We start from the raw sequence: 243,793 nt of genomic DNA on the forward strand, positions 1-243,793 counted from the left end.
TTTGAATCCTTAGCCTGATATATCTGATTTCTTCTTAGAACTCAGCTCCATTGTTTCCAAAACCTGTTGATGACATGTCAGTGAGCCACACTGTTGCATATGTTCCCTCACTATCATGAACAAACACACACACACACACACACAGTGTAGTTTATTCTTACTCAGTCCCACACACACTGTCCTGCTGCAACAATACTCACCAGAGCCCCAGATGTGGATTAATACGCCACTGAAAGTAGTCCCCAACAAATGCACTTGTGGCTTTGCTTTTTAAATAGTTTGATATCAGTAAATGTTATTTATTAATAATATCAAGTGTATTTAAATGTTTATATCCATAGTGAATTTAATATTTTGTTCTGAACCAAACTTGTGAACAAACAAAGTCATAGAGTAGCATAATTTGATCTTGCCAATAGGGAAAAATCATCACTCTCTCACCATGTTGAATACTGCAGTGTGTGTTATGATAAGTGTGTTCCTCTCTCAGTGCTAGTGCTAATGAGAGTGAGGTATGCGTGGGGTGTTTCTGTAAAGTGCTGACTCCCTGAAGTCTGCGGTTCGTCTCTGCCTCTGCACAGACTCTATTATGTCCTGAAATCATCAAACCAACTGTAAACCACTGCTAATGAGTTTGGTTTGATTGTGGTTTTCAACACACAGTCAGTTTGCCTTTCGCATCATCTAAATTATGAATTACCACAAGGTAAGTGTTGGGCAAATGGCCATTAAATCTCTTGTTGACGTTCATGGTCCCCAGAGGATGGATCCTAATGATTTTGGTCACCAGATAGAAACGCTACAACCATGGCTAATGGGCTTTGTTTGTCATCTTGTTCCTCAACTTGAAGTGGTCCCCACAGATGAGAAAGTTACCAAGCTATAAAGAAATTACATGTTGAATTTGTCAAATTTACACCAGATATTCACAGCCTCCAGAAGGTGAGCCCTAATTATTTATCTGACCCTCTGACCTTTCCTCTAGTGGCACCATCAAGACAAATCTTCCAGTTGCATTAAAAGGAAATGCCAAGATTTAATGGGTGGGTTACATTGAAAAAATACAGTGCGTGATCCCCAGAGGATGAATCCTTTTGACTGTAGATACATAAGTTCACTTTCTTAAGCATCATCCAAATTTCATCAAGTTAATACAAGATAATTACTGGGCAAAATTGATATGAAATTTGTTGTTGATATCCCCAGAGCATCATGATTTTGGCGAAGAGATTATTGTTGTGCCATCGAGCCAAACTACAATAAACATGATGTTATTGTTTAGTGTGTGTAATTGAAATTGAAAATTGTAACTCAATGACTGAATTGAAAGGAGATGATGTAAGTAAACAGACAAGGGAGTTTTTCTAACAGCCCTTGTTCTCAAATGCATCAGCTGACATCAACAATGCAACTTAAAAAAAAAGTGACTAAATATTAACTGTGATTAATTATTTTTTCAGACACATTTATTTTTACAGCTGACTAATTATATGATCTTGAAAATGTTCAGGTGGAATATAAAGTGTGAGGATACAACTCTGCAGTCATTTGGCACTAAGGTCATAACTGCAGATGTCTTGGTTGTGTGATCATAACATTTACAGTTTAAGAATGAGTTTCAAAGAGCTGATTCCAGGTCTATTTATGGTGAGATAACGATGGGAAATATATAGAAAGCCGGCCTCTTTATCAGTGTTACTGTTGTCTCTAACTCAAGGTCAGGGTCTGATGAAAGGACTCTTTTGTGGAGGCTACTTCTGTCTGTCACCACAGCAGCCAAACACATTCCAAAAACACGTACCTCCAGAGGCATGGTCAGTAAATTAAACATAACACATACCAGAGCACTCACATTGCACTTCCTTTTTTTCCATAAATCTGTCTTGGCTGACACAAGCTACAGAGCTACTCATAGGTTAAATTACACATTCCTTTGTTTGAGTGATAAAAACATGAACATTCAGAGTCAAGAAACCTACACAACTGGGAAAAATACTATGGACTCAAATTAGGGTAAAAAATCTTGGGCTTCAAAAGGATTTAGAGCTTCCAAGACTTTTGGACCCACTGTACATGACAAAGACTGAGACAAGTCAGAGCCTACATAACCAAGAGAAGTCCAAGTTTCAAAGCTTACATAACCAAAAGAAGTCAATTTGTGACGTTTGAGTACAAAACTTGCAAAACCAAGACAAGTCAGAGTCAGAAAACCTACGTGATGGTCACAAGTCAGTCAGAGAATCTAGTGAATCAAGACCAGCTTGCCTCAGGTCCAAAGTGAAAACCTGCATGACCAAGACCAAGACCTAGACTGAGAGTTAGAAAACCTACTGAGGAAACTGAAATGACCAAGTCCCACAACCCACAAGACCACGACAAGTCAATGTAACAAGGACTGAGGTCTGATAAGACCTTTGCAGAAGAGAGAGGTCAAAGTTGCAAAGGTTACAGCTGATCAAAAAGTCCAGAGTCACAACATGTACATGGCTGAAAGAAGTCCGAGTCACAGTATCTTCAAGGCCCAGACAAGTCGAAATCATACTGCTAATGCAAGAGAGACCATGTCACAAATCACATTTCAAAAGCGACACAATCAAGACAAGTCCAGGTCACAAGATCTACATGACCAAAACGTGACAAGTTCAAGTCACAACACCAACAAATTATAAAACCTGGCCCACCATGACAAGACTGAGTCATAAAACCTGGATGATCTAGGATCGTACTCAGAATCTGCAAAACCCAAGACAAGTCTGAGTAACTAAACTCCAGGATCAAGACTAGATCCAGGACCCAGAATCACAACATGGTCACTGGTGGCAGGTACAAGGTCTTTACTGGCAGAGCTGTGGTCAAGCAAACATCAGAAACTGCAATCAGGCAAACTGAGGTCTGGCAAGCTTGGCAATGAGCACAAAGACATCTGAGAACTGGTGAGTGAAAGCAGGGAGGCCTCTACACAGAGGGGGATGATTGGGTAAATGGGAACAGGTGTGTGCAGCCATAGAGCAGCCAGCAGGTGGGAAACCAGGCAGAGGGGAGCAGCTGGATCTGAAATGACATGAGAGTCAGTGACAATGAAAACATGGAAATGGCAGAAACGTAGATGGAATGTGAGAACTACGGCAAAGGGGAAGAACACACAGACATTCTTTTATTCCTTTGTGTTGCTATTGAGATGTGGAGACATGAGGTATGAGGTTTGGAGATAATCAACTGATCATCTGCATGGCCTGACCCCACTGAGGGTGAGTGGTGAAAGATTTTGGGGGAGATACAAAACCTTAAAAAGCTTCAGCGTTGTTGCCGTTGACTGATAACATCTTAATAGAAAAAGCAGAGTCTGTTGACACCACAACTAGGTTAGCATCATCTACCATGGGAGCTTTAAACCATGACCTCTTTTTTGTAGCCACAGCTCAGACAAGGAACTCACACGTTTACCCACTGCAGTGCTTTCACTCCTCCCACCTCCCCCTTTCACACCCATGTGGGTTCACAAGGAGTTTCCAGAAATTGCTTCTTACCAAATACCTCTGATCATATCTGTGTCAACTGAAAGAAAATTTAAGTAAAACATATATTTATTCCATCCTGTCCAGAGTGCACCCCACCCTCGCCCAATGTCAGCTGGGATTAGCTCCAGCCCCCACCCCCCCCAACCCTGTATGGATAAGCGGTAGAGACAATGGATGGATGGATATATTTATCAGTAATGTTTTATTATAGGTGTCTCTAAAATATTAAAAGTGAATATTCATTCAGTATTCATTTATTGTATTATCATTCACGTACACTTACCTCTGGACAAAGTTTATATTTTTGCATATTCAGCTGACATATAATTCAAAAATGCATCATGTGTTTATGTCCTACTTTTTAATTCTTCTTGAATATAAGCAAAACTTTATGTCTCTAGACCGAAAGACATTTTTGTCAGTAGACTAACCAACGTTTCCGACCCCCACAAGTGTGAGGTTGGGCCAAATGCCAACCCACCGCGATGTCACCCATTGGTTTGTGGAATGGCTGTTTTGAAGCCTCGAGTTTGTATTTCACTGTCGCCATCTTGCTTTTTTTTTTAAACCTGAAGAAGTAGAGACATATCTCATTGACTTCAATACAATCTGACTTCTTTTTGCCACCGGTAGGGTCGCCCCCGATGGTCATTAGACAGACGCAGCTTTAAGACTCTTCAGTCTTTGTCTTTAACTTATGTGTTTGGTGATTCTGTCGCAGTTTTAAAATCTTTTTTTTTTTTTTTAGCAGCAGCAGCTTGAAAGTGACTGCTGGTTAGCATGTCGTCTTAATGGGCCATGTTTCAGTCACTATTTCAAACTTCTTCTGTTGTCATGACAACAGAAACAGAAAAAGCTGTATCGTGAATTCAGCTGTACTAAAACACAGCGTATGTGAGCACAGAGAGGAGGAGAGAAGCAAACAGATAAAGAGGCTGAATGGAGACGCAGCTCAGATATTTTCTAGGTTTTGACCTCGTCTGATTTTCCTGAACCACCAAACTCGCACTAATATTCTCTTCTCTCTTCTCTTTTAAGTATTAAAAACACCGGTCAGTAAATAAAGTTCATATATATTACTCTGATGACAGAGTTACAGAGCATGAGAGATCAACTGAGGATAGCAAACTCATAGTTTTCCATTACATATGTTTAATTTTAACAATAATATATAATAAATCCACACATTTCTGCTCCACTGGCTGAGTTTTTGCAGCCTCTTTGTCCTCTGACCTCAAAAGAGAGACTGCAGGCTGCCGGGGCGTTGGTGGGTGGTGGGTGGTGGTGGTCATGTTTCTTTGTTAGCACGGTGCAGCAGCAGAAGCCGCTCTTTGTTCCAGTTTGAACAGGCAGACATGTTTGCTCTAAATTTTTGTAGGATTTCCTCAGAATGAGTATGAAGACCACAGACACGCCACCCAAACTTTCACAGAGCCCATCAACCTGTGAACCAACTGCCTCATCAGTTCATCAGGCTCCATGTTTCACACTCACGTTGTATGAGAAGAGAAATCACGAAGCAGGGAAATCACCAAAAAGAGACCAAACATGTCAGGTTGAATTATGGGGAGATTTTTGTCTTTGTTAAACACAGAGGGTACAACGTCACAGAGTTCACAAACTGATAAACATGTTAACCACAAACACACAGGCTTCAACTCCTTCCTTTCCTTTGCATGCAGCAATGCACTTTGAATTCTTTATGTCTATTTTATTATGACTTCTTCAGCCTTACTGATTGTATTATTTATTTTAGGATATATTACTTATTTTAGTGATTATAACTATTTATCATTTTAGGATATTATATTTTATTGCTGCTATATGGAGTACTGCTGAACTAAGTTTTGTTCTATTGTTTTATCAGTGCAATGACAATAAAGTATCTATCTATCTATCTATCTATCTATCTATCTATCTATCTATCTATCTATCTATCTATCTATCTATCTATGTAGAGTGTTGTGAACGTTGCTCTAACTTATCACCTGAGGTCAGATCTTGGTTCGAGAAGTCAGTCAGGAGTCAGAACCAAGTCAAAAAGCTTCATCATTGCAGTCGAGGATAAAAGTTTCTGAATCAAGTGAAGTGATTGAATCTTCTGTTGATATAAGAATTTAAAGGTCTGCGATTGGATGTTTTCTAACTAAATGAATCTTGGGAGTTTACTTCTCTCCTCATGTTTGGCCTCAAAGTCCATGAGCGCTTTGTGCTGTTCCACTATCAAATCATCAAGTGCATGAGGGCTCCAGGAGACATCTTCAGCCCTTATCAACACTTTCCATACATACACTTGCCTCAGGGAATTACACACAGTTTATAGCATTGTGATGTTAAACACTGGCGTTACCAGGGGAATCCCAGAAGCATAAAAAAACGGTTAACAACTGTCATAAAAAGAAGAAGAAGAAAGAAGAATGGAGGGAAGGAACCCTAACGTTAATGCTTGTATGTAAATATAAACTGACAGAACTGTGTGTAGTTCTTTGTCCTATGATGGTTTGATGCTGAACCACAAATCCTACAATCCTGATTCTACATTTTTACTTTATTTAGAAGCAGGAAGTGAAGGGAGACAATAAAAAAATTACCACAATAGCATAGAACATCTTTTTGTGTCATCAAGAGAACGGGATCTGGTCCCTGTGGCCAAAGGTTTGTACATTTGAGTGTTTATCAAAGAACCGTGAGTCTGAGGTTAATCTCCATCTGAAGAACTGATGTTTTATGTTAAGTGAAGTTTCATTTACAACACTCATGACTTGTTGTTTGATATGTTGCTCAGCACCACACACAGCAGATATTACATAAGAAGCTATATGTGTGTGTGTGTGTGTGTGTACTTGTAAATACTGCCATGTTACCAGAAATCTGAACCTCTGAGCCTGATTGTTAACAGTTTCTCACACTGTGCAACTGCAAAGACCCACTTAAGATGAGCAGAGCGCTGTCAGGATGATGATGTGCGCGTGTAGAAAGGCAGCTGTAACGCTTTCATTTCCTTAAAGACTTAATAACAACCAAGTCCAGTTGCTCTCGATTAAAAACTCCTTTGAGATACTATGACCTGGACAAATGAGAATATTCACAGGCCCTTAAAGACTTGTTTTTCACTTCTCCTTCAAAACCCACAATACGATCTGTGTTTTACATCATCATGTCATCAGTCCATCCCGAGGAGTTGGGACAGAGATCAGAGACACGAGGACAGGACTTCTGAGACGCTGCGTCCAGTCGTTGGTGGTCAAACAGCAAAACACCTCGTTATTACATTAATGTTCCTACATGTAAACCTGACAGGTTGGAGCTGTAGTAAGGTGTTTGCACAGGTCTGAACAGCAAAGACAACTTTGACTCACACTTCAACAGAACACAAACAGCCATCGTGTGATCTCAAAATTCAAAAATGCTATTTTTTGACACTGAAATGGAAATTAATAATAATAATAATCATAATAATAAAAATCTTTACATTTTTGCTTATTTGCTCACAAGTTTTTTCTACATCCACCTTAAGTGATGACTTTAACCTTAAACTTTTTCTAGGGGACTGTCTACATGTGTATTTAAGTAAACAATCTCAACACCCCCGCCATCCTTACTGTGGTCTGCTCCATCATGTTTAACTGAGGAGTCAGAGTCAGTGAAGCGTTTTCCTTGTAGTAACTTAAACAATTAAATTCGTAAAATTCCAGCGGCTCTGTGCACAGAACTGCACATTCCTGAACCCACGGACAAACTCCAGACAGGTTCTGCCATGGTGAAGGATCCTGGATCCTGATTGGTCAGCAGGTATCTGATAAAACTGTACACATTCCTGGTTACAGGTCGACCGCCTGGTAATTCAAATACTCAAAAATGAGTCAACAAGAACAAACTCAACATGACTGTTAATGTGATCAGTACGATTGCGGGGCCTGGACCACACAGGGCGACAGTGACCCCGAGGAGGCAGGAAATCATCAACGACATCCTCTGTGTGATGGCCGTGAGCTGCTACTGTCAGGTCAAAGGTTAAGGATACAGCTCTTTTAGACTTCCTGTGCTCAAAGACCTTTCTCATTTTCCAGTACAGCTCTGTTAAACAACTGCTTATAAGTTTATTTAGAAACAAAGCAACGGTTGTTTAAATTTAGTCAAACTTAACCTTCATGTCTTAATGTCATTTTTATCTGCAAGTGACCAAATTAGCAGTATCTTGTTCCACGTACGGACACATTTTCTTCCCGGAATCGGTTTTGTTCTTGGGGCCGGGGGTGGGTGGGTGGTTGGGTGGGTGGTTGGGGGTGGTGCATCTGTGCAGTTGTTGGTTGTGCAATTTACAAAAAGGGAATTTAGTCTCATCAACATCTGGTTTTGTGAAACGGGGGGCTCTGTTCAGCCCTCAGCTCTCTCTCCTCCTCACTCTCTGCCCATCATCCGTCATGGGTAGAAGCTGCACAAGTTGTGTTTTTTCCTTTGACCTACACATTTTTCTTCTGAGAAGTAAAGATGGAACCGTTATGTCTCTCTCTCACACACACACACATGCACGCGCACACACACACACACTCACACACATTCACATTATAAGGGGGTGTGGCCTTCTCAGTCAGAGCTGCTGTAAACACTTCATAGAGCTAGAGCAGTTAGAGAGAGCAAAGGGGCGACAGTGGGAAATTTAACATCGTTTTTATGGAAACAATTTCCTCTCTTTTTTAATTGGAGCAGCAGTCCCTTGTAATTTACTCTTATCGCCTTTCTTTACCCAGTTTATCTCTTTGTTTGTTTGGACTTTTTCTGTTTTGTTTTTTTTTATATTTCATTTTTTAAAAATAAAGATTTTTACTATTTTCAACACATAGTTTCAGTGAGCTCTACTTTTCAAAGGTTTTTTTTTGTGCAGTCTCTTGGTGAAGGCTCATACTTCCCTCATTTGTTATACTATCTATTCATTTTATGCTGCTTATGCTTTATGCTGTACAATATTTTGATTTAGAATAAGTCAGGTAAAGTCGATTTTTATTACACAACACAATCACAAATGTCAGACGGCTTTACAATCTGCACAGCAACAGTTCAGATGAGAAAACAGGAAAAATGTTCTTATTAGGATTCGTTTGTATAATGAAAAAAGTACATTTCTGAAAATACATAATATTTTACTTTCAGAGCAATGTTATCCCTTTTTATCTTTGTGATGTTCCTTAAGGAACAGAAAAGTCTTATCTTATGTCAGACAGACTGTAAGAGACTGACAAAAAAAAACAACAAAAAAAACAGAAGTTGTTGAGAAAACGTCTTTTGTAACAGGTGTGAAATGTTTGCGTCAGCCCTTGTACAACATGTACAACATCACTACTGATCAAATCCTTCATAGGACCCTCAGTGTTTCACTTTTATTGAAGTTAAAGCTGTTCAAGTCCAGTGAAAAACTTTAAATGGTACAAATGTCAGTGGTAAACTGTCCAAGGTGAAAGTGTGGATTAATCCGCCACTGAATATAGCCCCTTTGGATGCACCATTTACTTCTGTTTGTTGGAAATGACTGAGCCTTTAAATATGAAACTACATATGTGTGAGGTGCTTTTAAAGATTTAGGTCAGAAGGAAGCAGAGCGCAGAGAAGTTAGAAAATATGAGACAAACTAACACATCGATGGTTCTGGTCTTCTCATTGGATCTGTTCATAACACATCCCACTTTTTACCCATCTTCTATGAGGATGCAGTAAACTAATTTTCTGTATTCTTATGATTTTTAAATCATAAATGCTTGTTAAATAAAGAAATAAGAAAAAACATTTTAAAATCATAAAAATACAATAAAAACCTCTTTAGATACTTAAATGACTTTCTAAGTTTAAAATTAGTTTTTGTAATTTTACGGGAAGCCCTTTGTGTCAAAGTTAGTCATTTCCCTTGTGTATTGTGTTTGCTCTGTGGATCCAGGGGTTTGGCTGCAGTTCAGGTCTGTATGTCGTAACTCTGCATTCATCCTCAGACACACTTACTCCACATGCACACACCGCTGCACATCATTACACACACTGTGTTTCATGCACACAGCTTCACTTCTTCATCTACTGAGAGCAAATCACTAAAAACTGAAGATGGGAAAAATTAATGGATGCCTCAAATGCCTCTTTATCTTCTTCAATGTGGTGTTTGCTGTAAGTAGAAAAACTTTTTTCTTTTTTTTTTCTTTTTTTTTTAATATTTCTGATTTTATTTTCATTTTTGATAATTTATGTGTTTTGTTTGGACTTCAATGTTACTTTTAATTAGTTTAATGTTTGTGTTTGAAGCAAGATTAAAAAATATTTCTCTTGTGAAATATTTCAGTTCCTATTTTATATGTTCATAAACAAAGAGGCTTGCATGAGCTAGGTGAAAACATGGCAAAAAGATAAGTTAAAATTTGTTAAAAAGATGTTTGACACAGAAACTGTGGAACAGACAGAATCTAGTATCAAAGCTCAAAACTTCACATAAGATTCAGATTATTTTTGCAAATAAGATTAAAAATATGGATTCTTTAATAAAAAGTTTGATATTAAACTAACAAAGTCCTAAATAGGTTCATGTATTGAATATTGAGTATTGAGTAATGAACGGTGAAAATGGCCGAGGTCCTTTCGTTTTTTTTCTTTTGTTAAGTAAACATTCACTTCCAGTAACAGGGCGACAGACAAAACAAAAAAAAAAAAAAACCCTCAAAGCAACAAGAACAGAGAGAAAATCTGTGTAGGAGACAACAGGTTCATATTACAGTCCGCCCACAACTTTCACTCATGAAACTGTTGAAGAAAGATATTTTCAGCAGTGTCACTGTAAAACAATAAAAACTTAAATATGCAACAAATGATGACTTAAAAATTTGTACAAGAGGAAAAAGACAAAATAAGTTTCAAGAATAAAAAAACAAAGATGAGAAACTGAAACATTCAAATAAATATTTCACTATGTGTTAAATTTTCAAAAAGTATGTCCAAAAGTAATGTTTTCCTTTTCTTAATGCCCGCCTTGCCCTTTTCTTTTCATGCATGTGAATGATTGCATTAGCCTTCAGGTTGGTGATATCATCTGGTTTGACAGAGAAAATCTTGGAATTTCTGTTTTTAACTCTCTGTCGCCCTCTAGTGTCTCAGAGCAGGAACACCACTTCCACCAGGAGACAACTGAGGAAAGGTTAAAAAAAATGAACTAATGCCAGGATAAGAGAGAATAAAAACCATTTTCCAGCTGCTTAAAAGTTTTTAAAGCTCAAATATTGAGTAATAATTGTATTAGTTTTTTAAGCCACCACATATTCTCATTAAATATTTTTTCCTCATGATGTGTGTCCTCTTTACAATGGGCCTGCCCCCCCCCCCCCGCAGTATGACAGTCCTGTTTAAGTTTAATTTGAGTTAATGTCATTTACATTATTTATCAGCTTGTTTCAGACCTTTAAGGTTTAATGTTTACATGAGCGACAGGCTGATACCCATTGTATGACTAATTTTCAAGATATCTTATGCATCACCTACAAACTTTCCACACTTGATGCATTTAGTATTGTTGGAAACTCTATGATCCCCTCTAGAGTATAAAATAATGTGAGTTTGAACATCTCTGGGTCAAAGATAAGATAAGATAATAATCTTTTGTTTGTCCCACAGTGGGGAAATTTACAGTGTTACAGCAGCAAAATGGACAGAACAAAAAAGAATTGCAAAATGACAATATCAGATACTCAAAATACATAGTTATATATAAAAATAATATAATATGTACAAATAAACAACATGAGTTTGTAACACTGGAGACACTGTAGGGTCTTGCAGGGCTAACATTTCACTTGCACGTTTTATATTTTGCTTTTTCTTCTTTTAAAAATCAGTTTTATGGTGGCACAGCTCAGCTTTATTTTGTTAAACACGGGCTAACTAATGTGATGTGTCCGCAGATCATTGGATGTGTTCTGATCTACGGGGCGGTGAAGGTCAGCAGCGTCAGCCCTCAGGTAAACAACAACAGTTATGTCACAGCAAACATGAAGCCATTTGTATGTTATATCATAACAATGAAAAAATGGGTAAGCACAATAAAATACTGAATACAGCTACATTTACTTATGTAATCTTTCAGTGTGTGTACTACTACTAATCATGAGTCATTTTTATTTTAAGCAACATGAGTAGGTCCCCGTATGACCACTTAGAGCCAGCGGGATAAAAGCAGTGGAGGTTCAGACTCAGTTACGGCAGGAATTTAATATTCTCAGAGTGTTATGTCATAGTTTTAATCAAAACAAAAGCAGCTGGTTTGCATTTGTGAAAATCGTGGCTGATTTTGTTAGTCAGGACATGACATGACATGTATAATCCCGTATGAAGTACGCATCTGAAAATACCTGACTAGAAATGTTTAACACAAGTTGAGGTGAAGGATAATGAGTCTTGTTAGGAGGCGAACAGCTGCCCAGATGTAGTGCCGGCTCTAATTTCCTTTAAAGCAGAACAGATGTTGCTCGAGGGGAGGTTTCCATTCTCACAGTCAGCTCTGCGACAGGAAAAACAGGATGGCTCTCACAGGGTTATCAGATCAGAAATACTGAGGACGACAAGAAAATCTGTATTTATAGAGCAAAGTGTTTTCGCTCATTGTTCTTAACTAATCAAATTCACTTTCCATTTCTGTTGAGCACGTTTCAAAAAACATGATCAGGTTTTAGATTTCCTGCATTCCAACGTCCGCTTTCCAGGAAACAGGGTTTAAACCCTCTAATGCGCCGAAACTTGACACGGTCCTTTGTAGAACCAGCCCCAATAAAAAACAAGATTTTTGTCTGGAGATTACATTTCACAAAAACTGGCGTCATATTTAAAAACAATATTACAACACATGTGATTACAACCATCACTCTCTGCCAACAAGTCCCATGAAGACAGAGATGTTTGGGTTGGTCACAGTCGTCAGTTTTTCCCTCCATTGGATGAGGCTTCTGTGCAAATGTTATTCAGTCTGAAAACACTGTGACCACTGTGAACACTAATGTGAAACTGGTTATGGAGAGAAAATAACATTAGCATACCGCTCCTGGATGTGAATCTGCTGTGCAACACAAAGCTAAAGATTATAAATCAACAAACTTTCAATCCATGATTTCTTGCATTGTAAATGTAATTAAAAAATAACTATGCAAAAATAAATAAATAGATAAATAATAATAATAATAATAATAATAATAATAATAATGATAAACTGTGGCAGTAAACACAGCACATGGGCCAGCGGATGTTTTCTTCTAGCCCACTATACGTCTGGTTCCACAGCCCAAATCTGGCCCATATACAGCCTGATTGTCAAATGCCACTTTCACATCCGGACCAATTCTGGTGCACATATAGTCAATACTGGAGGATAACAACCAGAGTAATCCCAGATGTGGAGGTATATGGGCTGGCCTCGGGCCAAGGACCCAGGGATATATTGGGCCAGAGGGTTTTTTTTTCTTTGGGCAGGTTCTACATAATATACAGCGGAAGCCAGAAAGTATTGACAGATGCAGAAACACATTGTTTTTTTTCATGGGATTTGTTGACAGTAAGAAAAAAAATGTAATTTGAAATGTAAAATAAATGTAAAGTAATTGAGTGTTTGTGTTGTGTTTTTGTCCTGCCATGGCGGAGCAGATGTCGGCGTTGGGGGGCCCGAGCTTGGGTTGGGCTTGGCTGTTTGCCATCGGCGTCCTCGGCATCTCTTGCCTGGGAATCTTCGCAGGCTGCTCCGAGAAAGTGTTAGCCCTAAAAATTGTAAGTATAAGAGCACATTTTAAATAAGAGGCAGAACTAATTAACATCAGCTTATCACCTAATATATCTGTTTTATTGATTTGATAAAACTTTGAATGTTGTCCTTGTTTCATGTACAGTTTGCAGGTTTCATGGGGGTTGGAATGGTCATCATGCTGATCTTTGGCATCGTTGTCGTTGTTACAAGAAACAAGGTCATCTATCTATCTATCTATCTATCTATCTACAGTTGATTGATTTTTGTCTATGCTAATTTTTGTCTTCCTATCTTGATTCTGTTGTTCTCTCTTCCTTTTTATCTACTAGTACAATGGATTTCTCGCTCTGTCTTCTCTGACTCTACCATTAGCCTCTTGTTCTGTTACCTTCATGCTGTTTTTCTGTGTGATGCAATAAAAATATAGCATATTACTCAGAGAAACCAAATCCCGAGAGGCTGGATGGTGGGTGGGCGTGGCTTAGGGCTGAGAGCTGTGACTGCTTTGTTGTGACATCACAAAGTTCCAGAAGTCCTGACGGCTGGTTTTAAGGCTCAGTTTCTGAATACAGGCTATGTGCATTTCTCTGTGGACTGAGGCTTTGATACTTTCACAGTATTAATATAGAACCTGCTTTATAATCAAAAAACACATGGAAATCTCACTTTATACAATATGGGACCTTTAATATTTCTATTGATCTTGATGCTAATGTTGTTCTCTTGTTCTTTGCAGATCAGAGATGCCTTGAAGAACACCTCCTCTGAAGTGGCAAAGCCCATCATGGAAGACGAAGGAATGAGAGAGATGCTTGAACAGCTGCAGCAAAGTGTAATGTTCTCTGTTTATTAATGTATTACAGTGAAGTCAAAAGATTAATGCCCTTACCAAACCCTTTTCACAGTTGAGCTAAATAAAGCTCCCACACACTATCTCAGGATAATACAGCAATTTTAATGTGTAATCAGTACTTTGTTGTGATTATTTTGAGCATTATCTTCAGTTCTCTCTCACTTGTTAAAATCATCACCTCCTGCTGCAGCTGCTGAAGACTCTTTCCACCTGTTGAAACTCACTCTCTCATGTGGTTGCAGACCCACTGCTGTGGAGTGGTGAGCCCCAGAGACTGGGGAAATAGAATCCCTGCATCCTGTCAGTGCAGCACATATGGGTCAGGACTCTTTGGTCAACGAGACAAATGTATATCCAGACCTGAGGTTAGTGAAACTGCAATATCACATTTAGCAGCGCTCTAAAGATCTATGCTAACATGCTGGATAGAACAATAAAAAGCGAATTAATGGGCGTTATCTTCCACTGCCATTATGCAAATATTAGGTGTTGGTTCGTTGAGATAAAAAGATGGTGGCTTTTTAGGCAGATATCATTAAACCATCACTGAATATGAGAACACAGAAATATGACAAAGAATTTTTTTATTATTTTCAAGTTGAAAACACTTGATGATGTCAAGTTTTATGAGGCTGAGTCCAGTTATTATATATTAACAGTATATTTCTGTATATTTCTGCAGTGCAGTGCAGAAAGAATCAGTGCGCTTCAAACAAACTGGTGTTGTTCATCCATGCATCCACAGTTAAACCTGCCGTCACTGTGAGGAATGACAGGCCATGAATCACATAAACTGGGATAATGATGATGGATAATGGCATTCGTGATGTTGCGCTCTTGTTTTGAATGAAAAACGAAGGAGGCATCAGCATCTGTACAGAAAATGGGTGTGAAAGAAGAAATCTGTCAGAAAACATATTTTAGACACAATAAGTTTGGTTTCATTTCATCTTCACAGAGGACAAGCAGTGGACTGTTTTTCTTTGCTGATTATTGTGACCATATTTTGTTGTTGTTTTCCTGCAGGGAACCACGGGCCCAAGCCAAATTTATGGACAGGTATTCAATCAGTCAGTCAATCAACCAATCAAAACTACACCTCTACCAGTCAGTGATCTTTCCAGATAATGACCCTTTCTCCATCTCCTTGTCTGCAGCCCTGCAGTGATACCATCTTTCAGATTATGGACATAGCTTTCAAGATCAGCATGGGCTTCTGCTTTGGATTTGCTATAACTGCAGTAAGCTTGGCTGTCATTCTCATTTGTTGTTGTTGTTTGACATGTTCTGTGATTTTTACTCAGATATTGGCAGCAACCTCCAGCAAACCCTCCCAAAGCCATTTAAAACCTTCAAAGGAGGGAAAATACACCAATGACAACAGGAGGTTTTACTCCTGTTTTCCTCAGTGATATGTGTGGGAACCCAGACAGTTAAATGAAACCTCTGGCCCAGCCTTTGCTTGGGACCTCGGCCCAAGTCTGGCCCATATACTTCCACATCTGGGCAGAGTCTGGCTCTTATCCTCTGCTATTGTCTGATAGATAGAAGATTTTCTGTGTGTGCCAGACTTGGTCCAGATGTGGAAATACCACCTTACAATAATGTATATGGGAACAACTGTGTGTAAAAAAAAAAAAAGGTTCTTTGATAAAAAGTCAAAGTTAGAAGCCTGCGTACGTAAAAATGGAAGAAGAGATATCAACTATGACTTCTTAACTCCTGTAAAAAATATGTAATTACTCAGATTTAAATTCTACTGCAGTGAACACAAGCTAAAGACTCTACAAATCAGTGCAGGTTTTTTTATTCACAGCTATAAATATAAAGAATGAATCTTGATTAACAGCTTAATTAACCGCTCAGGGGTTGGTCCTCTCAGCAGCAGTGCTAAGCTAACTATACTGCTAGCTACCCGTCTATGACCAACAGCTAACATTAGACAATGCAGGCTGTTAATTTTAAAAAACCAATCTTAGGTTACCAAATCCTGAATGTGCATAGATTCTGTTACTTCAGTTTCTTGATTTCATGTTTGCAAACTGCTTAACTACTGCTTTAAACAAAGTGGGGAAAAACACCTTCCAGTTTGCAACTGTCTTTTGGTGAAAGCCGTTAGCGCAGAAAACTCATTCAGCTGTTAAACTAACAAAATGCCGACAGTAAACCAAAATAAAAAAAATACAAAACATCTTTACAGCAGCTGTTAGATTCCACTCAGCATTTGGATTTCTAACATCACTTGTTTGCAGTGTGGATTAGACAGATGGCTGCTCATGTGGTGTCCTTCAGTGCGTTACACAGTTTGTCTGTTTTTCTAACCGACTATCCGTCTTTACAGCTGATGGGCCTGCTGGTCTCCTTCTTCATGATCCATCAAGTCAAACGTCACGACGGCGGAGGAGCATCCATTGCTATGAAGGGCTACTGAGGAGAACCACCTTTGACCCCTGACCTTTAACCTCTGCACTGTAATTGCAGGAGTCAGTGGTCATGACTTCTTTTTTTTTTTTTTTTTACATTATTTCTGCCTTTTAAATGAATGAAAGCAAAAGCAGGAGAGATGCTGAAGCTTGAAGAGCAAACATTTATTTTTTTGTGAATTCTATATTTTGTGTTATTTGACGGCATGCGGTATTGTAGTAGTCTTATGTAACGGAGACATATTGTAGGAAAGAAACAGTTTCTAATCTCACCCCTTCTCCATATCTGACTGAAGCTCTATCACAGCATCCACCAGTGATTTTAAAAGCAACAATAAAATAGTTTGTTTTACATCTTGTGCCCTGGTCACACCAGAAAAATATCTGTGCTACTTGGTGAAACTGGTCGTGCTTGAAGCTCAGTGATGACAACTTGCAGGGCTAGTTGGTGAACCAGCGTAGCTGGCGAGCTAATTGCTAACGCACTTAGCAGGCAGAACCATGCTAGCATTCTTTTCACCACAGCTCTTCCGGGTATATGTCTAGCTTGCTAACTGTCATTTAGCTTTAAGTTACACACTAAACTGTTAGTTGTTCAGTTAAAGTTCAGCTGGCAATCTAGCTAACTGCTTGGCAACATACGGCTTCTGATACAACACATGTACATTTTTATTTAGTTTTAACAACATCTGGACCCAATTGGGTGAATATCCTTTCACAATCATATCAGTTATAAATCCAACCAATCAGCATACAGTCCGACTTTATTTTCTCATTTAAAAATTCGGATTTATAGTCAAATGGAGACTGTATTTGCAAAAACTAAAATAACATTTGGGCTTTTTAATTTAATTTTTTTTAAATATAACATAATTATTTATTTTTAGCCACTGAGCTCCATTCATTTCTATTCATTGAAGAAAAATAACATGAGTGCTCTCTAGATGAGTCAGTTTTGGTACAATGGCACTAACAGGAAGTGGACAGGTTCTGGTGCAGCACAGCTAATAGGCTAATAGGATAGCATCCTCCCTTTTGAACTCTCTAGTTTCTTTATTCTCTCAAAGGGTCAGCACTGTCAAGTTAGTGTGCTATTAGTCAACAGCACAATTTTGTGTGTCAAAGGTCAACTTTATATTTGTGGATTTACTGTGTCCCTGCATATAAATCAACTGATTGTAGCAATTTTATTGCAATTTATTGATTTAACTGCTAAACTTTCCTGTTTCAGGTGTTGATGAGTCAAGTAAGATGAGATGATCAAAATCAGTTTTATGTGTGTCCGATACAAAAACAGCTCCAGTACAGAAGTGGGAGGAAACTGCTAGCCTAGCTTCAAAGCTATCTTGTTATACAAATTGTCAATGTTACTATTGCTTTAATCTGATCAGCTCTGCACAGATAATAGCTTTACATGATTGCACTTAGTTTTTCATATCTTGCAGCACCATGAGAGAGTCCTCAAGTCCAGTGTTGTGTTTAAAAAAAAATCAAAACTATGATAGAAATGTTTAAATTGAAAAGATTTATTATTATTGTTAGTTTTTTGTTGCTGGAATCTGGTGAGTAGTCTGACCTGTCTGTAAGCACTTCCCCACCTTCTATTATAAAAGTCACAATATTTTGCCAAATGTTTGAATGGCAGATCCTGACCTTGGACTTTCAAAATCTGGAATATATAGAGAACAGGTAACACTGGGGAAACAGATCCCTGCAACAAAATTTAGAATTCATACGCTTCCTACTAGAAAAAAAAAAGTTGGTACAATTATTGATGTCAGCACCAGTGAAAGATAAAATTACATAACTCAGAGTTCAACTGAGGATCAAGGCATGTGACGGAACCAAACAACACCAACTCAGGTCTCCCACAGGCAGTGAACACTCCACCAAAAAAAGGATTTAAATAGAAGAGAAATATTGTGACAGGAACTGTTTTATTGTGAAATCTGTGCTCATATCATTTCAGAATAAACACTGAATACCCACACTTTGCTAATGTCTAACAGTTATTTTCTCACCTTAGACTGGGTTTGATGACGCACTGATAGACACTAATAAGGAGGTTGACAGAAGATGGGGGTTTTAAGGGGGTGTAGAGGAAAATACAGGTTGTCTTGTTGTTTGGGAAACAGCATCTTCATCTTGGATTCCACTGCAGCGTCAAACAGCGAGCCTAGTTATCATTCAGCACAGTGTTGGTGGGAATCGTCCTGAAACTTGTTGTCAGCATAAAAGTTTCACCAGCACTGGGCTGGTTTAGTACAGTCAGTTCACTCTTTCTGAGGAGCTTCCAGAGTTCACAGGTCATGGAGTCTTTGGTGCATCTTCTTTCCATGACAAGGTTCTTTTTTAAATGGGTCTCAGCTGACAACTCTCTTTGACAACTCTCTTAACAAAATGTTAAAGACCACATTTCTCCTTCCTCGTGTTTATGTGTTTATTCAACAGAATGAACAGAAGAAAAAAAATGATAATGAGCCAGAATAATGTCTGAAATTATTTCCTAAACTCCAACAAATGAAGGAAAAACTAAATTCCCTCTACTGGACCCATTTCTTTGAAGTAGTTAATAAAAAAGACTATGTACTCCCATCATTGCTTCCCCTACCATCATATTATTATTTCTTTCTTTTGATACTGATGTGAGCTGCCATTCTTTCCTCCATCTGGTTCCTGCCCTTGATTCCCCATGGATCTGAAGTGGCTTCAGGAAGTCCTCAGATCGCTTCACTTTTTGCACATATTACTATGTTGCAGATTTTAAAAGGATAAAATTGCCATTTTTGCCCCATGACTACCTGATCTCCAAACATTGTGTTTGGAGATCTGCCCAGGAGCTCCAGTTTTTCTCTCCTCAGCCCAGAGAATCTTTTCCTCTTCCTCCTTTAAACATTGTTTGGCAAACTCCTGTGGGCTGTCACATGTCTTCTTATTGTGAAATTCATTTGTCCATATACTTTTGGCCACATATTCTACCTAATGGCAGCATGAACCAGCAGCAGCCATTAGAGGGCAGTACACACCAAGGAATAACACAGTCTCACTGCATTTGCCTGAGGAGCAGCTCACACATTTATCTCCACAGAGCATCCTGGTGTGAATGAACTGGAGAGGAGGAGGACAACCAGTCACAGGTACAAACACATAAATAAGGTTGTTTTATTTCCTGTTTCCAGGTTAAATATAGTAAAAACTGAGACGGTCATATTTAGTGTTTTAATGAAGTCGATCACATACTCCTACTGTCACTCAGCTCCACAATTGTGGATTAGCATTTACATCCTTCTTATCTTTTTCAGTCGCACTGCTGGGTCACTGTTCAGGTGAAGTGAACACACCACTGTTATTTATGGCCGTTAATCAAACACTGCCGTGACAAAAGAATGAGATACGGTTTGAGTTTTTGACAGCCTGCTCTTTTTAAAGCCTGAGAGACAAACAGAAAGGAAAAACACAACTTTTGACTCTCAGATGAGAATATGTTTGAGTATCTTCTCCTGTGTCCCTGCTTCTGTCTTTCCATTTTCCATGATAAACTTAAAGGTCTCGTATAGTATAAAGGTAGATTTCCGTGTGTCTTTAGATTATGAAGCAGGTCTAGGACCAAGCACCAAGGGTCTAACTGAGACAAACAGTCAAACAATGGAGTTAAGGTTGCCAGCAGCAGCCGAGGGAAGCGTTCTGCAGATGACTTCATGAACGTGGCACCAGTGACAATGCAGTGAGCGGTGAAGCTGCACCAGCTTAGGCAGAACAAAAGAGCGAGCACTCAGCTGACAGGATACGTGTGGCAGTAAAATGTAAAGTAGTGAATGAATCAGCGACCTGAACAAACGTGCAGACTACCCTGCTTTTTTTCACGTGTCACAGGAGGAAAAGCACAGGTGTAAATAACACAATGAATGATGGCTGAATTCCATTTAGCTGCTCCAGCTTCAGGGCCCATGTATTGTTCATGCTGGCTCGCTGTCATGACACGTCAAAGTGTCTGCTGGCCTATTAACAATGTGGAAAAACCACAGGTTATGGTTGTGTTGTTTGATCATTGCTGCACCAGAGCTTCCCTCACTATTTGCCAAAAATCTGTAAAATGTAACTTGAGGCGTTTTCAGACATAAATTGTGTTCTGCTCCGAGTCCTGTCACAAATCTCTTGCATTTCCCCTTTGGTTTGGTTTATTTATGCACAGAAAAAACTGAAGCGAACAAAATGCATCACTAAAAGTCAGGTGAAAATGTTCAGCCGCCCTCTGGGGCAGAAGGGACTGTGATTCGTTTTCTAGCTGATGACTGATACGACCCAATCAGGGCACGAATGCCGGCGTCTACATCATCATTTCCAAAAGTCTCTGTTCCTGCCGGTCAACACTAACCACAGTTTTCACACAAACTACTGTGGATGCAAAGTGTAAACGGAGCAAAAGTGATGCCTTTTAAAACGAAAACCTGTTGGTGTGGATGTATTTGCTCAATACTTTAACAGTTTATGATCAAATCCAAAGTTTATGACCAAAACTAATAACAGTGACCCATCAGGCTCACCTGTACTTTGTTTACTGCTAGTTAGCAAATGTTAGCCATGTTAGCCATGTTGCGCACCGTTACGCCAAAGCACAGCTTTGCAGAGCTGCATGGCTGCAGACTTTAAAATGGCCGAATCAGTGAGTGCGTTCACCATCAACACACAGCCACACACAGTACAATGTGAAACGGGATAATAACAGCGGAGTGTTAAACACCAAACACCTCCCTCTCCTTCCCCACCCTGAGTGAGGGGACGGGGCCCCACACACACCTGAGTCCATCCATCACACTCACACACACCGTGCTTTAGTCATTCTGGATTGTCGGTCTCATTGAGGAATGGCATTAATAACCTCCCTCTGTGTGTGTGTGTGTGTGTGTGTGTGTGTGTGTGTGTGTGTGATGACCTATATTTCTTAATGACTCCTCTAATATGTTGTGAATTTATAACGACATCGACACCTCTAATATATTCTTAATGACCTTTGTGATGTATGTGTGTGTGTGTGTGTGTGTGTGTGTGTGTGTGTGTGTATGTGTATGTGTGTGTGTGATTAGTTTTAAATGGATGAGCTCCTTCAGACTACACTATGTACCGTAGGCTAGTGGCTATCGAACCGCTGCGCTAGCTGATGCACATCAATGCTAATGAGACAGAGTGAGAGAAAGAGAGAGAAAAATCACAGTGTTTATTTTTTCTGATGGTCGGGGTTTGTTTGGCCTCTTTCTATCACCAGTATTTTTATTTTTTGAATTTTACCATTAGCTTTCACTGTGGCTGCAGAAGACACAAGGTGGTAGTTTGATATTTTATATATTTAATTAACATATTTGTTGCTGTGTGTTTCGTGTATTTGGACCACTTCTACTGAGACCAGAAACTCGCCGAACAACTGGTGCGCACACCCTTGCTAAAACTAGCTCAGTAGCTCCAGCTGTTGTGCTAAGCTAAGCTAAGCTAAGCTTGTGGGTGGGCTTCTATTTCATGGCCCAACATAACAGTGGCTCTATGAAAAAACGAGCAAGTGCATTTCCCAAAAGGTCAAAGTACATGAACAAAATCTCAAGCGACAGATGCATCTTTGTGTTCGTGTTGACCATGTTGCCAAAGAGACTTTTGTTTTCCCCTGACCAATCAGAAGCCAGTGACGTATCTGTCCAGCCAATGTCATATAAAGCCTGTATGAAATAGAATTACATCTTTACTCTTAGTCGCACTCTGATTGGTTGATTGTTTCCTCAGTTGGGGATAAAAACAATGTGAGCAGAGAAAAGCATGAAGTCCCATCTCTCACTGTTTGATGTGGAGGTCATATACTATACATACTGTACCTGGAAGCAGAGGTCAGCTGGCCAGAGTCAAATCCAGAGTCCGTTTCTAGTCACCAGTGTCAAATTATGCAACAAAACAGTGATTCTGGAAACATTATGACGACATGAAGGTTTCCCTTCCTGTTTACAGGAGCCAGCTGAAGTGGTCTGGGCTTGTGAAATTAGGAAAACCCCCCCGAGATGCCTCCCTGTGGAGGTATTCCAGGCATGTCCAACTGGGAGAAAACCCCAGGACAGACCTAGAGCACATAGAGAGGATTACGTGTCCCCTTTGGTCTCAGCATCCCCGAAGGAGGAGTTGGAGGTAGCTAGGGAGCGGGGAATCTGGGCTAATTTGCTGAGCCGGCTACCACCGTGTCTTTGACCTGGATTAAGTAGCAGAAAGAGGATGGATGGCAGGTTAGCTGTGCTGAGGGATGATGAAGAGACGGATTTATGGCCTTACAGTGACGTTAAAACCCACCCAGCACCCATACTCCGTGCTGATTGGTTATATTTGCATCATCGGTGTCTGATAGTTCATGACAGGCCTTTTCTCTTTGTGTCAAGAGCAGATTTATTTTATTCTTTAACTTTGCTTTGCAGTTGTTCTTGGTTCCTCTGTGTTGAACAAATCCTTTAATGTCGCTCTGAAGCCCTTGTTTTTGACTTGTGGATGAAATGTTGCTAACACACAAACACACACATACACACACACACACACACACACACACACACAATGCAGCAGGAGGCTACACTGAATGGGTGATGCAATCTGTGTCCTCAGTGGGTTGTCGTAAGACTTTATGTTGCTCCCAACGTTTCCATTTGTTTTTTTCCATATTCACATACGTGCACATGTAAAAAAAGGTTTCTTTGTGTGGGAATAATAAATGTATTTCAAATTTTTGTATGAGTTTATATGAAAACACTGTATTCTGAGAGTGTGTTCACCTTAACTGTACATCCTGAAAAATCTACAGGCTAAAAGAGAATGAACAGATTTCACGGTTGAGGAAAAGAAGAAATGAAAGAGGGACTGAGAGGTGAAAGGAAGGAGAGAAGAGGGAAAGGTGTGTGTGTGTATGTGTGTGTGTGTGTGTGTGTGTAATGAGGCATGACTTGGTTAATACCTCAAGGCGAGGTTTGCTTTCCGATGCCGAAACACACACACACACACACACACACACAATTTTTTAAATGGCAGCAGTGGAATACAATTACAGAGATGAATGAGGACTGTCAATCAACCAGTGACGAGTTTTGTTTACTGTCAGGGGACAAAGAATGTCACATGAAAACAAGTTTTATCCAGTTTTAGTAACAGGTGTTGCGCTACGTGCAGTTAGCGGGGGCTAATCGTTCGCCAGATGAACGGCGCTAACGCAGGGAGAAGAGCTGCTGCAGATCAGTGCCAGAAAAGTTTGTTTAACCAGCCACACTGAACCTGAAATCAGTTTGAACCTGCTTGAACAGGTTATGGTTTGTTACCGACTCCACCAAGATGTTTATGAAATGAATGTTAAGCACACAGCGGTGAGGTCATAATGATGTCATACTGTTGAAGGTTTCTGAATGTTAGCTTGTTAGCTGGTAGCTTGTTATGCAACTAGCTCATAAATATGCAGTGCAGGGTTAAACACAAGACTGAAATTAAGTTATTTCACTATATTGATATGTGGGTTACATATTATATTATTTTATATACCGGTTTATATTCACAGAAGATTCGTATTAAGTAAAAATACAAATACTTAAACTTGTGTTTAAAATCATGATGCAGCAGTATCAGAAAAATATCACCAAAAACATGTTGAATAAAGCTTCAATAAAATATTTAGCAGAGTTGGGTTTTATGTATTTGTGTGTGTGTGTGTGTGTGTGTGTGTGTGATATTTTAGCTGTCTGACACATGGGGCTAGAACTGTGGCATTAGATTTTGGCACTGACAATAAAATTTGGCATTGAAAACAAAACCAAAGCTGAAAAAGGAAACAATAGCATTGAAACACTTACAACAGTGACAGTGTAAAAAATAAAAAAAAATTAAATAACTGAAACAGAAAAATCGGAAGAGCCACATTGAAAAACATCAAATCAATGCAAAAATATCAAAATTAATTAAGATAAGATTTTAGTGTTTTTTTTAATGCCTGTGCTTTATTTTTAGTGGAACCTTTTTCAAGGCCAGTATTTATTTCAGTACCAATACAACTTTTATACAAGTTTTTCAAAGCAATTGTTTCCTTTTTCAGGTTTTATTTTCAGTGCCAAGATTTAAACTCACTGTTTTAGCCCCATAGACATAAACTACATACATACAGACATGAAAGGGACGTCACCATGCACAGTGTGGAAATGACAGACATGCTAATCTTAAAAAAGGACCCATGAAGGAAAACAACAGTATTTTCAATTCATGTGTTGATTCTGACTGAAGGGTTGAATAATGGGTTGGAGGGTAAATGAAACACCAGGAATCACATCAAACCGAAGAGTTTACATGAAGATAGTTCACATGTGAAAACTGAGGAAACACACACACACACACACACACACACACACACACACACACACACACACACACACACACACAGTTGACAACAACAGATGTATTTCAGTCTTCAAACTCTGATAATCAAACCCACAGGACCTGGTGTGTAGTGTGTTCATGTCTGTGTATGTATTTGTTGTGCTTAAGTGTAGTTGTAGGTGTCTCACACACACACACACACACACACACACACACACACACACACACACACACACACACACACACACACACACACACACACAAAAAGACGACTATTTATTTCTCCCCCAGGGATCCTGACGGCTTCATCTCAGCTCCTGAGATGTGGGAGACAAGTGTGTGTGTGTGTGTGTGTGTGTGTGTGTGTGTGTGTGTGTGTGTGTGTGTGTGTGTGTGTGTGTACACACGTGCCAACAATCTATATTTAGCCTGAAATCTTCCTGACCAGGAGTCCTTGTTACTGTGGCAACCCCCCAGAGACAAGAGGTCAGCTGTAATTGAATCAGACTCAGTTTCTCTCTGTTGATTTTTTCATTTCATGTTATTTTTTAAAATTTTTTATTTCTTTGAGTTTTCACTTTAACCCTGTAAAAGCTGCTTTTGTTGAATATATCAGGTGGTTTTTCTGCAAGTTTTAACACAGATTAAACTTTTTTTTTTCCTTTATATTCTGAGGGTTAAACGGTTTTTTATTTTTGCCTTTTCAAGAAATAATATTAAAAATTTGAAACGTGGGAAACTCAACAAATGTTGAATTCCCTTCAAAAACATCTACTTTAAAGACTTAAACTCTGCCTCATTTCCTCATTCCAGCAGCGGGCGTCAACACTGACGGTATAAACACAGAAGCCTGAACAGAAAAGTCCATAACGCCAGAGATGGTGGTTATATGTCTACCAATAATGTGTGTGTGTGTGTGTGTGTGTGTGTGTGTGTGTGTGTGTGTGTGTGTGTGTGTGTGTGTGTGTGTGTGTGTGTGTGTGTGTGTGTGTGTGTGTGTTATTAACTACCCTGTGGCTGAAGGTTGGAGCACCTTCATTAAAGCCTCCCTAAACAAAAAGCTTTGATTAAGAGAGAGAGAAACTAACTACATCTGTCGTTGATCCCTGAGGATAAAATTCATCCAATCGGGAGTTCATCAGATCTTATCACTACAGATTCATCAACAGTGTCCTTCTAAAAAAAAAAAAAAAAAACCCTCATCAGTTTATTTAAAGCTTCCAGCTCGTTTCCCCAGCTGTTTATTCAAGGCTGCGTTCAATGTGAGAACCTTCTGCAGCAGTTTTACAAGTTCACCGGTTCAAGAGGATCTTTACAATTTGAAAATAATTGGACAGAGTGAACAACATACTGATGATTGAGCTGTTTAGATTTTCATCTTGAAAGTATGTTTGTCTTTTCCTCTTGTATCTGATGTTAATGTTCTTTGTTTTTCTGCTGGAGTCAACAAAGCTGTGGAGAATTAAGTGATTCTTTACTTTTTCCTTCACTGGCAGCAGGACCTAAGAATTTCCATTCAATATTAGCACAGATATTCAGATAGTCCACAGATTCAATCAATATCCGGACGTCGTCTAACGCCAAAGTTAATTTGATGTCGAATACTGACGACAGCTGAAGTTGATGTTTTCCAAAATCCACGTCTTCCAAACATCTCATAACATCTTGACATAAAATACTGATGTTCTTGTCAAGAACAAAACCCAAGGTCTGCTAAACCTCAGTGTCAATTAGCCAACGTTGGGTTTTGACGTCAAGCTTTCACTGATCTCTGCAGTCCCAGGTCTCCAAGTGTTGTCCCTCACTTGTTAATTGGTTTGGATGTAAGTGTAACTCAGTTTTCATCTCCAACCAAAATTTAGAGGTTAGAGTCGTTGGAGTCCGACATCTGCTGGGACTGATGACTGATGAAAAAGTGGAAACATTAAAAAACAAAGCAGAAAAATGACAGAAAGTAAAGAGACAATAAATAAAAATCAATAAATAGTGTAAGTGGGGGAAAAGCTGCAGCAGATGTTGGTGTCGCTGCAGGAGCAGCGGTGATGGATGTGGTGTAGTGACTGTTTTCTCTGTATAATTCTGCCGGTGGAGTCGTCATAGTGTTAACAGTGGTGAAGTTAGTGCTGATGGATTCAATGCCTCAGTCAGACATTTACAGCCATGAGGAAAGAGACTGATGAAAATGTATTCATGTGTCGTTCGTCTACCTTTAATTCCAACGCTGCACTAAATGTAATTTCAGTGAGATATTAAACTTCTATCACATCTTCCTCTTCATGCTCTCTCTCTCCTCCACCTCTGTTTCCTCCATCACTTTCCCTCATGACTGTCGTCCCTCCCTCCATCTGTCTCTCTCCAGCTAAATGCCAGCTGAAATGAATATGTTAATTCAGCGGGCTGCTGGCTCGTAGCTCTGTGATCAATGAGGCTCCTGGCTGTTTGGTTCAGTTTCAGAACAGGATCTATCGGGAGGCGGATCATTAAAACACCAGGGGAACCAGGCCTGAGCTGCTTGGTGAAAAATTATATCGCTCATTATGCATTGCAAAGGTAATATTATCCTATTTATCTTGATTTACGTAACTTTAAAAAAAAAAGAAAAAAATAATTTTCCGCTAAGCTGTCTAAAGTCTGGGTCAGTCGGTTTCAGTCCAGGAAACAAAACAGTGTCAATAAGATGAAGACATGGAGAGAAAGGAGGAGAAATCAATATTTGATGTCCCTGTGTCATTTTTACAGCACAAAAGTCAAATGTAGTGAAAATATTTCCAATAAACAAGGTCAGTTTTTATTCAATCTTTCAATCTAGAGAGAAAAGCTGCAGCCAGAGACAGAGCCGAACTGACCCTGAGGTTTGTTTGTTATAAACAGTTATAAAGTCACACATTTTATAGACAGAGCTTCATGGTTTTTGCTGTGAAATAAGTCACAAAACATGGGAAACAACAAGGAGACAAGTTTAAAGGTTGCATATTGTGGGAGGGAGATTTATGTCTCTTTTTCAAGTTCAGAGTTCAGCTGTTATTCTCTGGTATTGACTCACAGGCTGAAGATTTTTGTGTGTGTGCTAGAATGTGTCCAGATGTGGAAATAGCATCTTAGCATCGGCCAGATTCGGGCTGTGGAACCAGGTGAAACTGGGCCAGAAGAGAAGCCTGAGAGAGGAGATGTAAAACCACACTGACATGGTTTTTGGTTTTTAAAACTACAAATATATCTTCTTATAGATATCAACACTTCAAATACAACAATGAAAAGTGTAGAATATTGGTCCTTTAATTTAAAAAACAGACAAGGTTTTAGTTTTCTCTCAGAAAGAATCCCAGACTGTTTCACAGTCACATTTAACAGGTGTACAGCAGAGTCACTACATTTCTCATCTAGATGTTGCACATATTGCAGTTTCCAGAGTAATTTAAGTTTATAAGAAATGCAATCACTTGGCATATAAGGGGCCACAATACATATTCCCAGGACAGTTTTTATGAAAGAAAATATTTACACAATTTGAAGTGGTCTGGCTTTTTGCCTGTATGTCTGACAGATATCTGTGTATGAATGAAAAGAGGAAGTAACAACCATGCTGCAAAAAAGTAATACAAACATGAAAACTCATTTCACAGATGTGTTTTTTTTCCTTCTTCTTTTTACATCTGAGTCAAATTTCTGAGCCTAAAGGTGTTGACACTGTGGAAAGCTGTGACAGCAGGAAGAGGAAATCATTTCACAGCTTGAAGGAGAGTCCACTTTTCTTATTTAAAATGTTTCATCCTCACCGCACATCAGAGAAACTGCTATATACTGAGATTTCTCTAAAAGCACAGACTGAGTGTGACTCACTCTTTCTGAATATATCATTATTATATGATTATTAAACCTCCATAAATCTGCTTAGAAATCACAAAAGAGAGGTCCTTCTTTTAAATGACAGAACTTCAGTGGTATGCAAACGACCCCTGCTGTTCTGCAAGTAAATTTGTTAAAATATCATGTTTTAAATGTAGTTTTTCTCAAACTGTCTGCGATTGACCATGAAGCCAGAGTAAATGATCATTTTGCGACATCAGCTACACCGGTTTACAGTTTGCTTCATGCCTAAACGAAGCTAACGTTAGCCTGCTAAATTGTGTGCTAAATTTCACCAGTTACCAGCAACCTGTTAACTATCGAACACGGACAGTGATCGTGGACCAGGGGACCAATTAAGATTATCAGTGAAATTATCAGTTAAAAGAAAACCAAATGAAATCTCAAATGAAAGTGTGAAGTGTTTTACTAGTAATGTTGTCGCCATGACTGAGACTCATGGTGCGTTTGATGACAGGTTTAATACATGTGTCATGATGTTGATGGAACATAAATAGCTCCACTTGTCGCTGAGCAGTGTTGCTGACAATAAAAACACTGTCCCAGGTTGGGACCTGATAGCTCAGTGGTTAGGACACATTCCCTCTTTGCAGCATGTCGTTCCCCAGCTCTCCACCCCCGTCTATACCTACCTACATCTCTCTCCCCTGTCCTATCCAATAAAGGTATTAAAACACTCCCCTGATTGGTTTTGGGGAGTTCGGTGATCCCTGAACTTTATTTTGATGGTTACGTGGACTTGGAGGAGCTCATTCTACTTTTAATGGGGACAATTTGCTAAAATGGAAAACAGGACTCAAGGTGGTGAACTGCTGGAAAGTTGAGCTTAAAATCACCAAACAATGCTAAAGCTAAAAAAGGTTGTTTCTTTTGGGGGTGTGGCTTAATATAAATGAACACTTAACGATTGTTATTTTATTTATTTTCATATTATTTGATTTCATTTCTAGCAGACTGTTCTGGATAAAAACCTCAATAAAACTGAATCTGGCTGCAGGTTTTCATCAACTTAGTAAAATGAGTAAACTGGTGATAAACAAGTGACAGATGTACAGTCGATTGTTGTGACCTCGCGAAACAACTTCTCAGTTCTCCTCTGGAACAAGTCGAGCTGTGAGGATGAATCTGCTCTGGATATAAACTCTGATGGAGGGGGGGGGCCTGAAATGGGACACAGCTGTGTCATATCGAGGCTCATTACTGAGTCTTCTTGCAGCTGCTAGTAGCTGACTACACTTCATGCTACTGGCGGCCAGTTATTCAGAAATACACACAATAAATATGGAATATTTTCTCAGTAAATCACATCAGATGGTTGTTTATTTACCACAGATAAAGAGAAGAGGCGCAGAGGAAAGTGTGGAGGTGGAGAGGGAGAAAGAAGTATGAGAAAGAATGGGGAAGGTAAAGAGGGAGAGGAGGTGGTGAGGGGAAGGAGGAGCTGATAAAGGTAGGGTCGAGGCAGTGAATTAAATGTGAAGGCGGTTAATGAATGGAGGAGTTGGCAGAAGAAAGGACGAGGCAGAGAAAGAAAAGAGCGAAGCGTTTTAATGGAAATGGAACCGAGCCGAGGAAAACGTAAAGAGAGGCAGCGTCATTATCACAAGTCAGCAAAGTGTTTTCCTCAGGAGACGGGAAGTCAGAGTGTGTGTGTGTGTGTGTGTGTTTGTAGAGGTGTGTGTGTGAGAGAGAGAGACTGAGACAAACTTTCAGAGAGTGAGACAGTTTTTTCTCGTTGCCAAAGGTCAGTGGATCAACAGCTTGTCTGCTGCTCTGATAACACACTCTAAATTAGACTGCAGTGTGTGTGTGTGTGTGTGTGTGTGTGTGTGTGTGTGTGTGTGTGTGTGACAATGATTTATGGAGGTGAAGTTTATCATCATTACATTCATGGATGAATATTCACAAAACTTTTCTTCTTCATCCTCTTCTTCCTTGTCTCTTCTTTTTGCTCCACTTTTCTTCATCATCTTCCTCTTCCTCTCTCTCCATCCCTCCATCATCACACAGGTGGAGCAGCTGTTAAACAGCAGCTGAAGGGTTAACCTCCTCTCCTCTCATATAAACTAAACCCAGTCAATAGGACGTTAATGGAAACACAATTTATGACTTTAATTTGACCAAACAGGGTCGTGTGTGTGTGTGTGTGTGTGTGTGTGTGTGTGTGTGTGTGTGTGTGTGTGTGTGTGTGTGTGTGTGTTACTGATATTAAGGGTCAGTCAAAGATCATAAATTAACAGGCACACACACTCCTGCCAGTCTTTGTGTTTTAAAGCAGCTGAATCTGTTTCACTGTAACTATAAACTATGAAGCTGATGGTTATTGATTATAAACGCCCACTGTAAATATCCAGACACCAAGGAGTCGTCATTTCTGCTCATTTTTGTCTGAACAACAAAAACAACACAAGTCTGATTCAACTGTGTGATCACTGGTTGTGTTTTCTGTCATTTAGCCGACCTTCATTGATATAAATGGGTTGGACAAAAAAAAATAGAAACACCTGTCAGTATCATTTAAACAGTTTCAACACAAACTGAACATTAAAACCTTCATGAAGGAGAATTTACTGCAGAATTTACATGTTTAGTTTGAGTAAATTTAACATTTTAAGGCTGTAATCTGGCTGTAACAGGCGCTAGCAGAGGATTAGTTTGTTAGTTTACTTTTCTTTGACCCTTGAACGCATCATGATGAGGAGGCTGCTGCCAGGATGAAGATCCTCTCTGCAGAGTTGCGGAAACCAGGAGAAATTTGAATGCAAACTCCAGGGTCTGCTGCTTTGTTTATTAATGGTTTGTTTCTGTCCTTTTATCATCGGTGTATCCTGTTGCCCAATGCTCCTCTTTGTTTACATCTCGGCTTGAATGTTTGTTGTCTCGTAGTTTTTGTCTTATGCTCAGCTTAGATTGGACAAAAGCTGCTGAAGAAACATAATTGATAGATTTCTCTTCCCTTTTTTATTCCTCTGTTCCTTCCTTTAAAGCACATTCTGTCAGAGAAAAGCACACACACTAAGGACGGGAGAAATAAAAGAGATAACTCAGTTTTTCTATCTCTAATTCTCTCTCCGTCTCAGTAAATCTCTTTTAAGAGGAGCTATAAAACTACCCGGCTGCATCTCTTATTAACATTATACTGTCTGTGTGTATGTGTGTTCTTGTACTGCTGTCTTTGTGAGGACCGGTTTTAGACCTTCGTTGTGAGGACATTTTGACTGGTCATCATTCCTTAGTCTTTGGTGGGATTAAGCTTAAATTGGGGTAATACATGAAGTGTTTATGGTTATTGTTTGGTTAAGTCTCCAGGTAATGTGAGTCAGTGCCATGTCCTCCTAAGTGACAACAACAAGTTGCGTGTGTTGCTGAGCTAAGCACAAAAGAGAGACACATCTCAGAGGAAGAAAGGATGATAAAATAAAGACGAGTGTGTGTGACAGGAAGAGAATGACACTGAAGGATGCACACAATGACAGAAAATACAGATGCGGCGCATTGTGTGTGTTAGCATCTCTGTACAGAAATGATCAATACCAACACACCTGAAAACACATGCATACATGACCATTCACGTAAACAGGAAGCTGATTGTCTACTCTGCAGTTGATTAGTTGCACAAAATACTAGTTGTACCATTAAAATGCAGAGTTTAACTGCACAACAGCTGCTAGCAAAGACAACAAGGTCAGCAACGCTTGTATTTTCGTTATTCATGTTGCTTTCACCGCTGGTAGTCGAGGCTGATAAGACCCAATCAGGGACGGGGGCTGTCTATGTCACTGTTTCCAAACATAACAAAGGGACCAGATGATTATAAAAAGGTAAAACACTGCATAAACATTATCATCTAACATTAAAAATCTGTGTTTTTCTGACACTGTTTCGTGGACACAGTATGTCGCAGAGAGGCTGGGACCCAAGTGGCTGCTTGTGTTTGCTCAGCTTGTTTCTCTGATGACTTAAAGTCCATCAACCAGTTAAAATATATCGTGGAAAACGACCAAAATCTAAAATGTATACACTAAAAATGAAACTGAAACTGGATAAAAAGTTTTGATGCTTCTGGCAGACAAACACAAAGCTGACACATGTGTAAAAGGGGATATGAAGCCACTGACAGGAGACCAAATAAAATGGATCATGGATTTCTCTGGTTTGAAAATTGAGGGAAACATTTGGGATAATTGCAAAAAATATGTAACATGGGTCTTGCTGTGTTTAGAAATTTCAATGCAGAAAAGTGACAGATTATGTCTTTAACACCAGGTCCATTTGCTAACTTTTCCGAACTCATAATGCACGTCGTGATCTTGATCAGTTTGTTGTCACATTAGTAAGGAGCTCTACTCTCATGCCTTTAAGTTGTACCAGCAAAGATCTGTAACAGTTGCAGCTCCCTTCCTCTCCTCCTCCTCCTCCTCCTCTCTGACTGAAGTCCTGCTCTGTGTAGGAGGGTCCCCAGCGCTGATGGCTCCTGTTACCCCGGCATCACACCTTTGAATCCTCGCCCACGTCTCTGATTCGCTCAGAGATTCAAACAGAAGCGCTGTTGTGCCTGTTAGACGGCATCTTGAGTTGACTTACAGAAATAACAACATCACTGCAATCAGCTGCTAAAAAAATCAACTGAAAGTGGTGGATATGTCACTTGTTCCTGGTTGGTTTGGGGCAAAACAAAAAAAGATCTTTGCAACAGGAAATCAACAAACATGAATTAATGAAATGAATCAAAATGGAAATTCAGTCGTATTATCAGTATAGATTAGAGTTAAAAGCATTTTGGAAATCGATGTGAGTAGGTCAGCCATCACAAAAACAAAGGCATCAGCAATGTGCGGTGTCGGCATCTCCATGACAACTGAGAGTCTTGAGATGTGGAGGAAAGCTCCAGAAAACAGTTAAAACATCTAAGGTTTCTGGGTAATGTTTCTATAATTTCTAAGGTCAAGAATAATCGTCCACGCTGAGCTGCGCGGCCATTGGCTGGAAATATAGACTTTCTCCACTGAGCTGCAGGTCGTCTCAGGTGTGTTGTACCAGTTCAGTCAAACACATGAAACGTCATCAGATCATTGAAACAGAGCAGCAGCAGCAGCTACACACACACACACACACACACACACACACACACACACACACACACACACTCACTTAGAAATATAAATAAAACATGAGTCCAACATAATGTCCAGTTTGGGCTGAGGACAAACAGAGGCCACTGGGAGCTTTAGTACAACAACAACAACAACAACAACAACAAGAACAAATAAAAAAAAACACACATGCACACACACTTCTTGGTCAGATGCTTGGTGTGTGTGTGTGTGTGTGTGTGCCCCATGGGCCTGGTTGCCATAGGGATTGTGATAAGGGTTCTAAATGGAACTCAATAATTCATGAGCTCTTGATAAGATGCATGACACACACACACACACACACACACACTACACATTCAGATACCATACACACAATTATGAGAGAACAAGTGAGACAATCCTCTCCAGACAAACAAGGAGAAACTGTGCACTGCAAACAAATACAAGAACAAAGCAGGTACAAACACACACGCACACACACACACACACACACACACACACACACACACACACAGTTATTAATAAATGCTGGACAACACAGCTTGATATCACATACTCAGCTCCAAGAGTTTTTAAACTGCTTCTATTTAAATTCAAAACATCAGCTTCACAAAAATCAGATCAATACCAGCCTGATTGATACAGTAGATGAGCTCCTCCTGCATTTCAAATAAAGTAGTTTGAGTTTAATGAATACTGACATGTTGTTTTTTCTTTTTCTCAGCAGGACTGAAGAAGTCTGTGGATCAAAAAGAGGGATCTCTTTTGGTCACGACTGATAAAAAAAATGCCTTTGGATTACCTCAAGTCTCAGAACAAGGCTAAGAGTTGACAGCCACGGCAGCAGCTCAGTGAGGCTGAACTCTCCCGGCGTTCACGTGGTGCTGGAATAATCAGAAACAGGTTTCCCACCTGTAAAATTCATGTTAATGCTCCTTTGATTCAGTACAACTCGGAAAGTTGGTTAAAATTTTGGAACACAACATGAAACATGAAGTCTAAATGACTACAGACCCATTGCCCTGACCTCTGTGGTCATGAAATCATTTGAGCGCCTTGTCCTGTCCCACCTCAAATCCATCACTGACCCACTCCTGGACCCCCTGCAGTTCGCCTACAGAGCCAACAGGTCTGTAAATGATGCCGTCAACATGGCTCTCCACTTGCTATTGGCCTTATCAACAAGGCTAGAGAGCCCCACTGTTGCTGATCCCCCTGATCCTCAATTGCACCAATCACCAGAAAAAATTCCTTGTATGTGAAAACATACTTGGCAATAAAACTGATTCTGAACTTTTGAGCAACGGTGCAAATTCAGAAATTGTTTTGCTAACATAATATGGTATTGGCTTGTAATTGTTAGTTGTTAGAGTGACCTAGATCAGTTAGATAAGTTATTTATTAGCAGTAACCCTGATAATACACAAATACCGGAAACAGCCGTCATCATGTTTAAACGCACTGAGCAATAACCTACAGCACATCTTCTTTGTAGCATCCATGTTGTTTCCACTCTCCGACTTAAAGGAGCTATTTGTAAGTTTTGCTGTTGCTACAAAGCTAACATTAGCATCAACATCTCCTTGCTAATCTTGTCGTTCTCGTCTGCTAGTCCATGTTAGCATCATTGAATCATTGTTGTTTGTTAAATTAAAACCTTTGGCTCCATGTTGTGTCCATGGACACGATCACAGTGATGGAACCGAGCGACCAGTCTGACCAGTCAATCCCCGATCCAGCCTTCAGCTGCCGCCAAACAGGCCCCGATAGAGCCGATCGATTGCTCTGCCATTGAGGTCATCTGGCCCGGAGTGGAGGACAGCTAGCCAATGGGCAGGCTCGATGATGTCAAGAGCTCCAATCACGACGATTGATCAGATGATTGATCATGTGCTGAGAGAGGGAGACCTTCCTCTGGAAATTAAATGGCCAAGTTTTTTTTCCCCTCCTCTTCTGCCTCTTCATCTCTTTCTTCTTCTTCTACCCTCCCCCACAGTTTTTCTTTCTCCCTATCACGTTTTTCATCACTTCATTTGTTACTCTCTTCTCTTTCATTTCTCCTCCACTATCCTTTCTCATCCTCCTCCTGATGTGATAATAAAAACCTGTTATTCTCCTCCACCTCCTCCATCTCCTCCTGTTCCTCCGGCAGCAGTGATAAAACTTCTCTTTACTCAGTAATAAAACCTCCTGTTTCATCACTGTCTTTATGAAATAAACTTTTCTCTCTCTCCTTTTCTTCTCCTCCTCTCTCAGCATTGATAAAGCCAGTATTGCACCTCCTCCTCCTCCTCTCCTGACAGTGACGAAGAGTGTTTTTCCTCCTCAGGCAGGTGTTTGTCTTGTAGTGGTAAACTCCCCCAACTCCTTTTAATTACTTTTTCACTCCTGTTTGTCGTTTAGATCAGGGAAAAGAAGCTGCGTTAACATGGACACAAATACACTGAAAACACTGATATACTTTCTCGCTCTGAGATCAGACCCAAATTTATTCACAGGTGATCCATCGACCAGGGAAATCGAAGCTGCTGTCGCTCACGTCTTATTAGAAACCATTGTTTTAGTTCAGGTAAGTGTCTGTGTGCTGCTCTTTCGTGACAGTGGGGACGTTTATCCAGTGTACAAGCCGAGATCTCATCCTGAATGGATTGTTTCATTAAACCCTGTTAAATACCCTCAACTTTTCAACTCTTTGCCTCCGGTTTTTAACTCTGGTCGTCTGTTAAATATCCATCCATCCATCCATTATCTATATCTGAACCTGACTGGAGCCAATCCCAGCTGATGTTGGGCAAGGGTGGGGTACATCCTGGACAGGTGGCCAGTCTATCAAATGGTTGATAGACTTCTTGTAACCACTGCACTACCGTGCCACCCTGTTAAATATCCCAATAAGGTTAATAGGGTTATTTTCTCAGAGACCCTTCAGAGCCACACAAGACTTTAAAAAGCTGTTGGGTTGAGTAGTTCTGACCCTGACAAGTAAACTGACCTGTGTGTATTTGGGATTAGGTGTTAAAACCTCACACCCCTGGTTTCAGTCCATTTGGGACCTTTGTGGTATCTCTGTCCTCCTTCCTGTCAGCTCTGCTGCTCTGTCCTAATCTCGAAACAGTTCTTTGTGTTTTGACACTTTGTTGGTTAATGAACCAAGAACCGCTTATGTTTGGGACTGGGTTTGAGACCATTGTGACCAACTACAGCTGTTAAAATTAAAAAAAGAGCTACTGTTGCGTCCAGTCTGCCTAATCCAAGGAAGAAGAAGGAAAACCAGATCTTCACTGTGGATGTGAAAGCAAAACACTTAAAAAAGGTGATGCTTTCTGTGAGCATTGCTGGGGAAGCTGAGGCATATTTATACAGTGATGTAATGATGTGGCTCTGTGGTGTCTGTGGAAAAACAATCCAGGTCTTATAAGGTCAAGTCGCAAGTCGAACTGGTAGAAAGGGGGTATTACTACTGCTATCAAATAAAAGTATAAAATGCCAAATAAATAAATATCAAGTAAAAAGACTTGAGAGAAAATTGTCACTTATTCCAGAGATGCATTTCACCGAGTGTCAAAACCCAAGAAATGAGATGAAAATAACAGGAAGCAGTGGAGGAGCCTGAGCTGTCAAACAACCGCTCAGAGACTCACGAAACTATGGGAGGAAAAGATAATTTATTCAACAGGATGTCTGGTTTTCATGTATCTGAGGTCAAACTGAGCCTTCAGGAAACTAACGGATGTCAATGCAGAGTCCTCACAAAACGATAAACCAGTGTGTGTGTGTGTGTGTGTGTGTGTGTGTGTGTGTGTGTGTGTGTGTGTGTGTGTGTGTGTGTGTGTGTGTGTGTGTGTGTACGCTACAGGGTGTTGTGCTGAGTTAAATGGGGAGGCTCTGTAGCGTAAATGAGGCGCCCCCTGGCTGCTTCGGGCTCAGATGGTGCGTTGGGTTTGTCCTTCTGCTGCCGCCTTCAGGGCACCAGGAGCCGGGTGGAGCTGTACAGTGGGGAGGAGGAGGAGGAGGAAGAGGAGGAGGAGGAGGGAGCATCTGGGTCTCCTCTCTCTGTCTCCTCACACTTTCAAATCTATTCTCTTTTCCTCTTTTATATAATTGTTCCTCTGTCACAATCACTTCTGCTTCTTCGAACATGAAAAAAAACACCACAGAACAAGAAGCACCAATGAAAAAAAAAAAAAAAGTTTCTGTGTCTGCACATCTTATTAAAAGGCTGATGTTACGGTATATTTTTCTTGTTCCCATAGAAAGATCAAAACTAACAATGTGATAGTTGGTTTCTGAAAACTTTCAGACGTCCCTTCTCTGTCGTTGGTTAATACTGAAGATGTAAATCTTTCTGAAACAGTCCACAAATATAAGCTGTGTCCCAGTTCAGGGGCGTCGTCTACGAAGGTGTGGCAGCCAAAGACTGCCAATATGTTGAGGACTATTTTAAGTGGTGCATTAATCCACATTTGGCGCTCTAGTGAGTATTAATGGCTTTGGGACTGAGACAAAATGAAGGAACATATGACCCAGTGCAAAAGCGTGACTCATTAATGTGCTTTTATTTTTTGAAACAGTGGTACAGAAGAATAAATAGAGAACATTTCACAAAAAAAAACAAACTAGAATTGTGGTTTTACGCCTCCTCCACTCACACATCCCTCTTTATCCAGAGTCATAAAATATTAACCATTTGTGTAATAAACACTGTGTGAAGTCTTGAGTTGTGGCTAAGCAGAGTTTTGTGAGGTCACACTGACCTTGACTTTTGACCTTTGAGCACCAAAATCTAATCAGTTCATCCTTGAGCCCAAGTGGACATTTGCGCCAAATTTGAAGGGATTGTCATGAGGAATTTGAGATATTACATTCACAAGGCCAAAATCATGCTTTGTGAGGTCACTTTGACCTTGACCTTTGACCTTTAGCCACCAAAACCTAACCAGTTTACCCTTGAGTCCATCTGAACGTTTTTACTCAATTTGAAGAAATTCCCTCAGGTCATAATGGAGATATTGTGTTCACACAGCCAAAACTGTGCTTTGTGAGGTCACTGTGACCTTGACCTTTGACCTTTGACCATCAAAATCTAATCAGTTCTCTCTCATTGTTTTATTCCTCCCCTGTTTCTGTCTGTTGAACTCACCTGTTGTGATATTTAGTCTGAGCGTCCTTGTCTCCCTGCCGACGAGACGCTGAGGTCACAGTTTGCAGCGTTGTGTGAATTCATCCTGTTAATGTGACACATTTAAACAAACTTCTGACAAGTTTGTGTGAATGAACCTCAAATTAAAAGAGACAGTTGAGAACGTTTCAGCCGTGACGGTGACAGATTCATCACCCAACACACGATAAACACATGAATCACCAAGGGATTATTTTAATCACACTGCTCAATGTGTGTGTGTGTGTGTGTGTGTGTGTGTGTGTGTGTGTGTGTGTGTGTGTGTGTGTGTGTGTTCATACTGCACTGATGTGTGCCAACACTGTGTCTATTGATCTGTGTGATTGATTATAAATCGATGCGTGCATGTGTGCGGGTGAGAAGCTGGCTGACCTTTACATTCAGTTGCATGTTGCATGATGGGAGAGTTCATCCGCGTCAGGACTGATTCTGTTTATGAGTTGATCTGGTTAAACTATGTAGGACTTAATCCTGCTGCTGTTACATGAAAGACTTTACCTCATTATGATACTAAATTAATCCTGTTGATATGCAGAAAGTTAAATCCTGTTAACCACTGTGAAGATTAATCCTCTTAAACTACCATTAGGATTTAACATGTTCACTACTTTAAAATGATTAGCCCTGATCAATTATTTAAAGGCCGGGCACATAAGGAGGAAGAAAAAAAAAAAAAAAAAATCCTTACCACCTTCGCTCATGGTCCATATTTATTGTGTGAAAAGGTAAAAATAACATGTTACAGTGTCATTGGGTCCATATTTTACTCTTCTCCAGTGTTTTATCTGAACTGTTGATCTCCATCAGAAGATATATTTGTGGTTTTAAGAACCAAAAACCATCTCAGTTTAGTTTTACATCTCCTCTCTCAGGCTTCTCTCTGGAGCTCTAGTAACAACAGGTCAGTCAGCCAATCAGAGGAGAGGATCTGAGACTCTCTTCTGATTGGCTAACTGTTTTATGAGTGATTGAATAAAAATATAGCAGATTTCAGGTAAACACTCCTGCAAGGTTGGATGGTGGGTTCAGGTGGGCGGGGCTTGGGGGCAGGGCTTTGTTGTGACATCACAAAGTTCCAGAAGTCCTGATGGCTGGTTTTAAGGCTCAGTGTCTGAATACAGGCTGTGTGCATTTCTCTGTGGACTGAGGCTTTGATACTTTCACAGAATTAATATAGAACCTAGACCTGCTTTATAATCACAAACACATGGACATCTACCTTTAGACTGTGTGGGACCTTTAAAGTTTTTATATAACATTCACTATCCACAATACACAACAGCTACAAACATTCTGCCAGTGGAAGCAGGAAGGAGAAAGGTTCAGGGAAGTGGTTTTATTCTAGAAGGTACAGGAACCGACAAAACAGGATGAAGTCCACAACATGCAGAACATGAGGAACTCACATGGGAACGTGACAGTCTGGCAGCTGACGGGGGAAACTGGGCTGGGATATATACAGAGGAGCTGACGATGGAAATGGGAACAGGTGTGCAGGTAGGCAGGGCAGGTGATGGATGGAGAACAGGTGGGCTGGTTGACGTGAGGAAATAACAGAACTGTTGTTGCAGATATTGTAGAAATATTTAATGAAAAAAACCCTGCTTCATTACACATTCAGATATTTTAATTCCTTGTTTTGATGAGTGGGCTGAGCTGAAGTTTGTCAGTCTTGTCACTTTCTATGTGCACCTGCTGCACAGAGACACAAACATCAGATGCAAAGCTGCAACAACCCACTCGACGATACACAGATGAAACCTGGCAAACGTCCTTTGACGTCTGAGGAGACACAACACAACAGAGAACTCACCCACAGCTGAATATGGAAATTGCCAGAAAGTTTCAGATGCGACTCTTTGCGTCACTGCAATCGTCTTCTCAATCTGTCAGAGAGTTCTTCAGATATTTTTTGTGGGTTAACCATCAAATTCCGTGCCTCCACCATCTTGAAAAGCAGTCATCATGGAAGTGGAGCTGTAATTTACCTTTAAATGTGTTGTCTTCCAAGCTTTTACAGAGCGATTCCTCCTGAGAAATTTAAGGAAACCAGAGGCTGTTAGATCTCACATGTGCTCACTGACTTTGGTGTAGCGTCTTCAAAGTGCCCCTAATTTCCTGCCAGCTTTTCAGAAACAATAACGGCGCACTTAGCAGGAAATTTTTCGGGGGGTATTTTCAGGGGTCGCTGTTGGGCACAACAACAGAAATCAGAGTGTGCGTCTTTGAGATTGCAATTCATCATGTAGAGATTTACATGACAGAACGACCGGGGATGAGTTCAGAACGGAAAGAGAAAGGGGGAGTCTCAGCAGAGCCGAACTGACACCAATCTGTCAGACCCCCCCCCCCCCCCCCCCCCCCCCCCCCCCCCCACACACACACACACACACACACAAAGTAATGAAGATGAAACAAAGACGAAGAGGAGGAGCAGAGGAAGAAAAGAACAGAGAGGAGGAAGACGAGACGAATGGAGACAATCTGTCATTCACATGACAAATTATGTGTTTTCAGCCTGTGATTTCACTACATCTCTCTCTCTCTTTCTCTCTCTCTCTCTCTCCCTCTGTCTCTCTCTCTCTCTCTCTCTCTCTCTCTCCCTCCGTCCTTCAGGCTGCTCAGGTTTCATCTGTCTTGTTTGTCTCATTGTTAATAGTGACAGGCCTCCACCCTGTCTGCATTCACATTTAAACCCTTGCACCTTAGCGCGGGTGCTGGAGGTGTAGGTGAGACTCGGTGACAGCTCTCACATCTAATGAAGCGACTCGCCGCAGATATAAATATCGCTTCAATTTCTTAAGAAAGTGGGAGGGTGCATGAAAGAGATAAAGAGATGCTGCAGAGGTTTGTTTAAAGAAATCTGAGATTACAAACGAACACCAGGGGTTTCGTCATGAGGTTAAAAGTAGTAGTGCCGAGTTTAGATGTAAATCCGTCACAATAGGCGCATAAATCTGCTCTGTGTGTGTGAATAAATTCTCAAATTGTATAAATAAAATAAGGATAAAATGAATAATAGAATGATTCACACAGTCAACACAGATGTTTTACAGTGAAGACCTGCAGGGAAGAGACTGTCATCCTGAACTGCTGGTAGGCTTTTAAATAAAGGCCTGACTCTCTGTTCACTTCATGTAAATAAAGATGTATTAATGTTCTGTACTTGACTGATGACGATTTGATACTGGATCATTCACATTACATGAGACCTTTACTTGCTAAGAGAGCTTCTTTCATGACTTTGAGGAACCTAAATAGTTTGTCACCTGCATGGAGGTGCTGTTGCGATAATACATCTGTGTTTATTTTAGAATAAAACCTTATAAAGTTGCTGAAACATCATGAGAGGAACCTTGAAGCTGTAAGAGAAAGAGACAGATTCTTGGACTAAAGTGCAATCAGTCAACAATACACCTGTAATGAAAAGTGGATGAGGCTCTTGTTGTACTCGAACGCTTGCTGTAATCAGACGAGCGACACTGGAAATCAGGGATGTGGAGACTCCGTGCTGATCTGGATGTGACTCTACAGCAGGAGGTGAGACACGTTTCCTACCCTACCCACAACAAAAAGCACGAAAATAACAGTGAGCACTGCAGCGACAACACAACACAAAACCAGCAGACAGAAACAACAGCAGTGAAATACTGGAGATCAGACTGTGCAAGAACTGACACAAACACACAAATATTAACTCCTAAACCCCCCAATCTCCCTTTAAATTTTACCTAATTTTCTCACCTTTAAAAGAAAAAACTTTTTTTCTTTATGACTCATCCACATTTTTTGGAAGCAGGTCTCTTTGGAGGTTGAGTTTCCTTGTGTGTCCTGTCTTTTTTCTTCTCAGCAGTGATTGAAATGTTCCTTTGAACTCAAAAACTCTCTGTAGCCGCAACAAAGAAAAAATGATTCCTATAGGACAGATTCAGCCTCATATTCACAGCAATGTTTTAGCTGCAGCATGTTTGGGATATTTTGTGTTTTAAAATGGGCCTTAAACGCATCTTTAAATCTGTTGTCAGATAGGTAAAAAAAAAAAGAAAAGAAAAAAAGACAGTGGATACAGTATAACTCTTTCATGTGTTTTACACCTGTGTTTGACAATTTCGACTATCCTCACTGACAGCGGTCAGTATTAGAAATGACTCGTGTCTTAAGCCTGAAAGACAACACTGAGGGACAAGAGAGTGTAAGAGTGTGTGTATGTGTGTGTGTGTGTGTGTGTTGTGAGGATAGGAGCCGTCATCCAATGATGACTGACAGACAGACGTACAGATGCAGACAGACAGGTCTCTTCATGTATTCAGAGTGTCCATCAGACCTTCCTGTGGTAGAGGAGTGATGCAAGAAGCAGAAACACCATCAAACACACACTGACACACACACGCACACACACACACACACTTTCACACATCTGAACACACTCACTGGGGAAATATATTGTATGTTTTTCAGAAGGAAAAGCAGAAGACTCTGCCAAAACACACTTTAGCCGACTGTATTTTTATAAGAGTTATTTTATAAGAGGGAAGTGAAGGAAAGAAGAGATGAAGAAACAGACAAGTTTTCTGTTCTTTCTCTGCAGTTTTTCTCTCGCCCCTCGTTCATCTCAGTTTGTCACGGTCTGTATTTGATGTGCGAATGACTGACATCTGGTTGAAAGAAAATTAGAAAGACAGGAATAAAACATAGAGTTGACAGGCATCTGTGTTCCTGTCGCTGCTCACAGGTACAGGTACAGTTATGAGCTGCCAATGAGACTCGACACAGATCTCACATCATTCGTACCTTTTCTCACGCTGGCTTTTTGTAGTGGATTCCTCCAATCACGGCCGTACCTACCGCTGAGGTGACGCACGTGCAGATGGCGGTTTTTTTTTTCCGAGGTGTATATAATGAAAGTTGTGTTAGATGGCATGATTTTCTGATGTTCCTTGAATGCTTCGCATGCAGACAATCGACAAAAGCTACAGTTTCCTGATGTTCCCTCAACACCTCACATGCAGGCACATATCACCAAGGGCCCCACTTTGGGGGGTGTTGGGGCAGCGGCAGTGCATTGTTTAGTGCCATAGTGAGATATTTATGCGAATCTTTAGTTGGCGTTGCAAAATGTGCCAATATGAGGGCCAATATCGGCCCCCTCACCCCTTGGGGGAGATAATTAGCTCAGTCAGTCACTGATCAACTTTCAGTTAAAATTTTATTGTTTTTCTTTGAGATTATCTCAGCAGAAGTCAGTAACATTTATACATGAATATGAATGGACCCTGTTTTTACTTTCTTCAGTGACACAGATGAAAATGAAAAGACTCATAATTCAAATCAAAGCGAGATGAGGAGAGAGAGAGAAAAAGAAGGAGGTGAGGTGATGGAGATGAGGGAGGAGGAGCAGGTTCTGCCCACTGAGCCCAGGACGGGATTAGCATTATGTCCCTGTGCTGTTTGAGACAAACAAAAACAGACGGAGCTGATCACATTCAAACAATGTAGGTAATTACCACAGATACCACACACACCTCCTGCTCCCACATTTAGTTATGATTGGATTTCAGGGGTGTGAATTTCTGTTTAATTAAACATTGTCAACATTCATTTTCTGACTTTAGCCTCCTCAGTATTTCCAGACTGTGTTGTGGATCATTCACTGCAACATTTAACCGGATTCTCATGCATCACTGCTCGACAGATCGTTCGTGCCACTGAGACTCTCACAGCTTCGGGTTCAGGCTGGAGAAAGATCCTGGTCTGGTTTGGTACAGAAATGCTCAGTGACTTCAGATACAGCCTGGTTATTTACATTGAATCAAATCTATCACTGACGTTAACCACAGCCGGGACTCTGGATGTGGACCTGGTCTCTGGTGTGACAGTCGTGCAGCTTCTTGATTGTATTTCCTACAATATTTGTCTTGTGTATAAACATAATTTCCAGGAATCAGAATTTCAATACATGAAACTCCTTACCGGTGATACTTGTAGAGTTTGTGTGTAACCTTTATGCCATTACACCTCCATTCACTCTCATGCAAGTCGACAGAAACAAACCCAACAAAACATGAATTTAAATAACCACCACAATTGAAAACACGATCCACAGTTTACTGCTCTCCGAGCTCAAGAGCAGAGATGGTGTGAATATAAGTAAATTAAATGTCACATTCAAAGAATCAGTTCCACAGGCGCCTCTCATACGTCAACAAAGAGAAAAATACTGCTAAAGGGAAAGTGGTTTGACTTAAATGAAAGAAAACAGCGTCTGCGAGAACTGTCAAACCAGAAAGAAAGAAAGAAACCATGCAGACACCATAATGAGAAAACTGCAGATTCTAGGAGTTTGTGACAATATAAAATATTACTGAAACGTAAAAAACATCCACTCTAGTGATAAAAGAAAAACAAAGCTCAAAATCAAAACCAAAATCTAAATCCTGAGACTTCTGAAAAAAATTATTTAATTTCAATATAAAAGAGATTTTGAACGAGTCTTTACTCACAGCAAGACAAACAACAGACTGGGCTTTACTTCAATGAGCTGCTGGAGGAAATGAAACTGAATTCAAACGAACTAAACAATGGGAATAATAAGCTGGACGGTCTGATCTGCCTCTCAGAGCTGAGCGAAAACATTATTAAAGCTGGGATGTGGACAGCGAGGACTGTGGAGCGGACTTTATCAGCAGTGGGCTGCTCAGTATGCTGATGAGAGGACGCTGCTCTCCTGGCGGCTGCGCTGAAAACATCATATAAGCACATAGAGTCAAGAAATTACTGAGGGATCTGTGTCATCAGCACAATTTGATATTTTGACGGTTAAATCTTATATCCCACAAATCACAGCAGAGTCTGCCGTGCATCTCTTAAACTTGTTAAGCAGAACGAAAGCCTCACTGGTGTCTGCGCTCACCTCAATTAAACCTCATTTAATTCTCTTACTTATTGTTTTCCCTCAGTCCCATTTTCTTTCTACTGATATTAATAATTATAACGTAATTGTTATTTACTCATTGAATGAAATCTTATATAATTTTCTTAACAACATATAGCACATTGTCCACACCATAATTTCATTCCATTTGATGAGGACATCATTTCCTTTGTGAGTGGGGGTTGGGGCGTCGTTTTTACCACCCTCACTTTTATCCTGTGGTTTAAGGTCTTCTCCCTGAAATCTCTCTGAACTCGACAGAAGATCTGAGGTGTTGACATTATCCTCTGACATTATCCTCTGAGTCATCTTCAGTTATTAAACCAGTGGGGACTGGTACAGCAAGTGCTCTTGCAGACTGTTGTTTTGCCCTGCGTCTCAAGCTACGTTACAGGCTACCGTACCTTATTGGTGGAGGTTGTTGGGGTGTACGCAGAGGTTTCATACTCCCGATGGTAAAAAAAAGACAGTTTAATGTCATAATCTCACCGTATTTTCCTAAAAGATGTTAGAATTAAACATCAGTCAAAGCTCTTTGTTGGAACTACAGCATTTTCTGTCAGGTATCGAAATTGAAGATGAATTGAAGTCAGGTTTTTGCTTTCACATATAGTTTCTATTTCTGGTTATGCTACTATAAATATGAGAAGAACAACAATCATGTTTAGTACAGTGTGATACAGAACAGTACAAGACACTGAGGTTTTCTGGTTGGTTCGTCATCTTCCCCCAAACTCTGAAACCAAACCTATGAACCTTGATTAATAACCAAAAATCTTGCGGCGAGGAGTAAGGCCACCTGATTCATCTTTTCTACAGCTGAATGAGTTGGTGACAACTCTGCCTGTCTCCAGTCCACTGCAGGGGACAGAGAAATAAAACGTCTGTCTTATGCAGACGACCTTGTGGAGGGACTGTGGCAGGAATCTGTCCTTACAGAAGAATCACTGCAGGGTCTGAGGATTATCAATAAATACAGAGGAGATGAGAGTCACTGCGATTCAGAAAAGACCCAGGTGTCAGAAAAATGGCTTTCATTTCACTGTGGGAGGAAATGCACACACACACACTCACCAGCTACAGCTAACCCGGCTCAACAATAATCTTATCTGGGTGATTTGAAGAGGCGCCTGTCTGAAAAGGGAACATAAAGCTTCCACAGTGTTAGAAAAACTTGATGTAAATGTTCTAAACTATTCAAACCTGGTTTAAAAAGAATATTCAGTTATTCAACTTGCCATATATTGAGATATGGCAACAGTGTAATTATAGAAAAAAGTTCGGCTTATCCATAAATATTAAGAGCAAGAAGAGATCTGAGTTTACTGTGTTTTAAAATCTGTGTGTGAGAAATTGGAATGAAAGAGAAGAATTTGCTGCTTTGTATTGAAAATGAAGATTGAGCCTTTTCACCCAGATGCTAATGTTTTGTACTTTTTTTGATCAATGATCACAAGCAATTAACTGTAAATAAGTAAATTCAAACAACCTCAGACACCAGCCTGAAGATGCCAAATCAAGGTTCACTGGAAAATAGTTTGTGACACGTTTTCACCAGCTTTTTACAGCTTGAGCTGCCAACAAACTCTCAAACTGATTAAAACATTTTCAAACAAGATGTGACAACTCAAAATGTCATATTTCTGTTCAAGTGACGGCGCCCTCCAGTGGCTGTAGTAAGAAAGGACGAACGCTGCTTTCACTTGCTGAGTTGGGACGATTTCCCGGCTCGGTGTGTTCGTGTGCTTCTCAGAACGTGGAAACAACAGTTACAACATAATACTGTATCACAAATTAAATGTATAATAATTTTGTCTGATGTGTTTCTGCGTATATAACATCAACAACTTGACAAATCCTGCAACAAAATTCTCACCGACTTTCAGGGTTGTTAGGGGCGTTCACGTGAATTTTACTCCACAAAGATAGGGGGTTAGGATGGATCGATCGACAAAACACTGGACTGCTGTTTGTTTCCTGTTTTAAACCAACAGTCAGTGTTGTTTCCGTTTAACCACCAACATTTACTATGTTTGTTGTTGTAACCAGGATGATGAAAGTTCTCGAATCTTAACTAAACCCTTATCTAAACCCAAACTACGAACTTATCCTGATCCTGACTAAGTTGTGTTTGTGTGTGAACCTAAAAAACCTTTACTGTAGCATTGTCACATCATAAAAGTGTAAAGTATTTTTTTCTAACTAGTGATTTTTAACAGTTGTGACTTATCTCCTGCTGCAGGTAGAGGTGATGATTCATGAAACGCTCCTATGTGACATATCAGAGGGTAGAGATGAATGATCTGTTGGGTCATTTCGGTTGGAGAACCTTAAAATTCACTGTGTATTTCTCTGGACACACACACCATGAGCTGGCAGGGTAACCCTTCACCTGCCATCTTCAGCACTGCTCTGAGTGTCACTTGCACACTTTCGATTTGTTTGCTCGGCTGTGGTGGAAAAGTTTGTGAATTGTGAACAACAAATGTGACAAACTACAATAGAAACAAATGAATAAATAATGACGTACATGAAGCATCTGACTCAGACGTCACTCATCACTGTGGAAATGAGAAACAGCAGCAGAAACAACATCACATGTGTGAGGAGCAACGAGGAGACTGTATAGATGCAATATTTACATCATGTTTTCCACACATGTCTCCGTTGTTTGAGGTGTGATTGTGGCTCTCTCAGTTTCATCGTCTTGCTGTTGCCCTCCTCTGCTATCAGTTTATCTCGATTCGCCAAAATTATATTATTAACATAACACTGGTGGATGAATGCGTTTAGGGGATGTAGGAATGAGGAAACATATTTCACACTCCTGCTGAAAAATGAGATATGAGAAAAAATGATTTGTATGAGTCTGGATGAAAATACAGAAAGAAGATGGCAGGCGTGTGGATTTATTTATAGAATATGCATGACTTTATATGTAAATGTTTCTGCATGTTTGCATACATGCATTTATGTATGTTATTGACCTGATATGCTTATTGAATATTGATGTTTCATATATTCAAGCAGTGTTTGGGTTGTGCATGTTCTCGTTGTCCTTGTTTTCTTTTTTATGTTGTGTCAATGCCTCGTACTCATCCATGCAAACAAAATACATGTGAATTTGAACTGGAATGAGACAGAGAGGGAGAGAGAGAGAGAGAGAGAGTCTGACAGACAGACAGGAAATGTTTCACTGTGTTTTCCCTGCAGGCTGTTCTTACATTTAACTGTGTTCAACCCACAACATTCACATGACATAAATTATTCATTACATCCACAAACTGTGTGTGAGTGCCTATGTGTGGGTGAATATTTTGTGTGTGCACAAGCGTATGCACGTGCACGTCCTCATACCCTTCCTTTTGTGAGTATATGTGTATGTGCGTATTTGTGTGTTGATTCATTTTGAGCTAATAACTCATTTCTAGTACTGACTGTTAGCACAGCTTTCAATTCCCTTCAGCCTGTTCTTCTTTTATGCAGTGATTTGAAAACAGCAGTGAAAAAAGTGAAAACAGCAGTGAAAACAGCAGTGAAACCAAAGTGTTTTTAAAACACAGTGAGAATTAACCTTATTCACTAAGCATGAGTATGTACATGTCTTTCTATGGTTGTGTGGACAAATTTTGGGTTAAAACCAACATTGTGAGGACATGTTTGTGTTGTGAGGACATTTTGTTGTTGTAAGGACAGTTTGTTGTTGTGAGGACATTTTGGCATTGTGAGACCATTTTGTCATTGTGAGGACATTTCAGTGTTGTGAAGACATTTCAGTGTTGTGAAGACACTTCAGCATTGTCAGGACATTTCATTGTTGTGAGGACATTTCATTGTTGTGAGAACACTTTGGCATTGTGATGACATGTTGTCATTGTGAGGACATTTTGGCATTGTGATGATGTTTTGTTGTGAGGGTGTTTTGTCATGCGGACATTTTGGTATTATGAAGTCATTTTGTCCTTGTGAGGACATTTTGACATTTGACATTTTGCCCTGTCACACCTTCAAAGGGTTGTTTGATGTTTAAAGCTTGGTTTTAAGGTTCAGGTTAGGATTAGACATTTAGTTGTGATGGTTAATGTTAGGGTAATGAGCTTGGGAATGCATTATGTCAGTGTGTGTGTGTGTGTGTGTGTGTGTGTGTGTGTGTCAGAATTGATGTTTAACTGTGGCTGAAGTTAATGGTCTCAGTGTCGACTGGCTGCAGGAGCTGGGCTGAAGTGGACACCTGCTGCACCTCACTTTATCTTAAAGCGCTGAATCTACTTTTCTGAGCTGCTAAATGCTATAGATATACAATATTTAGTCATGATGATGCAGTGTGATGGTGGAGTAGCAATCACAATATGAAATACATGGTAAATGGACTGCACTTACTGTATATAGCGCTTTTTTAGTATTATCGATCTCAGAGTGCCTTCAACTACAGACCACATTCACCCATTCACCCACACATTCATACATCAATTTTCTATCACACACAGTCACACAATTTGGGATTTGGTGTCTCATCCAACTTCAACATGCAGACTGGAGGAGGACTGTCTGATGAGCAGACGACCTGCTCTGCCTCCTGAGCCATAGCCATCTGATTTTCGAAACATTTGCTCAACCAGGTCATTTCAATGTTTCAGAATTCAGCATGTGAATGCAAATAATCAGTGACACCGAGATACATTTGCAATAATCTGACATTTTTCTGCTAAAATGTAGTGAATTGAGCAGTGGAGTCCTGCTGTCACCCCCTTGACAGTTAAACTTGATATTTTGGTTGTAATAGTGTAATTCATTCACATACCAACCAGAAAAATGTGTTAAACTCACAATTAACCACAAAGAGACACAAAATAAGGCTTTTATACTGATTAATATCTTTGTATTCACACTAAGGCCAACTGCTTGTAATGTTATGTCATGTTCTGACTTTTAGCTCGTAGGTTTGGTTTTTGCAGCACATTTCATGTCTGGTTCAGTCTCAGCAACAGGCTCTGATAACCTCCCCTGTTCACTCCCTGCTCAGCAGCAAACAGCAGACACACAGTTAGAGACCAGCTGGTGAACAGACTGGAGCATTTAAAAATGTTCTCAGGAGCTGGTGGAGACCAAACCAGAGCTACGCTCACATCCATCAGATGTTAGCCAACTTTATAAGTGTGACACTTTGTTATGGAGCAGCTCTGCTGCCAAGTGGCCAGAAATAATCTATCAATGCAGCTGTAAATAATCACTTTAACTTAAAAAAACCTATGAATTAGTAATCAGTCAGAAGTATTCACTGAGAGTTTCTTATTCTTGGAGCCAGTATACTTTACTCTGTAAAGTTTTAATGAGGACGTCTTAAGAAGCTGTTCTTGTTTCACTTGATTGCTCCCACACAGGCTGGAGCTGAAATATTTTGTGTGCTGGTAGATGAATTAATGTGATGACTGATCATTTAGTGGGATTGTTCAGTGTAGGTGCCCACTTTTCAATAGTTATTATTGCTCCGAGAGATGTAACAGTGTGGCTGACACATGAAGTTTCTTCCCAACCTGCTGGTTCACTAACTCCGTGTTTGATGCACAGACTCAAGAGGAGTATTTAGTGATATATTAGTGGTGGTGAACTGTACCGTCTGTACACAAGTGACAGCCACAACACTCCCCAGTAGTTAATTCTACATTATTATATGCATGGTGCATTCAGTTTGAACTGGGAAGAAAGAGTTTCCGAGTTCCCAGTCAGAAGTTTCAACTGGAACTCTCCCTAAAGTTGAATTTCTGACTCAGAAAGTCACAAGAACCTTTGGATAATTACAACCCTGACCTCAAAATCCAAGATGGCCGCTCCACATGTCAACAGAACTGAAATCTGTATGAGATTTATCAGCACTTTTGTCTTATTTGTGTCTCATTAAATCAGTTGTACACGCAGTACTGTTCAGCTTCTATGTGTGGATGTGTTACTACAATGTTTGTATGTGCAAACTTCAGCATCATCTGTACTCAGGGGTCTGAACTCGCCCATCCATAAACTCCGCCTTCACCTTGATGTCAACTACACACCTGTAAAGTTTTGTTACTGTGTCTTGCACAGTTGTGACACTGTTGTGTTGACAAAATCTGTCCACAGTCAAACAGATTTACTAAAGACCTCCTCTGGGGTAGTTCCTGCTACAGTAAGTGTCTCCAGACACACACACACACACACACACACACACACACACACACAGACAGACTCACAAGGTGAAAACAGCAGCAGCCACTCGCTGTCACAGCTGGTAAAAACAGAACAAACACATCTGTTGATAAATATAACCGGAGGTTTTTGGTGAAATATTAAAGCTGCTCTTTGATTCATATTTCTGTTCCTGTAAAGCTACAGTCGTCTTTGTTGTCAGTCGACAACAGGAAGTGTGTTTTCTTCCAAGTGCTCGCTGACGTTCCCTGAGTCTGTCCAAATAAAACTTGTTGTCATTGTCGCTGCTGAAACATCTTCATATGAATCAGTTCTTTTATCCGAGTCAGCAGAAAATAAATCAGAACTTATTTTATTTGGTCCATGATTGTTAACCTGCCTTGTTACCGAAGATCAGGTGAAGAGATATCCAGCTGACTTTAGATGAACTACGCTCAGCTCTTCTCCGATGGTCCCCGTCAGGCAGGTAACAGGGACCCGATCAGGGGCCACAGGGACAGACGACAGACTTTGAATCCAGGCGTCTTGGGAAGAGGCTCCACATGGCTCCAGTTCTTCCCTCCTAACACAGGTTTCATGTAAGTATCAGACATTAAAAGTCATAATGTTTGTACACAAAGCCCCCAGAGGCGTGGTGGTGACTACAGAAGCTGGAACACTTTAAAAATCCTCCCACTCTCCCGTCTGCACAAAAAACCCTGCAAAGCCTCTGAAGCGATGCAACCGTCAGACAAGCAGCTCTGACGGAGTCCACTCATCTTTCGTCTTGTTACATTTTAAATTGCACATTTACACAGTAGATTGGTTTGAATACACGAGATAACTGAGGAGTGAAAACATGCACTGCTGCTGCGATGGCTCAGCCTCGAGAGAAAACACTGTCCTCTGCTTTTAACGGTCAGTTGAGGTTCCTGGTGGGTGTGATGCTGCCTGCCTCCCTGTCTGTTGCCATGGTGCTGTGACCTCTGACCTCATCTCCACTTCCAGTTTTCTGTGTGAAATATTGGTGACTGAGGGATGGGGAGCTCATATGAAGTTGAGGGGAGACAAGTGAGTGGAAGAAAAAAAGCAAAGTCAGAGTTTTTCTTCACTGCAGTCATCACGTTTGCCTGGTTTCCAAGGAAACTGAATCATTTCCCGTCAGATGTGTCCCGATGCTGCTTTTACTGTCTGTTGACAGACTCATGGTTCATTCTGGGAAGAGGAACTGAGACTTTACACAGTCTCCAGCTTAACCACAGTCTACTGCCATTTTACATGTTTGTCTCACTTATCCAAAAGATGCAGAAACGGAGATGTTGTGGTTTTAATTGGAGCTTTTCATTGACTTTTATCGACTGAGGGCAGAGACTGAACACAGGGGTCAGGGGTCGTATCCTCTGAAGACGTCACAGCAGTGCGACGAGGCTCCTTCAAAGTCAACTCAACCTGCCTAACTACAGCGTGGAAACCAGCTCATCATCTAACAAGATACCACCTGTGAATCAAACAGGTCGGGGGGTGATGGGAAGTGTTTATTTTGTTTTACTTTTGCTGGAGCAGTTACCCCGATTCATTCTAATATGATCAGTGTTTGTGCTAAGCTAAGCTAAACTGAACCTGGACCCATCTCCATATGCTCCTTTAAAAAGGTGTAATTTCTTATGTCAGAACAAATTGGGGCGACGTGTTTGTGTAGGCTAACCCAAATGTTAGCATCCCCCTGGTTCCCTCAACAAAAAGCCAACAGGATTTTTACATTGTCTTTTGGATTCTTATAGAAAATAAACAAAGAAAAGTTTATGATCCTTCATGTTCGGACTGATGATGTTTAACATCCCTGAAAACCTCTGCAGTCTCATTTAGACATTTGTTAGCAACCGGCCTTTAAAGCTTCAAGAAATCATGACTGGGGTATTTACTGATGTATTTTATATCATAGAATAAGATATGAAACTGTCTTAAGCTTGTTTTAACCACAGACCTTATTTCAGTCATCAACCAAAAACCCTTTCAAAGAACCAGAGACTCCAGGACGAGGGAACAGGAAGTGCTAAAATGCAAATAATTTCCAGGTTTTAAGACTCATTCCTGTGGCTCTCGATTGTTTTTATCAAAAATAAGTTGGTCTCCACCTCTAGTGAATGTCACTTTCCACGATCCATTCACTGATTGGCTGATATTGTTACTCGTCCTGTCCCTTGCTTGACAGAAACTGTCTCTAAACCATGTAGCAGTTTATAGAAACAGGGTGAAATCATACAAAACGTGTTGATTAAGATTATTCTTACAAAACAGAGATTGTTTTATGTTAAGTTTGCATCAGTGAACTCATCAATAAACCATCACATCAACACTCGGAGCACTGATGGTCCTCTGTTGTCTTTCAGCACAGTCTCTTGCTGATTTGAACATTTCGGTGCAAAACGAAGCCTTTAAAAGCTCAGTTTAATAATTCAGCAACCACATATTTGCACCAGATGAAGACGGTTTGTGTGGATTCAGTGGTCTTTAGGTAAGATTTTAATAACGTCTCCCAGCGAGCGACCTCCAACCAAACAAGCTGATGATTCAGTGGTAGTTCAGAGTGCTCTGTTCAGGAGGGATCTGATGTTACACAGATTTATTCTCAACATTTCAATGTAGAAAAACGTAATGTTCAAACCCTGAACCACATATTGAGGTTCATTAGTGTTAAGGGCAGTGAGGAGCATCGGCTTCATGCTTCTTCACCTCGAACTGTAAAATACAAACGTGTGTAAAAGACTCACAGCAGCTTTGAGGCAGCAGAGTTTGTTTTTGTGTCTGTTTTTGTGCCATGTGTGCAGGTTTTTTTTTTTCATGAAACTGCACAGAGAGTTGACCACAGCTGTCACACTGCTGAGACTGTAATCCTGTGTGTGTGTCTGTGTGTGTCTGTGTGTGTGTGTGTGTGTGTGTGTGTCTCTGCGCTCCAGTGAGTCTCTTAAGGTGTAACTTCGACTTGTATCGCCGCCAACACTGAAACCTTTTTAAACTGTCAGCCCCGATATCTGGTCTTTACAAGAGCGGCTAAAAAGTGTAGGTGTGTGTGTGTGTGTGTGTGTGTGTGTGTGTGTGTGTGTGTGTGTATATTTACTGATCATATTGTCTGTGACAGTGCAACAGCACTGTAAATGGAGTTTAAATTTTAAATGACCTTCCTGACCTATTACTCACTTTCTTCTTCCATCTCTCGCTCTCTCCCACACACACACACACACACACACACACACACACACACACACACACACACACACACACACACAGAGTGCATGTCTCAGCAGTGTGACAGCTGTGGTCGTGACCTCAGATGCACAGAGCTGTTTCCTCAAAACAACTAGAAACTGCTGCAGAGACAAAAAAAAAAAGTAACTTCTTTAAAGGACCAGTCCTGGTCCAAACATATGCTGTAACCCCGCCCACCACCAAAATTCAGACCACGTGATTGGACGGTCCTCTGAATTCCAAACTGATCTACAGGTCTGTTATTACAGGGCTACAACTGCAAAATTTAACTTATTGATGAATCCCAAGTTAAAAGTTCATTCTTGACCTTGACAAAACAAACTTGCAGTTAGGTCTATTTAGTTGCTGTTCTGGGGCTTTTGAGCATAACACATGAGCTTCACCATCAGCCTGAGCTGCCCAGTTGCCATGGAAATGTAGATGTTCGCATATTTGCTCTCTCTCATCCATGTTGGCTTAACAGAAAAAATATAATTTATTGCATCTTGATGAAGATCATGTGATATGATCGACAGCTCCAGAGCAGCTACTACAACGAGGTGGGAAGGTTTTGTCAAGTACAATGAGAAGGGGAACAGTCATACATTTATCACAGTCTGCTCAGGACCCCCTGGAATCCCCTCAAGGACCCCTGTGTGTCCCCAGACCCCACTTTGAGAACCACTGCTTTAGTCAGTCATAGTTATTCCCTGATGTTAGCTGCTTAGTTGAGCCACACTTGAGTTTCTTTTTTTTAAATTTAAGTTAAATCTAATCTCAGCTGCTTCACAGACTCAAGAATGAACCTTCACACTCGACTCTATTAGAGTCACTTAAAACCTGTGATGACGCAGGTTAACGAAGGTTAAGGTGCTCAGTGTTTATAGCAACTTCATCAGTCACAGCATGAGGATTTTAGGATGTTTGTCCAGAATGACAAGATAAAACAAGAGCCTTCAACCTCTGTGGGGAAACAAAGCTGTGAGTGCATTTCTCTATTTCTTTGTTCATTTCCTGTTGCCTCTTCTTCTACTCTCTCCCAGCAGGTCACAGTTCAGATAAGATGAACTGGCATAGCGAGATATGAAATCAAAAATAATTCAAAAAGTCAGAGTCAATTACCAAAGGCGCCATCTGGAGTCAAGGGCCACAGAGAAAAAAAAACAACAAAAAACCCATATATATATATATATAAATAAGCAGAGCACTCAGGGTCCAGAGTGCTTTATTCTGACACCTACATGAAATGTGTAGGTGTCGACCATAAATAATTAAAGGTTTTTTATTACAGTCAAGAGTCAGAGTGGCAAGAATCTTCTGTATTTCCAGATAAGAGTAGACAGCAGTCTCTGTTTGGGCTGCTCATGTTTTATTATTGAATTTGGGTCACAGAGTTAAGTGTCTGTTTCTTCCCCTCGATCTTTGAGAAACCCACAGGGTCGTTTCAGACCAAACAATCTTCTAACCATCTTCTCTTAGCTGAAATGACATAACATGGGATATGTTTATAGAACTTTTACCTTTCACTTTTCAAACCTTTTAAAGGAGCTGTATGTAAGTTTTTGCTATCTCTACATAGCTAATGTTAGCATGAATGACTGTTTGCTTACCAGTCTAGAAGAAATATCGTAAGTTCAGCATCAAAGTTGATTCCCTTACTCATTAAGAGCGGCCTCCAGTGGTGGAGAGCAACCCTCTTCCTTTGCTTCTATTTCAGTCACTTCCTTTCTTCTACTGAAGTTAGCTTGCTAACCAGCTAGCCTTTCCTGGTTAGACGGTCCTGTCACTTTCCGATACCGAGTCACTGTAGCTTCACTGAAGAAGTATCGCTGCTCAAACCTTTTGTATTGTAGACTCAATGATGGCTGCAGATCTTGGCAAGACTGGTAAGTAAATAGCTGTTAATGCTAATGCTAGCTATGTAGCGATAGCAAAACATATAGCTCCTTGAACAGAAATCTGTGAAGCGGTTTTTGAGCTAGCAAACAAAGAAATATGCAAATACCTCACCCAGTGGGTTTATTGTACCAATGTTAACCTGTTATTCAAACTAACATTACTGAAAAAACTGCTTCATCTTTCTGTCTGTCTAGTTTTTTGTGCCTTTCATATTTTATGTAAAGCACTTTGAGCTGCTGTTGTTGAATTGTGCTATACATATAAATAAAACCACTTCGTCCATCAAATTTGCTGCAACCCATTGAAACGTCATCCAGCAACAGCACTGGCCAATCAAAAATATGCAAGTCCCAGTGATGATAATCCTGGGAGTAATTCTATTTCAAAACCTGCAAATCCTATTTGAGCTTAATTAGTATAAATGTAATTTTTAGGAGACTGGGATGTTTAATTCAGTTAGTTAAGCCCAACATTAGAAAGAGGCAGAGGTTTATGAGGCTGAGCTGCTGGGAAACAGTGAGATTGATCACATTCAGTGAGAAAGAGCTTGACTCATTTAAATTCAAGCAGATGATCCAAAGTACTGTATATTTCTCTCCTTGTGCTTCCTCATTTATTCCATCGATTGTTTCATCCTCTTTGTTTTCCACACTGATGTGTCCTTTCTCTCTTGTGTAGAGATAAACTTGTGACAGCAGAGGAGAGGCAGTCAGAAATGTCAGCTCTTTTTCTGTGTGTGTGTGTGTGTGTGTGTGTGCAGACAGCATGGTTCTGCTTCAAAGCCCATTTTGAGTCGATGGGTGTGTCATGACAGAGTTTTTTTTACCCCCTGCGGTGATACGAGGCTCTCTCATTGTGTCTATCAGCAGCCAGAGTGTTTTCTGTGTGTGTGTGCGTGTGTGTGTGTGTGGTAGCTGACTCAGTTCCTCGGGGTAGATCCCTGAAGCTCAGCTGTCAGACTTTTTGCCTTTCCCTGTCTCTCTCTGCACTTTTCTCTCGTACTGTATCTTCTTTGTTTCTCTCTGCTGCTCTCAGTTTGTCACTCTCGTCGGTTGGGCCGACCACGGGCCAGCGCAACTGTCCGTGAGTGACTGACTGAGTGAGTGATGAAGTTACACCACTGGTCAGCTGTGTGTTGGAGTTTTTCTGTTGGCCGTTGCTCTTTCAAAATGATTTAGCTCAAACTGTTTCTATCACATCATTAAGGTGCGTTTACACCAAATCATCTACCGTGTTTCCTCAAATAGTTACTTTCCTCTTATTTAATGTATTGCCTCATTTTCACTGCAACAAAGAAAGCTGCTAAATCAACTCATGAAGATGAGAGGCTGCTTCTGGGCAGTGCAGGATATGTGTGATTCTTTAAAGACTTTAAAACAGTTCCATGTTCATTTGTCCGTCTTCCACATTATCGTTACTTTTTATTCTTTCGTGAAAATTTGTTAGTTTTGCTGACAGTTTTCTCTGCTTGAACAAACACTGCTTGGAACACAGTCATTAAATTTCTGGTTTCTGCTTCATGGAGGTTTTTAAGTGACGACAGTGAAAATAAGAAAACATTGTGAACATTATTTCTGGGAGGAAGAGATTTCATGGGTTAGATTACATGGTTTCAGAGCCAAAATGCAGAAACATTCCTGAGGTCTTGGGTTTGAATATTCAATATATACTTAATGAAGTTTCAGACAATTTTTAGAAGCAGCAGAAGGAAACCTGTGTGGTATTTCATACAATATTTGATTTTAATCGCAGACCCCTGAAGAACAGATCCAGATAAACATTCAAGCAGTATAGAGGTTAGAAACCCAGCTGCTGTATATATATATATATATATATATATATATATATATATATATATATATATATATATATATATATATGTATGTATATATATTTTACACTTATTGATTTATATATTTATATTATCAACCTCTAAATGAACAGTCAAGGACAAAGAGCATTAATATAACCAGATAACATAAACTGAAATAACACAAAGGGAGCAAAAGTGAAGAGATGTACAACAAGGAGTCAGACAAACCTCCAGATGCTTTCTCTCTGCTTCCATCCAACACTTCAAAATGATGAAAACGCAGAGAGTCATAGAATATTCAAACACCTAAACCTCTACCCAGTGAGCCTGCAGGGGTTTCACACCAGCCAACACAGCTCTGCAGCAGACGATTTTACAGCGAAACGTTCTTCAACCACAGAAGAAGAACTAACTGGGGAAATATGAGAAGTCAGGCTGAAGGGCGGGAATGAATGATGGAGAAGAGATTTCTTATTATCTGTGTTCTCAGGCTCCGTTTTCAGTTTTTATTATTTTATGGAATCTGAAGCGTAAAAGAAAAATCCAACAATATATGTTCACCTTGAACGCATCAGATCAGCAGTTGTATTTTGGGTTATTTCAAATGTTTTCCTGCAATAGTTTAACCTATTTCCCCTCGACCTTACTGCCACTGTTTCAGTAATGTGCCGTGTAAACATCACAGAACCACAGTTAATGGAATAACTCAAACAAGACGATTGTACTGTTAAATGTTGTATGTAAGTTAAATGTAAGTATAATAAGATAAAATACTTAATTTATTATAATCCATGAAAATATACAACATTGAATACGCAACAAACTAGACAAAACTAATAATTGTGCACTTGAATTGTTTGTGAAACTACTGAAATGTTAATTATAAAAACAGTTGTAATTTTACATTTCCTTGTTCCAACACTTGTCCACAAATTACCAAATTCAGATTAATATTAAAAGTACTACACAGGGCAGTTATTAGCAGAGTACCTAGGTATCGTATGTGTGCCAACTCATCCAAAACCTCTTTGAAAATTCAAGCTATAACATTTTCCTTTTTAACAGATCATCTCTTGGAGCTGGTGACAAAATATTTCAAATGAACATTTATAGTATGTATCCAAACACTTATCCAAAATGTAACCAAAGCTCTACAAACAATAACATGAAGCAGATGCAGACAGATGCATAGATGCTAGAGGAAGAGAGGAGGGTCACCAGAGTCAGTGGGATTCATCCTCTGGGGACCACGAATGTCTGCACAAAACTTAACAACAATTCATCCAATTACTGAAGAGATATTTCAGTCTGGACCAAAGACCGACCGACAGACCCGCGTCACCATCCCCAGAGCTGCGCTGCTAACGCGGCTAATTAAAGCACATCAGCGCCCTCGTCAGGTCGGTCACTGTTATGTTCATGTGGCAGAATAACTTCATCAGCTGCAGCAAGTGCCAGGCGGGAAAAGTGCAACTGAGATAAGAGCAGGAAGTTATTAAAATTGTGGTGGATATACTGTGTGTGTTTGTTTGCATGTGTGTGTGTGTGTGTGTTTGCTTTACAACTCAGCATTAAATCTCATTAGAAAGTGAGGATGAGAGAGCTGGTCTACTGCCCGAGGACACACACACACACACACACACACACACACACACACACACACACACGAACGCTCCTGGGTCCATTTGGAGTGGAACATCCCATAATGAGGATGTGTCCGTTTCCATGGTGATGAATAATATTAGGCTTTTGGCCAAATATCAATTCAAATATACTGCTGATTGTCGACCTGGACCAAGTGCAGGGAGCGCCTTCAGGTGAAGGTCTTTCAGTTTTTCTTCTATCTTCTGATTCCTCCGCTCCTCTCCTCCATCAAGATCTGTTTCTCTCCATCATTGTCCTTCCTGTCTGTTTTGAAAACAATTAGTAAGTAATGTCCTGGTGTCTGCTGTACAGAAATAATTAACAAACCTACAAGAGGAAGCTCACTGAATAAATAAAAAAGGAAAATAAATTAGCCAGCAGCAGAGTCTGGATCATACACACTTTTTTTTAATTTGTCTTGGTTTGACGCCAGGACTCTCAGCTCCTACACGTTGTCTGTCTCTGTGATAATTAAAATCATATTCTCTGCCAAGATGAAGTAGTTATCTCTGGTCAGACACTAGGAAAAACATCAAATAGGACTGTAAACGCTTTTAGAACAACTTGATCTCTGTGGAGCATCTAGAACTTTGTGAAGGACCTGGACCCAAGGGAGGAAACCTTTGTCAGGCCCAGATGTAATATCCCAATCATTACTGACGAAACCCTCAGCCCAGGCAGAGCGTCCTGAAACCAGATGAGATGGGTTCAAGGTGATCTTACTTAGAACTTGAAAAATTCTCTCGTCTTTCTTCATTGTTTGCCACTTTTGTCCTGCATCTGGACCCAGCTGTGGTTGTGTATGTGCACAGTATCCACCATCTTTGTGATAAGACTCCTGGCTTTCAGAATCGAGGGCAACTGGACTTGGTTGTAGATACTTGAAGACGTTGCACCTCTCATCCAAGAGGCCTCTCTCAGTTCAGACCGACTGGTGAGGTGACCCGGGTATTTAACCTCTGCGGGGTCGTTATTGAGGCCATTGATCTCACTTGGTTCATTAGTGCTCCTGGTTGTTGTAATGACAGTCGTTGGAGTCACCTGAGGCCAAGTGTGAATGATTGTTTAATCTTCTGTGAAGGGATGAAAGGACAGTATTGTAATTGGAGGATAAGTGGTGTCATGGACCTCCTCCTCTGTTGAGGGATGGTCTCTCCACTTTGACGTAGCTGGCTTCCATCAATCCTCTTTCAAACCACCATCTATAATAAGCAGGTTGTTGTCATTGAAGGAGTTCATCATCCTCCAGGTGGAGGGAAACTTTGGGGTCCTGACCTGAGGAGTTGGCTCTCCTGTGTTGAGCCTTGTAATTGAACGGTTAAAACGGTTGTTTGGTTTCACTGATATATGCATTTGTGCATTCCTCACTGTATTGGACTCTATACACTAGATTGGGCGAACAGAGTGCAACCTTTTGGATTTAAGATTTTTTCTTAGTGGGCTTAGAAAACACAGCAGGCGATGCTTGTTGATGACCCTCCTGAGTTTCTTGATATACAGCAGGTGGCCACAGACAGGTAAAAGGCACCTTACCCCGCCTATATAGGACGCTCAGATAGAAAGAGAAACAAGTCATTTTTTGTGGTCGTTTTGTGTCTTTCAGTTGAGCTTTCAAACAAGAAATATTGACAGTGACTTCATACAGAGGCTCTGGTTCAGGGGCCCTCCAACCCTTTTGGTTCCCTGGGCCAGAGAGATTATGGCAGGTGAGGTGAACTGCCATTGGTAAAAGATCTTGTGGATGCTAAAACACCTTGACCTGGGTAAACCATCTCTAGGACCTTTGTGGAAGGGGTCATGTCAATCCTGACCCGGGTGAAAGATCAGGGTTAGAAAGGTTAGACGTGTGTGGAGTATCTCGACAGATCTCCTCCAGGATGATGAAGCATTTTGACCTGCATGATAAATCTTTACCTGGTTCAGGCACCTTGACCCAGGATGACCTTGAAACAACAGCTTGACTCCATTTATACGGTCAATATTTAAATCACATTAAATATATAGATATGTGAGGTGTATTTTGAACTGGGTCAAATGTCATTTTTAAATACAAGTGCTGCTCTTCATATTGTGCTCTACCTCGTGAGCACTGAGTAACACCTTGACTGAGTAAAACATGTGATGCCTGTTCGACCCCTTACCCATGACCTGTTTTTAGCTTTTAAATGAGCCTCACTGAAGAATGACTCTGTGGTTACTGGATTGAGTCTTTGCTCCTTTGTTAAAAAGGAGTTTCCACAGCAACAGCCACTGAAACATCTCTACCAATCTGTCTGAGAGCTTAATATTGATAAACAGCGCTGTTGGAATAATCTTTCATAAGGTACTAATGAAAGGTAAAGTAAATATTCTGTTCCACTTTGTGTTCTGCATGACAGAACTGCTTTAATAATATTTTTATGATTCCTCATATTTTAGCCTAAGACTTCTACTTTGTTTGTTTTTATGAGCTCTCGTTTTCTTCTCTCTGTTCTTATCAATCATAAACTGAACAGATAATGAATAACTTCAGTTCATATAATCTCACATACAGCTTTAATGGGGCAGCATCAATCAGTATTTTATATTCCAATAAACCTGAAGTACAACTTCTGTTTCTGTCCTGTAGAATAAACTGAAAGACAACTGATGAAATAAAACTGAGACACATGAAAAATCTACTTTAGATTATTTATTCAAAGACTGTTTTTATAACCGTAAATTTACTTCTACTAAGAACACTTTTCATAACTATGCTGTGCTTGTTGGAAAAGCATTGGGGAAGATAATTACATATATAAAGAGTAAACACTGTATGGACACACTCAGGGTTTCACGACCTCTACTTTTTTGCAAAATTATAAAAGGTAAATTTTGAAGGTCAATAAAAACATAGGAATTACAGCGTTTCCTTTCTAATCAAACAACATCAATTAAGAAAACACAGGAGATGAATACCAGTAAAATAAATCCTGGTATGAAAACAACACTAAAGTACATCCCAGCTAGAAATCAACTGGTCATCATGTCTCATATGTTTAATATGTGGGGATGTGCAGGAGCATCGACCTCTTAATGTCGTTAGGAGAAGGAGACGAGGGAGGAGGTGTTTCCCATCATTAAAAAAATGCTCTTCATCTAAATACATCTTCTCCGTGTGGATCCCTCCTCCACACACAGGCCGGGGTCAGGTTTCTCTTCATGTTGTCAGTCCTGGATCTCTGACCCACTGTCATTAATCAGCCTTCTGAGTTCTGTAGTACAGATCTGTTTCATTCATACGTATTATTGTTAAGAGGTTCTGAAAAATGTGTGAAACTACTTGATTTGACTGATTTTTATTGAAATACTTTTGACAAAGAGGGACAAAAAATACTAGTTCAATTAATATATCAGGAGCAGATTGTGGCAATCAGTGAGTGAAAACAGAAAGTTTTGCAAATTTATTAAAAATTAAATGGTGAAATCTTTCATTTACAGAAGTAAGAACCCTTTAGCCTGGGTCCTCACTTTGGCTGCACGGTTCCAAACGTCTTTCATTTTACTACTTTTGATGCCTCTGTTCTCCTGGAAACACTCAAAGCTTTAGAAATGTGTTTATTCTCTTGTCCTGAACTGTGACTCCCAACAGTTTCATCACAGAGGTCTGCAGAGTTCCCTGGATGCAGTGTGAATCATGGGAACTTATATACGCAGGTGTGAGTCTTTGTAAACTGTGTCCAATCAATTCAATTTGCCACAGGTTAACTCCAGTCAAGTTCTAGACACATCTCAAGGATAATTAAAGCAAACAGGAAACACCTGACAACAACTTGGAGTGTCACAATAAAGGCTCTGAATTATTTTGTCGAGGAGAGATTGAGAGATGGAAATTTAGTGATGCTGGGTAAATTTATTATCCATGAGAAATGGGCGACTGCTCATCAAAACCTGCAGTACATATAAACAAACACTGTAAGCTTCTTTATATATATTATATATATATATATACATATAAAATATATATAAACCCCAAATGCCCATAAACACACAGAGGTGAATAAAGTCTATGGGAATAAAATATTTTTAAATTCACAGAATTTTAGAGAGTAAATGCCCTTGACCGAACTTTATGTAACTAATAAAGCTATCATTCAAAAGGTAAAGCAGGGAGAACGCACACACACACACACATGCTCGCACACACACACACACACACACGCTCGCACACACACACACACACACACACACACACTCACTCCTTTCAGTGTTGGGGGTTTGATATTGATCGGCTTTCTCCTCTGTGTTTGATGAGGGATTTATAGCAGAGCGGAGCAGACAGGCAGGATGGAGTTATTTTAGATGAAGCCTTATTTAACAAGGTTAGTCCCACAGGAGTGGAAGTCACAGAGAGGGAGAGAGGGAAAAAAGAAAGTGGTGGAGAGAGGTCGGCCGTCTACAGGTCAAAGGTCGTCACGCAGCTCTGAACGTCTTGACTTGAAAGCAGCAGAACAGAGGGAGAGGCAGCAGAGGATCCGGCTCTGTTCAGCTCAAATGAGTTCAATTCATTTCCGTTCTGTCCATCCCACAGTTTCCTTTAAAGACAGCGAAGAACATTACTGTCTCTTTGATCCACATCTAAAGAACATATTCATACTTTTATCTCTTTTTTCTGTCCTAATTGTGGAGCTAATGTTCATGGGCAGTTTCTAGAATTAGCTCAGGCGCTCAGTCGGGGAGTTCTAGGTGGATCTTTTTTTGTTTGATTTCCTTGTTCTTGGGGTTGAAGGTTGGGGAGCGCAGTATTCAGTTTGTAAAGTTGTTGCAGACTGTCAATGAAACTGATGTGATTTCTTACTGTATTTAAGAACCTAAAGATCAGTATCAGTAACGATCGATCGATAATTGCTCCTGTCTCCTGTGGTGTACCTCAAGGCTCCATCCTAGGTCCTATTTTATTTTCATTCACCCTCAGTCAGTATCACTAAAATAGTAAGTAAATGAAATAAATTATGAATCCTGTCAATTTAATAAAGTTTTGTTTGTTTTTAGGCAAAACCCAAGAAGAATGAAGCCAATTGATTTCTTTAATATTTTGTGCGTCCGCTTTTATTTTTGATGACAGATTTGATCCTCCTGGACGTGGATGATACCAGACTGAAAAAAAAGAACAAATTAGAGAAAAGTCTAAGTCTCTGTATCAGCACTTTAATCGTACTTCTCTTATTAATTATCCCAGGACCCCTCAGATTTATCTTGAGACCCAAAAATTAGGAGCCCGTATAGGTCTATTTCCTGGTCTTCATTCTTAGTCTACTTTAAGGCAGCATTTTGGCTTCAGTTGTGTAATTTCTACTGCAGGTATAGTACATAACAACTACTTTAACACTTAACATCACAACTGCATATGTCTATATCCTGGTCTCTGTAAAATTAACCTCAAAACTGTATGTGTCTATTTGCTGACGCTGACTTTAAGTCAGTGCTAAGGTAACGTTACAGCTGCAGTTTACATATGTCTAATTTCTGGAACACACTGGATGTAAACCTGATTTCATAGGTGCACGTATCTATTTGCTGGTTTCCCATATAGATGCATTAAAATAGCTTCACAGCTGCAGGTGTCTAACCCCTGGATCGGATCATAAGATAACTTTTATATTCTTCTCACAGCTCGAGCTTTTGTTGATGTTTGTGTTTATGTGTGAGAAGTTGTGACACCAGAATAAACAATGTGTACTTTTGTATTCAGTGCCTGGTAACAGTGTGTATGTGTGTGTGTGCGTGTGTGTGTGTATGTGTGTGCGTGTGTGTGTGTGTGTCTCTCCAGGGAGGAAGCGTCACCTTTAGCACTTGTGGTGGAGGCTGACAAGTCATTAGCAGGACAAACACACACACACATAGAAATACACACACACACGCACACTGCACAAATAAACACACTTTTACAGCCAGCGGGGTCAAAAGGGGTCACATAAAGTGACACCATAATAAGTCTCTGTCAGTCTGATCAATGAGTACACACACATACACCCACACATGTTTACACACACATACACACACACACACACACACATCCACAATGAAAATAAACACACACACACACACACACACACACACACACACACACACACACACACAGTGAATACTAACAAATGGACGCACACAGTGAATTCTAATTAGCCAGCGGGCTAAACGAGGCAGTGATCCCATTTACTGCTCACAATACAAATACTTTAACTTCCTCTCTCTCTCTCTCTCTGTGTCATCCTCTCTTCCTCTCGTTCTCTCCTTCCCTTTTCCTCTCTCCTTCTGTCTCTCTTCTCATGTTAACAAGTTTGTTTTTTTTCACATGGCGACTCATTTATCAGAGCGAGGGAGAGCAAACATGAATTAATCAACTTCTGTTTGTTTCAGCACAATTAGTGATCAAATCAATTTCTGCCTCTTAAGGATGGAGGGAGGCGACGGGGAAGGGAGGAGGGAAGGAGGAGAGGAGAGGAAAGGAAGGGGAAAAGATAGACTGAAGACAGAAGGAGAACTGGGCGGAGTGAGGGAGAGGTGAAGGAGAAATGAAGAGATGGAAAATATTGTTTGCAAGATTAAATGAAGCAACAACAGATGGACAATACAAAGACGGAAAGGAGGATGAAGAGGAGGAAGAGGAGTGGGGGAAGAAGGAGGGAGGAAGAATGAGGGATTGATGAGGAATGGAGGGAAAGAAGAAGGAAGAATAATGAAGGAAAAATAAAGGGATTGGAGAAGGAGGGGGATGAAGAAAAAGAGAGGAAGAGAAGAGAAGAAGGAGTGAGAGACGAAGGACACAAAGATGAAAGGAATGGAAAATAATCAGGGGAGGGAACGACAGAGAGGGTGAGGAGGGGTGAAGGAGAGAAGGAAGGAGGAAGAGAAAAGAAAGAAGATCAGAGAAGATCTAAAGAAAGGAGAAAGAAGGAGGAGGTCAAGAAGAAGGAAGGAAGGAAGGATGAATACAAGAAGGTTGGGGAGAAGAAGAGAAAGGTGGAAACTAAAAAGAAAGAAGGATTCAAGAAGCAATCGAGAGAAAAAGAATGAGGAAGAAAAAGAGAGGATGATGACGAAGAGAAGGAAAAGAAGGAGACAAAGGGATAGAAGGAAAGGAGGAGGGAAGGAAACAGAAGGTATGAGCGGAGACCTGGGGAAGGAAAAAGGGATGCAACATGGAGACGAATAGAAGAGTGAAAGGAAAGAATAGGAAAGAAAAGGATGATGAGTAGGAGACAAGAGAAGGTCAGAAGTGGAGGAAGTGGTGACTAAAGGATGGAAAAAGGAAGAAACAAAGTATAAAAAAAAGACTGAAGAAGGAGAGAAGGAGTGGTGGAAGTACAACAGAAAGGAAGGGAAGGAGGGAAAGGGGGAGGAATAATGAGGGGAGAAGGGAGGTATGAAGCAAAGGAGGAAATAAAGGAGTAAGAAAAGAAGGATGGAGAGGAAATAGAGAGGAGAGGAATGATAGAGAAGGTGGAAGAAAAAGAGGAAGACAGAGAAAGGAGAGAAAGGAGAAGAAGATGGAGTGGTGAAGGAGAGAGTGAATAAGGGAGAAGAGTGAAGGGAAGAAAGGAAAGAAGAAGCACAGGATGATTATAAGAAAGGAAAGGAAGGAGGGAAGGAAGAAGGAGTGAGGAAGGAAGAGAGAAGGAAGGAGGGATGAAAGGAGGATTGATGAGAGCAGTCTTGGTTTGAACGTCTGATTAGCATTTAGCTGACTGAACTGAACTCTGCTGCTTCATCACTATTTACTGTTTCTGTTTACACACACACACACACACACACACACACACACACACACACTAAGGTCAAACATCATTAATAACCTGAATGATTTCATGTTCGATGTCTCTGTTTTTAAAATGATAAATAAATAGAAACGACAGTAAATCGTCGACAAACACAAACGTCCGCTTTACTTTCACTCATCTCTTCATCCCTCTTTCATCAGTTTCCACTCAGTTTTACATTTTTTTTATTTTATTTCTTATCAGCATTAAATCTTCTCTTCAACCACCTCCTTTTATGACATTATTTCTACTGAATGAATTTACAATATTCTGACAGCGTGAACATTTTCAGACAGTTATGCTTGTATCTGTAAAAGCCTCCCACGCTCACCTCTCTACAGCAAACACAGAGAAGTGAGATTCATAGAAAACTGCAGACGTAGGTGCGTGAAACCTGCATAAGTACAAACAAACCAGGTTTAAATAAAACCTGAATGCCCATTAAAAATAAATAAAATCACATCTAATAGCTTCCACTTCAAAAGATATTCATTTATACTCGACCACCTGTGATAAACTACCTGCTACCGATGTAATATTGATCAAGTAAATGTTGCCTCAAGTCCCTCTATTGTTTTCAGACTATTCTTCCTCGAGAGCTGTCCTCAGGTCAGTGGGGAGTGGGACTGAGTCCAGAAGGTGGATTCTCTTTGTTTGAAGTCATTCTGTCGTAGATTTACTTTGATGTTTAGGGTCATCGTCCTGCTGCTGCTCCCACTGCACCGTACACTGTGCTGCATCTTCTGCCCAAACTATTCAACCTGAGTTTCATCAGTCCAGAAAATAGTCTTTTCTCTTTTTCTTTTAGAGATCAGCAGCTTCCTCCAAAGTGTCCTGTCATGAACACTGATCAGTGTGTAATAGATGTTAACCAGCTTCACTGACTCATTTAAACCTTTAGCTGTTCCTCTGAGGTTCTTTCTTACATTCATTCTGGCTACTCTCCCTTGAAGTGGGCGTCCAGCTAAGATGACTCCAATAAATCATCTTTATTTATAGTTTGTCTGACTGGACTGATTAATAACCAAACTCTTTGAGATGACTCCGTCTCAGCTTCATGCAAATCAACAAGTCTTGATGACAAATCTGCAGCTATGTCCCAGTTCAGTGGACCGTGTCCTACGAAGGATGTGGCCCTTTGTAATCCACGAAGGACAAACCGATATGAGATGGTCTAGTCTACGGAGGATGGCCGCTCTTACTGTTGCATTGCAAGGCACAGTTCATGTCACCTAGCAACGGTGACAACACGCAACTTTTTTTTCAAAAAATGAAACTGTGGTTTTAACTTTAGCTGTTGAACTTAAACCCAGTGCTCACATTTTAAGGTGTAATCCTCGGGCTCTCTGTTGGTTTTGTTTGCTGCCATATTATTTTCATTTCTGGGGGACAGTAACTCTTGGGACAGGTTGTTGCTGAGGAAAACAAGGAGCCTTCAAAATGGGACGGACTAGTCGTGACACAATCGGTCTTCAGATTCAGCCTCTAAAGGATGTGGCCCCTGAACTGAGACACAGCTATTGTTCTTAGTGAAAATACTGTTTGTTCATATTTATAATTACATCAATATGATCAAACCCAGACCTTTGTCGTCATGGTAACAACAAGAAACAATCATGGCTAGGCTAGGTTTAGGCATAAAAACTACTTGATAAGGTTTAGGAAAAGATGGTGGTTTGGGTAAAAACAAGTACCTCCTTAATATTAGACAATCTCTGTTGTCATGGTTACAATAGTAATGTGGTTAAGGTTGCCAGGTTGTCATGGACAACAGAATCGTACACCTCTCTCCTGTGTCATATTCCTGTGTTTTGTTGACCCATCCATCCACCCCAACCTCCTGTCATCATTACTACGACCACTAGATGTCGCCTAGCAACAAAACCTACCTATGGGTCATAACAACCTGCTGACAGATGACCTGTGGGCTCGTTTCTTACAGGACAGTCTTGTTTTCTTGCCACTGTATGAGACTAGACAGGAAGGAGGATATTTGCTCCTGTGTGTCACAGCAGTACATTTGTTTCCAGCCACCAAGGCCATTCTAATAAACTGCACCTGTCCTCACATGTTCTGTAACCAAGGTCAATACTGATGCATCCCTTGGCGCCATATGTCTGAGTAAGCAGGACACATCAGACGCTACATTCACAAGACAAACAGCAGCACTGGTCAGTTGCTCAAATGACCTTTGTTACCTGTAACAGGGTTTGTTTCCACACTGTGGTTTTTCCTTTCCTTCAGTAAAGGATCTGAGCTCTTCTTCCACCATCGCTTCTGAAATATCATGATTAATTTAGAGTGAAACTGTGTCTGTAAAAGATTTTTTTAATGTATTTCTGCCAGGAGCATTATTGCCAGGGAGCCAGGAGAGGAGCCTTATATTTAATGGACAGATATGAAAGCCTAAACAAAAAAGCATAGTTGTCAAAATGATGAACTATTCCTTTAAAGGAAAGGAAGGGAAAAAAAATCAACGTGTCATTATCCTGTAATTACCAACTGTGGCAACAGTGGCAGCTGCATAGTCGCACTTTAAATTTCACTTTTTACTGGCGCTTGGAGGGGTTCACATCTGAGCGCACATTTCACTTTATGGCACCCTGGAAACCCATGATGGATATTCATTTTACCGGAGTTCTTTTTCTGACATTCAAATGAGCCAACTCCAAAAACATTGCTCCAAGAATTTCTTTTAATTTAACTGTCCTCCTGGCATGTTTTCAATCAGTCTGTCTGTTTCTTTATTACCTTCTGCCTTCTTAAAAACTCACATAAATATTCAATATAAGCAATATTCCTGATGCTGACAGCAGCTGTCTGAAGGCTCTCAGATCATCCGCGTGTTGATCATCTTTCATGTTGGTGTGTGCAATGACCCCTGCTGTCTCTAGGGGGCTCCAGCAGGGCGTCAGCCTCTGTAATCATGTTTAAATGTGATTTCATCAGGTGAACCTGATTCTGGCTCTGCAGGTTTGACTTCTCCTTCACTCAGCTCTGATCACAGCACGCTGCTCTGCATCTGCTGCAGCCGGGTTTATGTGTTTTTATTGGTTTTATTGTGCTTTCATCATAAACTGTTTCTGCAAACCAAATCTTTCTCACGGGACAATAAAGTTTTGAATTGAATCAAAGGTTTTTATTCAGCAAAAGCCGCCACAGAAACGAGCCAACGAACAATAACTTCTAATGGATATATATAGGAGCCGGGCAGACTGTGTGTGTATGCGTGTGAGTGTGTGTGTGCGTGTGTTGTACTGTAGCAGTGAGCATCTGCGAACCCCTGCTGAATCTAAACGACTCGAAATCCAATACTGATCTGTCTCTCTCTGAGACACACACACACACACACACACACACACACACACACACACTCTCTGCAGTAGTGACCAGTCCTTCAGTATAGTTGTTCATCTGCTGCATTAACTGCTGAACATTTCAGTGTAACACACGAACCCTCTGCTCATCTCCAGCTCTCACAGCTCTATACTTTATAATGCAGCAGCTGATTTCGTTGGAGCAGCACTGATACTTAAATACAAGTACGGAGGAAGAAAACAAGACTATGGGGAACAATTAAAGAACAAAAAAAAAGGATAATTACTAGACTCCGAAAATGAACCATGTTCGATCTTCCTACATCTGTGTGTCATGTTATGAGAGAAACAGAAACCTTCCACAGCTGTGCATCAGTGACAGGTTCGTTTGTTTTCCACTGCGACGCACCTGCTGCAGTGCTGGACGAACATACCTTCCATTAAAGTTGATCCTGACTGTCTTTGTATGCCCATAGACTGGATTTGTACAGCCTCAGGGCAAGCTGGGAGCTGGGACACAATCATTGCATGCTCAGCTGCATCATTGGCTCTGCCTATAAGCCATGCTAAAAAAAATCTGTCAGAGGTCAGTAGGCCATAGGTCTTCTTCAACAGGTCTTCTACCTGTTTGTTAAATAAACTACTGTTATACTGAAATGGAATGAAATCAAAGCAGAACCACTGGTGCTCTTATTCTGAAGCACCAAGCTTGTCCCGGGCAGGAAGTGTTGACGTAGTTGCTGTGACAACAACAGTTAGCAGTTAGCGGTTTGCTAACTTCACTGTGAGTGGGGAAACCAGCAGCTCTCTGGTTTGGGCTAACCAGCTAGCTCTGGGGCTAACTATTAGCTGCTAGCTGTTATTACACTAAATATAAAATCAGGAATAATTGAAGTGATAAAAAACATTTAAAAAAAGAATTGTGATACTTAAAGTGAAGTGATTTTTTCTCCCAGTCAGTGAAAGCTAATATGCTCCTGCTTGCATTTTTGCATGTTATTGCAACATTTTTCTTTTTTACAGCGCTACAGTGTGTTGATCTGTCTGAGCGTGAAAATAACACCTGGTGAATATAATAACGTCTAAACTACTGTCACTGTTTTAGAACAAAATTAGTTTTTTGCCATTTTGAACAATGTCACATAACTGATGTTAACAAGACTGTTTATCACTATGAGGAAAAACCAAGGACCCAAAGGCACAACAGAGACAGTGATGGCAGGTAAAGAGTCTTTACAAAGGCAAACAAACCAGACGGGCAAAGAGGTGACAGGTAGAATTATAGTCAAGTAGTCGGGCAAACAGTCAGGAAGAGGAATCAGACTGATAAGTAAACTGAGGTCTGGAGAGCTAAGCAATGAACAAGAGGACAGGCTGACAACTGGTGAGTGCAAACAGGGAGGTATATATACAGAGGGGATGATTAGGTAATGGAGAACAGGCGGGAAACCAGCCAGAGGATCCATGAGAGTCAGTAGCTGTGTCCTGTGTCAGGGGTCGCATCCTTCAGAGGACCGACTGCATCACAGCTGTGCAACTACACTTTGTTTTTCAAAGACTCCATCAAATGTGGCCTTTTTTTTCCTGGACAACAACCTCCACTTTTATTGGGTTTCAGCTCTGATCAACAGCAAAACCAAGGGCCTTAAAACCTCAAGTGATTGTAAAAAAAAAAGTTACATGTTGTCAAGGTTGTTTAGGTGACAGGAGCTTTGAGACGCAATCCTCTGAGGACCAAACCGTCTCATTTCAGTTCGGCCTGCGGGGTCGAAGCCACACCTTCATCGACCACGTTCACTGAAGGATGCAGCCCCTGAATTGATACACAGCTGGTGTCAAGGAAAACACACATCTGGCAGAACTGACACTGCTTTCTGTTTCCTCCTCAGTCACAAAGATACCAGGATGAAGATCGTCTCACAGTTGATTTTTATGGGGAAAACATCATCATCAGTGGCTGCGGACTCCCCGCTGCTTGATGCCTTTGACACGTTGTGATGAAAACACATCAAGTGATTTCACACAAACTCCCTGACATTTAAAGACTAAAATGGCAAGTGCTGCTGCTTTTTATATTTTATGTGTTAATTAATTGCTGTCCTTTCTTGTTCCAGCATTCACTGAATATCATTGAGCTGCCATTTCATCCAGGAATCCAAAAACAGATTCACATCTCAGGAGCATCCAGGTTAGATAAAGGTCAGCATGTGACAAACCTCATAATGAATCATACAATAAAAACCTATTTTTAACACACACTGAGCAGCATCTATCTATCCATCTATTTATCTATCTATCCATCTATCTATCTATCCATCTATCTAAGGTCTCTTTCAGTGTCTGTGTTCATTTCTTTGCTAAATGGCCTGCAGAGATGGATTTTATATCCTCCATCCATCATCTGCAGAGAGATGTAACCTGAAGAAACAGCCCACGCCTTCAACGCTGCACTCAGGGCGAGGGAGTGCGTGCACATCTTGCTGTATGTGTGTGTGTGTGCTTGTGCACATGCAGGGATATAATAGAGGTTAAGCAAAAAGGCAACGTGACTTTGGCTGCCTGAAGGAAAGAGAGAAGTGTGTGTGTGTGTGTGTTTTAGCTGAATAACTACATTTTCACCTCTGCGTTAAAATGACCCTGAGCATTAATGTATTCCTCTCTCTCTCTCTCTCTCTCTCTCTTTTCTTCATATAGTCAAGGTTGCTCTACTGTGTGTGAGGTGACCTCTGTATGCACACACAGTCATTAGCCTCTTGCAGTGTTTCACTCTTTCTGTCAGCAGCAGTGAGCAACGTAACGGACGCTGTGTTGCTGTCGTGAAAGTAAACAGGGTTGTTGTGGTTGGGTCTCACTGACAGAGCAGAGCGAGCCTGACCTGAGCCGAGCCGATTACACCAACATCAGGATATTTAAACACAACACAGATGAATCACTGTCATATATACTGACATAAAACACATCAGTAAATAGTGGCTGGGTACAATAGGCTGCAAAACCTGCAAATCAAATCACAATAATCAGCAATAACATCTGTCCCGCCAGATTATTGTGATGTCAGAGTGTACTGGCACACCCTGAAGTACATCTCCACATCACAGTTAAACTGCTGGAGGTGAAGTTGCTCATTATGTTGTATGAAAATAACACAAGATTTTAGTCTCGCTCTCGAGGGAAAGATAAATAGGTCAAAGAAAAAACAAAAACAAAACATAAAATAGTGATCACAGGTTCTTTGGCTGTTGCAGCAGCATCTCTTTCTGTTTGAGGTGACTCTGGAAAAGTTTCAGGTTGGAGTTGGTAATGGGTGATGTGGTCACTGTTGTCATGGTAAAATTAGGACGCTGTAAAATGTGGAAACGTCCAGAGCTGCATGAAAAGCCAACAGGCTGTAGCTTACCTGTCATCACGCCTGCCAGTTACCATGGAAATGGCAGAGGAGTCACAATGAAGCAGCTGTGTGTTATACTGACGCATCGAGAGGTTTAAACACACAGACAGCCACTCAGACACTCCTGCCAGCTCCAGATGCATTGTGGGTACCAGGGGGGCAATTTAGTTCAAGTGCCTCTGTCTGAGCACGACACGTACACACACTCTCTCATACACACTCACACACACTTCACATGATTCACTGTGTTGAGTTAAAACCCAATTTGCAGAGGGAGAGTTTCTCTGATGACCTGGCAACCCAGCGGTTTCTTTATTTACTATCTGGCAACCCAACATCAGATTCACTTTCAACTGAGCCGGGGAGACGCTGGACCACAACCACGTGTTGTGTGTTTCAAAGCATCCATCCTTTGAGGTAAACTTCTTGTAAAGACAAAAACTGGAGTTGTTTCCATGGTGACTGAAAGCTAATTATCTCCAATGAGCCAATTTACCCATCATGCTTTGCTTTGGATTCGTGTGAAACAAACTGGTGTCTCATTATGACAAGCGGTGCGTTGTCATTAGATTCAATGGCTGCATTATCACAGCAGTGTGTGTATGAGTATTTGTGTGTGTGTGTGTGTGTGTGTGTGTGTGTGTGTGTGTGTGTGCCAGATGGTGATGCGTCAACCATGCAGTCATTTGGAGGAAATTAAAATAATGAACAAACTGTCTGACTGTCTCCTTTAGTTTCCTCCAACCAGTTTCCAAATCTAAATACTGAAATGTAAACAGTATATACACAGTGTATAACCACCTGTTGCTTCTTCTCAGTGATTGTAAATGAATGCGAAAGGACCAGGTATTAATGAGACTGAAAGTTTCTAATCCTGCTTCTCTTGTATACTTGAATATGCTCAGTTTCAGTTTCCCAAAATATTTTTCATGACTCTCAATCGTAATTCTTTCAAAAATAAATCCTCATTCTCCTCAAATGAAAAGAGTAAAGAGTCTACTGAAGTTAGCATGCTAAGCAGCTAGCTCTGCCCTGATTGGTCCGTCTTGTTCCCGTCCGATACCAAATCATTGTTGCGTCTATTCTGTCTAGAAGAAGTAGCTGCTCAGAGGATGTATTCTAACCTCTTGTATTGTAAATGCTAACGTCGGCTATGTAGCAATAGCAAAACTTGCAAATAGCTCCTCTAAGCTCTGTGCATCCAATACTGAGATATGAAATGTTCAGCTTAGCTTGGCAGGGTGAAACTGCTAATTTTGCTCAACAAGCAGAAAGCTAACTGCTCCTGAATCACAAACAAACATTTACATTTCCAATTCTGCACATATGTATATATAATATAATATATATATGATGAGTTTCTAGATTTCATATATGCTCAGTCCAAATTTCATAAAATACTGCAGTTTTCCTTACTGTCATTATTTAAATCAAGGAACCCTCCAACATTGTAGGTCCTTGAGTAACCTAGCTTACCAAACCCACAATCAGGGGGAAACTGCTAGCCAAACTCATCTGCTCCAAAAACTACAGAAATAACATTTCTATTTTTTTTATTACACCTGTAAATGCATCATGTAATATTAAATATGATATCTTTGGGGTTGTGCAGCCACTGACAATAGTTATATATTTTGATAAAATGACCAAAAGTAAATGGGAAACTATAAGACTTCTCTAGTATTGTTGTTGCTACAGCTAGTAGCTAGAAAGTTTAAATAAACTGCTTGTTTTTACATTAATAATTTTGCACCTGTTTGATAAAAAAGCATACAATGTGAAAATGAGAGGTGTTGCAGGTTGTATTTTTGCTATGCTAGCAGGTTTTACTGCTTCCTGTCTGTGCGCTATGCTAGGCTAAGCACAGCTCTGTATTGGATTAAGTCTATGAGATATTTTCTTTTCTTAAAGGCCATGAAAACCTCTTTTTTCAGCCAGTGTCAACCAAATGTAATGAAACCACACACAAAGCTTGATGATGATGATGATGATGCAGATTAGCAGAGTTTTAGACTGTTAAATTCTTAGTAATTAATTTATAGCTAAAGATCTTTATCACAAACTTAAACTTGCTGCTAATAAATAAAGTATGTATGTTGTTTTTCTGAGTACTGGGATGAGGAAATGGTCTTTTTCCTGCCCAGACAAACCCTGAAAAAGTCTGAGAGGTACAATATGCTATTCAGCTGTGTCAGACAGCAGCAGGATAAAAGCTCGGCCCTTTTCTGTCTGTGTGTAAATGCTTTGCCATCAGATCACAGCACTGATGTGACGACAGCTGACAGGTTCAGTTAGAGGAGGGCGTGGACCGGCCAACTCGCTCTGCCGTGCTTTTCATGGATGAGGTCCCGCTATTCAGTGATGACAAGGAAGGTAAAACCATCTGAATTCACTTTACTCCTCTTTTGAAGCCGTCCTATCCGTCTTTTGGCTGAGAATGATCACATGGTACAAATACAAGTCCGCCAGTCACACATTCATCTGATGAAATGAGAAAAAAAATACTCATCTTTCATCCACAATATGTGCTAGTATAAGGAACTGGCACCTTTTTAAAGACCTAGTTTGTAATAGGTTTTATCGGGAGACGACAGCGAGCTCGTCTCCAAACACAAACAAGCTCATTCATCTATTACTACGCCTCATCTGCATAAATTTAAATATGGAGAGTAAACAGAGAAGTGTTAGTTTGTTAGCGTGGCATTGAGCTCCTGAATTGGACCCTGTTATACGTAATGTAGAAGAGAAATGCTCAATTACTCCTGTGTGTGTGTATGTGCGTGCATGCTCTGCTAATAATGCCGTGCAGGGTCGAAGCAATCAAAAACCTCTCACTTTTAATCAGCGTCACACAGAGCAACACACACACTCTAACCAATCTGACAACTCCAGTGTGGTGCAAGAATACAACACACACACACGCCTCAGAAATTAAAACCTAAAGGCATGTAAATGAGACGGGATAACACACATATGCACACTTAGTGCATGTTTGTGCACACTCGTGCAGCACACACACGCTGCTGTGAGGATAAATGGAGAAATAAGCGACAGGGCAGACAGATAAACCTATCAGAGAGAGGAGAGAAGCAATCTGTTTTACGTTGGTACGGTGACACTTTTGCACACATGTTGTACAAACACACACTTTGCAGCGCTCCGGTTGTCCCTGATGTGATCTGGCTCTGCTGCCTTCAGCTCATAACAGAGGGAGGAGGAAAAAAATAACAAGAAAAGCACTGGAGAAAAAAAAAGAAAAAAACAAATAGACAAAAGATAAAACAGCTGAGACTAAAACAAAGGTCCTGACTTTAAGCTGCTTTTTCTGTCCTCACAATCAATACCTGCCACTCACCTGGTGTCTGAAGAGACCAGCCTCTAATCTCCCGTCCCTCTGAAGAACAGAGTGACACCAACCACATCATTGTTCCCAACGAGGGGCTCTGAGGACCACCTGCCACCGCGTGAGGCTGCTTAAACGGTGAGGAGGCAGATTTTATTCAGAGGCTCCTCCATGTCTTTATCACCGAGCTGTGGGGGAGCGAGGGATCAGCGTCTGACCTACTGGATGCTGCAGTGACAGACTGAGGCCCTCGTCGAGAGCGGGATCTGTCCTGCTGTGGTGTGGAAGCTGCCCGCGCCGTTCTCAGCGTGAAGTCAGACTGTGGTTGCAATTACTTTTTTAGTCACTTCATCATTAGTTTTCTGATTCACTGTGATATGTAAATGAACGACGACTAGTCAATGCGAGACAGGAAACAAACTTATTCTCAAAAATAAACATCCTTCCCTACGTGTCTCACAGAAAAACTGTTGTTAGCTGTGCAACTTCATGCACCTGCAACTTTGTGTCACGGAGTCGACTCTTGCAGCACTTATTCTTGAAGACTTGATGTATTTGGATTTGGATTGTGCCTCATGTGTCACTTTAGATTAAAGCTATCGCCAGAGTAATGACAGTGAATGTGTAGATCAACATGAGATTGTTTGGCTGCACTATAAACAGACACAGCAGTTGCTCCTCTGTTGTAGTATTAAGCTGCTTTCTGTTAAAACCAGTTACCACAGGTGACGCCATAAAAATCTTTATGATTACAACTTAATGGACTTGGACTTGCTAATTCAAGATATAAAAGCAGAGATATTCTTGTTTCTAACTACACCTTTGCTTCAGCACGATGGCTGCCTCGCATATCCTGCATCTGTTTGGAGCAAGCAGCAAACTCCGAGGCTGAAAAATGAAGCCAGTGCCAAAAGCTGCAGTTCCTCTAACGACCACTAGAGTCTGGCTCCAACAGTGAGTCAGTCCCCATAGACTCCCATTTTAAAATGTCCAAGTTTACAGCAGAAATAACCATGTTTACAGCCTGGTACAAAAACTGTTTTGGTCTCTAAAGCTTATTTCTTCCTTCATGGCGACTGTACGGGCTGAATTTTTATATAACTCACCTGTTTAAATTTTACTAAGGCTTAAAGTTCTGCATAATTGAGAGTGTGGCGAATTTGAGTGACAGGTGGGTGAGCCTGTGCTTAGCCAGGAGTTAGGGGCGGAGTCAGGCACTGCCAAGATGGCGACAGCGGAGCAGCCCACTCTTAGCTTCAAAACCGCTCTTCAGAACCCTGTAGGTGACGTCACGCAGGCTGCTTCCATCTTTATTTACAGAGTATGAATAGTAAACAAGAAGGTCTGAGTAACTCTCTGGTGTATGACTCCTAACACTTGCCCCACAAATGTAAAACCATCTCTGCTGTGAGGCCTGAAATTCTTGCACCAGCACATTTGCCAAATCAAGACAGTTTGGAAGTTGAGGCGGTTGTAGCTGCTGGCGGCGCGCTTCGTTCCCTGGCTAGGCGTGACAGCCACACTGACGACCCACAGCTGAGAGAGGCTGAACAGTAGGAAGTCTGGCTCTGAAACCCCACTCTGCACCGAGCGACTCTATCTCCCACTACACCACGGCATTCATCAGAGTGTGTTGACATCAAACACACACACGGCCTCAGTGACTCAGCCGAGCACAGAAACAGTGAGCCTCTGTTTGCCCTGGCTGACCACTGGACGCTCAGTCTCTATCTGCATCTCTGCCTCTTTCATGTGGTGTAACTATGAATCATGGATGGATTTGTACTTTCAAGGAATTTGAAATATTGATGGTTGGATCTCTGTGTGTTCTCCCTCCGACAAACTCACTCCTCCTTTATATTTCTCTTCAGCTGCTGCTTCTGCTCCTTCTTCTTCTGCTGCTGCTGCTAGATTGGTGTCAAGTGCAGAGCCCTCACACACACACACACACGCACAGACACGCACACACACACACACACACACACAGTCTTTCTTCCTAACAAGTGATACACATTCATTACATTTTCTGCCCACTGTGTGTGTTCTGACACCAATCTACCCTGAGGCAGGAGTGTGTGCCACCCACTTAGATTGCTCTCTCTCTCTCTCTCTCTCTCTCTTCATCTCTCTCTCTCTCTCTCACCCCACCGTCTTCCACCTTGATCCAGTTGGCTGAAACAGGACTCTAATTGGCCGTGCAATGTCAGAGAGACTGTGCGCGTGTGTGTTAGACAGGGAGTGTGTTGTGGACTTTGTCCAATAAAACACTCTAATATCCTAAAGCCCTGACAGTGACCCCAGTAAGACACAATGTTCATTAAAGCCCACGCTATGAATCGGTGGATGGACTGATGATTCTGTAATTCTCAGGGCCAGAGGATAAAAAGTTTCTCCTGGTGGTGATGCTGGTGGAAAAGTCAAGGAGTGTCTGACATCGAAAGGGTTGGTCCACCTACGGATCAATTACTGAACAGGCCTTTAACTCCTTGGTCCCCACAGTCTCTGTTTGAAGAGACAACATAGAGACTCAAACCAACTGCAAACACACACAAAATGACCACAAAGACATCTCTTTCCATTTATGGCTCTTGCTCTCATGTAGCAGGTGTGTGTGTGTGTGTGTGTGTGTGTGTGTGTGTTGGGAGTGGGGGCTTTTACATATCTATCCACAGGGGCCCATTATCTCATCATCCATTCATGCATCCATCTGGAAATATTAATGTGCAAAAATGCAGAAATCGGAAGCCAGTCACACCAGTACGTCGAATTTAGCCTCCAGTGGAGATTCATGCATCGCTACATTAAAAAGAGTTACACCTCCTGAAGTAGTCCCAATGTAGAGACAGAAAGTTTGCACCTAGTAATTAGCAGGTGTAACTGTTGTTACTGTTAACTATCTGATGGATTTAAAGGGGTTATTTGCAAGTTTTCTCTGCTGCAAAACATGGTTTCTTAAAGGGAGTGGGTGATTGCCGCTTGACAAGAGATTCGGTCGGCGTTGCGTTTACAAGACGAGGTTGTAACACGCCCTCTGAGCAGCGCTACGTCTTCAGAGCAGATGATTCGTGATTCGGTTTCTGCACCTCGAGTGAAGAAAAACAGGAAAACAGTTGTAAACGGAAACAAAACTTCTGTATTTGCCTCATAAGTCACAAGCTAATGAGCACCACACTTGTTAGCAAGCACTGCATAAGTTAGCAACCTACCACTCTCCACAACAATCTAAAGGACTTTGTGTCCTGCAGCAGTTGATTTCTCAAAGGACGAAGGACGTACTGTACAAAAGAGGAATCCCAGAAACATTTATGCTAACCTGCTAAAACACCCGACTCACCGATGCACCACATTTGCTTTGTTAGCTCTTTTGCTAATTACTGCATAGCTCTGTGGTTAGCTCTCATTTGCATCACGTTAGTACAGTGTCTTTCGCTTATACTTCCTTTCACTGTAATTACGGCTGAATGGAAGCAAATCACTGCAGCCATTATTGACAGACTGGATTCAATCCTGAAACCAGGTTCGTTCAACAGTCACATACTGAAGAAGTGTTGGGGTGTCCTCATACTTTTGTGTGTATTGTAGTTTGTGGGACCAAAAGTTGTCACATGAATGGACAGAACAACTCTCGTCGAACATCCTGTAGCCTGTAGCCGGACAAAAGCATTGAGCGCTGAAGCATCTGACACAAAGAGAGATGAAAACTAGCCGTTAGCTTCACTGAGCATGACATAAAGCTGACAGAACACACACACACAAACACACATATATACACTTTTACCGTCCCCAGATAACAGATAGCTTAAAGGGAGACACACACATAAACACACCCACAGTCTGAGACAGACGGGCAGGAACACGCCAATCGCCGTAAAATTAATGGCTCATGTGATAGCCAATCAAACGCTTGGCAGGCTGTGTCAATAGCCAATCAAACAGCTAGCGGCATGCATGCAGATGAGCTGGACGTCTGTCAGTGTCACCTTGGTAACGGTGGGGGAACACCTGCCCTTCATCACACGTCCAGGTGTGGTTTAATGTCCCACACAGAACACGTTTCATTGGTTGGATACCAAAAGGATCCTGAGCTGGCAAATTACATGTATCCTAATTAACAATAGGAAACATGTAATTAACACAGGTTACATTAGGAAACATGTAATTAACACAGGTGAACATTATGTTTAGTGTTATTCCTTCAAGTACTGATCCTAGGTATGAATTTGAGGTTCTTGTACTATAAGTTTTTACTGTCAAAGCTTTAAATACATTTCACTACAGAATGTATACTTATATACTTACATTGTAATTCAGTATTTGACAGTGTGGTATTTGTACTTAGGATCTGAATTGTTGTCAGTCGACCAGCTAAACCTAATCTGATCATCCTCCGACGTTTTATCTCCGGCTGAACTCAGACGGTGAAGAGTGTTTTACGGAAGCAGCGAGTGAATCCAGCCTCTGAATGATCCGACTGTTTCTGTGGAGTAAAGCACAGCTACTGTGATGCTAGCTGAGCGGGAACAACAGAGCGAGAGCGGGTGAAGTGGCTCTGTTCAAACAGCCGTGGAAATAACAGCTGGATTTACCGAGGAGACTGAGCCACTCGCATTAAGCTGCGGCAGAACGAAGTGTCACAGACGCCGTGTTTGTGAACCGGTGTCCCCACAGAGTCTGCAGCCATCGCGTTCACATCCAAATGCCAAGATATTTGTCATGACTTCACGTTTCCATCCACCGCTGTTGGTTCATGATTTAGTTCTCTGAGCCTGTTTCCATTGCACTTTATCACATTCTATCTTCATCAGTAAATTAACTTTTTAACTTCATCTCAGCCACGTGTAAAAACTTTTTTTGCGACATTTTTAAACAATTCTTTACACAAATTGAACATGTGCACAAAACTGGTAGATGGTAACCGTGGTAACTGTGCACCGCAACAGCTGGAGCCTCAAAATGCTGACATCAAAATTAAAGATGCACCAATAAAATATAAATAAAATATTGTTAACAACTATTTCTAACCGCGTTAAAACCATGACATTAATGTGAAATAAATCTTATAACATGTTGAAAAACACATTGAAAAGTGTTAATAACCGAAGAAACGCATTATTAACTGTTATAGTCATGTTAAAAACCATGTTACGAGGAAATGTGAAATCAATATGTTCATATCATTTTTTCTGTCTCTGTATAATTTCTTCATTTAAAACTAGTGCTGCACAATTAATTGAAATATTATCGTAATATGGAAAAGTGCAATATCCAAATCACAGGAGCTGCATTTTTTTTTTTTAATGAAGGTAAAATGTGTCACAACAGGCCATAATTGAAGCGTTGTGTTGATATGGAGACATATTCTCCAGATGTAAGAGAAAATCACATCGTTCTCATTTTTATATTTTCTTCTCTGAAAATCAAATGTAAAAATTCATCAATTCGTATCAAAATATCTGCCAAAATAATTGTAATATTCTTATTTTTCACTGTTTGTCTCAAAGCAGCATCACAGGATCATGATGTGTTCAGCTGTTGACACACACACACACACACACACACACACGCCCTGCTCTCATGTTGGTGAATGACATCCACGGATTATAGACTCACCTCTCAATGCACTTCACTCTGTAACCGGTGGTGTCTTTCACTAAAGTGTGTGTGTGTGTGTGTGTGTGTGTGTGTGTGTGTGTGTGAGGTTCCTGAAATGTGTGTCACATGTCTCCCTCTCTGATTGGCTCCTCAGCTGCACAAGAAAATCATTTGACAAAATGTATTTTAGTGTTTTCTGCAGAGCAGCCGATCTGTGGGTTTGGACCCGGGACCTTCCTTCCCACAGTCATCAGCTCAAGGCCTTGGAAGGATTTTTAAAATACACATACATAGACATGGGTCATTGAAAGTGCTTGAATGCATGTGTGCAAGAAACCAGTGAGTGTGCATCACTGTAACACAACACAGCTGAGACGTGTTCACACTGTCAAGCCTCCGTCTCGTTTTAATCGTGTGTGAGCGTCTGTAAAGCTGCTGGTCCTCGTTAATTAACCCTGATCTGCGCCGAGCTGGGTCCTTGAGTTTGACGGGACAGAAACACCTGTGTGTATAATTCAGGTCCGTCCCGCAGAATCATCTCAGCTCAGTCAACACGTCTTCAACACGAGTTTAATAATTACTGAACGTCTGAACCTTCATGGAGGACGTTTCCTCTGCAGCATGGGGAAGATCCAACGTGTGATCAATACATAAATAAAATCTGTGATAATAAGAGTCAGTGAATAAAGAGACTGGAGTAAAAAAACTATCACAGCAGACACATTAATTACAATTAGAAATCTGCAGCTGTGTGTGTGTGTGTGTGAGTGTGAGTGTGTGTGAGAGTGAGTGTGTGTGTGTGTGATAAAGACTCACTGCCTCACTTGTGTCTCATCATTAATTTTCTTTTCTTTGGTTTGGATCAGAGCTGATACACAGTAGAACAGAATAGAACAGAATAGAGTTGGTGGGTGTAGCTTTCATTCACTTCTCTCTCTCTCTCTCTCTCTCTCTCTATCCTTCTCTCTCTTGCTCTCCCTCCCTCTCTCTCTATCCCTCTCTCTCTCTCCTTCCCTCTCTCTCTCCCTCTCTCTCTCTATCCCCCCTCCCTCCTCTCACCCCCCACCCTCTCCCTCTCTCCCCCCTTCTCTCTCCCTCTCCCCCTTCTCTCTCTCTCTCTCTATCCCTCTCTCTCTCTCTCTCCTTCCCTCTCCCCCTTCTCTCTCTCTCTCTATCCCTCTCTCTCTCTCTCTCTCCCTCTCCCCCCTTCTCTCTCTCTCTCTCCACCCTCTCTCTCTCTATCCCTCTCTCCCCTCTCTCTTTCCCTCTCCCCCTTCTCTCTCTCTCTCTCCTTCCCTCTCCCTCTTCTCTCTCTCTCTCTATCCCTCTCTCTCTCTCTCTCCACCCTCTCCCCCCCTCTCTCTCTCTCTCTCCACCCTCTCTCTCTCCCTCTCCCCCCTTCTCTCTCTCTCTCTCTCCACCCTCTCTCTCTCTCTCTCTCCACCCTCTCCCTCTCTCTCCCTCGCTCTCCCTCTGTCTCTCAGTCAGCGCGTGCCTCTCGGTCGAGCTCGTGCTGAAACACAAGCGCACAGCGCGAGCGGAGTCGCTGCTGCACGAGACTCCTCTTCCTCCTCCTCCTCTCCTCCTCTCCTCCGGTGGATGGAGGGATGCTGACGGGAGAGCGCGGCGGATCCCCGCGGACTGAAAGTTCATCGCGGACTCCATGGAAACGGCTCCGGTGGTTTTCACGGATCCCTCACGGCTCTTCCCGGTCCCGAGCCTGATCCCCGGGGTGTTTTAACGCAGGGGTCCCGGTTCGTCTTCTGACGGATCCCCGGGGTTGACACGGATCAATAACGGACTTCTGACGTTAAACTCCGGTGATTTCCAACCGGATCTGTGTGTGTGTTTCTGACGGTAATGTAACGGATCCCTGGACAGTCCCGGGTGGACCGCTGACCGGCGGTCACCTCAGCCTCCTCCCCCCGGTACTGAAGAGAGAGAGGAAGAAACGCAGGTATAACGCAGGTGCTCACCGCGGACTTCACCGGGACCAGCGCTGGATCACCACCGGGAGGTTCCCCTGAAGCCCCGGGAAACGGACCCGGGGCTCGCCGAGTCCCGCCAGGGGCGAGAGAAGAGAAGTTACCGGAGGAGTTGATCTGATAACGGACCGTTAACGACCGGATCACCCTCATCATCAACACCGGGAGAATCTAATGAAGGCGACGGACTGACTGTTTGGATTCTACCGGATGAAACCCGCCTCCTGCTCCCGGTGCCTGGACTCAATCATTTTAGATCCGCCTCTTCACCGGGGTGAATCATCTCCTGCCCGGTGAAATAAACCCTCATGCTCCCCGTTAATTATCCCCTTAACCCCCCCAGAGAGAGAAACGGGGAGAGAGAGGTAGACAGAGACCACGGAGAGAGAGAGAGAGAGAGTTATTACCAATAACTTCACCCTCTTGTTGAGGCGTCAGCTGAGAGCTTCCAGTGGAACCTGATCTTATGTTTCCATCAGGTTTGAGCAGACGCAGAAGAATCAGAACATTTAAACATTTCTTTATTGTACTAAAACAAATATCTAAGGTTTTGAGCAGAAATGTGCACAAACAAAACTGAGGAACCTGCAGAGTTTTCAACATAGAACCCAAACCCAACAGAACTTTACTGCTGGGGACGAAAATGTTGTTCATTTTTTGACAAAGATACAAATTTGAGTCTTCAGTCTCCTGAGGCTGAATCATAATTCTTCTCATAGAGTCTTGCAGAGAATCTGTGGCTCCCAACACCGACCTTCATGTTCCGTAAGGTATCTTTACTTCCCGCTGTGTCATGATAATAGTAATAATCCCATAATAGTCTGAAAGGGGTTTATTTTACGCTTTACTGCAGGTCTGGAGGAGCTCTTAACTCAGAGGAAATTAACTTCATAACAACCCGGGGACACAAACCTGCTGCTTTACGTCCTCTGTGTTAGTTTCAGCTCTGGTTGCCTGTCGATCAGTTGGATCAATTCTAAATGAGGATTTGCTCCAAAAGTGATTTTAATGATTAATCTGTGAGGAAACCCAACGACTTCAGCGTCTGTCAGCGTGGGTTCGGAGTTTAGCTTACCCAGCTGATTTCCTGTGAAAGTCTATGGATGGTACGCTCACTGTATAGCCACATCCTCAACAGCAAACCTCCTCCTCCTCCTCCTCCTCCTCCTCCTCAGCCTCCTCTACACTTGAAATCAAGCCATGCTGCATTGATTTTTTTCTCCTCGCCGCAAAAACCAGAACGCACACGACCATCTCATCCTTTCTGGTTTGTCAGTTTTGTTGCCTGAAATGTAAAACGGACTAGGGTGTTGATTTTCCACCTCCTGTCAGAGCTGAAGGACGCTCAGAACGGTCCAGCAGCAGTGAGGTCAGAGGTCAGCTTTCCACAGATATAACCGCGGGAGTTTTCAGCAGCACACACTGGAGAAAGAACTCGGATCTTTCGGATGATCAAAACTAATCCTTTTCAAAAGAAATTGTGTGTAAACAAGCTGGAATCTGACCTGAGCGTAAATGAATGTTTTTCTGACTTTGAACCTCGTTTCTTTGTTGTTAAAGTGACACTTTTAGCTAAATGGGACTAAACGACAGCAGCCCGGGCGCCATGCGAAATGGCCGCGGCCTCTCGGACCAGTGGGCCGAGTCTGTGGTGGTCCGGCCTCGAACCACCGAGCGCCACATCACGGTGCACAAACGGCTGGTGTTGGGCTTCGCCTTGTCCATCCTCACCCTCATCATCGTCACGGCTGTGGCTGTGGTGCTCAGCGTTCGTTTCGAGGAGTGTGGTGGGCAAGAACGTGACGGAGCAACAGGGGAGTCGGGCTCCCGGGGGTCTGGAGGGTCAGTGAAGTTGAACGGGAGCAAAGGGGAGAGGACAGGGGAGAGGGGGGACGAGGAGGCGGTCCAGCCGTGGAGGAACTCGCGGCTGCCGGGCTCAGTGAGGCCGCGGCACTACGACCTGCGGCTCGCCGTCTACATGGACAACTTCACCTTCTCCGGAGAGGTCAGCATTGAGCTGGAGTGCATCAATGCCACCCGGTTCATTGTGCTGCACGCTGACCGCCTTGAGGTACGGTGGCCTGTATGAAAAATCTGTGTCAGAATACTGGTATGCACTGTACACTGCAGTGATATTTGTGACACGCCATTGGCGGCAAACAGTATCCAGTTGGTGACGGAAGACAGGAGATTCACAGGCAAACTATAAAAGAATAAATTCTGTCCTGACATAAACCACAAAATATCTCCAGGCAGCCTGTGGAAATAGTTGGCGCTGGGAGTTTGGTGACTACTACTGTTTGGGTCATGCAGTGGGGGCAAAGGAGATTTAAAGCTCCATTGGTGAAAAGTTGTATAAAGTTGGATGGTGAGAAGTTTGCGATTGGACAACGACACAAATTCCTGTGTCAAATGTCTCAAAAGTTGAGCTTTAAATAAAAACTGCACAGATTCAGAAAGTCTTAACTCTACTCTCTAACTCTCTTAGAGACTCTTAACACAGAGAATTCAAAATTGACTGAGGTCTGTCCAAAATTTGACTGAAATAAATGTTGACAGCGACTGAGGCCTCGGAGTAGTTTAGTTTAGTTTAGTTAACTAAGATTGAACATTTCTCTTCAGGGTAGAGCTATAGGAAAGACCTTTTGATGTCTTAAAGGAGCTATGTTACTTTTGCTATCACTGCGTTAGCATTAACAGCTGTTGATGTACCAGTATTGCTGAAAGCTTCAGCCATTGTTGTGTTTACGACACAAGAGATTAGAATACATCCTCGGAGCGGCGCTGTGTCTTTAAGGCAGACTGGACACTATAGTGACTTGGAAAGTGACGAGACAGTCTGCAGCTAGCTGGTTAGCATGCTAACTTCAGTAGAAGACAAGAAGTGATAGAAATAGAGGTGAAACAAAAGGGGTTGTTTTCCGACACTGACGACAGCTCTTGGCAAGTAAAGAAATAAAGTTTGTTGCTGAACTCAAAACGTTTCTTCTACACAGCTGTTAATGCTAACGTTGGCTACATAGCAACAGCAAAACTTTCAAATGGCTCCTTTAAAATACAAAGGACTTGATGTGGCATTGGTGTGTTCAATAAATCCTATTGTTACATCCATAGTAGATATTCACATGGAAAATTTGAGAAATTCATGAATCCATTAATATCCACAGTAAATTTAATGGAATTTAATGTAAATGTGGCCATGTTTTGTTGAGATATGTAATGAGGGTAATTGCCTGGTAAGAACTGATTTGTTGATTTTCAGGACAGAAGACATGTAGAGGGCTACGTTAAAACTGGACTAAACTATGTGGAAAAGTTAAGGCGTCATAGATGTCCGGGTTACATATACAGTAACAAGTCTTTGGAAATTACAGGATATCACAACCAGACATATTCCCATAAAGACTTAATGGGTCAAACTAACTTTGCACTTTTCACCTCTGTTGTAGAGAAACAACATATTTATGCAAACCTGCATACAACCAGCTTTTTTAAAATGAATCATTAAAAAGTCTCCAACATGAAACACAGGGCGACCACGACGCCACAGAGATGTTTGCAGTGCCTTATTCTGTAGGTACAGTCTTGGTGTTGCCGGTTTTTGTCACTCAAACACTGTTTAGAATGAAGCTCTATAAATGCTCTATACCCCGCCCTCTTGCCTCGCCTCTGTCGTCCAATCAGATTTCTAGAACATGAAGCAGCAGCAGGAACAGGTACATCCCTGCCTACAGATGTGTACAGTTTGACATGGCTGATAACTTTCCTGATGATTCTTTTCCAAACAAACCTCCCTGTTAACATCCGGAGGTCTTCTCTCTTGTTGGAAAACAACCTGCTCTCTAACAAAGAATGTTTATTTCCAGATTTGGCCTCAGAGATTTCCTTAACGAGGCTAATTAACAGTCAAAGTTGCTGCTTCAGCCCAATTTTTGAGTGGAGCACACGGTGAGAGAAAGCCTCAGAGAAACGCCTGAGCAATGTGATTTTTCAGGCTGGTCATCTTGGCTAATGTGAGACAGGGATAAATCTGTCTAATTTTGGCAGAGGCCAATTAAAAACCCTGCAGCCCTCTTTTGTGTTTGTGTGTGAGCACACTGTGAATTAAAAGGTGTTGTTGGGGGGGCGGTAGGCAGGTCTCCTAAGGTATCGTCAGAGTTAATGCATTATGAAGAGAAAAATTGTAAGGATGTGAAAAGGCCAAAAAAACAAAACTGTTAATAAAAATAGAAGAAGCTGATAGAAGTAGGAGGGAAAAAATACTCCTGTGAGGACGTCTTTATTCTCAGAGTCAAAGAAATGTCACGATTAAAAAACACATTCAGCATTCAACAAAAGTAAAGTAGAAAAGTGCTGAAAGTGTCATCGTCGTGGTTTTACATGAAATGTAAAAAATTAATACCTTTTCCAAAACACAGTCAGCTGACCAGAGAGATTTGATCAAAATCGACATCAATAAAGTTTTTGTATTCAAACTGCTGCAAAACGAAATGTTCAGATGTTTGACAGTGATCAGTTCAAGCTGGGAAATCAAAGCAACCGTCAAAACAAACAACAATTAAAAGGTATTTTGGTTGAGTGGAATATTTGAAGGCATCACGAAGTGTGGCGCTGCGTTCGCTGACTCGCCAGAAAACCCTGAAAAACATCCTTTTAATCCCCAGTGTTTCCTCTCTGTGTCAGCAGCTCTCTGTTCATATCGATCAGTTCATTCATCAAAGAGCAGACGCATACTCGCACAAACAGATACACACTCACACACACCGAGGGTTTGATTGGCTGAGGATTGCTGATGTGTGACAACGCAGCGACCCGCAGGTTTCTGACCTCTGCTGCCAGGTGCGTTCCCACCATGCACTGCTGTTCATCACAGAGGATATCTCCCCAGATTTCCACTGGTTCCTCTTCCCCTAAATTTCATAATTTTTAGCTCCTCCAGTTTGCAAGTAATATTTACTAATTAGTTCATTAATGTATGGCCTAAACATTAAAGGTCCCATCCAGTCTAAAGGTAGTTGTCCATATGTTTGTGATCATAAAGCAGGTCTAGGTTCTATATTAATACTGTGAAAGTATCAAAGCCTCAGTCCACAGAGAAATGCACACAGCCTGTATTCAGAAACTGAGCCTTAAAACCAGCCGTCAGGACTTCTGGAACTTTGTGATGTCACAACAAAGCAGTCACCACCCTCAGCCATGCTTCAAGCCCTGCCCACCTGGACCCATCCTCTTCATCTGGACAGAGTCTGACTGAAGAAGACAAGATTTTTAGAAAATGGTCCAGACGTGGATGCAGCATCTTACGATCATGCTGTATCTGGGCCAGATTTGGGCCGTGGAACTTGATGTATTCTGGGCCAGAAGAAAACAAGCATGTGGCCCAAATAGAGAGGCCCAGATCCTCTCTTCTGATTGGCTCGCTGACCTGTTGTTAATAGAGCTCCAGAGAGAAGCCTGAGAGAGGAGACGTGAAACTACACTGAGATGGTTTTGGGATCTTAAAACCACAAATATATCTTCTGATGGAGATCAGCGCTATAAATAAAACACTGGAAAAGTGTAAAATATGGGACCTTTGAGGTTTGAATGAGCAGAAATCAGTACAGCAAAACTGAAGTATGGTGGTGTCTAACCCTTAGTGAAACAGGTGGTGCTAGGAGCTTGGTGGTGTAATTTAACAGTTAATTTAAGCAAATGTATATGTGCCGTTTACTCCTGTCTCACAACTGATGGCAAAATCTGTTTGATGAAGCGACTTTTCCTCAGTGAATGCAGGATTATATAAAATTGAATGATGCAATGCGATAGCTTCCTATATTCTTTCTCCCCTCCCTTAAAAGTCAGCACTGTCAGGATGGTTTGCAGTAGACGGTCAGCGATACAAATTTGCATGTCAAAGAACGAATTTGAACTCTGCACTTGGCTGAGCTTCGCCTTAACAAGAGAACTGACCGATCCACTGATGCGAGCAGATTTTGGTCCAAACCTCTGGTGTTAGAAATGCTGTTTGAACTGAGCCCAAACAGCGTTGACAGAACGAGATGACGTCTCTCTGCCCAAACACTGATACTAGTGTACAAACGAACATTCAGCAACTTCCTCAGTCTGTCGCCACCTCACACCCAAAACCCTGAAACAGGAGCAGTGCAGCAGCGCCCACACAGGTGTTTCCTCCTCCTTCACCTGATTAGACCTCTTCTCCTCTCAGAGCTGTGTGGGCGTGTGCAGACCCCCCTGGACCGACACCTCCCTCACTTTGTGTCAACACCTGTTAGTGTGTGAAGGCTTTCTTCTTTAGTGCCGAGAGTTTGGTGACATTTCATTTAATTACCAACAAAATCCACATCTTCAAGCTGCAGCTCAGGTCTAGGTCTGAAGTGAAAATGCCTGTGAGGCTTTGTGGTGCCTGTAATGAGTGAGGCGCTCTTCCTCGTTGCTTCATCATCATCGAGGTCACATTAATGACCTCAGGTAAGCCGATGAACAAACTGACTTTTCTGTCTCTTCTGTCTTTTTTCCAAGCTAACTGCGACCTCATAAACACCATTTGTTGTACATGTGGTCCCTGTCACATCACCATGGCGAACAGCTGGTATCGAGTCAGGTGTTGCTTAGCAATGACTTTCATCTGACAAACTGTAAAGGCTCTGAAATGGCAACAAACCTGTTTGTTGTAGGAGCAGTGCGTCGCTCTGTCAGGTTCGTCATGTGACTGCACTGATCGTCCTAAACAGCAGAGGGCACTGTTCACAGTGACAGCTGGTGATGTTGTTCAGCCTTTTTCCATCAACCCCCCGCCAAGACACTAAGTGCAATGTTTTGATTACCACTGCAAATTGACCATTAAATTCACATGGAAACAGTCATTATTATTATAATTATTATGTGAATACAGAACATATGCTGAGGTGATAACTGAGGAACGATCATTATCCCGCTGGGGAATTTTAACTGTGTCCCAAATCGGAGGCTGTAACCTCTGGAGGTTGCAGTTGAAGACTGACGGCATCACAGCGGCACGACTAAGCTGTCAAATGTGAAAAAGGCTCTGACGGGTGGATCCTTTGAGGCCCAACCTATCCCAAGATTCATTGCGCGTCAGTAATAATAATATGGCAGCAAACAACAGACACAGAGAGCTGGAGGATTACACTGTTAAAAGTAAGCACTGGGTTTCAGCTCAGTTCAATAATGGTACAAAAAACCAAGAACCTTTTCATAAAAATATAAATACATAAAATAAAAATAAAAAAAGGAAGTCTTCCATAGGCCAGACCATCTTATTTTGGTGACGTCATTCTGTGACAGCTATGAAGGCCACGCCTTCGTTACAGGTGGATGCTGGTATGGAGGCGGGGCTTCTGAAATAACTCTGAACTTCCACAGCAACAAGTGTTTGCAGTTACTTCACTGTAGCTCATGGTGTGTTGCAGTGAGAAAGCAGCACACTGAAGTTGTCTGGGGCCTGACGGTGCTCATGCATCTTATTAAAGGTTGTGTGTTACATCAGTCAGTTGTGTATCTTTAAGGTTTGATAGAAGTGTTGACAGCCATGTCTGATTGTGGCTGGATGGGTCATTCCACAGAACAACAGTCTGATTCCTCCTCTTCCCTCCTTCAGGTGGACCGAGTGTCTGTTACGGCGGAGAGTGGCGCCGGCGGTCGTCCTGCCAACCGGCCAGGGGGCGGGGTCATGCGTGTCCACCGCCACTTCTCCTTCCCGGCCAATCAGATGTACGTGGTGGTGCTGCACCGCGAGCTTAAGCCAATGAGGGTTTACCGGCTGAACGTGAGCTTTGACGCCGCCATTGAGGATGAGCTGCTGGGCTTCTTCAGAAGCTCCTACACCCTGCAGAGAGAGAGACGGTACACACACTGAAACACACACACACACACACACACACACACACTGGAACAAACACCCTGAAACACACTCGTTTTTCCTGCAGCAGCAGGTGGTTCAAGCAGAAAAGGTCAGAGCTTCACATCATGACATTGATTAACTCACAGTGTGTGTGTGTGTGTGTGTGTGTGTGTGTGTGTGTGTGTGTGTGTTATGAATTTCCCATAAGTCTCTGGTGCAGAATTGTTTCCACATCAGATTTCTTCCCCATGGTGCTGATGGGAAACAGACTGTGTGCTGATATATTTATTATTTCATGCAGGTGTTTGTCTGTGTGGCCATCTGTGTGCATGTGTGTGTGTGTGTGTGTGTGTGTGTATAACTACAGCATCAGAACATTTTATCAATGTCTTTTCCACTTGTTGCAGCATCACAAAGTCGTAGTTAATGAATGAAATTAGAGGATGCCCCCTTGTGATTGGATGGAGGTGTAAAGCCATGACCATATAAAGACTGAAGCTTTTATTCTGAAGCTGGCTGCTTCAGAATAAAAGCCACCTGATGTTTTGGAGTAGAGTTAGCATTAGCTTCCATAAAACTTTCATAAAACTCTTCAGGATTACAACTATAAGACATGGTTACCACACTACAATATAAACAGCTCATAAACCAGAATACTGAAGTATCGCCACGTTCCTCCGTCTCGTCTTTATTGTTGTCAAGATTTTTATGAATGCAGAGCATTTCAGGGCCATCAGCAACTCATCTATACTTCGTCATAATTTCAGTTTTGTTGCTGACACATGAGCTAACACACAGTCTTGTTGCCTATTTACTTCCATGATCAATGAAATAAGTGACAGTATCATCAGCAAAAATTACAAACTGATTTTCTTCTCCTGTGTTTTATTTGAAAAGTTGGTCTCCATCAGAAGATATATCAGTGTAGTTTTACATCTCCTCTCTCAGGCTTCTCTCTGGAGCTCTAGTAACAACAGGTCAGTCAACCAACTGTTTTCTGAGTGATTGAATACAAATACAGCAGATTTCAGGTAAACACAATCCCGCGAGGTTGGATGGTGGGTCCAGGTGGGTGGGGCTTTGGGACGTGGCTGACTGCTTTGTTGTGACATCACAAAGTTGTCCTCACGGCTCATTTTAAGCCTCGGTTTCTGAATACAAAAACACTGTCAGATTAACTGTCTAACTGATTGATTAGGTAACTACAGTCTCAGCACTACTTTAAAGGTTCCTCCAGATGTGATAATGAGTTGTGTTACTGTAGTTTAGAGGGTGTTTGTGATGTTCAGTGTTGTCCAGCCAGGACAGTGACCTGGTTCTGATGTGCAGAGAGTGAAACCTTCATCCAAACTGATATCGTCAAACTGTAGAGAGCCAGAGAGCAGTGATGCTGACGGATCGATGAACCGAACAGGACACTGGCTGCAGTTCAGAAAGTCAACTGCACACACAGATGAGTCCGATAGTCACAACTAATAACAAAAAACAAGAAGAGACTTTAACATGAACCATAAACCATAGAGAAAAGTCAGCAGTTTATTTTCAAATCCAGGAAATTAGAGTCTGTGCTCACCTTTCTGGACTTTTATTGTGAAATGTAAAGTTTGGATACTTTTGAATTACGTGCCTACATTACGTCATACACTGTCCTTTTGTCTTTTATTCTTTTAAAGCAACATTTTTTTGTGCAACAGCTCGACAAACATTAGGTTGAGATCTGCTGGGAAACATGATGTGATTATTTCCACCTTGAGACGCTTCATTTAACACTGACTCTCATGCTGCTGGACCTCAAAAACAACTTGATAGAGTTTGAAAATGAAAGCAGGCGTACTGTATATGATATCGTGATAGCTCATTTAATTGACCCTGTGTTTCCTTTGCTAACATTAGCGTAGCTTTTCTGCATCACTGATTTCTTCATCGGCTTCCTCAGATTCAGATTAGTCTTGTTCAAAAGTCAAGCAATGACTTTTTTTTTTTTTTTATAATTTTACGTTACATTTTTTATAATATTCTAGCTGTTGTTATTGATGTGAAGTAATATTTACTAATTAGTTAATTAATGTATGACCTAAACATTAAAGGTCCCGTACAGTCTAAAGGTAGATGTCCATGTGTGTGTGATTATAAAGCAGGTCTGGGTTCTATATTAATACTGTGAAAGTATCAAAGCCTCAGTCCACAGAGAAATGCACACAGCCTGTATTCAGACACTGAGCCTTAAAACCAGCCGTCAGAACTTCTGGAACTTTGTGATGTCACAACAAAGCAGTCACCACCCTCAGCCAAGCCCCGCCCACCTGGACCCACCATCCAACCTTGCAGGGTTTGGTTTCTTTGAGTGTTTACCTGAGATCTGCTATATTTTTATTCAATCACTCAGAAAACAATCAGCCCATCAGAAGAGAGACTCAGATCCTCTCTCCTGATTGGCTGTGTGAAAAGGTGGTTCTATTCCCTTTTCACTGTGCCCTAATCCCCCACATTATCATGGTTATTATTATTGTTGGAGTTTTAGTAAATGTTTCTTTTAATTTTTCTTCAGGGTTTGGTTTTTTTTTATAGATGAGTTTGAAGATGTTTGGTGATTTATTTTGGAAGGGTCAGCCTACATTGGATATTTTCAGTGGACTCTCTGAGTGGGGTTGATTGGCTGCTCAATCAGGGAGAGAGGAAACAGGTGTGGGCTGGCAGATCCAGTTAGATTTTAGTGTGGGATGGGGTGCTTGGAATGGGGAGCATTTTAGCTCACCCCCACACTTACCTGGGAAGATGGTATGCTCCACTTAGGGGAAGATTAAGTGCAGGCTATTGAGGGGCAGAGAGAGAGGGAAAAGACGTAGAGCAGGTGGCAGCTTGGAGTGAGGCTGCAATTTTAATATTTGTTTGATATGGTTTAAGTTCTGTTTCGTTGAATTGCCCGGGATTCATTTGTGTTTTTTTTGTTTGTAGTATTTGGTTAATAAAAAAATTCACTTTTGAGCACAGACTCTCGCCTGCTGACAACGTTTTTTACAACATCTTTTTAAACCATCCGGTGCTTACATCATCCTCCGCCCTTTGCGGAGAGAGGCAACACCACATTTGGTGGCAGTGGTGAGATCTTTTGCCTTCATAGACACTGGAGAGCAGGAAGCAAGCGAGGCATTACAACACCAGGAGTGTGCAGAAGGCCATGCAGAGTGATCAGGCCCGGATTGTACATCATGACCCAGGTCCTTCTCCAGGTGGCCAGGAGGCCTGGTTGGACCAGGCGACAGGTGTAGCAGCTGATGACGGACTTCACAGTCTTGACCAGGGAGGGTTTGAGCAACTGTATGCCCTAATACAGAGGCAGATGAAAATCCAGGAGAAGGAGGCCTTCAAACAGGAGCAATGATGGAGAAGTGTGCAGGTTCGGCTAAATAAATCACCAAACATCTTCAAACTCATCTATAAAAAAAAAACCAAACCCTGAAGAAAAATTAATAGAAACATTTACTCAAACTCCAACAATAATAATAACCATGATAATGTGGGGGATTAGGGCACAGTGAAAAGGGAATAGAACCACCTTTTCACAGGCTGACTGACCTGTTGTTACTAGAACTCCAGAGAGAAGCCTGAGAGAGGAGATGTAAAACTACACTGAGATGGTTTTTAGTTCTTAAAACCACAAATATATCTTCTGATGGAGTTCAACACTTCAAATAAAATAAAATATGGGACCTTTAAACACACGCTGAGCTGAAACTCACCATCTGTGTGTCCATATTCAGTGGTAGCTGCTTCAGTTTGGATCAATACTGGATCAATACAACAGCTGATGAACCAGCAGAGCTCAATCACAATACAACAACCTGTTAGTTAAAGTTTAATGCTGCAGCTGACAGAAACCTGGCTACTGTCGACTTTGTGAACAAACTTTACTTCTTTAAAGTCACATAAGAGAGAAACTGAAGGAACCGGGATAATAAATCAGTGTGAATTGGGTGTTTGCATCTGAGCATGTGCACTGCAGATGATTTAACAGGTGCAGTGTTGCTGTGGGATCAATGAGGTGGGATGAAATAAATAAGAATGTGTCCGTTTCCTCAGCTGAATAATAGATTATTTGTAAATTTCATACACGTAGCAAGAAAAACATGTATATATGACTAACAGCCTTTAAAGGTGCCAGTCTAGCTTCATGAATATGTTAATCTGATGACTAACCAGCAAAGCAAAGAGACACATAGTAAAAACACAACTGATTATTCTGAAAAAAAAGAGATAATTTTATTCAGACGGAAAAATAATTTTATTCTGAAGGAAGCTTCAAAATGTCAGATTCACACAGCAGAGGCGTTCAGGGACGTCTACTGTCCAGATTACACACTGCTGAGGTGTGTGTGTGTGTGTGTGCAAAGCTCAATGTTAGCTTAAGGATTGGCTTGATGCAGTGGTGCAGCTAATGCGAACACACACACACACACACACACACACACACACACACACACACACACACACACACACACACACACACACACACACACACACACACACACACACACACTTCACTCCACTTTGAGATTTGCTTAATATCCAGAGTTACTATAAACCCCAGGCTGGGCTTAAACGCTTAAATGCTGGGAGTGGGGAGAATTAATTAGTGCTCACACGCTCTCTTTCTTTCTCACACACACACACACACACACACACACACACACACACACACACACAGTATCACTGTTTAAGCTCAGTATTGATCTCTATGCAAATTATGTAAAGATGATTTTAATATTGACGCTGCTGTTGTCTCCCATTAAAACCAGTTCAGTTCCAGTCTCTGCGGCAGCGTCTGCACCGACTCCACTGACCTACTCACATGACACATGACACATGACATCACGTCAGGATAAAAACAGACACATCAATACTCAGCTAATGTATAGGAAACTGGACCAGGCAGAGCAGTTACTGTCAGACTCACTGGAGTATTTTTACCTCACATATTAAAGCTCCCATAAAGCAGTACAGTCTAAAGGTAGATGTCCATGTGTTTTTTGATTATAAAGCAGGTCTAGGTTCTATATTAATACTGTGAACGTATCAAAGCCTCAGTCCACAGAGAAATGCACACAGCCTGTTTTCAGAAACTGAGCCTTAAAATGAGCCGTCAAGACTTCTGGAACTTTGTGATGTCACAACAAAGCAGTCACCACCCTCAGCAAATTTTGTCAAACATGCAAACTCTGCACAGAAAGCATCCTCAACATGTCTGCCACAATTAGTTGGAAGCTATTTTCATTATTAATTATTTTTTGTTGTCACAGCCTCTCAAATATGAGGACTTGATGCATTTTGTTATTGTATGTGATTGTGATAGATGTTAAATTAGTGATGTTGGAGATTAAAACAGGCATAACCTTCACTTTTTAGATTTCTTATGGACAAAACAATTAATCTATTATCTATTGAATGAGTGATGAAAATATGTCATAGTTGAAGCCTTAAACATTTTATTCAACTCAGTACAAAAAGTTATTGTTAATCTGAGCATCTGATACGCATCAGTCAGCAATAACGTCACTGTGACGTTGTTTCTGTCTTCACTTGAGTCTTGGATCAATATAATCTGTATTTACAAGGCTAATCGCTCTCTAATGTCACTGTATAGGTAGCCCTGATAAAATGACTGCTTGTAGAGGATTTAATTACTGCTGAGCACCAGCTACTAACAGGCAACACCGTAATCTGAATGCACTGGTTGCCAGTCAGCAGGAAAGGGACTTAATGACTGTAGGCACTGAACAAGCATGAAAACTTGCAAAGAGGCAGGAGCACATTTGACAGCTGCGGCACAGACTTTTTTCCATAAGCTGACGTTCTGGCACCGGCGTGGCTTCTTCAGAGCTTAGAGACTAAAACAAATCGCGTCATATAAAAAGCTTTTACTGTTGCAATGAATAAAATCTTGCAGAATTTTGTAGACAGCCTGTAGCAGCACCATTTATTCTTCAACCCTTCATTTATTATCAACAGTGTAATGTAGAGAAAATGACAGAGCAATGAAAATGCTTAACAAACTGGAGGAGAAGTAAGGACTTCAATATAAAGAGCATAACACAGTACGGCTGCACATATAGAAAAGTAGATCAATGTTATAGTCGTCAGTGCACAGTTAAAAGATAACATCCAGTCCATCAGAGAGAAGGCATCCATTTTCACGACACAATTATCATGGACAATAAAATTCACAATAATTATATTTATAGAAAATTTGAAGAAAAAAAAAAGTCATCCATCAAATTAATCTTTAATTTAGTTCATTTTGTCTCTTTTTTGGCAAAAAAATTAGACCCAAATATGATTGGCAACAAGATGAACTGATAAAAGATCCACAAGGTCTAACCACCGACTGTAAATACAGGTGGACAGAGCCTCATTAAGTCATCCATATCTTTCTGAAAAGCAGCCTGCTCTGCTGCTGCCTTCTTGGCAGTGTCTGACTCCGCCCCTAACTCCTGGCTGATCCAAAAAGGAGCAAAGAGGAGGGCCGTGTGGAGGTGAGACTTTGGTGAATGCACACACTCACCCACCTGTCACTCAGAGGCCACACCCTCAATTATGCAGAACTTTGAGCCTTTATAAAATTTAAACAGATGAGTTATATAAAAATTCACCACCATACAGTTGTCATGAAGGAGGAAATTAGCTCTAGAGACCAGAACAGTTTTTGTACCAGGCTGTAAACATGTTTATTTTTGCTGTAAAGTTGGATATTTTAACATGGGAGTCTATGGGGACTGACTCACTGCTGGAGCCAGATTCTAGTGGTCGTTAGAGGAACTGCAGCTTTTGACTCTTTACCGCCGGCTTAATTTTTCTTCATTTTGAAAACTCCTGTAGTCTGAGCAGCTCCAGCACAATCTTGTACGTGTGATGTGAATAAGGTTCATTTCTTCACTTTAAAGAAGGTCCTCACTGTGTCTGTGTGTTCACATGTTCCAGCTGTGAGCTGTAGAAAACGTGTGGGATCCTTTCTTTCTTTTGATGCAAAACACTCCTGAAACAAACTTCTAAAAGACCCCCACCTCCCACCCCCCTCAAAAAAAAACCCCAAATCCCCTTTAGATTCTGTGAGGACCTTTTTCATTAAACTGAAGCTGCTTTGCTGCGCTGCCTCTCTCTAACGAGGAGAGGAATTACAGTTAACGAGGGGCAGTAAGGCAGCAAACGAGCCGGGTTTGATGAGAACAGAGACGTCGGAGCGTTAACGAGAGAGACAGATGGTTAACGATGGCTAGGTGAGAGTCTACACTTTAATGGAGGGTAGAGAGAAGCTGATTGGCAGCTTCTCTCTCCGGCTTCCAGCTCTCGCTCGCTCTCATTCTGAGTAATCTAGCGCTGAGATGAGATGTTTCAGATCAATACTGCACTCACCCACTCTGCCGCCTGTGTGTGTGTCAGAGGGTAACCCATCTAACATGGCAGTCAACTTCTGCAACTTAATAAATTCATTCGTTCTCTGAGCCTTTAACACAGCCAGAGGAGGAGGAGGAGGAGGAGGAGGAGAAGGAGCTGCTGTGGGATGCAGCTCTTCCAAGATGTTGTCTGTGACTCTCACCTCCACCTAAACTGACCCGGTTCACTCCGTCAGTGTGGCTGGACAGATGTCAGCCACTGTTTAGTTCATTTCAGAGTGAAGTGTCCGAGGATGGAGTTTGAACTTCAATGGCTTTTCATCTCAGATGAGCAGCAGGTGAAAATCCATCAGCTCCATCTCATGTTTGATCAGTAGAAATTTATTTCATATCTAAAAGGTGACAATAAAACTGTGTTTTAGTTTTTGGTTTCAGGCCCATCGTCCACATTATTATCACTCTGATCACTGATTGTTGCCGTTTGTCTGATATGTAAATCTTCAGACTTTAGTTGGGCTGTGCTGTTTAAAGGTCCATATATAAAATTTCCTTGTGTTTTATCTGAAGTGTTGATCTCCATCAGAAGATATATTTGTGGTTTTAAGAACCAAAAACCATCTCAACCAAAAACGCATCTGAGCCTCTCCTCTGATTGGCTGACTGTTTTTTGAGTGATTAAATAAAAATACAGAACCATAGTTTCTCTTTCCTCATCTCCTCCCAACCTCTCTTCTCCTACATCCTTGCATCCCCCTCCCTCGCTGCCTGAATAAATGAGTCGAAATGAGCCCCCCCCCCACCCCACACACACACACACACACACACACACCCCACCATCTCCTCCGTCAATGGAATATTTTATAGAGAACTTGATGAATCAGCCTCTTCATCAGCTTCCTGTGTAAAACTATAGCTGCAGAAACACACACACACACACACACACACACACACACTATCTTCTCAATGTGAAAGCGGGTAATTGCAATTTGAGACATTGCTTGAAGAGATCACTGTGTCCACCATGATGATGTGTGTGTGTGTCTGTGTGTGTGTGCATGTGTGTGTGTCTGTGTGTGTGTGGCAGATACACATGCGTGCAGAAAAGCACCTGACTCAACAATTTCCTCCTTCAGTCACATCTCTGAATCTGAATGAGATGTGTATCTCTCTCTCTCTCTCTTTGTGTGAGTGTGTTTGTGTGTTTGTGTGTGTGTGTGTGTGTGTGTGTGTGTGTGTGTGTGTCTGTCTCTGGCGTGTCAGTCACATGCCTGCACTCTTCTTCTGTGGTGTCCCCAGACAAGATAATGGTAAACATTACACCAGCAAATGATGTAATTTTCATTTCTCTTCTTGTGCTGAGGGCTCAGGAGACGAAGTGTTGCCATGTGAATTCATGAGTGTGAGTGTGTGTGTGTGTGTGTGTGTGTGTGTGTGTGTGTGTGTGTGTGTGTTTATGTGTCGTGGTTGTCCGGAGCAACACTGTTGGCTTAGTTGTCAATCAGCATTACTGTGACAACAAGCGTTACCTTGGCAGCAGCAATTGTTGACAACCTGCAGGATGTCATGTTGTGTGTGTGTGTGTGTGTGTGTGTGTGTGTGTTACAGAGTCATCCTCCTCTCTAATAGATTCTCACTTTATCTCGTCTCTCTCAGGCTTTCTCCATTATTCTCTCTCTCTCTCTGTCTATGTCTGCCTCGTTCGGCCTCTTCTTATTATTCACCTTTCTCCCTCCCTCCATTTTTCACCTCCTCCCTCCTCCTCTCCCCCCTCCTTCCTCCACACCTGGTTTCAGTTTCTTCCTTTTCCTCACTCTTCTTCATCCTTTTTCCGTTCCTCCTCTACTTCCCCCTTTCTTCTCCTTCAAGTCTTTCTCCTCTTTATCTTTTATTCCTTACTCCTCTTTCTCAGCTTTTTCCTGCTCTTCATCTTCTCCCCTTTTCCTCTCATCCTGATCTTTCTCTTGCTTCCTCCTCCCACTTGCTTCTTTCCTTTTGTCCTCCCTCTTTTTCCTCTACTTGTCTTGCTCTTCATCCTCCTCTCTCTCCAGTCCTAACTCTTCTTCCTCTTTACTTTTTTCTTCCTCCTTTCTCATTCTGATCACTTGTTTTCTTTCTCCTCCTCCAGTTCAGTTTCTTTCTTTTCTTACCCTCTTTCATCATCTCACTGCCTTTATTCCTCTCTTCCTCCTCCTCTTCCCCATTCTTCCCTCTTCTTCTTCTTTATCTTGTCTTCCTCTTTTATCCCCCCTTTTCTGTCTCCTCTCTTCCTCCTCCCTACTCCTCCTTCTGATCCTCCCTTCTCCTTTGTCTTTCATTTTTCTTTCATCATTCTCTTCTTCATCTTTTCATTTTTTTACTCCACTTGCTCTCCTTTATCTTTCTCCCTCAGTATCCCTCCTCTTTCTTGTGCTTCATTTCATTTCACTCCACTGCGGTTTCCTCTCTTCTTTGGCCTCTTCCTCATTTTCTCCTGCTCTCCTCTTCCCTCTCTTTCATCTCTCGCTCCACAAACACCCTCAGTAAAATGCACAAGTGCGATAACAAAGTTTCCAGAGGGATTATTTCCTGGAGTTTTAACTTCTCCCTGTGTCTGTCAGGTGACTGACAGCGGGACGTAACAAAGCTCTGATATGAAAACATTTAACCCGGCTTAGAGAAATCAGGAGGAAACAGAAAGTTTCCTCGTGTTTATTCTGGAATTTCTCTCTTTGTGGAAACTGAACAAGAAAAACTTAAAGAAGTAAAAAACATCTTCCTGTAAAAACTTCTGCCAGCCGACGTCAGAGGATTATCCTGTAACCCCCTGAACTCTGATTCCACCTTAAATTTCTCCTTTGATAGGTTCAGGAGGTTCAAAGACTAAAACAAAATCCAGCTTTACACGACAGCATCACATACTCTGTGTGGATTTACTCCAAACCAGGAGTCAGGTGTGTTGAATCCTCAGCTTTGAAACCTGAGCCGGGGAGCAGGCGATCGCAGGCCAAATGTGAATAAGAATATGATGAAGTGAATTATGGGTCACTTCATGGATAATTTAATGCAACAGCAGTTCTGCTTAACTAACCTCATCTAACGACATCAGTGGGTTTCTGGGCCAAATGTAGAGCAAATTGAGGTTAGGTGGTAATGTGATATACAAAGTGAAACCTTAAAGATTTGTCAGCTGATAGAAATTATACAGTCGTCCCTTTCACATATCCGCCAGACAATGTTACAAATCAGTGAGCAAGACCGTCTTGTGCCTTTTTAGTAAAAAAATGTTCAGGCGTTTTTCTCAAGGAGGGTAAATATGTTTCTGTTGAGTCATTTACTGCATAAAGTAATATGAAAACTGCTAAAAAAAGAGCCAGAAAGGCAGCTGTGGATATGATGTATGAAACCTGAATGGCATTGACATCTTTTTATGAACAATTTTTCGCTTACCTACTACATCATTTCATATTTTTTCTGAAAAAATCAAATATAAAAAGTGGGTACTTAAGCTACTTGTCGAAAACTACCCCATTGTTCCAATTTTATTGAGATTTCAGCAGCTCAAGAAGTGAACTTCTGGCGTTCCTGTATCCACTGAGATAAATGAAGCCTTGAAAGTTAATGCAACCTTGGTGGAGTCCAACATTCACTGAAAACGATCCTGTTTGTGATATTCACGGCCAGGATCTCGGGGCATAGTTGAGGTGAGGAGTGTGACCAGTTCGGGAACCTCAGAATTGCGTTTCTGCTTTTTGCAGATGATGTGGTTTTATTAGCTTCATCAGAATGTGACCACCAGTGCGCTTTGGGCACCCCTGAGTCTGAGGCCAAGGTTCACAGCCAGAAAATGATGGACTGCTCCTTCCAGGTTGGGGGTGAGTTGTTGCCCCAAGTGATAGAGTTCAAGTTTCTCAGGGTCTTGTTCACAAGTGAGGGTTAGATGGAGTCCGAGATTGACAGATGGATGTCTGGCATCAGCAATAATGTAGATGTTCTACCAGACCATTGTGGTGAAGAGACAGCTGAGCTGGAAGTCAAAGCTCTTGATTTACTAGTTGATTTTTGCTCCAACCCTCATCATATGGTCATGAACGACTACACACAACTGAAATGGGCTTCCTCCGTTGGGTGGCTTGGCTTAGCCTTAGAGATAGAGTGAGGAACTCGGACATTTGGAGGGAGCTCAGAGTAGATTATTTCTCCGGGCGCATCCAACTGGGAGAAGACCCCAGGACTAGACCTGAACTTGCGGGTGGGATTACATATCCCATCTGGCCTGGGAATGCCTCAGTATCCCCCAGGAGGAACTGGGAAATGTTGCTAGAGAGAGGGACATCTGGAATACCCTGCTTAGCCTGCTGCCACCACAACCCAACCCCAGATAAGCGGAAGAAAATGTATGGATGAATGAATGGAGAGTTAATGCAAACAATTACTACAGTAGATGACAAACTCTCTGTCTGTACAGAGGCCATGTTGGAACAAAGTGTGTTAATACACCCTCTGATGCATTATAAGAACAATATTGTACTGCAGGAAGTAGTGTTGTATATCACAGTCAGAATGGTGAGAAAAAGACAAGTAACAAACCACCACAGACTCAAACCTTGTGGCTGGTTTGAGATGAACTTGACACAAAGTGAAGGTACCAACCCTTAGTACCAAATTGCACAGGCCTTTCCTGGAAATATCCTAGTAGATGGTTGCACAAGTCTGTTCTACTTCTATTTTTATTGACAGCACCTTGTTTTTTAAATGAATGTCCCTAACCTAACCTTGTCCTCTGCAAATGGAGACAGTTTATGTCACCAGTTTTTGTGTTGTTTTTAACGGAGCATCAAAACAAAAGATAAAACTGAAAACTTCATTCTCAGAAACAGAAACCTGATCTGAAAGAAATCTAAGAACAGTCGGATCCAATCTGCAAGATATTTAGATCAAAGTGAACAGACGAAAACAGAGAGTGAGGATGAACTCTCACAGCAGCACACTTCACTGTTCTCATTCTCCCTTCAGTCTTTCATTCTGCTTTGATCCACTCAGGTATTAGACAAATTGACACAAATTGACACACCCAAGACCTGGAAGGGAGGAGAGGTTAGAGAAAGAATAAAGGAACAGGGAAGTGGAGGAGGAGGGAGGCAGAGGAAAAATGGAAGAACTGTATAATAAGATAAAAGGCAAAAGAAGAGACAAACGAGGGAAGAAGAGGAGGATGATAGGATGTGTGGAAAAGAAGGATGGCAAAGCAAGACCCTAGAAAGGGACCCTGTCTCGACCTAATTGGCTGAGCCTTGGTTACTTTGAACTGAATGGACCCATGAGAACCTGTAATGTACTGTGAAACTATAACCTTTAAAAGAGGAAACAGAGCGGAGTCTTCTTACAAATGAAAAGTGAACTCATGAGCAATAAACCAGAGGCAGCCTCGCTCAGTTCAGCACACTCAGGGGTGTGGTACGTCCGGTTGTTTATGATGACTAATATCTACAAACTTAAGATGGATACTGTTATATAACCAACAATATTGAGTCTGTTCAGTGCACTTTGCAGTTTTACTTTTTGTGAGCTACACCTAGAAGACATTTTATCATTTACCACCATCCTGCAGTTGTTTCATTTTCATTCGTTTGCAGTTATTGAAATGAACTGAACTGATTTGATTTTTGAATTTAGACATTTTGTGACAGAAGATCCATATTAACCACCTGTATTAGGATATTAACTTGGTTCATTTATGTCTCTCCCACAGTTACTTGGCAGTGACTCAGTTCAGTCCGATCCACGCCCGGAAGGCCTTCCCCTGCTTCGACGAGCCCGTCTACAAGGCCACGTTTTCCCTCACCCTGTGCCACGACCCGCAGTACACCTCACTCTCCAACATGCCTGTTGAGAGCATCTCACTGTCGGACGAGGATGGCTGGGTGACCAATCGCTTTGCCCGAACGCCTCGCATGTCCACGTACTACCTGGCCTGGGCCGTCTGCAACTTCACCTACAGAGAAACGCAGACCGACAGCGGTGTGACGGTCAGTCCCCACACACACTGAACACACAAAATAAAACCCAGAGTACTGCTGTGATTCTGGTTTTGGGGTTTGATGCAGCTTTAGCCTGTTCTGCTTTTAAAGGTCCCATATTGTATAAATGTAGATGTCCATGTGTTTGTGATTATAAAGCAGGTCTAGCTTCTATATTAATACTGTGAAAGTTTCAGAGCCTCAGTCCGAAGAGAAATGCACACAGCCTGTATTCAGAAACTGAGCCTTAAAACCAGCCATCAGGACTTCTGGAACTTTGTGATGTCACAACAAAGCAGTCACTGCCCTCAGCCATGCCCCAAGCCCCGCCCTTCTTCTGATTGCCTCACTGACCTGTTGATACTAGAGCTGCAGAGAGATGCCTGAGAGAGGAGATGTAAAACTACATTGAGATGGTTTTTGGTTCTTAAAATCACAAATATATCTTCTGATGAATATCAACACTTCAAATAAAAAGTATAAAATATGGGACCTTTAAGGCTAGAGGGGATGAAAGTGTGAGCTTCTCAGAATATTTCTACTTATTCAAACACAACTCAGATGTGCAGACTGTTTCAACAGCACAGAGGATAGAAAAACTGTAAAAACAGGACAAGAAATAATAAATGCAATTAACACATAGAAGCTAAAACCCACAGAGAAAAACTTAACTAAACTAAACAAGCAGCATCATCACAGAGGTATTTTTCTAACTCTTCTCTGATGACCCCAACTTAATTATCCTTTGTGGTGCCCTCATTTATTTTTTTTAACACTTCTCCTTTGAAGTGAATTTAACAATCTCATTATGTGCCAAGTGCCAAACATTGTTGGCATTCTTCTTCTCTGTCACTTCTGCTCTCCCTTCTTCTGGTTTGTCTTGAGGTTGAGAGGAAAGACTCCAGGAGTGTTTAACCTCGACATAATGACAAATTTAAGGCCTGATTACCTCTAAACTGTATTTAATGTCATTAAATCGTTATCTCTGGGGTTAAAACCTAAATATGAGCAGGAGTTGTTATCTTCAGATAATAATCGGTGTAATGAAGTTTTGATTAGGGAATAACAGCTTCATTCCCCAAGATAACCACAGAAAATAGGTCAGTACAGTAACTAACAGGCTTGAAGAGGATATCAGTGAATCGTATAGTTTTCCCTCAAGGAATTGGTTAGAAGAGGTGCTAAGTGCTCCTCCCTTGATTAATATCCAATAAACTGCCACAAAAAGTAAAAAAAAGTAGCTATAAGATTGTCCAGTTTTTGCCACTTCAGCTGGAAGGAATACAAATACAAATCTGACCAATATTACAGGAGACCAAGCCTCAACAGTGAGAGTTGCAGGATGAGTATTTCCCATCAAAGTCAAGTCCAATGAACACATTTGGAAGACGACTTGTCTTCTGACAGGTCTGAGAAGCTCTGGTCTTTTTTTCTCCCACCATAACATAACATTTTCTGCCAAAAAATGGTGGACTGGAGATTTCTGTGTTTGAGATACTGTCGTTACTTTTCTTAGTGATCTGAAGTGGGTGGTGATCAGTTGACGACAGATGACAGTTGGTGTTTGGTTTGTTTGTGTTGCCAGCGCTTTTAATGGAATCTGATCAAACCACAAACAAACAGTCCTGAGGAAGGAGATTCATCATCAGAGTCAGTTTGCCAGTGAGCTGTATAATGTCCTGTGTAACTGTGGAGGAGCTTTGTCGAGTTCTGAGTGATTATCTTGGTTTGGGCTTTGATGCTACAGACTTATAACAAAAGGAAGGAAACCTGGGAGCAATTGTTTGAAAGATACAGGAATTACCAAACAGAGAGGGTTTCACAAAAAAACACGCAATTCAGTTCAGCAAAAACCACCAAGTTTTCAACTAAAGTATGTAATTAAGGTTTCATTTCTCCTTGAGGAAAAAAGTTAAGGCATTTGCAGCAGTGACAGAGATTTTACCGCAGTAAAATTCTACTGTTTCCATGGAGACTGTTGATTTCTGCCACCAACACTTTTTATCACTTTTGGGAAGCTGGTCACATTAAAGAAGGGCACCATTATCTCAGCCTCCTGTTGTTTTGGCGGGAGCTTCACCACAGTGTTGAGCCGACGACGGTCAGAGCTTTTAAACTCAGTGAGAGTAAACTCAATGAAACTGATCGATGTCTAATGTAAAACCAGTCCCTCATTGTTTACAGTGTCTGTCGCTTGTGGTATAAACAGATTTTTTTCCTTACTTTGGTTGCTATGGTCTTTTGTGCAATGGTTTAACTGACTTTAAGTGACTCCTTAAGTTTAATACAAAGATGAGAAGAAAACCTTAAGTACTCAACCTTAAGGAGAAGACTTAAGGGTGGTTTGTGCAACTGTTTTACTTTCAGGAAACCTTAATTCAGATGTAAAGGAAAATCTTAACTTGAGGTGTTCTGTGCAACCGGCCGCTATTCCTCATTGTTAAGGGTGTCTCGCAGTCGCAGCACACTCTTCCTGGGATGCATTCATTGTCTTCATTTATCCCTTAAGCATAGGACTTAAGGGTGTTTTGTGCAACTGTTTAATTGTATTGAATTCTTAGCTCAGACCTTAGGGAAAATCCGAACTTGATGTCTTTTGTGCAACTGACTTTAAGTGATTCTTATGTATATGATGATAAAGAAAAAATCTTAAATATTTAGTGAACATTTTAAGGAAACCTTAACTCAGACTTCAAGGAAATTCTTAACCTAAGGTGTTTTTTGCAACCAGAGTGTTTTGAAACTTGACCCATGCTGCTGGGAACTACAAGTCAGTATAACTTGGGCTCTGCTGCCTCTGCTATTCTCACTGTGTGGTACAAGTACAATACTAAATCAGCAGAGTACGTCTTTAAGGAGCTTAATGAGATCATCATCTGCTGTCATGAGATAATGAGGCGATGAAGTCATGTAGGTCTTGAGAAGAACACAGTTTGTCATCTTGATAAAACAACAAGTTCAGGTTTTCACCACAGGAAACCAATGCTTGATATCTCCAGATACATCTTTAATAAACAGTTATATCAGGATAAACTGGGCACAATTTCACATTTCTAGCTAGTGAGTGATTCAAAATCTTTAAAGTCTAAATCTACAGATAAGAGTTTATTATCTTTATTATGGTGTAATGAAGTCAGATAGCAGCGTTTGTTATCTCAGGATAACATGGTAATTAAGATAACAGTCTGGTATTGTCAGATAAGAGATAATTAACTTTCTTTGTACAGAGGTTGACGTGATGTTATTACTTCCTTTTCTCCCAGTGGATGTGTTGGGAGACTAAAGGACCAAATCTGAGCCAGACATGGCCTGTATATGAAGACCTTGAAAGTCTTACACTGTGGGTTCCCTTTAAGCAAAACTGAGAAAACTGCATGCGCTACCTTTTGGAAGAACACTTCCCATAATGCTTAGGGGGATGTAAATTGGCACCAGCAAAGTATGCTGAATTATCTAATACCAACTCCAGTTGGAAATGTGCTCATGGATATACAGATGACTGTCAGTGAATTACTGTGAAACTGAAGTAAACTTAAAAATGTGACGATTCAGAGGCAGGTTCTGGAGTCATCATTTTTCTGATATCTAAGCAGGTTTTTGGATGTTTTTTGCATAATGGATGTTAGGAGTTATGATATCCTGAAAGTATAAGTCACACTGGATCTAAAAAGATGTGTATCAGGTGTGTGTGCTCAGAGTTGTCTGAATTGTGACTCTAAATAGGAGCATGATTTTTGACTAATTGCAGCATTTGGGTGCTAAGTACTTTAACTGTCTCCATGAGCTTTCATCACACCCACTGCTGCTGATGATAAATGATGATAAATGATAAAACCTGATAAAACCTGAGAAAGAAACTCTTCATATAAATGAGTAGAATTCATCAGCCAAGATACAGTAACTATCTCCCAGTTGTTGTCTTTTGCACCCTCCTGGGTAGGTGTCCTCACAACTTCAAAATCTTTTTGTTTGAATAATTAAAGCTAAGATTCAGTTATAAGCACTTGAACCTTTTATCCCTTTATTTGAGAGGGAAAGTGGAGACAGACAGGAAATGCAGGATAGAGACATGTAATAAAGAGTCTGCCCACATGGTATACGCCTGAGCCACTCAGCCACCAGGTCCCCCCCGAAACGTCTTTTTTGCTTAGGAAGGTTCCTAACTGAGTGAAATGGACCGGAAGTGTCAAAGTGGCAGCCATGATAAGAGCTGGTCTCAATTCTCTGAATGATAAGAAAAGGAGCTTCAATGCTTCCCATGTTATCCCCTTTAGCATTGGAAACACTTTACCTTCCTTTACGAAAGGTAAGGAAAAAATGCCGTCCCACAATTCTTTGCTGCAGCAACATTTAAAATGACACACCAGTGTAGTTTCAGAATGCATTAAAAATGAATTTTCTTTACTTATAAAATGTACAAAAAAGTTAAATATATAGAAGAATGTATATAGAATATAATTAGTTCTGGCCCCTTCTTGGTTCCTTATTTTTATTTAATTATTTTAATGGACCAACTCTTTCCTGTATATTCCTTTCATGTTATCTCATTATAACATATCAATCCTGTTTGTTTTGATTTTGTGGTCAGGAAAAGAGTTTTTACTGCCCATGTGTTATCAATAAAGTTAGTTAAAAACTAAAAAATCCCAGTGTAAGTGCAGTCAGATTCGCGGGTGTCTTTTCCTCCATCCTTATGACCTCTCCTTCACGTCTTTACTTGACCTCATGACGTTTTCCATCGAGGTCGAGGAGAAGTGGTTAGGAGAGCAGATTATTATGACTTTTCGATTGCAGCCCGGGGTTGGCTCAGAGCTGGTATCCAGAACCAGACCAGTGAGTTTAGGCCAATTGTCTTGCATCAGTCAAAGCACCAGGCTATTAAACTCCTACGAGCTGTTCTGTCCGTTTGATTTCCAGCCTTCAGTGTTTATCATGTCTGTCATGTCTGTTCTCTACGATTCTGATTTGAAAGTCAAAAGTGTCCACCGCTGGGTTCGGCTGATATCCCATCATCCTTTAACAACAATAACATTTAAAGCAGAAATATGCGCATGCACGCGTCAGAGTTCTTATACAAGGACAAAAACATGCACGACCTTGTTTCTCCTCCTCCTTCTTCTTCTTCTTCTTTTTCTCCTCCTCCGATCATCTCTCCATCAGTGTAATTACAGCTCATCCATCTCGTCTGCCAGAAACTCAAGGACAGCACTACAACACCCACACCCACACACACACACACACACACACACACACACACACACACACACACACACACACACATTCTGCCTGTGTTTCCTTATTACTGAAAGATAATTTTGGTGGAATGCTGTTTTAATGACAAATCATATGTGGGTCATTTATGACCATCACCAGCCTCTAACAATGTGTGTGTGTGTGTGTGTGTGTGTGTGTGTGTGTGTGTGTGTGTGTGTGTGTGTGTGTGTGTGTGTGTGTGTGTGTGTGTGTGTGTGTGTAGCAGTGTTACGGTGGAATCAGTCAGGCTTGAGAGTTTTAGTCTTCGTTATGAATAAATTAATCTTTATTTTTATCCTTCCTATTTTTACTCGACAAAAACAGAAGCTAGCAGCTCCATTATTTTAAATTCGACTCGCAGGTAAATAAAAGAAAACAAAGGTGACACATGATGAACCTGGTCCTGCCTCAGGTGGTTCAGACTCTACAGGTGTGAGCAAACATTTCCTGGAACCACGTCCGGGTATCTCCTCAGCTCAGACGATTTAATGCTCATTAACCGAAGATAAGCGTGTCATACAAATGTGGGCCTCATAATTATTAGCAAAGTTAGCATTAGCATCAAATAGGCTACAATAATAAAAGTGTCTGTCAACCCAGTTTCTATCTGACACAGTTGGGAATGTGTCGGTTCATATTCAGAGGTGTTCCTGTTATTATAATAGGAAGGATGTCTAAGTATAATGTAGCGCAGTGCAGCAGCACCTTTAATTATGACCTCAATCATACACACATAGTGAATTTACACACTGTTGTATTGGATTGGAGTAGGTGTCCCTAATAAAGAGGTCACTGATTGTATATGAACCCTCTGCCTGTTGTGACCTGGGCTCCAGCTCCTTGTGATGCAGCTCAGGATCAATTTGTACAGATAATGAATTAATGGATTTTCCAGGAAAAGCAGGAACTGCTCCTATTTCACACAAACCAAGACGGTATTAGAGAATTATATGGTAATTTATACATCTACGACACCACTTAGAGACATTAAAGTGAAAGTTCAGGTTGTCAGACGTGGGGTTGTGTGAGGTTCTTATCTACAGTCGGAGTGTTACCTGCAGTAGATCTGGATCAGAGAAGCAGCAGGAGCTGAGTGATGAGCTGCTGTGGACGGCGTCAGCAGAAAAACAGATTTTAGCCCCTTAAAAAAAAAAAAACCCACAGAAAAACATCAGCTAATATCAGTTGATCTCTTGCCGTCAAACAGACCTACAGCGTTCACTGTATTACTGCGCAGATCAGCTGAGTCGCACAGAGCTGTGGTAGGTGAGCTTAGCTCAGTTCAACAGTTGGAAAATGTAGTTCTAAAGGAAAGGGCTGTTTGACGGCAAGATAAAGCACTTCAGCTGATATTAGCTTTTTTTCTGTGGGTGTGTTTTTAAGTGTCTAAAACATGATTTTGCGGATGGCCCCCGTCCACAGCAGCTCATCACTCAGCTCCTGCTGCTTCTCTGAAGTGGGCGCTGATCCAAATCCACTGCAGGTAACACACTGACTTTAGATAAGAACCTCACACAACCCCGCGTTAAATTACCTGAACTATCACTTTAAGCTGCTTCCAAAATGTTCTTCTTCTAGATCATTATGCAGAGGAGTCAGCAATATCCACCGCATGGCAATATCATAACAATACTCAATAAAACTGATTTAACTCATGGTAAATACCCGCACAGGGATCTGAAACAAAGAATCACTCACTGGCAAATTAAATCTGCAGATTAATTACATTCAAACAAAGTGCAAGAAAACAACAACAAACAAACAAAATCATCTCTAAGAACCCATTATACATCATCATCATCATCACCTTCATCACGGGAGGGAGGAGGGAACGATTAGCAGTTTGACTGTAGCAAAAAGAAGAGCAGAGATACTCGTTTCAGGATGAAGGGATGATCAGAATGAGAGCGGGCGGCTTTTCAGAGGTTTCAGCTTCACTGCAGGGAACCGTGAAGAAGACATGAACACTGAGTAACTCAGCAGTCATGGCGATGAAACATCTCAGTTTTTGCTTTGATAAATGTTGAATGAGTGGATTTTTCTCCCGTAAACACAAGCAGGAGGTTCTGTTCACGCTGTTACAAACCTGATAATTCATGAGGACTCACTCACATTGGCTGCCGGATTTGGCCAGAGCAGCGTGAAGGTACAGATTTGAGATGAAGAGTGAGATTCTCCTGGTTGAATAACAGTTTTTTTAAAGACAGGAAGTGATTCTATTTGCAGACAAAAGGCGTGCAGGGCATGGAAGAGATCCAGGAAGCAGCACATGCATATGTTCATATTTACAAACGGCTGCTGGATACGCTCTCTGTGTCTCTGTTACAGCATCGCTCTCATATTAAAATCCTTGTTTCACCCTGAAGGCAGCAGAGACGCTGCTGTCTGTTTGCAGAGCAGCTTCCTGTGACAGAAACATTAATCCTCCCATCCCTCCATCCTCCTCCTCCAAACCTCTGAAAGAAACAGCTTTATATGACAGAGGGGAGAAAAACATCCCTCCATCCTCTTCATAACTGCTGAAACAGCTTCATCTGACAGAGACATTCATCCTTCCATCCTCCTCAAAACAGCAGAAAGAAAATCAAAGCATCTTGGACTCAGAGCAGGAATTTAGTCTCTGTATAAATGGTGCAATTGACTCGGCACAACCCCGTCTGCTGTGTTTCACACTTAGAGATAACTTCAACCTGTGAATCACTGTGGAGAGAAGAGTTGAGGACGAAAGTGTCATTTCCTGATTTTTTTTCTGAAGCTGCCATGTTTGCTGCCTCAGCTAAAGTCACTGAATTGGTACACAGCTAGTAACTTGTTATGATGAGGGAATTTCATTTTCATTGGACATTTAAAAAAAAACAAGACTTCACCACATAAGATTAAATCAATAAACATTAAAATTGCTGCAGTAAAACCCTCTAAAAACATCATTTCTAGCTTTTCCAGATGCCCAGCAGTCAGAAATAACAGCTGGTTGAGGAAGTGATGTAAAGATTTGTCACTGTAAATAAAGTTCAGTCTAACCCTAACCCTAACCCAGCCTTCTCCGGTTTGGACCCTTACCTGCCTCACCTTCCTGGAAGCCTTTGTGTGTGAATACATTCACTGTACTGCATTAGCTCTGCCTCTGGTGTGTGTCCCCTGAGTTCCTGTTGCCCTGCTAGCTCCAGGAAGCTGTGGTGTTGCTGTGTGGTTACTATGATTTCCCCGGTTACTGGATGGTTGCTGTAATGTAGCCAGGTGCTTGTTGGGGGATTTAAGGTGGCTGACAAGGAACTGTTAGGTGGTTGCTTATTCACTAATTGTTTCTAGGAAGTTGTTAAGGTTACAAGGGTGTTTCTTGATGGTTGCTTGATTCTTGAATGCAAAGCAAGTACTTAAAGGAAAAACAGATTAAGATACAAATTAAAGGAATAGAAACCTTTTAAATAAGAGTAGAAAGTAAAGAATAGACATAAATGCAGGACAGAAGGGCAGGATGGTTTATGATGAGTGTTTATGGTTCAGTCAAACGCATCAAAGTTTAATCCAGATTTAAAGGTGGTCAGAGTTTGTACCAACGCTGAGGTGCACAGTTAGTAAATGGTGCACCCTGGGAACAGTTCACAGCCCTATACCTGCTGAACTGAGCGGTAAGAGATTTAAAGACCAGCAGCAGGACTTCAAACTCTGTTCTGTGACACACTGGAAGAGAAGAGGCCTGAGAACTGCTCTGATGTGTTGTTAGGACTCTCACAGCAGCTTTGTGACTGAGCTGAAGCTGTCTAAGAGTGTGTTTGTGGCGACCTGAGAAAAAACATGACAGTAATCTAATCTTCTGTTTCTGAGAAGGTACAGTGCATTAGTAATGTGGTTAAAAATGTGTTAGGGTGTTGTTGTTGGTGTCTATAGTGTTAAAAAGTGGTTGATAGGGTGTTACCAGGTTGTTGCCAAGGTGGTTATGATTAAGTTGTTCAGGATAATTTCTATGGTCCCTCTGGGCAGTTGCTCTTTCACAAGGGTATAATAACAGACAAAGGAAGGCAAAGTTAAAATTGTGTTCTTAATTGAGATGGTGTTATTGAAGAGCTTGTTATTCTGTCTTATACCAGTGGCAAGTTTTCAGTAACTGTATGTCCCGCAAGTTTTCATAAGTAAACAAGACATAAAAATGTTTTCATTTGTGACGACACACCTTTCAGTTCGACATGTTCTATCTTACAATGTACGAGTCTCATCAACCCTTAAAGAAACACTCAACTCTTCCTTTTATGTGAAAAATCAACAAATTTGGAAACGTATGGTTTTCATTGGATGGTAATGATATTTTTCATAATTATCATTCTGTTTTTTTACTAGTCTAAACAAATGTAAAGCTTGTTACTAAGACGGATGAATTCACTGTAAACACATTAACTTAAATACTGGGGGTGTCCACCTTTCTGTTATAACAGCCTACTCTCACACTATTCCCTTTTTTTAATTGTAGCAATAATTGTACCATTCTTAGACACAGATGAGGTTATTAAATGTGCAAACTATGAATAAATTCATTAGGCCATTCTGGAGACCAAGTAATGAGTCAGAAAATCAAAGCTGGAGTAACAGCTGAGTTGGTGCTTGAAAACTAATTATGTAGGCATTAACACTTTAAACAGCTTTTATGATAATAAACAAAAATCAAAATCAATATGGAACAAAACAGAGTGTAAACATGACATAAAAGTCTAAAGGAATCATTTCTGTCTTTCTGATGATCTGAGCTGCACAAACACATTAGTTAGTCTGGGATGCTTCCAGGCTTCATTGTCAACTCAAATTCCTCTTTTCCTTCTTTCAAAGCATCTTTTCTCTTTCTCCACCTCCTTCAAAAACAGCTGTTTGTCTTTCTGTTGTATTGTCTTTCTAATGCGTCTCTCTGTTAGAATCTCTGTTCCTGTAATGAGCCGCTTTCCCTTCAGGGAGGATTAAAGTCTGATAGAATACAAACAAACAAACAATGTGTGATGACCTACTGCGCAGCCCCTGGTTCAATGACCCCCCCCCCCCTCCCCTCGCCATCTTTCAGACATTTAGCTTGTTATTCCTTCATCTTGTGTCATTTCAACAACTGTCAGCGTCATAAAGCAGAGACTGTTTATCCAGCAGCTAATCACTGCTGTGAATCTGAATGTTAGCAGGTTTCTCTCTGCTGCACATCTGCCTTTAACAAGACACTAACAAAGAGCTTCAGACTGTGAGGATCTGTGAGGACGTCCAACATGTTCTGACAGAAACAGCCTGAGAAAAAAGGCCAATAAAGCTCATTGATATTCCGTGATCATGATTTCACATAATGTTATATACTGATACTAAAGCTCTTTTTAATTTTATGTAATAACAGTAAATGTCAATAAAGATCTTATTATACCTGTATAATGGTACTAACGTGCTTGTTAAACTTGATAATGAATATTGCATTAAAGTTATATATAGACAATAAAGGTCTTTGTAACATTTTATTGTCATAATAAATGTCACATTATAGGTATGTAATAAAACTAAATATTTGCTAATGTTTTAAAATGACAATAAATGTGACATTGTAGTTATATAATGGCACTAAAGTTCTTGTTAATGTTGTTTAATGATAGAAAATGTCACATTATAGTTATACAAGAATATTAAAGACCTTATTAAACTTCTATAATGATGATAATCAATATTGCATTAACATTGATAAGAAATAATGGTCTTTTTAACATTCTTTAATCATAATAGTTGACATTGTAGTTATATAATGACACTAAAGTTCTTAATTTTCTATAATGACAATGAACACATTAAAGTTATATATAGATCATAAAGTTCTTGTTAATAATACTGCCACTGAAACTTTATGATATTACAGGTCTGCTCTATAATGTTAATTATGTTTTCATTATTATATAACATTAATCAGTTTAAAGGTACTGAACCATAAATGACTTTATTCTGATTAGCTGCCAGTTTTCAGGGAGGACAAGGACAGGGTAAAGTTGGCAACCAACAATGAATTGATCCTTCTGACAATAACAGTGTGACTCACACACTGTTGCACTGTTCCTTCATTACCACAAACACACATGCTGCAGTTTATTTTGACTCAATCTCACACACATTGTCCTGCTCCCCAATTACTCACTACAGCACCAAATGTAGATCAATCCGCAGCTGAAAGTAGTCCCCAACAACTGCACAATTTCCTCCTGTTTTTTTAACACTATCATGGCCAACTGGAAATTACTGGGCCTTAAAAACTTGAGATGCAGAAAAAGAAATAAGAAAGGATTAAGAGAAGGACTAAAACATTCTTGGTTTTTAAATATATTTTTTTTACGTTTATTAAAGTAATAATGGTTTTGTTGTTGGTATTTAATGAGTAAAAGTCACATTAGCATTCTATAATAAAGAAAACTAAAATCGTATCACTGAAGAACACTTTACTTCATGATCAAGTGAGCTGGGGAAAAAAAGTTTTGTGGCACTATAACAAAATGCAGAGTCCACCATTAAACTTGTGTAATGATATTAAATGTCACATTAACATTCCATAATGATAAAGGTCAAATTAATGTTCTAGAATGAGAATATACTGGAGGTCAGATTAGTATTTAAAAATGCTAAAGGTCAGGTTAACATTGGATTTTTATGTGACACCCATTACTTAAGTTTAACAACATAGATAAGTATAGATCACAGGAAATGTGGACAGGGTATGTGCCTCCAAGTGTCATGGGAGTTGTAGTTTTATACTGGGGTTTCATTTGATCATGTTATTTCACGGCTGAATATACAGCTTTGTTGCAGCTTTCAGAAAGCATGTTGAAAGAAATCCTGTGGTAGACTTTGCTATTAAAGTAGCGTTAAATTCAACTTTATTACATTAGAAATGACTTATTTTAGTGTTACAAATTGTTTGACATCTTTCGTTGCCCCTTTGTTGCTCATTGAAGTAGTTCAGTACATAAACACATTACAACAAGCAACTCAAAGTGTTTCAGTGTATTTCAACACTGAGAAATCAGCTTGGAAAATCTTCTTTGTGGGTTTGATTGCCGTTATTTTCTTTGAGCTTTGAGAGGCTGCAGATGCACCTGGCTTTGGGGATGCTAATTTCACTCTTCTGACACCATTTTCAAATATTTATCCATCAAAAAGTGTGATTATCAGGACATAGACTTCCTGTGGGGATTCTGGGGCAAATGCTTGAAAATTTAAAATTGCCCTGATATAATGGGGACACTTGTTGGCTCAGGTTTAAGGGGAAATTCCAAAGCAGCCCACCTTCATTAAGGCTTGGCAGGCAGAAGCAGGCAAAAGCAAACAGTAGACAGCGTGGGCAATGATCGGTAACAGGCAGGTAAACCAGCCAAAAGGTAAAATCCAGAAACAGACAGGTAGTCAAAAAGGTTCTCAAGAAAGGCTGGGAACCTACAGCATGAAAAGCACAATAGACAATCTGTCAGGGAATGAGTGGAATAAATGATTCCATTTGTGGTTCTCAAATTCAAGAGTTTTTTTCATGCTACCTCTTGGTGACCCTCCTCAACCTGGGAGTTAAAACCTCCTTAAGATAAACGTAACCTTTTGAGTTGTCCTCTTCGCAGGACAAATCTGACCAAGAAAACAAAATCAAACTTCTGGCCCAACAGTTTCCTGGGTCCTCGGCCTAAGTCTGGCCCAAATACTTCCACATGTGGGCAGAGTCCGGCTGTTCTCCTCCAACACTGACTGACAGAAAGAAGATTTTCAGAATGTGAGACCAAAATTGGTCCAGATATGGAAGTAGCATCTTATGGGTCAAATTCAGGCTGTGGAATTGGGTGTATCCTAGACTAGAAGAAAACAAGTGTCTGGCCCAACTATGTGTCAGATTTGTTTTGTCATCAGGGGAGAAAGCTGACTAATAGAAATAGGAAAGATGAAAATATGTATTTCTGTCAGAAAGGATTGATTTCCTCTCTACTCTTTGCTTTTTTCTCTTGTCAAATATTGGATAGTTTTAGCTCCTCAGGCTGTCAAATATTACTCACAATAAACATTGTGGGAACAGAAAACTAAAGGCAACACACACACAGTGGTGTATGACGTATATCAAAACACCCACACCTACTGTCCTATTCCCTAGCATCTACTGGTGCCAACACAACAAAAGCAGCATCTACTGTACCTTCACGAATTCTTTGGGTAAACTCCCAGAGCTCGGACCTGTCAGAAGTAGACTTCTGTTTGTTTTTGGATGCTAAAAAGGAGCAGAAACGACTTTAATGGGCTCGTCTGGAAGCAGGGAAGAGGAGGTTTTTTTATTCACCAGAAGCTGCCGGTTGTCTTAGCCGGCTCTCAGTTCATGCTCTGGTCCCTCTTCAGTCAACAATCATCTCTTTTGTCTTGCTGACATTGACAGAGAGACTGTTATCTTTACTCCGGCTCACGGGCTGTCTCACTTCATAACAGCGGTGTTGTCAGCAAAAGTGATGATACAGTTGGACGGAGGCATGGCGCTGCGGTCATGGGTCAACAGTGTTTGTTACAGACGTAGTTGTGACTGTCTGGGGCCTGTTGATCTCAAAGTCAAGGACCCACATACACCACAAGGAGTGTGTTGCTGTGTATTACTGTGTGTGTGTCAGTGCACTCGCTCCCCGCTCGTATCAGTTTCTAAACCATCCATCAAATTAACGTGGCAACCGAGCGTCCATCACCCCATCCATCATCCAAGGGCGGCAGACAGAGCGACAGAACGCGGCGAGAGATGTCACGGATGAGTGGAGAGATAACAAGGAGAGAGGGGAAATGGAGGAACAGGATGTAAGGAAGAGAGGAGAAAGAGGAGAGGGGAGGAGAGGCAAGAAGAAGAGTTGACATGAACCAAGAAAAGGAAGATGAGAGAAAAAGAGAAATGCCCAATTTTGGTATAATACCGAGCTTGAATAAAAAAGGCACCAAGGCTTTTCTTGTGCTGATTGACTGACTGATGACAATAAAAGGATGTTTCGGTCTTCTCTTTGTGTCTACCTGACCAGACATCTTAAAATCACATCAGGTATCTGGAGTGGCAGCTCATCCCTGCTGCTGTAAACTGAATCTGTCATTTACAAGCGTGGGAGTGTGATGTTGTTTCCCTACATCATGAACAGGGAACTGTAAATCCCTGACATCTTATATGGACATTGTAAAGACTTTTAATTAAACACGATAAAGCATCTGAGGCAGGAATGGTCAAGAAGCCACAGGGTAATATCATGAACCTCCACTCAACTAAATTTAAAAAAAAACATGATTTGGCAAAATACAAAGAGAATAAATGGCAATCAAACACATTCAAAAGGATCAGAACAGGTGACAAAGAAGACAATTAAAATCAACTCAGTCAGAAACAGAAAAAAATTAAATGAAACAACAGTGTAAGTATATTTTAGTGTAGCCTTATGTAACCGGTCAGTGTCTAGTGTTTTATGCGTTGTGTTATGATGAGGAGGCCAAGACCAGGATATCGTTAGAGGTGGTCTCCATTTATTCTGACAAAAGAGATAAAAAGCAAAATCCTTCAGTCAACTGTGATCATGTAAGTTAGCCCCTACACTAAGTAAATAACACAGTATGTACTACACAATAAGTTTAGGATAACACTTGAACTCTTGAATTTAGTTGGACAGAAGGACTAAAATGTGGATGTCAGGCTATAATTATAGATTTTGGACATCTTCCTCTTGAAGGACATTTTCTGTTTTTTAAGAGAATGTATTGGAATTGGTTTATGTTTGACTGTCTCTCTTCGTTCTGGCCTTTTCTCTTGAAATTGACACATTTTCTTTGCACTTTTTGCTTTTATTATTTTTGCTTCATATGTCATTAAGCTACTGTAACAGAATTTTGGTAATTATGCTCATTTACTTTTCTGCCAAGAGCTGATCGCATCAATGCCACTGTAATATCTGTCAGATTGAAGAATACAGTGAGGAGACAGCTAAGCACAAAGTTTAAAAACAGCTAAGCTAGTGATAGCAGTGGCAACTCTAAAACTCATAACCCACCATGAAGGGCAAAACTTTGAAAATGTTTGTGTGGGATAAACAAACAAGATATAATATGTTAATTAATAAACTTAAGAAGTGTTGGTAGGTGGATTTTGTTGTCGTTGGCTGTTCCCCCTGGTTTCCACTCGCTAAGCTAAGCTAACTGGATGCTGGCTGTAGCCTTGCATGTAAGGAAAATACTATGAAGCTTATGGTCAAAAATGTGGAACTTTAAATGAATGTAGAGTAATCAGAATGATATCTTTGCATTTTGAAGCTAAAGTTTGAATCATTTTGATGCATTAAGTTTTTAGTTAGAGGAGAAGTTAGACCGGGCATGTACGTAGGTTTGGGATGTAGCTTACAGACAGCAGTGTGTTGTGTCTCTACAATTGTAGGGAATTTATGATGGTGTCTAGCATATGATTTCTGAAAGACATCTTTGTCTGCTACACAACACAACACACAGTTAGACCCACCACACAGCTCATAGAGTGAGTACATCCTCATAGTGACCAGGGCGTTTATTTCCCTTAACTGCAGAGATTTGACAGGCCTTTATCTTACAGGCTATTATTAGAGACAGGCCTTTCCAGTGAAGCTTGTTTGGGAAGTACTATATGTTTGATGTATTTTGGTTAAAAAAAAAGAAAAAAAAAAAAGCCTCCTTGTTTTTTTGCTCCAGTTTGCTGTGATAATTCGCCGCTGCTGCTGTTTGCTGTTAATCTGCTTCACATTAAAAGCTTTCCAGTAGTTCAGGGGGAATAATCCCTTCACCTCCTCGAAAGGATTTTACTGTGAAATATGTGAAGAAAGTGTTGTTTTCATTAACAGCAGTTTAATTCAAGATGGCAAAGTAGAATCCACAGGATTAAATGATGAATAGAAATGGTATCTCTGTTAAAAATAGAAACTCAACTGCAGCAGAGTGGTGAGTATTACATGACTGTTGTTGTACTGAGTGGAAATAATGCAGAATATAACACATGAGCCATACAGATCATTTCGAGCCTGCTAGTAGTGGGGCGCTGGGGATGGCAATGTGGGTCAGTCAGCCCATAGTTGGGTCCTAACTAAAATATCTCAATAACTTTTGGATGGATTGATATCAAGTTTTGGTCATTCGTTCATGGTCCCCAGAGGATGAGTACTAAAGATTTTGGTCATCCCTGAGCTTTGACTCCAGTGCCACCAGCAGGTCAAATGAATCACTTACTGGATGAAATGTGTTCACATCTGCTTAATAGATTGGCACAAATGTTGGTACAGAGGTTCATGGTACCAAGATGATGGGTCTTAATAATTGTGGTGATCCCTTGGTTTTTCCAATGCCACCAACAGGTCAAATGTATAATTTATCAGATGAAATATATCGACATCTGCTTGATGGATTGTCACTGTGGTACAGATGTTCATGGTCTCCAGAGGATGAGTCCTTGTGACTTCGTTGATCCCTGAGCTTTTCCTCCAGTGTCACCAGCAGGTCAAATGAATCACTTACTGGATGAAATATGTTCACATCTGCTTGATGGATTGGCACAAACTTTGGTACAGACGTCCATGGTCCCAAACTGGACTAATCTGTGAATTTAAGTGCTGCAATTGGTCAAATTTGGAAACATTCCTCTGATTTATGGAAACATTGTACAAAGTCACCTCCAGTAAGAGAATGTTATAATTTGGGTCAGATACTTGTGATTGAAGGTAATAAGTGACATGAAAATGGAATAATCCTTGCTTTGATTTGATGACCACCTTATTCAGATTCAGAAAATGGTAGTTCATACACCTGTCCATAAGTTTTCCAAACAGCTTTATGCAGAGCTGACGCAAATCCCAGCATGCATTGGGTGAGACGTAGGGTCCACCTTGAAGAGTTCAATTCATTTTTTATTTCTATAGCACCAAATCATAACATACATTATCTACAGGGTAAAGTCAAGGCCTGACAATATTACAGAGAGAAACCCAACAGTTCCCACAATGAGAAAGCACTTGACGACAGTGGGGTGGAAAAACTACCTTAACCAGGAAGAACCCTCCAACAGAACCAGGTGGCGGCTGTCTGTCTCGACTGGTGACCAGCAACCTTTCACACTCACATTCACTCACCTGAGCGAAATGTGAAGTTTCCTCCTCAGCTGACCGGCATGGTGTTGGACCGTCGGAGGAAATCCACGCAGACATGGGTGTGTCGGGTTTAAACCCAGGACCTTCTTCTTGTCAGACGACGGTGCTAACCACCGAGCCACAGTGCGATGGTTTTAGTGCAGCTGAAGCAGCATATTTCAGTCCTGGGGGACACAGTAAATGAGTGTATGCTGATACTTTGAAGCGAGAATGTCACACTCACACACACACACACACACACACACACACACACACACACACACACCCCCCAATTGAAAAATGTAGCGCTCCCTGGTTTCTCCTCACCTGGGAGAACATGACTGGAGGCGTTTCAGGAATCCTCGGGAGATGACACTCAATTCAGCAGCTCGCTGCCAGTCCACCGAAAGGAGCAGCTACAATTTCAATAAAACCTCCACTTTCTGAGCAAATATTCACTCTGCTGGCTGCCGTGCTCTGAGATGAGCTCTGGTGGAGGGAGGAGAATGTGGGGAATAAGAGGAGAAGAGCTTTAAAAAGTTTGAATATTATTGAAAAAATCAGTCCTGCTGGGGGAACTGGGGAGTAAATGAGAGGAGAGGAGGACGAAACCCAAGAGGAGGAGCAGGATTGTGATGAAGCATTAGCATAGTCTTGGTACTTGTGGTAGTGTTTATTCATCAGTGATAACATAAGTATTTATTATTATTAATGTCATCAATGTTTGGGCTTGTATGAGTAGCCCGGGATCTTTGGTGGAACGATCTAGTGTAGGTTTCACGCTTGATGTCCTTCTTGGCCCAACCTGGGTTCAGGATCAAACTGCCAACCCAGGAATCAGCAGCCAATTTTCCCTACGACCTGCACTAAAGCCCCCTGACCAGAGATTTCATTCAACAGTGGTGATCCCCATAGTGACTAGGATTCATCCTCTGGGGATCCGTTAGGTCTGTTAGTGTCGGAGTCTGATGAATCCTTCAGGTTCACTCGTTACTTTTGACGATGCATTCAGTCACGTCACCTGTTAAATTTACTTTATGTTCAGTCTCCTTCGATTTCTGCTTGTGCAGTTTAACAGGAGCTTTTTATGTGACACGGACACACTGATACCATGCAGAACCTGATTTACTGTGTACGGTGGCTGTGCTGAGAGGCCGAGGTGTTTTTACAGCTGTGTGCAAACAGAATTTATTTGAGTGGAAGTGAAACTAGGAGAGAAGGCAGGGTGACATTACTGGGACAGTAATGTTTACCTGTGTGTGTGTGTGTGTGTGTGTGAGATATGGCAGTGATACAGCAGCATTACGTCATGATGTGACTTATGTGTCCACTCGCTTCCGTCTTTATGTGGAAAATGATATGAGTCGTGCGTGTGCCTGTGTGTGTTTCTGTGTGTGTATTGTGTTTGATGAGATGAGATGAGATGTACCTTTATAGACGTTCCGCAGGGGGAATTCACCAAAAAAGAAGGGCTTATCCAGGATTTGAACCCAGGACCTCTCACACCCTGAGTGAGAGTCGTACCCGCAGACCACCGGACCACGGAGGCCGGTGTCTGTCTGTTGTCCTTCAGCTGACAGTCAGCTGGTTTCTCCCCCTGACGACTGTCCCACCATCCACTCACACTCCCAGAGCTGAGGCCACATCCACGCACATTTATATTTCTTTCATTCACAGGGCTGATACACGCATATTGATCAGTGACATCACCGCCAGCCCCTGTCGCCGTGGTAACGACTCTGTCAGCTGTGTGTAATTAGTCTGGTGGACCAGACTGATGAACTGCTCCATCCATCACGCAAATACAGGGACGAGAGGAGAGGAGAGGAGAGGAGAGGAGAGGAGAGGAGAGCTGGCCGCATGTTGTCAAACATGTCAGCAGATCCTCTGCAGATCCAAACACAGATCGCTTCATTAAAGGTGGACGTCAGTGTCTGGATGATTTTACTGGAGGCCTTGTTTTGCTGTGTCAGAGGTGGAGGGACATCTCCCCGACACTTTGTTGCAGAGGAGGCTACATTACAGCTGAACAAGTTGTGTAGCCACTTAACATCCATAGGACACACTGGATCTTCCACCACGATCTTCCAAGATGAGAGTGTCAAGCAGCAATTACAGTTCAGTGACTTTAAATGTCAGTACACCACTGTACTCATATGTCACTTAAGTCAACACGAGTTTAGGCTGAAGACCACAAGCTGAAAAGTTAAGAAAAAAGATCTCGGGGGGGCAACTTTGTTCCTGTAGCCCCCCCTCCCTCAGGACAAACAGACATGTTTTAGCTCCACTGATGATAAGACTCTAAAAAGAGCTGAATAATTGAAATGTTTGCTCTAATACTTTCATACTGAATAATGAACTAATGCTAACAGGACTTGATATGTCTTTGAGTGCAGTTTGACAGTATGTTACAGAGGGAGATTAGCCCACTTAACATCAGCCCCTGGATGTCGATTGGATAAGGCAGTTGCAGTAGCTCATTTTCTCTTGCAAATTTGCCAAATTGCTTTCAGCTCAGAGAAAGTTTTTTCTTTAGGAAAATCGACTCCAGATGTCTGTCTGTCTGTCCGTCCGTCAGCCTGAGAGAAACCATCCAAGATATTAGTTTGGAGTCAGTGAAGTGAAACGTTTCTGACAGAGCTGCAGAATCACAAGAGACGGTGCAGATTGATACCACAGTAACAAATACTAACCTGGTATCAAGGCCAGTTAAAAATATCTATAAAAGTAGTTTTTGTTTTTCACTTTTATTTTCAGTGAGGTTGCCAAGCTTTGACAGTCGGACAGAAAATGCTCTTGGGTGTGATCTGCAGGTAAACAGTGAGAATCCCACAGCAGCAGGTTTCAGTCTGGAAACAGAACTGCTGTTAAATGCATTTATAAAACCAACACGTAAAAGCTGTTTAAGGGTTCGTGTTTTACTTTTATTGCGTTGGAATTTCAGCTGCATGGACCTGGAGACACAAAGTCAGTTGGTTGATCCACCACTTTGGATGAACCTTCATCACTTCAGTAGTCGTTTGTCCAACACTAACCAGTGACATTCCCATCAGCCTCAGAGGTATTTTGTGTGCAGCCTAAACTAAGATGGTGAACACTGTATTTATTTTGATAATGTACATGGTTAAAGGAGTGAGTGTTTAAAACGTCCTTATTTTGGGGTTTTATTGGGAGCTGCATCACTTTGCTCACTGCAGCTTTCTGTTTGTTCAGCCTGGTGGAGGGATACGCTGAGAGTAAAGAGGGTAAAGAGAGGTTTCTGTCACTGCTCTGTTTGCAGTTTTGTGACATTCAGGAACAAGTTGCACTGAGGAAGCCGTCTGTTCTTATTTTACTTTCACCTTCAGCCTGATATCAGCTCTGACGCATAGAAAAGTCACTGTTAGCACTGAGATTTTTATCTGAACCAAATAACAGATGATGAATTTTAAACTGTCGACGTCCCAGCAACTGCCCCAGCTTCAGACACACACACACACACACACACACACACACACACACTGTCACCATGTGATCCTGTTGTTCTTTCAGTCAGGTCAACTGCGAGGCCACTGCACTACCACAGCGTGCTGATAGGCGTGAAGCGGTCATGTGACTTGACGGTATTGATTATTGATAGGAACGTTTGGCAGATGAGTTCACGTGTGTGTGTGTATATGTGTGTGTGTGTGTGTGTGTGTGTGTGTGTGTGTGTGTGTGTGTGTGTGTGTGTCCTGGTACACACTCCTCACTAGCTAGTTTAACTTTAAATGAATGAAGCTGCAGCTGCAGTGAAGAGAACACGTTCAGCCTCAGAGGTGGGAACACTAGAACTTGACTGTGGGAAATATCAGCTAAAGCAGAACCTTTAACTTCATTTAAGTTTTTTTTTTTTTTTATCTCTCTGTTTTAAAGTCGATTGTTTTTCAGCTCTCGGCTGTAAATCCATTCGTCTTTGTGTAGATTTGAACAAAAATCTCCACCTGACTCCATTATTTTGTGTGGAGAGCTGAACCTGATTGAGTTTCTCTCTGTGGGCTTGACCTGCCAAACACTGACCTGATTCCATTTCTCTTTGTCTCCGTGAACATTTGTACAAAAAAAATCCCTCAAATTTAATTTCTGTCTCTCTGCAGGTTTGAATTTAAACTCCACCTGATGCATTTCTTCCTCTGCAGAGGTTAATACACACTCTACTCAGATCTGTTTGTCGTAAACTCTAACAAATTTAATGTCCTTCTCTGTATGGATTTTTTTTTTTAAAAACAGACACTAATGTCATTACTCCTGTCTGTGTGTTTAGATCCATCTCTATTAAAATCAGCTTGATCCCATGTCTCTTTCTACATCTTTGTCTTCAGATCCGTCTCTACGCCCGGCCGGATGCCATTGCTAGCGGCGCAGGAGACTACGCTCTCCACATCACCAAGAGGCTTCTGGGATTTTACCAGGACTACTTTAAAGTCCAGTACTCACTGCCCAAGCTAGGTAAGCCTTCCTCTTCCTTTGACATGCTGGGTTTTTTTGTTTTTTTGGCTGTGTCCTTCTTTTGTCTCACCAGGATCCCTTCAGCGTGTTCAGATTCAGTCAGTCCCTCTGATGTTTGATTTCCTGTCAGCGCTCATAAAATAAAAAAAAAACACACTGTTGACTTTCTATCCCCCCGTGGATCCATTTTGGGAAAGAAAAGACAACTTCCCCTTCCTGGGCTGCACGTTCTAGGGAAGTCAGCCAACTCTTTGTCCTTCAAACAATTGTGTTTGGGTTCATCAATTTGTACTCATATGAGCAGAGAAAACACTGTCCTCCTTTTCAGCCTGCGAGTCAGGGGGCTGTACAGTGTGATTAGGTCTGGGAATTGAACCTCCGACGGTTCTTTCATGGCCGTTAAACACCGGTGCATCTGAGAGCTTATTTAGATAAAAGCTTTTTGTACAAAGATGAGTTTATACTTGACGGAGTAAAGTATCAGAGTCGAGTTGTGCCAACTCTGTCCCTGTATCCTGCTCCTTTTTACATTCATGAAGTCGCTGGTTGTACAGTTAATGGAAACTGAAGATAATGCAAGCGTGCTTTTGTCAACTGTATAATTGAAATATCTTATTTTATTTTAAATGAACTTGTACAGGCTGAAGTGCACTCAGAGGATTTTAATTGAAGCAGTGAATCTGAGGCAATAAAGAAAAGTTCAAGTGGCAGTTTGTATTAAACTGTACGCATGAAAAGAAGTAAGTGGACGTGATGAATAGAGTCGTTGCAGCTGGAGACAGACCTCAGAGGGGGCCCGAGCACCTGCCGTTTGGCCTCCTACGGGGAAAGTGCCCTTTTCCTGGGGTGTTTTTTTTTTCCTTTGCTAAATGAATAAATAAATTCCTGTTTGTGCACAGCCTGCCCTCCTGAAGAGATGTATTGATTGAGGATGGTGCTCCTGGGTGGCGCCCTGTACCCTCCCTTACTCCTGGTTTCCTGCTGCAGTGGTGAGCGCCATGTGGGCGCCAAGCCTGGTGAAAGAACGCAAACTCATGCACAGACACTGAACAGTCAGTGTGAGTGTGAATGAATGTTATGCTCATGTCTCTGCTTGTGTTCGACCAGTTAGAAACGTTCATCACTGTAAACTCAGACTAATGGGTCCAATGGGAAAGTCTCTACACACTGAATGATACTTTTTGTGCTGTAGACATAAACACAAAGATCCTTGTTGGCATGTGATGTGATGAAATTGCAGCGCTACAGCTTCTACACAGGTACCCACATAGTGACTCTTTCAGAGGGACATAAATCTGCTTCTAGCAGCTGCCAAAGCCTGATCACATTGGAGACATAGAGCGAAGCATTGATGACGTATTTCTGTAGCCATCTCTGAGTTTGTGTTAAACACAGACCTGATCTCAGTCATCAACCATAAACCCATCAAACAACCAGAGAGTCAGGACGAGGGAACAGGAAGTGCTCAAATGTGTCACAACCGGGCAAGGACTCTGGACGCAGGTGCAGGATAGTTTAAAAAAAAATCTTTATTTTTAAATCAGGCTCGAGCAAACAAAAAACTCTCCTGAAAACTGGAGGGACAAAACTATGAGATCAATAACAAAATCAAGGAACTAGAAATAAAACCAAAAGAAACAAGATACCGATTGGATTCGGTGCTGTGGAAGGCTAGATAGGTCGTATATGGATGCTGACATAAACGACACACTGGCACCAGACAAGGGGAGACGCAGACTCTTAAACACATGGTAATAGGGGACAGGTGGAAACAATCAAACAAGAATTACTCTTTCAAAATAAAACAGGAAATGACAAGACAAGACATGGAGACAGGACAAAAAACTCAACATGACCTCACCGCGGTGTGACAAAATGGAACTAATGTCCAGGTTCTATGACTCTTTCCTGCAGCTCTCTGTAGAGTCCGACAGTAGCAGCGATACATCTCTGCCCCAGCTACACTGAACGGTGTCAGTCAGTCAGTTTCCCTGTCTCCCCTGAAACCTCTACACTATGTGGTCACAAAGCTTTGATTCCTTTAATCGTTGCTTCCTAACCTCTCTTCTGCATTTTGAAATCCACTGGGACGGAGGGTCAGAGCAGAATTCCTGCAGCCAAACAGAATCATCAGCTGTTGCCTGGTAGTGTCCTCATTCTGGGATGGTTGGTAGATCCCTCCGTCCTGGTCCCCGTTAGACTTTACTACACAGTACAACAAAGGGACACAGTGAATGTTTTCCTTCACACTGTAAAACTTTCAGACTCTCAGCAGCAGCTCTACGCCCTGAAAAAGTTAACGTAGCGCTTCTCCTTCTTCTCCTTCTTCTCCTTCTTGTGTCGTCATAATTGTTTGTGTTTTACAACTCTGTCCTGCCAGAATCAATTAGCCGTGTCACCGCAGTGCATTTGCTTTTTTTTTTCCCTCCACGCCCAAACAAGTTAATGTGATCACTGTGACTCCATATTGTTTATGTCAGACACCTCCTTCCTGTCCACACTCATTTGTCACATTAGAAATTCTCTTTCAGTCAATCTGCTGTTTGTTTCTGTCGGCTCAGATTAGCTTTGACATTTCCTTCCCGACCTTTACACTGATATCAGCTGCATTAATAGGCGGCTCCACACCAAGTTAAAAGTGAGGTCACATCCTGTCAGGTGGAAACCTTGTATCTCCAAGATTGGCAAACTGTCAGGAAGTCAGAGTCTCAGCTGTTACTGCAGTGTTTCCCACAGTATTAGTGGCGGTGTTGTTAGATTATTCTTTATACAAAGGTGCTCCACTTACTTAACTAAACAATGTACACAGCTCCATTGCTTCACATTGTGTCAAACAAATAACCTTCACGGATCAAGTGTGGATTTTTCTGGGCGCTCCTGAAGGTCAGTTTGACTATGACCAACGAGTCTGTTGTCAATGTGTTTGTAGCCGGGTTCCATCACACTTTTGCACAAAATGGTCGACACTTTTTTTTTAGAAAAGTCCACAAAACACAATGTGAATGGTCTGAGTTTCCACTGAGTTTCCACAAGTTTTGGCAAAGAGCTTTGAGAAGGTTTCAGGAGCCCAGTTGATGCAGGTGCAGAAGAACTAATCCATACAAAAACTTTAAGCACCACTGGCAGCGAAACACTCCACATGGTGCCTTGAACTGTGATTCAGTGTGGTTCATTAAGATGTCGAGCAGCCTCAAGACAGAAAGTTTTCTAAATGTTCTGAAAACCACCACAGAACCTGGTATCACTCGTCCAGACACTTCAGACCCAGGAAATGTAAATGTCTTTGCTCAGTCGTGACCTTCTGTAAACCTGCCACACCTGGCTGCTGGACTCTGCCAGACTCCCTTGATGGATGACGCACCAGAGTCCACCCAGTGCGATGGTCTGGTTCCAGGAGCCGACGTTTGCCCAGAGCTCGGCTGTGCGGTGCTGACTGGAGCTGTTTCTCTCTCCAACTCAACCCAGGCCCACTTTCTTCAAACTGAGCCAAAAGTGGCAACAATATGTGGGACAGAGCCAGAACGTTTGTTCGTCCGGTGTGCCAACATCGACGTCCTGCAGAGACGGATATTTTCAACTTCTCTGATCTGCTGCAGAGTCTCAGAGATGGAAGCTTTGCTCCTCTAATATAATTATCATATGAATGGTTATTTATAGAAAAACCCAGGTTACAGAGTGGTTCACACAAATAAGCAAAGAAAAATCAATTATTACATCATTAGATTTCACAGTAAAGATTACAGAACCAAACCCAGCAGTGGAAGATAAAGGAGCAGTTTCATTAGCTCTCTCTTTTTGTAAGAGGAGATTTCAGAGATGATCCCAACTCAGCCGAACATATTCCCTCAGGCCAGTTGTTCCAGAGGCTCAGGACCTGGGCTGTGAAGACTCTGTCCACTCTAAGAACTTAAAATTAATTCTAACACATCCTGGGAGCAGGTGTGCTATAGTCACACCTCTCGGTCCTGGAAGCTGATTTCTCTCGATCAATATATTTTTGGTCCAGATACAGAGATTCAGTCCAAGCATGGAAAATGATTTGTGTCACTTTGTGTGTGTTTTCACCCTGGTCCTGAACTAGAGTCAGACTCTCTAATGCAGAGATGGATGGATGGAGTCACCGGAGAGGCACTCACACCCCCCCACGTCCTCCCACCTCAGTGTCCCGAAACTCCAATTAGCTCCAAACTCAACTGTGAACTGTGGTCAGCAAAATCTCTCTCTCTCCTCCGATCTGTTTTAGATCTCGTCAGATATTTCCTGGTTTTCTTCCAACCGTGTGTATGTGTTTGCCGCCTTGTTTTACTATATTTATGGGGTCCAGAAACTGGGAGCCCACTGTACTTTTGGGGTCCAACAGCTTGTTGAGGACTGAAATGCTCAACCCCACACATTTTTATGGTTGAGGGTTAAGACTTGGTGTTAGAGTTAGGGGCAGCGTTACGTCAATGATGGGTCCCTGTGAATATAGTAAGACAAGGATGTGTGTGTCTGTGTGTGCGTCTGAATGCAGTCTTTTGTTATAAATCTGCTTTTGTGTGTGTTCATTTGCATCTATGCACATAACCATGGATTCTCTGTGAGTGCGTGTATGCATTCATACTGATGTTGACATCAGTCTTTACCACACCTTGCCTCCTACCCCACCCGGCTGCTGCCAGCTCTGTGTGTGTGTGTGTGTGTGTGTGTCTGTATGTGTGTGTGTGTGTGTGTGTGTGTGTGTGTGTGTGTGTGTGTGTGGTCCCAGAGCCTCAGGGCTCCATCTGTTGTCATGCAGGGCATCGAGCTCCCCTGAGAGCGCGAGAGAGAAATGATGAGCTGAGATACAAATTTAAAGGGACAGAGGGAAAACTGTTCTGTGCAGAAGGATGAAGATACAGATCATAACAACGAAGAATCATAGTCAGAATCACTGAGTCTTTGTCCCGGTAGAGACGAGCCTGAGGATGCCCATCTGTCCAGCTCCTCTCATCTCCACCTCCACCGTCCAGAGTGGCATTAAATCTGATGTTTATATTCACTGTTCCCAGATCACGAACCTTAACGACACCCGCGATTAACAAACGGTGTTAAAACGCTTGTTAAAGTTGTAACTGTAGGAAAAAATTAACAGCAGAGAACTGAGATGCTTTTATTTCCCACGAGTTCGCACAAAAATCTTTGCCAGGAAAAAAATACCAGCTGGAACCAGGGACTCCGGCGCATGGGCCTTGGGTCTTATTATCGCTGCTACACAACTGCCCGAGACGTGCACTGAAATGTAACAGCTGCAGGGTTTTTTTCCAGTTAATTTTCATGCTTAAGCAGCAGTTTGGTTTGGTTTGGTTTGATTTTCTTACAGATGACACACTTTTTTAATATATTTACCACACACAGAGATGCAGATTCAGACTAATGTGAAACACGGACAAGCAGAAACACAAACAAACTCTAAACAGTTCACTTAAACAAAGTGTTCCGCACAAAAGTGAAGCATGACAACAAAAAAACCTAAAAGTTTAGATCTTATTTCCATCACTTGCTGCATCACTCACTGAATCTTAACGGAGCCGCGTCTTATACTGATTCAGGTCTCTGGTGCACTCCAACCCTACGAGCCATGTTTAACCAGTGCAGAGTGTGACTTGAGTGCAGGTTATTACTATAATGTTAAAATGTCCAGGAAAAGTTCTGCCGTTCCTCAAAACACAGACACAACACACACAAACAGCTGCAAGCAACAAATGTTCCTTCAGTTTCCCTCCTCACTGTCTGACTCTGCACCGAGACGCTCAGACCTGTTCAAGCTGGGAGCATTAAGCATATCTGCTGAACAGCAGGATCAGATGAGTCTGTATTACTGCTCATACATAAACACAACAGTACAACAGGTTAAATTTATCAGTGGTTGAAAAATGCAGGAGCTGTACTAAGTAAACGTACCAACAGATGAAGTAAAGTTTCTCATTCAAACTCCTGCTAAAGTATTGAGTATTAAATTTAAGATTATTCTGCAGTGACATTAGTACTGCAGGTGGAGCTGGTTGTAACTTTATATGAAGTTAGTTTGGTACAGTGGTTCCTAACCCAGGGGTCGGGCCCCTCTGAAGGTTCATGGGATGATTAAAGGTGCTATATGTAATTTTTTTCTGCCACAGAATGTGGTTTCTTGGTTGTGGTGGTAAAGGTGAAGAGCTTCAGCCATCTTTGTTTTAATTAGACAAGAGGTTCAGAGCAGCTGCTTCTTCATCCTCCTATAGTGACTCACTATTAAGATAGGCTAACTAGTTAGCATGCTAACTTCAGTAGATGAAATTTAGTGATAAAAACAGGAGCATAAAATCTATGAGTGAAGACACCACTGTCATCATAACTGAAAAACACCTGCAGTCCATCACAGAGACTGTGTGAAATGAGGACGACTTCCACTCACTCAGAAGGTGTAAATTTGAAGTTATGACTTAACTTTATGTTGTAACTAACTGGTTTTGGTTCATCCAGTGTTTGTAAGTTATAGTGTAGCTCCCACACTACACGTCCTGGGAGGAGAAACTATGATCCCACTAAAATTACAACAAAACATCTCCTCTCTCGTTCCCTCCCAAATACACAGAACTGCACTCAGAGAATCTAAAGATAATGTTTGAGGAAGCACCGGTCGGTGCCTGCTGAACTGAGCAGATGAGTCCAAGTCGAACCCAGTTTTTAAATCTGTAGCTCAGGAAATGACAGATCCAGTGGAGCATCCCTTCCTTCCCTCTGTCTCCACCTCCTCCACTTCTCTCCCTCTTTCTTCCACCTTGTACTGGAGCTCCTTCACTTTCTACAGAAACTCGTTCCCAGCATGGGAGTTGGTTTTTTCCCTCATTCTTAGAGATAACTAAAAGGAGCGATAACGGGCCTCTCCGGGCTTCCGTAGGAATTCATTTGACTGTTCCAGCGGAGCAGAAATCTTGCAGCAGCAGAGTGAGCAGGGGCTCAGGTGATCCGACTGTCAGGAGAATTACGCTGAATATCTGAGTGTGTCTGAACGTGTGTGTGAACACGCCAAGTGGACTAATGTGTTCTGTTGAGTTCTGGCTCCATCTGGGATCCACAGAGACACACAGACAGCACCGCCTGAGGTCCCACACACACACACACACACACACACACACACACACACACACACACACACACAGAAACACACCTACATCCTTCTAACTTATGCATCTTTTAATCTTTTCTTTTCCTCTTTTTACTCTTTGTCTCTCGCCCTTTCTCTCATGCCGTCGCCTCGGGGTGACACACAACAACAGATGGACTAAACTGAAACACACACACTCATGCACACACACATTAAAACACACACACATGTAGCTGCAGGCCTGTCAGCTGTCTGCCTGCTGCCTCAGTGACTCTGTGAGCTGAAGTCTCTTCCAGTCCGTCGGTATGTCCGGCTCATTCGGAGCTGCTCGAAGAATTTAACATTAATATTCAATTCAAGTGAGGAAGACAATCTTTTTCAGTCTGCAGCAAAGTTTCTGCACAAAATGAAAGAGGCAGCAATAATACAAAAAAAAAAACTGAACCTCATTTACCCTCTGAACATCATGTCGCCTTTACAAACCAGCCCAACTTTATTTCTAATTCCAGTGGAGGTCCTGAAGTGTCCAAAGATATCAGGCTCAATTTTTGGAAAACTGTGTATAAAATGAAACCCTTGTAATTTGGAATATTTCCATTTGATGAAATGGTGAAGTCTTTAAAACTGACAGGGCATTTTAGGTTTGAATATTTCATTTGGTGTAAGAATAAAATGTGGTTTTGGGACAAGTTAAACCACAAACTGAAAGAAATAACCTGTGGAAATGATCCAGAGTATGTAATTTAAAAAGCAGATGACAGTAACAGATTGATTCACAAAACCCCTTTTAAACATTGATTTATTTCCAACCAAGGGCCTCCAAAACAAAGAGGACTTTTTAATGCTGGCAACAGAATGATTTATTAACATTTGATCTGTATTTACATTTAAATAAAAAAACTAAACACAGTAACAAATCAAAGATTGAAAGTAAACTTTAGGAAACTACTACAACCTCAGCAGTAAACAGCAGAAGGACACATTCAGAGAGCAGCTGGTAAACATAGTGGAGTTTCCCTCAGGAGGAGACCAAAAACAGAGCTACAAGAGAGGGAATACTGCACTTAGATTTGTTAGGTGGCCAAAAATTAATACTAATGCTGCTCTGTGTCTGCTGGATATTTACAATAAGCAATTGTTTGCTTACACATTCACCCTCCACCATTCACATTCACCAGTTATTGTTATGCCTCAGAATGGCCTAAAAGATCAATTAACAGCAAAAACAACCAAAGGATATAATTTAGTCCAAGTCTTACCAAACAGGCTACTCTCACAGTCCCTAGACAAGACCACAGTTATTAACTAAAGTTGTGTAAAGTTGTAAACAGCTGTAGTAATTTATCATTCCTACTATTGCTCTTACTGGAAACAAACATGTTGTACCGTTACGAAATGTTTCCTTTTTCTGCTAAGTTGCAAAAAGTGGTCTACCAAAGAATAAACTCACACACAAAACACTTAATGACTCTCAAAATAAACTAAAGTTGTGTCTCAATGACTTCCGTAATAAAATCTGGAACAATCCATGCTCGTCCTCTACATCTGCTGCTCCTCATTCCTCAGCACTGATCACAGAGTTTTACTGTCAGTGAAAGTCTGTGCAACATTAATTACTGAGAGGAGCCTGTGTATTATTTTCTAACTTTATCTCTGTAAATATATTGTTTGCCCACATCATCCACCAACTGTGTTGGATCTTCAAACATGTTTGGTCTTTTCCTTCTCTTATCAAGCTGGAGAACGAGACTCTGCTGAGATTTGCGCCTTCTACTGGAGGATTTCTGTATCGTCTTTCTCCCATCTCTGTATATACAGTCAGTTATTAAGTACACCCACCTAAAACTAATGTAATTATACAATAATGTCTAATACAACAGTCCTACAGCAAATCCTACCTTCATGAAGGTTATGGTGAAACCAACCAGTCCTCCAACCTGAACAACCATACAGATCATTTTTTAACCCTCTGATATGAGCCACAGCAGTGTCTCCTGAAATAGTGCCCCTACAGTTGCAGACGTACTGTTCCTTGGTTATCATGGTTACAAAAATAAACATGCAGACTGCACAGAGAGTGGTGTACCTACCTTCATCGCCATTGCTACTATAATAACAATTATGGCTTTATTAAGTTTTGGGTTAAAATAAGTACTCCCTTAACATTAGACGATCTTTGTTGTCATGGTTAGAATAATAACAACGTGGGAATCGAACACTGCTCTCCTGTGTCATATTCCTGTGTTTAGTTGACCCATCCATCCACCCCAACCTCCTCCTGACGTAGACTTTCTATAAACTACATCACCTAGCAACAAAACCTAACTATGAGTCATAATAACCTGCTGACAGACGACCTGTGGGCTCATTTTTTACAGGACAGTCTCAGTGAAACTTTTCTTAGAGAGGTGATGATTCAACTATATGGTTGTAACTCTTGGAAAACTGATTGTTTTACAGCTGTTTTTCTTTTGTAATGATGAATATGAGAAAAAGTATTTTTGGCCAGTGGAAGTCATGTGACTTGGTCTAAACCCCTGTTATCACCCTTTATATGTTTATATAACCATTATATCCCACAATGTGGAAGATGACATAAGAAGTAACAGACTGATGATTACTTTCCTGATGGTGGCTCTAGAAGAAAAGACTCCATCCTCCATCCACCCAACTCTGCCCCTCCCCACACGTTGAGGAATGAAGACAGTGAGGGTCTTTTTGTCTACGACTTCTAAATGGATTTATAGATGTTCATTTGTGATGGATGGCAGAGATAGTGATGTCCTTGGAACTGTCTCTATGATTTATGATCCAGAGAAAGAGAAAAATTTGGAAAACCTCCGTTTTAGACCATTAATTATACAAATCCTTTATACTTTTTCTATTATTGATGATTCCAATCACCATCACTTTTTCACTGGAAAGAAGTGGGATTATCTCAACCCAGTAGCTGACTTTGTCTTGTTTTAGGAAAATAAACTTCATCAGAATAGAAATAGATCTTGTTAAGAAGGAGACTTATTGGAGTTATCAATTCTTGAAATGTCTACCTTTAGCACAAATGAGGTTCCTATCAGATCAGGCTGCTCTCAGTGCGCCGGTGTCCTTTAAAGATGCTCCGAGTACATTCGCTCCGCAGGCTGTTTCTGTGCCGCCGGCACAAAGCAGATGGAGAATGAATGAAGATGTTATCACTGTTATCTACTTCCAAAGTCTTTTAGCAATAATTTCTTTCCATGACCCCACTGCAGAAAGGTAATTTGGAGGTTGGTCTCTGGTTCAGAGGACAGGATGGATGAACTTCGGGGCTCTTTAGGACACAGTCTCTGTTTCAAAGCAGTTTGGGAAACAGCCAGAGGTGAGGAATTTATTTCCAGCAGTGAGCAAAGCAGAGCCAAAAACCATCCAAGAGAGAAGAGTTTAAAGGGATTATTTCTAAAGAGCTGGAGGACAACAGTCACCGATGAGATGAAGTGTCTGAGATCCTGAGGAGATATTGAGGTGAATTGATTTCACAGAGGAGAGCAGACTCTTCAGCTGAGGAAGAGGACACCAGGTTCGGGGTTAACAAGCTCATCGCTGTTCTACAACTAAAACAAAGGAATGTATTGAATTCTCTGTGGATGAGCTTTTTCTGATGACCTGTGTGGACTCAGGACGGGGGTGTTGTTTCACCACCACACAAAACCTCATGGGTACTGCAGTTATTGATGACAATAATAATGTCCAACCCACTGTTTAAGTGAGGCCTGCACATGGACCAACTGGTCTATGTCACTGTCAGTCAACATACCAATAGCTTTGGTTCTTGTGAACAAAATTAACTATTGATGGGCGTATCCCATCTTCGCATGTTGTTATAGCAACATGAGGAACACTGTAAATACTGATCTGATTTTGTTTTCTCTCTTTACTGCACTTTATGATAAATAAAATCCATTCATGGTTTTATTTTTGAAAGCATCTTCCCTTTGCTTTTAGCACCTGAATCTTTTTCACAGCATTGTACGTATTTTTCAACCTGCACATTCAACATGCACTTAAAGCATGCCTCAGTTGAAAAATAGATGACTGAAGTGAAGTAATGCTGATGCCAATGGTTATACATAATCTAAACAACTAAAAACTGCATTTAGTCCAGTTTGGACCTTTATGGCAAGACATCTCTTCATCAGCAAATCACTAAATTGATGCTGCGCTCTCTGCCTTGGAACACCGACAGAAAAGCTCTGTATCATCTATCACCTTTTTAGAAAGATGAATAAAAGAAAAGTAAGAACAATATTGACGAACTGGAGGTTTGTCAATACTCGTCAAAGGCCTGTTGGGGGTTGGATTAACTTTTGACTGAAATGAAGACACACCTTTTTTCTTTGAAAGATTTTAGCAGAGCTTCAGAGGGTTTTAGGATTGGGCATGGTTCTCAAGCCAGTCAGCTTGTTTGATGAAGCATTTCAGGCCACTTCGTTGAGATTTGGAAGGTGTGTTTGTCCCTTCAACACAAAACCAAGAAACGGAAACCTCAGGACTTGTGCAATCTCGACCTGTTGTGCATGTAGCTATTAGTGCCACTTCAACATAAGAACTGAACTCATTATGCAACACACACACGCTGTATGTTTTAAAGCACCAATTAGAGACATTTAATCACTGGTACTGTCTACAAGTTACACTCAGTTTCATAGAAAGAGAAGAAGAGAGAGAGGGACTCAGTCTGGGTTTTTAACGGACCGCACAGATCTGCAGCCTCAGTTTCTGAACAGCAGTAGGTTTGTTTAAAGTACTGATGGATTTAAATGCATTGAATTTAGCTTTAACATGCGACTGCAACAGTTTGAACACTTGCAGTGATTTGAAATACAATAATATGGTTTTAATGGAACACTGACAAATTGGTGTGATTGTTTTTTTTTTTCTTTTTTACTTTTAATGGCATACCTAAACCCTAACTGAGTAGCAGCCAATTAGAGGCAGAGGCAGGGTAGGGACAGGTCTTTGCCCACCCCTGGTGGTTGAATTAATGCTGATGGCATGGTTATACAAAATCTAAACATCTAAAAATGCATTTGCACTTTATGTTAAGACATCTCTTCATCAACAAATCATGAAATTGTTGCTGGGCCCTCTGCCTTGGAACGCAGACAGAAAAACTCTGTATCATCTATCACCTTTTTAGAGAGACGGATAAAAGACGACCCTTGTAAGAAAAATACTGACGAACTGGAGGTTTGTCGATACTCGTCAAAGCTTATTTGGGGCTGGATTAACTTTTTTCACTGAAATGAAGACACAGCAGAGCAGCTTTCACCCATTCTGGTTTGTAGTGGATACTCAATCCAGATTTGTTGACTGATGACATCCTTTCTCTGACAGTTTGTACTCAGGAATGCAGAGCAGAGTTTAACGCAATACTTCGGGCTTCTTTAATATTTGGAAGTTGGGTGGGTGTTGAACCTTCGGTTATCTCTATCACTTTGTATCTGCAGATACAGTAAATCCAGCATTAACCATTCACCTTTGTATATGTTTTTTATGATGCACATAAAAAAAAAACAGGTGCAGTAAAGGTAAACTGTAGATGTAATGGAGGTTTTATTTTATTTATTTATTTTTTCACTTTCTCCATAATAAAAAAATGAATATAGTCTCACAAGCCACTAACACCACCCACCTCTCTGTAACATACCTCCTCAATAAACCCTCTCCAGCCTCACTCTCCTCAGCTGGTTGGGTATATCAGGCGTCATAATGACTGGGGGGTGGATGGTTTAAATTTTCCAAGGAGGTTAGCAAGTGGTAAAATGTGTAAAAGAGGCAAAACCCATCTAATATAAAAGCAAGTGGCAGCGATTAATGGTGCATGATAGGATGAGACAACCTGAAACCTCTAATATATCTCTGTTTAAGCCTTAATATTGTCTTAACGCTACAATGATTTTGAAAATTATCACACTGACAAACATTAGAAGAAGTGAAATTAGCTGTTGAGAGCTGAACTTGTGAAGTAAAAAAAAGTATGAAATGTTTCTAGAGAGTTTGAGGCTTTTTCGTCTCTCGCTTTCTCCCTGTGGAACTCAGTGTAACTCGCCCAGACAGCCAGTGCAGTGATTAAATGTCTCTAATTGGTGCTTTTAAAGACAAAGAGAAGACAGGGTGTGAAGCAAAAGCAGCTATTTTAGTGTCACTTCAAGACAAGGAAAGAGCCCTTTATGTAACACACACATACACTGGAGTACTCACATATACACTAAAGGGCTGTGCGCTGTGTGTAAATGTGTGTGTGCTGTTCTGCTACTGTCACGGCCAAAGACAACCAGCTGAACGACAGACAAGAAAGAAATGAAAAACACATAAGGTGAAGAAATGAGACAATAAGGGGTTCATGAGAGACAGAAACGGATCCAAATTTCCACCAGATATACTGTAAGTAACACAGATGCCGCTTCACCTGAGGAAGCCGTGATCGATTGAAGTATTGATCGATGGTCTGAGTGGATCCCTCTGTCTCAGCAGTAATGAGGCTTCATGGGGTTTACAGCTAAACTTTTAAAACAGCAGTGGACCGTTCTGCTCAGCTGCGAAGTGAAAAAAAGCGCCACAAACACCTGCGAGTTGGGAGCAAATTCGCTTTGAACAAAGTGAGGCTGTGTAACCTCAAGAGGTTTAACACATGTAAACTTCACACAAAAAAGTAGCTCACAGAATCATTGGAACTTTTAAGGCCAGATTTTGTGTTATTGTAGAACTGCTTTAAAAGAAATCAACCCTAAAGGTCACTGTAGGGTTGCGTGGACCCCAGGAGGAACCTTGGTAGTGGCTAATGGGGATCCAAATAAATAAATAAAAAACAGATGTTTCAGGTTTTGAAACAAGAACTCTGTGTAACCTGTAGACCTCGAAACCCATCCATCCATTTTCTGCTGCTTATCCGGGGTCAGCTTGCAGTGGTAGTACGTCAGTCAAAGTAGTACAGACGTCTCTCTTCCCAGCAACATTTTCCAGCTCATACTGGGGGATTTGGAGCAGTTCCCAGACTAGATGGGATCTATAATCTCTCTGGCGAGTTCTGGGTCTATCCCAGGGTCTCCTACCAGTTCAATGAGCCCAGAAGACCCTCAGTGGAAGGCCTGACCGGATGCCCAAACCACCTCAGCTGGCTTCTTTCAATGCAAAGGAGCAGTGACTGTTCACCGAAAGGTGAAGAGTTCACCCTATAGGGTGAGGAGTTAGTGAGAAGTTCAGAGTAGAGTCGTTAAGGCTGAGTCCAGAAATCTTATGGAGATCTTATGTATCTACAGTCTTGCTCTTTCAGTCACTACCCAGAGCTCATGACCACAGTTGAGGGTCCGAACTTAGATCAACTGATAAGTCAAGATCTTTGCCTTCTGGCTCAGCTCCCTCTTTACGACAGCAGTCCAGTACAACGCCCCCTTTTCTGCTGACGCCGGACCGATCCACCTGTCAGGCTCTCGCTCCTTCCTACCCTCACTCATGAACAACACCCTGAGATACTATCATAGTCTAACTTGGCATGTCTCCTGGTCCCTGTACATGACATACTCCTTCCTGATTGGGTGAGAGGTGTGTCATGTTGACCCCTGGTAGTGGGCGGGACTATATCCAGTAGAGAGTGGAGTCGTAGGTAGAGCTGAACTGGCAGCTGAAAAACACCCCTGTAGGCAGGGGTGTGTTTGTGTGTGTGGATTCAAGTGTGTTGTTTTCCTGTGTGTGTGTGTGTGTGTGTGTGTGTGTGTGTGTGTGTGTGTGTCTGATGGTGGGTTGGTTGCCAGCTTGTTGACTCAAACTCTCCCTGGCATCAGAACCAAGGTCACAACACACACACACACACACACATACACACACACACACACATGCACAGCATACACACTTTTTCCTCCATTTTTCTCTCTGCTGTGTTTCACCTCTATCATTTTCTACAACACTCCCCCTCTCTGTCTGTATATAGAACAGAACTACACACACACACACACACACACACACACACACACACACACAATGCATCCAGAGTAGAGTTCACTGGCCTCTCACCGACTCAGTGACCCAACATCTGTTGCCATGGTAACATCTCTCCCACTCTCTCTCCATCTCTGCATCCATCTGCCCCCCCCCCTCTCTGTGAAATTCAAATTTTCTTTATTGGCAGACGGAGGAGAAACCGACTGCGTTTCCACATCAGCAGCACGGTTACAGTTACAGCAGCAGAGCTTCACAATAAAATCCCCCTCCACCTCTGTGTGTGTGTGTGTGTGTGTGCAGTTCTGTGCATAAGTTAAACTAATTTCAAATGTTTGCAATTAAATGACATTGTTTTGGCAGATAAGAGGTTTTCGTCATATGCAGTTTTTTTATTTATTTAATTAAGAAACATGATGAAAGCACATTGAGTGCAATCATGTGGTGTTGAGGTGAAGTGTGAAGATGTTGAAAGATGGCCGCCGACTCTGCTGTCCTGCAGTTGTTTATAACTAGTGTAATATGACATCATAATGACATTAAACTGAATCGTCTTCTGTTGACATTGGCTTTATTTTCTCATTGTTCAACTGTGACATTTGTATGTAATAATACGTTTGTGCTTTTCTAACACTCATTAAAGGTCAGTGTAGTTTTACATCTCCTCTCTCAGGCTTCTCTCTGGAGCTCAAGTAACATCAGGTCAGTCAGCCAATCAAAAGAGAGGATATGATCTCTTCTGATTGGCTGACTGTTTTCTGAGTGAAAAAATATAGCAGATTTCAGGTAAAACACTCAGAGAAACCAAATCCTGCAAGTTTGGATGATGGCTCCAGGTGGACGGGGCTTGGGTTATGACTGAGGGTGGTGACTCCATAGTTGTGACATCACAAAGTTCCAGAAGTCCTGACGGCTGGTTTTAAGGCTCAGTTTCTGAATACAGGCTGTGTGCATTTCTCTGTGGACTGAGGCTTTGATACTTTCACAGTATTAATATAGAACCTAGACCTGCTTTATAATCACAAACACATGGACATCCACCTTTAGACTGGATGGAGCTTTAAACTGAACCAGGTTTTAAAACTGGAGTCTGTTGGATCCCAAACATGTATAATAATCATTTTCTGAAACATGTCCTCAGTTCAAAATCAAATTTCTGTCACAGTGATTAAACATTGTTCAGTAACTTCCTCCAGGACCCAACACAACATTAGGGAAATCTTGTGTTCCTCCACCCGTATTGACAGTTTCTCCAGTTTATTGTGGAAGGACATGACCAGCTTACCCTGACCTCAGCCCCCTGCAGCACCATTAGGATGGACTGGAACCCCGACTGTGAGCCAGACCTTATCCCCCAGCATCAGTGTTGGGCCTCACCAACGAAGCAAAGCCTGTGAGCTGGTTCAGGCGGTCAGCTGGAGCCTGCAGCTTCACTCCCACAGCTTCACTGCAACATACTATATATATATCGAACATTTTGATAACAGGCTGCACTTAGGGCGTCGGTGCTATTCGCTGCCTCAGCACCCGAACTGAAAGCCATGCTGTCACTTGCTGCTGTTCATATCATCTCAAAAGCTGCATCCACCTGTGGGCTCTGAGAGGCTGGGAAGCTATTACCGTCGACTTCCACTCCCCGCTGGGCTAAGCTCGGTGTTTCCTTGTGGAGAGTGACGAGGTCAGAGCCGAGGAGCCCAGACGGCGACGCTCTGCTTGTTCTACATCCACACAACAATCCATTCCACTTAAGTTATCAGAGTGAAACGCTCTTGTGTCTGACTGGGAGCAATTCCCTGCAGCCAGGTCCCAAAACATCTGGTGGAAAGCCTGGAACCAGAAGGGGGGGGGGGGGTTGTTACAGCAGCGCATCCATACTAAAGTTCAGCTGTCACATACAGAAACACACCCGATACAACATGAATATCAGACTCTCCTGTCAGCTGAATAGACACAGTTGAAGGATTTGTTTTCAGATATTATGTAAAGGTTGCAGTAAAGTGCAGCGCAGACTGAAGTCGTCCGGCAGAAACGCACATGCTGATGTGATTAATGAGGATCTGAGCCGTTCGATGGCGTCAAGACAGAGTCTGACAGAGTCTGACAGGACTACAACCTCAAGTTTGATGATGGTGCATTTATACTAAATCCAGGAGGTTTAAACACAGCGACGGATCAGGAACGTCGTGAGCCTGAATATAAACATGAACGTTTCACCACTGCCGACTGTTTTTCCCATAATTCCCTTTCACCACTTTCAATCAGCTGCCTGCTGATTAGTGGGTGGAGTCAATGGGCTCATTAGCACAGTAGGAGTGTTAGAGCTCAGATCATATAGAGACTAATAACTCTATTCACACTCTGTTGGAGATCAGTTAACAGACACCTAATCACGAACACACACACACACACACACACTTATGAATTTATTCGCTGGCTGATTCTGACTCTATGAACCTCATTGGGACCTGATGTTTGTCTGTAGAGTTCGTTTCTGTCACCATTTTGTCAAAATTGATGATGATAATTGAATATTATTATTATTAATTTCTTGATGAAATTCAAGAATCTGATTGGCTGGAACGTGTGAGTTTAATTTCTGTGTGAGTTTATGCATCATAAGATCCTTTATTTTAAAAGACATTCCTCGTTCTAAGTTAATCTCTGTTGGGATAATGTCACTGAATAGATCATGAAATGGCAAAAACCAACCAATATTTGAGAGCAGAAGCTCCTTTAATGCTATTTTGAGCACTGAAACACTTGTTAAAGTGTCTGTTTTTCAAGAAAAGATTTGCTTTCTCTTACGTCTTACGAGCTCAGTGTTTGCTGAGGATCTCCAAATTGCTTTGTGAGATAAATCTGAGAGGTTGTGAGATAAAAAATAAAATAGAAAAGAGTGGAAAAGACATATTTCACAGCGAGTTACTTTAATCTTTTCAGGACTCCATTGAGTATTTAAATGAAACAATCTGAGGAGGGAATATCAGTCTTCAGTCAAACTTATCAGCTTAAATGCGAACGATGTGAAAACTTTAAGGCTCGATAACGTCTCGGAAGCCTCTCAGGTTGCAGATGGAGCAGCTTAATTCCAAACTCGTTACATTATCATGACAGCTTAATGATCCCCATTCACTGTGGAGATGATAGGGGTCATCAATCTAACCCTTTATCTCCAGCGCTGGCTGTCAGGGCGCTGCGTGCATGTGTGTTAGTGTGTCAGCGGCTTAAATGTCACCATGCACTGATAAAACCCGTCAGTCAGACTCTCCGCTCTTCCTGGTTGCTGATGTGTCAGCCTGTGGTTGGTCATTAACACCCCTCCTCCTCCACGGCTAAACGGACAAATTAGGACGCGTGTCAATGACCAAAATTAGGACGTGTCAGAACTGTTGTGGTTTCCGTGGTGATGGCGTGGCCTTAGCGTGTCCTGCAAACGTGTTCTTACTCAGAAAAGAGAAGAAGAGCAGAGAGAGAGAGAGACAGAAAAAATCAAAGTATTAAAAGCCAATGATGTGAGGAGGATGATACGAGGACCATCATCTGACGGTGTTTGATCAGAAAGCTGTCGTTTGGAATTCCAACCAATAACTGATCTTTTACCCTCTGACAAGAGAGATTTCGCTATTTTTCATAGCTCAGCATGGATCCATCTGTTCTCTCTCTTTCTGTTTCCTTTATTCTGCTCAGAAAAACACACACACACACACACACACACACCCTCCACTGTGTGTTTAAATCAGATCTCCATGGACTCATCCTCATGGGACAAATTCATTGTTCTATCTCTAAGGAAAGTGACTGTAACACAGATTTACCTCATCATTATGAAGTAAATGTTGATTGCACAATGTAATGCCTGTAGAATAATGACAGCCTCGCTTTCATTATGCTTTTCTTTCTGCCACAGAGGCACAGGCAGGACATTTTGTGGAAAATTGAAGGCTTGATTTACGTCACAAAGGAAGTGCGCAACCAAAACAGAAAGAGGATGGAGCTTTTCTTTTCCCCAGTAGCTATTCGTAGCTCTCCCCAGGTAGCAGAAACGGCAGTTGGTGGAACAACCAGAGTAACTGTGCGAGCTCTGCCCGGCAAAAGAAAAAGAGCCCAGTCGAAGGCGACGCAGGAGAGCAGTAAAAACTGAGGTAAAACTAGAGAGAACCGGATCACAGCCAGGGTCACTGCCATATAGATACATTACTAAAACAATGACTGTAAAGCTGTTAAAAACAGTTCATCATTCTCTCTGATTATGCTGCAGTCTGTTGTGTAGCCAGGTTAAAAAGATGGGTTTAGCATCATCATCATCATCATCATCATCATCATCATCATCATCATCATCATCATCATCATTGTTTTACCATGGAAACCAGCACTTTTTATATATAACTCCCATCAGCTGTTCCAGACACACAGTGGAGCTGTCCAGCGCTGAAATCTCTGAGCTGTAATTTATTTCCTATAAATGAGGACTAGATAATTTCTTTCCTGATTTTTAATAAATCTATGATATGAAATACTACCCCCACTACAAATGAAGAGCATTTAGAGTTTCCTTCATCTTCAGACTTTCTTAGTTAACCTCGGTTAACACGCTCAGATTTATGTTATTAAAGACAGAACTGGTTCAGCCTGAAGCTACAAACACACCACTGGACAGCACTTCAGCTGAACAATGGCATCCTCGTAATGAGCCTGATCATTAGCCTGAAGGCTGCCTGGACAAAGGAGGATTAACTTCATAAGTGGATTAAATCACAGTTAATCTCATCTCATTGTACAGCAATGATGACATCTTTTCATCGTCCAACCTGGATGTTGGCTGCACTTAGGGTTTAAACAGCTGATTTTATACAGAAGTTCAACTGTAAGAATTTGATTCGAAAATAATTTCATTTTCATTTATTTATTTAAGCCTCAAATCTTTGCAATGATGTTGAGATACACAACAATACACAACGGTAAATTTCAGAAGAGAATAGTCAGTGACAGCATTTGCATTTTGCAATTTAACAAAAATGTCTTACTAAATTTAATTAAATCATAGTTAGTTTTATGATTGCAATCTCTGATATCTTTTCATAGTCCAACCTTGACATTGCCTGCACTTGGGGTTAAAACAGCAGATTTCCTATTGAAGTTCTGAATCACATTTTTTTTGTTTGTTTTAATTGAAAATAACAATTAAACATTTCTATTTAACAAAATACTACACTATCTTTGCTCCACTCCACTGTTAAAACAGCAGGTTTTCAATGGATATTTTGAATTAGGTTGCTCATTGCCAAGTGTAACTTATGACACTGACACATTTAATTTACAGAGATAATTTACTGCTGTGGATATTTCTCAGTGAGTTTAGTTTGTCCACTGTCACATCTACATGCAGTTGTACACTCCAGCTGCTGTCATCACAGGGTGCAGATCAAAGAAAACACTACTGCAGGAAAACACCCACCAAAACACCACAGAGCACACAGCCGACAGCAGGTATTATCTCTGTTTGTGAATTATTGACAGAAGATATTTTAAGGCTACACACAGATCTCACCTCCACTCAAAATATCTGTATAAAACCAAAACAAGCTCAGTGGAGAATTTCAGATTCACACTACGAAGTTCTGAGAATTTAAAACGACTCCGGTGGGAACAGGAGCTGTAGTTTCATTTCATTTTTATCTCTTGTATCAACCTTTGCTTGAGTAGAAATATTATCAATCATTAATATGATTTTAGATCAAGCAACACTTTTCATGACCTAACGCTAACCCTGTTCTGAATCCAGAACAGCGGTCCACATCTACTGCAAATGAAATGTGTAGTTTCACATCTCCTCTCTCAGGCTTCTCTCTGCAGCTCTAGTAACAACAGGTCAGTGAGCCAATCAGAAGAGAGAATCGGATCCTCTCTTCTGATTGGCTCAGACTGTTTTCTGAGTGATCAAATAAGAATATAGCAGATTTCAGGTAAAACGCTCAGAGAAACCAAATCCTGCAAGGTTGGATGGTGGGTGCCGGTGGGCGGGGCTTGGGGCGTGGCTGAGGGCGGTGACTGCTTTGTTGTGACATCACAAAGTTGCAGAAGTCCTGACGGCTGGTTTTAAGGCTCAGTGTCTGAATACAGGCTGTGTGCATTTCTCTGTGGACTGAGGCTTTGATACTTTCACAGTATTAATATAGAACCTAGACCTGCTTTATAATCACAAACACATGGACATCTACCTTTAGACTGGATGGAGCTTTAAAAACCTTTAGACTGGATGGTGTCTGACTAGTGACTGTGTCATCTTGTGTGTTTCTATGCAGGAAATATAACGGAGCTCAGAACCGACAGAGTTAAATAAAAACGCAACAAAGCCAAATTACATTTAAAAAAAAGTTTAATTACTAGATTAACTTTTCCTCTCCCTGTGTGTGTGTGTGTGTGTGTGTGTGTAAAATCCTATGAACCCGGCTAATTAATCTTCTGTATTAGCTCTTTCTGTCTCTCTGCAGTGTTTTTGTTTGAAGTGGATAATTTATTACTACAGGGGCTGTTTGCATAGACTTCATTAGAATATAGGAATATATATAAATTATATTATTATTCAGCTTGTTGTTTCTGTCTGTACCTCCACCTGTCTGTCTGTCTGTCTGTCTGTCTGTCTGTCTGTCTGTCTGTCTGTCTGCCTCTTTCTAATTTGATTGCTGTCATGCTGAGTACATAATTGGCTCCAGCATCACATCGCTGAGGCAGTTTGTTGTGACATCACAGCCCAAACTGTGTCTCTAGAAGCATCTTTACACCTTTTTTTCCCTCCTCATTATTGTAAAAAAGCCCTGCATTCATTTATCACATATGTGAAACATATGTCATTTTTCATTCTCACTGAATGAAAAGTCACACGTGAGAAAATTCAGTTTTTTGACACTCAGCATGAGAAAATGATTTATAATGTGTGTCTCCACAGCCACCATGATAAATAATAGATTCTGTGGTAACTGCTACTTACTATGTAAACTATGCAAACACTGCTTCCTCCACAGCAACTTAATATTCACCTCTGGGGATGTGCCCAGTGCTGAAGCCTGAAGGCTTTAGTGAAATTTCCATGGATGGAAACTGTGTCTATTTGGTGTATTTTTATGTCTTCTAATGAGCTAATAATGACCATGATAATAATTTCTCTATACAGAGCAAAAGGAGACAGAACAAATGACTGGTGATGTTGATCAGAGCAGAGATGAATCTACCCAACAGTGTTTTTGAAGTATTTTCAATCACCATCGTCACACTACATCCTGTTTTTCTTGCAGGTGTTAAACTGGTCAGAGCAGATCCACTAAAACTGTAAATGGTACAGGTGTAAATATATACCTGTCTGTCTGTGGCTGATCATTGAGATACATTGTTATGCATGCAGCCTCCTGTGTTACGGAGCCTTGGCCTTTGGCTCATTCAGTTGACTGTGTGGCTGCTGCACAGCCCAGTGCTGCTGCTGGGGTTTCAGGTGCCAGCTGTTCAAACAACTGTCATCAGGTTCAGATACAGGAGCTGAGAGAGGTAGCCTGTGGTCATCTGTGGTCACCTGAGCTCCTCCTGTTGTGGCCTCACCTCAGCAGCAGGTTTCTTTCTGCCTGCAGACTCCACCTTTGTTTACATGCTGTATAACACATAATGCTGACTACCTGGCCAGGTTTTTGATTTGCTATATTCCCTCTGATAATCTCTGTGATGAAAATATTGAGCTGGAGTCACTTTTGCCTTAGAGGATTTCACATCGGACTATATAAGACACCACATATTAGACCCTCAATTCAGAACTCCACAAAAAAAAGAAACCAGCACCAATGTGACACTTTTTAGGAGGAAAGAGTTTCGCAACTGAAGTGTTCTCACTGATTTGTCTCATCAGTCACTTTGGTATCAGCAATCACTCGAGGATGATGGTCCCCCTCAGGTGTTCTATCTGTGGGTCCTGACATGGCTGAAGAAGCCGATCCCACAGCGTGGAGATGCACGGTGCTGCTGGTGGTTGGAGGCGGATGGGCCTGTGTGGTGTAGTGTCTCTCCTCATCTCTGTTGGAGATCCTCTTCATGAAGTGGAGACTCGAGCAGAGTGTTCTGTTTGGTGCAGTGTGTCAGTGTGAAACTTACTGAGCTTGGTAGAACTTACTGACGGCTGGTTTTAAGGCTCAGTTTCTGAATACAGGCTGTGTGCATTTCTCTGTGGACTGAGGCTTTGATACTTTCACAGTATTAATATAGAACCTAGACCTGCTTTATAATCAGAAAAGACATGGACATTTACCTTTAGAGCCAATATGTGACCTTTAAAACAGCACCAGTTCTCCTCGTTTCTTCAGGTACCTGGCAGGAAGGTTGTCAGACCATCTGTTGCAGGTCTCCTTGTTCCTCTGGTCTCTGACGATGGTTATTTATGACTCTGGCTGTGTGTTTGGACTCGTCATCCTGATGCAGAGTGAATCTGAGACGAGACAGGAGCTCTGCTGGCTCTGCAGCCTCCCCTCTCTGTGCCCGACTCTCCTCTCCACGAACCCATTTTACTGTAGCACGGAGACACTGACAGGCTGTCACCCTTTTTCCCCTTCATATGCTGTGTTGGTGCAATTATAGAGCGATTACGGGTACACTCTCCAACTTATTGGAACTCACCAGAGTGGCTTCAAAATTCATCACAACCTGTTAAAGGGCAACATCAGAATAAATTATACACCATTATAATTTTTCACAGCTCTGAGCCAGAGTTGTGTAGATAGATATATAATCACAGTTGGAGCCTGAAAGCTTCACCACATTGACTGTGCTGCCTGTGGCACCACCCCACAATCTGCTGCTATGACGGGGGTCACAGGCACCACAGATCTGGAGCGCGCTCAGTCCTGCAAAGTCCAGAGTTTACGCTGGGTCAACACGAGGGGAGAACACACAAAGGCTGATGCTGGGTCAACTGAACACAAGCAGTTGGTGAAGCAGAGAGCGTGATGGAGGAAGTACGGAGAAACAGATGGCGTGAGTGAGAGTGATTTGTGTGACAAAATGTAAAGAGAAAGGAACAGACGGAGGGAAAGAAAGAGAGAGAGTGAAAAGAAAATGTGCAGATAAACAATACAGATGGAGAAATAAGAGAAAACAAAACGAAAGGCAGAATAAAGATGTTATATAAATACCCCATCTGCTGGTTAATGAGATTCACTCTGCTGAGAGAGACAGAGATGTTATCATCCGTCTCATTGTTCTGCGACTCGTCATTCTGTCAGAGGCAGATCTGATGTGACTGCAAAGCTCCGTTCAAACTGCAGTCGTTTACCGCCACCGCCTCTTCTCTTTCTAATGTAAACATGACGGCCACCGTCACCCGAGTTGAACCGTTTCGCAACTTTTTTACAGCTCAGTGTGACCATGGCAACCACACGGGGGGAAAATAATACAGTAGTTAATTTTACTGTGAAGTAAGAGCAGCAAATTTTATGACAGCTGTCCACCAGTGATAATGGGTGTCAAACAACATCAGCTTCTCAGTTGAGTCATCTGCTCTGAGCCCATAGACAGCATCCAAGATAATAGTTAGCTCAGATTGCTGCCATGGGTGTCCTTACTTCACTTCCTGTCTCACAGTAACAGCAGTGATATTTTATTGTCTAAGTACCATTTGAAGAACCTGTTTAAAGTTCCTCTAGAGATGAGTTTTAAACTCTGTAAAAATATTCAGCTGTGATTAATATTTTGTTTAACATGGGTTTCCCACATAAAAAGTGAAAAAAATCTGGAAGCACATTTCTTACTTCCTCATTGAGAAATCTGGATCAGGCAAATTGTGCCCCGCCCACCACCTGCTTGCACTAGGTCAACAGATGACAGTGCAGAGATTATCAAGAAAATATCAGACTCAGATTGTTGAGTGAGGAATTTGTGACCAGAATCAGAGACAAGCAGATGTATAAGAACGGTTAGCATAGTTAGCATCTTTTATTTGTCTAAGTTGTCCATTAGTTTGTAACTGGCAGTGGCTGACACAGTGTTGAATTAGCTGCTGTCAGTTGTTAATATTTTCATTATGGTAGTGAAAATGCACAATAATTTGCAGTTGCTTTGGCCAATTATCTGAAAAACTGTTTAAAATTTGTGCTACATTTGGATGAAAACCTGTTTTATAAGGCAACGTCTGTTAAACATCACAATGTTAGTTAGCCAACGTTGGGTTTTGACGTCAACACAATTTTCATTTTCAAGCAAAATGTAATGTCTGTTTGACAATATAGTCATTAGAGTCATTCAAGTCATTAGAGTCCTATGTCTTTCTGCCTGCTGGGATGGATATGGATACCTTTAAAGGCAAACTAACATCCTTCACAGAGTATTGATGCACTTAAGAAAAAGATTTCTTTAGTCATTTTGTTCCACATCTACAAAACAGAGTCAGTGAGCTGTTCCCTTGAATTATCTGTGTGAAAGTAAACAGTTTATAAAGATAGAGATGTGAAGGTATGAAAACTCTTTTACACACCTCATCACTCAGCTGTGTGGCCAGAGAGTTATATTTGCACCATCTGAAAAGGAGTACACAAAAAGCCTGCCATTCAAGTGGTTTAATACTGAAAACAGGAAGAAAAAGAGTCACTGCAGCATCACGACTGACAACAGAACGTCTAAAAATAACATTTTGAAACAGACCAGGCAGCTAATGAGACTAATCAGGTCATTTATAATATTAAACGGTAGATTTCCAGGTGTGTTATGACACTTTAGTTTAAAGGTCATCTCCGCTCAACTATAAAATGTTTTTCAGCATTTATCGCTGCAGGGAAATCAAGGTCTCTGATTGGCCAGGCTGGCAGCAAGCCAAGCCAATCAGCCAGCTCCGGGTGATCTGATGGTCACTGTCCTCTGAGTCTCCTCTACACACCAACTCACACACAAACACACTCATATATAGATTTTCCACTTGCACGCCGCAAAAGAGAGATTTTGAGTTCGTATCAGGACTGACAGCTCAACATCTTCACCATCACTTCAGTTTGCATCAGTCTGTGTGTGTGTGTGTCTGTGTGTGTGTGTCTGTCTGTCACTCCAGAATTCTGACACAAGTTCTAATTAACAGTTGTGTCAGTGACAGAAAAGTAATCATCGTTCATTTGTTACCGCCAACGTTTTCACCTGTGATTGTTTGTTTGTTTGTCAGGATTACACAAAAAGTACTGAAGCTAGTTGCTCCACAGTTGCTGGATGGATGGGCCATGGGCCAGTGATGAACCCATTACATTCTGGTGCAGATCCATTGAAAGGGGCAGATCCAGGAAACACTGCAAGATACAACATTTTCGTCCGTTTCCCAGAAAGTGTTTGGATCTTGATGTAAAAAAACAGACATATTTATGGTGTTGGTTTAGGGAATGTGTCACAGTTTGGTGCCAGATAAAAACCTGGTCCAGATCCAGGTAATAAGCTGTAATCCACCTGGCAACATACCCTAAGTGGTCCACTACATTATGCATTGTATGTGAATTAGAAGGTGCAGATGTGGGTGTGGTTCTTTGAATGCTGGGTTGCAGATTTTACAAACTCAATTTTGCACAATAAAGCATGTCAACCCCTCTGTCCATAGACAGAGTATTTCTCGCGTATTTCTCATATATTGTTTATTCAGGTGTCTGCATACTTTTGGCCACATAAATCTAAGAGTTTCTTGAAATCTACTGAGCACATTTCTGCTCCCTGACGATCACCACTTTTGATTTTAATGATCTTTGCTTTAATGGCAACCAAAGAACAAGCTTCACATTTTAAGCCTCACTTCTAAAAACAGATCAATCATCAGTGTGTTATTTATTCTTTACAACACTTTCACATTATGGGCTGTAATGAACATCCCAGCCTCCAGCAGCACTTGCTGTAGCTGTTTGTTATTTGTGTGCTGTAGGTCGGTCTGTCTCTCTCTGTGGCTGCAGGTTGGCTGGTGGCTGCGAAGGCGTTTTAACATTCAGACTGTCTCCTCTGTTCTCTCTCCTTGTGTCTGCTGAATATGGAGCAGCTCTTATCTGAACGAGCTAAAGATAATTGGTGGACAAGTGGAGCTCGACCGTAGAGAGGAAGACAGAGATGGAGAGTGAGAGAGAGAGGAAGTGAGGAAACAGAGACGAACATGAATGATACTGAAAATAGGAGCATTACGTAGATGCATGGCGTTATCTGGGATGTGTGTGGTGGGGACAGAGGGAGACAGACCCTTGGGTCCTGCCCCAAAATATGAAACACTGAGTGAAGGAAGAGACAGAAACATGACAGTGAGTAGAAGTGGAAAAATACTCACATCGTAGAACACACGAAAAATTAATCAGCTTGGTTAATCATCATTTTGGAAATTGTCTTTGTCTCTGTGGCAATTGCCAGAAAAATACAACCACAACAGAGATGACAATACATTTAAACATTAAAATTAAAGACGCACAACAAGGAGCTGCATAGCAACAAAACCATCAATCAAGAGTTAAGAGTAACACATGCAGGCAGGGCCAAATTTAAACTGATTTGATTACAAACTCAAATCAGGTTGGATCAGCCGTAGAGACTTTTTTTGACTACTTCTTCCAAATCTGTATAGCAAAGTCATGTAGGCTGTGGCTTTTGCAGAGGGTATTATGGGTGTGGGGTCGGAACATTCAGCTGTTTACCGGTAAACACATATGTTGGAACCTAAGATTTTTTCTACTGACTATCAACACCAACTGACCCCGACTGGCACAGGCCTGGTCCCACACATCAGTCGCCTCGCCCAGGTCGTATATAGAATTGGCTCGACAGTTGTCAATTCCATCTCCACCTCTGTTTCCTGGTTATCTCAGTCCTGCCTTCACAGTTCTCTCTGGAGAACTCAAACACTACACTGAGCTAAGGGAAAACTTGTGTCTTTGGTTGAATATTTAAAACGTTCACTCTGACCTGAAGCAAGAAGAACTGACTGTTTTCAATATTTCAGTATCACTCTTTCATCCCTGAGCGCAGTGTAGCTGCTGTGTTTCTGGTTTAACAGCACTGTGCTGGGCAGGTGACAGGTGTGTTTACAGTGTTTGGCTCTGAAAGACGTCACAGCACTGAAAACGGGCGAAAATCAGCAAATTCACCCGGGTGTTGTGTTTACCTCACTGCCAATCAGAGCCAGAGCCGATAAATACCCACATCCACTGCGTTTCACAGTCATTTGACCCAGGTGTGAATGCTGATTATACGCTTTTCCATTGTCAATAAAAGCCGGATGTTAGCAGGTCTTAGCAGGATCTTTGACCAGTGTGAAAGGGGCTTCAGAGCTGCCTCAGCCTCCAGTGTGCCTTTCAGACATGAGGACATTTCAGAGTTTGTTGTTTCTTTAGCAAACTGAGATCCAACCCAAACTCTGTCCACACAGATTCATTATCAGCTAAATTAGTCAGCCAGTCTGGTAACTGCTGGGATACACACACACACACACACACACACACACACACACACACATCAAATCAGCCAACACAGCAGCCACTTATGGGCCCCAGTCAGTCTGTCGTTCTGATATGGAAGCAATTACAGCCACCATCCAGCAGCAGCATGTTCATCATGATTCAGCCACAATTCAGAGAGGCAATGGAAAAATATGACACACATATACACAAACGCTTCCACTGCACACCGTGTCAGGTTATTATTGTGGTGTTATGTTGCACAATGGAGCCAATTAGTGCAAAGATAGGTTTCTGAGAGTGTATGCAGCTTCCTGTCTCTGGATTTATGGGTAGTTTTTGGTAATTGCCTATTTGTTTAATGTCAGATGTTGACTTCGAAGAGTGCTGCAGTGTTGCATTTCCAAAAACACTGGAGGCAGATTCAAAGTACAATGGTCAAAACTAACTGAGGCCAGGACTCACTTTCAGGCGCTATTATGTGTCAAACAGAAAAAACTCTGCATGTTTCAAAGTCCACAGCTTCAGTCCATGATACAGACTTTCTACTAACATTTGTAGCTGATACCTGAGTGATTATTCTCTCAGTCCTGACAAAGCTTCTCTACAGCCATTAGGCAGGGAACAGCAGGCTGAGTAGTACTCCATGTCACTATGACCCGAACTGATCTTTATATCTAAAATCGGCGCTGGAGTTCCTGTTTAATATTTGGATCAGGAGAAGAGCTCTATAGTGCTTTTTGCACCTGGACTCAGCAGGTAGTGTTTAGCTGCAGAGGCCAAATGAGCAAATGCACACAGCTATTTTCTATTTTCTGTGTCTGACAAAAAGAAAAAGAGAAAATAAGTCCTAAAAGAGGCTGCAGGCAGAGACTGAATGCAGGTAAAACACCAGACCAACCAGAGTGACAACAGAGAGTGTGAAGTGTATCTCATTACAGGGTTATATTTTGTGTGTGTGTGTGTGTGTGTGTGTGTGTGGACACACAAACCTCCTGAAGGGCTCATTCTGCAGTAAAGTGAAACAATTCATTTCATTTTAATTTAAATGTCTGTCGAGTGTAATGTCTCGTTTGCATATTCCACCTTAAACCAAACAGCCTCATTTGCATTTCCCCCTTAAGTTAAACCAATTGCGTTTCCATTTTCCCCTCAGCCAGCCAATCAGTTCTGCTGTCTGAGCGTCAGTCGTGTGGATAATAAGCTGTCAGCCAATCACATTCAGCCTAGGAGCAGAGGCTGGAACGTGATTGGACACTGGCTGTGGATGAAGCACATCCTCACCTTTGGAATTCTGTTTCCATGGTAACTCATTTATTTAAAGGTCCCATATTGTATAAAGTGAGACTTCCATGTTTTTGTTTTTGTTTTTTGATTATAAAGCAGGTCCAGGTTCTATATTAATACTGTGAAAGTATCAAAGCCTCAGTCCACAGAGAAATGCACACAGCCTGTATTCAGAAACTGAGCCTTAAAACCAGCCGTCAGGACTTCTGCAACTTTGTGATGTCACAACAAAGCAGTCACTGCTCTCAGCCACACCCCAAGCCCCGCCCACCTGGACCCACCATCCAACCTTGCAGGATTTGGTGTCTCTGAGGATTTACCTGAAATCTGCTATAGGTGTACCACAGCGTTTGTATTCCTTTAAATGAGTTTTAACCAATCAGACAGCAGGAGCTGCTCAGTGACAGTGAATCCTGATTATATACTCAACGTTTTAATGTTGTTTCAGTGGAATCAGTCCATTTACCAGAGAGGACAAAATAAATTCCTCAGTTTCTTGTTATAATGAAAAACCTTCCTTGATTTGATCCTTTAATGTTACGAGAACTTATTTCTATGTTATTAGAACATTTTCTCACTATTACAAGACACCAAATTATTCTGTTTATACAAGAAACTTTTCATGTCATAACAACGTGTCTCATTATGTCACAAAGCCTTATTATTTCATAAAACCAAAGTATCTCATTAAAACAAACTTTTCTTGTTATAAAATGATAAGCAAATGTGACAAGAAACGTAAAGAGAGAGAGAAAAAAAAGATCCATTACTGCCTGAACAGCGTCATCTAACACAGAGGTCCAGACCTGTGCAGGGTTTTTATGTGTGATGACTGTGGGTTGCTTCTGTTTTGTTTGTGCGTCGATGCAGAATCATTGTGTGTGATCTTTTTAGTGATTGTCAGTGACTCAGTGCTGATCTGTGCTGAATACTGAGCTGCTGGATCTCTTACTAACCAGATTGGGGGTTTCCTGCACCTTTAATGTGAGTGAAACAACAACTTCACTTACTAAATTATGTTTTTCGTTGTTTTGCTTGGAATCGACAGAAACATGTGGAACAATAACATTTGATGCTGTTATCAGTTTCTAAAGAGCCTGTGTGTGTGTGAGGCTGCTGGTTACTCGTTGCTGCAGAGGACACTTTGTCTCTGACCCACTAACAGTCTCTACAAACCACTACACTGATGACTCAGACCCTGACACAGACAGAGTTTGTGCTGTCAGCCTGACAGCGTCTGGCTGGATGATGGATCAGGTCTGAACCGTGTGAGCAGCTCGACACTGAAAATATGATGTGATGAATGAAACCTGACGAGCGCTGCCGAGGCCGTCTCACACCAGGGCTGCATTATGTTTAAAAAACATCAGTCATTTTACAGTGTTTCACACACTGACCCCAGAACTGTTTCTATATGTTTCACTGCAGAGCCCAGCCTCAGTTCTACATGTAAAAATAACAGGAAATGTATTTACTCACGTCACTGCTGTTTGAGTTATTTAAGTGATGTTTGTCAGACTCGATCATGTTTAATTCATTTTTTCTGACACTGGAAAATAAAACCACACGTCCCTCTGTTTGTTTCACCTCATGACTTCACACTTTTTTTGTTTTTTAAACAGTAACACGCATTTCACACTGAGTTCACTTTTTCTAAACTCTTTACACTCTTCTCTTCACTGACACACTGCTCAGTTAATCGAGACTGTAGTTCATCTTTGCAGCAGATTGTTATGAGCCATGGTTAGGTTTTGTTGCTAGGCAACATCTAGCGGTCATAGTTATGATGACAGGAGCAAAGTGCGGTGACGTAGTTTATAGAGCGACAAAGTGAAAGTAGCAGTTTATGTTGTTTCTAATAACCATGATCGTTCGTTGTTATTATTGTAACCATGACAACAAAGATTGTCTAATGTTGAGGAAGTACTTATTTTAACCCAAATCACCTTCTTTTCCTAAACTTAACCAAGCCATGACCGTTTTGAGGTAGGTACGCTGCTGATGATACAGTAACTGTGTTTATTATTGTAACCATGACAACCTAGCTCCGATAGTTGCTGGTTAATCTCATCCAAAATGCAACTAAATCATCCACATCTCAGGATCAACTCTGGTCTTAAGAAAACTTTGTCACTCAGAAGGTGAAACACCAACAACAGCTGCATTATAACATATATTCAGACCACTGTTGTCTTTGAAGTGAAATCAGAAATCAGAAAATGCTGCAAAATGCCTTATTATTATTGTCATTATTATTATTATTATTATATTTAGTTTTTGCCATCAAAAATCTAAGGTAAAGCAATAAATATTAAACATTCATTCTACATACAGTACATACAATAGCTACAGATGTGTAAATCCAACAGTGCCAGTCAACCCTGTGTTCTGCATTCAGCCTAATCCACATCACACCTTCTGCTCTCTCCTGTGATCCACCTGGGACACAGTCTTTCTGCAGCCTGATCCGTCTCTAATCGTCCTCATGTGATCATAAACGCTCCACCTCCGCGAGGAGAAGAGCTCCTCCGTGGGGCTGAGGGATGGAGGAAGGAAAAGGAAAAGTGACGCCGCCCTGGGAGGGGCTGTGAACTGCTCTGTGACTGGGAGAGAACAGAACAGCTTGTATTTAAATTCTCTTCAGCTGTTTGAAGCTGCAGCGGCTTTGTTTTTTACATCCTGGTACATCTGAAGTCAGAAATTTTCAGTTTCCAACAACTGATGGTAAATCACAGCAGAAGCTGATTTAATTGATCAGTGATTAGTTTGTTTAAACCTTTTTATTTGAGCCATGAATCAGTGGTTGAGCAAGGAAGACAAAATATTCTCTCGCTCTCTCTATTAAAGAATGAGCAGACAGAAACTCTAATTAAAACAAATGAGGAACAACTTCACACACACACACACACAATAACTGTCTTTGTCAGCCTTTGTGCCACTGTGTGTATGTGTGTGTGTGTGTTTGTGTTTAAAACTTTTTGTCTTACCTTTGTTTGTCGCACTTCTTCATCAGCTGCAAGAAAACTGGGACAAAACTGAGAAACAGTGAGTCTGCAGCAGTTCATCTATCTATCTATCTATCTGTCTATCTATCTATCGTTCTATCTATCTATCTATCGTTCTATCTATCGTTCTGATGTTGTCATATCTTGGGTGTGTTGGTTTGATATAAGGGGCATTTCGGAGGCATGGTGGCTCATGGGAAATGGAGGAAATGCTGTGTTTCTGGAGCTGGATCAAACATGTTGTAATTACCTCCGCTTTCATTTTGTCTATTTTTTAAAATCTGTTTTTTGTGAGTCGTCCCAGTTCTGTGTAAGTGTGGTTGGACCCCTGTAGGACAATGTTTAAGTCTGACTGGTGCACCACTACCTGTGAGAGCCAGCTGGCAACCGAAGCTCTTCCCTATTATCTCCATAAACTCTGGACAGGAGACACAGTCTGAGTTGGCACACTGATGAATAACTGAATGAAAATCCATTCGACTGGATTTTACTGGTCAACAGCAGCAGCAGCAGCAGCAGCAGCAAATAAATCATAGAAAAGAAAGGCAGGTGAATACTTGTTTAATCCAGAAAAGTATTTAATTTACAATTAAACAATACAGAAGAAACAAAAAATTCTCCTAATGAAGGAGCTTTAACCAGTCAATGTTTGGCAGTGTTGGTCGGCCCAGACTGAAATATCTCAATAATTATTGGATGGATTGTCATAAAACTTGGTTCTGGTATCTTTGGTGACCAGAGGATAAATCTAGATGACTTTGGTGATACCCTGACTTTTCCTCTAGCGACACCATGAGGTTCACAGTTGAGGTTTTGAGTGAAATGTTGGATTGTCAGGACATTAGCACCAGCAGCTTCTCTCTGAGCAGCTTTCTGTCTTAACTTTGGGTCCTCAGAACCTCCAATCAGTCAATCAGTCTAAAACAGCAGGTTATTTGGTCATTGATACCCAAGCTGCATTTCTTAAGCCTTTCATCTGGGTGCTGGCCCTGAAAATTCACCAAGGACTGTACCCACAACCTCAGAACTTAAGAGCAGTCATCTAACAGCCTGAGCCATTTGATCAGACTCTTCTGAGCCACTGAGTCTTCACTTTAGGTGGACTTCAAAATTCATCATCATCAATTCACTAAACAATTTTGTTAAAGACTGAAAGGTAGGTCACGGCAGGTTGTGCCGGCCAAATGGAAGTAACAGGACCAGTCAGACGTTTTGAGGCAAACAACTTATGCTTTAAGACCTGCAACCAGAGGAAAGACTCTAAGGTCTTTAAGAAATGGAGTAACTGTTTAGTAGCTTCAGGGGGGTGCATTTGATCCCTCTTAGTGCCTTGAACTTTGAAGTCCAGTGTCCAAAGGAAAAAGTCAAAATCTCAAAGAAATAGAGGTAAAGAATCTCTCTGCAGATATCTCAGGGAGTCAGAGCACTACTCTGGAGTTCTGATTTATCGGGTTTGATCCGATCCTCAGGGTCTGTGGTGGATTTTGAAGCTCAGCAGCCAAAGTAAACAATCAAAGTGTCTAGGAAATGAAGGCCAATAGTCTGACCAACTGGCTCATGCTGCTGGAAGGACGTTGTGAGTTTGATCCTTGTGAGGCTCATAGAGAAGCTCCCAGTGTGACGGGGACTCGGTTTGTTTGTGACAAATCCGGCCTATTGTCGGTACTTGGAGCTTCAACACCAGGTGGAGTTCTGCAGTAGAAAACCATGAGTGCTGTCTCTTGAGCTTTGAAACACTTCAACAACAGGGCTAATACAAGTTTGTGTGTGTATTACTTGTGTGCATGTTTTTGTGTGTGTGTTTATCTCCTCTCTATTACCAGTATTCCACTTCCTGTTGCTGTGGGTTTCTGTGTGTGTACTATACACAGTATGCTACCTCCTAGTGGGAGCAGTATGACTGACAGCTGTCAGACCGCAGTGATGTCATGTGTGGCTCAGATGAGTCTGACACAGTCTGACGGTCTCAGACTGACGATGGTCCATGTGGAGAAACTAAATCAAAGTGTGATAAAACACTGAGCTGTAAAGTTCTGGCTGGAGCTTTTTGTAAAGAGAAAAAAACATGCTGTGCACTTTGTTTTATTAAAAACTGAAATTTCACCTTTTTTGTACTTTTATGGCCCTGAGCACTAATATTTTGATGATAAAAAGAAGAGTTTAGGAAAAAGGAAAGGTCACGGTCTCATTAAGAACAAAAAGGGTTGGTTTGCTCCTGAGTACAAGTACTCAGTAAATTGCACGGAAACCTGGCCTGGAGTTTTAGAGATATCTAATGTTGGACCACTGTAATTTCACCAATTCTCTCCTTTCTGTTTAAAATTACAGGAAAAAATATTTATTTTCTTCTCATCTCTTTTCTGATTTATGCTCCGAAAAAGTCAAAGTGGAGAAAACAAAAACTTGAGACAAATTGAGACAAAGGAAAGAAAAGCTTGAGGAGTCAAACTGGTCTTCGTCAGATATTGATCCTGTAACACTCACAAGGGTCGCTGCAGCTGAAACGCCAAAGTGAATGATTTTGACTTTGACTGGACAGAAACACTTCACCTCCCTCCTGACAAACAAACAGGTTTCTGTTTACTGTTTGAAAGCTTATTTTCACCTCCTCTCTTTGTCCTCCTCCACTTCTTTAATTAGGTTTTTCTCTGAAAGGAAACCCATTTCCTGCTAATTTTATTTTCATTTTTTTCAGCCTTTGTACTGAATAAAGCTCCGTTTCTACATTAACTCTTTTAGCTCAGTGTTTGGTCTCCACCAGCTCCTGAGGGAAACATCTGGCTCTTCAGCTGCTAAATGCTCCACTACATTCACCACCTGCTCTCTGACCGTGTCAGTGTGTTTTGCAGTGTTGTGCAGGTCGTGGGTTGTGCTTTTATCAGCATGTGTTTGATAGAAACACAGAGACTGAACCAGACAAGACTTGTGCTGCAAAACCAAAACTAGGAGCTAAAAGAGGCTAAAAAAGCTTCACTGAGCTGCGGGAGAGTTGGTGACATTTCTCTGTGGATGTGTCACTATGAGCAACATTTCACACAGAGTTACTTGATGAATTGCTGATATTAAAATTGATTAGTGCACCTTGAGACGTCTTTAACCTCCAGCACTTTTCTCTCATCAAATATTGATTGCACATCTCCTCATACATCAGTCAAACCTGGAAACAAAGATGTTAAACACTGCTGAGACTCATGCAACTTAACAGGCCCACCAGCCAAACACACCCTGCACTGGGGAGATGGAGAAGTTCAATCCAGGGAGACCAGCCGGAGTAACAGATCCATACATTTCAGGGCTTATCAGATGCTGACACACCTGATGGGTCTTCATGTCTGATTTCACTCTGCCAGAGAAATGCATGCTGGTTTAAAGAGGCCATGTAGCAGCATGACATGACCTGATTAACTTCCAGACTGACATTTTCAGCTCAGTCGAACTGAAAATCGCTGCCTGTGATGGAACCTGGTCAACAGCTTGTTTAAAATACCCTCACATATCTGACAGAGTGAGCTCTCTGCTGCGCTGTTTGGTTGTTAAACACCAGAGATACAAATTATTTATTTTATCGAGGTTTCAGTGAGGCTCATAGGTTTTATAACTTTAGAATTTTTTTATGGTAACAACTATATCACCATCATCCTTCGGTGTAGTGTTATGTGTTTAAGTACCAGAGTGCACCTATGCACACATGTGGTCGAGCTGTGGCTAGTTTAGAATGTTATGTAACCACTGTTCCTTGTGGTTTGTGTTTTTTAAATGATTCATTTACCTTCTTTTATCGAGCAAATGAAGCCACACTGGAAACATCCATTCAGGGGAGAAGCTGCAGTGCAGGAGAGGTCAAGCTAAGCTAACAGGCTAGGCTATGAAAATGTAGCTAAGCTAGCTTTCATTTCCAAGCAGCACAAGCTGTCCCAGTGCAACAGTCTGACTCTGTCATGTTTCTGTTTAATGCATCACAAAAAAAGAAACATCAAACAAGTGAATGATGAATGGTGAAGGGATGTTTTCTGCCTTTTCATCTTTACTAATTAACGATTTAATTTACTGAGCAGCTCAGAGGCTACCAGCAGCTAGTAGCTGACTACTAAGGTGGAATGTTTTCTTGCATGTTACTCAATGCATGACTGACGTTTGGAAATCATTCAGTACACCCTAAATGTCAATATGACAACTTTGACCAATTCATTTGTTTTTATTAGCCCTCTTTGTGACATACGCTTTAGTGACGATCAGATCTTCAAAATGTATATAAATTTCAACCAGATTTTGCAAACTGTGGATATTTTATTTCATCAGACTCAACAAAACAACTATTACTGGCTCCAGGTGGATCCTACGATTAACTTAATGGGAGCTGTACGGCCAAAATTCAAAACACATTCGTCATCTCATTTAAAGAAGAAATAAAAATTAATAGGATACAGAAAAATAGATGCTTTTATTTTTGTATTATCAGTACGTGTCATTGGCATCATTAAGGCTCAGAACTTCCCAACACTGACAGTCTCCTTTGGACCTGCAGACCAAATCACACTGCATGAATTTTTTTTTTCTCATAAATGTGTCACAGATCATCATCATCTGCCACATGATGACATTTCTAAAGGAGACGTAGTCCTATAACAGTCTATTGAAGACTGGTAATTTAAAACTTTAGCTTCCACTGTCCAGTGAGGTAGCTCTACTTTTCCCTGAAGTGTGACTTTTAATTACTTCTCCCACTCTCTGATATATCTCTACTGAAGGTATCCTCCTTCTTCACCTCCACTCTCCTCCTCCTCTCTTACTCACTTTCTCTGCTCAAACGAATCCTCCTCTTCCTCCCTCTTTTCATCTTCCCTCGTCTCTCTGTCTGTCATACAGATATCTCTAAAAGTTATCTCTAAAAAACTTCATACATCCATGTTCTGGGGATAAAAGGATTCTTTGGCAGGTTGTTAAAATGACTCATGAGTTTAATTTTAACCCAAAATGGGATCTGCAGTCATTCTGTCAGAGCCTCCGTCGCCTTTATTTAAATGGTGGAGTTTTGCTGGATGGAGCTGACTGGGAGTTTATTAATGGACGAACACATTCGGCGTGTGTTAAAAAGCCATAATGTGTTGTTGTTGTGTGTCTGTGTCTGTTCCCAGACTTGTTGGCGGTGCCCAAACATCCCTACGCTGCCATGGAGAACTGGGGGCTGAGTGTCTTCGTGGAGCAGAAGATCCTGTTGGACGCGGAGGTGTCGTCCTCGTCCTATCAGATGGAGTTAACCATGGTGGTCGTGCATGAGATCTGCCACCAGGTATTGAAATTTAACCTCCTGAAATCTACAAATCTTTGATTCAACTCAAAGTGTTGTTTCACCAGCTGAGGCTGAAGCTGCTTTGTTGAAATGATCCTTTTCACACCATCTGTCTTTACTCATTACCTCAGCCATGGAGGTGATGACCTCGGTTCCTTTTGTTTTTCGTTTGTTTTTGTTGGACATTTTAGAAACACGTGATTTTTAGTGAAGTCTGGTGGAAAGTTCAGCCACAGGCCAAAAACACTTGATTCTTTTTCAAACATTTACAAGATGAGATGTTTTTGAACATTTCCACATTGTCTTATGAACTTCTGAACTTCACTGTGCTCCACATGTATCAGCAGATTGTTTATCAGCAGATTGTGTCTCATTATGTGTATTTTAATGCAGGTCCAGAAGACGCTTTAAAGGTCTTATATAGTACCTATATAGTATAGGTAGATGTCCATGTGTTTGTGATTATAAAGCAGGTCTAGCTTCTATATTAATACTGTGAAAGTATCAAAGCCTCAGTCCACAGAGAAATGCACACAGCCCGTATTCAGAAACTGAGCCATAAAACCAGCCATCAGGACTTCTGGAACTTTGTGATGTCACAACGAAGCAGTCACCACCCTCAGCCACGTCCCAAGCCCCGCCCACCTGGACCCACCATCCAACTTAACAGGATTTGGTTTCTCTGAGTGTTTACCTGAAGTCTGCTATATTTTCATTGGATCACTCAGGAAACAGTCAGCCAATCAGAAGAGAGGCTCAGATCCTCTCTTCTGATTGGCTCACAGACCTGTTGTCACTAGAGCTGCAGAAAGAAGCCTGAGAGAGGAGATGTAAAACTACACTGAGATGGTTTCTGGTTCTTAAAACCACAAATATATCTTCTGATGGAGATCAACTCTTCAAAGTGTAAAATATGGGACCTTTAAAAACTGTCCAGTGTTATTATTAAAATAACTTCATTAATGAATTCTGCAGGCTTGGTGAAGTAAACAGTATTTGTATACCTCTCTGAGTGCTCACTAGTAGTTAATGTTCTTGACATCTTGCAAGCTTGTGAATGTGACGCTGTTCAGGTTTTAGCTCTGGAGTTTTGCATTTTACTCCCCCGTCATGTGCATGCATGTCGAAACACCAGCACGGAGCTTTAAATCATGTTTATAAGGAGAAAATGATGCTGTAGAGAAAATGATGCACTGGCTAAATTTGTTTTGATGTTATCTGGCAGAGGCTAAAACAAACCGCACTCGCTGAGCCTGAACCCGCTGCTGTGAAATAACTGGCGTCTTTCACATTAGGCTGTGTGTTACTTTGACTTTAAATATATAAAAAGTTAATGGTAAAACCTGACATACGACCCAGAGTGAAACAAAAGAACAGAATTTTCCAATTGCAAATGATTTGGTTGTAAACGGACAGAACGTGACACAAGTCACAACAGCTTCAGCTGCAACACTAATGAGCTCAGTGAGTGTCTGTGTGTGTGTGTGTGTGTGTGTGTCTGTGTCTGTGTGTGTGTTTGTCACACAGTTCCTCGGGCAACAACAGCAGCAGAGGAGATGATCCTGTTTTTACAGTACGACATTTAATACATGACAAGCAGACAAACACGATGAAGCAGAAGAAAATTTAAAGGTTTCAGTCAGTAAAGAGAAAGACAGAGGCAGCGAGAGCGGGCGGGCGAGCAAGCTTGAACAATAAAGACAGATGAGAAGGGGAGAGAGAGAGGGAGAGAGAGAGAGAAGAGCGAGCGTAGGAGACAGAGACAAAGAGGTGAAGAAACAAAGTGAAGGAGAGACAGAACGGAGACGACATGTGTTAAAGGAGAATAAGAGACAAAGAAGATGAACAGAGACAGAAAGAGAGCAGAGCACTGTAAAAAATATTCACAACGCTCCACTTCTCTCAGTTCTGTTGGTGAGGATCACAAACCTGACTCCACTGTTTAAAACCAACGTCTCTGTTTGAGCTGGAGCCTCAGACGCTGGGTTCAAACTGCTCTGTTATCACTGTGCTGTCAAACTCAGGAGGAACACGACGGATCAGTCACCATAATCCCTCCTTTACGTTCACACTGATCTTCCACTCACCCTCGTAAAACAACACGTAAACTTAAAGGAGCTGTTTGTAAGTTTTCCTGCTACATAGCTAACGTTAGCATTAACAGTTTAGAAGAAACGCTGTGAGTTCAGCATCAGACTTCATCCCTTTACTCACCACGAGCAACCTTCTTGTTTTGATTCTATTTCTATCACATTTTCTTCTATTGAAGTTAGCATGCTAACCAGCTAAGTTAGCAAACTGTTAGCTTGGCGTTCTTCTTTCTCTCTTCAATAATCGTGAAAACAAAACACTTTTATTAACAGTTTAATTTTCTGGATATTTATCTTCTACAGTCTATAATTAGTATCAGTTGATTAGGAAAGGAGAACTGCAGTTTCCATGATTTTATGGATGAATTTTAATTACACAGTCAACATCTTAAACCAGGACTGATGCCATCATCTCTAATATTTCTCCCTCCACCTCACCACAGTGGAGGGGAATGGAGTTTTATTTCTAGTATCCACAGCAAGGAAAAATTATATTTAAATATTTAAATATGGCTTTTAAAAAAAGAATTCACACAGTCTGAATAACAGTGAACAATTTTCCGAGGAATTACTTTCTATTTAAGAAACAGTCCCTATGAAAACTGTTATAGGTTATCAAGAATAATGGGGACATTTTTTTCTGCACACTGATGGTTTGCATTTTAAATATTTCTCTTTTTCGTTGCTTTGAGCGCCTCAAACTGAGGTCCATTAATCAACCTGATATAATTAGAGGCATGGGTAGGACGCCACTAGACGTGAATGAGAAGACGTGTTTTATGTAATTTGGGTGAAGTGGCCCTTTAAATGCTCACCCCAGCTGAAGTGGTTTCGTGCTACATGGGATCATTTTGATGATGAAAATGAAAAGCTGCAGTGTAAATATTGCAGCGCCGTCGGCTGACTGAAGAACATGTCGTTTTCATTTAATTTCCTTCAGGATGTGGCCTCAGACCCACATTTCTCTCTGCTGAGTCTAGATGAATGTTACCTTCAGGCTACTGCTGGTGTGGAGCACAAAACAGACTGAATAACAATGTTAAGCATTAGAGTGTGAGGCTCTACAGTATATTAAGTCATAGATATTATTTCACATGTCATAAAAATGTATTAATGATGTTTTTCTGTCTGGTTTTAACTCTTTTGCTCTTGTTTTTGTCTTTTTGTGCGTCTTTCCTCATCTGCTTTGTTTAATTTAGAGAGAGAAGTAATAAAGTAATCTTTTGTCTGCAGCTTTGCACTCCATTTCATCCTCAAGCCATTTATCTCTCTCACACATGCACACACACACAGACACACACAGACACACACACTCACAAAGTGAGAGAGTAAGTTGTTTGAAGCTTTCCATAATCAGCTAGTTCAGTTGTAAGGAGTTTAACTGGAAAACAGAAACAGACTTTTGTTCTGAATCCTGTTTAGAGAAAAGGGTTAGCTGTACATGAGCTGTGTGTGTGTGTGTGTGTGTGTGTGTGTGTGTGTGTGTGTGTGTGTGTGTGTGTGTGTGTGTGTGTGTGTTGGCTATGTGTTCATCATGTTGTGGGAATAACAATCTGCGTACACAGTCACACAGTGGGGACCCAGGTTTCAGAGGTTGAGACCATTCTTGATAAATGTCATTATAACAGTTATTCTCTGATCAGAGATCAGGGCAGAATTAATTCAGTCTACATTGTTAATATAATTAGGTATTTAATAATCTTTAGTCTAACATTTTGTTTTTGTAAAATTAACAGATCTATTGAAATTTAATTATAATTAGTTGTAATTTACTGGTTGCCAAGAAATGATGTTTCCATGATTTTCTTTTCAGACCTTGTCGTTTCTGTTTTAGGTGATGAGCTTCACAGTTTTAATGAAGACAGAAACAGGTTAACTGAAAAGGTTATAGAATGAAACCAGGTTCTGTCAAATCTGATGAACTGCAGATTATAAACAAGACAATAAGTGTCCACGGCCACACTAGTACTTTGGCTAATGGAGCTTTGAGCTAAATGCTAATATAACAATGCTAACAAGCGCACAATAACATTTGTCATGTTTAGCAGATAGAATGTTAACAGTCTTAGGTAATAATGTTGTCATGCAAACATTTAGCACTGAACATAACATACAGCTGATTCCATTTTCAGGTATTTGGTTATAAAACCAAATTCTATATTTTTGTCAGTTACCGGGACGGGATCACATCTCACCGGGGACAATGAAAGTCTCGTAGAAAAAATTAGAGGATCACAAAGTTATTAGGTTTCATCCTCAGGGGACCATGAATGTCTGGGCAGCATCTCCAGACATATTTCGTCTGAATTACCTCCCATCTGGGGACAAAACAGGCCCCAGAATAGTTAATCATTTATTTCAGGGTTAAAGAGTCAAAATTATGACCAGGTTAAGTGAAGAGGTAACGTGAAGCCTCAGGGGGTGGTAAGTTGTTGCCCTCAGGTGCATAGAAATACAACTTTATGTGTACGAGCGTGTGTTCGAGGATTTGTTGTCACCATCTGTGAGATTAGCCTCCTCTGCTGTTGTCATGATTTTTTATGTCGACATCCATCAGACACAACAGGATGGTGACGTGAATAAAATTTTAAACGAGGATACCAAATTGGAATCATTAGAAACACAATCCATAGTAATTCTAACAGCAGACTGGTGATCAAAATTTAAGTGGTGCTGGTCTTGTTGGATATATGCTGCTGTTGCTGACAGGTTCAGAGTGTGTGTACTGTACTCTGCTGCTGCCGCTGTCGCTGCTGCTGGTGAGCTCAGGTGAACAGATGGAGAAAATGTGGACTGATATGTGAGCAGACAGGCTGCTTTCCTCCATCAGCTCAGGCAAACACAGTTATACAGCAGATCAGTTCAGACACTGAGATGAACGCAGATGTGGAGCTGCAGTACCACTGATGGCCACTAGATGCTGGCACACAATACATTTGGTCCTGATTTCACTTTATCTAATGCATGTTTTGGTGACTTTTTATTGAGGATATTTAGGATTATAGAGGGATATATTTTGAGTAATAGGGGTCTTTATTTTCAGGTCCTTCACAGATGCCCCAATGAGATTTTACTCAACACTTTTCTGAATAATCCTGGTTCTACCCAACAAAAATGTCACTGAGCCACGATGTATGATCAACAGCTCTTTATAGGTGATGTATTCAGATAATGGATATGAATAATGTACGGAGGTCAGAGAGATAGAAACTATCTTACCCAGGTGGCTCGATGTGGCTGTGTGATATGTGCATGGTTCAAGTGACATGTCCAGGTGTGTTCAGGTGATATAAGTACAGAGATAATGCATGCAGTAGGACTCTCATGCTTCAGCAGATAAGGCAGAATTTTAGTTCCGTTTATGTGTAGACTGAACTGATGACACCCAGCAAATTTCATTTAACAGCAACGTTGAATGTTAATTATTGTCTGTTCTGCTTTGTGATGTCAGGACAGTGAGCACATCTTTTGCCTGAAGTATTATGGAGCCACAAATTCTTCAAAACTCAACAAAACATCAGAATCTGGTCGGAGGACTGCAGTTCATTGACTGTTTCCTGCTGACAGTTAACATTTATTTTAATCATGATTGTTCCCCAACTGTAACCAAGTGGTTATTATTATAACCGTGATGACAATAGTCCCTAACATTAACAAAGTTGTTAAACCCAAACTGTGATCTTTCCTTAACTCTACCTAAGTTGGTTTGGTGCCGAAACTTAACAAAACCTTAACCAGAGTAGTGTAAGATCAGTAACAGTTTTATGTTATAAAATACAGTGTCATCCACATAGCGATAAGCAGTATGTTCAGGAGAGCATGGACCAATAATGTATGTTGTCATTTAATGTGCAATAACTTGTTGTGCATTCAGGTGTGCACAGGTGATGAAGTAAGTGACAGGAGCAGATGTGTTTAGGTGATTTGTGCAGGTCATAATCAGGACATGTGGCCAGATACAGTCGAGTGTTTTGGGCATGTGATACACATGTGACACAGGTGACGTGCAAGTTAAACATAGTTTGTGCCAAGAAGCCCAGATGTGTCGCAGATGTTTGTAGGTTATATGAAGGTGATATGTACAGGTGGATCTGCTGATGTGACGTGCAGAAAGTAGGTTGTTATGTGTTCAGGTAACGTGTGAAGGTGTGTGTCCGGATGTGTCCACTGCACACGCAGTAGGACTGACAGTAAAATGAGCACATGAAAGCAGTAATTTCCATCCATCCACACACACACACACACACACACACACACACACACACACACACACACACACACACAGATGATAGTGTTTGTCAGGAGATGCTCTCAGTTTATTCCTATCATCTGTCTGTTAATTAAAACAGACAAAGAAAAACACTGGGACGAGATTCAGGAAAACAGATTTACACTTCATCTGTTGATCTCTCTCTCTCTCACTCTCTCTCTCTCTTTCACACACACATTAATTCACCATATGCAGGGGGAAATAGCACAGTGTGTATTCTGGCAGGCTGACAGCAGAGTCGGGGGCGTTCAACACACACACACACACACATTTATATCACTGCATTTGTGACTATTCCCTTCACTTACATCTTAACCTTAACCAGGGTCTGACCACAGCTGCTGCAGATCCAGGCCTTCACTGAAACCCATCTTTAACCCTGAAACCCTCCAGAGATTTCAGCCTGGAAAACATCAGCAGAATTGACTCAGCCCTGCTGGATACTTACCAGTGAATTTAGATTAGATGAGTAATATCATCATCTACATGATGAGACTCATCTGCCTCTCCAAAATAGAGGTCTTCATTAGTCCACTCTCTCGGGTCTATAAAGGGTCAATAAACAATAAAAGTTAACAGTTTTAAAACACGAGGCAGGTACGGAGTCAAGCGAGCATGTAGAAGGTTTTATTTCACTTTATTTAGCACAATGTGGGAGTTTTAAGGTCACTGGGAACGACGTGTCTCAAACCTTCAATGCCACCTCTTCCCTTCCCAACTGCGACTTCTCTATATTTTATACAGTGCAACAGAGACTCCTGCACTACATTTCTGTACCTCCTTACCTGGATGTGTGACGTCCTGTTCTCCTCACTGTAACAAAAGCGTTTAGCGGTGACAGCTTTCATGCTTCATGCCTCTTTCTCATCTTAACAAACCTGCTGCTCCGAAAAATGAGCGGCTCGACTTCATAATGCAGAAATTCTTTTTTTTCTGCAGATTTGAATGTTGTACACGATGCCAAGTAGTTTAAGAACATAAAGAGCTTTATAATGAAAACAAGAAATTTAATTCATAATATGTCACAGCTGTTTATGGGCGAGAAACAGTATCTGTGGTGCAACAAAACACAGGTTATACACAGGCATGTCTTCAAATGTGCATTTGGTCCTCACAAGAACAGAAATGCAAGAGGACACACACATTGTTGTGTGTGTGTGTGTGTGTGTGTGTGTGTGTGTGTGTGTGTGTGTGTGTGTGTGTGTGTGTTGAAGCTATCAGGGTGTATATTTTCCTCTGCAGTGTTTTGGTTCAAAGTAGATAATTTATTACTGCAGAACATGTTTGCATAGAGTTCATTAGAATACAAGGAGTCATAAATCATCTCATTGCTCTCGCTCTCTCTCTCTCTCTCTCTCTCTCTACACCTGTCTCACTCTTTGTTTCCCCTTTTTTCCTCTCTTACTCTGTCTCTCGCTCTGTTTTTATTTTATATTTTTATATTTGACTCACGTTAACACTCAGCTTTCCTCCTCCTTCAGTTCAGTCTGGAGACACAGATTTATTTCCTCAGTCTGCAGTCGTTTCTAGTCGGCTGTGGCCCTCTCCCCCTGACTGTCACTTGTGATGCTCTTGATCTTGGAAGTCTAAAAAAAGTTTTTAAATCTTGAGGAACTTGTTTTTATTGTTGTTGTTTATTGTTACAGATTTGTTTTGTTGCTTTTATTCTATTCACAAAATGGGAATGAAGTCAAGGTTGGTGATAGCTCTTTGATTTGATTGAAAAAACTAGAGCTTTGTAAATGGATGAAAATAATAACTTCCTTAACCTATGATGGACAGACGTGTTGATATACAAGAAGGACTGAAAACAAAACCTCCTTGGCAGAGGGGATGATTTTGTAACAAAGCAAATTGTGTAGAAACTGAAGATTATGTTGTACTGTGTATCAGTGTTCGTCAACCTGACTGAAAACTGATGTAATTGTTGAACCATTCAATTTATTTTATTTATAAGGAACCTTGTACAATATTAAACGTAAACATTGCACCTTACAAGAAAAGTTTATTTCTTAAAGGACCAGTGTGTAGGATGTAGGCGTATGTAGAGATCTAATATAATATTCATAATTACATTTTCATTACTGTACAATCACCTGAAACTAACAATGGTTGTGTTTTCATTAGCTTAGAATGAGGCCTTCCTTCCTACATAGGAGCATATCCTCCTCCACAAAGCCCAGTATGTTTCTACAGTTGCCCAGAAAGGACAAACCAAACACTGATCTTGGTGTTTTTGCGTAGGTTTTCCTGCACACTTGGGGTGAGAGGAGGGGTCTTCAGCTGGCTGTGATCTGCAACTTCACCACTAGATGCCACAAAGTCCGACACACTGGTCCTTTAAAAACTAAAATTTAAACACGAGTGAAACTTTTTTTCTGACATCTGAAGAGAAATTCTGAGGAAAATATTCTCTTCTTAGTCTTTATGAAGCTGGACACAAACATCTACCTCCAGCTTCCTCTGCTGTTTCACTGCTGAAGGACAGGAGTGTTTCATCAATAATAATGTGTGAGAAGAATACAGTTATATTTAGCTGTATGTGCGTGTGTGTGTGTGTGTGTGTGTGTGTGTGTGTGTGTGTTGTGCTGCCTCCTGTTCATGTCCGAAGCTAATTAACAGACCATAAACAAACATCTAACACCCTGGGTGTGTGTCTGTTTGTGTGTGTGTGCCTGTGTCTGTCTGTGTCTGTGTGAGGCTTATTAATGAGGCTGATCACACTCCTGTAGCCACTCCACAGTAGGTGATGACACGCATAGACACACACATGTACATGTACTTCTGTCTTTGTGAGGACAATCGTTGACATAATGAATTTCCCAGCTCCTAACCTAAACCTAAACCTCATCCTAACTTGAACCTAAACCTAACCTCTTGACCCTCCTTTTAAGTTGTGAGGAAACAACCAAAATGTCCTGACTCCATAAGGTCTATAACTCTAAGTGGTCCTCACAAAGATAGAACCACAAGCACACACATACAGACGCACACACAGACAGACACACACACACACAGAGCCCTTGTGCTTCACAGATATAATGAACCACAAACACAGTGATACTTCACCTGTAATCCACTTGAGTGTGTGTGAACTGCATATAATAGACTGTATATATTATGTGTTGTCGTATTTTGTTGAATCATTACGTCCAGATTGATTCTACATAACTCATACTATGTGACACAAATATTGGAGATTTTGTTCGCTGGCAAATATAAAATAAGTATATAAAAGGGTACCATACATTATACTGTCAATGAGCCGTTCCATTATCATATGTCCCTGTTCTGTATTTTCCTTATGGTCTATAAACCTCATGAAAAACTGAAACCTCCGAGCCACAGAGCTCCACTGTTTCCAAAAACTATCAAAAAAACATCAGTGAGTCACAGTGTTGCACTGGGTGACATATTCCTGCATCACCATGAACACACACACTGTAGTTTATTTTAACTCAGTTCCACACACAATGTCCTGCTGCCCCAAATAAAAACTAAAACACCATATGTGTATTCATCCACTGCAGAAAATAGTCCTCAACAACAACAACCCCCAGCTGTTTTAGGACATTTCTGAGCCTTTTTAAAATGTTTAAATTTAATCAATGATTTCTAGGATGCTGTAAACTAAAACTAACTGGATGTATTTATATATTCTCTTGCTTTCATGAACACTAACTAGGAGCATCAAATGTGTATTCATCCACTGCTGAAAATAGTTCTTAACAATAACAGCCCCCAGCTGTTTTAGGACATTTCTGAGCCGTTTTTAAATATTTATAGCTAATCAATGATTTCAAGGAAGCTGTAAACTAAAACTAACTAGATGTATTTATATATTCTCCTGCCATTCTCCTTCCATGAACACTCACTAGATGACCAGATGTGGATTAATCCACTGCTGAAAATACCCCCCAACAAATGCACTTTTTCCTCCTGTTTGAGTAACATTTAACAGAAATTTTAGTATATGCGAATTGTTTTAAAGATTTACATCTTCAGTAGGAACCAAATGGAGAAAGTAAATCTCCTTTAAATAATAGAAATACGAACATACGTTCAACAGTCCAATGCACTTTTGCCATATTTTATTTAAAATAAACTATAATTTATTCATGTTTTTTATATGTTTATGTAGCATAGAGTTGGACAGTATTGAAAGTCTTTAACATTCAGTGTTACCTGTAGTGAAGAAGAAGAAGAATCTGACTCATTGGACCTCTCCCTGTCTCACTCTGTCTCTCCTCAGGCTGAACCGTTTTGCTCTGATTCATGTTGCTTTTGTTTCTTTTTAATTGACAGACACTGAAACACACACAAAGCACTCACACACAGACACAGACACACAAACGTTCACAGAACTGTGTTGTTTTGTTGCTGTAAATCAAAGGTTTTGTGGATGTAACAGATTGATTTTGCTAGCTGGCTTTATATAGCAATTTAAACATCACACACACACACACACACACACACACACAGCGAATAATGGGAGTGTGGCAGGACTGTCAGGAAAACAAGAATATAAAGAGAAATGATCAGAGTCACAGAGCTGAAACACACTAACTGTCTGTCTGACAAACTGTCTCTCTACACAAATCTGTCTCTGTGTCTCATCTCTTATTTTGTCCCCTGTCCCCCCTTCACCCTTTTCCATTTCCTAATGGGTTACAGACTAGAATAAACTGAAATATTTTAGTCAGTCACATAAAATTAACTCATAGGCAACTTTTATATGTAAATACCTCATATGAGACACATACTTTTGTTAATAACCAGTATGAAACTATAAAAAATTTAATTTTGCCTTATAAATTACCAACAACAGATCTTGTAATGATCTTTTTAATAATAATAATAAACTTTATTGATACAGCACTTTTCTAAACAAACATTTCAGGACTGCAATGATAAAATAAACTCAGACAATTAAAAACAACACAAAAAGAAAACTGAATGAAAAACCAGGCATCAATATGAGATTGAAAAAATGAGAACAATAAACAAGAAGTGGAGCTGACTCTCGGATGTTAGTTTCTTGCCTGGGTGTGAACAGACTCTTCAGGCTAATTTGCATTTTCATCAGCGTCATCAGTGACTGATATGATAATTTGATATTTGGCTGGATCTTCTCTATAATTAGGTTTGACCTCTGTCAGAGTGTTAAACATCATTTTCAGTCGTCACTGCTTCTTTGTCCCATCTGTACCAACCTGGGTTCAGCTGGTCAGGACTCTGCAGCAGCTGTGTCCAAATGGTCGAGAACTCCACAGCCAGGCTCTGAGCCCAGCTGATGTTTTCTACTTAAGTATGGCACTTAAGGTTTGACTCCTCTGGAATCTCTTCAATGGTTTCCTTAGTTAAGAAAAAAAGTTAAGACATTTGCAGCTGTGGAAGAGATTTTACAGCAGTAAAAGGTAAAAGGTACCTTTTAGTTTGTTCACTTGAGAAAACCTCAAGTGAACATTTTAATGATGAAAATTAAGGTGTTTGGTGCAACTGGCCCCAGAACTCTGTGTCAAGCCTCTGGGAGTGGATCAAACTGGTCTGGAGCTCTGCAGAACTTCACATCTTGGCTATTACCCTAGGTTCATCAAGTCCAGAACCGTGCACCAAGCCTCTAAAGCCAGATCCAATTGGTCCCGAATACTGTAACATTCTTATTAGACTGGATCCAGCTAGTCTAGAACTGTTCAGCAAGGCTTTTACCCTCCACCCTCTGTGGTTCTTAAGCCACATGTCCTGACCCAAGTGTCCAGACCTCCACGGCCAGGCTCTGAGCCCAGCTTCTGAAGTCCAGAACTCTGCACCAAGACTCTAAGGTGGTCTATAGCTCTTTTATCTGTGGTCCAACTGTTCCAGATACTGTGAGGCTTGTAGCTCATGTCCAGATGGTCTGGAACTTCACAGCTTGGCTGTTATCCTAGTTTCATCAAGTCCAGAACCGTGCACCAAGCCTCTAAAGCCAGATCCAATTGGCAACAATCCTGTTAGACTGGATCCAGCTGGGTCCAAGTGTCCAGAACTCCACAGCCAGGCTCTTAGCTGAAACCCTGGGCCGAACTTGTTCTTACCACTTCTTGTGGTCCAGATGCAGCATGGTTCTCATCCTGTATCCAGCTTGTCCACATGTTACCAGTCTCTGATCCCGGCTCAAAATAATCCAGCTTCAGCTGAGTTCTTTTTCTGAGACCTGTTGTTGTCTAATTCTGCAGCACAGTCTCCAAAATCACGTTGCAAAACTTCCAAGTATTTGGCTGGTGGCCACTGTTGAATCCCCAACCTACAGCAAGTCACACAAAGATTAATTAAGAAGGAGGTTTGAGAGTTTGTTGCAATTGTTGTCAATAATGTTCATTTTGAATTCAGCTCGTTGGGGCTGAAGACACTGTGAAAGTTTTTACAGTTTCACAGATGTGTAGATGTAAACAGTGTTTGTGCCAAAAGACAAACAAGACTGGTTTCCTGTTGGATGTCATGAACCCGTGAGGAGCTCCATCCAAACAGCGAAAATCAGATTCAGTCCCTCTGCTGAAGTGAGGGATGAATATTTATCAGCATGGGTCAGACAGAGGGAGAAGAGGAAGAGGAGGATGATCAAAGGCACAGATCTGCTTTGTTCTGAGAGAGAGAGAGAGAGAAGGAAGAATGAAGGTGCTGAGAAAGAAAACAGCAGGGTTTGCCCACTCTTCTTTTAATTCAGTGCGTCACTGCATAATTAGTTTGAAATTGTATGTGTGACGCAAGTACCATTATCTTAAAAACGCCAGCAACTGTAATATAATGTCTAAAATAAAAAGGTAGTCCATTGTGCTGCTGTGTCACTGTAATACGGTTCCCCAAATGCTGTTTGTTGTCGCAGCAGAAAATTCCCCCTGAAGGTTCCCTGGAGCGAGACACTGTCGTGCCGCTGCTACAAATACTGATTTGCATTTAACAAGCCGCCACTTTACCTGCATTAAGTGGCTTTTGACCACTGGGAGTCGAAGCAAACAGGACGAAACAAAGCCTTGATAACTCTACACACAAACACACACCTCACAGTTTTCAGGTCTATCTGTGTCACCTTGAATTATTAAAACAGCAAGTGCTTTACTTGCTGTTTTCCCCGGGTTTTGCCTCTCAGGCTACAGACCCTGCCCCCTCATCGGCAGAGGTTGTTGGAGCTGTACGTAGCCAGGGAGAAAAGGTGTGTCTTCGCCAGTCAGGGATGAAAATAAACTGAATATCCACTGTCCGGTTTTCTGATTTCAGCAGAATATATTTAAATTTAACCGCTTTAATGTCATTACATATTTTTTGTCGGTAGCTGTAACAGATTGTAAGTACATTTATTTTGTTATTCAGTTCACATGGAAGTAATTACTCCCCAACTCTGTGTGTGTTTTAACCAGAGACCTCCCTCCATCTCTCTGACTCTTCATCGCTCTTCCCGACGTCGCACTTTTCTTTCCCAAGCCCCTTTCAGATCAACTCTGCATCATTTCCTATTTCGGCTTCTGCCCCTGTCTGGAGTTTACGGACCTGACCCACGATGCACTCGTGCAACCGTAACAACGGTGCAGCCGTAGCGACCTGAGAGAACTTCTCCAGCAGAAACGTCTGACCCACTGGAGGCTGTTTTATATTTTAATGAGACTGAAACAGGATGAGAGACGACAGGACAGCTAATGAAGACAAGTGTGTTGTAAAAACTACAGAAAGTCGTCATTTTTAATTATTACAGAAGCAGTGAGGATTAGTCATTTTCAATGAGTCTGTCACTATGAAACTGAAAATCTCTCCAGTGTAAAATTAATTATATTTTCTATTTGTCAGGAGGCTTGAACAAACTCTACCACTATGAAATGAAGGGTGTGATGAAAACTGAAAACTCACTGACCCATTTCTTACATTAACATCCAGCTGGTTAAAGGTTGAAATCCTTTCAAAGCAGCAGAACAAAAATCAAATGTAAACTGTCATGTTTAATGAAAGAGCAGCTCAGCAGCAGTTTCTGATAGAGAGGGGAAAAAAACAGAGTGGAGACCCAGGCTTTGATCAGACTGCTTAATAATTAATCACAAATCTTTACAGGAAAAATCTCACTAAATACATTTCCATCTCCATTCACTAGTTTTTAGGTTTGTTTCTTCTTCCTGAGAGCAAAATATCAACCGTACGAGAACCATCTGATCCCTGTGTCATCGTCAGGTACAGGAGGGTGTGACTGATCTTTTTAGTGCTGACCTGAGGTTATAACTGCGTGAAGCTGTTGAGAAATAAAATCCACCACATGCTGAAATCTTGCTGTATTTTACGTGTGGTTTTGAGGCCACAGAGCGTTGTTGTTGTTTCATTATTGCTGCTTAGCTAACATTAGCGTTATTTACCAGTCCTACAAAGAGCTTCAGCCATTGTCGCATTTACAATAAAAGAGGGTAAAATCCATCCAGTGAGCAGCGCTGCGTCTTCAGGGCAGACTGGACGCTCGTGTGTTGGAAAGTGACAAGACAGTCTGACAGAGCCAGAGCTAGCAGGTTAGCATGCTAGCTCCAGAAGAAGTGAATAAAACAGTGGCTGAATTTCTCCACCACTGGAGACAGCGAGACACAGACTGAAGTTTGATTCTGAACACACACGTTAGAAATCCTGGTTAGATTTCCTAGGAAAACAAAACATAGTTTAACTCGACTGAACTTAGTAAAGGTCGTTTTGCATGATAAGCATCTCTTTTATAGTTTTCTTCAGTGCAACAAAATAAATATCTTGAGATGCCAAGAAGAAGAAACAAGAAAAAAAGTAGACAGTTGTGTAGTTGTAGTTCAACACTACATCTACAGGTTTTCTGATTGATTAGTTGTCACTTTTCATCCTTCATGCTGGAAGTGTGCTTTTGTTTTCCATGAACTGCCCTGGTTTCCGGTGCGACTGCAGCTCAGCCTCAGGGAGTTGAACCAGCGCTTGTTGAGCCAGGCAGCAGCAGCTGAAGAGTCTGCCAGGTCCCACAGGGTGGTCGGTTTGAATCCCTGCCCAGACACAGACTCAGCGCTGCCAGAGAGGAAGCAGGAGAAGTTAGTTTGTGTGTCTGAGCAGATTCTTCTGCTCAGACACACAAACTAACTATTCTTCAGGCTTCATGTGGACTGTGTGCGTCCATACAGGTGAATGAGGGTGAAACCTGTAGGTTAACAGAGCAGTCAGAGATTCACAAGGCTAATCTGAATGAAATGCATTTTTCATTCCGGCTCATTCGATCTGTTTTGAGACTGAGGTTGGACAGAACAGGAGAGTGAGGGAAACATCAGCCACACATCACCTGTTCATCTGGGACTGACGGTGGTCATGAGCTGAGGTGTAGTGATCAAAAACACTGTGGATTTCCAGTGTAGCTCGTTACAATATTAGTTAGAATCAACCCAGAGCTTAAGGTGCTTATACTTAGTGGTAAAATATAAGGCAGCAGCAGTTCCCCACAGAATCACTTCCTCTTCAGTGATTTTCCCTGCAAAATAAAAGCAGCATGCAGTCATGCTTTATTTCAAGTTATCATGAGCTTTTCGTCTGAAAAGTTCTGACAGGAAGTTTCTGCTGCATGCTTGATAGATTTCTGAAATAGCAGACATGCAATAAGTGATATTAAAAAAAAACACACAGGTTCAGTAAATCAGCCAAACCATATGACCAGTAACAAAAAGAATTCCAGTTGCATTTTTATTAATCCATTTCTTAAATTAGCCTTTGATTATGTTCTGACCACCATCTAATGGAAACTTAGTTGCCAGCTGTATAACTTACCTGCAAAAGGTGGTGCAGTCAAAGAGCTTTTTTTAACTGTTTGTAACAAAAACAAACTGACTGAAAACATGTGAGCTAATATGAACTAAACGGACCTTCCCCCATGGGGACTGTTTTTTTATTTTGTGTTATTTTTTTCCCTTTTTCATCTATTTTTTTTGTTTGTTTCTTTTGTTAACTGTTGTGTATAATTCTTACTATTTTGCATTGCTAAAAAAATTTAAAAAGGAACAAAACCGTCTAAGCATCTATGCTGCAATTCTGATTTGAATGTTGAAATAAACATTAATTCTGCTGTTAAACCAACATGAGTTGAACCAGGCCTGAGACATGAAAACACTCCTCAGGATGAGCTGTGAGTCTGTGTGTTTGGTCCTTAACTTTATCAAATCAAAAAAAAAAAAGTCTCTTTCAACACTTGAATCTGTCCACAGATGAAACCACAGTCTGGCTGCAGTGATAGTTGCATGGGTTGTGTACACAGCAGTTTAACATGTTTACAATTTTAGCTTTTCTAGGTCAAAAATTTTACAGTTCATCTTCAAAAAGAAGTGTTTGCGCTGCATCTCCACCACCTGCCAGTGTTTGACTGATGCTACCTACGCTCTTTGAAGTGGGTTTCCTCACCCGTGCTGCTACATGTAGACACCAGCCTCTGATTTCCATTAGAGGTGGAAGCTCTCTGCTCCTCCTTCACTTTAAAAACAAATAAACCCCTGGTCATCTATTTTTTGAAGCACGGTTGTAGCGTCTGCTTTTCCCTGATGACTGCATCTGTTCGAGCTACAGGGGCCAGTGCTGTTGTTGGTCTGTTGTTGGTCTGAGTTGTGTGCTTCACGTGGATTCATTTGGGACTTCTGGGCATGTAATTAAATTTGACTTGTGTCAAGTGCAGGACAAAATGATCCAAACAGGACACACACACACACACTTAGATACACATGCACAGCCTTGCTTGCTCTGGACTTTACTGTGCTGACTTTGATCAGTTGAAGGACAATTTACTGCAGAAACACTGAACACTGCCAAATATGTAAAAACACACACACACACACACACACACACACACACACACACACATACACACACACACACACTGTGCAGAGGTATGAAAACCTGCCTCTCCTGCAGACGGAGGCTTTAATGAGGGTTTAAAGTGACTTTAGTGGTTAACTTTTTTTCTTCTTCAGCTGAAGGGGAAGGTTTAAAGGGAACCTTCAGCCTCAGAAACAAAAGCTGGCAGGGACACACATTCGTTCCCTAATGTTACGTCATTTTCATTCACGCTGTGTTGCCAGGAAACAGCCCGGGTCCACATGTATTACTCCTGTGACCGTACGTTTCGCTATCAGCAAAGTTCAGTCTACAGCCTGTTTTTTTTTTTTTTTTTAACGTGCTCTGCCTTTATTAAACCTGACTGTTGCCTTACCCTGAAGTGGCTCTGAGGCACCCTGGGAAAGACCCTTCGCCCAATCAGGTGGTAGCACGTGCTGTAAGCAAGAGCGAAACCCACTGCTCCCTTTGTCACACTTATGAGCAGCGTGGCTGGTCGCCCTCTGGTGTTGCTGATGAATAAATACTGCTTAGTCATGTCAGCTGAGCATTCGCTCTGCCGGCTGCTGTCAGGCAGGAGGTCTCACCAGGTCAGACCAGGTCAGACCAGGTCCCCCGTCTCCCTCCTCAGACGGATTTACCTCTCTGTCTCTTTTGGGTTTGTGTGTGACAGCAGACGGCAGTGACATCTTTGGTCTGAACTAAAATAAAACAACTATTTAATGCAATGAAAATTTCTACAGACACTCATGGTCCCCAGAGGATGAATCCTAATGATTTGACACTCCGACCTTTCACATAGTGCCTCCCTCAGGTTGATATTTATGGTTTTGAGTGAAATGTCGTCCTCAGTGTCAAACTCTGTCAAAACTGTGAACCACTTTGTTTTTAACTGTATGTACTTCGTCTGCAGGAGCTCATGAATGTTTTCAGATTTCTGACAGAAAAGTAAATTAACCCCTTGTTTTCTCTGTCTGCCCTGCAGTGGTTTGGTGATCTGGTGACTCCAGTCTGGTGGGAGGACGTCTGGTTAAAAGAAGGTTTTGCTCATTTCTTTGAGTACGTCGGCACTGACTTCCTCTTCCCAAAGTGGAACATGGTGAGTGATACATTTCAAACCATGTGTATGTCAGTCAACTGCATATGTCAGTCAGGACGTCATGATTTTAGTTTTATGCTCCATAAAATATTTAATCGTTTATATCATTTTTAATAAGTAAAGAAAATGAGACAAAGGCCCAGAACCATGAATTTTTTGTAAAAAAAAAAAAAAAAAAAAAAAAAAAAAGATTAAAGGTCCCCTAATAAACTTTCAGAGCTTTTAGCCACAGATGAATTTTTTAAGTGAAAGGAGCTGAAAAAGATCTCAAGTAAAACAGCCAACACGTCTAACAACTGTGATGCAGAATTCCTTTTATTCGATGATACAAATCTGATCTTTTATTTAAGACGAACAGGAAGTGAAGCTTTCCAGCATGTTCAAGTGCATTCAGATATCCTGAAGCTCTGTCTGTTCACTCATGAAATTTATTTTCTCTGTCCTCTGATGGTTTCAGGCAAGTCAAAAAATTTCAGCTCAAGGCTCCAGTCAGATATGAATTCGATTTTTTTTCCCAGAGTAAAACATTGAAAAATCTCCAGACACCAAATGCAACACAGGTAGAAAACTGAAAACCTGATGTCAAAAGAAAATCAGAGGTAACTGGATATTAAATCAAACTTTAAACCTGGTTCATTTTTTTTACTTTAAGTTCAGAAGGAGCTTCTATCTGGACTGTTTTCACTGGTGTTGGTTGGATTAATTCCCAATGGAAAGTGTTGACAGAGGGGTCTGAGGATTACCCAAAGAACTGGGACAGTTTCTGTGGAGCAGCACAAACAAGACACCATTCAGCTCCATTGTATTGAGGTGGAGGCAAAATAAGCTGAGACTGTCTGCGTTGTCAGATACGGCTACAGGGAAACAGAAAAATATGTTATCTTCAATAATTTGGTTGAACTAACAACTTAGCACAAACACACTGCAGCAGAATAGAACAGAAGTGATGTAAATTATTTCAGGTGCTAGAGAAGTAAAATACTTACAGGACATTTAATTAATGGACCAGTCTGGTTTTATTCTATATATCCCATATGCAAAAATAATGTATGTACATATATTAAATTTCCAAATATAAAATATATCTACATTTAAAATAAATAATAAAAGAAGAATAAAGAACAATAAAAAAATATACATGAAACCCATTAGAAATTGGAACAATCTAGCCTGTACAAATATGTATGTTCATGTATTTATGCTTATATCATAGTCATATATTATGTGAATACATATATGTCCCAAACGCTGTCAATATATGTTGACATTATATAGAGTATGGTCCAAAAGTCTGAGCCCACTTTGCCTTTAATTTTGCTTTATTAAAATGAATGAGAAGTAAATAGGAAAAAACACGTATAAACATAATTATTCTTTTTATGTTGGTTTAATAAACATACATACGTACATATAAATCAATATATGTTATTAACATATATGGTCACAACATGTTATATTAAATCAAAATTCATTATATAGATATTTTTAATCTATGACTATATACCAATTTTTCCATGGGTATTTAATATATGTTATAAACTTATATTTCGATATATATGCAGAGGATGTATATATGTGATAATAATAAACCCTCTTATAGACGACATACAGGTGACATATATGGCGACATCACTCTCCAGGCTTATCAAAAAAGGCTCTGTGGCTCTTTAGCAACATACATTCATCAGGGGTTTTTTATGCATTAATAAATATAAAAATGTACATTAATACAAAATATCATCAGTCATAAAAAGGTCATCTACGCCTACCAAGAGCCTCTTGGTGAGAAATATTTTATTATTATTTTAGCCATTCTGGATAAATTCATTACCTACAGCACCGTGTTTTGTTAACGACTACGATGACAAAGCGTTCTGAATTTGCTATAGCTCTAATTGACACCTGTGACTGACTTCTTCTCCAGAGTAACCAGCAGCTGAGGATTATGGGTATCATAGTATTTAGAGCTGGTCACTGCACCAAACAAAAAAAAACAGAACAGAAATGATAAACGTAAATTTACAGCATCAATAAAATATTCAAGAGACTTTTTCTGTATCGAGGAACAGTGAGGTTGTCCAAAGAAAACCATGTATCTTCAAATTTTTAGACAGACTCAAGGATTAAAAGAACATTTATTGATCTCCTGGGATAAATAAATAACTCAGAAACCACTTGGATTTTTGAAAATTGTCACAAAGCTTAAAGTTTAAAAGAGGACTGCTCATGAAAAACTGACATTTGGGAGATGTGGGGTTTTCACAAGACAAAATAGAAATGTTCAGTGAAGAAAAATAACTTCCAGAACCAGCAGCTGTTTTCACCATTTGGTAACTTTATTTTAAAAGTTCTCATTGGAACCTAATGGGAACGTTTGAAACAAATATTCCCAGTTGCAGATCTGTTTCTACCAACCCTCCGTATTTCTCTGTATTGCATAAAACGTTACATAACTTATTATTATTGCATTTGGATGAACAGTTTGTGTATGAGAGGAAAGTTAAAACTGGCTTTTGAGGAGGAGGAAGTCCTGACTGCGAGGTCTCCTCCTGAACTCTTCCTCTTTCCTCCACCTGCATGGATCAATATCTGATTCCTCCTTTTCTAAAAGTGTTTTTCTGCAGCTCAGCAGATAATATTCAGCCCGGATCCGCAGCCGGGGAAAATCCTGTTTTATTTCATTCTACTCAGGCTGGCAAACAAAGCGATGCAAGAGACCGAGTCGGCTCAAAACACAGTGAAATTAGAAATGAATTCATCCTCAGATTTGCTGAAAACCTCCCAGACCTGCGATTCCTTAGACTCCCCCTGAAACTCGTTGAAAACTTCTCTGAAACAGTGAACACTGCAGAACTTTAAATTACAGCACAGCCTCACTCCATCCTGCTCTGTTTCTGCCGATGCACGTCGTGATTTACTTCCAATAGAGAATGTGTTTACACCAAAACACCTTATCTCCAGTATGCACACACACACACACACACACACACTGGTCTTCTGAGCGACATGGCATTTTTAAATCCCTGTTACTGTGTTCTGCACGACTGGACGCTTTAATAGAAACAAAGTGTTTCTCCAATAACAAGCACAATGATGATAAAGCAGTCTTTTCCTGATAGAGCAATTTGTTTATGATACAGGTTTTTATTTAAAAAGTCATTTCCATCAGCAACGAGTTGCAGCGCTGCCGGGGGAAGAGGAAAACACAAAACAACAATGAAACAAATAAAAATATGACAAGGAAGGAAAAACCTTGTAGACTGTTTCTGCATTACAACTTATGACTTTGCCAATCAGGTTTTATTATATTATCCCTAAACTGGGGTTTAGGTGCTTTGAAATCAGCTTAGAGCTAATGTTTAAAGTCAAGACAAGTGACCTATCAGCTTCATACAGACATAAAGAACCAGCTGTAGTTTACAGCCACACTTATTAAAGTCAGAATAAAATGTTAAAATGTGAAAAAAGGTTCATCAATTACAGCCAGAAAGAACTTCTGACAGAAACGGCAGTTTGCTTGAATCTCGTCGTCTCTGACTGTGGTCCAGCAGGATCAAAGTCTTTCCTTAATCAAAAGTGCTTAAAAGTTAATGTAACCTCTCCAGGGTTCTGCCAAACCAATTTATATCTTTAGGAAAATTACACTGTGGTAGTGTGATACCAACCTGCCTCTCTTATGTTATCAAAGGCCACATTTAGTGTATGTTTCTTTTCCTTCATTCTATTTATACAACTTTCAAAACTAGATTTTTTTTTCTGCAGCCAAGAATATAAACTGTTCCACAGTTGGACCTGCCATTGGGAGAATCGGGGAAGAGCTGCCACATTACTGGAGGGGTTTTAATTTAATTGTATTAATGCGTAATGTAAAACTTTAACAGGGAAAACAGGAGCGAAAACAAAATACCAGTATGACCAATTACACATATCAAGCAGAGGCCTGCCTCAAATAAAGGCCTGTTACCTTCTGCAGTTCAGTTAAATAAAGCCCACAGTCACTATTTGAGGAAATACAGTAGATTATGCTGATCTGCTGCAAACATCCCATGATGATGTAACAGAAAATGTTTGCGCCAAATCAACAGCCAATGGATAAAGTCCAACACACAGCCAACAAATGGTGGAACTTCATCATTCAACTCCAAAAACACCCAAAAACAGTCATCACTGACCGGTAGTGAGTGTTTTTCAAGACTTCAACAAGCAGCACAAATATGAGATTCATGTTTGATTAAAAGTTTTCAAATAGTATTTTACATGAGAAAAGACTTCATGGGTGAAGATTGAGTGGTGGGTTTATCAGTTGGACATATAGTTAACTGCCCCATGTCCATTAAACAACAGTTTCGAGCCACTTTCTGGAGCTTTTAGCTTGGACATCCTGGGGCTACGCATTGAATGAGACAGTCTTATCTGTTTATCTGTGCTGAATTAAAAAAAAACACAGGTCAGAGGTAAATGTCCAGCCGCACATATGATATATATGGATGTGAAATGAATGGACCTCCAATCAAAAATATGAAATATTCATCTTCTTCTTAGAAATGCACATTTCCCCAATGAGAAAAGAGGCTGTACTAATTACCCTCCACTTTCAAAAGTGTGTTTGCAGTCAGATTAGCTCATGGCTGGTTGCACCTGAGGGTTAGATGGTAATAAATACAATCATGTATCCTGGTATATGTCTTTTATGTGACAAATCGCAATGTAAATTATGACATATCACGTAATCTGAGAGCAGTTCATTGAAAAAAATAAGATGCTGTTTTTGGCAAATCCAGTATATTTGACACCTGACAAATCAACAGCAAACTGATGAAAAAAATTATCCTATTTTTCTCCATTGTATTATGTCACTGTCTTATGAAAACCCTGAACCCTGAATATCACTTTTTCATGAGCTAAAAAAAGCTGCTTTAAGCTTTTTGACATTTTTAAACAATCCAGGTGGTTTTCGATTGATTTATTTATTCCATTTCTCCCAGGAGATAGGACAATTAATGCTTAGTTTATATGACCCTGAAATGAGGCTGTAGATGGAAGGAGGAGAACAGGAGGAAAAGAGGAGCGAGAGTGAAGCAGGACGGAGGGAGGAGATGAGCAGACGTTTAAAAGTTCAGCAGCTGCTCCTGAACACAATCCTGTCCCTCCATCTGTGTGTGTGTGTGTTTGTGGGTACACTGACTGTTGGCCTATTAGCCAATCCTCCACATGTGGGTCCATCTGGTTTATAATGACCATATGGTCCAGGTGGACCCCCCCCCTCCCCCCCCCCCCCAGTCTCTCTCTGCAGGTGATTTAAAGTCTTTGTTAATTAGAGCTGATGTCTCATTTAGTCTGATTTTTAGTTTCTCTCACTGAGTAATTTCAGTTCCATCCAAATGTGCCATTTAACTAATTCACTAATTGTATAATTTGTGGTGAAGTCCCCTGATTCAGCCTATTTGTGTGTGTGTGTGTGTGTGTGTGTGTGTGTGTGTGTGTGTTCGTGTGTGTGTTTCTGTTGACTCAATGATGAAAACAGTAGTTTATCTTTACCCAGGTATTAACCAGATCCTTTGAGGGATCAGTCTAGCTCTTGTATAAATAAACTGTTTATCTGACACACAGTTGAATTCATTTGCACCTGAGATTAAAACTCCCATTACTCCCACACCAGGTATTAGACAGGTACATTACTATTGATGATGAGGAGCAACAAAATGTAAAACCTAAGTCTGAGTCAGCAGCAGTCAGCAGTTTTCAGTAGTTCAGACTAAAACAGAATCACATCTACCAAGAAATAGTCTGATCCCATTCTGTAAAATCATAATATCTCTGTTGATTTTGATGTTCCTTAAGAAGTTATTATCTTGAGAAATTTTTGTTTAACTAGATGTAGATTCATTAAAACTATATCTACTTAATAAACACCTTTAATCCGTGTATTACACAGAGCCACATTAGGCCAGGAATTAGCCATATCCCAGCAGATACTGTTAATTTTTTTTCAAAAAGGTTCCTGTTCATTCAGGTCATTAACGACTAAAACTTAATAAGCCACCAATTCCATTGCTTAACAAGATGGAGGTTCATTAAAACTAAATCTCCATAGTCAACACTGTAATCCATGAATTAAACAGAGCCACACTTCTCCGGATTTAGCCTGATCCCTGGGGTAATTTAGACAGAGCTCGTTACAGCTCAACATGTTTGCAGATGTCTATTAAAACTCTGAAACCAGAAGAGCAGAGGAGGAGAAGAAAGAATGGGAGTAATGGAAACGAGAGGAAGAAAGAAAACAGAGAGAAAAAACATGGAATGGATGAAATAAGGAAAACAGTGAGGGAAGGAAATAAGGCGATGGAACAAGGAGATAAAATGAGAGGAATGAATCAGGCAAAATAGAGATGAAACTGATGAAAGAATGGATAAATGAAGAGTGGAAAGAAGATGAGAAAGCAGTGAGAGAAATTACAATGAGAGTAAATGGACAGCAAAGAATTATAGTAATTAAAGATTAACCAGACAAATAACAACTAAAATTTATTTACTGATCCAACTTTTCAACTAAATGAGAATTTGTTTATTGACTTTATTTTCCAAACTTGATTCTTCAACTGGATTCTGTTGAAAGCTGAACCAGAAGAAAACAAACTCTGGATTACAAAAATCACTCACTTACATTATGAGGACCCAACCCAATGTACGTACATTATTGGGACCTGAGAAACTGTATGTACATTATGGGGACCTGACTCCATGTACATACATTATGGGGACCTGAGCCCATTACCTTGCATTATGGGGACCCAACCCCATCTACTTATATTATGGGGACATAACCCCATGCACCTACATTATGGAGACCCATATACTTATGTTATGGGCATCTGACCCTATATGGGCACAAAAACTTATTTCTATCTTTGTGAAAACATGGTTCTATGGTTAGAATAAGGTTCAAGACTGCTGGAGGGTTGGTTGTACATGTACTGGTGAAGGGTCATGGTCAGCCCTCAGGGAATGAACATCAGTACAGTGTCTCCATAAGTGACCAAAATCAATTGTGTTTTTAGGAGAAGCAACGCTTTCTGACTGATGTCCTCCATGAGGTGATGTTATTGGATGGCCTAAGCTCCTCCCACCCAATCTCCCAGGAGGTGGAACAAGCTACGGACATTGACCGAGTCTTTGACTGGATTGCTTACAAAAAGGTAAGTGCCTGTTCATTAAAAAGAAAAAATACTGTGAATTTAATTCACCCTCATGAATTTAATAATCTCACTGAAATATGGTGCTGGCTGCCTGAGAACTAGTTGGCGATCTTCTGTGGCTGCAGGATACATGTTTGTATTGAACCTGGACACTAGTTTCCCCAACCCTTCAAAAGTAGAAACTCAGGGGCTCCGTTGTTATAGATATTATGACTCAGGCTGAGATGTAGTCATCCTTCAGACGGAGCCACCCCAGTGCTCTTGGGTTTCAATCCAACTGTGTCTGTAGTTCCATTTCAAGCATTTTTGTTTGTTTGTTTGTTTGTTTGTTTTTGTTTGTTTTTTCCACAAACCTCAAACAGATTGATGAGTCAAAACAACTCACAACAAGATAATTGGCCGGAAGTCTTAAAAACTTTTATCTTTATCTGTCTTTATCCCTTAAATTAGCTTTTCTAACAAAAACAAAATGGTTCTAGCCAGCAGCAATGACCAGCCAAGCCCAGCTAGCTCAGTTGCTGGGCTGGCAACAGTTGCTCAGTTGCTCAGTGTGAATTCACTGGCAGGAATTCACACGTCAAGTTCACCAGACTTTAACTGTACTGGAAAACTCTGATCTACTTTGTCTCTGCAAGTTAATCCATTAATCACAGCAATTGTAATGAAATGAGTCAATTTGTGTCGTGGTATCAGTTGAGAGGATGTTTGGATGCTGTTGCATTTAAAAGTGTGTTTCTCTGCCCTGTCTGCAGGGGGCAGCACTGATCCGGATGCTGGCTAACGTGATGGGACAGCCGCTGTTCCAGAAAGGTCTAAATGTAAGTACACATTGTCAGGCAGGTCTATTTGTGTATGCAGAGGTTTACATATCTCAGGACAACAGGAGCAGCTGGCTTTTGGCTTTAAAATTTGTCCCCAACACAATATGGAAGGAGTCAGACTGAGGCTGTTTGGCTAAACCCTGACTGGAACGCACTGAGCATACAGATGAGCAGCAGATAAGTGGATTTGACTGCAGGGTCAGTTTGAGAGGAAGTTTTGCTTTTTTTTCTTTGCTGTAAAACCATGTCAGTGGTTATAACCCTAAAATTCAATGCAACTGACCCGAATTCAACTTGAGTAAAGCTGCAGTTTCTGTAAAAAGAACCAAATGCAAACTTTTTAGAGCCATTTTTTAGCCTACAGAGGATAAATTTGTAATATTAAAATGATTGATTTTGCGTATCTAGGACAGTTGCCAACTTTCACAGCCTTCTCCACACTGCCAGAAAAAAATCTATAAAATTCTGCTCTTGCCCAAAAAGAAATACCAAGTAACTACATCTGTGTGTGTGTGTGCAGTGTGACAGCGGCCAAACATGCAATAATAAAACCTCAGTTTAATGAAGTATCATGAGTTTCTGTTTGTTTTTACTGCCCTTACAGTTTGCTTAGGGACAAGTTCAAAGACGAGTTAAATAAATTGATCAGTAGTGGCGCAGGGCGGCGCTGGCTGTTGTACAAAGTGATGAAACATGGATCAGAGCAAGGGACAAAAACTCTTTCATGCAACTCCCAGCAATGTATTTTAGCAGCTCCATGATAATTGAATATTGAAAGTGTTTCAAGAATTACTTCAGAACAGTCATGAATTAGTTTTATTGACTTTACCCACTTAAAGTAAACACACAGTTGCGAGTCTCAGTCCACAGAGAAATGCACACAGCCGGTATTCAGAAACTGAGCCTTAAAACCAGCCGTCAGCATTTCTGGAACTTTGTGATGTCACAACAAATCAGTCACTGCTCCCCCAGTCACAACCCACGCCCACCTGGACCCACCATCCAACCTTGCAGGATATGGTTTCTTTGAGTGTTTTCCTGAAATCCTGCTATATTTTCACTCAGAAAACAGTCAGCCAATCAGAGGAGAGGCTCCGGGTCTCTCTTCTGATTGACTCATTGACCTGTTGTTGCTAATCCCATCAATGGGATTAACAAGGAGATGTAAAACTACTTTAAGATGGTTTGTGGTTCTTCAAACCACAGATATATCTTCTGATGGAGATCAACACTTCAAATAAAACAGTAAAATTATAAGATATGGACCTTTAAGAGATTATTTTCCAGCAACAAAACACTTTTTATCCATAAAACTGGGGGAGTTCAGTTTTCAGTGACAGTGAAAATGATGTCATAAGATGTAAGGTGAAAGTGGGTTAAATACAATAGTTTTATTCTGAATACAGTTGTGGAAATACGTATGAATGCACCGCTCATACACACACAGAATTAAGCACAGTGTGTCCCAGTTTTCCTGCAGGAACTCTCAGTGACCTGGAACACACTGGATTCTATATAAAAACACTGCTGATCCAGCAGCAGATCAGAGTATATTGTGTGTGTGTGTGTGTGTGTGTGTGTGTGTGTGTGTGTGTGTGTGTATAATGGGTACATATACAACATGCTTAACATTACGCCATACTTCTTTCTTAATAAGAACAGTCCTCAGCTGCATAAAAAATGTTTTCCTCATTAGTTTTTCTTCATATAAAATACACCTTCACAAATGTGAACTCGTTCCCAGTGCAGTTTTACGCTCTAATCAGATGTTTGGTGAAAATATAGAACAAACCGTTCAAACCAACTGCAAAGACACACGGAGGAGTCTCATTCTGACAATTTGTGGTGTGACAGGTGCCTCAGCCCAAAAAATTTAGCTTTTCGACTCCATAAAAGTTTTCTCACTTCTCTGGCAATTTGCAATTTTATATGGTTGTGACAGAGAAGTTTTAAAATGGCTCAGATTCTGTTCAGCAATTAAAGGCCTTGCATGGATTAAAGAATGTGTTAAACTCAGTTTATATTGGTCTTATTTCCAAAGCTGCAAATAAGCTCTTGACATTTAGTAGATATGGATTCATCATTTACAAGCTGACCAATCACCAACCACTCCCACTCTGATGACACGAGTGTGAAAGATTCCCATGTTTACAATATGCAAACATACGCATCATCAGACAACTCGCATGACTGAAAAGTTGGTCATGTAATATTGTTAAAACACGCAATTTATTAGCAGAAGTAACCACCCACTCTATTGGCTAAGCACAGATCAACTCACAAGGTGGCGTCATAAGCCACATCTCCACTCCCTCACTTTCACTCGCCCACCCACTCACTCTGCAGGTTAGCCTACACACTGCAGCTAAAACATCAGTGGTGCCTCAATCAAGTTTGTTTAAACTGTCTGACCCTCCCACAGAAACTCAGCCTATTGGTTATCCAGTTTCAATGTAGAAACCTGATCAAATTCTCACTGGTTTGTAAAAATGGAGGAATAAACAACTTCTCATTTTCACAGCTTTTATTTTACAAGTTTATAAAAACACAAAACACAATCACAATCAATTTTCATGATATGGGGCCTTTAAGTATATAAATATAATATGTATCTGTCAGGTCTCTGACAGTTAAATGCATTAATGAAACGGTTCAGTAAGAAACTATCATAATATTGAAAATGATTTTGTTGCCATCATTATGAAAAGCCTGACAACCAGTTTCATTATTATGAGTTGTTTCTTGGTTGATATCAATCTAAATAATGTCCACGTGTATTTTAAAGCTCTGAGGAACCAGCTCATTAAAAAAATAAGATAAAATTAGTAACTGACAGTTTCCTCTTGAGGAACCTGGATGTGTTTGCTGTGTTGATGGAGGATGAAGGTCGAGTTTCACATCATCCTCCGATGTGGGAAGAACAGTTGTCACTGTCGTGCTCCAAACCTGAAACCTCTCACATTAACTCACACGGCTGCTGATAACAGCTTCCTCTTGATGAAATTATTATCACTCACTGCATCTTTTTCTCACTGGATGTTTGTTATCACCCAGAACAGTTTGGTTTAGGTGGATCGTGCTGTTAAAGTGTTTGGATTGGAATCTGGATCAGACTCTGTGAGTGTGTATATGCGTCTGTGTGGTGTTTTATCTCTGTTCATGTCAGCTTTAGTGGAGGTGACAGATTCTAAGTTATCAAAGCCACACACACACACACACACACACACACACAGACACAGACACACTCTTTGTTGTTATCATGTGTGTCATCTTGTTCCAATAAAGAGCTTCTTCTTGCCTTATCAACTTCAATACACATGATGACAACTGACTGACACACACACACACACACACACACACACACAGGACAGAGAAAGCTCCTCTCTCACTGAGAAGCAGATTAGAGCTCTGTCTCTGCAGGTGTTCTGTGTTATCTCGTACCACTTTCCTGCCTTTTTCTTGTTTTCTTACAAACTGAAACCTCCACCGGCCGCCCTCCGCTCTCACACTCCCCGACTCTCTGTGGCGGGAATGAGTTTTTCCTCCTGATACTGGAAAACAGACAGAGATCAAACCAGGCACAACTGTCACCGTCGAAATTACAGGTTCTGAGCGGAGCCGCCACACCACTAAGCCCCTTTTGAACTGGGAGATTCTCGCTGGGAGCTTTTTGAGTCTTCACTTTGTTCATTACTTTAGAAAATGTAACTTGGAGTTTAGAAGCTGGAGCCGGGATCCAGTCTAAAGCCCTTCAGAGTCAACACTGGAGCTAAGCTCAGCCCTGCTGCTCATTGTGTCGCTGAGACTCCATCTTCTGGATGTTTGAATTTAAACAACAGTTACTTAGTGTTTCTTTACAGGTTTTCCATTCATTGTTGTTTCTGGGATTTACAGCTGAACTCAGTGATAGTTGGAACTTCATGGGGACACAGGAGCTTTTCACCTGGACAATCAAGTCTCCTACAAATTATGTTCATATGCAACAAATTTGCACTCATTAATATGTTAATATGAGAGTAAATATAATAATCAATCAGAGCTTTGATAGCACAACATCATTAGCCTTCACAGCTGGATGCACAGCTGCATCCAAGAAAAACAGTCCCTTATGCAAATGTGTATATATATATATATATATATATATATATATATAATTTCTATATATGACATATATGTACATATAATATAAAAACATAGATTTAAAAATTACATATCAATTAAATATACAAATTGGAACAATTTCATATATTGACATATATGTTTAGCCCATACAAATATGTATATTTATGTATGTATGCTTGTATCATTGTAATATGTTACATAAATTAATGGACATTCCTGTCAGTATATGTTGATATTACCACTTACCCAAAATAAGAAGATAGATGTATTTAAAATTAATGAGAAATTAGTAAGAAAAACATAAATAAGAATATAGAATTTTAATATTTTTGTTGGTTTAATAAACTTGCATATATACAGTATATTAAATATATATATTGTTAACATATATGCTTGTTAATCATACAAAAATTCAATATTATGTTAATGAGCTGGCAAGCTAATACTACTGGTTTAACCTTTTCCTGCTGCCTCTGTCAGATCTAAATACTGCTGCTAATAACATTTATATATGTGAAGCTACAACATTGACATTTTTCATTAATAAAAATTTGATCTCAGATTCATTTGGCTTCTTCTAAAATATAAATGGTCATGAAACTGGACACCATTCAGGCGCAATGCATGATGGTAGTTGGTGAGGAAAGTCAAGATATGTTGGCCACACAGCTCCAGCTCCCTTTAATAGCCTGCCTGGTGATGTCATTTCCTGTCACATGGTGTAAGGTGTTCTCTGCTGTTTTCAGGATTACCTGCTGAGCCACATGTACGGCAACGCAGCCCGAGACGACCTGTGGAGCAAACTGTCTCAGGTAATTAAACACCTTAACCTTAAACCTGTAACTCCTCCACGTTCGGCTCCTCAGGGAGAGAACAGCCCACTGACTGAGGCTGTTGATTATTTGACGAAGCGGTCTCTAACGAAGACCGGAGAGACGCTCGTTAAGACCGACTTGATGAGACACAGACAGGGAAAGTCTTGTTGCCGTGGTAACACGACTGACAGGTGGAGGCGAGCCTTGTTTGCTTGTTTGTCCTACACACAAGGAGCTCCTTCTTTAATTAGATTCATCCTCGTTAGTGCCGTTCATTACACTGAGACTGCTCTTTAATTTGCCGCCAGCCAATCAGATTTTTAATTACTTGATAGTCAGTAATCGCCCTCTAATTCAAAGATTTTGAACTTAATATTGATGAACCTATTACCAGGTTATTGATGAGTTGTTGGGGAGGATAATGAGCTCATTAATACTGTAAATAATTATTGATTAAAAAGGGTTCATTCATTATTGGTTGTTAATGAATCATATCTTGTGTGTGATGGCCAGGCCATGCGTTCAGAGGGGCGGGACATCGACATTGGAGAGATGATGGACAGGTGGACTCTCCAAATGGGTTACCCCGTCGTCACCATCAGCAAGAACCAATCAGAGCAGCTCCCTACTCATTACATCACTGTCAGCCAGGAGCACTTCCTGTACGGACAGGAAGTCAGGAGCAACCACAGGTTAGTTTCAAATCTGCTGAAAGTGTTGAGGCAGTCGGGGGGGGACCGTCAGGAGGGGCAAACCAGGCAAAAGCTTGGGGCCCCCAAAGAGAAAACGGTCACTGCAGCTTAACTCAGATTTGTGACTGGTCTGGAGACAAAAGTCTGGGTCGTAACTTCTTCTCCGCCTTAAAGTGTCTCCACCTAAGGAATCAGAGGCTTGGTATAGTTTATAAAAACGACCCCTGACCTTTGGTTTGCTGCAGCCCTCAAGACAAACTTAACATTTTCAACCCCGCCGATCGTCGGGCTTTGAGAACACTTCCTCTGAACATCGCAGCCTCTGGGGACACGAGCCGGAGTTCAGCCTGTTCGACTCGCTCGTCCTCAGTCATTCGCCACTGAAAGGATCCTCCTGGAGCTCTTTGTTTCACACCTCACTGAGCACCAAGTTTGTCCTCTCAGCGATCACGCTGAAAAAGCACTTCTCCAGCTTTTCGCCACATTCTTTACCACCTTTACATCATTTATATTTCATTTATATTTGATTCGCACAATGTTTTATTCACATGCTTCACAACCTCTGGAGTTTATTCTCTTCGCCGTTTTATCGACCCACTTTTTCTTCCATCAATATTTCATCACCTCCTTTCCCCTTTTTTTTAACCTGTTGTTCACTTCTTTTCTTTCCTGCTTGCTTTTCATTTCTTTCTGTCTGTCTGTCATGTTTTTCTACTGTAACTGACATTTAAAATCGCTCTGACCTACTCAGCTCCTCGCCAAAAGTTTCTTTACCTCTTTGGTTTTGTGTTCCTCTCTTCCTCTTTCATTTTTTGTGTTTCGCTTGAGCTGCTCTGCGCACACGTCGCTCCCGAGGTCTTGTCAGCTGATGAACTGAAGCTGTTTGTTGGAGGTGAAGTCGAGCGCTTTCTTTTTGCGCTTTCTTGTTTTGGTCCTGTGGGGCTGCGTTCAGACACACTCGCTGGTCCCGAGGCATTCGGCAACACTCGTAAATAAAGAAATGAAGAAACTGTTGTTGTGCTTTTAGACGAAACCGTCGTCACAGCTGAGCGCAGCGGCAGCAAATTGAATCAGAGGCAGATGCTGTTGTTTGATCCCGTGGTGCTGCGTTCAGAAGCACAGCAGTGTCCCACAATGTTACACACTGTTGACTTAAACTACTGGAAAACACAGGATTCTTGGAAATATACTGAAATGTACAGGAAAAAATGGAGAAATACCACTGGACGGCCAATTCTGTCTAATCGGCGGTGACACTGAAACAGTTGTCGGCCTGTGTGTGAGCTGTCCAATCTAAAATCCTAAAAAACTGGCAGAATAACCCACAACTCTGTCTCTCTGGAGGGAAAAAATGATGTCCTTCAGCCACTGTGTCAATTCATTAAGTTAATTAAGTCAATTAATGCACTAGTTATAGATGCTGTTTGTCCTTTTGATTACTGCTCTCAGACGGAGACGGAGGTACGGAAGCCCTGAGAGACAAGTGAAAAAATTTTGTCAAATATATCAATAAATATAACAGTGTTCAAAGCTCAGGGTCCTGGGTGACAGTCCTGAGTTTGACACTAACATCCACTGTCACCTGCTCATTATATGGACTTTGTGGCTCTTTATACTGACTCTATACTTTGACTTCCTGCTGCTTCTCTGGCAGAAAAACTTTGCTGATTAAAATACATTCTTAGCCAAAAGAAAAATAATGTTACGTAACTTGCTAACACACAGTATATGTACAGAAAACTGTGTTTAAAATTTTAAAAATTGCCTGGAAAAAATCAATTTTTTGCCCTTTTTAGACTGAGGTAGTGGTGCACTTCAGCCTCTTGTGGCCGAAATCAGTATTACAAAAGCAAGGACTTTTTTCAGTTACCTCTCAGGGCTTCCGTAGGTACAGAACAATTCAAAAGAGCGATTTAATTTTAATGTTTAATTTATTTAGCACGTTTAAGTCTTCACATTCAAACAGAGGAGGTTACCTTTAAAAGCTCCTCATACTCATACATGAACTCTGAACTGGGGAGGACTGGTTTCCAGTCAGTGACGCCTCCTGAACACATGAAGCTTAACTCACTATCAAACTAATTAATTACAGAGAGCCAATCAACTGTCTCTAAGCTTGTCACAGCCAATCATTTGTTGAGATGCCTGACAAAGAGTCACGACTCTATTAAAGAAAAAGTTGTAAAAGAAGATTTTTGTTCAAATGATTAAAAAAAAACTTTTCAAACTTTTGTTGACTTTACGCTGCTAAGGTGACACTTTGAAGAACACAGCTTTTTTCTGTCAAACACTTTACATTCATCTCTTCTCCAAGTTCCCAGGCTGTTTGAGACCTTTCAAATTTGTGTCTTTTATTTTCCCACCATCAAACAGCCAACACAGCTAGGGGAAGACACGCTTTTTAAAGAACTGAGCCGACAGAGAGCGAGACAAGGAGAAACCAGAGGACGGTGCCAGCTAACGATAAGGTCAAGCTAATGATACTGAAAATAAATCAAACAGGATCTCAGGCTGTGTGATGGCAGAACAGAGGCTCCGTCAGCTGACAGTAAACAGAGGTGTGGTTGGAGGAAGGATTGTTTTCTGTTTGATTTAATGAGCCGTGAAGCTAAACAGGACCCTGATCAATTATTTATAAGTATATATATATATATATATATATATATATATATATATATATATATATATATATATAAGTCCACCTTAGCACAGTTGTAAGGAAGTGAAGTGTATTTCTACTTCATCTTTCTGAAGCAGATGTCAAAAAAAAAAAAAAAAATAATAATAATAATTAAAATGCATAATAAATATAAATAAAACAAACACTAACACAATGAGAAAACTGCAACTGGGCAGAAAAAAACATTTTCTCTTCTTTCTCAGAGTCAGTCAGAAAATCCTCACTTCCTGAGGATACCATAGCCTCTGTCGTCCTTTGTGATTAAATGTCTGTAAGTACAATTTATAAATCAAAGAAAAAAGAGACCATTCAGAACTTGATTGAGAACTGTCACATTTTTAAGTTTCTTCAGTATCACAGTTAGTCTTTATGTTTATTACTGTAACCATGACAACCAAGGTCTGGTACGCCTGTCACTGTCGGGGCGCTGTTTCAGGAGACACTGCTGTGGGTCTGTATGTTGGTGTTAGCATGTTTCCCTCGACACGTCCTCTAATTCCACCAGTTTCACAGAACAGTCACAGCTGACACTGAGCTGATGGAAAGAGGATGAGACACACAGATTATTTACTAAAAGTCCCACATGAGTGTACGTACACACACACACACACACCTGTGGAGTCACACACACATGCATCTGCACGGCTGAGTTGTAATAAACACACACTCTCACTCACACACGGGACTTGTGTATGTGTGTGTGTGTGTGTGTGTGTGTGTGTGAGTGAATGTGTTTCAGCTGGTTTCTGCCTTTCATGAATAAACCATTAACTCTGAACACACACACACACACACACACACTTCTCCAAAATAAACAGTCTTCAGTTCGATCAAATATTAATAAGCACATTCTGCTGTCCACACTGCTCACTGTGTGTGATTGAGTCTGTATATGAGTGTGTGTGTGTGTGTGTGTGTGTGTGTGTGTGTGTGTGTGTGTGTGTGTGTGTGTGTGTGTGTGTGTGTGTAATTGAGTCCTGCTCCTGTCAGTCACATTTGATATAAATATCAGGTTAAATATTTGGTTGCTAGGCAGCGGTATCGATCCAGTGTTGCCCGCAGCGACAGATGGCTGTTATGGGCTTGGTAAATGGGTCTTTCTCTGGCTGATTGTTTTACAATGACCCTGACAATGAACACACACGCACACACGCACACACACACTGATTGATTGCAGTGTGTAAGGCTGATTGTTTGGTGTCTGTAATTAAAATCCTCTTTAATTAAAATATGAATCAATTTCATCGAAATGAGTCTAATTAAAACCAGAGTCTCTGAAGGTTTTTACTGGAGCTAAAGAGAAGGTCTCATTTTAAAGGCTCTTTCATTAGTGTCATTAGTGCTCACATACAGGAAGTGTTCAGGCTGAAATAAAGCTGCCGTAAGGTGTGTGTGTGTGTGTGTGTGTGTGTGTGTGTGTGTGTGTGTGTGTGTGTGTGTGTGTGCGCGTGCGTGCGTGTGTGTGTGTGTGTTCACTGTCAGGGTTGTTTTTTCATGTCATTTTTACACTTAAGTTTCCTCTGAGCAGAACAACAGACCTGTGTCTTTGTGGATGTGACTGTTTTTAACCCCGACGTCCATCTTCTGCAGATGTTGTATATTTCACCGACTTTCAACACATCTGTCATTTTCTCAAACACTTAAAAGTCAAAACTTCCTCCATGTTTTCCTGTTGTTGCTCTGAGGTCATTCTTCTCCACTTTCTCCACCTCAGATTGAACACGCTTGATCCAGCGTTGTTACCAATAGCGACGATTCTTGAACCTATTGTGACGTCTGAACCAATATCTGTGACCATATGCATGATAAAGATGCAATAATTAACAAAATGCTACCTAACGACTTTTACCTTTACACACTTCTTGTATTGATTTAGGCTTCAAGTGTATTATTCCCTTCTGTTGCACATCAGTATATAATTGTGTCCTGGACTGTGAGTTGTGTCAAACACACTGAACAGATCCGGTGAAAACTCTGCAGCTGTGCAGGTGAAATGTTGCTTCGGCCACACAGTTTGTTCAGATACGTTCTAAGAGGATAACATAAAACGTTACTGGTTCCCCAAAGCAAATATCCACACAATGATCTACACAAAGCTCAGTTCAGGAGGTCTCACACAGTCAGTGTGAACACAGCAACAGAAGAAAGAAGGTTGTTGATGCTGTAGCATGTCTTCAGTGAGACAATGAGGCTTTCTGAAGCACTGGGCCTTTCTAGCTGTTTGCATAATAAATTGATTTCTCAAAGCCTCATTTAACCAGATTCTGTAGCAAAGCCTCAGGGGAAAATAATTTACAGAAGCCAGATACAGTAACTGAGGATATTTAGGAAATTACTGTACTGAAGTGCAGATTTTTCTTTATTTCACTACATTTATCTGACAGATTTAGTCACTTCTTACTTTACAAATTAACCCTCACAAAACATACGAAGAGCTTGTAAAATATGATATTTTGTTCATATAAATTAGACGACCCACCAGTATATACATGTCGATCTGAAACCATTTGTCAGCTGACAGAAAATTAAAGGTCCCGGGTGTTTTATCTGAAGTGTTGATCTCCATCAGAAGATATATCTGTGGTTTTAAGAACCAAAAACCATCTCAGTGTAGTTTTACATCTCCTCTCTCAGGCTTCTCTCTTTAGCTGAAGTAACAACAGGTCAGTCAGCCAATCAGAAGAGAGGATCTGAATAATTCTCCAATTACTTGATTAATTAAGAAAATCCTTTCACTGATAATGAAAATAATCACCTCATGCGAGCGCATACGAGTCATTTGAGAGTTTTTTTTATTTCACGTTTCCGTTGCTTGTTTTTCAGTTCGCAGTTTCAAATTGAGCATTGAGCAGGTTAATAGAGACGCACCTAGTTAAAGTGTTTGTGACGGATTAAAAACTGCAAACTGAAAATGAAACGTCACATGATTCTGCAGCTTCTGTTGCAGAGACACCTCAGAGCTTCTATATTAAATCTAACATCATCAGAGGGTTTTAAACACATGAGTTACTTAAGGTGTTCTTTGTTGACAAGTCTGTTTGCGTTTGTTTTGTACCTTTATTTTCTGTTCTGCAGACATGAGATTCTTTACCGTCCTTCAGTCTGTCTCACTGAGATTCAAAGACCATTTAACTCTCTCGGAACAGCTGTTTAAGCTCAGCGGTGATGCCATTCAAAGATAATCTAATTGTTTTTTTTAAAGGTTTTATGAGCCTGATAGGTTGGAGATGCCCTTGAGCGGTAAAGGAGCATTTATCTGTCTTTGAGCTGATCTGAAAATGTGAAAATCACCACACACAGTTTTGACTGGACAACACATTTAACCTCTCACACTCTGCGAGAGAGACAATAACCCTCAGCCACTTCACTTGACTGATGTCCGCTGACTGCTGCAGCTATTACACTCGCTCTCTCTCTCTCTCTATAGCACAGCGAGTGTCGCTCGCTCCATTTCCAGCTGACTGATGTTGAATGATCATGGCTGACCATTGCTCTCGCTCTCTCTCTCTCTCTCTCTGTCTAATGTGTCTCTATCTGATAACTGAGGCAATAAAACCCAATCCAATTTCACTGACCATTACTGACATCACTCTCCCTCTCTGTAGTTTACAGTGGCAGGTCCCATTGACGGTTGCCGTGGGAAACACATCTGCTGTTTGTTTGGAGAGCCTCATCTGGATCAACAACAAGACAGGTACAGTACAGTCGGTGCTCCGAGATCTGGTATCAGTTATTGAACATCTCCCTGATCATCATGATCAGGATTTAATCATCTTGTTTCCTTGAGATAACGAGCCAGTATCTTGGGATTCATTTTGTTATGTTATCAGAGAAAACTTTCTCTTGATCACAAATTAATCATCTCATTATCTGGAGATGTGTGAATTGTAGTTAATGGGGTAAAAAATTTTAGCTCACAGGTGTATTCCTCTGAGGAAAAGCTGCTCTTGGTGTTCAGAGGTTTGTTCGTTCTGGGAATAAACTTTGCTCCTGTTCTTGTTTCTGAAAACTAAAGCTCTCCCAGTCTCTTCATGTCTCCTTTTCAAAATAAAGCTCTTTAGAGCCCTTTTAGAGGGTTCAAATTTTCTTTTTGTTGTTTTGTTTTGTTTCTTTGTTTTTGAGGAATAAGGCTTTTTCTTCTTGAAGAAAACACAATCTTATTCTGTTATTGGAAAATAAAGCTTGTTCTGCTGAGGACTTTAAGGAGTAATACTGCCTGCTTCTGTTTTTGTTGAACTTTCCTGCTTCTGTTTTTGAAAATAAAGCTTCAGAGAAAAAAAAGCCAATTCTAGTCTTGTTTATGAATACTGAAACTCATTTTGGCTCTATTTTTGTCAAATAAAGCTATTGGAGAAAAGAGCTCATACAGCATTTAGTATGTGTGAATAAATCCATTGCTTTTTCAATTCTTGGCGAGTAGAGGTTATTCTGCTTCTGTCATTCTTCTTGGGCCTGTTTTTGAAAATTGAAGCTTTCTCTCTCTATCAGATTTTGGAAGATAGAGCTCATGCATGCATCTGTTTTTGGGAAAGAAAATCTCTGTTTCTGTTCACGAAAAGTAAATTCAAGAGAACTAGTGGAGGAGTTCTGGTATAACTTCAGAGAGGAAGCCTCGAAGTTCACTTCAAGACTCAATTTCAACCAGTGGGAAGGAAGTTGGGGAACTGGGCCAGACTTGGGTCAGCAGCTATTTTCCTTCTTTTTTTCACCTGGCCGTTCTACTAAAGATCACAACCCACTTTTTTACAGCCTCAGAGGTTGTTCTTGGTTTTCTGTGAGAGGCTGTGATTCCTCTACAACCAACATGAAAAGGATTTCGGAGAAGGATTTTCCAGTTTATTTTTAACTGTTTTAGTTTTTACATTCTCTGCAGTTTCCTTGTGTTTTTCTAAATGTGTTCTGTGGAGTTAAAGGCATTGCAGATGCTCTCCACCTGCTCATCAGCCAATCCCATTTTCTCACCTGCTTTACTTATTCATCTTAGTCTAGAGGTATATTTTTCATGAGTTGTCCAGTCGACTGGCTTCAGCTTTACAGATCCACAAAATATGCACCTGAACTTCCTGGAGAACTGCTAAATCCTGGAAAACAGTGCATCTTCAGTAGTGATCTCGTGCTGCACTACTGGCACATTCAGGTCATATAGAATGGATGGTGACGATGGGACAGACTCCAGGGTTTATTTCCCTGCAGTTGGCCCCACTTTTGCTTACTTGAGGCATCAGTATTTATTTGCCTTATTTAGCAACCTATTATTCAGCTACAAGTTTGATAAACAATACATGAGCTTTCATAATGACCTCAGTTACCACAACTCATTAAAATTCTGACTTGGCTGTCGACATCAACTGCATTTCTAAGTCGAAAACTTGGTAACTTCTTTGTGACATTAATAAAGCATTATGGGTGTAAATAAAAAATTACACATCAGATTGCTGCTTTACTGTTTGTCTATTCGACCTCAGCTTCCATTTTTGAAAGAATACACATCACATTAAGAAGGTAATGACTCTAAAATACTGTGAGGAACACAAAAGGACAACATGGTATCATCTGCACATGTGATGACCTTCAATTAATATCCTTGCTTTTTTTAATTTTACCTCTTTGGTTGAACCAGTGTTGATGCTTTGATTAACTGACAGACTCATTTTTCTGTTTTGTATCAGAGACCCACAGGATTGGTCAAATGGACGACAACACCTGGTTGCTCGGCAACATAAACCAGACGGGCTACTTCCGTGTGAACTATGACCTCCAGAACTGGAAACTGCTGATTCAACAACTCCACACCAACCCTCAAGTATGAATGTTTGTCTGTCTCTCTGTTTACCTTGTTTATGTTTTCATTTTTGACTCTCTCTCTCTCTCTCTCTCTCTCTCTCTCTCAGATAATATCAGTTGGAAACAGAGCAGGACTTATTGATGATGCCTTCAACCTGGCCAGGTGAGTCATCTCTTGACAATTTATGTGCAGTTGGGTTTTAGATATCTTGTTCAAGAGCTGATCACGGGCATCTCACACACACACACACACACATACACACACACACACACACACACAGAAATGGACAGTTCATTATAACAGAATAGAGCAGTGTACTTTTTCCTTCTTCCTGATTGGTTCATCTGTCACTCAGCCTGTAAAACATCCAGACACGCAGCGGGAGAGTGCAGCATTGTGTTTGTCTGTCTCTGTTTGTTTCCTATTGTTTCCCAATGAGGAGTCTGTGTTTGTGTGACAGGGGTGATACGGCGTCTGCCTCCCTCAGATATGTTTGTTTCAATGGACTGAATTTTTTTTAATGGACACATTTCAGAGTTGTCATCATCTATTTAGCAGAGTCAACGAGCTGGTTTTGCGCCGCTGGGTATATCAGCTCTACATACAGAGGTTTATATGCTGTGTGTGAATTCAGTTAAGACCTATGGATTTTCGTATACAAATTTACATTCATACACAAGGCCTTAGGATGTAGCTTTGCCAGCAGTGGATTCCTCCATCATCCACAGCCACGATGATAAGTGCAGCTCAGTGGCTCAGGGATTACCACTGCTGCCTTGCAGCAGACGGTTTTCCTCAGTCCTGTTTTCTCTCTGGGTGAAGTTGGCATGTTCTCTGTTACATTACCTTCCTCAGCTCATACCAATAGATTTACTAAACCTCCAACAGCTTTCCAGGAAACTTCAATTTTCCTGGAATCATCTCTTGTTTTGAGTTTGATTGAAAGTCTTATCATTTAGAGGCACTTAAACTGCACAGACAGGCTGTGTCTCTCTCTAAGTTTCTGCTCAGTGCTAAGTCTTTATTTTACAGGTTCCACATTTTACAGCTCTTTTTTGGAAATGTTCCTCATAATTTCCTAGAAATTAGTTGTTTTTATCAAGGATTACAAGAATATTTACAAAAAGGCACATGGAATTTGGTGCTAATGTGTTAGTGTTAGTTACTACAGGTATTAAGCACCTGCTTGTTATAACAAAGTATTTAGGGAAAAAAACTAGGAAATTATTAAAAGGTAATTGAAAGTAGATCATAAACATCAGAGTTTCCTAGTATGGCAAACAAAAGACTATGTTCCACTGAGTCATTTTATTTTACAGGTGCAGTCTGTGGAAATTAGGTGGAAATACGTTTGTAAGAGAGGCTCAGATCCTCTCTTCTGATTGGCTGACTGACCTGTTGTTAGTAGAGCTCCAGAGAGAAGCCTGAGAGAGGAGATGTGAAACTACACTGAGATGATTGATTTGGTTCTTAAACCCACAGATATATCCTCTTATGAATATCAACACTTAAAATAAATAAAATAGATAAAATATGGGACCTTTAAATATGCACACAGCTAAACTGAGAGCGAGCCACACTGACCAAAAAAATGTGAATAAGACCAAGCATACAAGAACCAGAATTTCCTGTTCTCAAAGTTGTATTTGGTTAAGCTGTGGTTGCAGATTTGTTATCTTCCAGAAATGACATCCAACAACGTGACAGAATCACATCTGGGTCTGTCGGATGACCGTCCACGTTGCTGCATTCAGAGTCAACTGCCTATGTAAGAAAAGCGTGAAAAGAAATTCAAAAACCGCCTGAGCCAGACGGAAACTCTGTGATGAATGAGCGATCAGTGAGGCTGCAGCCACACAGAAGAGCGAGTCGTTCCTCATAATGATGTTTGCAGCCTGCAGCTTTTTGAGCACTGTGACCAAAATCTACTCTGACACCAGCCCTATAACTCAATCCACCCCCCACCCCCTCTTTCTTTTTGCTGTATCTCCCTCTCACTGTCAGCCATCTGTCCTCTGTCATGTTGAACGACCCACAGCGAGAGACAACTGCGCTGCCGTCCTCTTTTTGAGAGTACGTGCTGATGAGTTAGGAGCTCAGGAGGAGGTTTCCGGCTACTACCGATCCATTAATAGTCACAGTGACAGCAGAACAGAAGACACTTAACTTCAGCCTGCATCTGTCGCTGTGGCAACACCGAACGTCACCACGAGACGTTACAAGAAACAACGTGGTGGTTTTTTTAGTCCTGACAGTGGTTCAGAGAGATTTTACTGGAATACTTTCTACCTGAGAAACAGTGTCTGTTGATGGTGTGAGGATAGTTTGACCTGAATAATGGAGGACACTGTTTCTTTAAATAGACAGGTCATTCTATGCTGTGAGCATCACAAACTAAACACCACTCACCTCCTTTGTGTTGGGGTGGAGCAGAAATCTCAGACAACACAAACCATGGTCACATAAAACTGCCCACATGGATAGATGCCACTAAAGTTATACAATGTGTTTGGAAATGTAGTTGAACTGAACCTTCAAAAGTTAATGTTTCTGAGCTCAGAAACCCAGGACGCCTTGGGACCATTAAAAGGAACAGTTAGATCTTTGGAGGAACGCTCTCGTTTGTTGAATTAGACCTGAAGCTGGAGGACACTTTACACCTTACCCACACCTGAGTGTCTATCATTTCTATCAGTTATGGTAACACTGCTCAATCACTGAGATCTGGACCCACACCAGTATCACTAACAAGGAGTTTATTGGTAAAGAAACATGGGCAGTCAGGTGATCAGACAGGTCCAGTGAGTGTTGTTATAACCTCTCACTGAAGAGGAAACCCGTGTACACACCAGTGATGTAGTGTTTGAGTCCAGAACTCAGACTTGAGTCCGACTCAAGTCCTGATTTTCAGGACTCATGACTTGACTTGAACTTCAGCACTGATGACTGGGACATCGACTCAGACTCCTGAGTCCAAGTTCAGACTCGGAGTTAGAAATACGTGTTGTGTTATTTGTGTTCAGTCTCCACCTTTTTTTATTTGTATGTCAGCATTTTGTGCCAGAGTGAAGGACTGGAGCCTGCCTTAGATCTCAACTCAGACTCAACCTTGACGACTCAGACTCAGGTAATGGGGACTCGACTTCTTTGGGGACCTGAGACTCAACTTGGACGCGACGGTTAGTGATCAAGAGAACTGGATACTGTGTCGAAATAGCATCATTCCTTCAGTTGTAAGTTGCCTTATGTTGAAAGTGTTTTTAAGCTGCAGTTTTGATCCAATAGAGCACACACACACTTTTCTTGTTATTGGACCTAATGGTTCAATTATTGATAAGACAAACTCTCATTTTGTGGTGGTTGTGAAATGAAAAATATTCATCCTTTTCTAGACAGTTTCTTTTGTAATGATTGTGTGTGTGGCCGGTGCATTTCCTGCTGTGTGGACCTGATAATCTCTGATGGATTTTTTCAATGTTTAGGAAATAATTTTACTGTTAACAGTTGTTTTTCCCTCAAATACTTCAACTAACCTAACGTTTTTTGGTTTTTTTTCAACCTGCCATCATGTGTTCCCATGATCCTCTTGTCTTGACCTGTCTGACATCATTGTAGCAAAGCCACAGATCTCACCAGTTCATCCAGTGAATACACCAAACCAGTAGAAACAAAGCTATGACTGGTTTTGTTATTATCTCTGGAAGAAATTGTGTCCAGAACTACTCAGTTGAAAAACGCCCTCATGATGCGGCTCTGTAGTTTAGCGATCCGGAAAACTATTCCAAGACAAAACAAATCAAACCGTCCTCTCACCCAGAGAATATTTGTTCTCACCCAGAGTCAGACAGGCTGAGACCAGCTTCAGCTGCAGAAACAACTCCTGGGTGTGTTTCGCCTGGTTCAGATCACGACTGCTGGTCGGTGACAAAACATACTGCAGACGCCTTTTTTACAGAGGTGTCATGTCAGCATTTTTTCTGATCACCGATCATTGAATTTGTTACAGTTTGATCTTTAATCTCAGAATTAATTTCAGTTGTGCTGATTCTTCTTCTGTTTACAGTTCGATTGGCTGAAGCAATTCAAAGGGCTGTAACACTGTGTGTGTGTGTGTGTGTGTGTGTGTGTGTGTGTGTGTGTGTGTGTGAGAAACTAGTTTAACAGTAATAAATGGCCGTGTCCCTCTGAGTGTGCACTTAAACAGTGATGGATGTCGCCTCTCTCTCTGTGCATGCACACGTGTGTGTGTGTGTGTGTGTGTGTGTGTGTGTGTGTGTGCGTGACTGCAGCAGTCCCTCGTTAGGTCTCCACTGAGCTTTGCTAATGGCTAATGGACAAACAATTAACTGGCCCTTAACGATGTTAACGAGTTAATGAGCTCAGTTTAAAGGCTCCAGTGTTCATTACAAACACAATGTGAAAGTTAAACAGATAAAACAAGCATAACGTAAGTCCTGTGATTCGGTTCATCAGATGGTTGGAGTGGATATTACTCAGATCAGAAGCTGTTTGAACACTGTGGTGATATAAATTACATTTAAAGATATGTTGTATTAAATGTGTTAAGCAATTTTCAACTCTCGAGAAATCCATAACTTTAAACAAGGTAACAGTCTGTTTCATTTGGTCTCTTATCAGTGGCGTCGTATCCCCTTTGTGCGGGCGTCAGTGTCGCGGTTGCCTGTCAGAAGCATCAAAATTGACTTTTTATCCACCTTTTTAGAGTGCATTTTTAGAGCAAAAGTTAGCGGAAAATGTTAGCGGCAAGCGTTAGCTACAGACATTAGCCGCAAATTAGCGGCAGCTTGGCTCCCAGCTCCTCCAAGACGTCCTGTGTCCACTGAGAAGTGTCGCAGAAACGCTGAGTTTTAACGGGAAACTTTTACTAGTTTTAATCCCCTGGTCCATCCACCTCTGTGGATAATTCAGCTCCTGGTAAAAACCTCCTGAATAATTAATATGAAGGTGTAATATGAAGAAGATGACTGCAATGACGACAATGGTGGTGAAAACAATAACCCCTCCTTGATCCAATGCTACCTCCTGACATCACTAAACTTCGACTTCTGTGGTTGTTTCTATTGAGAGATGCGGCACTGGTTCATACTGTGTGTTTTCTCAAAGAATATTTGAATGACTCTTTACTTTTTTTGATAGAAGTTAATACAAGGGGAACACAAACATATCCTTAAAATATCATATATAACATGTTTAAAATGTTTAAGTGCAGAGACGGAAGCTGAGAGGGAGAGAGCTCCACATAAAATAAGTAGACAGAAGAACAGTTTCTGACAGTTGTTCTGACGACTGATCACATGCGAACAGTGCGAAGTGTGACGTTTCTGCTACAAGCTGCTGTAGCTGGACGGATGATGGATGAGCAGGTGATGGATGATGTTTGTGGGGAAAGTGGGAAAACACTGATGGACAAGAAAAAAAACAGGCAAAAAGATCAATGGCTGGATGCTGTTGCCATGGTGATGAGAGTCCCTCCCCCTCCTCCTTTCTCTGCCTTCATGTTCAGCCTCATCCGTCGTTGCGAGAGCTGTAAACAGGAAGTCTCTGCAGGCTGGATGGATTATGGTAATGTCCCAGAGGCCAGGTGCATGATAGGAATGGAGATGACTGTGTGGAGGTTGGTCGGGCTGGATATGAGGCAGATTATGGAAATATGATGGTCTTGAATTTAGAGTTCCTCTGCTGGCTGCTTAAAGACTTAGAGTCTTATCTCAAACATATTAACTTTCCGTGGAGGTCTGTCTCCCTGTCAACTTGTCTGTCCGTCTCTCTAAGTTAAATACTGTCCAAAACAACATCTCAGTCAAAGAATTAGAGATGTCTAGTTGGTATCAGAGCTGATCCAGGTATATTTTAAAGGTCCATCCAGTCTAAAGGCAGATGTCCATGTGTTTGTGATTATAAAGCAGGTCTAGATTCTATATTAATACTGTGAAAGTATCAAAGCCTCAGTCCACAGAGAAATGCACACAGCCTGTATTCAGACACTGAGCCTTAAAACCAGCCATCAGGACTTCTGGAACTTTGTGATGTCACAACGAAGCAGTCACCGCTCTCAGCCACGCACCAAGCCCCGCCCACCTGGACCCACCATCCAACCTTGCAGGATTTGGTTTCTCTCATTGTTTGCCTGAAATCTGCTACATTTTTATTAGATCACTTAGAACAGTCAATCAGAGGAGAGGCTCAGAGTCTCTCCTCTGATTGGCTGACTGACCTGTTGTTACTAGAGCTCCAGAGAGAAGCCTGAGAGAGGAGATGTAAAACTACACTGAGATGGTTTTTGGTTCTTAAAACCACAAATATATCTTCTGATGGAGATCAACACTTCAGATAAAACACAGGAGAAGTTAAAGTATGAGAACTTTAATTGATCGTTATGGGCTTAAAATAACACTGACAGGAATCAGATCCTGTGTTTCGTCCACAGACAGCTGAGCACTGTGGAGTAGCATCCCGCTGCATAAGCCAGTGAAAATTAGCATGTATGAATGTGAAGCATTGTTATATGAGTTCAGACACTGAGGCAGGAAATATACACAGATTCTCTTAGTTTTGATCTCTAAGAATCAAAGACGTGAGGATGTCATTTAGCTCCTCACTTTTAGCCAGCGTCGCTTTCACCAGTGACATCGGCGGCGGCCGTATGTCACATCAGCTGTCGCTAGTTAAAGTTAATTCTGTCAGTAACTTGATGACAGGCCTGAGTTAAACTTGGCTCCCTTACACTTGTAAAAAATAGTCTGCAAAAACCATGAGTGTTTCTTAAATTCCAATAAATCCAACAGAGTGAGACGTCTTCTTTTCTAGCAGATCGTGTCACTCACTGTCGGGGGTGGCATTCACCCAACTTTCATTCATATCATATCAATAAATTAAGCTCATAAACTTTACATTTTTCAACCATGATGTTCAGTATTTGGATCAAGAAGCTCATAAAAAATAAGGTAACTAGTCCACAGTTGTGTTATATCAATATGTCAGAGGTTGTTCAATCAACGTTTAAGTAACAGCTCGGACTGGGAATTGGCAGATACCCAATATTAAAGGACGTGGAGCAGATTCAGGAGCCAAAAAAACTCGACCGGGACATCCATAAAAAGAACATTAAATCCCTTCACCCCCTGTCTGTGTGTGTCTGTCAGTCACGTTGATTGACAGCTATTGAGTAAAGGTCAGCGCTCGGCCTCAGTCAGTGTGAAGTCATAAATTTCCTGCAGCACTTCCTCGTCGGTCACTTCTGTCTCAACACACAAATAATCAGAATAAAACCAATAACACTAACATCACCTCTCTGAGTTCACCGCCTCGCTTCATTAATATTCATAAGCTATGGGCGGAGCTGAAGGTCAAAGCAGGAAACAGGTGAGTGCCCAAAAAAAAACCCCAAAACATCATGAATGTTAATGAATGCAGAAAAGAAGCTTGTTAATATTCATGAGGTGGTGGCTCTAACCCGCGCTGCTAAACAGCTACAGTGGCATTTAGAGGCTAAGTTTTTCTTTGTGTTCATAAAGTAGTTTATTCTCACACACACACACACACACACACACACAAACCACAGTGGGTCTTACATCTGAGGGTAAAAGATCAACTCCACATCAGGATCTGGCTTCAAATTGAATTTATGTCCCACAATGCACCTTTGTGTCGCCTGGTCTCCGCTGTAATAAGTGCAGAAAGAGAAAAAGTGAAATGAAAGATTATACTACGGAACGCCAAACGGGTCAAAATACAGTTCAGTTCAGTTCACTTGTGTCAGTCAAAGTACGGTAGCTGAGATGTGCCAATCCAGGGAGCGAGTTTGACAAACTTATTACTTAGTGATACATATCAGCTCTTAGAAATGCAGTGAATCCTGACGAGAAGAAAAGTTGGTGTGTGTGTGTGTGTGTGTGTGCGTAGTTGTGTGTAGGCTTTCAAAGACTGTTAGCTGTTGTTGGCTAATGAAAACTTCTCTACTCGACTCTAATTTCCATTTAAGATAAATAAAGTTTTATCTTAATAATGGTGAAGTTTTTGAACCCTTTGGATTGTTGAAGTCCAATAAGTGCACAGTGATGACCGACTCTCTCTCTCTCTCTCTCTCTCTCTCTCTCTCTCTCTCTCTCAGGGCGGGCTACCTCCCCCAGGGTGTTCCCTTGCAGCTGATTGGCTATCTGCCTGAGGAGACGTCCTTCCTGCCGTGGCACGCCGCCAGCCGAGCGCTCTACCAGCTGGACAAACTGCTGGACCGCACAGAGGAATACAGCCTGTTCAGTGTAAACAACCAATCAATCAATCAATCAATCACCATCTCAATCAATCAATCCGTCAGTTAGTGAACACTCAGACTACATGTTAGCAGAATAAACTGTCTCTTTAGTGCTGACAGCTGGGTGTCATGTTAATTAACTCCTGGTGGTGTGTGTGTGTGTGTGTGTGTGTTTAAACAGGACTACGTGTTGAAGCAGGTTGCGTCGCGGTACCATCAGATGGGTTGGCCAACAAACGGACCCGGCAACGAGGGAAACGTCCTGCAGGCATCCTACCAGACTGAGTATGACACATACACACACACACACACACACACACACACACACACACACACACACACACACACACACACACAAACTAACCTAAAGTCAAATGAGAAAATCAGCATCAGGTTCACTTCAGTGCGTCCAGTGCAGGTGTACCAGCCAGGCCCCGCCCACCTGACACTGTCCTACAGTTCTCCACATGTTGAGAGTTTCATTAAATCCTCAGTGTTTGTTTTCGCTGTCTTGTCTTTTAGCTTAGCATAGCTAGCCTAGCTCAAGAAATTTTGCTCCATTGCTAATGGTTCCTAAAATTATTTCTACATTTGTTCCAAAACCAAGACACACCATGTAAATCAGTTCGTTTATAAAGATGTTCTTGATCGTTTCCATGGTGATGAGCTCAGTAACGCGTGTCCTGGACCTGCAGTGTCTCTGTACTGCAGGTCCAGGTGTGCAGCACTGGAACAGGTTTGTTAGAATACACAGCATCTTCTGTGTGTCTGCAGGGAGTTACAGAGGGAGCTCATCATGTTAGCCTGTAGCTTCGGGAACAAGCAGTGCCACCGTCAGGCTGTCGCCTACATCTCCGACTGGATCTCCAGCAACAAGAACAGGTACGAAAACACACACACACACACACACACACTGGAAACCTGCCGTACACTGTAGAACTGACTAGTTTCACCATCGTGGTTAAGTTTTGTGTCTTATGACTTAAATGTAGCTCTAAGCCAATGACTGTCTAATTAGTTATTTGATGCTATAAAAATAAGACTGCGACATCATGATTGAACAAAAGTGACTCGTAATTGGGTGAAGCGGGTGTATGGGCGGGACCATACACACCACGTCTGAGATCCAGAGGCAGCAGAAAGCGCCCGGCCTCTCCCTCCCGCTCCTCTCTCCTCCTGTCTGCCTCTAACTTTTCCTCCCTCTGGGTCCTAAAAGAGATCAGCAAAATCAGATTTCAAACAGCAAGCTAAACAGAAACAGATGCTGGAGTTGTGTACGGGACAGCGGGGAGATTTAAATTAAACAACACTAAATTAAACACTGTTTCAGACTGTGTCCAGCAGATTTTATGAATGGAGGAGGATGTCCTCGCTAATGTCAGACACAGAAAGTTCACCACTCACGGCAAAGTACTTCTTCAACTTTAGCTCTTTCCTCCATTCCAGGTTTTTCAGTTGTTTTCAGTTTAGTTGTATTTTCTGCAGAGCGAGCGAGCGACGAGGGAGCCGCTCACATCACAACCATATGGCAGCGTTTTTCGAAAAGCTGCATTTCTCCGTCCTCACTCCAAAAGCCTTTTTTATATTTGGGAAGCAAACCATTTTCAGTCATGGAAAAGTGCCAGATGAATCCATATTCATGCAGGATAAATCTCCCCAGGGGTGATTTTTTTAATACTGCTGCTCTATTCAGTGATTTTAATCCCATCTGAAGAGCACATGTATGTGGGTTTTTCTCTTAGGTATTAATTACAAAGCTGCTTTTTATGGTGGCGCCACAATAATTGGAAGTCTTGTCAGCAGAGACCTCATCTGACCTGGCTCCACTGTCTGGTGCTAAAATGTATTCAGCACCACTAATTCTCTGTACGTTAACTTTTTTGTTTCAGCCCCGCGTCCGATAAAGAAGTGACTTTGATTTAAATGAGGCAAACAGCAGACCTGTGTCACTGCTGAAACCACCTGCGGGCTGAAACCCCTTCCAGAACAATGAGTGTAATTACTGTGGAGAACAGCTAATATTTTAACACCTACCTCCCCTTGGAATATTAATCATGCCCCAGCAGGGGTTTTATTGTAAGTGAACCGTCTAAATGAATCAGAAAAGATCAGTTTTCAAATTTATCTTCAGCCTGGTGGTGAGGGGTGGTCTGAATACAGGCTGTGTGCATTTCTCTGTGCACTGAGGCTTTGATACTTTCACAGTATTAATATAGAACCTAGACCTGCTTTATAATCACAAACACATGGACCTTTAGACTGGCTGGAGCTTTAAAGTCACGCCCCCTACACCTGCCCACCACAGCTGCCTTGATGCATATAAAACAAACCACTTCCTGCTCTGGTAATGAACATAAATCATGTGGCGTGGACTCATCCGAACTTCCTGGGTTTAAAATTTGGACCCAAACTGAAACGTTGAAAACCAGCACATGTAGAGAATATTTATTCATACAACAGTGGCGATCTTCATTTTTCCTGATGTCACATTTCACACAAGGGCTAAATGTTGATGATCTGGATGTTCAGTTCCCTCCCCGAGTCAAACACTCGTCCCCAGTTCTTTAAAAAAACACCTGTGGTGGCGCTGACACACCATATGGTCAGAGCTTATAGAGAGTAACTCGGATCCACATGAGTATTAAAAAAACATACGAACAGACATAAGACTGAGTTCGACTGAGTTTAACTTGGACGCCGCTCAGCTCAGGGTCCCAGGTTGACTCGTGGTTACTCAGAACCAGAAGGACCCGTGAAGACGTCTGTGACAAGCCAGTTTCCACTTGGTGGTCTGGGGATTCTGCAACTGGTGATCCAGCCTTGCTGCAGTGCAATTAAAAAGCAGAGGTATTTACTTCTTACTTTCTGGCTCTCTGCTGTGAGTGTATCAGCCTCAGTGGCTGATGGTTGCCTGTCTTGTGAAATAAGTTTGTCCAGCTGCTTTCAGTAGCTTGGGGCTGTGCTGCTGACAGGACAGCTGGTTCTCAGGATAGTGACGATATAAAAAGAAGGTTGGAGTCAGCGCGGATTGAAAGTATAAGATCTTCAGGTCTCATGTCTGGTCTGATTTTGGATTTAACGGTTGATGCAGTGGTCACACAGCATCCGCCGCAGCACTCGTCTTTAGTCGGGGTTTAAGGACCCGACCGAGCTCATGTTGCTTTAAATGTTTTATCAGTCGAGCCGAGTGATTCTCCAAAAATTCAAAGTGACATTTAGAGCGCAGAGTCAGACAGACGGGCAGGCAGACATATGGACAGACAGACAGAGCAGATGGCGGAGAGACATGTTTACTGTCAGGGGGGAGAGTCTGATGCAGAGGAAGAATGAGAGGGAGGGAGAGATATTTCAGGAGGAAGAGAAGAGCTTCAGGCCATAAAACATCCTCTACAGGCTGTTAAAACACACACTCACACACACACACTCATAGTGAGTGCGTTAGTTAAAGGGATCAGAGCCATCTGGAGGTTTCCAGAGACTCTCGCACTCCATTTTATATTCTACAGAGAAAAACTTCACATGATTACTGTTATGTCTGTTAGAAATAGCTGCAGAGGCTGGAGCGATGACACAGTGATGGAAGCTGTGATCGGAGGAGCAGCAGCACTTTGTGTTTTACACGATGAATAATCTGGTGGAGGCTTATAGACGTTGTGTTATCTGGATAAACACACTCACATTCACAAATACACACACTTCAGTGTTTGGCAGCTGTCGTCTGAGAAGCACTTTAATGCCACAGTCAGCAGTAACGTGGAAATTAGCCAGTGTGTGTGTGTGTGTGTGTGTGTTGAAGCTTGCTCTTAAGTGGAGCATCTCTAAAATGATTTCCCAGGTCGGTGAATGATGTAATTGTCCCTGCATCACTCACTCTGCACTCACACATAATAAATACACATTCAGAGGATATATAAACACACACACACACACACATGGTGTGGTAAATCACTATATAATTTTGCAGCCAGCTGAGCTCACTGTATTGTGATGGAAGTTTTTAGTTTTGGTTTATTGACAATTTAGGTCAAGTACACACACACGCACACACGCACACACACACACACACACACACACACATTATAGCTATAGTGTGAAGGAAATATTCACCTCTTTGCTTTACTGATGATTTAGGCCACTGACCAGCTGGGGTATGGTGTGTGTGTGTGTGTGTGTGTGTGTGTGTGTGTGTGTGTGTGTGTGTGTGTGTGTGTGTGTGTGTGTGTATCTGTACCGTATTCCCAACAACAGATACAGTAGTTACTTGCAGTAACTCTAGTTCTGCACTGAGGCTTGATACTGTACGCTGCAGAGAGGAGACATCCAGGGGACGTGAGGGACAGTGTCTCCATGACGACAGCTGTGGACAGAGGTTCTATGTCTGTCCGTCCCGTCCTTGTGAACATGATATCTGAAGACCGGCTTGAGTGAATTTCTTCAAACTTGGCACAAACGTTCACTTGGATTCAAAGATGAACTGACTAGAATTTCATAGCCAGAGGTTAAAGGTCAAGGTCACTGTGACCTTACAAAGCATAACTCAAGGATTCCTACTTACTGCTATCTAATCAAAGGGTAAAGCTTGGCTGGTAACAAAGATCTAATAGCCCAAATTATGAAGTGATGACATCTCATATCCAAAAAGTCGAAGGTCATCTTCACTGTGACATCATAATGTTCTGGAAAACACTTTTCTTCATTATTCAACGCTGTAACTCAGCAACAGGAGGAGAGGTTGGGACCAGATTTCACATGCTCACCTTGAAACTGATTTTACAGATCTTCGATGCCGGGATGAAAAGTTTTCACTACATACAGTTTGGTCCAAACATTAGGGACTAGCAACTTCACTGATTGGTGTAAAAAAAGCAACCCCAAGGTGCTAATTCCAGTTGTATCTCAACTGTACCAGCAGTAGGTGCACCAGAGTTTTGTCGTCATGGTAACAATAATAAACATGGATGGTTAAACACAATAATACACATGGTTAAGGTTATGGAACAGTTTGGTTAGGTTCAGGTTCAGGTTCAGGTTAAGATTGTGGTTTGAGTTCTTTAAGGCCAGAGGACCTTCGTTGTCATGGACAGAATAAAAAACAGGACGTTGAGCAGCTTCACTGCTAAAAACTACTGATTCATTCACTGATTCATGACTCTGCGTTGTCAGTTCACTATGAAGTGATTGCGTAAAAGATTTGTTGTTTGTATATGAACTTTAGTGGCTGTAATGCTCAGGCACAAGCCTGGACACCATGTGTTCCCCCACAGTCAAGTATTTAATCAGGCCCCTTGTGTGGGACCAGTTTGCCAAGCAAGCCCAGGGGCAGGATCCTCGTATTGGCCCAGTACCCAAGAATAACCATCTATTTCCAGGAAATCTCAATAAATGAGACCAGATTATGGAACTGAAAACATATTCCAACACAATTAATTGAGTCCACATGCCAGTTTGGCTTATGGAGACTGTTTGGACTCTAACTTGGTCCACAGGAGAAATGAAGGGTTGTTTTCCGAGGAGCTCCCTGATGGAAACAGAATTTCTCACCTTGCATCCAGAGAGAGTCTTGGTTAATTCTACAGACGTGTCCCATCAGGGTTTTTAGTTTTGACACCCACATCCTGCCTCTGCTGCCTTCAATGTGACCCACAGTTTATGTATTGGAAATGTTTTGCAGCTGATTGACTTTGTGTCTTTGCAGGATTCCTCCCAACATCAGAGACATAGTTTACTGCACCGGCGTCAGTCTGATGGACGAGGACGTATGGGAGTTCATCTGGATGAAGTTTCACTCGTCCAACGCCGTTTCAGAGAAGAAGATCCTGCTGGAGGCTCTGACCTGCTCGGACAACGCCTTCCTCCTCAACAGGTACAGACGACGCTGCTGCATCGGTTACAAGGGTTGATTACCAACAAGGCAAAGCAGGCAACAGCCTGGGGGCCTCAAAAGTCCCAGATTCACTGTTGGTTTTTGGTGTTTTATGAAACTGAAACACCATCAGCTGCACTATTAGCTAATTTTGTGGCCCTGTCTTATACACATACAAACATATTCCTAAATTAAAGGGTGTTTAACCAAATTACCACAATAGGGCCAAACAGAGGCTTAATTAATCTCCTTAATTTAGCATTAATTTATTATTATTTGCCACATGGGGGCAGCAAAACAAGCTGTAAACAGAGACTATATAAAGTTTAATTTTAGCAAACTGTTTTGACGTCCAACAGACAGAGCGACGTGATGATCCAACTGGAGTCGTGTTAGTGTCTAATGATGTTTAGGCCAGTGTTTCCTCGCTTTTAGATCTGTGTTTGGTCTCCTCCAGCTCCTGAGGGAAACATCTGGGAAACATCTTTAGCTGCTCTATGTTCAGCAGCTGCTCTCAGACTGAGTCGGTCTGCTGTTTGCTGCTGAGCAGGTTTTTGCTGCTGCTGGATTAACGAGAGCTGTGAGGCCGAACCACAACAGTAAAGCTGTGCGTCATAAAATCAAAACAATGAGTTGACAGATATTAAAAACACTCCACACAGTTGAGTGGGGTGATAACTCTCTGTGGGTTCGTCACTACGAGCAACATGTTTTATATCACACACCTTCTTCTGCTCCACTGTTAATAAAAAACTATGGGTTAGTGCAGCTTTAGGAGCAAATATACCTCAAGCATTATTTGCTTATTTTTGCTTAATTATGTTTGTGTTTGTCAGCTGACTTAAAATCTGAGACGCTGCAGATCCTTAACTGCATCACCATACGATAATAACAAACACATCAACAAAAGATGAAGGCGACTAAATGCTGACTGCAGTTTTTTTTGTTTGTTTGTTTGTTTTTTTTAACAGCGGCAAATGTCCAGTCTGTAAGTAGATTTTCATGGTGCACTGAAAGAGAAACCAGATTGCAAATTGAACGAAAGGTGGAATGAAAATTTGCCCGAGGCTTTACATGTGCAGAAATCTGGCCCTGTGTGTGTGTGTGTGTGTGTGTGTGTGTGTGTGTTATCAGCAGTGTAATTTATCGGGAGCTTGCTGCCACTATCTCTCGTTCAGAAAAATAGTGAGAATGGATCTCACACGCACTGAAAACTGTACAGTGAGACAGATTGGTGTGTGTGTGTGTGTGTGTGTGTGTGTGTGTGTCAGGTATTGATTTTCCAGCCACAGTAAACTGTTCTGCAATCAGAGAGGTAGTACTGCATGTTCAGATAGCAGGTATCACACACATACACACACGCACAAAAAAAAAAAAATCTAACCACAGCACAGAAACACACTGATTGGTCACACAGGAAATGGTTTCAGCACAGAGGGATTGTGGGAAAAGAGAGAGAAAATTGATTTGGGGGTTTAATGAAAAGACGGCAGCTAAAAACAACTAGATAACACACACACACACACACACACACACACACACACACACACACACTGCAGTGAGTGGAGTGACAGAAAAATAAAAATGGAAACAGGAAGTAGAGAAAGATGAAGGTAAACTGTGACTCCCGTGTTGGATGAGTGACTATCAGCTGTTTTGTTCTGTCTCTTTGTCAGTTTCACATCTTAAGAAACACTTGAGAAACTTGGATTAACCTGTTTACACGTCTGAATTTTCAGGATTGTGAAGCCGAACTCTTTATGTGATCACCAGGTTTCTGTTAATCCCTGGTTTCCCTCAGTCCCCAGACCAGCTGGGAGTAATCAGATTACTGTGGCTCCTGTGTGTCTGTTTCAGAGGACTGACAGAAACAGTCTCCAGCTGGACTCATAACAACCACACAAAAACTACAAAATGTCAACAACTAGACAACAAGTTTTCTGACAACAGACAGACAACTTGAACTTTTCTGCCCAAATTACATACACAGATACACAGCTTGTGTTTGTGGGTTTGGCATCTTAATATGATGGTTTTATGAAAACAATAACGAGTTGAAACGGAAAAATCATAATTGTTTGATTTTTATCTTTTTTTTTCTTCTTGTTTTTTGTTCAGAAGAATCCAGTTTATCAATCTAATGTGTGCTAATGTTTGCACTAATATTTAATTTTTTATTTCTTAGCATGTTAAAATATCTTTAATATTTCCACCATGCAAATGCAGCTATAACTTACAACTACAACTTAGCACTTTAGCATGCTAACTTTGTCGTTACAGGCTAATGTTTTGTTGTGTCAATAAAGTTGATTAATCTTTTTTAGTCGGCTAAAACATCTTAAAACATACAGGGTGATGTTTTAACGCACTATTAGAACTCTAACATTGTTTTTTATTAATGTCTGTAAGTATACTAAAGCATCTCAAGTATAAACAGGCTAATTTTTATCATGCTATGAAACATTTTACACTCATATTACCGTGAATGTCCGTGGAACTGCTAATATTTGTTTAGGAGAATCCTTAGTGTGCTAACATGCTAACATGCAAAGGTTTCATTTAAGCTTCATTAAAGTAGAACTATCACCATTGTTACTGAAATTCTGTTGATCTTTATATTTCCTATTTTCATACGTATTTTTGTATTTATTTATATATTCAATCTTGTATATAGAAATTTAGCTTTTATTCAAATTTTTACCTCGACTTTTACTTTTTGTTTTGCACTGACAGGGACTGCAACCACTTTCATGGTACTTGTACAATGGCAATAAAGATTCAGAAATCTGAGCCCTTCTGTCTCTTCCAGGTTACTGAACCTGTCTCTGACCTCAGACCTGGTCCCAGAGCAGGATGTGATCGACGTCATCATCCACGTGGGCAGAAACCCTCAGGGTCGAAACCTGGCCTGGAAGTACTTCAGAGAAAAGTGGGATGTCCTCAACGCCCGGTGAGCGACTGAACGTCGATCAGTCCGTCCATGTGGAGGAGCTGCTTATGTTTTACTGTTGAACTGTAAAATTATAGACAGACGACAAACTGAAATACTAATTCATCTCCGTCACTGTGTGTGTGCAGTTATGGCGAAGCGTTGTTCATGAATTCAAAGCTCATCAGTGGAGTCACAGAGTTCCTGAACACCGAGAGAGAACTCAATGAGGTAAAAACACAAACACAGACATATACATTATTCAGATACTAGTCTTTGTGGGACGAATTCCCACCTTCTGACCACCTCTCTCACCTTAACTCTAACAAGCTACAGGGAGTAAAAATAGTCGTATATGTGCACAAAAAGCAAATTTAGCCATCTCAGCTTGAAATGTCTGAACCTGGTGGCCTGTGGAACAACTCTCCTTACACTGAGGTAATAAAAAAGAAATAAAAGTAAATTATGAATATAGTGAGTTAGTGTTGTCTTGTGTTTCCCACACAATAAGAAGCCGGTATGTGTCTTCATTATGCAGCAAACACTGCATCCTGCTGACCTTGGTAAATGACAACGCTGACAAAATACTGACAAAGCATATTTTCTCACATATTAACACAACAGGTGATAATAATAATAGAATATCTTCTGTCCAATCATCCTAAATAGATTCTGTTTAGTTCAGTCATTAACTCAATGAGTAGTAGCCTGTTTACTGACTTTCTATCCTATGTTTACGTTAACAAATCCAACCTCCTACAGATATATTATTATTATCATCATTATATTAAATTAGTATGGAAGTTGTCATTTATAACAATTATGCAAATTCTTGGGCTTCTGCCAAAGCATCAGGCTATTTTTTTTTTGTCATCAAATCCCATGAAAAGACCAAAAGCAAACTGAGTAAGTCCATCTCTCATTACTGTCTGTCTGTCTTCGACTCTCAGCCCATTGGTTCCTGCTGAGATATAAATCTTTAAAAGCACCTCACAACGGAATAGTTTCATTCAGTAATTTCCCAAAACAGCTGGACATTGTAGTTCTTAGCAAACAAACAGGAGGAAATAGTCACGGCTCAGGTTTTGCAGCACTGAAGGTCAAAACCGATGAGCTTTATTAAAGCCCAGCAGGCAAACAGTAGGCAAAGTCTGGGTATAGACAGTTGTTGGTAACAAGCAGCCATGTGAATCAGGCAAAAGACAAAAGGAGCAGGCGAAAGGCCAAATCCGAAAATGGGCATTCGGTCAAAAACAGGTAAGAAGGCTGCAAAGCTACAGTGTGCAAAGAACAATAGACAATCTCCCAGGGAATGAATGGAAACGGGCCGGTATGAATAATACTAAGAGCTGATTAGGGAATTGGGAACAGGTGAGCAAGTGAATGGGGAAGAGGTGGCTGAAAGGCAGGAAAGCTGGGGTGACTGCAGGGCAGGAAGGCGGGGCATGTTCTGAACTGACAGGAGGGTTGGTGATACGGGAAAGGCAGGCGGAGAATGAATGAATGCATGAACCGAGTGTGACAGGAACCAGTGCCGAGGTCACTAATAGACTGACTGCAGTCTTAGTCCGGACAGGACGGCGTCTGGGTCTGGTCTCCTTTATGACGTGACAATACTCAGCCAATCACTGCTAGTGGAGTCAGTGAGTGAGATGAGAGGAGACAGTAGTGGGGAAAGAGGACTATAAGAGGGAAAGAAAGAGAAATTGTTCAGACGTGTTGAGAATGTTCATTATAAAACTGATTTAGACGAAGTGAAGATGTGAAGCTACACTTTTAATTTCATTTTTCTAAAATGAAGCACTTTATGTTAAGATGCCCATTTTCCAAAAGCTCTGTTGTGTATTTATTACTTATTACAGCTGATTTTCTCAAAATGAGAAAAGAACATTCAGTCATTATTCGAGATGTTATTATTTAATCATCTGTTCACAAAGTTTCCACAAACCTCTGTGATGTTAAATGAAAAATCAGCGGTCAGGATTAAAGCATCTGTGCATGTTTTCTGGCTGCTGTTACAGAGGCAGCTGAGACGTGATCTGCAGGACCTTCACTTTATCATCATTCCCACGTTATTTAATTTCTCCACTATTACAGATTTTATTTGGTTTAATGATTTTCACAAAACTCATGAGATTCTTCACCCAGAGGAGAAGGAAATAAAATGAAAGCAGACAGAACAAGTGAGAGGGTGAACTCTCTGGAGCTCTGACAGAAAAACGGTTGTTTTGAATCCAACTTACCGACGTTCACAACCTGACATTTTCTACAAAAAGAGTTGTGCATGTTCCTGAATAATAAGCTCTCTTCTTTTTATTTATTTATTTTTTGTGATGAATACTTTAGAAAACAATTTTGTATGAGTTTTGTTGATGTGGTTACAAAAAAAACAGCCTCAGTGTCAGTGAAGCCTCTGAGCAAAATCACTGTGAATGCAAATGAAAAGAATGATGCGAGTCTTTTGTTTGCTGTCCTGCTTTCTTTTCCTTTTTAGAGAAAAGTAAAGACAGCTAAGCGAATCTGAAAATGTGTCTCACAGAGGGGAGAAGAGCAGAAAGAGGAGGGAGGAGAGTTAAAGAAAATAGAAAGTGAAATAGGAGGATAAAGGAGAAGACGACAGGAAGAGAAGGAGAAGGAAAGGAGAGCAGAGTTAACGATATGAACTGTATTAAAGTCAGTTGAAGGGATGGATTTTCTCCCGCGCTCCAGTGAATCTGTCAAACTCTGAACAACATTAAGTTTCCTCTTCAATCCTTCACTTTGAAAAAAAAGAAAATTAATTCTTCTTCAACAAAGTTTCTCTGTCGACAAAGAAAAGTTTCTCTTTGATACCTCACCTCTCATGCTGGAAACTTTCCATTTAATTACCTTCCTTTAAAGCAGAGTCACTTTGATATCTCGTCTTTAATGCTGAAAATTTCACCTCTAATTGTGAACCTTTTCAAACCAAGTTTCTCTTTAGTTATCAACCCTTTAAAAGACAGTTTAGCCTTAATAACTCACATTTTATTGCTGAAATCTTTCTGTTTAACTGTCATTAAACATCAAGTAACCTTTTCTTTTTGACCTGATAGCTGCATTTTCCAGATCTTTGGGCAAGAATAAGATACAAGATTTGCAGTACTTTTGCAGAAAAGCTACTTTTTTCCCATTATTGTGGATTGTAATGAACTCTTTAGCCTGTAGAGGGCTGCAGTATTTATATCTTTCTTTTCTTTCCACAGGGAGGGGTTTTCAAAATTCTAATATTCTAACCACTTTATCTGTCGTCTCCTTTTCTTCCTGTCCTTCCTCCTTTGTCTTTCTCTTTTTCTGGTCCTTTCTTTCCTCAGTTAAAGGAGTTCATTCAATCCAGCGGTGTTGGGGCGGGGCCTGCTTTGCCACGGGCCCTGGAGATCGTCGAGGGCAACGTGCGTTGGCACCGCCTCCACCGGCGCCAGTTCTACCAGTGGCTGCGCAAACCTCCGGGCCCCGCTCTCGGCTAACACTGCGCCAGCTAGCTTGAGCGAAGTGACTGCACACTGACTGCTAAGCTCATGCTAATGCACTGCTAGCTTACAGATGCAGTCAGATAGAGTGAAAAAACTGACTGGATGAAGAGAAAGACTGACCTGACTGGTTATTCAGCTGGTTTCTCTACTGGTTTTATTTTTAAAGAAACTTGATTTCATACTTTTTATTTCAGGTGGATTATTTTACTTCTTCAACAAGTGGCTGATATGGTTAAACTGGTTTCTGTGCTGTGAAAAAGTAAAGAAAAACTTGAATGACTAAAGTTGATAGCTAGCTTGCAGTCACTAGCTTCAGTCATTGCTAGTTAGCAGCTAGCCTCAAAACTAGCTACAGAGAGAAGAATCTTTTAACATCGTTTAACATTAAGAATTAAAATTTCTGCAAAATACTTGATGTATCATTAAAAATGTTGTCAATATCTTATAATTATTAAGTAAAAATTCTTAAAATTGGGTAAATCAATCACACAAATGTTAAAGGCCAAAGCTTTTAACCCCAACAGCAGTGCATTTAGCCAGTTAGCTGTGCTGCTCTCTGAAAATGAGAACAGAACCCAGGACGTGTCTCTCTTAAAGGAACAACCACGTTCTCTACCACAGTGAAGACATCTTCATATCTGTAATGTACTGTATTTTGATAGGCTAACCAAAGTGTCTTTAGCCACTCTCAGCTCAAATCCAAACTCCTCATTGACCAGAGACCCATAAAAGTTTAAATCGGACCTTGCTGCGTTAGCTACATTAAACCAGCAGACAGTAAAATGCTGATTTCCTAGCAGCGAGCTGGATGTCGATCATTGAACAGAGCTGTAATTAACACTACACCGTCTCGTTGTCCTCTGATCACAGCTCTCAGGGGACTCATTCAGACTCATTAACTCTCCACAGCGTTCAAACTGCTTCTCCTTGAGTCTAAAGAGCAGCTTTATGTTTTTTTCATGATCAAAAACTCCAGCAGTTTGGAAAATATCAGCTGGTTTTCAGAGGTTTTGTTGGTGTGCTGCTTTAGAAATATACTTTCAATATAAAAGCTCATAATAACTTCAAATTTTAGCTGTAAACCACAGAGAACACCACACGTAGAAGAATATTTTTCCTCTGAGGAGCAGCGATGTTGTGGTCTTTTTTCTTTTTATTTAACAAGCTGGAAAATGCTCTAAAGTGAAAACAAACTAATGAGGCAAAGCAGTGTTCTCACATAAAAGCCACGATGGGATTTGGCACAGGTGTAATGGAGACTGAGTCTGACACAACTTAGTAATTTGTTTGAAGTTAGATCAATAAACCTGGAATGGAGATGTTTGTCAGCTTTTACAAAAATCCCCCCATAAATTGAAAAAATGAAAGCTTTTTTTATTTAAAATTTCCAGTCTCTCATGAAAAGCATCTCCTGTGCTTTCCATAAACTTAAAGGTCCTATATTTTACATTTTTGTTGTGTTTAGTGTTGATATCCATAAGGAAATACATGTGTGATTTGAAGAACCAAAAAACAATCGCAGTGTCGTTTTACATCTCCTCTCTCAGGCTTCTCTCTTGAGCTCTAGTAACAACAGGTCAGTCAGCCAATCAGAAGAGAGGATCTGAGCCTCTCATCTGATTGACTGTTTTCTGAGTGATAAAATAAAAGTATAACAGATTCCAAGTTAACACTGAGAGAAACCAAATCCTGCAAGGTTGGATGGTGGGTCCAGGTGGGCGGGGTTTGGAGCATGGCTGAGGGTGGTGACTGTTTTGTTGTGACATCACAAAGTTCCAGAAGTCCTGACGGCTGGTTTTAAGGCTCAGTTTCTGAATACAGGCTGTGTGCATTTCTCTGTGGACTGAGGCTTTGATACTTTCACAGTATTAATATAGAACCTAGACCTGCTTTATAATCACAAACACATGGACATCTACCTTTATAAAATATGGGAGCTTGATGTTCTCACATCATATTAAGTGGAAAGACCAAATGATTATTGAAATACAAAATAATAAATCACATTTGAAAGCAAATGTACAAAGTGTATCACAATCAGAACAAACACAGAAAATAAAAACACAAAGATTTTGTAAAACGTATTGTTCAAGCCACAGAAAATCTACCAAATCAGTGAAAAGATAATACAAATGTTATTACTGTCAATTTTTACAACACAGAAAACTTAATCAGAACAATAATAAGATACTTCTTGCCAAATGTCTTCCTTATTTGTTCTAACTGGTATTAGGTCACATGATCCAGGGCATTAAGCTTTGCTCTTCCTTCACCTCAAACATCAAACTTAACAGCGTCAGAAACCACTCCCTTGTTCACTTGTTTACTTTTCTTTTTTAGTTATAAATTTAGTTGTAAATAAAGCTTTTACTTATCAGCTGTCACCATTTTGCATCACTGTTGTCATGGTTTTATGTCAAATTGCTAATGTGCACAAGTGTCAACAGAGGCTAAGTAGTAAAACCAAGTACTGTAAATTATTTTTTTCTTACCACTTTGCGAATTTTCACCCTCACAAGTTGATATTTTACAGTTACAGTTCAGTCACAAATGGTGTAAAGTAAACTTGGTATTAAACAGAAAGGGAATGATTTTGGACACAGCACATGTTAAAATTGTTTGCCCAAACTCCAAACACATAAAATCTGTCTGGAGGTGAATTTAGTGACCTCATAAAACCTGGCAGTAACTCCTAAGAGGGACTAAAAAGGACCTGACAGATGGACGAGACTGTGCAGGGAGTCAGGGGACTACAAACAACATGACAACCTTTGACTGACTGAGTGCAACCTTGGAGATCAAAACCCTTGCCAAAAAAAAAAAAAAAAAAAAAAAAATCCTAAAAAAAAATCTCTGTGGTTTCACAAAGAACAAAACCAGGAATGTGTTGGTTGAAACACACCAGCATCAGCTGCTGGATAGAAACTCAAGTCACAACAGCAAACACTAGATTTTTTTTTTTTTAAACCATCAGTGCTTAGCTTCAATCAACCCATTCTTCTTTCCCCTGATGGAAGAATAAATGAGTGAACTTAACATGGATGATAATGAAATTGAGGTGAGGACAAGACAAGTGAGAATATCCATCTTAAAGAAACATGTTGAGTGTCATTATATGCAGATGATGTTGTTTTATAAATGAGACTGTTCATATGGGGATTGAAGCTCATCAGCAGTGGACCTTTACAGCTTGATTGACGGGTTGGATAGAGTGATGGACTTTACATTGGGACAAATACATCTAAATTTTACGGTCTGGTGAATTATACATGTGACGGATTAATGAAAATCTCAGCCTTACAGACTTTATATGGATATGAATTTTACAACGTGATGGATCCTTCAGGGGACGCTATTGATCGGTGCGGTGGATTTCATGGCACGATGGAAATTGCAGCTTGATCTCTGCAGTGCTATGGTCATTGGTCGGACATTACAGTGACAACATTTACAACCAAACTGACTGTGACCTGCAGCTGGTCGGGTTTGGCTGCATGATGGAGTCTACAGTGCAATGGATTCTGCTATGTGACGGAATAATTTACGCAAGAGATCCAGTGATGGTGTGATGGAAAATGTGATGGGTTCTCTGGATCAACTGCAGCATGGATTGTACAGTAAAATGAACTGTACAGCACAACGAGAGTCCTACAGCATGATGACGGATTTTACACCACCTTGGGTTTTCCAGGGTGTGGTTGTCCTCTTTCCCCCTCAGAGTTTGAACTGATGTTAGATTGAACTGTGGGTTCTTGAGTCTTGGAAACAATTAGCTGGACACATAAAGCACCTGGAAAAATACACCTATTTGAAATTTTTGGGGTCCAACTCCAAACACAAGACTTCTAAAACCAAAATGGCTCATAATGAACTTTTGGAAAGTCCAGCGCGTGGAACCTCCGTCCTGTTGAACAGACTTTTTGAAGTTATTTCTCTTCTGTTAGATCTGTCTTTGATGTTAATGACTGAGCCATATATGAATTAATGGGCCTGCTTGCTTCTATACACTGTGTGTGCATTGATGTGGGTGTGTGTGTGTGTGTGTGGGCGTGGGCGTGAGTTTGTGTGTGTGAGATGAAGATGATGATGAAGGTAACAGCAGCTGTGGTGGTGATGAAGACTGTTGTGCCCGTCATGAAAATTAAAATTATGATAATTAAAGTTGTGATGATTATGATCAGGACTGAGGCTGATGGTAGGTCTAATGATGATGGCAGCGTCAGTAATGATAATTGTTGATGATGTGAAAAAGCTTATCAGTATTACTATAATTATTATGCTAATCATTCAGTGCATTTTGAATCTTTATTGTCCTGTCGGGGAAATTTGGTTTACAGACACAAAGCACACAACAAATCTGCCCAATGTACAAACAAACACAAACAAACACTGTAACTGATACAAACACGATGTTTAAGATGTGGGATTTGAAGATGTTGACATCAATGAAAATGGCGTTCACGATGATTATGATCGTAATGACGACTGTGAAGATGAGGACGACTTGGGACCAAAATGTGACAGAGACAGGAAGTTGCACAGAAGAGTTTAATCCTACTTCCTGTTTGCCCTTCTGTGGTTTCCTGTGTTTTCTGATTGGACAATATTAAAATGGTTAACCTTGGGTGTGATTCAGTCTGTTTCTATCTAAAACTTGCTATTGAATTCAGGGACAAAGAGTGAGAGTGCATCCATATGGTGGCTTCTTACTCATCTCCATATTGTTATAGAACCACTCATAGATATCCAGTCAGGAAGATGGTGAAATGAAAAGGCAGTAAGTGGACCTTGAGTCCCCACTACACCTGTAAAGTTGGGTTATTATTATTCAAGATTTTAAGAGTTTATAGAGTTGTGAAGTGGGAGGGGCGCTGCTGGTTCAAGAGGTGTTTTTCTGCATTTATGACACATTGGAAAATCGGAAATAACAAGTCCCAACTCTGAAAATTGGCTTGAACACAGATTTTTTCCAAATCCAGGTCCCTGATTTACCCGAGTTCATTACAATGGCGATCATTGTGTCTTCCATCTTGACTGGTTGGGACAGTAATATTATGAATGCTAATGAACACTATTTGATTACTTTTATGTATGTGATATATTTATATTCTTTATATATTTGTGAAGTTGCAATAATTGATACTAGTCCACCAGAGTTTACCACCATCTTGAACGCAGCATTTATCACCATTCTGTCCCATTTCAATTTTTTTTAAAACAATATCAGAAACATGAGACTCTCCCAGACAATGTAATGACCTGACAGAGTTTTGTTACGGCTGTTTTCAGCTAAGCTGTTGGTTCTATTTTCAGTTTTCTCAACAGCGTGGGCTAACCTTTAGCTCCTGTCCACCTTTAGCAACTCATGTGACAGAATTTTAAGCTTCATGGTACTGGATGGTACCTCTGCTCAGGAAAGTATGTGTACACAAACACGTACCTTCACCTTCAAGAACCAGATTTGGACTGATCATCATTCATGAATTGTTTCACACTGTCAAAGAGCTCTGAGAGTGAATTAAATTTGTCAGAGAAAAATTATACAGACTTATATAATTTCAGATCAGTAGATCAGGTCTCTGTCGGGGCCAAACCATCAGTTGCAGGACTCCTAGTTCTTCTTCATGACTCTATCTGGATGTTTGGACTCGTTGTCCTGCTGCAGAATGAGTCTGGGACCAATCAGACCTCCCTGATGGTGTTATGTGATTTATGAGGTTAGATGATGGTGAAGGTCCTCACTCTTCAACATCTCTGCTAAAAGTTGCTGTCTGGTTTTTGCTTGTAAGCCACACTTCACTTCGTTGTTATTTCTGCCGACACACAGGTGAGCTCCCTGATGAAGGCGCACCGGGGCTTGTGAAGCTCAGAGTATTGACTGTGTCGTGGGCCGGTGAAGTTGGTAGTAGTGCAAGTGTGTGACGCTCTGTGTCAGTGCTGTTGATGGCAGCTGGTTGCCATGGAAACAAAGTGAACTTGAGGTGGCCCAGTTTTCCAAAATACATCAGGACAAATTGCAGCTGGCAGAGTTTTTATTATTTAACTTCAGGGAAGAAGAAAGTGACACAGCGACGGGGGGGGGGGATTCAAACCTGCAACCTCCAGAGCTCAGGCAGTGTGTGTGTGTGTGTGTGTGCGTGTGTGTTTGTGTGTGGGTGAGTGTGTGTGTGTGTGTGTCTGACATCTCTCTAAACTTCATCCATGGTGATGAATGACTCCGCTGTTTTTCCCACGGCATCATGGGAAATCACACTGGATACACACTGCAAGTTTATTCTGTGTGTGTGTATATCTGTGTGTGTGTGTGTGTGTGTGTGTGTGTGTGTGTGTGTGTGTGTGTGTGTGCACTTAGATTAATGGGACTCAGAAAGGATGTGACAGAGAGAGAAATGAGCTAAACAGATGATAAAGAGAGAGAGAGAAACATGGAGGAGGACTCTGGTGTTTCATGAATGGTAAAGAGACAGACTGTCACTTTACTCCAAACCAAACTGAATCTTCTGTTTCTCTGTCTGGTAAACTGGTGAGTTCATAACCAAGAGCTGAGGGGGAGGAAAAACACGAGAGAGAGCGGTAAAAAAAGGAAAAAGAAGGATGAAGAAGATGGGGATGAAAAGGTAGAGAAAATAGGAGGAAAAGGGAAAGACAGGAAGTATAAAGTAAGAGAAGAGGAAGAAAGATGAACATGATAGAATGAAAAAAGTAAAAAAAAAGAAAAGAAAGAAAGAAAGAGAATGAAAGTAAGGAAGGAAGGAAGGAAACAAGTTCATGAAACAACAGAGGAGAGACAGAATATTAGAAAAGGAAGGAAGGAAGGGAGGAAGGAAGGAAGAAAGGAAGGAAACGAGTTCATGAAACAACAGAGGAGAAACAATATTAGAGAAGGAAGAAAGAAAGAGAGAATTAAAGAATACATGAAACAACAGAAGAGAGGAAGAACCAAAAGAAAGAGGTAGGAAATAAAACATGAGAGAAGGATAGAGAGAAAGAAACGAGGGATTGAAGAAAGAAAAGCAGAGAAGAGGAGTGGGAGAGAGAGGAAGAGGAGGAAGTGAGGAGGGAGGAGGCAGAGTAACAGCAGCAGTGTGTAGGTTGTTATTATTCTAAGTGTCTTCTCTGTTCAGAGGAATCCCATTTTAGATAACACACACACACACGCACACACACACACTCATAGTTTAATGGAGGACAGGAAGACAGAGAGAGAGAGAGAAAACTGTAATTCATTTTCTGATAACAAGTATAATCTGTGGTTACCATGGTAACAGCTTCACTACAGTCAGTGGAAGTCAGTGTTTTTTTTCAGCAGAAACACTGAAGTAATGAAACAGTTCTACATGACGTTGGTGAACGTTATTACAGTCTGACTTCTCTCTGCGTCAGTCGACCGTCAGACTGTCTCATTACTGAGGCTGTGGAGCCGCAGCCCCACTTTCAGCTTTAAGACAGAACAAGTTGTAAAGACTCTTTTTTTTTTCTAAAAGACAGAATTAATTATGGTGGAGTTCCTAAATAATTTACATTTTAGCATGAAAACAGGGAGCTGCAGTCCAAAACTGTCCGGCTTCGTCTGGAGGAGTGAGACGAGGAGTTTAGTTTTCAGAAGGAGAAAAAGAGGAGAGGAGGCGACTGAGGAAAACTCCACGATAACGAAACTAACTTTGGCCAAAATGTGAAAACATGAGATTTACAGAAACACTGGTTCACTTCTCTCAGAGAGGGAACATGTTCTGGTCGAGCAGACAGAGCTCTGTGTCCTGTCAGCTCTGAGGGAGACAACCTGCAGATCACCTGTCAAACTGGAACATCCACATTTCTGCTGCATGTCAGCACATTTACGCTCACAACATCTGGAGCAGCTGTGGATGAACTGACACTCCAGCTGACGGAGACTCGCTCCTCTGGGCGGTGATGTCGCTACGAGGCGTTCAAGTGACTGATGCTGTTTGACTTGTTCTTTTTAATACAAGACGTGTGTAATCGTGGACGCTGAGGCCTGTGAGGACCCATAGGTGGTTTATCATGACCCGTAGTTAGGTTCTGTTGCTAGGCGACAGCTAGTGGTCGTAGTGATGATGACAGGAGCGAAGGGAAAAGTGCGGTCCACATCAGGAGGAGGTTGGGCTGGAGGGATGAATATGACCCAAGAGAGCGGTGTTCGATTCCCATGTGACGGAGCAGTTGATGTTGTTTCTATTATCCATGACTGTTCGTTGTTATAGTTGTAACCATGACAACAAAGATCGTCTGATGTTGAGGAAGAACTTATTTTAACCCAAATCACCATCTTTTCCTAAACCTAACCCAAGTTATTAGAGTAACCATGGTGACGAAGGTTGGTGCGCCACTCCTGATACAGTCCGCATGTTTATAAAGGTAACCATGACAACCAAGGTCTGGTACACCTACGGCCGTAGGGGCATTATTTCAGGAGACACTGCTATGGGTCGTATCTGTGTGGTTATTCAGTTTGTCTGTGATACATCTGTTTTTAATTTTTTTTTTTTTTTATTAACTTAACTTTGGTCGTTTTATGCCTTGATTCAATAGCAGCAGTGGAGAGAGACAGGAAATACTTGGAGAGGAAGAGGGGGGGGCGGTGAGCAGGAAATGGTCCAGGACTCGACTCAGCGCTCGGAGTCCATGTGGAACCCACAGAGGTCTGACTGTGAACAGGTGAAACTGTGCAGGTGAGTTCATGTCTCGTGTCTCTTACACATCTGGGACTTACAAAGCAGCAGCATCATTCGCTCTGTGTTTCAGCCGTGTCTGTGTCCACCGGATGAATTTAAATCCAATATTCAGAAAACGTTCAGCCTCATGATGAGGTTCATCCTCTGAGGACCATGAATGTGAGGAGAATTTTATTGGGATCCATCCTTTAGTTGTTTCAGTCTGAACAAACATCAGCATCCACAGAAAACTGCTCAACTGTTGACTAAAAACTGTGGTGTGTGTGTGTGTGTGTGTGTGTGTGTGTGGGTGTACATGTGTGTGTGTGTGAGCCTCGAGGAAAATCAGCTCAACTATCATTCATATTGAAATGAAGCAGCGAGAGAGGAGAAGAAAGGAGGATTAGGCAGAGAAAAGATGAGAGGAGAGGAAGAGGGAGAGGAAGTGAGGAGTAAGGAGGAGAGAAGAGGGAGATAGGGAAGGAAACGAGGTGTCAGGAGGGGCAGGGAGGCAGAGGAGACAGGGGGGAGAGGAGGTGAGGAAAGGAGCAGAGAGGAGGAGTCTGTGTTTCCTTGTTTTGCTGCTGTCAGAGAGAAAACTAATCCATCGTCAACACACACACACACACACACACACACACACATACAAACAGTGTGACTCTGCAGTGCAAAGCAAAAATAATTTTCCACATAGAAACAAAGTTTTCTCAGAGGTCGCTGCAGATTTTTAATTACTTGGAAAATGAGCAACTGAGCTGAGGTTCATCCAGTAAACAGTATACACACACACACACACACACACACACACACTCCCTCCAGCAGAGAGCCCGGTCAGACTGCAGCCGTGGATCAGACGAGTGCGGCCTGTTGCTCTCAGGGTCGAGTTCCACCTGTTCATACTGCAGCTGATAAAATCATGTTTACATCTTTCAGCAGCGGTGGAGTCACTTTGTAAAATCACAGAATATCAGCAGCTCTGGATCCTGTCGGAGAGAAGCAGGAGTCTGTGTCTTCAGAGTTTCAGCTCCAGGTTTCTGTCCTGCTCCACGCCGCAGCAGCAGCTGTTCACAGGGCAACTATTTTCAACATGTTATTTCTAGACCAGCAGGTTTTTATTCAGATTTTTAAATGACATTTAGAGACGTAACAGTTAAATATATCAGAACAAAACTGGTTTGATGTCTGTTTGTCTTCATGTTTGTAGGAAACTGAAGCCAGAGACTCCGACTGATGGAGCGATGACGCGCAGATAATGGGCTGAGACCGATCTGCATGTTAATGTGGTCAGTCTGGATACTGAACACACACACACACACACACACACACACACACACACACACACAAATGTCTTTAGCTTTGTCTTTGGAGAAAATAGATGAAACATGGGGAGATTTCCAAAACAGTTGGCAGCACGCACAATACAAACATACACACACACACACGCACACACACTTAACCATGCTCACTGTGAGATACATACCAAAAAATACACACACTTGTTCACAGTTTTTGCATTTTGTTTTTTTAATTGTGAAACATCCTTTATATAAAAAGTCTTCAGGCACATTTGATGTGAAAAGTACACACACACACACACACACACACACACACACACACACGCTGCAGCTCAGTTGAGAGTGTTTTTGTAGTAAGATGTCTCACTCTGCTGCAGTAATAATGTGCGTCTGTTTTGAAGGAAACATAATTGCAGCTGGATTTTCTATTCATGTAATGAGGAAACAGTCTTAATTAACATATCAGTAAAATGTTTGTTTTCCATTAAAATATCTGATTTCACAGTAACTGGAAGTGACTCCATCATAATTAAAGTGTTTTGTGCCTCTGTTAAGACTCACAGATAAGAGAAAAATCCTGGTCTGGTTTAATTCAGAATTTATTTGGCAAACCCAAAGAAAAAAAGCTTATAATAGAAGAACTTTAAGGCCAAAATGCATGTGTGAGTCATAATTTGAAACGCAGCATCTTCTCATTTCTGAAAATGTGTTTGTGCACCGTGAGTCTAAAGCACAACCCAAACCACAAGAGTTCATACAAAGCTTGTTTTTGTTTTCTGTTTTTGTCCTTGCCTAAAAAAGACACATTACTTAATGCAAGTTTGAAAATCAATATATCCAATTTACATCTTGTCAGAATCACCATTGTGAATTTTCTGCCCTCTAGGCCAAATATTATAGGAGCTGTGGACAGTTTGTGGTGTCACCTTGAACCTCTCTAAAAGGACTCTGATGCTTTAACTCTTTAAACCTATAAAACCTTTTAACATCATTCAAAACAGTGTTGATCCTTTTTTTTTTAGTTTAATTTAATTTTAACATTGAACAAGTTTACAAACACTCAGACATCATCAGTTCATCATAAACAGACACATTTCAACAGAGAGAAAAAAGTATTTATTAACTGCTAATGTTCTTGTTAGTTAAAAATTTGAGAGACTCAAAGTAGCATTCAAGATCATTTAGAAACATCTTAAATGAAGGATATGTCTTAGGAACTTTTGCTTCATGAATATGAAATTTCCCTAATAAAATCAGGAGGTTGACAATAATGCATAGATTTTTAGTTGAATCTTTTTTTTTTTCCTCCTGCAGCCTCTCAGCAGGATATTTCACACCTTCCACAGCCAATCAGCATCCGCTCAGAAGTACCCAATCCCCATTGCTTGCTCTCATTGGACAGGGCAAATACCTGTCTTCAAGCTAGAATGACTGACAAAGGCATTAGCCAATAGCAGCGACTGGCACGAGATCGTCATCATGTTTTTTTTTCGTTTAGGTGCGTTCGCTGTCTCCACCCGAGCCTCCTGGAGTGAAATCTGAGCAGAAGTTTGCAGGGAGAAGCTCGGTTTGTAGGCAGGAGGCCTACAAAGAGCTACAAGAGGTTATAATTACGTTTTCCAGCACAGTCTATTTATTTTGCAACAGTCGACAGGGCAGGAACAGCAGCATTTAAAAATGTGTGTTGGAGATGCCTGTTGCCATAGTTACCTTGATTATTTTTTCTCAGTGATGCTGTTTTCATATGTACTTACTGATTATCTCATAACAAACTGATTTGCACAGGTGTAAGGACATCATGGAAGATTAATTGCACAAAAATGTAATTAAATCTCACTATAATTCTGTGATTTTATTGGTTAAATTAAAAATACAATGTATGTGGATGTTGTCCTATGTGGTATGATGTTGATATTCTTTAAGCAGGAAAATCTTAGTGAGAAAAATCCTGCAGCCTCTCCCAAATTTAAAGAAAACATATTGCAGGTGTCTGTTACAACTGAATATCTGTTACTTTAGACTGACTTTGCTCTTTCCTGACTAGTTCCTCTTTTTTTAAATCAAAGCACAATTTCTATTTTATTCAAAAGAGCTGAGCTAACCTCCTCGTCCTTTTCCTGATGGATTATTGTTGTTGCTCACGTTAAATATTCATGACTAAATGGGGAAGAAACTGTTGTTATCTATGAAGAAATGAACATAAAAAATCTCAGCTGATCTTCATGGTGGCTCTGTGGGTGTGGTTTTGAACAGATTTGATTGACAGTTTGGTGACGCGAGCAGACAGGTTATTAACAGGGAGGAATAAGAACCATGCTGTAAAATAATGGATCATTTTAGACCATTAACTGATGAAAAATGTTCCCTGCAGTTTTTCCCCCAGTTCTGTCATTTTAATAAATAATTTTCAGTGAGCTGTTTGCAGAAACATTCTTCATGATAGATAATTATTAGATACATAATCACACTGTCAAAATCTGCAGTTTCATTTCTGTTACAATCTGTGGTTTTATATTTTACTTTGTTTACTATAAAACATGGACTGACTAGACATTTATTCAGGAACGATCAGTAGTGATCATGTACGTCACAGCCAATCAGGAGAGAGAGAGAGAGAGAGAGAGAGAGAGAGAGAGAGCTTTGAGGTAAATTGAAATGTTCAGAGCAAATTGGTTGTTTCCTTGAGACAAGTGGAGTGAACACAGGAAAATGACGGACTGAATGTGTGTGTGTGTGTGTGTGTGTGTGTGTGTGTGTGTGTGTGTGTGTGTGTGTGTGTGTGTGTGTGTGTGTGTGTGTAGTAATTATATCAGCAGTCAGGGTTGATGGATGATTGAGCTTCTATCTGCAGCCTGAGGCCCTGAACGCACCACAGCACAATTAATCTGACATCCCTACACTCTGTGTGTGTGTGTGCCTGTCACATACATAGGGTGTGTATGTAGCAATTTATGTTGGATGTGTGTGTGTGTGTGTTTGTGTGTGTGTGTGTGTTGGTCGAATGTTGACTGCAGTTTAAAGAAAGTTTCAGCATCAAACTAACTTCACTGTGGGAGTCAGTTTGTAATGAAGTCCATTAGTGATGACATCACTGACTGATGTTTAACAGCAGTGCAGAGATTGTGCAGCTTGACTTTAGGACCCAACACATTTTTACTTGAAACAAACACAAAGGAAATTGTAGAGATGGATCCAAACAGGGTCTCACTCTAAATCTAAACTGAGCCACAGATGCATCTTCACTAGTTCACTAGAGGATCTGAGCCTCTCTTCTGATTGGTTGACTGTTTTCTGAGTGATCTAATAAAAAATATAGCAGATTTCAGGTAAATACTGAGAGAAACCAAACCCTGCAAGGATGGATGGTAGGTCCAGGTGGGCGGGGCTTGGGTTATGACTGAGGGCGGTCTCCATAGTTGTGACATCACAAAGTTCCAGAAGTCCTGACGGCTGGTTTTAAGGCTCAGTTTCTGAATACAGGCTGTGTGCATTTCTCTGTGGACTGAGGCTTTGATACTTTCACAGTATTAATATAGAACCTAGACCTGCTTTATAATCACAAACACATGGACATCTACCTTTAGACTGGATGGAGCTTTAAAGAACAGGAAGCTACATGTTTCAGTTTTTCTGTCTGAAGTGTTGAGGACCTGATGGATATTTTCTCATTGCAATGACCTTCTTAAGAGATCAGGCTCATTACACATACATGAAATCAATCTCAGTGAGTCTAAGCACGTCCTTTTCCAAGTCTGATTTGCTGTGGAGAGGCTTTAAATGCTCTAAGTGTGTCAGATAATAATAATAATTACAACAGCCAGGCTTTGTCACCTTGACTGCGTTCAATTTTGCATGAATTCACTTGAATGCAACACCTCTCTCTGTCTCTAATGAGCAGTTTCAGTCTCGTGTGGTAATAAAAGGTTTGTGAGACAGAAAATGAAACCTTCCATTCTTCTGCTGTCACACTGCTCTGTGTGTGTGTGTGTGTGTGTGTTTGTGAGTGTGAGATATTACCATATCAATACCTCTCTCCTCCTTCCACCCACTTTGTCTCTGTTTCTTTCGGTTGGGATGTAATTGTGGCTGATTATCAAACGAGCACTGTTATCAGCACATACACACACACACTCACATATACACACTCAGACAGACACACACACACACACACACACACACACACACACACACACACACTGGAACAAAACGTTTTCAGTCGGTTCACTGGAGGGGGAGATCTGCAGGAAGAATAGCCTCAGAATGATAAACAGACCGGCAGACACACCGTGATCACAATTGTCCTCCTCAAGTCGAATTTGGAAATTCATAAAACAGGAAACTGAAGTTTGTCATCTCCCGCTGCAGAACACGACTCTGTTAGTTCTACTAAAACTCTCAATTTATGAACTGCTGTGAACTGTTTTGCAGTACCTGTAGTGATTTTATAGATGGATAGAAGGGAAGGGAACATTCACACCCAGGTCAAATGACGCAGTAGACGTGGGTATTTATCAGCTTCAATTTGCAGTGATATAAACACAACCCACTAATTTTCAGCCGTTTTCCTGCTGTGACGTCGTTCAGAGCACACACACTGTAAACACACCTGTCATCTCTCCAGCACAGTGCTGTAAACCAGAAACACCACAGCTACACTTCGCTCGGGGATGACAGAGTGAGCTCCAGACCTGAAATAAGTTTCAAAAACACACAATCACAGATCAAAGCACCGACGCTTGGATGAGACATGACAGATCCGCTTTACCAGTCTGTGGCTAGAAGCTCATGCATGTGATGACATTGTAACCTGCAGTGGTGTGTGTGTCTTCTCAGAAAGGCAAGTTGTCTGGCAATATAAAGGAGTCAGTCACCTATTTTAGCAGGTTAACTGCATTTAAAAAAACTTGCTTTTACTCACTGAGTTTGGTGTAGAAAGGTATTAGAAGTCACTGTCTTCCACCATGTTTTACTTGACACAAAACAAACCTGTGTTGCTTGTCTGGGTTACTGTACTGGAGTACAGAACCTGAGTTAAATAAACTGCAGCAATTTACCACAGATATCGACCACGGTTATCGTAATAGTTAAAATTTAAACAGTAATACTAACTGTCTGGCATTTTTACCATGATTTATCTTGAAACCAGTAATGATCCCATCTCTGCTGATGCTAATGTGTGAATCTCATCCATGCAACAGCCACTGAGATATTTCAGTCTGGACCAAACACCACCACTAATATGGCTAAAAAAACTAAACAAAACTCTGCCTTTACTGATTTACTTCAATTTTAGCATCTTTTTGATGATAATATTATTATTATACATTGAGCAATAAATAAGGTAAAGTAGATGAAGGCGCAATGTTGCTGTTCAGCCCTGCGTAGAGTGACATTCAACAGGCTTATTCTGTTGATTACAGTGTTAAAAAGCTCAATTAATGCAGGATGCAAAGTTAGAAAACAAAGTCCCAGGAAAAGAGTGGGCGGTGGTTGTTTTCATCCAGTTACTGTGTTAAAATAGACTCAGCCTGTGTCACCTTC

General features: G+C 41.0%; 2 protein-coding genes across 4 annotated transcripts; both read left to right on the plus strand.

The window, feature by feature from the left end:
- The first annotated feature begins 9,502 nt into the window (after positions 1 to 9,502).
- Positions 9,503 to 18,538, plus strand: LOC139635155 (tetraspanin-8-like). Its single transcript, XM_071502202.1, has 9 exons — positions 9,503 to 9,668; positions 11,447 to 11,503; positions 13,176 to 13,295; positions 13,415 to 13,489; positions 14,009 to 14,104; positions 14,368 to 14,490; positions 15,152 to 15,184; positions 15,283 to 15,366; positions 16,467 to 18,538. Exons 1-9 carry the CDS (start codon positions 9,609 to 9,611, stop codon positions 16,554 to 16,556), a joined length of 738 nt encoding a protein of 245 aa, XP_071358303.1. The 5' UTR covers positions 9,503 to 9,608; the 3' UTR covers positions 16,557 to 18,538.
- A 67,132-nt stretch (positions 18,539 to 85,670) lies between these two features.
- LOC139635156 (thyrotropin-releasing hormone-degrading ectoenzyme-like) lies at positions 85,671 to 240,569 on the plus strand. Of its 3 annotated transcripts, XR_011694134.1 has the most exons (23): positions 85,671 to 88,223; positions 93,774 to 94,018; positions 107,133 to 107,409; positions 129,116 to 129,242; positions 167,176 to 167,330; positions 185,506 to 185,619; positions 192,678 to 192,815; positions 193,568 to 193,633; positions 198,505 to 198,570; positions 199,087 to 199,265; positions 205,551 to 205,639; positions 207,615 to 207,748; positions 207,837 to 207,892; positions 215,862 to 216,009; positions 216,184 to 216,287; positions 216,777 to 216,884; positions 221,698 to 221,865; positions 224,675 to 224,815; positions 224,944 to 225,025; positions 236,836 to 236,975; positions 237,891 to 238,065; positions 238,162 to 238,240; positions 239,751 to 240,569. XR_011694134.1 is itself a non-coding variant. In XM_071502203.1 (21 exons), exons 1-21 carry the CDS (start codon positions 87,729 to 87,731, stop codon positions 237,910 to 237,912), a joined length of 3,054 nt encoding a protein of 1,017 aa, XP_071358304.1. In that variant the 5' UTR covers positions 85,671 to 87,728; the 3' UTR covers positions 237,913 to 238,092. The 3 variants fall into 3 exon arrangements, 2 of the variants coding, with proteins under 2 accessions (XP_071358304.1, XP_071358305.1); XM_071502203.1 differs by lacking the exons at positions 238,162 to 238,240; positions 239,751 to 240,569 and having other exon boundaries at positions 237,891 to 238,092; XM_071502204.1 differs by lacking the exons at positions 236,836 to 236,975; positions 237,891 to 238,065; positions 238,162 to 238,240; positions 239,751 to 240,569 and adding an exon at positions 228,127 to 232,909.
- Positions 240,570 to 243,793: the final 3,224 nt, after the last annotated feature.

Source organism: Trachinotus anak, unplaced genomic scaffold (genome assembly GCF_046630095.1).
Source record: "Trachinotus anak isolate AG129_WGS33_773 ecotype Australia unplaced genomic scaffold, CSIRO_AGI_Tana_v1 ptg000018l, whole genome shotgun sequence".
NCBI classification, from domain to species: Eukaryota; Metazoa; Chordata; class Actinopteri; order Carangiformes; family Carangidae; genus Trachinotus; species Trachinotus anak.

What these genes read in the sequence shown, in the direction of transcription:
- LOC139635155 (XM_071502202.1), top strand. Translation starts at nt 9,609, where the DNA reads ATGGGAAAAATTAATGGATGCCTCAAATGCCTCTTTATCTTCTTCAAT. An exon ending in TCAGCAGCGTCAGCCCTCAG is followed by an intron (nt 11,504 to 13,175) that starts GTAAACAACAAC and finishes ATGGCGGAGCAG; the next exon opens with ATGTCGGCGTTGGGGGGCCC. An exon ending in TCGTTGTTACAAGAAACAAG is followed by an intron (nt 13,490 to 14,008) that starts GTCATCTATCTA and finishes TGTTCTTTGCAG; the next exon opens with ATCAGAGATGCCTTGAAGAA.
- LOC139635156 (XM_071502203.1), top strand. Translation starts at nt 87,729, where the DNA reads ATGGGACTAAACGACAGCAGCCCGGGCGCCATGCGAAATGGCCGCGGC. An exon ending in TGTTCCAGAAAGGTCTAAAT is followed by an intron (nt 193,634 to 198,504) that starts GTAAGTACACAT and finishes TGCTGTTTTCAG; the next exon opens with GATTACCTGCTGAGCCACAT. An exon ending in AGGAATACAGCCTGTTCAGT is followed by an intron (nt 216,010 to 216,183) that starts GTAAACAACCAA and finishes GTGTTTAAACAG; the next exon opens with GACTACGTGTTGAAGCAGGT.